Here is a 288,358-nt window from a genome sequence, read left to right as displayed (position 1 = left end):
CCATCAGTGTTGAATTTGTATGAGGTTGGTATTGCAGCTGTCTTGTAACAGGAGAACACAAGGAACCTAGATGTCATCTGGCCCTTGGTTATTCTCCAGAATCCTTTATGCCAGGAGTGGTGGGCTGTGGTGTGACATCCTGAGGCTAGTTCTGGCCCAACTGGTGAGAGAGAATACCATTCATAACCTCTGTCACGAAGCCCTAGAAGCTGAGTATCCTTGGAATAAGCCTGAGCCAAGTTACCACCACGAAGTTTGTACTGACTTGGGGAAGCCATCCTCTTGCCAAATCCTGCTCTCAAGAGATATACCCAAGAGACCAGAGTTCAGGTATGTGTATGCTACAGCCACAGTGATGGAATATCATAACTTGGATGCTTCTTCCTACATCAATGGAAGGGTTTTTTCCTCCATTGATGTAGCTCATCTGCCTCTCAAACGAGGCCAAAGGGGGAATCCTTTGGTCAGTCTAGCTGCACCTATACCAGGGGCGAAGTAGACATGGCTACACTACTCATGGCACAAATTTTGCCCAGCCCAAAGTGGTGCAGCTAGGCCAGCTTAAGCCTAGACCAAGCTTTGGGATCTAAGTCAAGAAGCTGTGAAGATCATTTCTTTCAAATGAGCCCCTGCTTTGATATTAGCCCCTGCATTCTCGTATTAAGTGATGATTGAGTTAAAAATGCAGGGACTATAGATTTCTCTCCAGCCTAACAATCTGTAAACAAGCATGCTAACGAGCAATCCTACACCCAATAAAAATGATTGGTGACAGCACTTCAGCTACCCAACTTTTCTGTTTTTTTTAATCTGCTAACAGCAGCAGAAAACAGCTGATAGTTATAAACCCATCAATCTAGTGCTGGCTCAGGGAGATTTCCAGATTGCCCCTGAGGACAAAGCCAGCAAGTGGGGTGGGGGGCAGACAGGAGTGAGTAAGTCATTTACAGCTCCAGTTATTTTGAGCCTTTTGGAAAACACTACTTTGAAGGAGAAAGTTGAAGGATAGTGGTCACTCAAGTGGCTCAGGCCAGATCTACACTAAAAAGTTAGTTTGACCTGGTTTCATCATTCAGGGGTTTGAAAACTCCAGTTGAGAGACCTAGTGAGACCCACTTAACTCCCCTGTAGGCTGTTTCAGGCTGATAGAAGAGCTGTTTCATGAACCCAGATGACAACCACCATCTCTGAGGTAGGGACAGCAAAACTGACCTCCCAAGGGTTGCAGTCAACCCCTGCATGGCTCGCAACATGAGAGACATAAGGGAGGTCAACTGGAGAAACTCTCCCGTCAACCTTCTTCAATAAGGCTGGCCGAGTAAACTGAGTGCAGATATGCCGATTCTAGCTACACCTTTGCCACAGCTAGAATTTCATCTCTGCAGCCAACTTACTTTGCCTAGTGCAGGCATAGCCTCAGGGAAGTAGATTAATGGCAGCAATGGGAGAAACCCTCCTATTGCTGCAGTGAGGGCCTCCAGTAGACACTATTGCAGGGCAGCCGCAGCATTCTAGTGAAGACACTGCCTATATGCCGTTGTCTAAAATGGTTTAGGCACGATGAGACTCATGAAAAATGGGACTTGGGGTGCATCTTGCACTGAAGACATTCCAGATGCACAGCATCGCTCAGGGAAGACACTATCAGGACAGGAAGCATTCTCCTGGCATTACATAAACCCATATCTTCTAGAGCGAGCAGGTAGGCTGATGAATGAGGAGTTCTGTGGCACCTCAAAGGCTAACAAATGCCTACATAGATTTGTTACTCTTTAAGGTGCTGCAGGACTCCCGATTTTTGCTGAAATTAAACACTGCTGCCCCTCAAGCTAGTTTGACAGAAGTTCTCATCAGCCTAATGCTGGCTACACAGGGATTGTTAAAAGCTGGTTTCTAGTCCTGGCTCAACCACACCTGGGCACCTCTGTAGGCAAGTCTCAGTTTCCCTACCTGCCAAAAAAGGAGGATGATGCAGAAATACTGACTGTGCTTATTTTGAACCTTAACTCACATCATTTAATAACGCAATTTCCCTTGAGACCATCCATAGAAAGTGCAATACTAGAGAACACACCCGAGAGTCAGGGCAGAACGCAAGTCCACAACCCACCAGTTTGTGTTCAAGGTAGCCCAGTATTGTATCCCCTTAACTCGGCCCACTAGGGGTCATGTGATCCCTCCCTTCTTGTGAGGTAATCTGCCGATAAGCCAGGAACAGAGACCATACCAAAGACATCCCTGCCAAGTGCCCTGAACCCTCTTCCACCAATGATCCTGTACCATAAGGCCACACTCAATCTAACTCAGAATCAAGGACACTAGACCACATTCTCAAACTGGGGATGCCAGTAGAACCCCATCTGATTCCACCAGAGAAGGTGCGATTTCCCCATCCTCTGTCTAACTCCACCTTCTTCAGAAAGGTGAGGTGCTGTAGCAACCAGTATCAATAGCACAAGACTTACCACCTTGGGAGAAGCAGAAGGATGGGGAGGAGCAGAGACAGTGAAAGTCCGCCACAACGCTGGGGAAGGAGAAGAGGACGGAGTTCAGTTACTCTGCTCCTGCACTTGACACAGGTACAAGGGCTGGGGTTGGGGGGCAGGGAGCTGTGCTAAGCCATCCTCACTCCCCGTACTCTAAGGCACAGCAGAAATGTAAAGTACAGCAGTCTCATGGCCGCTCTTACACGCTGCCTCTAGGAAGTAGAGTGCACCCATAGTGCAAAGCACTCTGGTTGTGTTGCTGGGAAGCTGGGAGCAGGACTGATGTACAGCCTTAATGCTGGCTCTGAAGTAGGTGGGGGTGCCACCAAATGAGGGGAGAAGAGTTTGAGCTATTTCCACCCACCTTCAGGCTCCTTTACCCTGTCAGCATAACTGAGGGGCCTAAATGTGGCTAGAGATGGGGAGCTGCTGGGGATGAAGGGACAGAGCCTATTACCCTATCATATCACACTGCCTAGAGATACAGCCCAGACAGCCATAGGAGCTGAAAACACATGGACAGGAGATGCTGGCATGCAGATTTCATGCCACCTCCCTAAGTTCACAAGCTGCCGAGGCCACTGCTTTCTCTCATCCTGGAAGACTGTGCATAGCTCATCACAATTTCTCCAACAGAACAACAGGCATAGAACCAAGCAGGCCCGAGGAAGAGCAATAACTGAGCTCACACCCCTCCACACAGTGGGGATCAGACCAGATTCTGCTTCACTTAGGAGACCTGATGAAACCAGAGGTGATGTATCAGGGACTTGGAGGCTATGCACTATAACCAAATAGAGACCGCCTCCCACAGCCTATAACTGACATTACAGTTAGGCTCAGAAAGGTTTAGGAGCGGACATGTTATAAATCTAGACTACACGACATTTTTTCCTAACTCACATCCCATTGTTCCTCATCTTGTAGGCAGCTTGTTTGCTTTATTCTGCTTCCCAAGCATTTGTTGCACACCTAATAAAAATCCAAGGTGCCAAAGATGAAGTTGTTTAACAAGATGTAGGTTTTATGCCTCCCCAAACCTCTTCATCTCTCTCTGGACAGACATGAGGAATAAATTCCAGTGCTGGGCCTAATAGAGTTTGCTGATTCCCATAACACATCATGGACAGTCTCAAAGGCTGCTACTGAGGCAAATGGAAGTGAGCAATTCAAGTGGATTGGCAATGGTGTGTTTAACTTCTACATTGCTGGAGTAAACCCTGTCCTACAGAGGCCTCGTCTCCAGCACGCTGTGGATTGGCGCAGCAGCTATCGATGCACTGGCCATCAAATTTATTGCGTCTATTGTAGACATGATAAAGCCATCTCCGAGCTTGCTCCTGTCAATGCTGATACTCCAAGATTAGAAGAATAGCCCTCCCATCCACCTTACTACATTCAGGACACCCTGGTAGCTATGACAACTTCAGCTGTACTACACTGAAGTAGATCAATAGCGCAGGTAAGCGTAGGCAAGGTCTGTGAGGTCATCCCTTGAGGGCTGTTGGTGAAGTGAGCGTCTCAGTTCAGTTTTCAAAAGGCAAGTATCTGTGTAGCAACACCTGCCCCTCCCCCCAGCTCAGCAAGCACTCATGTGCTGGTAGTATCTAGAAACTGAGCACTACAGATACACTGCATGACCCAATAGGGGTCCTCCCTAGGGATATGGGTGAACACCACGCAGGACAACTTCCCAAGCTGTGGGGTCTAACCCAGCACTCGTTTCACTTGCAAAAGAGAGAGAGAAGGCTTTCCTTCCCCATATTGTACAGCTCTGCCTGCAGGAGCAACCCCCAGGGTGGGAAAGCTGGAACCAGAGAATCTGATAGGAAGCTGAATATGCAGCAGCCAGGCAAGAAGCCACATGTAACTTATCTACTACCACTCCCACCGGGTCTCTACACACTGACTGGTGGATCCCCTGCAGAAACCACACCGACAGCCCTAGCTGTGTGCAGATGTAGGTTTGAGGATGCCAACTTATTAGCCCCAAGACAAGCAGCAGATAGTCACTAGGCTAGCTTGCAGAGTCTTTATAGTTGGACAAGGTCAAGGAGCAAGCATACCCCGACATACTGCCGAACAGAGAAGCTGCTGGCAGGCCAGGTGCCAACACATGCCAAGTCCCCAAGGCCTCATTGAATGACTAACAAATCCATTACTGGAATTGGTCCAGCGTCCCTCACCGCTACAATGGTTTAGTGTTTTGACTTCAGTGGACAGGAGTTACTGCATGTGCTCGCATGCATTTCTCTCTCATCACATGTATCCCCCATTGTAAGGGAATATATTCACAGTGTAAGCCTCCAGGACTAAATCAGACAGGAGACAAGTCCCCATGTGACATGCTGATCCCCAACCAAAAGGAGTTATGCCCTGCCCAAACAGGAGATGTCCGCAGAAGCCGGGCAGATTGCAGCACGATGAGAAAGGAGATGTTTGTTCTTTTTACCCCACCACCCTGAAAGGAATGAAAAGTGCATTATTTCTATCAATCGAATGTGCAGCTCACGCCACAAGGGAGCAAGGTGATTAAAAACTCCTAACAAGAAGCTGGATCTCTACATCACTGACTCCAGGGGACCTGGTTTGCTGAGCATAAGTAAGAGATCTCCAGTTCTGTGCTTGGTTTACTTTTAAGGATGTGTAAAGCTTCCTTGTTATAGAAACAATTATCTTTTGCAGTTTAAAACAAACACACACACACACAGGTCAGTGATAATCTGCAGTAATATTGTACATAACTTGTCTCTTCCGACTTAAAGCTTCTTTATACAGTTTACCAGTTCTTTGGCATTTGGCATAATTTCAATATCGTCATGTTTTTTAGTGCCAGACTACAAAGGGACATCACTTGGGTGGTGAGCCAGATCAGAGTACCCCCAGGGACTGGGACTGTGTCACAGCTTGAGAAGAAGGACCCTATTTACCCTGCTCAACTGGGTCAGATCCTTTTCCAGATACAGAAGGCAAAACTGAATCTGTCTTCTCACTTATGGGCAGGCCACAAAGCTACTGTCTGATCCCTGGAAAAGAACACAGATGACCAGTCTGCTTTCCCAAAGAGAAGGGTGCTGCCTGTAGTGCGGTACAGAGTTGCCTCCTGTTCCTCTTCAGCCCCAGAGAAGAGGAGGTCCAGATGCATGGTCTAATTAGTGAGATCCTTTGGACCTTCTAATAAGGTGAGCAGCTAAACACAGCCTGTGATAGCCAGAAGCGCTCCACAGAGATGGCACAAGCTGTTTTTCCCCAGCCTCTGCTGCCCTGGGGAGCAAGGGAGCTCTCAGATGTCTAGAGCTCAGACTCCCTGGCGTGGGAGCATTTTGCACTGCGAATGGCAGATTAGAGAATAGAGAGCCAAAAGCAGCTCTGTCTACATACCCATCCTTGCTCTCAAAGCTTCAGTTATTCGATTCCCCTGCCTCCTGCCCATCCAATGGGCTAAGAGACAGCCACAATGTGTAAAAGGAAAGCTTCTACCTTTTGCTATTCAACCATTAGCAGAGGAAGGGACCAAGAATGACGACTGAAAGATTATCTGCATTCTGTGGTTCTATTGCAAAGCAAATTGAAGGGCAAGGGCTCATTCCAATCCCTTCTCATCTGCAGCTGGAGCCCTGGTTGGCAAAACCACTGCCATCCTATCCATAGGATGAGGTGGGGCAGCTGCCCCAGGCCCCACACTTTAGGGAGCCCTATAGTAGCCACCCCAGCCATCCTATGGCCTGGAGGGGGAAGAGATACCTGGGGAAGCTGCACCAGCAGGTTACTTGGCCTCCTCTCACCCCAACCCCCACATCACACGGTGTGAGGGGCAGCCTGCTTTGCTCCATCATGACCTTCCAGCCCACTGATCACTTCATGGATGGCTAGAGGCTGACCCAGATGCTCATGGAGAAGCAGGGGCCAGTGGGCAAAGAGGGCATGGTGAAGCAGACTGCCCCTCACGCCCCCAGGCTGCTGCCACCATCATGCCCTACCCCAGATAAGCCCCAGCACCAAAAGGATGAATGGGCATAAATCTGACATCAAGACTGGGAATACACAAACCTGTAGGGGAAACACTTCAACCTCCCTGAACATCCAATAATGGATTTAAAAGTAGCCACTTTACTACAAAAGAATTATACCACAAGATAACAGAGGGAGACATCTGAACTGGAATTCGTTTGCAAATTTGACACCTTTACCCTGGACCTGAATGGAGATTTTAACTCTCTTATGTATTACAAAGGCAATTTCCCCACTTTTGATATTTGCAGGAAAGAGACACATCCTACATAATTTTCTTCATTAACTGGCCCTGTTAGGGACAGCTGACTCCCCCTTCCTCCCCTTCTCCCTGCTCTATGAACCCTGGATTCTGTTTTTCTCTCCATTTTCATCTGAAGAAATGGGTTTTACCCACCAAAGCTCATGATCTAATAAATTTGTTTGACCTTAAGAATGGCCAGACTGGGTCAGGGCAAAGGTCCATCCAGCCATCTGCTGACAGTGGCCAATGCCAGATGCCTCACAGAGTGGCGGAACAGATAACAATCAAGTGATCTCTCTCCTGCCATCCGTCTCCAGCATCTGACCAACAGAGACAAGGGAAAACTTTCCTCACCCATCCTGGCTAATAGCCATTAATAGACCTAATATCTGAATTTATCTAGCTCTTCTTAACACCCTGTTATAGTCCTAGCCTTCACAGGTTGACTGTGTGCTGTGCAAAGTGTTTCCTTTTCTTTGCTTTAAACCTGCAGCCCATTAATTTCATTTGGAGCCCCTCGTTCTTATAATATGGGTAAATAATTTTCCTTGTTATTTGTTCTTGTAATTTGTTCTTTGCACAGTTCTACAGAATCCTTAAGGTTTCATTCCTGTTCCATCTTCAGATGTGGGGGGGGGGACTAAATGAGTATTATGAGTGGGAAGTTTGAGAGCCCATTACCTCTCAAAGTTAGCCTGAAAAAATATTTGGAGTATGTCAATATCAGTGTCTGCACTGAACTGCTGGAGAATGTGCGAAAGGTGCCATTTGAAATAATCCTTCTGACCACTTTCCTCAGCCAGAGAATTTATGGGCACTTCAAAGGGTTTGTTCCTGCCCTGAGCACAGTGCAGTAAGATTCAGATTCAGAGGTTGGGAATCAATTTAGCAGTGTTTATTTGGAGGAAACAGGTGGTAAGCAGCAAAGCCAGCCCTGGCTTTAGATACAGTAGCCTCCACAAAAGTCAATGGGAAACTGTCTACATGATTAGCCTGGACAAAACCGCTCCCTCCAATGGCTAATTCACCTCAGAGGGCAGTCCTCTTTGAATCATTTGTTCGACACAAAAGTCTCCTGGGGCTCCTTGTTTGTTTTCTCCTTGATAATTCCTTATCCAGTTTTCTTCAGAGAAAAAGCCCTCGGCATTTGTAAACTACACACTGCCTCAATGCCATACACTGGCTGGGATCTGAAAGCCCAGTTCTGCTCATGCCGGATACCATTACATAACCAATACCCTGCCATGCCAATTGCACAAATCCTGCCACTTGTACAAATCCATCTCACCCTCACACAGCTGTGTTGGCTCTGCAGGACTAGCTGAGGATATTGATTCTCAATTGCTCAAGTTAGTAGAGCTGCCTGGCCTACGTATGCAAAGGGCAGAAGTGGGGAATCCGGTGGTGGCTCTTTTGACATAGACCCTGTTCTGCGCTGCCTTTTGATGGGTGAGGTTCCATACCAAGCACTCCAAAGAGCTCTACAGTGATTTCTGGCAGAACAGCCTGCAAGGTTACTAGGGATCCCTTCTTACATGTAAATAAGACACAGATAAGTGACTCACGCAAGGTTACTATCAGATGGCAGAGGCTATACAGGTCCTGATGCTTAGTCCAGTGCTTTAAACAAATCATTTGCAGTATTGAACCATCCTGTCATCCCTTTCTATGAAAGGAAAGGGAGGAGCATTCAGGTAGGCACAGGCAGAGCTCACAAAGCAAGTGGAATCACACTTCCATCACCTAAAGATGTTTAAAATTAGACTGGCCAAAAGCTCCCAATAATCTCCCATGGAGGACTAGCTACACTGACTAGGAAAAGGAAAAAAGTCAATCCAAGAGCCCTCTCATGTCTGATTCTCCAATAGCCTCAGGCTGGTACAAATTTGTATATGACTTGGTTACTCCCACACTGCCTTACAGCTGGATAGCAGCCAGACACAATCCAATACTCGCTCCATGGCATAAACGGATTCAAGAGAGGGGGAGAAATGAAACAATGGAAACTGGATAGGAGAGGAAGAAATGAATCCGTGCCCTCAGCAGGGCTCCAATCATAAAGCTTTTTCAACAGACATGAAAAACCCTCCTTTAGGGATGCCTGGAACATTTTCATTGGCTAGAAAACAAGCAAATGGATATTCTTAAAGCAAATGGATATCCTTAAAGCAAAAGTTGCATCCACCGAACCTCACTGGGCAGATGCTGATAAGCCATACAGAGCCCTGGATGGATCCAGCAAACAGAATGACAAGAGCTCACCCATTGTGCCGTAGCTGGGTTCCCTCTGAAATGCCCACCTCTGCAACAAGCATGCAGAAGTTCATAAGAACTTCAAAGTCACTAAAGAATTTAATAGAGAGCTGCGCTGTAGAATTCTATATTGGTTCAATAAAAGGTATTGCCTATCCCCTCCTTGTGTCTCTGTAGAATCCTATAGCATGGATAGGTTTCTGTATTAAATTCTCCAGGGCTTTTCCCGAGGGGGAATTTTTAGCATGCCTGTCTTACTTTAAATAGGCGGTGTTGGGGGCTGTGTTAGCCCCAAAATAGTAGAGCAACAAGGTAAGTGAGGCAGAGTTTAGCATAGTGGTTAGCACGCATTCCAAGCAACCACACTTTCAAATGAAATCAGGGGCACATGGAGAAAAAAAAAAAAAAAAAAAAAAAAAAAAGATACCCCTTCAGAAATTCATACCTCAACATCTGAATTGGCTAAGGAGGGACAAGGGTTACAGAGCAAACCCAGAGGCTGCCCCATCTCACATATGTTGTACAGACATTTCTAAATCCAATTCATATTGCTCCCGTCCCACCTGGCTGGCTGTGGTTAGCTCATTACGGACATTGTGATCTGGCCTGGATTGAGGCACTGCACTGTTCAGGGGTGGCCAACCAGCCCTGAGGGACAGAAGCTGCTTGAACCCGGACAGGGGGTTTGTGGGAGCGAAAGCAAGACAGTCCCATGAAACCCAGAATGCATGGGGAAAAGAAACACTAGCTACGCATTTACATGGTGGTGAATTGGGAATAGGATCGTAGGGTTTCTGGGTCTGAGAATGTGTAACTGTGTACAGCTGCAAACCCATCTCTTGTGCACACAGCCCTTGGACTTCGCTAGGGAGGGCCTGGGTTGAATATTCAAATTCCAAATTTGAGAATTCCAAAGGGTGATGACAAAAGAAAGAGCTGCGTATGTAAGTACCCAGTATCTGCAAATATATTTGTCTAGACCAAGGATCTGCAACATGTGGCTCTGGAGCCACATGTGGCTCGTTAAGGACTGCTTTGTGGCTCTTGGCAGTATAATTGCATTAAAAAAAGCCATCCTGATTATTTTTGATAGAAGGTGAATGCCTAAAATCAACAATGAACAAATCATATTTAAATACTAAACAATAAGTGATCTTGAAATGATGGATAACACCCCATTTAATGTGTGTACAGCACATTGTGGGATATGAGACTATCCTGTGTTTTGATCATGTTGCTAATAAAAATCTTGATTTTGAAAAGGGAAAGGAAGCTTGGGGCATTCCTGCTGTGAAGGGTAACGCACATTTTAAGAAAGAAAATTGAAATTGAAAGTGAAGTAAAATAAAATTGACAAAATGGGGTTGGAATATCTTCAAAAAAGGAAAATCAAAGATGAAAACAGAATTTCAAGTTGAATGGACCCAATTCTTTGCATTTATATTGAATTCGGCTGTGCTCCCTTGATGTCTCATCTGCAAAGAGAAAATTCACCAAACAAAACAAAAAAAAAATGCAATGCCGAGGGGCATTTTCTCAAAAAAAAAAAACCACCATGGTCCTTTTGCTGAACAGGCCAGAAATAAGCCGTGGATGAGCTGCTACACAAAGCAGAGCAAAGTAAGAACCTGTTAGCTAAATGGGTGAAATCACCAGGAAGCATAACTGTGGCTAGTTTTGTGGCAACTAAAGAGATCATGAAACAAGGAAAGCAGTTCATGGCCAGAAAATATATAAAGCCTTTTATCAAAGTATCACAGCAGCTGTACAGTGATTTTGGAAACACAAACAAAATTGTTCAGAATCTAGCTTCCTCCAGAGAGAGAGAGAGAGAGAGAGAGAGAGAGAGCGCGAGCGAGCACAAGAGAAAGTAAAGATAGTGGCACACCACACATACGCAAAGCATGAGGAAATACAATATGTAAAAAGTTTGTGATCATCCTGCAGTAAACCTGTATTGAATTACAAATTGTGTGCGTGCACTGTTTTTAAAATAGGGGTTACAAAAGTATGGTTTGATGTTATTTAATGACCATATTGTATTCACATGCATTGCAGTTCTTAAAATTAGAATTTTTTTTTTAAACCAAATTTGAAAGAGTCTCTTCTTGCTCTTTTGGTTGCTGACCCCTGATGTAGATGTACGATGAGCTCCTGCCTACGAGAACCCGGTTAGCAGCAGGTGGTTACCCTTGCAATCAAGTGCAGGTCCCTTCTTACAGAGGGGAAGCCAGCCTGGGTCGCAGGCCACAAGGAGCTGAAAGCTTCAGAAGGACCAAAGCTGATAATTCATAACTTCTGAGTATTGGTTTTTATGTGGCATGGACTTTCCTGTTCTTCACAGTTTAATATCAAAGAGCAGAAAGGCATTACTTTTGCAAAAGCACATGCTTGAAAGTTATCTGCTTCACAGCTTGTGTATGGCCCAAAAAAGGTCAATAGTAACCAGAGGCTTCGCCACCTTCAAGGTGGATTGGGGAGGGAAGTTTAACTGGGCCATCTTGGAGGTCAGCACTTGTCCTGGGGCCCAGGAGCTCCGTTTCTGAGAAGGGTGACCTGACAGCATGATTTCTGGGCAGGTATGCTCAGATTCACAGGAAGAACCGATAGTGCAGCCAGCTGAGGCTTTTGAAGCGAAGCACATCCCAGGGGACCCAGCGCCAACAGGTCCTACGCAGCAGTCCCAGTCGATGGCCAGGACGCAGTGCTTGCTGGGATTGCTTTCATGCACCTCTCCATGACACAGTCACGAAGCTTGGCCGATGATGCACTCACAAGCCTAGCAGGCAGATGCAGCTCTGTCCCAGCCTGACATTGACCTTTAACTTAGTAGGCACTTGCCACCCTGAGCAGTCGGAGGCAAATCCCCGGATGCCTTCTTCCTGCTTGCATGCCCCAGGGAAAGGCGGCCAGGCAGCCTCCAGAAGGGACAGATGACTGTTTTGCTGCTGCCTTTTGTTACAGGAGTTAACAGGACTCAATACTGGCATTGCAGCATCTCCACCATCGAGTGGGTGCCCATGTCTGTTCTTTGTGGGCAGCACTTCCTGTTACCTGGCACTGCGTGTCATCTTTCACATCAGGGCGGACAGGATTTTTGCATCAGAACAAGTATGTTCCACATCCACTTTGCTCTGGTGAGCATCTGCGGGGTTAGTGAGAGCCAGTGTTCCCTATAAGCCGAGCACTTGGGTGGCCACCTAGCAGATAGAGCGCTCACAGCCACTAGCATGTGGTTACTGATGGCGCACATCCCCTTGTGCATTGGTGTGCATAACAAAATTTACTCTGCCTATGGCTGGAAAATAAATTGAGGGAACCCTCGTGAGAACCAAGCCTCGGTTTTGCCTGTGGGGAGGAGAGGAGAGAGTTCTGCCCCCTCTGGCTGTGTACACGCACATGGAAGATACAGCCCTGAGACTTTTTTGTTAGCCATGCTTGGCTTGAGCATAAATATATGTTTCCACTACAGATCACATGCGCCCATGCAGAACTGACAATGCAAGTGTCCCACAATGCTCGAGGGGCTTGAAAATCTGACCACTGGGACATAGCAGTGCTACACAACTTTCTGCTTCACTCAACATACCTGCACTGCATGAATCTCTATGCACAATAGTAAATAAAACCTCAGAGCAGGAGCTCAGCACTCAAAACAGTCAGGGTGAATTTTGTGGGGGGGAGTGGAAGGGAGGGGGAAGGACCTTCCTTTGGTTGTACCAAAAGCCTGGCCAGAAATCAAGAAAGTCTCCAGGAAAGAGCCTAAGTTAACCTGCAGGTGTACAAGTGTCTATATGATCTACATAGCAACGAAGGGTCCTGTGGCACCTTATAGACTAACAGAAAAGTTTAGAGCATGAGCTTTCGTGAGTTAACTCACTTCTTCAGATGCTGGTCATATATGATCTACATGTGTGTTCTGACACCAGACCATGCAGCCATAACATCATATCCAACACAACTTAGTTGTCAGCAGATGACTTACCAACAGTTAAGCAGCCACTGTAGGAAGTCTAGTAAATTAAAATTCCATAGCAAAGATTTTCTTCTCTAATGAACCTGCAGAATTCTGCAGGAGGGGGGATTTTTTGTGTAGCTCCTCACCCCAGTTGGTGCATAAAAAACACTTCCCAGTCCAGAGAGGTCAGACCAGCAGCATGCAAGTTTACTAGGTCCAAAGAAAGATTTCCCCAACACTAATGATGTACCTCTCCCACTGTCTTCCTCCCACAAGGGTTTTGCTGTATGGAAAGGCCAGCACAAGCAAGGAAGGAATGCAAACAGAAGGATCACTGCAATGTTATGCATTCCGGTACCCCAACAGGGCATCAGTGCAACCATTCAGCTACCCAAGGCTCAGTAGACAGCAGCTCCCCTCTTCTCCTTGCAGGCTCTGACACTCACTAGTCATGTACTGCAGCCAATGGAAACCAATTTGCGATCAATCAGGTGGCTCACTGGCAGTGCAGATTTCCACTTCAAGGGCTGCTTGGAGATTACATAGATACCTCCATGGAAGAGCATACTTCAGAGTCTTCGCAGGCAATTATCAAATCCCTCAGCCTATCCTCATAAGCCACGTGCTACAGCCCTTAGTTTTGTTGCCCTCTGCTGGGCTCTACAATGCACCCACAACCTTTCTGTAATGAGGGCCCCAGATGTGGCCTCACCAATGCTGAATAAAGGGGAATTGTCATGCCCCTAGATCTGCTAGCAATGCTCTTACTCATGCAATCCAATATGCCATTAACTTTCTTTTCTACAAGGGCATACGGACTCATATCCGGCTTCTCATCCACTGCAATCCCCAGGCCCTTTTCTGGGAAACTGCTGCTTAGCCAGTCAGTCCCCAGCCTGTAGCAGTGTTTGGGATTCTTCTGTCCCAAGTGCAGGATTGGACACTTGTCCTTGTTGAGTGTTGCCAGATTTCTTTTGTTGCAATTCTCCAATTAGTCCAGGTTGCTCTGGACCCTATCCCTACCCTTCAGCATATCTACCTCTCCATCTCAGTGTCCTCCACTAACTTATTGAAGATGCCATCCATCCCCTCATCTGGGTCATCAATACGGATTTAGAACAAAACCAGCCCCAGAAGTGACTCTTGGGACACTCAACTTGATGCCAACCACCAGACAGACATTGAGCTGTTAATCACTACCCATTGGGCCCAGTGATCTAGCTGGCTTCCTCTGCATCTTGCAGTTCATTTATCCAATCCAGAAATCTCTGGCTTATGGAAGACTGTATGAAAAGCTTTGCTAGGGTCAGGGTATATTACAATGAGTTACAGTCAATGGCACTCAACCACTGCAGGGTCAGGCCCACCGGCCCTCAACACTGCAAGTACCATGGTACTGCCCTCCCTCGCCCACTTACAGCTGTGCACAACCAGAGCTGCTCTGCTGCACCAGTTCAAAGGGGCCCAGAGCTCCCACTGCTTCTGCTGTCTCCATAGTAGTAGCGGCAGGGGCCAGAGCTCTAGAGCCCTTTGAAATGTCATACCCAGGGGTCAATGCTGACTCCCCCCCACCTCCCCTTGGGCAGTCCCATTCCCAACCACCAGCACACTGATGACTAATCTTCCTTTACTGGATGCTAAGTAAGCCCCATTGCCAACCCTGGAGCCTCTCTCTGCTGTAGTTATGATTTCCACCGTCAGCCACAAGGAAATCAAATGGTGATATCAGAGAGCATTACAATTAACATGGCTTGGCCCACTGCCTGGTTACTGAGCCATGCTCCAACCCAGGTTCAGAGTCCTGAAATATCTTCAGCTCAAAGGCATGGAGCTGCCTGGCTGAATTGAGTCGGACAGTGCTAGGGGTCGGGGGCAGGGGGGAAGGGTTGTTGCAGGGAGAGGGGTTTACAGTTTACAAAGCTGCTTTCGGTTTGACTCTTTAGCTTTGCCTGAGGCTCCAGAATTTGAGGAAAGCCAGCCAGAAGTGGGGGGATGGGAGGGAAGCTGTAATTGCAATTGCTGGAATTCACTTTTAATGTTAGCTTCTGAATACAGTAAACACACTCTGAGTCCAGGGAATAAGCATTGATTTTTTTGCAAGTGTTCCAGTGAAAAGCTTCAATCAATCCTATTCTGTCGGTGACTTGCCTCTTGGCCTCCAATTACTCAGGCTCGCTCACCACCATACACACGCCCAACATAGGGGAAAACAGTATTTTAAAAGCCACTCCTCCGACCTGCAGCTGACAGGCCCTGGAGGGGAAGACAAGGGGGAGAGCTAAAACTGGAGTTAAGTGTGGCATGCCAATAGGTACAAGGGACCAGGCACAGAGAACCCCTGACCCCCCAGAAAAACAGTTGCAATCACATGAGCTTGATTGGATGCTCTGGGTGTTGCCAATTCCACATCCTGACTTTGACCAGCAGAGTAGGGAAAGACTCAGGACGAGGATGTGGGGGAAGAGACTCAGCCTGAGGACAGGGACCTCCCCTAGGTGGGAGATGCTATTGAGGACAGTTTAAGATGATGGCAAATTGGCCTCAGAGGGAGAGTGTTAGAGAGCCTGCTCCAAGCCTGGGAGCCAAGTGTATGGAAACGGCCTCCTCCCAAGTGTAGCAACTCAGACAGGCAGACTCTCTTAGAACAAGATAGTCAGGAAGGTCCTTCAAGGAGAACCACTTGCAGATCACTAAACAATGAAGGAACTCCTAGAGCGACTTAAACATGGGGGAGTTTCCATGGCCCGTTCCAAAATGTATTTTTAACTTCCCAGACTGGGGAAAATGCCCATGGCCTCTCAAATAAGACTCCCACTCAATAGCCCAAGGTGACCAACCAATCCCAGGCTCCCTATACCACCACCGCAGCAAATGTTCAGGTCAGGAGATTGCCAAGTGTGGACAGAGAGAGATGCTCCAACAGATGCAGCTGTGAGATGTGCTACAGAAACTGATGGCATAAGAGGAGTGGGAATGAGTCAGAGGAAGGATGACAGACACAGGGGATGCTTTGAGAGCAAACAATAGGGGGCAGGGGAGAAAGCCATGTGGCCTCACAGCAAGTAGTGGAGCATTATAGAGGGAGCAAACAGCCAGGGTCAGGGCTTCTATTCCCTAGTACACAGTAGCAGAGACTTCACGTCAGAGACTGGAGCCATGTCTGACCTGCCCAAGGAGTTGAAGAGCCAGATAACTCCATTCCTGGTGACGACAAGGGGATTAAGTTCAACAGCAACCCCACCATGCCTCTGTCCTGAGCTTCAAGGACCCTCTCCAAGGACAAGTGGACAGCTTGTTTCTCCATACCCCTGTTTCATCTTCAGAACTGGGCCCTGTGTGAGTGCTTATACCACTGGCCCCTACCCTCCTTCCTGTACGCAGGTGAGGAGGACTGGCTGTGTTTGAGGTGCCACCTAAGAATCAAATGAGTTGACCCTAACTCCTCAGTTCTACACCAGCTCTCTCAGCCCCCTCTGGCCAGCAGCTGAAATTCACTTAGCCAGCAAACAACTCAACCCTCTTCCGAGATCCACTACAGATCCCAGTGCGAAGAGTTTGCCAAGAGCATGGACTTGGATTCCCCCACCAGGTCTCATTTGGAAAGTAAGATGGGATGAAGTGACTGTGCCACTCCTGGAGTTGTTTTGATGCTTCCTAGACTTTGCGTGTTTTGTGAATCCAGCCATAAGAACAGACACAGGGAAAAGGGCTAGGAAAGGAGAGACTATCAAAATAATTGAGGCTCTTCATGCAGCATGAAAGACAAGATTGACCCTTTCCCCTGTGACCAGCTGTGTTTCATTACCAAGTGACCTACCTTTCATCATCAAGGCAGATCTGTGCACAAACATTCCGTTGCATTTCTCTCTCTTGTAAGTGAATTAAATGCAGTCACCAGGTTTCTGGCCAAATTCTCAGAGCAGCCCCTGAACACACAAATCTTGAGTGCCCCAACTCACATCTTGTGAGAAGGATGGAGCGAGAGCCTTTTGTATAGGAGGGAAAACCCATCATGCATATGCAACATGCAAAAAGCCAACAATATGTGGCTACCATGTTTTACAAGAAGCCTAGAAACCTTAGCCAAGATCAAGACCACATTGGAATGGGCAGAAACACACAGATCATTCCCTCTCTGTGCTTTCAGTCTAAGTCATCAAGGCAGACAAGGTAAAAGGAGCTGTGTTCATCTATAGACTATCAAAACAGAAAAGCAGTCAAGTAGCACTTTTAAAAACCTAACAAAATAATTTGTTAGGTGATGAGCTTTTGTGGGACAGACCCACTTCTTCAGACCATAGCCAGATCAGAACAGACTCAATATTTAAGGCATACAGAGAACCAAAAACAGTAATCAAAGTTGACAAAATCAGAAAAAAATTATCAAGGTGAGCAAATCAGAGAGCAGAGGGGTGGGACTGGGGAGTCAAGAATTAGCTAAAGACAAAGATTAAATTAATTAAGATCAAACCTTGGCTTTATCTAATTCTTGACTCCCGTCGCATGGGCACAACCTTCAACTTCTAATGCGCTAGCAATTCATGTCTGACATTTCATACATCCGGCCTATAAATTACATGTATTGTATATCGCTTAAGAATAATTACAGTGTTTGTGGTGGTGTGTTAGGCACCCAATTATGTAGAGGCAGACTGAGGCTACAGAGAGGTATGGAGCAGTTGCTCATGCAGTTAATGGCCCCAGGGCCACAATTTTCTATCAAGACAATTTGCAGCAAATGCCGTGTTCTCTCAGGTAAGAATCCACAAAGTTACTTCATCATCCCTCACAGGTCCCCTGAAAGGCCACCACTGCAGCCAGGCCTGAGAAACACCTGACAGGAGTGCACTCATTGCTACTGTTTATATGAATCCTAATGGCCTTGCTAATTACCTGGGCTCTCCCTGTCAGACCTGTTGTCCAGTTCATGCTTGGGATTTTAGCTGTCTGGCGTAGGGGTTCACTTTTCAGTATGGGTGTTGGACAGCACATAGAGGAACCTGACCCAACTAGGGTCTTGAGACCCTACCTGAATGCAGCCAAAAACAGTTAAGGATAAAACCCATGACAGTACTAAGGTTTGCTGCCCCTTGGAATGAAAAAAAGCTTGTGATCCTCTTAACTCTTCACCGTGGGTTGAGGAAGGAGTGAACCTTTTTTTCTGGGAGATGCTCTCTCTGCATTCAAAGCACTGCTATGGCCCAGTAATCACACACCGGAAGTTCCAGGTACACAAGCACAGTTAGCAAAGCCCAGGAGACCATCTTGGTTACAGCAATCTTGCTGCCCACCAAGATGAGGGAGCAATGTTCATGCGGCCCACTCACTAGCCTAGGCTGCCCATCACTGCTATAAATAGCTTTCTGAAAGAACCAGCTTAGTTGTAGAAATCTGGAGCCCTCCCATGGCATCCAGCACAGTTCCTGAACCTGGGGCTACTGACAATGGTAAAATTCAACACACGCTATGATCCAGCAAACATTTTGCTCTCTTCTCCTTTATCCATGGCTGTCTGAGTATGTTTGGACAATTAAGCATCTCTATTCTACAACCTGTATCAGGCAGGAGGTCAGACTAGATCATAAAATGGACTTTTCTGGTCTTAGCATTATAAGGCTTCTTAGAGCTAATGCTCGTGCAGAGACTGAACCAAGAAAAAGGTGACCAAGGTTTGGCTGTCCTGTTATGAAAAGCACTTCTAAATTTCTAAGCCAGGTAAGCTCCCCACCAGGTCCCATCTGACACACAAGGTGAAGCAGAGAGGAATGTGGAACCAGGACTGCATACCGTGAGGAAGAGATCAGAACAAAGAGGAAAGCAAAAAGCAAGAAAAAAATTCCAAGGTGAAAATCAAGTTGCCAATGCCCTTGATAGACCTCACAGCAAGGTGGATGAAGCTGCCAGGGGATGCAGCAGGTTTCTTTTATTGATCTATTACAGTCCATTTTAAAGGGATTGTTCACGTCTGATAACATATCAAGGTTACCACTGACAAAAGCCAACCAATTCTGGCAGCTTGGACTACATTTATATAGCGCAGCAAATGCTAAAGGACCAAAGGAGACCTTCTCACTGTTGTTTCCAGAGAGATTCCCTTAAATCAGAGGGAAAGGATTACCAGGGTAAATGGATTTAGGAGACGAGACCTTAACCTTCCCTTTGCAGCTATGAAAGGGAAAGGTGCATTTCTGCTTTCTCAACACCACCTCAATCCTCTCCACAACAGCTGGTGACACTAGGGAGGGTCTAGCCATCAGCAGGAGATATACAAGCAAACTATTTAGCAAATCAGCACTTTGCAGAATGATGGGGTGGATTGAGGCCTGGGGAAACTAGCTGAGATGCAGAGGGCTGCTTGTGACCCAGATAAGGAGGGAATGATGCAGAGATTTTCCCCTATAAAAATTCATGGTTTGTCCTAGTGCTGCAATAATAGTAATTTCCGCTTTTACCACCTGTTCTATTCATTCCCTCTGTAGCACCTGCCATTGGCCACTGCCAGAAGATAGAAGACTGGGACAGAAGAACCCTTGATCTGTATGGCTGTTCTTACTCAACAGAAGAAAAAAAAAAATCAATATACGTGAACATAGACCCTGAAGAGCCATACAGCCTCAAAAAGGGTCCAGTAAAAAATTGCTTTGAATCGGTCTTCAAGCTCTCCAAATTCCCATGCTACCATCAGGGCTGGGCAGAGCTGTTCACGTACAACAGGAACCCATCCGCTCTTCACCCAAAACAGCATTCAACTTTCTGGGGACCTCAGGAGGTCAGTTCTACTTTTCCACATGCCCCATCTTCACACTGGCAGACTGGAAACACTGGCACACTAGTGGAGATGGCAGGGGTTTGGGTTGGAGAAAATAACTATTTGTATGTTTGGAGAGCGCTTCCTTTTGCAAAAACCAAGTGCACATCCAAGGGGTCTGCTCCTTTAAAGGACATGGGGGCATCAGCCTGTGTGGCAGACCCATCTGGTAAGTTGGAGGTGATCCCATAGACAGGGCTGAGAGCACTCTGTTTTGAGGAGTTGCAGGAGAGAGAGTTTCTGCCAGCAGGCTCTGAAGCAGGGTGACTGACATTAGTTTGTCCTCCTTTTTGGAGACAAGAGAGCACTGTTAGCTTCACTATACACTAAAAAGATCTGCCCATAGGTCAGATCAGTCCCATTTTCCTGCAGCCCCTCCCCTCTGAGCATGTTATATCCTATAGCACTGGCACAGCTCTGCAGCCTCATGCAGTCAGCCTTTGTCTGCAAAGGCGGCAGGCAAAGGCAGGAGTCCCTGAGCTCAGATCTCTGCCAAGGAGCCTGGCAGGATTTTCAGGGCTGACACAAGCAGCAGGCTTTGATCAGCAGTCTCTCCGATCCAGCTGTCCGTGTGCAAGGAGGGAGATGGGGCATGAAGCGTTCCACAGGAAGTGCACGTGTTCAGGGTTTTGCTCTCAAGACAGAGGTAGCTTTCCAGATGAATGTTTGCAGGCATTTAACATGAATGCCTTGTAGAAAGACCTTGGCTCAGTCAGCCGCACCCATTTCTGCTAACCCCTAGGCAAGGCAAAAAATATCCCTCCTCTGTGATCTCTTATACCTTGTGCTGTGATATGAACAGATGGGACATTCTTTGGAGCTGGGATTAGGCACATTGACTCTACCCTTAATTTTTTTTTGTTGCAGTGATTGAGATCTGTGAAGGAACTGGCTCCAAAGCCCACTGACATCCATAGATTCAATTGTGGGTTATTGATTAGATCTGCCAAAGTGTCATGGAATAAGGGGACTTGGAAGTAGGCGGGGTCCTTTCGAAAAGGAGCCCCGTCGGGACGAGCCGCGCGGCGGTGAGCCGTGTCAATTTCGAAGCGCCGCAGCCGCCCGCATGCTAATGAAGCGCTGAATATGCATTTCAGTGCTTCATTAGTAAACTTCAAAATGGCCATTTGTGTGGCCATTTCGAAGTTTGGGGCTAGTGTAGACAGTCTGTTTCAATTTACCCCTTAGGTTCCACTGAATAGAGTCTCCATAAAATATCGGCTAGTTGGTGTATAGAGCTTTTCATGCATACATTTCAAAGCACTTCACAAAAGAGGTCAATATTGCAGCCTGGGTTTAGCCACAGGGGAACTGAGGCATGGAGCAGGGACCTGACTAACCAAGGTCACACAGTAAGCTAGTGACAGGGCCAGGAATACAGCCAGGTGTCTTGAAGTTCTGTGTTCTCTCCATTAGGCCGGCGGTTCACATGTTCCTGTAGGGGCACACAGAGGTCTTCCAAAGACAACAACAGCAACTCATTTAGATAGCTGGCTAGCTTTACAAAACAGGCTACATGAAAAGCACTAGCTAACCCAGTACCAACTAAAATTCCACGCAGACAACTTTAAACTGCTCTCTATCAGTGGTTTTTAACCTAGGAGTCCGCAGTTTCAGTAATAGCGTTCCAAGACATTTTTATCTGATTTTGTACACAAGCAGTTTTTAAATGAAGCGAAACTTGGAGTGCCCAAGAGAAAACAGCCTGCAGGAAGGAGCCCACTAGTTTGGAAAGGTTAAAAGCTACTGCCCCATGTGACACTATCACCTGCATAGAAGTCTCTTCCTGTATTGACCCCGCTAACTACAATGAGGTTAAAAAATACCCGTGCCTAGTCTCCAGTATGATCTTACATCCTGGTGTAAACACATACCTGTCAGAGGCTGTCTTAGTTTTTCTTACACACATTCTACTACGGTTTCCTTCAGCGAGCTGAGACTTGGGATGAATTACAGCTCAGCTGTTACTCTGCAATGCCAGCTCAGCCCCAAGCTCCCTTGCCAAGCTCGTTTGTTTAAATTTAATTTTACAGGGATGTCGTTCATCCTAAAAAGACACTCAGTGGCATAATGAAGGGAAGAGCTTTAAACTGCATAGCCAGAGGAGAGAGACAGGTCAAGACATCAGATCAAACCCTTCCGCCCTTTTGGTTCAATATATGCTCTCCCACCCCTGCCCCACAGTGCTCTCGGATCAAGTGCTCTGCTATGGTAAATGAGTGCAGCACCACGGATGTCAGCCATTGGTATTACACATGTGAACTCATAGGGAATTTTCTACCCTTTCTAAGTAATGCTGGGAGCCCTAGTGTAGGCAGGGCTCCTGGTGCCACTGGCATCACAAAATCTGTCCCTCCTTGACAATGGAACTGTGCCAGTTGACCCCAGATGAGCATCTGGCCCCATGTGGCGCACAACTGCAGGGAAGAAGAGTAGACTGAACGCTCAGAACGCCGCCAGCAGAGCTAGGTGGGTCTTGTAGATGAATTCAAGAGACCTGGGTTCAATTCCCAGCTTGGCCATCACCTGCGTAACTGGTAGCATGTTATATGCTCTGTGTCACAATCCTCCCACCTCTAAAATAGGGACAATCCTTTCCATGTTGCAAATTCTTTGGGGGCGGGACTGGCTCTTGTTCTGTGTACATACAGTGGGTCACTGATCTGATGGGGGGCTCATGGAGCAGGTGCTGTTGTAGTACAATTGCCAGTACTACATATTGTCTGATCTTGCAATCTCACTTATGGAGCAGCACCAACTCCAATTTATTAACTAGTTTAGCGAGAACCTGCGACAGCTAAGACAGAAGAGGCCCTGCAGCAGCATGCACATGCCGCTGACCTAAGGGCTCTGGTTATTACAGCTCAGTGGCTTTGTACCTCTAAAAGGGGCATTGACGAACAGTTTCATTTGGATTTCTCCAGCCAGGGTTGCTGCCGTTTGGGAAGTTTGTTAAGAGACCAGCCAGACTCAAGCCCCATTTGTTGTGGGTCAGGGCTCCCATTTGTGCAGGTCATTGCACAAGAGCCCAGAGCGGGTCACATGGACTTTTGTTATTGCCTGTACTACAGTTTTGCAGATTGTATTTGTTTTATGGCTGGAATGCAGTGCCCCAAAAAGTGCTGGATTAACAGCTCAGTGGATGGAATGTGTCTCAATATCCAAGGCAGACATGCCTGCTCGCATGTGTAGGTAAATGCACCTACACATGCATGCGCATACACAGGCTGCACTCGATTCCTCACAAGCTTGCACCAGCATTTACTGATACCTGCACATTCTGACCACCACCAAAATTTGTCTGCTTGGATTACATTAGACAGGTTCGGGGGCAGGGCTGCTAATCGCAGGGATGAACAGTGGGGTCCGATGCAAGACATTTGCTCACCCCTGCACTAGATGGTAGCGGGGACTGGCTGTCACCGGATACACCTCTTGAGGGAGAAGGTAGAGGAAAGGTGGGAGTGGGGAATTAATGTGTCTCAAGTGGCCTGGTATAAAACCTGCAGCTCCAAATATCCACGGCCTCCTCTACTGGAAGCGAGTGGACTGCAGAGGCTGCCAAGAAGAGGGCTGTTCACTCACTTACCACCATTTCTTACCAGGAAGCAGAACACCCAACTTCCCAGGGAGTGCACTGGTTCCTGCTACTGCCTGGTTCCACTTCAGAGGGGTGCCTCTGTTCACATTAGCTTGACAGCAGCATAAGCAAGTACAATCTGGATACTAGACCTGCAGGGAGCTGGCAGCAGGAAACAGACTTGCCCAAGGTCACAGATCCAAACAACTGAACCTAACTTTCCCAAGATCTAGTCCAATGTCTTAACCACAAGGGCAGCATACCTATCCTTACTTGAGACTACCAGCCCAAAGTACCATCTCCCCAAGAGCACAGTGCACACATTTCCTTTCTAAGAGCAGGTGGCACTTTGCAAAGCAAAATGGGTGCCATCTCAGCACATTGGAAGAGTTCTTGAATTAAAGGTGTCCTACACAATTTGCCATCAAGGGACACGTCCCCCTAGAATACAAGCACATCAGGGGAGCCACTGAACAGTTCACCGCAACAGCACAGTATTTTAGGACAAGAAACAAAAGCTACTGAGTCCAGTTTATATTACAGGAAGAAAGACTCTGGGGGTCAATACCAAGCACCATCCATCCAGCCATCATTCCCCATCCTACAGATGAGATTCCTTGCTCATTAGACATTCAGCATGCCCACCTTGAAAAGCAACCAGTGCTGCCAGACCTGACCTGCGTTGTGCAGGGGGCTTTGCAACCAGTGGCCAATGCCAGTGGAGCTATTAGCACAAAGACATTAAACCAACCATGCTCACTTACACGGTTTCCGTGGTAACGCCTGGTTCAGTACAGCGTGTGAAACACTCCATTCGTTTATTGATTGAGCCCCAGTCAAATTCAATCACAAGTGAAAATGGATTTTTTAATGCAACTATTAGCTGCTTTTGAAAGGCAAATTGGGTTCAGTTATACAGAGTCAGCCATCAAAAAACAATTTACTATCACCCAGACAGTCCAGATAGGGGCACAGCACTGGAGAGAGTGGGAAAGTGGAAGAGGAACTTGGAAAGGAAAAGTAATGTTCAGAAGATTTTCAAGGGAACCACACTAGTGCTCTCATTTGAGTTTAAAATCTACCCCTTGCTTAAGAGGGTAGGAGTGTGGGCTAGTGGGCAGGGAATGAAATAGGAAACCTCTGTTCTAATCCCAGGCTTTTCTGAGTGACCTTGTGCAAGTGACTGCTCTTCTGTGCCTCAGTTTCCCCATTTAAAATGGGGATAAAACCACAAGGCTGTTTGCAGACTGACAAGTGAGGATTCTACATAGTGTTATTGCAGCCCATGATAATTCTCGGCATTAGTTTCAAATTAATCTGGATCAGCTCCCTGGGTTGAATAGCAGAAGATGTGGAAACTGAAGTCACAACTTATGGTTGGGCTTTGCATCTATTCTGCTGGCTGGGTGCAGCAATACTGCTGGCCAAGTGCCCAGGGCTGCCAAGGCTGAAGAAGCAGTCTAGCCTTAATAGAATTTGCTTGGCAGCCAGATGGGAGAAATAGGCATGGTAGGCAGATGGAACCCCTCATCTCCAGGACTTTTTGCAATATAGAAAGATAATACAAGTCCATGAAAAGTGCTCTCTGTGGGATGGGCAAAGCAGCTGTGAAGCTGGAAGACCAGGTGTCAGCTCATGCTAACTTCTCCATATCTCACCTAGACACCAAAATACATAATTGGAACCAGTCTGGCTCACCCAGGTGCCAGTACGGTTAGAACAGGGTATTTGAATAAGCAAAATGGCATTTAGACTTCAAAAGTTGTAAGCTGCTGCCAACATTTGCTTACAGCATCTAGATCCAGGGCTGTAGCCAGGGTGGGACAAGTAGGATGATCATCCAAGGTGTGAGGACACGGGGCAGAAAAGTAGGCAAGAAAAATGGTCAAACACAGTAGTGGGGGGAGCTGTTCTTGCCTGCCCTAGGTGCTAAAACGTCTAGGTATGACACTGTCTCTATCCCCTCTTTTAAGGTCATATGAGCCTTTGCACCCCTGTAAGTCACCCAACAGGAGTGACACACTGCACTACAGTGAAAAGCCAGTCTACTGTCCTGCCTTACAAGGAAAGGGACATCAACACCAGGAAGTCTGGTTGCTTTTAAAGTCCTGCTCTAAAGACTTCATTTTCTTCCTCCCTGTTACGAAGGCAAGATGTGAAAGTAGATTCCTTCCCATCACCTGCAGTTTGTGCCTCGAAGCAGCAGAAAGGAAGGAAAACCTTTAACAAGGATAAACCTTATGCTGTGTGGGTTCTGGGCACAAGGATTACAAGGCAACGCCAAAAGATCCCCAGTTCTTGGCCTGGATTATCCCCCAGGACGTGTAGAATGGACTTATTGTATAAGAATCTATTGTTTCTTCAGACCTAACATGGGAACTCCTTTGTGATTGAGAGCATCTGTTTATAATTACCTGCTTTACCCTTGCAGATAGCCCTTATTGCCTCTCCTAGTTAACAAATCTTTCTATACTTTTATTATAAGATTGGCTACTGCAGTTGCTGGTGTGAGATCTAAGGTGTCACTGACCTGAGACAAGTGACTGGTCATTTGGAATGGGAAGTAAGCGCAATGTTGTTGCAATTCTTGGTGTAAGGGGCCACCTATCAAAGGCAAGTTCACCTGGCTGGGAAGACAGATCCAGTGTGACTCCATCTTTAGGTTGCCCGAGTTCACATTTGTTAATGGGACAGCTAAACTTCAGTGTGCAGCTCAGTCAGTTTGTGGGTTGTGCCCAGGGCTCCCTTCACAAGTTGGCCATCCCACTCTTCAGACATGGCACCAGTTAGCAAATATTTCTAGCCATTTATGACATACAGAACGAGATCACAAAGCTGATCCTGTCACTTAAACCGGGGGATTCTATTTAAAAACAAAACAAGCATTGATTCCTAAAGACACCCCTGTGCTTTGCACTACACTAGGTTTCTCCATCTAGGAGGCAAATTTGGCACAGGCCATGTCAATACCGATTGTATTTATAGTTTATTGGCACTCTCCTTTTCCTACTATAGCAATCTCGTGAAAGTACAGGTTGAATCTATAATCCAGACCTCTTGTCCAGCAACATCTGTAATCCAAGGCGATTTTAGTTATCCAGATGACCACTTATGGGTGTGGTCAAGATTCCCAGGGTCCCATAAAGTTTGTTTCCGGCCACCAGTCCTGGCTCTGTGTTCCGTGCTGTTATTTGGCTGTAATTTATCCCTAAGTGCCTTCTAAGAGCCCAGCAAGCAGTGGAAGTGTTGGTGATGTGCTAGTCATTGTCCTCCATTTCCAGTCAGCCACTTCTCTCCCCCTCCCCTGGAACATGACTGAAGCTCAGGACTCTTCCCATTAGAGTCAAACCTCATGCTTGACTGAGTTCAAAAGTTAAACCAACAAACTCAACTTCCCCTAACAGATGATTTAGGTTTAACATGCAGATAGTTGGAAGTTCTTCTTAACATGAAAGCTTCTTCAGAGAGCAGAGCTTTTTCCTGAAAATTCAAAAGGGATTTCCAGAGCCCCTACACCCTCAGTAGGATCAGATTTTCATAACAAGCTGAACTCCTACTCAGACCCCTGAGGAGGCAGATTCAGAAGCATGCAGGAGTGCAGAAGTTTAAAAAAAAAATCTCATTTCCCACGTGGTGGTGAATTTAAGAGAACTGGATCTTGATGTCACAGGACTTGATCCTGCAGGGGCCTGTTCCCTTCAGTAAAAGTTAGCCACACACAGATAGGTGCAAGATGCTGCTGCAGAGTTCTTGGCTTCATCAACTTAACAAGCTTCCAAAAAAACATTGGCTTACCAAGGTTTATTCTGCAACTAAAAGCCTGTACTCTGAGCTAATGAGAGAGGAATTTAACCACACGTTTGTAGTGGAAAAAAAAAGTGTCATTTTGCAATTATTGTCATTCAGACGTTATTTATTTAACCTGCAGCCACATTATATCAACAGCAGAATTGCATTCATTTTTACTTTTGATGGCTCACTTATCAAGCAAGGCTTGAATAATTCTGCTTTGCATTCCCAGTCAAATACAGTTTCACACTCATGCAGATATTTTATCAGGAATGGATGTGTTTGGTTCCTCAGTAGCTCTGGTTTGGGGTGCCTTTGTGGTACCTCTTCTAACCCAGTACACATCCTGCTTCCCAGCCACTGCTCCGCCTCATCTCATGTTACTTGAATACCGGGAATAAATCCCTTCTTCCTGATACTTTCAATGCTCTGTACATGTGCTTCTCAGCCTATGGAGCAGGGGCCACAAGGGACATTGCAACATATAGTTTTCTTTACTATCAAATGAAATGTCAGTTGCTGTAGCTCCCCCCTTTCACGACAAGCACACCATTACTTCAGAGGCTACAAAGAGGGGACATAGCCATATGCGATGGTCCTGTACCACTCTAGCACCAGAGCAAGTTTCCTTGGGGCTTCATATAATCCCTGCCTGCTGCAGGATGCACAGAGGGAGAACTTGGCTTCGGTACCTGCCTTGCAATTCTGCTCTGCCTTTCATAAGCTACTCCACTGAAAACCCTGAGAGCTATACAAGCTTATGAGCAAGAATGCATACATCGTGGGTTTTCTGCCTGAAAAACCAACACCAATTAAGTCTCCTTCTCTGGTAGTGAAAGAGCTGTTCAAAGATACCTGCAGTGCAATGCAACATGGCTCGCTCACCACCCCACCTAATTACGCTAAGGAGTAAATCACCAAATAACTTTGATAAAGCATCTGAAATATAATAAAGAGAAGGATCTTTGCCTCTGAAGCAGGCCACAGCTTTCCCAGCAGCCTCATGAGGCAGAAAGAGCTAAGGAAACAGAGCCCATTAGAAAACGGACAGCAGGGAGAGAAAGAAAACACCTCCCCCTGAAAGGCAACATTGCTAGTGGAGCATCTCCAAAGATGGGGGCAATGGTTCCAAGTTTCGTGTAGCCAAATATTTCTCACCCATTTCCGCTCAGGGACAGTTTTAAGTCCCAAATTTTACAGTAAGAGTGTGGGGTGGGGGTTGTCTAAAGAGTCACAACAATCAGTGATCAATTTGTGCATGTGCATTTCAAGAGGCGGGCTGAATACCTCACCTTGATGGGTAAGAGCACGGGAGCAAGATTTTTCTCTTGCATTAGATGTTAATACAATTGTCAAGGCCTCAAACTCCATGGCCCACAACTTGGAAAACAGCGTCTAGGACGGAGATACTAATGGAACCATTGGCGAAGTAGGCCCAAAAGCATCTAGATTTGTTTCTTATCTGGGGATTTTGCTTTCAATGCCCATCTGGGATCATATTTTCTTCTGCTGTCCCCTCCATTTCAACTGCTGACCTGGCCTCAGGGGTGGGCAGCTTTTGTAATCAATCTAATTATGACCATCAGCCTTAAGAGATCGAGTCTCAGTACTTAGCTGAAGTGTGTACCTCATTACCTGACAGCTGTAGTAGACTCTTGTCATCACTCCACCCCTCCAATACACCTCTTGTGTGGACATTCAGTTGGCTGAAGGGTCATATCTATTAAAAGCACTATAAAGGGCTAGATTTAATAGGATGATGCACCTAGGATTCCCTTTAAAAACAGATTTTTCAGAAGCGTAGTTCAGACTCCACCCCCATCAAGGCTGATCCCCACTCTGACACTTGGGGTGCAAAACTGTAATGTACCCTGCCACTAGGGCTTCTGCTTAAACTGCAAGGACATGCATTTCCTGACCTTGGGCAACTTGCTACCACCAGTGAAGTGCAAAAAATTGCTTTGAGAACCCAGAAAGACACTTGAGATGTCTCATGGTTGGGGGGTAACCCCCAACTTTTAACCCTGTCTCAGGAGAGGGCTTGGAAATAAATTTTCTTGATAGCTGACCTTTGTCACATGCACACAGCCTTCCCGCCCCCCGCCGACACCCACCTTCTAGGACACAGGAAGCAGAGTATCATCTTTAAAGGTGATTTGTTAACAAAAAAAGTGAAGTTTAGTTGGCAAGGATGCCTAGTTGGGTAGGTGTTACAGAGCAAGTGGGGAAAAAAGGGTAGATAAAAGCCCAGAGAAGTCCAACAAACCAAACCCAACCTGATCATGTCTGACTAATATCCCCTTTCTACTCACCTGTCTATTGTTCCAAGATTATTCTCACAGTATGGATATTACTGAAAAGTTCCGCTTCTGGCTTAATCTCTCTTCCAACTCATCTCTGCTCACATAAGATGGCAGCACGCAAATCACTGCTTCAGTTCAGAAAGCCCTCTCTTCCCTTTGGCTCACCTGCCAACACTTCCTGGAGACATTCAGGTTTTCTGGGTTTAACCCTGTACAGGTAAATTTAGTCACCTGAGTGGCTGGGATGCCTAGGAAAGGGTTGCAGCCCTCCCATACATCACAACACCCAATTACCGTGTACAGTCAAAAGGCACCTAATAGTGTGTTTTGAAAATTGCCCCACATCCCACTTGCCTGAAAGACCACACCACCTTACTCCACCTCCTGGAAGCTGAGATAAAATAAAACCCGACTCACCAGGAAGCCATTTTTCTTGTCTGCTCTACTAGGATCCAGGGGACCCAGGGTGCCAGAAATGAAACACTTTTTTACCTGGAAGAGCACAGCTACCTAGGCATTCCAATGAAATTAAGCAAGCCATGAAGCATACTAGGTATCTGTACAACTACTCAGGCTACATCTACACTGAACCTAGAAGTCAACCCGTGAGACACAATTTTAGCTTTGCCAACTGCGTGGCTAAAATTGATTTAACCACTGTCAACTTCCATGTCTGTCCAACCAGCAGAAGGTCGACCTCTTATTCCTCACTTCTCATGAGGAGTGCAGGGGGTCAACATTGACTCATGTGTGAAATGAAACCCTGGAAATTCCTCCTTGAGCAGATCAGCTTCCTGCTGTAGAGTGGTTCTTGCCTTAGCAGGAAATATGACCTTGTCTTATTTTTACTGATAACTTAAGTTTTATCATGCAAATCAGGGACAAGTGGTCTTTTTCCTAAATCTCTTCCTTCAGAAGAAAATTTTAATTTCTTTTCAAGTTTCTCACTTTTTGAAAACATTGAGGCTATGGCTACACTATAGTTACTATTTCAGGATACAAAGGTATCCCAAAATAGCAACACATGGCTGAATACTGTGCTCAAAACAGCAGTGCTATTTCGAGTGCAGGATGCTGGTTCTGGTACCCCTCATCTTACAAGGGGTAGCAAAAACTTGGAAATAGCTGCTTATTTCATACTTCAATGTTGTTTGGATGGCAGCAAGTTCCAAATAAGTTAACTCAATAAATTATGCAAGTTGTGTTGAGCAAATTGAGTAAATCATTTTGAGTTATGGCTATGTAGCCCAGAAGTTTGCCATCAGAAATATAGACTAAGCTCTTCAGGCAGAGAACACTTCTGCACCTTGCATAATGGGGCCATGAGCAGGGCTTCTAGGTACCACTAAATATCAAATAAACCTGTGAGATGTCCCACAAAAGCAGGATGAAATCCAGAAGTTCCTCAATTCTTGCAGTTTTTGGCAGAATACGGCCACCATTTTGCAATCAACTATTCAAGTGTTTCGTTTGTATTTGCAGTTTCTCATTCATCCTAGCATGCACGTGCCCATGCAAGAGAGAACACATGTGAATGAGCAGGTGTTTTTAAGGACTGAGCAATGCATGTGTATTTATTCAAAATACACCCACTCGACATACTGTGCGCAGACCAGTGAAGGGACCTGGGAAAAACTGATACATAGGGGAAGACTTGTCAGAGCACAGCTTTTCTTTCATGTGCGTTGCTACGATAAGGTCAGCTCCCTTTGCTTTCTGAGTTTCAGTGAAGATATCCCTTCTGCCACGGGAAAAATTACCACGGACCTCTTAGTGCTCTTGTTGCTATAAATTCCTGCCTATGGCTTTTGTTGCTGTTGCACATTTATTGCTGCAAAAATCCCACACACATTCACTTCATCAGCTGCTAAGTCAAGTCCTGACAAGATTAGACATGAGGCTGGCAGGAGGGAAGAAGCAGGTGCAAGATTAGCTGCAATGAACACATCTGTGGTAAAGGACGGAGAGAGAAATACAGGGAGGAAAAAACAAACATTTAAGTCCTAGAGAGGAGCAGTGCTGTCTAATGGATGGGACCCTGGAATAGGCACTGAGACATAATTTGCATTCCCAGCTCTGCCACAGAGTTGTTGGGTGACTTTGGGCAAGTCACGTCTCCTTTTCTCTGCCTGGACTTCCCTTCCCAGCCTACATGAGCTTTAGCTATTTACACTAGAAGTTCCTTAGGGCAAGGTCGTCTTGTCCCAAGCCTATGTGCAGCACAGAGCCCTGTTTTCAGTTAGGGCTTTTTGGTGCTATCACAAAACACAACAGAGTTGGTTGGAAAGCCACTATCACACAAATATTTTTGAAAGAAACAAACACTTTTAAGTGTTGTGGCAGCTCTGGCTTTTTGAACTCAAAACAATTGTTCAAGTGCCAAAAATGGAGTTTGCTTCTGAAAACCAACTGCTCATTCTCTCCTAATGCCTCCACTGATATAAAAAAAAAAAAATCAGGAAAGTCTGAGAAGACATTTTGGAAGTTAATTTTTATGGCAGGTGACCATTTTTCATCAAGACATTCGCCAAAGACGCTTCAACCAGCTCTACAAGTAACCTGCTAAGGAAGCTACAGCAACCAGTCTCTAGAATAGATTCTCCTATTCTTCTTATCCACCCCTTGAATCCCATTGGTAGAAATTAACCCAAATATCCCTTGAGACTGAAGGGCTGGAGCTTCAGTTAGGACCTCTGATGATGGCCATATAGGCCAAAAAAAAGTTTTCAATTACTTCATTACCACACGTGGCATTCGTGTCGCAATCTGTGGGGACTGCGTATATCTACCGTGAATTCATTATTTGCAGAAGGTCCAGAGATGGCATTGAAGTCCCTCATCTACCTGTAGAGCTCAGCAGAACTTGGCCTCACAATCTCTCTCCAAGAGTTTGCCTTGAACCTTTCTCTGGAGTTTCCACGACTGCCACTCAGTCCACCAAAGAGGTAGAAATCTGTAACCAATAGAGCAGACCCGGAGTCTGGCTCAACCTTCAAATGAAGGATGACTCAGCTGCTGGAAGGCTCTGGTGATGAGAGCCCAGACAAAGGTAAGGGGATAGAGCTGGATGGGACAGTGTTCCCTGCAGGGTGGAATTACTGGACATAAAACAGAGGGGGAACACTCAGCAGTTAGGGCTTTCCCCTGGATACAGGGCCCAGATTCATGTCTTCACTTGGCCTGATTTAATTCTAACTAACAAGCATGTCTCCAAATGTACCCCATTTGGACCTAGGCAGGCTGGGAGAGCCAGATACCCATTAAGTATCCAGCAGCAGGGCACTAGAAACAGAGCCACACTTAACCCTGCCATCCCACAAGGGCTCCAGACAGAGGTCCCTGTAAGCTGAGCACTTGGGCAGCTACCCAGGATAGATTCAGGTGCCGCACAGCTGATTGGCAGAGGGCCCACAGCCGGTAGCATGCATTTCTATTGGTGGTGCACATCTGCTCATGCCTCAGTGCACAAAGTTTATTCTACGCATGGAAATTTGAGGGAACACCAGCTCCGGAGACACCACTGAGGCAATGCTGGCAGCGGCAGCCTCAGTCAAACCAGCTCAGCCACGCTCTTCATGTACAGTCTCCTGGAAGGACAGGCTTTAACCAAACAAATCAGCCTGGGTGTCACAGGCACTAACATTCTTGTACATAGTTGGGGAAGCTCTATGACTAATGGGCGAGTTGCCTACTTAGAAATATGCCAGAGGGGAAAAGCAACATGCCAACAGCCAGGGCAGCAGAGAGGAGAGGTGGGAGCTCAAAAAGCCCCGCCGCCACATTTATCTTCCAGGACTTGTCATCACGTTGCCTCCTTTGGCACTTTTTTGCATATGCAAATGAGTCCATCCTCCAGCAATTACATGGCAATCAGAGGCAAATTACACTCTTGCTGTTTACTTTGTGTCCTTAATTAATCCAGTTATTAGACGATTAATGATGCTTGTTTGGTGAACAACTCTTCACATTTACAGAGCATAAGCTGCACATGCGGCTTTGGCAGGTCTGGGGCTGGTTGCATGTCAGGAACATGCAGAACAATGCAGCAGGTCAGACCCTCGGAGCTGATGCACTAGCCAGCTCAGAACAGTTAAAAAATTTTTTTGGATCCAACTCTGATGATGTGGGTCTTACCCACCAAAGTGCATTACCTTATAAAATGGTTAGTTTTTAAGATGCTACAGGACTGCTTCATACAACGTTATGAACCTGGAACAACTCCACTGAAACTGACCATTGTTTGCATCTGTGCTTAGCTCATAGCCTCAGATCGGGGGGTCAAGATGCACAGACCACCTGTAACTAAAGGGAAGGACGTTGGCTCTGACAATGGTGGAAGACAGATAGCTCCGCTCAGCATGATTCATCTAGGATACTGCGCAAGTGACAAAACTCTCCTCTCCTTTCTACATGGGGCCTACCACTGAAAGAAGCCAGACGTGCCCTTTGGAAGCCCCAGAGATTCTCCCCACTGAGTGCTACCATGGCCGATAAGCATTAGCCACACTGCAGGAGCAAAGGAAGACAACTGAGGGCCACTGAAGCTTTGGTTCCCCAGGTGGGTTTCATCCAAGTACACCAATGTGAAGAAACTAGAGTTCATATGAACACTGGACACAGACTCCAGGGATCAGTGACCACCATGAGCCTCAGCCCCCACCGCACCCTGCTGAGCTAGGTCAGGATTGTTATCCCAATAGTACAAACTCCAGGTGCTTCCATCAACACATGCAACCCTCAGGAAGGGAAACACCAATCCCCTGTCCAGAGGTTACGTGGGGGCTGCACAGGGGGTCACATGCAGCCCCCCTCAATGTTGCTGCCCCCCTCCAAGGCTCACCATCAGTGCTGCTTCTAGTGAATGCGGGGGACAGTCTCACCTGTCCCCTGGGGTGGCATGGCCTGAGAGCAGCCCAAACTTCTGAGTTTGCATGGCTCTAAGGCTGCCCCACCCTGGGGGACGTGGGGGCTGCCTCTAGACTCACCAGAAGGGATGTGTATCTTCTGCAGGAAGAAGTGGGCAAGGATGGAACCTGTATCGCAGATAAGCTCACAGGGAACAAGCCTGCATCCCAGACAGGTCCGAACTAGTGAGAGCACGTGAGCGACCTAGCTTCAGCAGGAGCAACAGACTTAACGCTTGGTAGCTCTGAAGCTAAGTCTCAAGTTCTGAAGCTAGGACTTTTGGCCACTGTCAGCCGACAGGATACTGAGCTAGATGGACCTTTGGTCTGACTCAGCTTGCAAATTTCCCTGTCCTAAGAACATAAGAACCGCCAGAGTTGGGGCACATGGATGGTGACACCTCCCTCCCCAAACTCCTTGTGCCCATCACCTCTGCCCCTGCCCATTGCACAGGAGGGGAACTGAAGCACCAAGGCATGGACCGGAATTAAAAGAGCAGTAAGGACTGACACCAAGGGACTGCTTTCCTGACAAGTTCAGCACAATGTATCTCAATTCCCTTCTTAAAACACACTGCCCCTGCTCACGCTTGCTGAGTGGGTCAATGTGAGCTTCCATTTATCTTCCCCAGGAAATTTCCTGAGTCCCCAGACCAGAACAGCAGCCCCTCACTCCATTACAGCACAGCTGGCACTTCAAACTGCAGTCTTCTGAAGTTTTAACCTACACCAAGATTAGCTCATACCCTCCCTTTCCTGCAAGCTCCCATCACACGCTGCTCCGAGGGGTCACCCTGGCTTGTATTTGGTTAAGCCGTCCATAATTAAACGGCATGTTCATCTAATGATCAAATCACCTCACCAGGCATAAAGGAATGAGGCAAAATAATTAACGAGCTAATTTGCATACTCCACTATTTCCAGCATGTGGGGGGTTCCCATAGCAACTAGGACCCAAAAATGCTCTTGGGTGGTTTTGAGTGCTTTTCCTTTCTTTTGTTCCCATGAAGACAAGGGGGGCTTTGTAATCACGGAAGACTGACACCCAGCAGAAGAGGTAGGAGGGCTGCACACAGGGGATTTGGAGTCCGATAGAAAGCCAGGGTGAGGTTCTCCTAAGCACATAATCCACCACAGCACGAGCCTGCAGTGCGTATCGTCTCCTGTACACAACGCTTCTGTCACCCTGGCCCTCTGGCTTTATTCAGAGACACAGTGGAGGGGACTTTGCCACCTTACTGCAGGGCCTCTAACAAAAGAATTTTAAGAAACCCACATCTGAATACAGGCATAGTCCAAAGGCTCCAAGACCACTGACAAGGCAGAGTGAAGCTGTAGCTGGGTTTTCATTCATGCTGTAGTGCAGAGGTGGGCCATAATTTTTGATGGGGACCATGCCAAGATTTTGCTAAGTGGTCAAGAGCCTCACTTTTCCATGGATGGGGTCTGGAATGGCGGTTAGATGCAGATGGGAGCTCAGAGGGGACTGGGGGGGCAGGAGAGAGTGTGGGGGTCTTAAAGGGAGTTTGGTTGAAGCAGTGGGTTGGGACCAGGGGAGTGATATTAGGGTGCAGGGGAGGATTCTGACCTGAAGGAGGGATGTAGGAGTGGGTAACAGATCTGGGAAGGAGTTGGGATGGGATGCCAGAGGCAGACTGTGACCAATGGGAGTTGAGTTGTGCTACATTGCTCCCTTCCCCCAGCAATATCTTGCTTCTCCCATTAGCTGTGAATTGCTCCAGCCTCCGGAAGGGGCCAAGGGGAGCTGAGAAATTGTTCTGCACTGCCCCTACCCAAGCAAAATTTATCAGCTCCCATTGGCTGCTTTCTTGCTGTGCTCACACCACCAGTAAAGTCTCAGCTCCCATTGGCTGCTTTCTGGTGGGGGGGGGGCAGGGGGAAGCACCCAAAGCTCTCCCTCTCTGCAGCCTTAGGGACAGGCTGTTGGCTGGATCTGGCCCCGGGGCCATATATCTTTCCCACCCTGCTGCACAGGCACATGGTTTTAACCCTTAAGGTCACAAGTTCATTCTCTCCAGCCAATGACTGGGGTCTGCCAGTCTTACACAAGTATTTGCAGGAGCAATGGTTCCATACCTATGCATACCTCAGCAACATTAAGAGGCCCCAGTTGAGATCAGGGCTGATTCTGCTAGGTGCTGTACACACCTGGGGAGCATCCCTCCATTGCAATCCAAAGTGTGACTGCTGCTCTGCTCATTTTAATTTAGCTCCCCTGGCTAAAGGAAGCAGGGCAAGTTCAGCAGCATGGACACAGCATGGATTACCACTGACTGCATGCCCAGGCCAGGGGCAGTCTGGTACAATGAGCCGCTATCAAAATACCCAGCCAAGTGAGTTTGTGCTCACGAAAGCTCATGCTCAAAACTTTTCTGTTAGTCTATAAGGTGCCACAGGACCCTTCGTTACTGTTACAGATCTAGACTAACACGGCTACCCCTCCGATACTTGGCAGCCATGAAGAGTCTCCGAAGGCTTTTCACGCAATACATCAGAGAGTAATGGCACAGTGAGGCCAGCTATTTAGTCTAGGATCACCTAGCAGGGATGGAATTAGAACCCTCCTATCTAAGAGGTCAGCAACCTGCAGCTCTGGATGCTGACACTGCTGACTCTTCTGTGGCTTTCTACAAGCCCTCCTGCCAAGAGCCCCCCCAGCAAGGCCTGGCCACAGAGCTGCCTCAGGCGAGCTCCCTGCTTTGCTGGCACGTTGCTGACTCCAGGATGCAGAGAAGTTCAGGGGTATGCACACCCTAGCTGCATGTGGCTCTGAGCTGCAGGAGCACTGTGCGCCACTCTGCGCACACATCGCATCCCAGCGCTTTGAGGGAGAAGCGCGCGACAGTGGCAATGCCAGTGGCAGCTCTGGTGAATCGCTGGCATTGAATCGCAGCGGTGTGGGACTGGATTAAAGCTGGAGGGGACTGGGGTGCTTTTCTTCTAAGAAGGGGCACTTTATTAAAAAGTTTGATAAACACTGGTGTGGAGGGTTGATGTGAACATTGTTCCTTCCTGCTTAAGAGCCTAGTCCCCATTCCAGCGTTTTCCTTGTCCTCGTTTGCTCTGCAATCCAGGGGTGAAATAACCGGTACAAATCATTGTGTGCATGCTGCTCATAAAATAGAGGCAACGAACAGTGCGGTTTGATATTTATTAAGGACCATCTTGTATTCACGTGCATTGTGGCTCTTGAAGATTGATTTTGAAACCGAATTTGAAAAAAGTGGCTCTTCTTGCTATTTTGGTTGCAGAAGCCAGGCCTAGCTTTTAAGGCAGTGCCCCATCCTTTGGGCCATGCTGTGTTTCCAGTTATGTGGCCTTTCCCTCCCCCTATTCACTGGCTGGCTGGCTGAGCTGCCCCAGCCTGACAAGGTTTGAATTTGGACACAGTTCTGGAGCCTGCAGCTGCATTTCACGAATGAAAACACCTTTCCACTAGCACAAGAAGAATTTGCATCAAGCAGTTCAAACAGGGTTCTGCTGCTTTCTGGCTCTGAATTGCCCATGAGCTGATTACAATTTCCTCTGATGTATTTGTTACTCAACAGCTGATTGCCATTCTGTAAATGGTAGGTACGCAGCTCATTGAAATGGGATTATCTCACCTACAGTTCCCCACAGGGAGTCTGCTTCCCTTGAGCTGTCAGAGCAAGGCAGCAGCTCTCTGTGTAGCACTACAGGGGGTTTTGGGGTGGGGAGGGGTGAACAATTAGTCCAGAGCTCCAGAATTAGAGCTGCTTCCCGAAGACCCTGCATCAGAGGCTGCAGAAGCTATAAGTAGAGGTTTTACAGCTACTCTGGAGCAGCCTTCTCAACTGAGCACTGAGATGCAGGTGCTGCCCAGGTGATTAGCAGAAGGTCCACAGCAGGTGTTTCTGCTGCTGGTGCACATCCACACATTTTAGTGCACATAAAATTTATTCCACATATGGATGGAAAAAGTTAGTGGGCACAGCAGTCACCAGGGAATGTTCCATTCCCCCATTTCCATACCCCTTGCCTACATGGCTTTGCATGGGCGTTCAAGAAACAGTCAAACACAAAGCTCTGCATCTTTGCCCATCTGACTTTCCCTTTGATCCAAGCCACTTCATCAACACACCCTGTATTTCATGTACGAAAGCAAAGGTTGCTCTGCAGGAGTAGAGTGCCCCACCTTTCCAAAGCTGTCTGACATTCAGGGAACAAACCCTGTTGAGGAGAGCGACTTCAGAAGCCTTCAATTCTGTTTCCCCAGCAGCATGCATCAGGACACAAGAAGGAAAATGAGTGTTTGTCAGTTTGGCACATTCATGCCAACACGGCAGGTCATTTGCTGGAGTCTGAAATTAATAAGCTAAGACCAGCCTCACAGCAAGGCAATTATTGGATTTACTGAGCTGGCCCGCTGTGCTAGATAGCTGCAAAGATCTAACTAACCCTTGTGTATTCAGCCCCAGGCAAGCAATAGCCTCATGTAAAACTAAGGGTGGATTTGGAGCTCCCCGGGTCCAGCAGGAGGAGCCACTAGATTGGTCCTATGCAAGTCCCGAGATATTAGCTGTCCATCCCATCAGCCTCCATGCGTTTCCTGTTTACCTGCATTCTTTGCAATTCAGAAATCATTCAGAACCCCTCTTCTCTTAAAGACATTGAAATGGACCTGAAATCAACTTTTACATGCAGCCGAATTCAGACAACTGACAAATGAAACAAGGAAGCCAAGTTGAGTTTTGGAAAAGGCTTCCAACTTTGTAAGAGGTCATACAGCAACCCCCTTTACCCACTGCACCAGGACACAGACATCTTTAACCATCGACTGGGAATTTGACAGGGTTGACGGAACCAGGTTGTCAGCAAGAGGGAATGAACCTGCAACCTTAGGGGCTAAAGCCAAGTTGCCTCTCAGCCCAGGCTGTAGTGCAAACTTCACTCTTGTCAGTGTTCAGTGCCTCTGGGGTTACATAAACAGCAAGTAGTGTTAACATGATTTCACTGCCAGTGTACCTGTGAGCTGAGCACGAGTGGAGAGATTCAGGAGCCGCCCAGCTGATTAGCAGAGTGCCCACAAACACCCAGAGCCAGCAGCATGTGTTTGTTTTGGTGATGCACATCTGCACATGCTCAGGATACAAAATTTATTCTACATGTGCAGAAACAAATTAGAGGTAACACTGACCTTTACCCTCAGACTCTGAATCTACAGGGTGGAGGCCAAGTAAGGACAGCACAGAGGTAAGCGACCTCTACATTACAAGGCTACGGGCAAAAAAACCCCTCTGTGCTCAAGACCCACAGCTGCAGATGCAAGCTCCAAGTTATGGCTGTGCAGCCAGACGGACGGACCCATGGGAGGCTTCTCCCATCACAGATCCTAACCCCATCATCTTCTTGGAAAGACCCCTTGAGTAGCCAAGCCAGGAGCAATCCCCCATTTAGCCACCTTGAATCCTCTCCTCCCCTAACATTGTTTTCCTTCCCCCCCATTTTTTCTCTCAATAAAAACATAATTACAGGCTTTGAAAAAAAAAAAAAAAAGGCAAATTATAGTGACAGACATTAATTATCCCCAAGCAATGGAGGACTAAATTACGCAGTCAGGGAATCGGAGGTTACCTAAAAATAAAAGCAAGAAGCCTCATTACATGCTAATTGCTGCTTTTGCTGCTGAAGTGAGATTTTAACACAATCTGCCATGGACTCGTTCGGCCATACACAAGAACCGGCAGCGATTGGGAAAGCCTTGTCCATATTCCACGTGCACTGTTTCTTTGAGAGGCAGTGGGCTCAGCTGGCAGCTCTTCCTTTAGGAAAGAGAACCTGTGGCCAGCCTATGTCACAAGGCTGGCTGTGGCAGGGTCAGCTTACAGCCCAGGTGAACCACAGTTAACACACATTTCATTAAGTGCTGCAGATGGGGCCAACCTTAATATCTGAAGTGTGGGCATGTTGGGCCAGGACTCCTGCCTCAGACACCACTGGGCCTCACTGTTACCTGGTCTCTCTGGGTCAGGACCATCCTGACTCCACAAACAAAGCCACCTCCAGCTGCAGACACCACGGCTGAAAACTCTGGGAAGACTCTGCTTAAGGGGTTCACTCTTGCACCCAGATGTTCATGGACGATGCATACTGGGTTTGTAACCACCAGTAGGTAGACTAGAACCTGGGACCTCTGGAGCTCAGTGCCGGAGCCACTACGGTCTGAGCTAAAAGGCAGTGGGCCCTCAGCTCAGGCTGTAGAGGAAACTCATTTTCTCTCTCTAAGTGGTCTCGGTGCCACTGCAAGGGATAGTGGAACACAGCATGTGGGTTACAGGTACACAGGGGGGCACATGCACACTGTATCTTTGCCCCCTCACAGTCATGAGCACTGCACTACTTCCAGTGAGTCCCAAAACACACTATGCCTAGGCTTCCACAGGGCGAAGGCAGGGCACAGATGGAGGAGCAAAGAAGGGGTGGGGATGCATGGAGAAGGGGTGCTTGGCCAGTACACCTCCTGCAATGCCTGCACCCCATTACCGCTGCAGATATTCTCCCCTCCCCCCAACTCTGGATACAAACCCAAAGTTTGATCAAGTTTGCCTCCTTCCTCTTTGTGAAGGAAGGTATGCACAGCCTCAGCCCCTGCCCCAGTTAGAACATAAACTGGGGCACATTATAAGCCAGACGTAAGCGGATTAACCAAGAAAAAGATGTCTTTGAAGTTGAAGAGGCAGTCCGCAGAACAAAGCGGGTTACAAAGTAAACAGCACACAGCCTAAGCTACGTTCTCTAACGAACCAGCTACAAAAATTCTCTCCCCGCACCTTGTCAGCAACAATTCTTTCCTTTCCAAGTAGCTCCTCAGGTGGGGAGGCAGAAGACAGACCAACCTGAAGCAATTTTCTTCCCCAGCTTTGCATGCAATTTCCCGAAGACAAGAAACCTTGGTTTGAATTCTGCGCTTCCCACAAGGGGAATCAAGCTGGGTTCCAGTACCAGGGGACACGGTCACATGTTGCAGGATCCATGTAGCCCTGCAGTGTCCAATACTGTCACCACTCAGCACATGCGCCCAACAGGACACCACAATGGGGCAATTCCAGGCTCTAGAGCTGCATGAGATAGAAAACATGGCAAAAGACTGCCTTGGCTTAACCAGGAGATCTTGCATGATCTCAAAATAAAGAAGGAATCCTATAAGAAATGGAAACTAGGACAAGTTACAAAGGACGAATATAGGCAAACACCACGAGCATGCAGGAGCAAGATTAGAAAGGCTAAGGCACAAAATGAGCTCAAACTAGCTACAAGCATAAAGGGAAACAAGATGACTTTACAAATACTTTGGTAACAAGAGGAAGACCAAGGAGAGGGTAGGGCCATTGGTCAGTGAGGAGGGAGAAACCGTAACAGGGAATTTGGAAATGGCAGAGATGTTTAATGATTTCTTTGTTTTGGTCTTCACTGAGAAATCTGAAGGAATGCCTGACAGAATGCTAGTGAAAAAGGGGTAGGTTTAGAAGTTGAAATAAGAAAAGAACAAATCAAAATTTACTTAAAAAAATTAGATGTCTGCAAATCACCAGGGCCTGATGAAATGCATCCTAGAATCCCCAAGGAGCTGATAGAAGAGGTATCTGAGCCTTTAGCGATCATTTTTGGAAAATCGTGGGAGATGGTAGAGATTCCAGAAGACTGGAAAAGGGCAAATATAGTACCCATTTATAAAAAGGGGAACAGGAATAACCCGGGAAACTACAGCCCAGTCAGCTTAACTTCTGTGCCAGGAAAGATAATGGAGCAGGTAATTAAAGAAATCACCTGCAAGCATGTGGAAGGTGGTAAGGTGATAGGGAACAGCCAGCATGGTTTTGTTAAAAACAGATCAAGTCAAACCAATCTAATAGCTTTCTTTGATAGAATAATGAGCCTTGTGGATAAGGGAGAAGCAGTGGATGTGGTATACCTACACTTCAGTAAAGCATTTGACACGGTCTCACATAATATACTTATCAATAAACTACGCAAATACAACTTAGATGGGGCTTCTATAAGGTGGGTGAACAACTGGCTGGATAACCGTACCCAGAGAGCAGTTATTAATGGTTTTCAATCCTGCTGGAGAAGATAACTAGTGGGGTTCTGCAAGGGTCTGTTTTAGGACCAGTTCTGTTCAATATCTTCATTAACGATTTAGATATTGACATAGAAAGTACACTTAATAAGTTTGCAGATGATACCAGGCTGGGAGGGGTTGCAACTTCTTTGGAGGATAGGGTCAATTCAAAAGGACCTGGATAAACTGGAGAAATGGGCTGAGGTAAACAGGATGAAGTTTAATAAGGACAAATGCAAAGTGCTCCCCTTAGGAACAATCAGTGTCACACATACAGAATGGGAAAGGACTGCCTAGGAAGGAGTACAGCAGAAAGGGATCTAGGGGTTATAGTGGACCACAAGCTAAATATGAGTCAACAGTGTGATGCTGTTGCAAAAAAAGCAAACGTGATTCTAGGATGCATTAACAGGTGTGTTGTGAACAAGACATGAGAAGTCATTCTCCCGCTCTACTGCGCGCTGGTTAGGCCTCAGCTGGAGTATTGTGTCCAGTTCTGGGCAGCGCAGTTCAAGAAAGATGTGGAGAAATTGGAGAGGGTCCAGAGGAGAGCAACGAGAATGATCAGAGGTCTAGAGAACATGACCTATGAAGAAAGGCTGAAAGAATTGGGCTTGTTTAGTTTGGAAAAGAGAAGATTGAGGGGGGACATGATAGCGGTTTTCAGGTATCTAAAAGGGTGTCACAAGGCAGAGGGAGGGAACTCGTTCTTCCTTGCCTCCGAGGATAGAACAAGAGGCAATGGACTTAAATTGCAGCAGGGGAGGTTCAGGTTGGACATTAGGAGAAAGTTCCTAACTGTCAGGGTGATCAAACACTGGAATGAATTGCCAAGGGAGGTGGTAGAATCTCCATCACTGGAGATATTTAAGAAGAGGTTAGATACATGGCTTTCAGGGATGGTCTAGAAAGTGATTGGTCCTGCCATGAGGGCAGGGGGCTGGACTGGATGGCCTCTCAAGGTCCCTTCCAATCCTACTCTTCTAAGATCCTATGAAATGCAGCTCCTCAGAGCTGCACATGTGGAGCGCCCCCTGCCTGTTCCATCCATGCAGCCCACCGCCTGGTGGGACAAGCATGTGGTGGCAGCAGTTGCCCCAGCACAGCTCCTGCCCTGGCAGCTCCAGCCCCAGCAGTTCTTGTGAGTCACCAGCATTTGGCTGGGGAGAGAGGACTGGGGGCAGTTGGCTCTGGGGGGTCTGCACCTACACGAGCAGGCTCTGTGGAAAAAATGAGCCCTTTCCAAAAGAACCCACAGACCATGCAAACGCGTCAAAAAAGCAGATTGATCCACTTTTGTTAGTGTGGACACACTTTCAAAAAGCGTTTTTTGGAAGAGATCTGCTGGAAGAACTTCTTTCGAAAGATCACCATAGTACAGATGTAGCCAGGGAGGAGAGGGCATTCAGTTAGAGCAGGAGGGGGCTGAGGGTGCCTGGCTCTTGGGGAGAAGAAGGGCATTTATTCAGAGCAGGGCAGGAGTTGGCTGTGGTGAATATGGAAGGACCACAACCACAAGTGTGGCAACCCTTGATTACTATTGGACACCACTGCCGTAACCATTCGTCACAGGCTGACCCACAAGACACTAAACCCTTTCACAGTCCATTGTTTCTTGCTAATGGGCCATGTTTCATTGTGGTTCCTGAGGAGTCAGCAGTGGGTGTGACCCAAAGCAACAAATATGCAATACAGAGCAAAGGGGTCAATATTCTTACCTTGCTCAACAATGGGACATGCATACAAATAGGGTAGTCATAGTCACTAAGTCATAACCTTCCCAATGATCTCATGAGCCATCTTGCAGAACACATCCTTCAGTTATGACATTTATATCATAAGCACACTTTCATCAAGCATGTGGATAAGCAGCTCACAGCTGGGTTCCTTCAGGGGGATGGGGACTTTCTTTGTTTTCTGTCTTTAGCCCATTTAAGGAATAAGCCTTCAGCGTTTAGGAAATCCCAACTAGTGGAAAAGGCTACAGCCATCTTCTTAGCAACCGAAGGAGCTGCCTACATCAAACCTTTCCCCTGCTCCCTATACTTGCTTTCTACAAGAGTGTCACCAAGATCTCACTCAGCCCTCATCTTCATGAGGCTCACCAGCTTCGTGCCAGGATATCCCAAAAAGCCTAAAAGTGCTGGGATGAAGGTCAGGGCAGGTTGAAAACTCCACCCTTCAGACACAAACAGCCCCTTCCTACACAAGGAGGAAGCACATCTTTGTGGGAGTTCTCTCAGGAGCCAGCTCCAGACTGTGGAACAAACTCCCATAGGAACTAAGGACAATCCCCAACCTCTCCACTTTCTCCACAGAGGACAAGGTGCCCCTCTAACCCGCTTTCCCTCAAATTCAGTCAATAAAATAAAAACCAAGCCCAGCAGAACAAGGTCTTGAACCCAGATTCTTAACATTCCAAGCAACCAGGCTCTTCTGAGGATCTTATTAGGTGGACCATGAACACTTTCCACAGGTTTTGTTTTCCTTGTGCCTCAGAATGAAAAAGCATTTCCAAGCCTCAGCTGTTCATGAAATGGGAAAAAAATTGCTGTTGCCTAGCCAGACCTACTCACAGGGGCCTGTCTAACAGGTTTTGCACCCAGACCTTAGCTGGTGGCACTGAGCACAGAGAACTCAGGACCTACTGTGTGACTGAGGCAGCAGAAAAGGACCATTGCCACTGGAGACAGACTTACAATATTACAGTGACATCCCCAGGACAAATGAGGGTCCCTTCTGGTAGGTGCTGTGCAAAAAACTAGGAAAAGACCATCTCTGCTTGTTAGAGCTTAGAATATGGCTGGAGCGTTCCCAGGAAACTTTGGCACCCAGCTCTCCAAGGGGTTTAGGGGCATCTGAAGCCCAAAGTCTCAGCGTAATTTGTTCCGAGTAAGCTCTGGACTACAGCTACAACCTTGCTAATGTAACTGCCCACAGGTGGACTGGAACCAAGGACCTCTGCAGCTTACTGCCAGAGCCTCCACAGTGTGAGCTAAAAGCCAGTGGCCTCTCAGCTAAGGCTGTAGCAGACTCATTCTTTCTCCATGCAAGTGCTCTAGGTGCCATTTCATAGAATGGTTGATCACACCCTTAGGTGTGTGGGTTACACTAAAAACACCCAGCTTGGTTTTGTCTATACTGCAGGTAACATCACATATTAGCCAGATTTTGGGAGGGGACAGAAAACAGTAAGAGTTCCCACCTTCAGTAACACCCTCCCTAAATGCCTACAGGTGTCTGTGTCCCTATGTGCCTGTCCTTTTCCTCCCATCACCCAGACAGGCACTTCTTCTGGGAGCAAAACAACTCAGCGTGCACAAGAGAAGGATGGAAAGGGACATTGCTTCCAAGCTCCCAGGGATGCTCCCTCCCAGCAGCCCTCCATTCCAGTCACCCGGGTTACACGTTTCTAGCGCCTCTGGTGCCTGGGTCAGGCTGCTGTGCCAGGGCAGGGCAAGAGAGGAGGATGAAGAGCTCCACTTCCCTGTCATGAGGCAGAGGACTAGGTTCCTGCGCTTCCCACCACTTGTGCTTGAAAAGGGGAGAGCACAGGCTCTTCCCCATACAGCGTCCTCCATCCCCTCAGGCAAAGGAAAGAGAACCCCTCTGAGGCTGGGACTATCAGAGGAGACTCCTGTTCAGTCAGTCATGGCAGCATGACTAAGTCCCTTCATCCGCTGCCACTGCCTCACTCCCTACCCCGCTTCTCTCTGGGCCCCCGTGAGAGAAGTCTCACCCTTAGAGCTCACCCAGAGTCACCAGCCATACCCCCCAGCCCACATGGGAGGCAGGCTGGCCCTAGACCAAATGGCAGCCCAGGTAAGGCTCACCTTTGGAGCCCTTTTCCCCCACCCCACTTCCTTAAACATTTGAACACCTCATTTTTGTATTGCATTCATGTCCCATTTCACAGCACTGACGCATGATTTACCTCTACAATTTATCCCTGTTCACAATATCGCAGTCTTCTTACATCTCACTGGCTGGCTGGTCACACCGTCCCCCCTGTCCGGGCCTGGCTGGCAGCTTTCCGGGGGGTTCCAGGAAAAGGTAGTTCTCAAAGCCTGGAAGGTGCCACGGGGTTCTACCAAGGTCCGGAACATTCTAAGCAGCTACTGCACATGAAATACCTCAAACAGGTCACTTATTTTTGCTTCTGCGCTTACAAAACCTCACTCCTCCCAAACTCCCAGGAAGTTGTCTTCCCCTAAACCTGGCCCTGTCTGGAGGAGTCTCAGGGTATGTCTACACAACAGCATTATTCCTATTCCAGAAGAGCTATTTTCCAAGTAACACAGCTGCACCCAAAATGCATTTTGAAACAGCACTTAGCTCTTTTGAAATACAGCATCCATGCAAAACAGAGCGCAATGGCTTATTTTGAAATTGGGTCTATTCCCTGCGTACATGGCCCCGACTTTGAAATAGCTGTTCCACACTAGGTGCTATTCCTGGTGGAATGAGGCTTACCGATTTCAAAATATTGGTATCTGCTCTTTTGAAATTGTGTGTGTTGTGTAGATGCTAGCAAAGATTTTTTTCAAAATAACTTTCCCACGTAGTAACAGAGAGTAAGCTGTGCTCGTCTATACACTATCAAAACAAAAAGCAGTCAAGTAGCACTTTAAAGACTAGCAAAATGGTTTATTAGGTGAGGTTTCGTGGGACAGACCCACTTCTTCAGACCATAGCCAGACCAGAACAGACTCAATATTTAATGCACAGAGAACCAAAAACAGTAAGCAAGGAGGACAAATCAGGAAAAGATAATCAAGGTGAGCAAATCAGAGAGTGGAAGGGTGGGGGGGGAAGGTCAAGAATTAGATCGAGCCAAGTATGCAAACGAGCCCCTATAGTGACTCAAAGTTCCCATCACGATTTAAACCATGTGTTAATGTGCCAAATTTGAATATAAATGTCAGCTCGTCCACTTCTTTCTAAAACGGAGCGATAATTTCTCTTCAGTCACACACATACCTTGAGGTCATTGACAGAATGCCCCGTTCCATTAAAATGTAGATTTACCTTTAGATGGAGAACTAACAGCTGCTCCCTGGAGCAAGGGACAGCCTTGCTGGGGGACAGCCTGCATCTGCCACACCTGCCCAGCCCTGCCCCCTCCTCCTCTCTCTCCAGATTTGTCAGCTAACTGAAGAATGATTTTGCTGTCGCTGTCCCCAACGGTTCCATCACCGCCCCTTGCCTGCGTTTCTATCAGCCCCTGCAAGAGAGGAGCAGGAGCTAATTTTGCACAAGTCTGTAGTATGGGGGAGAGGGAGGTGTTGGTTCGAGAGGAGGGAGGTGAAGAACTCAGAGAAATGATTTTGGTTTTTCCATTCCTTCTAGCGTTGGCCTAATTGTGTCGCTAAGTCTGTAATTTGCCTCTCACGGAGCAGAGTTAATGATAGACCCTGCATTGCTGCCTCTCGCGCAGGGTTTGATGGATGAGTGTGTATGTACACACACAGCGCCAGCGTTCTGGGTCTCTACACTTTGGGGATCCCAAGGCAAGGGGCACCAGTGACAGCATCTCTGCAGAGTTTACGGCCCTCTGCTTTCTCTCCAGGTGGAGCCCTAGAACACGTTGGCCTTACAGCAGAAAAACCTTAAAGCAGGAGGACTGGAGGATGTAGCCTCAGGCAGTGGGAGAGGAAGGGAGAGATAAAAGGGTTCTGTGCATAAGGGGGCTGCATCCCTCAAAGAGCCCCAAGCAGGGCAGTGGAAGTAGGAAAGGTAGAGCAAGATTGAGGGGTAGTGAGGAGAGGGTATGAGAAATGGGGATGGGATGAAGAGACAGTACAGAGATAACAGTCAGAAGGAAAAAATACCCCAGGGTGGAAAAGGTGGGAATAAGAGAATGGAGTGAGAATAGATGAGAGAACAGGGACTTTCCAACTTCGGTTGGGTTTATTTTCCTGTATTTGCCTAGCAGAGGGGGAGCCAAAGGGAGGCAGGCTGGGAGGAGACAGTCCTCCACCGTAAGCCTTTGGACTGAGGAATTTAAAGGCTGAGTGCAACCCCTATCCCAGAGAATAGTCCTGTGCACACAGTAAAGCAAACAGCTACCTCCAGGTGAAACTTGGTGGTACAGGTTTACCGGGTCTTGCAGGGCAGGATAGATGTGTTTGATTCTAGTTCAGCCCCACTTAGGTTTTGCTCACAATTTTGGAAATTGGATAAATGCAAAGTACTCCACACGAAGGGTTAGGTTCTGTCCAAGTTTGTGACCACTCCACTTTTTTTACCCCCATACCAAAAAGTCACACCTCTGCCACTGGGAACTTAACTGCCCTCTGGATTCCCCCACTCCCCTATCCTCTATTTTCTGCTCCTCCCACCACCCATCTGTGTACATTAATGTCCACAAAGCCTTAGGACTCATGCTTTGAAATATCACCTTAAGGCTACTGGAAAGGCACATGCAGCATCTGCATTTGTTACAAAACCTCCAGCTGTCTCCCAATCCGCTGTGAGGCATCCAGAAAAACCTACAGTTTCTGGTGACAAGGATAATAAAACAATCCCCAGCTGTAAGTCTGCCACACACATGCCACCCCCCGCACCTCTCTAACTTAGGGTCACAACAGAACTCTGCAAAGCCAGAAGCATCCCCACCTCTTCTTTCCCCCTCCCCTCCCCAGCTTTCAAAAAACAGCTGTCTTAGCGATGGTGGCATTCATTTTAGTTTTAATTCACTGACCCTTTCAGAAAAAAAAACAAGCAAGTGCCAGGCGGTTGCTTGTCAGAGGGGAAAAAGAAAGATTTCTCCATAGTGGGAAACAGTTTAAAAATATCACTTATTCAAAGCCAGCAATTCCCAGGAGGCATTTTTTCAGTTCAAAGAACTATTGCATTGCATTTTGCTCACCAATTGCCAGCACGACTTCATGCAAAAGTATTTGGCAGAACTGTGTAGACCTACCAAAACAAAAAGCAGTCAAGTAGCACTTTAAAGACTAGCAAAATAATTTACTAGGTGAGCTTTCGTGGGACAGACCCACTTCTTGAGACCATAGCCATACCGGAACAGACTCAATATTTAAGTTACAGAGAGCCAAAAACAGTAATCAAGGAGGACAAATCAGAAAAAAATGATCAAGGTGAGCAAACCAGAGAGTGCAGGGGTGGGCTGGGGGGGGAAGGTCAAGAATTAGGTTAAGACAAGTATGCAGATGAGCCCCTATAGTGACTCAGAAAATTCCCATCCTGGTTCAAACTGCATGTTAATGTGCCAAATTTGAATATAAAAGACAGCTCGGCTTTTTCCCTTTGAATAGCGGTGCAAAAATTTTTCAGTAACACGCATACTCAAGTCATTAACAGAATGGCCCATTCCATTAAAACGTTGACTAACTGGTTTGTGGATCTGGAGTGTTTTGATGTCTGTTTTGTGCCCATTAACCCTTTGTCTAAGGGAGTTAGACGTCTGTCCAATATACAAAGCATCCATGTAGGTCTCTCATGCTCCTCTACTATCAGAGTTCTATAGACAGGAGCTAGAGAGCCTGTTAGATCAGTCACCTTCTGCCTCCACTTGATCCCAGTAGACCACCCTGTCTTTCAAGCACATTTCTAATCCAATAGATGTCTATTTCACTAGTGCATTGCCCTGCAAGACCATATAAATTAACAAGGGCATCATCTTGTGACACCCAGTTTAGGGGTAAAATGCATCTTGAGAGAGTAAATTTTGAAGGGAAGGGTTGGTGGGAGAACAGACATATTTCAAAACTTTTTAAGCTCATTTCAAAGAAAAAACCTACATTTGTCAGCTTCTTCTCAGAATCATAGGCTTGGAAGAGACCTCTGGAGGTCATCCAGTCCAACTCCCTGCTCAAAGCAGGGCCAATCCCAACTAAGTCATCCCAGCCAGGGCCTTGTCAGGATGGGAGTTAAGACCTCTAGGGAAGGAGATTCCACCACCTCCCTAGGTTACCCCTTTCCAGAGCTTCACCACCTTCCTACTAAAATACTTTCTCATATCTAACTTAGATGTCCTCCACTGCAACTTGAGACCATTGCTCCTTGTTCTGTCATCACTGAGAACAGCCTCTCTCCTTCCTCTTCGGAATCCCCATTCAGGTAGGCAAAGGCTGCTATCAAATCCACCCCTCTCTCCCAGTCTCCCCGCCCCCACTCTTCTCTCAAGTAAATATGCCCAAATCCCTCATCCTGTGCTCATAAATCTCATGTTCCAGCAGAATCATTTTTGTTGCCTTCTGCTGGGCTCTCTCCAGTGCATCCACATCCTTCTCATCCCAAGATGACAAAACAAATGCATCTCTGATAGCGCATCACATTACTTAATCTGATGCATTGTTTGTAGGGCGGCCATATCTCCCTGTCCCTAATACAGGATGGAGAGATAAGGGGGAAGGGGTGGCTCCTCCAAGCCTCAGGGAGCCAGGAATGAGGCAGCACCTGCAGGTGCTCCCTGGGAGACTTGAGGAAGTAGCAGCTTCCCACAGACTCAGGGAAGTGACTCCTGCCAGTCACTGCACCTGTGCAGTGGCTGGCAGAAGAGGTAAGGGGTGGTGACAGCCCAAATATGGAACAATGAGTCCCTTTCAAAAAATAAGCCAGGATGCCTTTTTGGCACCCCCAATATGGGATGGATGGTCACCCTAATTATTTGTTTTGTTTCATTTAAGGTTTTAGCCCTTTTCAGTCAAGGAAAAAAACAACCTATCTGTATGTCTGAACAAGTTTGTGAAGAATTTGCCAGTTATTTTGTTTATCAGCATGTTTACTAGGCAACTGACAAATTGTGCTCAGCTGTAAGTGCCACAGCCATGTAACAGCACATAGCAACAAAGCAGAAATTTAAGGCCTTATCTAAACATAATAAAAACAAGACCAATTTAATTAAATCTGTTTAGAAACCAATTTAATGATATCTGTACAAACTCTTGTGGATACACATCTGTTTAGAGTGCCTTTATATCAGTTATAGCTTAAGCTTGCAAAAAAAAAATCAGTCAATAAGGCACTCAAATCAAAATAAGAGTTCACACACAAGAAGCAGCTGGCTTTTAGACAGATTTAGTTAAATTAGAGGAGCTTTTAGGTTGAGTCAAAGCTCAACACATGGAGGGGATTTGAATTCAATACACATTTGAAAGTACTGGCAAGTTAGTCCAGCAACTTCACATTTGAGGAGGGCACTGATTCTAACATGCAGCTAATGAGAGCCATCATGGGATCGTTCCCACATCTAACCAGGATCACTGAATCTCATGGCCTCCAATAAATGGTACCTGCAGCAGTGCTGGATCCACAATTGCTTTGCTGGAGCAGTGACTAGATAGGGACAGGACTTCCCACAGGACAGATTCTTAACTTCCCCTTCCCAATATTCATTTCTCCCAAGTCTTTGCAACCTGGAGGAAGCACCTGCAAGATGTAGTTTACTGAGCCAAACAACTCTTGGTATCTGCAGCTCTCCTTAACCTCTGAAGCTTAGCAGGGCTGCCATCTATCCCTTGGATGGGAGAGCTACTTCTTTGCTAGAAGTTGTGGCTCTGTTAAGTAGGTGGCATGTTTCCTTGTGGGTCAATACTTCCTAGCATGATGCTAGGGACAACAGCCTGTGAAGGGAGTGTCCTATTAGTACTTAGGTTCCCTAAAGATCTCATGATATTTTTTGCAGTATACACAAGGTACTAGTTTTAAATTCCAGTTCGGGTAACTATTGCCTTCCCATTCCCTACAATTCAGCTTGGACTTTGCTGCCCTAGGCTGCAGTAAGATATTGCCATGCACCAGAACAGCTGCTCAGAGCATTCTAGAGGTGGCTGCAAGTATAGCATGGTGCAGAGATGCTTTTGATGCAAACACGTTTCAAAGGTGTAACCATATGAGTCTGGATCCATAAAAACAACAAGGGGGGTGTCCTGTGACTCCCTAAAGCCTAACATTGGGGCATAAGTCTTATCTGACAAAGTGGTTTTTTACCCCTGCAAGCTTATGCCCAAATAAATCTGTTAGTTTTTAGGATATAAAACTGTTAGGAGTGCCATGGGACTCCTAATTGTTTTGGATGGAAAGACACTCCATCAGTGACAGCAGCACGACTAGGGAACATACAGAAAGCAACTAGTCCGCCACCTAGCAGCTACAAACATGGATTCCCTACTCTCAGGCCAAGGCATGGAATGCCATCCCATCAACCAGGCTGGAAAGGGGGGGCTGCTGTCATGCCATGTTGGATGACAGAGGTCCCCTTCAGGCTGTCATCCAATGTTCTGGTCATACCCCTGAGCCCACCTACCTGTCCTCTAGGGCACCTCACCACTCTGTTCTGCTGGGCCATATGCTCCGATTTCCCCCAGAAAAGAGAGTTGGGACAGCAGCCCCATGCACCCAGCAAACTAACACAGATGCTGACAACAGTTCAACTTCCAGAGGGCTCAGCTGCAGGGACTTTATAGCACCCAGGAGTACAGCCCTGCAAAGGGACTGAAGGCCCAAATGAATCCATCTTACTCCATATAAAACTTTTGCACAGAAAAAGCTCATGAAGACTTTTGTCCTCTATATCAATGAAAGAGATGCACAGCTGTAGCTCTGCTCCAGGAATTACACACATCGGGCTTGATAAGTGTTTTTTATCAAGTACAAAAAAAGTAGGATTGAAGTGATTGCAAGTGAAAAAACAGATCACAGTTACCAAGTCACAATAAACACAACATGCCAGTTAAGCCTAATACTCTAACAAGTCGTTACATAACATTCCTCACCCTAGTTCTTATCTCAGATACAGTTTCACAAAGTGGATCTTTCCTTTGGCCTGCGTCTCTCAGCTTCTTCTGTACCCTTTTCAGGTGGGAAGGGTGTTTTAATGGCCAGCCGAAGATGATGTTGATTGCTTCCCATTCTTTAAATAATATTTCCCCAGGGAGAGAACTGTTTTTACACCCCATGGGGGAAAAAAAAAAAAAAAAAAAATCAAGATGGACCCCAACACCAGGTGGCATGACCACATGTCTTTCTAGGAACCACCACAGTTTGGACTTGAGGAAAAACAGCCATTCACAAATCATTTTCTTGAGCAGGGACCATTAAGCCCCTTAAGCATTACTAATGGCTAGCACTAAAAACTGCTAATTAAATAAGCAGGTTTACACTTACAGCATGACCATCAGTTCTGTTTCGGCCAGGACAATCACATATTTCAGACACCAGGAAGGTGTCCCCACTTATTTTAACAAAGGGGCTAATTGTCCCATATTTATGCCCCCTGTTGAGCTGCCCTTCCCCCAGGTCAGCACAGCTGCAGCTTCTAGCCAGAGAGCACGTGGAAAGCACACAGAGCACACACTCAATGGCCATGTGTACAGTCAGCAGCAGGACAGTGAACCAGCTTGGGCTGTGCCATAGGTTAGGAAGTCAGGGTATGTTGGAGTGTGGGGGGGGCGGGTAGTATGTATCCCCCACTCCCTTCTAAGATTTTAATGGGACCTTGTGCCCCAGGCAGCTGCCCCTCCAGCCAGGGAGCATCCCTCCCCCCCCACCAAGGCAGGGCCACAGCCCCCATTCCTGGCTCCCCACAGCTTGGGGAGCTACACCAGCAAGGCCACAGCCCCATTCCCAGTGCCTGGAGGCGTGGGGCAGCCCAGGAGGTCCCCTGCAGGGCTGCAGCCCCATTCCTTGTACCCGTCAGCATGGGTCATCTGACAAAACCTCCACCCTGACCACCTTCCACAGGGCAACCACCCCTGCAACTAGGGAGCTCCATGGTGGAGCAGCAGCCCTGTTCCAGCACCCCATGGCATGTGGCAGCCAGGGAGCTGCGCTTGCTTGGCAGCTGCAGCCAGGAACCTGCCTCCCCAGGGTGTCCCATATTTGGCCTAGGGAAATAAGGTCAGCCTACACTTCACAGAATCCTAGGGCTGGAAGGGACCTCAGGAGGTCGTCGCGTCCAGCCCCCTGCCTAAAGCAGGATCAAGCCCCACTAAGTCATCCCAGCCAGGACCTTGTCAAGCCGGGACTTAAAAACCTTGAGGGATGGAGAATCCACCACCTCTCTAGGCAACGCATTCCAGTGCTTCACCACCCTCCTGGTGAAGGAGTTTTCCCAATATCTAACCTACACCTCTCCCTCTTCAACTTCAGACCATTACTCTTTGTTCTGCCATCTGACACCACTGAGAACAGTTTCTCACCCTCCTCTTTAGAGCTCCCCTTCAGGAAGGTGAAGGTTGCTATTAAATCACCTCTCAGTCTTCTCCTCTGTAAACTAAACAAGCCCAAATCCCTCAGCCTCTTCTCACAGGTCTTGTGTTCCAGCCCCTTAATCATTTTTGTTGCCCTCTGCTGAACCTGCTCCAGCACATCCACATCCTTTTTATACTGGGGGGGGGGGCCCAAAACTGGATGCAATATTCCAGATGTGGCCTCACCAGTGCCAAATAGAGGGGAATACTACTTCTCTAGATCTGCTCGAAATGCTCCTGCTAATGCACCCTAGTATGCCATTAGCCTTCTTGGCTACGAGGGCACACTGTTTACTCATATCCAGCCTTTCATTCACCATACCCCTAGGCCCCTTTCCACTGCACTGCTGCTGAGCCAGTCGGTCCCCAGCCTATAACAATGTCTGGGATTCTTCCACCCCAGGTGCAGGACTCTACACTTCTCCTTGTTGAACTGCATCAGATTCCTTGTGGCCCAGTCCACCAATTTATTCAGGTCCCTCTGGATTCTCTCTCTACCCTCCAACAAATCTACCTCTTCCCCTAGTTTTGTGTCATCCACAAACTTGCTGAGGGTGCAATCTACTCCTTCATCCAGGTCATTAATAAAGATATTGAACAACACCAGCCCCAGAACTGAGCTTTGCAGCACTCTGCTTGAAACTGACCGCTATCCAGCTATTGAGCCATTGACCACTACCCATTTGGCCCAACCATCAAGTCAGCTTTCTATCCATTTTATAGTCCAAGGATCCAATCCATATTTCCTTAACTTATGGACAAGAACGTTGTGGGAGATTGTATCAAAAGCTTTGCTGAAGTCAAGGTATATCACATCCACTGATTTCCCCACATCCACAGAGTGTTACCTCGTCATGGAAGCTAATCAGATTGGTCCGGCAGGACTTGCCTCTGATAAGTCTATGTTGGCTACTTTTGATCACTTTCCCCTCTTCCAAGTGCTCCAAAACAGATTCCTTGAGGATTCCCTCCATTATTTTCCCAGGGATTGAGGTAAGGCTGACGAGTCTATAGTTCCCTGGATTGCCTTGATAGTTCTAACATCACATACAAAAATGATACATGCACACAAATAGAACATACACATCGAGAGGGTCACAGACTCTTCAATGACAAGTTACTCAACCTGTTTTGCATAAAGCATCTTTGAGTAATGTCTATTCATATTGCAAAACATTCCCATAAACATGAGGGCACAGCCTCAATGCTGAAATTCAGATGGGCTCCGTAGTTCCTATCACTATTGTCAATGGAAAACTGTAAAAAAAATTGCACAGAACAGTAGCAGAAGCCGGCTATCATTTATGAGAACCACCTGAGCTAGATAGTGCTTCACATCCTATCAGAAGATGATCAGTGTGGAAAGACTGAGCCATTCTCCCCACACCCACTCCCATCCCAGGAAGCTCTTTTGACAAGCACAAGCTTATCTAGATTTCAGACTTTTTTTTTTTTAAAAAGCTCCTGTCTTGAGTACCGGCTCTGTCCTCTCCTCGCTAGCAAAGAAACATTTGCTTTTTCTGCTATTGACTGATTGCCTTCCCTGTAGCCAGCCTGTCTCTGCATGCAGAGCTAGCAGAGCAGAGCTGGCCTTGACTCTGCTCTCGGAGAACCAAGGAGAGCCGCATGTCAGCTCCCAGCCACCCACTTCCTCACTACAGCCCATGAAGTCTCTGCAATGCCTACACTGGGACAATGAAAGGGAGAAGATCGTTGTTCTTCAATACAGCAGACGACAACAGCTAACACACGTTAGGGTATTAGCTCTCAGCCAGGGATAAACATACCCCTGGGTGCACACAGAGGCCTACTAGGGATGCAGCAACTCCTCTGGGTATTTGCCTAGTTTTACATCAGGCTCCAGAGAAAGCACTAGCGAAGCCAGTGCCAGCTAAGATTCCATACTGTGACTTCTTCATAGTGCCCTAGATACTACACACAAGTGCAAGTCCAATATTTATATTCCAGTTGGTTTATGTTATCATTAGATGGTAAAAAGGAAGAAGTCAGCAACTTCTCAGTGCTGAGTGGCTGGGACACTTGTGCAGTCTTGTGCTGGCATTTGTAAGCAAGTTGTTTTGAAGGGAAGTATAACGTGGGGAACACCAGACAAATTAGACTTGCACAAGGGGTACAGTGGCCTGGGAAGGTTGAGAGCCATGGGGCTGGAGGTTGCCAGCCTGAGTGCACAGCAAAGCAGAAAGCACATGGGTGGCATCTAGCCAGCCAACATCCCATGCTCTCTCTCCTCCCAGAGGCAGCCTGTGGCACTCATGCCCTGCCTCCATGGGCCTGTCAGCAGCTCAGTTCTCACCCATGTCATGGGGGAAGCAGGGCAAAGACTTGGTATTCATCCCAGCCACAGAGCAGCAGGAATGCATGTAACACCAACCTCTTTCCTGAGGCTGCTCAGCTGTGCGCCTTGCAAGGTTTCATCAGGTCACATGCTCGCTGTGCACCTGAAGTCACAGTCAAGACCTGCAGCTCAGACCTCTGGCCTGATCCCCCTCCCAAACACAGAAGTCTGCAATGCGACTCCAGATACCCACATCCAACCCAACTCCTTGGTTCCAGCCAGATCCATGCAAGAGTCTTGCCCAGCTGGTCCTGTGTGACAGGTGCATTTGGGGAGGCTCTACACAAGCCAGAGCAGGCTGCAGAGCACAAAAGCCCTGAGTCAGACTCTCTTGCAAGGACAGGCACCGTTCGAGTGCTCTGCGCAATGCTGCTACATGTGAGTTCATGAGGCGAGAAAAACTTCAACCTCATGAGTCTGGGCACTGCTAGAGGCTGGGTGCAGGGGAGAAGTCAAACACCTGAATTTGAGGCAGACCTACAGCCAGTGTACCCAGTACGTGGAGCTTGTGTGTGGCCGCCCAGGAGAGATTCAGGTGCTGCCCACCTGACTAGCAGAGTGCCCACTGCCAGCAGTGTGCATTTTATTGGTGGTGCCCATGCCCCAGTGCACATAAAATTTATTCTGCCTATGGGTGGAAAAAATTGAGGGAACATTGCCAATCATTCCTTTTCTGGACTCCCCCATGCAGCACTGCATGTAGCCTTCAATCCTACCCTGACCCCCGCCCCCATTGCTATTATTGTGATCAACCCCAAACAGGGCTGACTCCCTTCCTGCCCCAGTATAGCCATTCTGAGCTGCACTCCATGGCTGTGCCAGTGGCAGCAGGGTGCTAACCAGCAGTGTTGGGAGCACGGTCACCGAGGACTGGCATGAGACCAACCGACCTCGCTCACTACACAGCATTTTGGGAAGCACACCCAGCCCCCTACCCAGGCAGTTCAGCCAAGGCAGAGCCAGAAGGAGCCACTGCTGCATTCAAACTCCCTGCTGGGATACAGAGGCAAACTGCCCCTCCCTCCCCCGAACACACCCACCCACCATGTGGTGTGATTGCCATGCAGGAAAGGCAGATTAACTCAGGGAGCCCCATAACTACAACCCCCCCATGCTACCAGCCACCTCCCACTCCTCCACCCCCATTAGGGATATCCTAGTTCCTGCCTAACCTTCATCCCCGCATCCTGCTGCACTGTGCTCACAGCCAGTCGGGACCCCAGGACCTGTTCAGGAGACCAGGACAGAGGCATTCTCACTGCCATCAGGCCAACACAGCCCTGCATCAGCCAGCTGGCCACACAGACCCATAATCGGGGGCAAGTGACAGGGGAAGGAGGGACCCACACAGATGGGGCCAGAGGGGATCAATGGAAAAGGCAGATCTAATATGCAAAGGGTAGCACCAAACCTGACACTGGGCTAGAGTGAACAGCCCCACCATCTGACCACCAGGGCTGCCGGCAACTACAGTGAGACCCAGTCTCTGCAAGACAACTAGCTGCGTGCACTGTGACAAGTCCCCAGGCCCTTCAGCCTTTACCCCCATCTGCAGCTGCCAACATCAGCATTACTAACTCCACCAGGGAGCATTTCAGCCACCCCACCCTAGGAACATGGCAAAGGGCCACCCAACTCTATGGCCACACAAGATGTTTCAGATGGAAGCAGCTTTCAACCTAGATCCCACAGGCTAACAGCATGCTTTAAGTGCAAGGAAAGGATTCCACACTGTCTGCAATGTATAACCACACAGCCTGCAGAACAGCCAGCACTCTTGGTATACAAAGCACAGGTCCACACATCCACTGCCTTTGCTGCCTGCATGTCTGGTTTCACCTTCCTCCTCCCTGCTGCACTGTGCAGGAGGAGCCTGAAGGGCATGCTGGGAGAACCCAAGACACCTTGGAAGCTGTATTCCCTTGGCCAGCTCCCTGCCTAGAGAGTGGGGCCCAGAACAGAGACTACATTTCTCAGCACACCCTTGGGCCCTAGCAACAAAAACGGGAGTGGGACAGGGGAATATTGTTTTTTCACTTATGATATTACAGGATCACAGAGCATTTCCATAAAACCTTCATTATGGTATACATTTTTAGAAGGTTGTAAAAGTCATTTTACAAGTCACCATTTCCACTCAAATGTGTCATGAGCCTCTCTCAGGCACACTCACTGCACCACTATTTCCAAGTTCTTTATGTTTGAAAAAATTGTAGTCCACATTTACAAAAGAAGGACTCCCCCCTCCCCCCCACCACAGAAATTCCTGTGTGTGAGCCTGAGACAGGATATGAACCCAAGCCTAGTATCATTGAGACACACGCACCCTTGAACCAAACATGAGCTGGGACCAGCTCACCCAGAGAGAGCTTATGACATGGAACAGCCGTTGCTATGACACAGCATGCCAAATAACCCCCAGGAGCCCAGAAAACATACAGCAGCCCCTAGTTTCTAGTACAAGGGCAACACAGACCTTGGCCACTTGGGTAGTAAAAATAACCAGCCCTTCACAGCAGCTTGCAACAAACAAACAAACAAAATAACCCTGGGGCAAAGATAACTTAAGTGTCCAACAACCACACTCGCTGTTGCCTACCTCTGCAAGCACACACCAGGCTCAGTCATCACGAGGTGACAGCTAATAGTTTGCTGGTCCCAAGAACAAATCCAGCCTTCGCTCCTGGAAGAAACCAGGAGTGAGCCAAGCTTCCTGCTTTATGGCCTATTGCTAATCAGCCTCACTCCTCCATGATTGGGGTGGCTTTTGCAGCTGTGAGAAGAACGCTCTGTTAACCCTTTCCTGTGCACCATGCCCCAAGACACCAGCATCCCCGGAGTGCTTATATGCATTGCAATTTATCAATATGAGTGTTGCGGGTGGGAGTGTTGTTGCAGCCTCAACAATAAAAAATACATAGAGTTGTCTGTATTCTTTACAGGTCCTAAACAGACTAGAAATACCCATAAGATGCTTTGAATGCTCTTTCTTTGGCTTTTTTGATTACTTATTTTTAAGACTTGCTACCTACTCAGCCTGCTGTGAAAAAATGATGTTAACTAAACATACACATAGCTCTTTTCTCAGCACACTTACTCAGCTCTGCCTAGCCTGGGGACAAATTAACGCAGTGGGGAACGGGGGTGATGGGGCACTGTGGAAGGCAGTGGGACCCCAAGGTGATGGAAGAAGGTATGGTTGGGGTCAGAGCCTGCCACCACACAGCCACAGACAGAGCCCAAAGCCTCATGGCTGGAGCCTGATACCCACCACAAATGTCCCCTCTAATATTTGCCATTCAAGTGCAGAATAAATTTTCTTGTGTGCACCAAGATATGTGTGGAAGTGCACCACCAATAGAAACTCATATATGCATGGCTGTGGGTGCTCTGCCAATCAGCTGGTTGGCACCTGAATCCCTCCTGGGCAGCCACCCAAGTGTTCAGCTTACAGGGAACACTGCCCACCGCCCCAGGGCTGAAGCCAGATCCCACCACCCCGGATAGGTGAGAAGCTCACTGGTTGCCTGCTCCTCCAGCTTGTACCTCAACCACTGCTGGTGGATGCTGAGGCGGGGGCCCTTGTTTTCCCTGCTGCCCCGAAATCACCACCTAGGAGGCTGTGACCATAGCAAAAGCTCTGGTGGCCACATTTAAGATACACTGGTCTAATCGCTCACTCTTGCTTGCTGTGACCTCCATTTCTGCAGCTACCCCCACAGCAGGTGACTTCTGAGAGCATTTCAAGGGTGGGATTTTTTTTTGGTCCTGGGTTTAATAAGCACAGAGGTCAGAAGCGACAAGAGCCAGGGTTGCAGCCTGCTGATAGGACGACAGGGCTGAGTCTTAGCGCCAGGCAGCCAGGAGCTGCGGGTGTCTGTGAAGTCAGACAGGTGGAACCAGGGCAGAATACTGAAGGGCCGGGGGCACACAGAAAGTAGAAGAGCCATTGCAGTGGCACCTGTGCAGCAAATGGTCTATACAACAAAATGTGACCCACTCCCTACCCCTCGGTCCTAACCAAAGGTCCCGCTAATTTTTTTCCCAACCATTTGTGGAATAAATTTTGTTATGTGCACCCAGGCATGTGCCAATCTGCACCATGCATAGGACACACACTGCTGGCTGTGGGCGCCTGTTGGTGCTCTGCCAGTCAGCTAGGCAGCCCCTGAATTTCCCAAGTGCTCGGCTTACAGGGACCACTAAATCAGGTTAATCCCGCTTCATACTACACACACACACACACACACACACACACACACACACACACACAGAGGTTAATCCCTCTTCATACCCCCCCCCCCACACACAGGTTAATCCCTCTTCATACCACACACACACACACACACACACACACACACACACACACACACACACACACACACACACACACACACACACACACACACACACACCCCCCAAGACTGGATCCACCCCTGACCATAATGCAGCCATTCACTGGGGTCCAGATCCGGTTTCATCACTCCACACAATGCAGATGGTTCTGAGCCATCCCGCTCCACAGTGCAGCCACGCACCAGATCCGGCTCACCCGTCCCCAGACTGCAAGCCCATCTGGAACAATCAGGATCCGCTCTACCATATCCTACTGGGCTGCAGTCCCCCCCAGTGCTGCTATTCTCAGACACCAACACATTCCCACCCAGCTTCTTTCTCCAATCTCTCCCTGCCGCCACCTTAATGAGGCATCTTTGTGCCCCAGGGTGGCTAACAATCTGTCCCCATAATTTCACCACCGGTGGGGCTTACCATTGTGAACCGGGCTGTGGGGGGAGTGTTTCAAGCTCCAGAGCTGCTCAATGGGAGCTGGCAAAGCCTGGTGATGGGTAGAATGGCCCTACTTAGTTGGAAGCCACAGATGGTGGCAAGAAGTCTGCAGTGTTTGCTGCAAAAAGGGGGCTGTGGTTACCATGCTCTCAGCTTCTCCCAGCAGGAGGCGCTGTGTGGGAGGCCGAAGCCCTTAGCACGTGATGACAGAACAACATGAGGGCCCAGGCAGGATGAGTTACTCACCCGGCTCCACCCACAGAGTCTTTGCAAATGCAACACTGTTGTCTTGCACCTTTGTGTACAAGCTGCAGGCAGGCAGCCCTCCCAGAGCGAGAACATAATTAAAATGCTAATAAACCTGACGTGCAAAAAAGCTGCTCACACTGCATGTACCTTTTCTGACACGGTAACAAAAGGCGATGGCTGTAAATGGGGTGAAAGGCCCCTTTCGAAAGGCTCGTGTGCCCAGGGACGGAGCCTTTGCGAGTCTGTGCGGTGGTAGAGATGCAACTGTGGATCAAGCATGACATTGTGTTGCTATTTGCCAACCAGAGTTCTACCATGCCACGGATAAAGTGCTGCAAGTGGGCTGAGCGAGCGCATGACAGGGCCTGCTTTACCCTGAGCAGGTTGATCTGCCACGTCATGAAGACATACCCTCAACCCCTATTATCCCATGCATGGCTTACCGCCCTAGCTCTACCCTTTGCGCCATGTTTCCGTTGCAGACAGGTGTGACTAGCAATGAGTGGGGCGGGGGGGCGGGGTGTCCCAGTACAAGGGCTCAACGCCGGACACGTACAAGATGCTTTAGGAGGGGTGCAAAGTCCATCAGCACAGCCAAAGTTGTCCAGGCTGCTTCTCTCCTGGCAGTCTTACCAGCCTCTCAAATTTCATGAGCGCTGTGCCCCTGATAGATCCGCTGCTGGCTTCTACTGCTGGGTTTCAATCCAACACTTGTAAGAACAGAGCTGCAGCTACTCTGGCCCAGCTGTGTGCATTGTTTTAATAGGTGTTTAGCCTTTAGCGAATACCTATGCATGAAATGCATTTACAACAGTTGGCGCTCACATGGTAAGGAAATATTTGCGCTGTTGGCTCGTGAGGCTCTGTGACTGTTTGCATCACCAGCCAGTATGGGGCCCTTAACTAGTGCAACGTGCTGGTTCCCCACACAAGGTGTTTCACCCGGCCCAAAGGGAAAGCTCCACTGAAACCAGCTGGGTTATTGTGGAACATTAAGGAGGACAAAATACGTTTGTGGTTGCCTGCTGTGCTCCAGTGAGGACAGTAATAGTAGTAGAGAGGTTGCTGTGCTAGTCTGTAGGCCAACAAACCAAAGCAGCAGGAATGTAACATTTTTAACAAAATGATTTATTCGGTGATGAGCTTCCATAGGACAGACCCACTTCATCAGAGGAGGAGGAGTCATGCAACTGGATTTCTCCCAATAGCTGAGTTTGCAGTTCTCAATGGAGGAAAGGGATAAAACCTCCCACTAAGGCGGCCCTGGGTAGTGTGGCCAGGAAAGAGGCCCTCAGTTCTCAACCTGTGCTAGCCCTAAAGGCCTCGTCAAAGTTTCTGTAATAAGCAAGTCCTGTTACTTTTGTCAGTTTAAGAGTAAAACGTGTGCAGATAAAGCCTCAGGCCAGGTGTACGTTAGGAAACGAAGTCAGTTTCCGATACCTAATGCTAGCTACCGCAATTGCCTAACTAGAATCGACTTATTGGCAACCAACTTACTCGGCCATCCTCACTGAAGGTCAACTGGAGCGTTACAGCCGTCACTTCCTTGGGACAATGATATCAAGGAGCAGAGGGGTGGAGTGCCAACCCCCGCCAGATCAGTTTTGTGCATCCCCACCAGATGCGCAAAATTGACCACCAGCAGATTGGCCCAGAGTGGGGCGATCTGCCAGGTAATGCAGACGTGGCCTAGCGGGGGATATGTTTACATCCTGTAACCTTCCTACTTTCCCTTTTGTGCTGAACAAAGCTGTAGCTAGTGTACTAAATCGGCTACAGCTATTGTCTTTGGTGTGAGATCTTAGGTGCAACTGACCTGGGATAAGTGCCCTGGCCATTTGGGGCCAGGAGTAACTCTAATATTGCTGCGCTTCTTGGTGTGAGGGACCGTCCCTCACAAAGGCAGGCTCACCTGGGTGGCAGTACCCAAGGGACTGTCTGTGACTCCGTATTACGGTGCCGGAGGTGCTCACACTTGGCAAGAGGCAGCCAATTTGCGGGTTGTACCTGGCTGCCTAACAGTCTGCCCTGAGGTGGATACTCAGGCTCTTGAGTCATTGCAAGCCTCTTCTCAAGCTCACTGAGTGATTTTTTTTTTCCCTAACCCTGGTATTTAGTTGCTCTCTTTTCATTGCTAACCAGCCATCACTGATTAGGTGACTGAGCCTTGTCAAACACATCAAGCTCTTCCTTCATCTCGCCTGGCACCATTTCCCTGTGCCCCTCTTGCCCATGGGGCGCCAGAAACAAGGACCATTAGGAGCAGTTTTAATCCTAGTGCTGGGCTGGCTGACAGCCTGGTGGGCTGGAGGCCTTGTCTGGATACAGAGCTGCTCCAGGTCTGCTCTGCCAGCATTCCTCAGTCTGGATCAGAGGGAATCCCACTGGGCCAGAGAAACCAGGAGGGGCTCTGGCTGTTTTGCTGCAGTGGCTGAGCCAGAAAACCCCACAAATGGCCAGCTGGAGAAGTCCCTGGGGAGGTGTCACTGGCAGCAGGACTAACATCCCCCACAGACTCTAGGAAAAGAGTGGGGGGCTGCCTCTGCAAGGGGGCAGAAAGGGCAGAGCCTGGGGGCCCCCCCACCTCCCCTCTCAGACTGTAGCTCTGCCCCCCACCCCCACAGCCTCTCAGATCCATGCGAATTGATGGCGTTTCAGCCACTTCTGCTGCTGCCAAAATAGCTGCGGAGACAGGCAGACCTCTGGGCCCTTTTGAAATGCTGGTTCTGGGCGCACCTGCCCCTTTGCTCCCCCCACCCTGACATTGGCAGGCATGGCCACTGCAGGAAGTTGCCCCCTGGCACCTATGTTGTGTGCCCACCCCGAGAAAAAGCCCTGTGAGAGAGTGACTCCCTTGCCATGGCCCAACCTCTCCATGGACTTCACTGAGGCAGCCAACCAGGCGGTCTCTCATCCCAATGGATGTCAAATCAGGTCCTTTGGATTTCAAAGGAGCCTCTTCAATTGCACAGCCCCTTGAGTGAAGTCATACCTCTCACCGATTTGTTGGCCAAAAGGGACCATGGCCATCGAGTGACACCCTGCAAAGCTCAGGTCAGATCCCGCCCCCCACAGCCCCCGGGGAGGGGCTCCTGGAGTTTATATAGCTGGTTAAACTACAGCACATGTTTCAGAGAGAGCGAGCACACGCTAGGGTAGGTGTTTCAAACACCTAGCATCTCAGGGGATGTCGGGACATCTGAATTCTGTCCTCTGATCTGTGGGACAACAGGAGCAGCCACTAGAGCAAACACCTAGTATCTCGGACACGAATGTATTTTGGGTACCTAGCTCCTCCCACCTCCACGGCCACGCTGTTTTTTAGCATACTAGCTTTCTCAGCACTACTGTGGGTATGGTTCCGGGAGCTGTGAATCACTGCCCAACTCAAAGCACAGGTTGAACCTCTCTAGTCGGTCACCATCAGGACCTGACCGGTGCCAGACAAGACAACTTCCCAGACCACAGGAGATCTATATTGTCTGGCAACATTAGCAACACTTCCACTGCTTTCTGGACTCTTAGGAGACATTCAGGTGTAAATTAGAGCTAAAGAAAGGCACAGAACACAGAGCCAGGACCAGTGTTCCCTGTCAGCTGAGCATTTGGATGGCCTCTCAGGACAGATTCAGGTGCCACCTAGCTGACTAGCAGGGAGCCCACAACCAGCAGCATGTGTTTCACTTGGTGGTGCAAATCCACACGACTTGGTGCACATAACAAAATTTATTCCACAACCACCCATGGATGGAAAATATTAGCAGGAACATTGGCCAGGATTCATGGTTATTAAACAAACAGCAAACTTTGCCACACCCTTAATAAGTGGTTGTCTGGCTAACTAAAATGATCCCAGACCACAGATGTTGCCAGACCAAAGAGTGCTGAACTAGAGAGGTTCAAGCTGCTTAGCCCTACCCTCAGCGGCATTAGTCTTATTGAAGTTTACCCTTCTAACTCACTTGGATACATTGGAAAAATCCCCCCTATGAGCTTGAATTTCTCACCTTGATGTGCTGGAGAATCCATCCTAACCTAGATATGCAGTTCCATTTCCAACATCAGTGTAAACCTCAGTACTGATGGTCATATCAATTGGCTTGTCTGTACATAGCAGTAAAGCACGTGATTTTTAGAGTTCACAAATATATTGCGCATGAATTGGTTCACTTGTCTCCCTATTGGTGGCAGGCACTAAAAGGTTTTCGAGGGCATTTTTATACATTGTGGGGTGAAATTGTACAAATTTGAAGTACACGAGGGAGCTTGACAAAGAAATAACTCATTACTATATACAATCAGCACTGTATTTAACAGGGGTGGCCAGCCCACAGCTCAGGAGCCCCATGTAGCTCTTTGAGCCATTAAACGAGGCTGTTGCTCAGAGCTGCATGCCAGAAGTGGGAGAAGCATGCGGTGGCAGTGGTGGTGGTGGTTCTGGTGAGTCACCAGCATCAAGTTTGCGTGAGAAACTGGAGATGCCTCACGCTGGGATAGATTGATGGATGTCGATAGATAGAAAAAATAAATATGTAATATGTGGCTCTTTGCCCTCTATCTGTGGCTCTTGGTCCCTAACTGGTGGGACACCCCGGTATATAATATACAAGGAGAAAGTCCTGAATGCCCCTCCACCCCCCATTTTTGGCCAGCTATATAAACCTCCAAATTACCCCCAAAATGAAATTAAAGCTTGACAAACAGACAAAGCCCGACTAATGATGCTTCCTTAAAAACATGCCCCTTATTTCTCGCCTGAATTTATCTCATTTCAGCTTCCAGCTTCGGGATCTTGTTCCACTTTTGTCTGGCAGATTAAAGAGCCCTTTGATGTCAGAAACCTCCTCCCGGCACAGGTGGATATCGACTGCGATCACATCACCTCTTCGCCTTCTTTTTGATAAGCCCAAGAGCCTGCCTTGAGTCAGCCACTGACTTTCACCAATAAAAGACAAGTGCAGAGTGCAAAACCATGGTCTTTTATTAGAAAGATCCTCGTATAAAAATGATCATGCGCTACACTTTTCATCGAATAATTCATAAACATCCAGGCACTGAACTTTGATTTTTTTTTGTTTGTTTTTGATTGGTCAGTACATAAAGCAGACATAATTCAATCCATATGGTCATCACATACATTAATTGTACCACCTATAGAAATCAGCACTTTGAACACAGTTTAGGTTTTATTTCATTTTTTGTTGTGTTTCTTTTTCAAAAAAAAAAATACTTCTTTAAATTTTTTTGCAACACATAAAAGTTTGTAGGAGAGAGAGAAAGTGGAAGAGAGGCAGAGGAAGACAAGAGCAAAAGAAAAATGGAAAATGAACAAAATAAGGAGAAAAAGTGAAAGATTCGTCACAACCACAAACGATCTCACAAATTGTGGGAAAGGGATCTGCATTTTTTTTTAAATTTGTCCAAGATACAGGAAAAAAGCCCCCCAAAGATTTATTAACGTCTGTCACCTCTGCCTCACTGGATGTACAGCCTGCTCAGTTATTCCTCTTCCACATGTGTCCGCGTTTTGATATTGGTTGGTTGGTTGTTTTGCCGATGTTAATGGCCATCTTCCCATGCAGCATCCTCCACCAGCCCAGCCTTGAATTCGGCACCTGGGATGCCCTCTTCCATTCAGCTCCGACTTCCCCACCCCACCCCGAGTTCCTGCCACAAGCATTTCTACTCAACTCTTCAGCTTCTCCTCCTCCTTCCCAGCAGCCCTGACCAGGGTGGGTTTGGTCAGCTGGAGTTAAATTGCATGGTTGCTGTAGCTGACGTAAGTCTGTTTGGTAGCTAGAGCTGGAAGGAGAGAGAAACCACATATGTATCATTAATGAAGGCTTCCCGTACCATTACCTTGATACATGATAAGGCTCCATCTCTGTAGTGGTGTTAGAACAATTTTATGATAAAATACTGAAGGCAGACACTATGTAGTTAGGTTGTACTGGCTAACTAAAACTTGCACTCCTACCTCCAGCACTTACGAATCTCTGAAGCAGCAGTGGGCAACCCACAGCCCGTGGGCTGCATGCAGCCAATTAAGTTTCTATGTGTGGTTCATGAGACATTTTGTTTACCGTTGCCCATGTGCAGGCCTGCCAGAGATTGCTGGTTTCCATCTGTGTCAGTTTTTTTTCCTACTGGTATTAGTAAAGTGATTCATCTGTAAAGCCAGGGCAGCGAAGTGAGGCGTGTGTTGATTGCACACAACACTGACTGTGAGAGCCGTGTGCTCCCACTGCATCCAATCAACACATAGCCACAGTTCAATTGGCACACCCTGCCAATTCTAGGTACTCAAGTGCCGTCAGCAGCACTATCCCAGGAGACCATCTCGGTTATGACAATGTTGCAGCCCCCTGACATGAAGGAGGTCCAGGCATGTGGCCCACTTGCTAGCCTAGGTTGCCCATCACTGCCCTGAAGACAGGCAGGCAGAGATACAACCTGCAGCACCCAGCATCAATTCTGTAGCTCCATGCAAAGGCAGTGAGTGACAGCCCAGGTCCAGGATTGTTCAGCTCCTGGACCTAAGGAGTCTCAGAGGTTCAGCACCTCTGCAAAGCAGGCTGCTGGGCCCCAGTTCGGCAAGACCCAAGATGCAGGGGGAGATCTTCTCCCTCCATCTGCCCCACACAGGATGCAGAGAGTAGAGTCACAGTGGTGCCAAAGATGGAGAAAGAAGGGAGCCCCCAGAATAGGTTGTCTGTGTTTGTGGAAGGAGTTAAGGGATGAGCAGAAGGGTAAAAAGGATAATGGGGGGATCCCACAATATGCTTTAGCCAGTGATAAAGAGGAAGATGTCCTGACTCCCCAGCAATCTCAAGCCACAGAGCTCCCAACCAGCAGGAGGCAACTGGTATTTAACCTTCACGGCACTGTATTGCGAGCAGCAAATATCAAGCTAGCCATGGTGGAGCCCACAGAACCGCAGACAGAGTCCCTGCAGCTGGTGGCTGGGAAGCCTCGCCCGAACTAACCCTGACTACAGATAATCAGGTCATCTCTGGGCATGTGGGTCTGGCTAGATGAGAGCACCTGCAATTGTGGCAGTGAGGTTACACCTGCGCAAATCCCTATTGCAGACGCATCACATCCATGCAACACAGGCCCGGCACTACAAATGACTACCTTATAATAGACAGGCTAACAAGCTAAGGTGAGTCTAAGGCTTTGAAAAATGAGTATTATTCATCTATATAATCGTAATGTCTAGAATCCCAGTCATTGACCGGGGCTCCCAGTGCTAGGGGCTGGACAAACAGAACAAAAAAATACCACCTCCAATGTAGCCCGAATTCTTCTGCTATCCCCTAGGCATTGGAGATGGTTCTGAACCTTGGCAAAAGCTGTTGTGTCAGTTCTGCTGTCTTCTGGTGGCAGATGCAGCTTGTAACTCCATCTGCACAGGATGAGCAGCTCCCAGATCAGAAGGTGTCAGAGACAGAGATAGAACCTGCAAGGAGCCCTAGGAAAAGCCAGGATGGGGGAGAGGTTCTGCTATTGCGAGCTGACTTCCTAATAAAATCAGACTGGGCAAGTCTGGTCTCAGACAGCAGCTAGAAGACCTATTCTGGAACATGGTGGGAATGGTGTCTCCTCGCAGGGTCAAAACTAAACACCCACCACAAAAACTGCTGGTAAGTGCATGATGGCAGAATTTTGAAGCCAAGTTCCCTTTGTGTCAGGTGTAAATCAGGAACTACACCTCAGTCATTGAGGTTGCCTCACTGTTAAACTGGTGGGAACGAAAGCAGTACCAGTTAAGTGCTGTAATTCAGACCTGGGGACTGGTTCAGAATCATCTCCAATGCCCAGGGGATGGGACCAAAAACTGGACTTCCAAAGTTGAAAATAATTCAGCTCTAACTAGTGCATCTCTGGACCACATTCTCAGGGGGTGTCAATCAACTGTTTTATGGACTCGGACAAAGTCAGATCAATTTACACTGCCCAGGGACTTCAAACCTCTTCTCTTTATGGACAAACTGGAGCCTATTTACTCATCCTGTAAAGAGGGGTGGGCAGGAGAGAGAATGAAGTGTGTGACCTGCTCTGTTTCAAGCGGGATTTTAATTAGAGGGTCTGTGGAAAAGATCTTCTCTCCAGTGAGCTTATTTTCACATGCCTATGCCCTGGTGCCAGCCCTCAATTACAGGGAAATATCTCCAGCTGGAGGAAGATGGAGCTGACCTTTCCTTTGAAGAAGATCAGAGTTAGCAAACCAGCCTCCCCCTGCCCTTGTCAGTTTCAAAAGCATGGTGCTGTCCCCGCCTCTACCCACCCCACCATCACTCTGATCAGTTTCTAAGCTCAGGGAGAGGTGGAGTTTGTGCAGTAATTCCCAGAGCCAAGATTGGGAGCTGGAAGCCAGAGCCTTAATGCTGAGGAAGGAAGAGGACTGGTGGGGAACCCGCCAGTGCTGGAATTATATAGGAGGAGGGGAGAGGCACAGAGGGAGAGCTGGGGGCTTGTATCGCCCCACAGAGTCAAAGCTCTGCTCCCCTGTCCCACATCTAGTCACCTAATGTAGGGTAAAGTCAGCCAGCACATCTTCACTCGTCCAGTATCCAGGACCATGGCAACGTCACCCTTCAGCAGGCAGGTGAGCGGGTGCCACCACCTGGCCTCATCTCCAGGGACTCAACCCAGGACCTCTGGATTAACAAACCCCCAACTCATTCGCTGCTACCTCAGCTAAAGGGCCAGGCCAGTTAGCATGAAGGTCTCAGCACAACAATAAACCTCTTACATATCAGACCACTAGTGGGGAATGAACACTTACTTGGCCAGCATGTTAATCTCCAAACGGAGACAGGCCCAGTGCTATGCAGCAACCCAACCCCCAAGTGGCCAGCATGTGGCCCACTGAATGTATGCAGCCCTCAGTTACAGTGTGACCCACAGCTGCCCTCTCCTGCTAGCTCAGGGGGCAGTTCAAAGAGCGAGTTGCTGCTGTCAGTTCCCACCTGCCTGCCACAGACCCAAGAATAGGGCCTGCACACTGACAGCTGATTAAAAATGCATATATGTAAATACCTATGTAAATGTGGTGCAGCCCTCCAGCTCCTTGGATGTTGCCGGTCCTCCATGAATCCGTGGAAATGTTCAAAAACAAAAGAGGGGAGAAGACGGACACAGCCTGGGAAAATTCACGAGTGCTCCAGCACGTAGAACCCTGAGCAGAAGCAAACCCTCCTGATCCCCATCCCCAGATCCAGCGGGCTGAAGTAGAGGCTCATGGAGGCAGCGCTTGTCACAGAAGGCATGAGGGCAGGAGATGGGGGTCACAGAATACAGGGCTTCATTTTCCCCCTCATTTGAAAAAGGCCTTTGTGCTCTGCTACTTTTCAGGTGCAGTTGAGGTCACTGAGATGCAAAGATTAGACAAGATCAAAGAGCGAGCAAGAGAGTTTCCTAGAATGCTAGAGAGAGACAAGCAGATGCCTCCATAACAGAGACAGACAGGTAGATGCTTAGATACCAGAGAGGCACCTAGGTATTAGAAGACAAACACAAGTACCTCCTCTGCAAGCATGGATGGGACCTTAGTCATCCCAACTGCACAAACAAAGCAGAGTCTCCTTAACCTTAACAAGAAGCAATGGGCTTAAATTGCCATATGAGCGGTATAGGTTGGGCATTAGGACAAACTTCCTACCTGTCAGGGTGGTTAGATACTCGAATAAATTCCTAGGGAGGTGGTGGGATCTCCATCCCTGGAGATATTTAAGAGCAGGTTAGACAAACATCTATCAGGGATGGTCTAGATGGTGCTTGGTCCAGTTCTAGTGTTCTAGGATTACGCTTCATGTCCACATATTGTAAATGCTAAGGAGTGTGTTTTAAAAACCCACCAGGAACCTTCCTTGTTTCTCCCCAGTGATTTCCCACTGCCTCCCGCAAAGCCAGACCCGGTTCTGTCTCCAAGACTGCACTCATATCATTGCCACCAGATGGCAGCTTTGCAATGTCCATGACCACCATCTATCCCCTCAGGATGACCAGGGTTCCCTCGAATGTTTTCCATCCCTGGGCAGAATAAATTTCGTCATGTGCACACCACGAGAATCACATCTGGTCCGAATGGGCGCTCTGCCAATCAGCTGGGCGGCACCTGAATCTCCCGAGTGGCCGTCTGAGCACTCAGCTTACAAGGAACATCTTCCTGAGATGTCCCTTACTCTCTCCCTCCAGCGGCTCAAGCAGGGCCATGGCCGTCAGACTTATTTATTTATTTCTCTCCTCCACTCCTCCCGGTGCATCCCTGACAGATGAACCCTATTGAAGTCTTCAGATGCTGTTCTCCTCAGATAACAATTAGATGGGCTGTAAGAAATTAGAGCTGACAGCGCTATTTGTTAGCTGCAATGTTTTCATAGCCAATCTGCTCGCAATCAAGCCCTGTACATTATTTATTCTGTTGTTTATTTAAAGATACGTGACCTGCCAGCGCCAGGATGAAAAACAGCCCTCCCTTCCAGTGGGTGACAACTCCACAGCCGCTCCTGTTCCTCAAATTAATAATGCAACCGACTTCCTGAGACCACCTCAATGTGCTGCTCAGTGCCAGCTTTCTAGTCAGGCTCATTGCACCATGCTCCCAATGCAAGACATATTGGAGCCAGAGATGCTGCAGACTGGAACCTTGCCTTGCTCTGCGGTGCGCTTCTGCTGGCCAGCTAATAGATACAACTGGTAGGGGCTCCCACCGCCCACTGCCTTGAAGCACTGGGAGGAAACACAGTCTGTTACCTCCCGCAATGGACTGGGACTCAGTAGAAATGGGATCTGTTCCTGGCTCCTACATAAGCCTCTCTCTTCATGGGTCTGTGCCTCAGTTTTCCACATGTAGAATGGGGGTAATAATTCTGTCTAGTCTATTTAGACAATCAGCTCCTTGGGGTAGGGATAGTCTCTTACTATGGGTCTACAGGGGGTACAAGGGCCCCCAATTTTAGTTGGTTTCCATAATGCAAAATCCCAGTAGAACAGATGATCCTGTTTTGAGGGTGAAATAGCTGAGAGGGAGCAGATGTGGGAGCTGGCACTGGGTGGCCAGACTGCCCAGTGTGACTCCTACACAAGTTACAGCCTGGGGGGAGTCACAACCTCATGGTGTCTCCGCTAAACAGGCACCTAACCATCTGGGACTGGACTAGATGATCTCCAGAGGTCCCTTCCAGACCTAGAATTCGATGAGTAACACTGAGGGCAATGGGGAGGGCTAACAAAGAAAGGAGCATATATGGTCTTGACATCCTGGAGTTCAAGGTGCTGCAGAAGGGCTAAGTACTGGTAGCATTCTGGCAATATCATCTCTGAAGAGTAAGACAGGGCAACCCAATGGGAAAAGCAACATCTTAGGAGCTAATGATGTGCAGAGACACATAAGCGTATGGGGTTTGGGCCCCAAATTGGTACAGCTCAGATCAGTGTTTCTCAGCCAGAGGTAGGTGTACCCACGGGGGTACACCGAGGTCTTCCAGGGTGTGCAGCAACTCATCTACATATTTGCCCAGTTTACAACAGGCTACATAAGAAACACTAGTCAAGCCAGCACCATCTAAAAGTTCATTCAGGCAATGACTTGTTTCTACTGCTTTATATGCCTTAAGCTGAAACATAAGTACAATATTGCTATTCCAATTCATCAATTTGCTAATAAGATGGTCGGAAGTCAGCAAGTTTTCAGTAGTCGTCTGCTGGGGTATTTTTGTGTGCTTATGTAACGATGTTGTTTTTAAAGTGAGGTGTAACTTGGTGGTGTGCAAAACAAATCTGACTCCTGCAAAGGGTACAGTCATATGGACAGACTGAATGGCACTTGTCTGAGGACCTCAGGTTACCTTAGGACCATGTTTCTCAACCAGCTGTATGTACTTATGGTTACGTGAGACAATTCTGGGGGTACTTACATTTTGTTTGTAAAAAGGGGTACTTTATTAAAAGAAGGTTGAAAAACACTGGCTCAGAGAACTGGGGTAATCTGAGATATTGGTGTAATATACTGAGGAACTGCTAGAGAGAGACATGATCACACACACTTGGCACATCCCACTTTTGCTGATTTGTGTTGAGAACTAAAGGACGTGTCCCTTCCGGCGTCAGGGTCATGATGATACCCAGCTCCTGCTACCCTGGATTGCCAAGTGCTTCACAGAGGACACGTGCAGAGAGAGGCACAAAAGCCAAAGGAACCCTGTAGTGGGTGGTGAGTTACAATCCAGTTACATTGGCTGGGCAGGGACTCAAAGGAAGGCAGGAAGCAAAACCAATAGGAAGTCCATTGAAAGGAGCTTTGATGCTACAGTGATGAGCGTGTTACAGAACCATGCCCAGAACTGACCGGCACTTCCTGCAACAAAATACATCTAGTTTGTTGGACTTTGGTGGCTGCAAGGGAGGCAGCACAAAATGAAGATTCAAAGGGTTTGGGTGCAAGAGGAACTTGGGACCAGCCCAAAATCACTCATGGGGAGAAATCACACGCACAACTTGGCCATCAAGTTAGCAATAATTAAGGCATCCTGGCCAAGTCTCCTCTCAGACTCTAACCTAGATGGGCATGGGCAAAAGCCACAGGGAGAGAAAAGTACAGATAACAAAACCCAAAGCGGGAGCAAGATTGTAGATTTAGCTGCTTAAAGTAGATAGGAGTGTGTGGGGGGGAAGTAGGTAGATACTGTAGGTATGGGATAGACACCTTACATTAGCAATAGAGAAGAGATGAATGAGAGAGAAAGAAAGCAAACAAGCCATGAAATTGCATAGAAATATATTTACTGTTTTGATGCTGTTTGGGTTGCAACCCACAAATTCCTGCTTTCATGAAACATTAGCGGAATGGAATCGTCCCAGGTTCAGATAAGAAACCTGCCATTTCCTGGCTCTTTTGCTGTGCAAACTGATCTGTGCCCCAGGGGAATTTCACACTTAGAAATTCTGCAGATTTCACTGTTTTCAACTATTTCTCACTCCCCGAAGCATCTGGTTTTGCAAATTTAAACCAAAAAGGCACAGAACTGCAGTCCTCAGCCCTCTTGAGTGTGGCTGTGTACCTTGTCCTCTCACTGGAGAGCAGTTCCTCAAGCAATCCCACTGAGGTCAATGCAAAAGCTTTCGTCCCAGTCCAGCCCTCGGTGAACAGGCTGCACAGCAGACAGCCAGCTCCATGTTATCCACCAGCCATGCCATCGTTCAGTAAAATCACAGCCCTCTTGGAGCTCTTCCGAGCTAAGTGCCCTATATTGTAATGTTTATAATGGTTGTAACTGCCTCTGTGGTGGGCTGTCATTTGCCCCATGTACCAGAACCGAGTTATAGCACCTCTTACAAAGCAAGAAGGTTAGTTGCTTTCTAGCTTCTTTCAGATGTTGTCTGCCACCCGACAACCTCATTGTGGGATAAAGACACAAGAGGGGCCTGCTGGAGGGCTGGAAAGTGCCAGCAGCAGAGTGGATCAGAGGGGATCAGATGAGGGGGAAGTCTTTTGGAGCATGATTGTAATGGTGCGAGTACAGAGTCTTGAGGGAGCATAACTGAGTGCATGCCGTATGCTGCTTGATGGCTTTGCCTGCAAGTCTGCGGTCAAGGGCCAGGCTCCAGCAGCCAGCTGCTCTATCTCCTGCTAGGAACAAGAGGAAAGCCCCAGGAATGCTCCAGGTTCATTCCCGCCACCATGACACAGCAAGAGAATGCCTGTTATTTACAATGAGGGTGACAGGAGCAATTCTGAGGTCTAACAAGACACAACTGAGGCGGCCGGAGGGTTAGCATTTGCTGCTCATGGCTGGATGGATTTTGGCAGTCTTTGAATTGCCTGTGAGCGCCTGTTGGCTGGGGTGTAGTGAAGCTACACAGGTTACTGTGTGTTTGTCGCCTTATAAGAGAGCTAATTATGAAAGCAAAGCTGGTACACTGCATGCCACAGCATGCAACAGCAGGATGTGAGTATCTGAGGCCACAGATCACTCCACAGAAGTGACATTGTCGAGGAACACATGCTGTTCTCCTCTCTACCGATGTTCCCTCTAACTTTTTCCACCTGTGTGCAGAATAAATTTTGTTATGCATATGGAGGCCTGTGTGGATGTGCACCACCAGTAGAAACACATGCTGCTGGCTACAGGCACTCTGCTTATCAGCTGGGCAGCAGCTCAATCTCTCCTGGGTGGCCACCCAAGTGTTCAGCTTACAGTGAACGCTGCTCTCCACTGAGCTGTCTGACATTAACCAACCCCCCGAATGTTTTGGCAGCTCGGCAAACAGAAGCAAAGAGAGGCTACCTGGTTTGTGCAGGGTCACCGACAGAACTGGTGTCAAAACTGGCATCACAAAGCTGGCCTTCCTAGCACCCAGGCCTGTGCTTAAACTTCACCTCTCCCTTATGAGCATGGGCTTTAGCGCGCATAACCTAACTGCAAGAGGGAACACCTGATCCTGCCCTCCTGTGCACCATTCACGCTGTGCAGAGCATAGCATCTCTATGGAATGAGAAACAAACCTCCTCAGCCTGCAGCAGGTGCAGCATTTTACATCAGTTGCACTCATGTAAATGGCGGCCTGAGGTGCAGCACAAGGACGAGGCAGCTCTGGGAGTCTTCCCTGTGGGGAGCCCTGGCGTTCGGTAGCATCAAGCACAGTCAGAACCCATCGCCATTGCCCATGAGAGCTGCCACTCCAGAGCATGGCCACCTATCTGCCCCAGCCCGGGGAGTAGCCTCTGGTATTCTTCAGAGCAGTCTTGGGATCCCATCTCAGGGGAGAACGGACGGAGGGTTGCTATGGAAACACTCATATCCAATCTTTGTTGCATGCACGCCCACTTCCCAGGTGCGTGCTGGGGCTGATAATGCAGGCTACATGCCCATCGCACCTGCACCGATGGGAGGGGGGAAGTGGGGAGGGCAAGGGGAACAACTGTCTAGGGGTCCAGTGTTTCACAGTGGTGGTGGCTGGGAGCTCTGGACTCCTTTGACATACCCTGGGAGCACCAGTCCACCACCCTGTGCAGCTTCTGAGGGCTGGCAGGGGGGGCAGCACCATGCTCTGGGTGGTGCTAAGGGCTGAGTGCCCTTGGCCTCACCCCTTTCTACCTAAGGCTCCACCCCTTCTAGGGTGTGGAGCTGGGCCACCCCAATACCTTGTCCCCAGGTCCACAATGGCTGTCGGCCCCTCTGCCTGCACAGCACCTATGTAGAAACTTGCTTATTTTGAGGTCCTCTGAAGCGCCCCAGCCGAGACTGGGACCCCATTGTGCTCAGCGCTGTACAAACACAGAGCAAAAAGACAGTCCAAGCCCCAAAGACTGATAATCCGTGATAGAAGACAATAGGGCCATATATGGAAACAATGAAACAGACCAATCAGTATGATGGGCAGTGGTCCCACAGTAGCACAATCATACCAAATATCAGACAGCAACCGGCCAATCATTTAAACTACTCTTTATCGCAGTTGGGTCACAACTAAACTCCTGGATCCAAACTCCTCTCAATGGTGTGGTGTGTAAAACCCAGAGCATCATTGCACCCTGGACCCATTCACCAGTTTTAATCAAAATAGCAAAAAATTGCCAGAGTATGAATGTATTTTTCTACAGCAGCAGCCAGAGGCCCTGATTAAAAGAGCAGCTTCATGTACTGTCAATCTTATATGGACCCCATCTTGTAACACATTCCCCTCACAACACCCCTGAGAAGTAAAGAGGTGCTATTTTATATACAGGGAAATGAGATATAGAAATACTAATTGACTAACCCAAAGTCACAAAAGGAACCTGTGGCAGAGAATGGAATTGAGCCCAGTTGTCCTATACTAGACCCCAGACCTCCCCCCCACCTGTAATTTAGGGAAAGAGTAGAGCGATAACACGGAAATAGAAAGCGGGGGCTATTCATTGTGTGTTTGTACAGCACCTTCCACAATGGGACTCTGCTTGGTTGTGGTTTTTGGGTGATATCCCAATAGAGACTTTAAAAAACATCAATATGATTAATATTGCGAGATACACAATCAATGAAATGCCTGAGTGGTTACACATGGAACACCAACAGTACCCAAACCATAGCTCAGGTGAGCTGTCAATTTCCCACAGGGGCAGTGACAAGTCCCAAGTGTGAGACCTAAGAGAGTTTAGAGAAATTGACCCATTCCCAATGTGATACCTTCAATTTTGAACCTGCACAGACATAGGCATGTGCTTAACTTTAAGACACTGACTTAAGTGGAGCTACATACAAGCTTAAAGTTAAGCACGTGCCTTTGCAGCACTAAGGCCTTAAAAATCTCTTTTTCACTCAAGTGCATGGAAACCAAAATTAACCAGGAAGTGCACGAACAAGGAACCACTAGAACAGCCCTGGTGTTTCATCCTCCTCTCTCTGCCTTTCCAAGTCCATTTATGTCAGTGGGACACAACCTTCCCTGTCTGCTGTCCCCTTTTCCAGAGTCAGATTTGTTTTGCATGCCCCCAGGTTTCACCTCACTGAAAAGCAGCTTGTTTAGAAAATCAGTCGGAATACAAAAGTGGCTGCTTTCCTCACTTTCACCACAGAATTGGAATGGGAATATTGTACTTACCTGACAGTATAAGCAAGTCACTGTTCGTGTGAAATTTTAGTTTCTACTGACTCCATTAGAGCTTTTTATGCAGCCTGTTGTGAAACTAGGCAAATCTCTTGCTGTGTTGCTGTGCCCCCTAGAAGACCTCTGAGTACCTCCTGAGCAACACATGCACCTGGTTGAGAGTCACTGATTTGTACAACCTGCCCTGCAGGGATCTGGCATAAAGCCCACTGGAAGATATTTAAAATGGTAAATGTAGTGAATTTAAAGTACTAGATTCACGGCTCTGGAGACTGGAGTCCTTTATCCACAGGATACCTGCAGCACAGCTGGCGGCTGTGCTAGCTTCTCCTCCACTGTACCGCCAAAGGGCCTCGCTCCTGATCAGAACATAAGAACGGCCACACTGGATCAGACAAAGATCCATCTAGCCCAGTCTCCTGTCTTCAGACAGTGGCCAATGCCCCAGAGGGAATGAACAGAACAGTAATCATCAAGTGATCCATCCCGTCACCAATGTCTAGCCCCTGACAAACAGAGGCTAAGAACACAAATGAAATCTCTCTGCTCATCCAAGCCCCAATCAATACCTGATCTGAGCACTGGGGAACATTAACACGCACCCCTTCATGAAGTCTCATTTACAGGCCTGGAACAGAGGAGCCGAGAGGTGAAATAGCTGCCCCAAGGTCAGACAGGGAGTTTGTGAGGTGCCAGGAAAGGATCCCTTATTGTCTATGCCCCATACTGGTGTGGCCACCCTGTGACCACCCATGCCCCCTAATTGCGGTAGCTCACCACACATTACTAGTCTCCCTATGGGGACATCAGGTGACAGCGGGCTCCGAATGAGCTTCCCGAGGTGTACAGAAAAGTCAGTGAAATATGTAATAACCCAGTACACAAACATGGGTGACACAAACACAGCTTCTAAAACCCATGCAGAGCCCTTCAGGACCGGTCAGCTAGATGGCTCTTCTACTGGCAGAGGTACTGCTTGACAAGCAGCTGCTCCAAGGGCAGGAGGTTGAAAGAGGGGAGAAGACGTTTGAAAATTAAAACACGTCCATATGCCCTCACGAATAAAACCAGCCAAGGCAATTTTCAGTCAAGGGGCTAGAATTAGAGAGCAGCCAAACCACCTGGACCCTGGGGAGGTGTAGACACAAATCTGAAACTTGCTTTAGCTCCTGAGGTTGCTGTCTTGGAAGTCTGGGCATGGTGGAATTCACTCAAGCATGGCTCTTCTATCTCCAGCTCCTGGTCCCCCACATCCACCCACCCATGAAACCAGTGGGAATCTTTCCGTGGTTTTCAGTGGGAGTTGCACTGGGCCCACAGTTCCAGACAATATCAGAACCCCTGAACATCCTTACACCTGGATTTCACAGCTGGCTGGTACAGAGCACCCCTTCTAAGGAGCTCCTCTCATTAAAGCCAATAGCACAATGTCCCTTGACCTCCACGGGAGCTGGACTGGGGTAATATGCAGTATTGGGCAGGATGAAGTTCACCCCTTTCACAGAAAACCCACCCCACCCCATACAGCATGATATCTCAGTCTCAAGGCTGGAGTGATGCCTATGTGTTGTTCTGGGCCTTTTGCCCAGGGCTGAATGTCACCCGTCACAAAGCAATGAGCTCATCCTTTGAATGGGGTCAAAGAGATCAGCCATAGTCACCCAACGGCGGCCCATGCACCACTGAGGAGCCTTGGGCCGGTTTCCTGGACAGTGGACAAGCTGGGCCATGCAGGTTGAAGGACGTTACCTTGCGTTTCAAGATTTTCACACAGTTCTGATTTGGCTTCTCCGTTGGGCCGGAAACCTCCCTTCTGAGTGAATTTGTTGGACATGGTGGCAGCCGTCACCACTGCCTTGAGGCTGCGTTTGCGCTTGGGGACGTTCTGCTCCGGGTGGAAGAGGATGATATACACCTTGGGCATGTAGAGCATGCCCAGTGAGACTGAGGCGCTTAGGCTCACCGAGATGGTCAGCGTCGTGGTCTGGATGTACATCTGGAAGACATAAGGGAACCAACTCAAAGCTGTGAACCTCTTCCCCAATGTGGGCATGCCCCTTCCTCTCCACAACTGCCTCTATGGAGAAAAACACCCAACTAGGGAGAGGGGGAAACGTGGAGAAAAAGATGACAGAGGATCATTTGGGGTTGGAAATGGGGATGGATGAGCAGATGGAGACCTGCAATAAGGCTAAATAGAGGGTATGTCTGCATAGCAAAGTTATTCAAAATAGCGGCTGCTATTTCAAAATAGCTTTGTGAACATCTACACAAAGCAACCATGGATGGTTTATTTGAAATTGGTAGACCTCACTGCATGAGGAATAGCATCTATTTCAAAAGAGCTATTTCAAAGTAAGGGCTATGTTGACAGGGAATAGGGACTATTTTGAAATAAGCCATTCCGGACCAGTTTATTTCAAAATAAAGCTGCAGTGTAGACATAATATTTCAGATTACAGCTGTGGTTCCTGGAGCTGTAATCTGAAATAAACTCTCTCGTGTGTGAACACACCATTTCAGAATGTGTTTTGCTTGTTTTGGGGCTTCCCTGTCGTGTGGATATGTTATTTTGGAATAACAACTCTAGAATGATTCTGTAGTGTAGATATACCCAGAGGGAACAAGCGGGAGGCAGGAGTGGAAGACTAATGAGCAAATGAACAATGAGATGGATACAAACAAAAAAGTGGCTGTTTTGATGGAACACGTGGCTACACAGGAAGTGGGGTTTGCAGACAGACAGGCTTCCAGGAAAGGGCAAGACAAAGAAGGGTGCTGTCCAAACTAAGGATCTGGCATCTTGGTGGAAGGGTTTTCAGTGCATTTCCATCACCACCTCTCAGACAGCAGAGATTAGTTTTCAGGCTAGCGCCAGGCTCAGGTCTCAAGAGCCACAATGTAAACCTGGAGTAACTGACGTGACCTCAACACATACTTGGCAAATACAAGAAGCAGCTACTCAGCCTTCCACCCACCCACCCATATGCTCACCCCATGGCAGGGCTGAGAAAGGGCAACTGACCAGTGAATGGCTCTGTTGCCAAACGGAGCCCTCCGGCTCTTCTGCCAGGGCAAGGCATGGGGCTTTCCTTGTGCATGCCTGTGCTTTACTCTTCACGGGAGCTGCAGGAAGGAGGTGCACTGGGGGAAGAACTGTTGGGTTTAGCCTAGAGAGGGGATCAAGCCAGCCAAATGAAATGGGCATCGCCAGCGCTTTGCTGGAATGAGGACATTATGGTGCCCCTGCTTTATCAGCGGATTGGCGGCACTGGGGTGGGACCAGTACCTCTGTCACTTCACCATGGGAGTCAGCAATGTGAACTCTAGGCATGTGGATGGAGCCACTGGTTTGATTGCAGTGGGGATGTGGTTGCACCAATAGGTTAGTGCCCACCTCCAGGGCTTGTTTCCGAGTGTGGCTCTGGGAGGGGAAGTCAGACCAAAATAGCTTAGCTATGAAAAGGAAACCAGGCTGGGGGGGAGAGTTGAGCACCAAATGGGAGTCAGGACTGAAATCCCGGTGGGATAGTTTGGCTGGGAGAAGACAGATAGCTACCAATATTTAACACAGAAGATGCACAGGAGCACTGGTACACCTGCATCCCTCCTCCTCTGCCAGTGGCACAGAACAACCTTGTCCACTGAGGTTGTAATCTATGTTCCCTGTAAGATGAGCGCTTGGGTGGTCGCTCAGGAGAGAGTGAGATACAGCCCAGCTGGTTATCAGGTCACCCACAGCCACCCAAGGTGGACAGAGTGTGTTTCTGCCAGTGGTGCACATATGCACATGACTTAGGGTACGTAACAAAATTTATTCTACCCATGGTTGGAAAAAGTTTGAGGTTAATACTAGTTGTAATCATCATTTGATTTAGTGTCTGTTACTGGGTTGAGCCTGCTGGTGCTGTTGCATCTTGCTGGCCTCGGACATAGCCAAGGTCAGACGATCTGCTAACCTCTTCTGCCCTTAAACACCAGGACTCTACCTGGCGACATCTCAGGGGCATGTGGGAAAACACCATGTTGCTTTGTGCACTGCTAATGAGGCCATGGCTGAGTAGCTCCTGCAGGCATCTGCAAGGTTCTCATCCCATCTCTTCCATTGACAGGCTGTACGATTACACACAAGCCACTTGCACTCACCGTACCTTCCTTCCTGCCCCGCCCCATCTGAAAAGCAAAGCTTAGGATCTTGGAACTCCTTTCCATCCTTTTGTGATTGTCAGTGGCATTCGAGCAGTGTGATGCATCGCTAGGCAGAAAACATCGGCAGCCGTCCTGGGACAGCGGCAGTACGGTCGTTGCAAGCCTACGTGTCAAGTCTGTGGCAGCAAACACAAAGTTTGGAAATGCTCAAGGGAAGCACAGAGCCCTTCTGCTCACATGCCTCTAACACACATCCTCTCCTGGGACAAGCCTCTCCAATCCATCTCTGCCCAGAACATTGCTCCCTTTAATTTCTTCCATCCATGGGTGGAATAAATTTTGTTAGGTGTACCAAGGCAGGACAGCACCTGAATCCCTCTGGGGCAGCTGCCAAAGCGCTCATCTTACAGGGAAGACTGGATCAAGCCACTGGCAACAGACCAGGGACTCAGACACCACTGTGATGGGTGCTATGGAAACCTGACTATAGAACCACGTGTGTGTCCCTCCAGCACCCACACGCTCCCTGCTGCTCATGCATACAAATGTAGCCCTGCGCTCCTTCAACAGGTAATTCTCATGCACAGCTCGCTCCTGGAGCTGTTGGAATGTGAGTCACATATTCCACGCCGACGTAGCCTTTCTGCAGTCAAAACTAATTTCACGCTCACTGTCCAGGACTAACGGTGACAGATGTTTTGCAAAACGAAAGCCCATTAATCTGACTGTAGAATAATCCATTTTTCTATGGGAAGGTCTTGGCGGGCACCTCACGAGCAGGGGACGTGTCAATCTGATGCCATCTAGAGGGGGGAGCAGGCGCATCTTGCCCTATCGCAGCAAGGGGGCAGGGCCAGGCACCCCCCGGCATCCCCATTACACTTCTCTCCTCCCAGCTCGGAGCTCTGTCGGCCTTCCCTAGCCCCCTCTTCACCAAAGTCTTCCACAAGGTCTGGATTTCGGGCCATCTGTGGCTTTGTTCCGAGCTGTGGATTCAAGTTACTAACAAAGGCTCCAACAAGGCTCAAGGTGGCTTCTGAACTTCACCCCTCCGGCTCAGCTGCAGCACAGTGTCTGCTTTATAATTGCTTCTTGTGTGGATGTTAGCCCTGGCACTGGGTGCAGGTTGACAGCACTTGCAGAGTGCAGTCCTGGCTGCCAGCCCACTAATTAGGGCACTAACTTGGCCCTGGAGCAGTGTTTCCTGTAAGCTGAATGCTTGGGCAGGCACCCAGGAGAGAGTCAGGTGTCGCCCAGCTGATTGGCACAGCGCCCATAGTCACCCACCACCAGCAGCATGAGTTCTGTTGCTGGTGCACATGAAATATTTATTCCGCACAGCGCTTAGAGGGAGCATGGGTCATGAGACCCAGCTTCAGTTCTCTGCCTTGCCACAGATTTCCTGTGAGACCTGTGGCAATTCAGAGTGAAACCCACAAAGGTATTCAGGCACCCGACTGAGTCCATGGGAGTTAGGTGCCAAACTACCTTTGTGAATCCCACCCTTTGCCCATCTGGGACTGTGGTAGGGCTGTAGGAGTCAGGACTCCTGGGTTCTATTCCCATGTCTGCCACTAGCAGGCTATGCAACTGCAGGCAAGTCATTTCCTCAGCTGCTGTGTGCCTCAGTTTCTCCATCTGTAAAACAGGGATAATAAGACTTCTCTATCTCACAGGGGTATGGAGAGGAGGGAGCCCTATACGTGAGACAGGAGGAATTTGCTGTTCATGACTCATTGACTCTTCAGCTTCTCTTCCCAGACAGCCAGTGCTGATGGGATTTGCCCATCACTCAGGTGGGCATGCAATTTCCATATGAGAGGGCAAAGAAACCTACAGTTCCCTAGGTGGTTTAGAGCACTCCCAGCCAGGCTGCTTTGGAAAAGCAGGATTTTCCCTGCCACTCTCCTTCCCCACTTCTTGCTATGAGGGACAATTTTGGACGAAAAAAGCACCTTCTGTTCATCTGGTCCAAGGCAGGTGAGCAGACTGCCAAGACCAGGACTAACTCTCGCCCCGGTATGAAGAAAACCAACACGCCAGCATGCCGGGGGACTATCATACATGCTGGGGGCTGCCATTTTCTAGTTTAAAACCTAGGTCTTGACCACTCATGGTCATTACAGATCGAATGGGGCTTTTCATAGCAGCACAGGGTCTAAACTCTGTGGTTTGCCTGAATACCAGTTCACAGTGGCGCTTATGTTCTGCCTCTTACAGTTTTTGGACACCACAATAATAAAAAAAAAAATCACACCTTTAGGAATAGTGTGGAGATGAGTCGATTCATCTCATACGGGGTCACCAAGCAGCCACCCGCTCACTCCATTTCTGATCACTCCTATCCTAGGCTAACGTTGAACTGGTGACCAGATCCAGAGTGGCCTGGTGACTGGGGTGGAATAATGCAGAACTTGGGAGGCACAGGCAGGAGTGAAAGCATCATCATCAGGAGTGAAAGGAGCGATAGTCATTTGGGTCAACATTTTCAAAAGTGGACTGGAACTGTGGCTGTCTCAAGACCCCAAACTGATACGTTTTCGGTGTGATTTTTTTTAGAGGTTGCTGGGACTCCCAGTGCAGCTGGATCCAAAAAGTCTCCCCTAGCAGTACACGTCCTAAGATCCCTTCTTTAGTCCCACTCAGCCCACATCCTAGATCTTCCTGGCTGGATGATCATTGATGTTCCTTGTAGATTCTCCTCTAGAGTGTGGTAACCCGGCTGCTGGATGCCTGCTCTCACTATCAGACCCTGCTCCCTGTGGCCAAGCGCAGTTCGACTGACAACAAACGAAAGCCCTACCTTTCTAGCAAAGTAGCCTGAATGAATCTCACGCTCTGCTAAGCAACGTTACACATCCACTGCAGACTCCATGTACCTGACACAATTTGCTGAGGTCTGGACAGACATGGAGATCAGCGGCTTTCATTTAGCATCAATGCTCGTGTCAGCTCCCTCATCCGTAATTCAACCTTTGCGCTGGACGGATGCCTTTCAAAGGGAATTAATGATCAGCAAAGATTCGTTTTTTGCTTCCAAGTCTTAAGACCCGCCCCCACCCTCAGGCCTCCTGGAGCCAGAGCGCTGCGCACCTGCCACTCCACATTCACAGCAACAGCGTTGCTGCGAATGGACAGCTGCTGCCGTCACTGGCTTTTGCTTCCCCTCATTTTCTCCTCGAACTCAGATCCAGCACGAACATCACAGTGGATGCAGAAATGCAGCGATTACCATGGTTCCTGCCCAGGCCTATCCATCCACTCTCACCTGAATTTCAAACTCCTGGGCAGTAAGTGCACATGGATGGCACCAAAGGTTAGAGTCACTCAGGAGCACACATCTCATGACCCGTCATTTTGGTGTACCCCAGTTTTGGTCTGCCCTGCAGCACCCGGTTACCATATTCCTGGGCTCCCACCCAGATCTGACATTGCATCTCAGTCCTGTCAGTGTTCCTGTAAGCTGATCGCGTGGGCCACTGCCCAGGAGAGAGTCAGGTGCTGTCCAGCTGATTAGCAGAGCACCCACAGCCACCAGCATGTGTTTCTATTGGTGATGCACATGCCTCGGTGCACATAAAATTTATTCCACCCAGGATAGAAAAAAGTAGAGGCAAAACTGGTCCTGACCTGCACTGTCTCTTGCAATCCTGGCCTTCACCACACAGAGTTGTGCCACTACACCTCATCTTTGATAAACAGAGCCCCCTCCCACCTGACTCCTGAGCAGACCCTGCTATATCTTTGGACAGTAGGCTGGGTTTTGCAAACTACTGTCCATTGGGTATTAGACGGATACGCAGCAGCCCCATTCTGCTTGTGACTCACAACACACCTCATGGACCCAACTTTCGGCTTTGAGTTACACAGGTGTTCATCCAGAGGTTATGGTCATGGTCATGATAAGAACCTGCCTTCAAATCATCAAGCAGCCCAGAAAGCAGGCAGGTTGGAAACCAGCATCATCCTGAAAGACGTTCCACATTTCTAAGGCCAGTCTACACTGGGGAGGGAATTCAGCCTAAGATACGCAACTCCAGCAATGAGGAATTAGGTCAAATTTCTCCACCACCCCAAGAGCGAGAGGCCAACACAACTGGGATGAGTTGTGGGGTTGATATGGCACCCTCACCATTTGATTTAGTGGGTCTATACTAGAGCCCCTAAATCAAACCCCAGAAGTTTGACCTCTGGCGCGTTGACCTGGCGGTAAGCATCGAGAAGCCCTAACTTGGCAATACACACTAGACATAAACTCCAGTGAGCATAGGCACTGACCTCACTTCTTGCCAGAGGATGCTCAACCTCTCCCTTCCATTCCAGGCCCCTTCCCCCCATTACTTCCCCCAGTTCCCTACCCTGCCTCTTTTTGCCCCTGCTCTACCCCGTCCCACCACTCCCCCTAAGCATACCCCATCCCCACTCCTCCCCTTCCCTTCTGGAGCTTGAACGCCATGAATCAGCTGTTCACAGCATTCCGAAAGCACAGGAAGGAAAGGGATGGAGTTGGTCAGGGTGCTGGCTCATGGGAGGAGGGTCCACTGGGGAACTCGTAGCTGGTGCCTGCCCTAATTTTTCCCCAGGGGTTCTCCAGCCCCAGAGCACCCACAGAGTTGGCCCTTAGGCCAGTGAGGCAAGTGGGTCAGGTCCTAGGACAATGCAATAAAGGAGAGGCCTGCTAAGGCAGCAGTGTATGTTGGCTAGTAGGAAACGAACGGAGCAGTTGAGCACCTAAGCAAGACCATGTACTGCACATTCATGGACACAAGACCTATGTCCCGCACACTAAGTAGTGTGACTGATTTCCAGCTGCTCGGAAAGATTTTCCCAGAGGCTGATGAAACCCTGTGAGCGCTGGTGATGCATATCACCCAATGCCCTCTGAAGTCCCTTCCCCTACATACACACAACAGACATCACAATGAAAGGAGGGCGGGGGGGTTCAAAACAAATTGCCAAGCGTGTCGTGTACAAAAGGCAACCCATGTTGAGATGAATGGAGATTTATCTCCGTGCGCCAGGCTCATGTTGAGCTGGGAGCAACAATTAATACAACAGGCAGGGGAAGAGGAAAACAAAACGTTATCTGGATCCGTTAATCACAGGGAGCTCCGGGGAATACAGTGGCTTCACAGTTTCACTGCCAGCCAGGAGCTGGGCAGCTAGACCAGACAGGTGTCTTTAAGGGATGCTGTGAGGTCAGATTGATCCCTAGTTGCTCTCAATTGATCTACTTCCTTGACAGCCCAGGGCACTGATCCCCAGGTGGTATACACCTATGTACATTAGTGCTGCTCTGACACTGTAGGCTGCATTCTGCTCACACTTACCCCGCTGCAGTTCAATTCATTCCCTTAAAGTCAAGGGGCCTGATTTGCCTCTGACCCCTGTGTAACTCCACCCACTCCAGTTTTGCTTCCTCCACCGAAAGCACGAGACTTGATGGTTTTAGAACCAGGCAACAGAGCGCTGTTTGCCCAGCAGGGACCAAATCCGTGCTGGCTAACACTGCGCATTGAGCTCAGGGACTAATTTGGCCCTGGATTGCTAATAACTCCTCAGCCTACCCAAATGAAAGGATTTCAGAGCTCTAACTAAAGAATCCCTTATGTTCTTGGAACACTATTTGCATCCCACTCCTTTTGGGCAGCTAGGTGGGGTCAACGATAGTTGCTTTCAAAAGCCTTAAATTGAATCCTCAACTCATATAAACCTTCTCCTCCGTTGACTTTGGATGTTCAAGGAGAGTGCATTGCAATTATGGGATTGTCAGTATTGTTTTGTCTCCCCCTCCATTCATCTCCTGACAGGTTGGCCTTGTGCAGCCCACAATGCTGCCCTGGTCTTTTTCCTGAGCGGTTGCCATGAATTTAAGACTCTCAGCAGAGTGCAGGGATAGTTCAAATGATTCCCTCTAGCGCAAGTTGCCTTGTCACTTGTCTCCTTTGAATTTCATCAGCCGACCCGCTGCCCATTCACCTTGCTTTATAAGGTCCCTCTAAAGTGCCTTGCAGTCTTCTCCAGCCTTGATCCACATCAGTAACTTCACCTCATCTTCCTGTTCAACTCCTTTTCCAAATCAATGATAAATATATTAAACATTGGACCTAGCACGCAACCTTGAGACACCTTGCTGGTCACCTTCTGCCCTCCTGGAAATTGACCGCTGATTGCTATCCTTTGTTCCCTGTCTCTGATCCCCGACAGTACTTCACTTCCTACACCGTGACAACTTAAGCTTCTTTAATAGCCTTTTTGGAGGAACTTTGTCTGGGACATTTTCAAAGTTTTCTCTCCTGGATCTTCCTTATCTGCTGCTTTGCTGGCACCCTCAGAGAACTCAGATCCATCTCTGGCACCTCTTTTTCACACAGCACACAGTCAACCTGTGGAACTTCTTGCCAGAGGAGGCTGTGAAGGCTAGGACTATAAGGGAATTCAAAGAAGTGCTAGATAAATTCATGGAGGTGAGGTCCATAAAAGGCTATTAGCCAGGGGGTAGGAGTGGTGTCCCTGGCCTCTGTTTGTCAGAGGTTGGAGATGGATGGCAGGAGACAAGTCGCTTGATCATTATCTTCGGTCCACCCTCTCTGGGGCAGCTGGCACTGGCCACTGTCGGCAGACAGGATGCTGGGCTGGATGGACCTTTGGTCTGACCCAGTAACGGTCATCCTTGTGTTCTTCTTCTAGGCCTTCTAGATCATGACCAACCCTTGAGTCACACTTTGAAACAAACAGATCCGGCACCAGCGTCTTGTGCTTAGAGTGACTCAGCTCACATAGATGAGCTGCTGCTGCTGTTTGACTGAGCCAGCCAAAGCCAGTCCAGGCTCTTTTCAAGGTCAACCTGGAAGACTGAGCACTTTTGATGATCCAGCTTGGAGGTTTCAAAGGACTGGAACACAGCAGTGGGGTCAGCCAAGTTGCAGGCTGTGGATGAGCGGCAGATGAAACATTCACATTAGCAAGCGAGTGCTGTCACATGGGCTGTCACAATCCTACAGGCTGCAAAGCCTCTAAGTGACTCACCAAAAGCAGGTGCAGTCCACTCCTCCAGAGCAGAGATTCTCAGCCTAACACCCTGACCTGGGGGCATAGGTTCATGACTGCCATTTCCCTTCCACATTGTTAAATGGGAGCACCATCCTGACTACATCAGGAACGGGGTCTCTGAGTGGAAAAAGAGGAGAGCCACTGCTGTAGAAAAGCCACATCTCACGATCAGAGTCCAGGTTCTGGTCCCAACTCAGCCACTGATGCTGCACCCCAGCTCTGCACCTCAGTTTTTCCACCTGTGAAATGGGGACAAGATCCTCACCTGCCTCCCTAGGTGAGCATGACACTGAATTAATTAAAGGTGGCAAAGTGCTGGGAAAATGTCTTCAAAAACAAAGAGGAGTCCTGCAGCAACCTAAAGACTAACAGGTTTATTTGGGCATAAGCTTTCATGGGCAATGACCCACTTTGTCAGATGCCCATAGAAGTTTATGCCCAAATAAATCTCTTAGTCTTTAAGGTGCCACAGGACCAGAGGTGAAAAAAGTATCCCCAAAAGTTACTTGAGTAAAAGTACAGCTGCTTTTGGAGAAAATGTAATTAAGTAAAAGTCGAGGTGGACTTCTAGGGAAACTATTTGAGTAAAAGTGCAGAATTGTCATATCTTGACGGCCACATTTCACATCTGGATACTTGAGTGAAATCAAGGTGTAACACCTCTGAACTCTTAACTCAGGTTGTTTTCCAGATGGATACTTTTACTTAATTAAATTTTCCACCAAAGTAGCTGCACATTTACACAAGTAACTTTTTGGAGCATTTTTTCCATGTTTGCATAGCACTCCTCCTTATTTTTGCTGACACTGATGAACGTGGCTACCCCTCTGCTACTTGAAAATGTCTTATTACTCCTTTCTCCCATGCCCCAGCGTGCACGAGCCACATTCTAACAGCAGGAAGGGCCCAGAGCCAACTACAGGAAACTCCATGAACATGTAAATGATGCCACCAAGCAGAGGAGAAGCCTCCAATAGCGCTGCTTTGCACTTACACACCCGTCACACTTCTCATCCAAGAATCTTGCACCATTCTGCGCAGTTAGAGAAGATGGAGAAACAAGCAGCCTTTCTGCAAATGGGCTCCACAGAGAGAGTCCATGTGAGAGTTGGGAATAGCATCCCAGCTTGCGCTTACCCCCATATATTTGTGTGGTGACACCATGGTTCAGAGCTGTCTTACCTAGCTCAGGAGAGATTCCAGCGCCGCCCAGCTGATTAGCAAACCACTCAAAAGAGAGGTTGTTTAGTTTCTGCTGGCGGTGCACCTTTGCACATGTCTCAGTCGACATAAAATTTATTCTGTACATGAATGGGGAAAAATCCACACATTTATTTCATGTTTTAAAATCCATTTCAGACCTGACTTCTCTGCCCCAAGACCATGTAATGCCAAGAGCGGGAAGGGAAACTGGTATTGCAAGGACAGTAAAACACAGCAGCCCCTCTTCTGTGCAGGGCATCTTACAGTGTCCCTTGCTGAAGTACAGGGCACCTACATATAACATCATAGTTTTGTCTGGTGTGAGCCAAGGAGACTTTTGTTTTTCCCAAGTGATGTTTGAGGTTCTACTTGTGTGGTTTTTTAGCTCCATATTCATCTCTCTCTCTCTCTCTCTCTCTTTCTGTCCTGTTGCAGCAGAAACAACAACTAGATCTGCACAGCACTTTGACTCCTGAGATCTCATGGCCTTTTGCAAAACGGTTGGGCATCAAGCACAGGCAGGTGGATGGTTTGTTGAGTGAAAGCTTTAGAGAGCAAGTGGGTCTTGCAGCAGTCCCAAAGGCACAGTCAACTTTAGATTTTCTCTTCCACAACTGAGCAACAGCAAAACACACTCTGTGTAGATATGGCTAGTTTCTTCCAAGTGCCATGAGGCCCTGTTTGAGAACTGGCCCAGGCCTGCCCACTGCTAAGGCCCCGCCCCCAGCCTAGGAGGAGGAACTACTGAAACAGAAGCTCAGGCATGGTGTATGGAACGCAAAAAAGAAAGTCAGGCATGCTAGTCTTTAAAGTGCTACATTTCTGCTTTTTTGTTTTGTTAAGCTGCAGAGGGAGCTTCAGTCCCCACAGACGTGGTTAAATTTGAAAAAATGGTCTTTGAGGAGAAACAGCCACACTGGAATTTAAAACTAACACTTGCAGTGATGGAGAATTCCCCACACACCTCATTCCAATGGTTAATCACCCTCCCAGCTAAAAAATTCCACCTTATCTCTAGTTTAGATCAGCCTGGCTTCAGCTCAGCTTCCAGAGCGCCTATCGCCTGGCAAACAGCATGAGGCTGATCTGTGCTAATCTGTCACCTTTCACCAGATCTCAGCTCACTTTAAAAACAGCAGAGCAGTTGGACAGCTTCTGATGTAGTGTGTATGGGTGCAAACAGTGGGAAATCATCAGGAAGGCTGGCATGGTGGGAGATTCAGCAAGGAAGGCTAATAACTGGAACATCAATAGTTATTCCTCCACTGGCTGCTTTTACACTGATACCCACCCATCACATTCTTTGCCTCATTCCCCTCTATCCCCTTCCCCCAGACATTCTATCTTGTGGTTCTGGAGATACGTTCAAGCCACTTGAGAGTCTCTTTCATGATTCACTGTCACCAAGAGCTCTTGCTAAACAAACAAGTGGCCACATTTTATCCTCCTCTCTCAGCCCGTGAAAGCCAATGTGATAAACAGAGAAATTCACAATGATTCCGCTCTTCAGCTTCTGCCTTATCGGAACAGGAAATTGTCTAGTTCTTTAGCTCCTCTGTTCTTGCTATTTCTGTAATCCATGGGGATCTGCGGGGATAAAAGGCTCCTTTGAGAAAGGTCTTGGGGGGATTGTTATAACAATATGCCGCCTCCATGCAAAGTTGTAGACACAGGGTAAGGAAGGGGGGGAAATAGTTAAAACCGAGATCTCATCTGACTCCTTCAGAAGGGAACAATGAGGCAGCCTGGCTCACGTAAATCCATTGGGACTTGGGACTGGCGCTTTAAGGAAACATCTAGAGTTTAATCTTCGTCACTGGTAGGAAAACATACACATTAAGCCATTTTCAAGGGGCATCCTTAGGTCAAGCAAGGCTATATTATTCAAGTTGTGGTAGCATCTGGAGGCCACACCTAAGAGCAGAGCTCCACTGTGCAAGGTGCCATACATACATACAGTATAAGAGACAGTCCTTATCCCAGTGACTTATAGCTAGAATAGATGAAGGATTATCATCCCTGGTGGTATACGAATATTAAGTGATGTCACCCAAGTGCCAAAGGGAATCTGTGATAGAGCTAAGGACTGAACCACCATCTTCCAGGCCAGAGATTTAATTCCAAAGCCATCCCCTCTCTCAGCTTCCTCCTCTGATATCAGGAGATTCCAGTTCCACCATCTGTACCTGCAATAGAGGCCGAGGGTTGAAATAGCATTCTCAATAAACATTGGTTTAGCATGCAAAGCAGCAGAGGCCTGGATCCACAGACAGATGGACAGAGGACTCAGGTGACATACCGCAGCTGCTGCTATTACGAACAAGCACCAGCTGCAGTGGGTGAACCCAAGGGTTCAGGCAGTCATGGGGGACAGAGCTAAGAGCTGTGGGGCGGAGGCTTGAGGATCAGGTGCTATTAGACAGATGCAAAGTTAAAAAAGAAAGAAATTCTTTAAAAGCACGCTCCCAGGGAGAAGAATTTGCTGGCTGTCACTCAACACCTGACCAGAACTCCAAGGGGATAAGGGTGGAAGCTTCATTAACATTTCTTGCCCTAGCTTTGCTGGATCCAGTCACTGGCTGTCACGTCCAGGAGCTTGTATAAGACTGGTCCAGGTGAGTTCTCCACCTCAGCTGCAAAGCAAAGATGCAGACTTATACCTGGCCTCCTACCTTGGGGTAAATCTGACAATACAGGGGGTGCAGGGGAGAGAGGCAACCCAAACCTCTCAGATGTTTGAAAATACTCATGGAAGCATCCAAAATTCAAAGCACTTCCTCTAGGAAGCAAAGCAAAGGTTGGCCCCTACTTTGATTCAGATGTGAAATTAAAGCTGCAGGAGAGGGAGAGGGACTGTCAAAGAGACGCCAATTTTGACTACCTTCCAGCTGGGATTTTGAAATGGAAACTAAGGGAATTAGGAACTCTGTCATCTCTAATTCCTGTGGAAATACCAATTTAGCCCCCCTGAGCCTGCTCCTTATGGAAGCCTGGCATACAGCCATTGTAGAATATCCATACCTACCATACCAGTGCGTCCCAGAGCCAGCCGTCCCCAGCACAAAGAAAACTCACCCCTTGCAGGTCAGTGGGTGCAGAGAAAGCAGGCACAGTTGGATGAGAAGGGTGACTGTGTTGCCTCCAAAGGGAGTTGGGAACAGCTCCATGCAAGGCTCTAATCAGCTTATTAGCAGCCAGAGAGCTGAGGCACCCTGCCCGCTCCCAGCCCCTAAAGGGAGTCAAGCCTTATTGTCGAATTGCTACTTGACAGCCAGCTTTTGGCAGCCCTAAATTATCCCATGACAAGCTGCACCGAGGAGGTGAGCAACCTTGCGCATAATCTACAATCATTATCATTTCCATCTTTATTACCCACAGTGTGCCGAGCACATTAAGGCAGCTTTAAGGGAGCTTTTGTTTTGCAATAATTTCTTAAGAAACCTGCTTTCTTGTTAGTCTCTCCCCTGCCAGCTCATCAAAATGGAAATGCTGCTAAAGGCTCCATTTATTTCCTTTTATTCTCCTTCCCACTTTTAACCAGCGCAGCCCGGCTTGGGAGCAAATCTCATCTCTGGCTACCTGACGATGGAATGTTGTCACGTAGGGTCTGAGTTCATCTGCAAGCTCTAGTGCCTGGGCAGGGGCTGTCTCTCCAGGTGGCAGGTTTAATTGCACTCACCAGAGAAAAAGGATCGCTGTTTAAGCGCTCATGACAGGGTTCAAAAGGGCTGCAAGGAAAAGCCCAATGTCCAGAGCTAGCACGCTTCTTACTTGATGTAACAGGTTCTAATGTCCAGGCCTTCCAGGACCTGCCACGGAATATGAAATCTTAGAATACTAGACCTAGATGGGACTTCGAAAGGCCACCAAGTCCAGCCCGCTGCACTCATGGCAGCACTAAGCACTATCTAGACCATGCCTGATAAATGTCTATCTAACTTGCTCTTCCATCTCTCCAGTGATGGAGATTCCACAACCTCCCCAGGCAATTTATTCCAGTGTTTAACCCCTCTGACAGTTAGAACATTGTTCCTAATGTCCGACCTACACCTCCCTTGCTGCCATGTAAGCCCATTGTTTCTTATCCTAGCCTCAGAGGCTAAGGAGAATAATTTTCTTCATCCTCCTTGTAACACCCTTTTAGGTACATGAAAGCTGCTCTCATGCCCCCTCTCAGCCTTCTCTTTTCCAAACTAAACAAACCCAGTTCTTTCAATCGTCCCCCGCAGGTCACATTTGCGCGACCTTTAATCAGTTTTGTTTCTCTTCTCTGGACCGTCTATAATGTCTCCACATTTTTCCTTAAATGTGGTGTCCAGAACTGGGGACACTACTCCCGTTGATGTCTAATCGCCACAGAGCAGAGCAGAAGAATCACTTCTTGTATCTCGCTTACAATACTTCTGTTAATGAATCCCAGGACGTGAGATGCTGCTATACCTCCCTGCACAGGTGCTCCTCGACCAAGACAGCTGGGGCAGAAGCAGACTGCAGAGCATGTGCCAACACTGTCCAGAGGACAGCCAGTGGACCAAGTGAGGAACCCCCAGAAAGCAGCAGAGGGGGTGGACCCTGCACGTCATGGCATGTGCAATATCTTCAGAAGGGCACATGGAGCTAGAAAAGCAGAGGCCAAAGAGGAGGGGGACCAAGAGGTCCCTGAGTAAGAACCAGGAAGCATGACAGCTATGTAATGAGAGGAACAGGGCTGCATCTATTACCAACCACACCCTGCCTGCCACCGCCAGCTCCTCGCCCTCTGAAGGGCCTTGAGATCCTGTCAGGTACAGGCGGCAGCAAGAAGAGACCAAGCCTGACTGAACTTTTCACCACTGCAAGTGGGAATCCAAGAATGCAGCCAACAGGGAAAGAGGTGAGATGGGAAAGGGCCCATCGGCCACAGATTTTAGAGGGACAACAGTGTAAAGAAAGTCCATTGTCCCAGACAGCAAGGGGTGGGGGCAGGGTGCATTAGTGGTGCTAACTTCAAAATGGAACATCTCTTCTGGCTGAGTGAGGGAATTTGGGTCGTCTCCATTGACAGAGTTTTTTTTTTTGTTTTTTTCAAATTCAGGCCTCTGATCCCAATTCATCTGCCAAGGAAGTTTCTTTGCAACTGACAACTAGAAGAAATAATCACCTGAAGAAGTATGTCTTACCCACAAAAACTCATGCCCTAAAAAATGCATTAGTCTTTAAGATGCTACAGGACTGCTTGTCATTTATGAAGCTACAGACTAATGTGGCTACCCTCTGAGACCATTTACTGTCAGAAAGTTGATACTATCAATAGAGAAACACAGAGATGCCATAGAGAGATGGATACTGTACAAAAGTCATCCACAGAAGCAGTAGACAGACATCCAGGCAGATGCCACCATAGACAGAAACCTTACGTGTACAGCTACTATAATACTAGCCACCCACCATAAGGCCGCCTCTGTAAGGACACCCACCAAAGATGGAAACCTAAGACATACAGCTACTATATTATCCATACACACACACACACACACACACACACCTCAGATATTTAGTCAGCTGGCTGACTTTACTTATAGATTTTTTCAATAGATACTGTAAATACAGAGAGACTCCTCGAACAGCCAACCAGACCCCATACAGATGTCAACAACAGATGCCACAGGGAGACAGACAAGTGCCTAGATAGACAGACAGATAATTACAATCTGAATCTCATTTTTTGAATGCTGATAGCATCTTGCACCCACACCGCTCGCACCGTGACATTTCTCAAGGATAATAGACACCCAGCCCTAGACACTGCTATTGAAACGGTGACATGCCAGTGAAGAGTTCTAGGTTTCCAGTATTTTGAAGGGTAACATGGAAACAGATCCATGCCTCCTTTATATGCCTCCCTCTGTATGACAAACTCCAGTACTGCTCAGCAGGGTTCGTGCTAATTTTTTCCAGCCATGGGCAGAATAAATTTTGTTATGTGCACGAGTGGATGTGCACCACCAATAGAAAACACACGCTACCCACTGTGAGTGGCTGAGGGAACTCTGCTAATCAGCTAGGTGGTACCTGAATCTCTCCTGGACAGCCGCCCAAGCACTCAGCTGCAGGGAACCCTGCTGCCCAGTGATGTAAATAACCGCTGGTTATTGCAGGACCTCATAGGACTGAAGTTAAAGATGAACAACCAGGCTTAGATCATCTCCCCCAGGATGGACGGAGCAGAATATTTGAAGCAAGCCACATTTTTGTGATGAATGAGACTCTGCAGTAGCCACACTCCTTCCCAAGCCTGGTCTGGCTTCATCAGTGGTTCCCAACCTGTTCAGCACACTTCAACGAAACAAATGGTTCCACAGCACACCCCCTTTTTTCAGCTGAATCGATTGCTCATAAACATCACATTTACCTACATTCACTATAGTTGCAGTCTTAGTGGATAGGTTTGCAGTACAGCAGTGCATCCAACAAGCTAAACAAGGATCAAAAGGCATTTTCCTGCTCTGCCCACCATCACGCTAGGGATGTCGAGTAAACAAGCAACCACTGACAATTTAAGCAGTTACTTGATTCTTCGTGGGTGGGGTGGTAGCTCCGGAAAGTAGGCTCCCCTCCCTGCTAGCCCATTGGAGCTGGGATGGGACATTTAAACTGCCTCCCAGTTTAACAGGCTCCTGCCCTCTCTGCCTCCCCCAGCAGGGCATGGGGGCAGGCTCCCCACCGGCTCATTCAGGCCGGCAAACCACATTTCCGATGCCTCCCAGTGCAAATGGGGTCCAGCGGGGTTGGTATTTCCCCTCCTGGGGGCTCTGCAAAAAACCACTGCGGCGGGGGAGGGAGGAACTCTTGGTGTTTGAGCCCCAGCTGGCATGGGGTTGCTAATTCTCCTCCTCCTCCCATGCCAGGGAAACTGATGAAATTTCATGGCCCCTGGCATACTTGGCTAGTTCTCACAGCACACGAGTGTGCCGGAGCACACTGGTTGAAAACCACTGTTCTATATTACAGCTGAGGATCTAAACCTGCTTGTGCCTGCCTACACCAGATCTAAAAAGAGACTTTGTTGGGCCCTTGCGGGGAGGTGGCCCCAGACCCTCTTGGAGGGGGTTGGGCATCGGTGGAAGGGTGGAGCCCCAGGCAGAAGCGGGGCAAGGCCTCCGTGAGAAAGGTGGGGGGCTGAAGGCTAGCTTTCTCCAGCCAACCCTTCAGGGCTACAGGGTGCATGCAGGGAGTTAAAGGGCCTGGAGCTTTGGTCGCTGCAGCTGCAGAGGTAGCAGTGGCCAAGAGCACCAGGGCCCTATTAATTCACCAGACTCCAGGGCAGCTGCCTCCTTTGGCCCCAACTCACTGGCAAGCCTGGTCTACACTGTTGCCTTTAACATCATGTTATTCAGCCGGACTCCTTGGGGTCATGGCTTGACACCACCTAATTTGCTGCTGAAGACAAGGCCTGGGAGGGAGCGTGCTTGGAGCAGGAGGCCTATGCTTTCCACTCACTCTGTTCCCTGCTACAAGACGCGCTCTCTCCCCTCCCACAGCCAAGCAGAGGAATCTGTCACTGGCACCTGCGTTGCCACAACACGCCGATGTTAATTAAAATCACAGCAACCCAGTAATCGAGAGAGAAGCGGCAAAGTTCAAGGAGCCGGGGGAAGCTTCAAGGGGCTCCTTTTCCCCTTCTTTTTGTCTCCCTCCCCAGATCTCATGGGCTGGTAACATTGAGAACATCACTGCCACACAGCGTCTCTGATTTTGAGTGAGTGACTTTACTGCTCGGCACAGGCACTCGACTGGCAACGCTGCAGACACAGAGCATTGTTAGTGGCCTGGCACACATCCCAGGTGCACACTGTGCCTTGAAACTCTCCAGTGAGCTGATGGTGGTGCTGATGGCATGGAAGTCGGAGCAGGAGCAAAGAGAAGAGAAGGTGAATGGCAGCAGAGGGCAGAGAGCAAAAGCGGGAGTGGGGTGGGGGGTTATTATGGTTAAGGCAGAGGAGTGAGGAGGGATTAGATCCAGGTTCTGCTCCCAGCCTTGCCACTGACTCCTGGTGTGACCTCAGGAAAGCCACTCAGGGTACGGCTCCGTTCTCAGCTGGAGACGTTAAACCCAGCTTGGGGATACAGTCACCGTGGACAGACACCCGGCATCCCCAGAAGTTTCCATAAATGACGTTACTCCAGGGCTGAGGCAGCACTGGGCTGCCAGAACACATGGTCCCCAGCAGCTTTTGGTTGGAGCTTTGGAAGCAGCCCCTGGTGTGGGATATCCCATTTCTCAGCACTGGGGACATTAACAACCCTCAGGGAGATGCTGAGTCACTCCCGAGAGGCATACTCAGGAGCTGGGTGCTCAGTGCCATGCAGGATGTGGCCTCTAATTGACAGCCTATGCAGGAGTGCAGGGAGGACAAGTGAAGTCACAGTCTAAGTTAATGGCAAGTGTCCCCCGTGGTGCCTGACCCTCAGAGGATAAAAGTCTGCTACAGCCCCAGGGAGAGTGCTTTCACTCAGGCTGTAGCAACTCATTCTTCTAGCCTCAGAGGTTCCCAGTGCATAAGCCAAGATGGTGGCCATCAAATCTGAGGCAAGGGGGCTCTTTAACACACATTCACCAGTGGCCTATGGAAGCAGACAAGCTCCAAGCCATCAGAGGGCCTGTATTGTTGGGTGCGGGGCGCATGTGCAGTGGGTTCTGGTCAGTGCTAGGACAGCTAGGTTTGCTATGGGCACCGCCAATGTGGCACAGCCCTCACCCATCCCAGAGATCTCCCACCTGTGCCCACCTTGTCTGCACATTCGGGAATGGTGCCAACAGCAGCCAGACTCCAGTTTTGTGGAGATGCTCAGGTGGGAGAGAGGGTTCGGATATCTTCAATCACAGGGGGCATGTGGAAGTAGGAATCTTCAGGTACCAGAGGGAACTATGCCTGGCTCTCTCCCTCAGCCTCTGTCAGACTCTCTGCATCCTGGGCCAGGACAACTTCAGCAAGCACAGCCCAGTCGGAGCCACCCTGCCTGCCTGTCACCGTGGCCTGGTCTGGAGGGGAGGAGACTGCAGGGGGAGAGAGACAGCTGGGGAGGAGAGGTAATGAGACACCCAGGGAGAAAGAAAAATGGGGGGCAGTGAAAGAAGAGCACAAGAAAGACGGAGTGAAAGGCAGCAAGGGGCAGAGGCAGCAAAGGTGAGGAGGGAACTCCATTGGCCACAGGGATCTGAATCCAAAGGATTCACAGGGAACCATCACACCTTGCTCTTGACTTGCTGCTCCCCCATGGCAGGGTTCCCTGTAAGCTGAGCACTTGGGCGGCTGCCCAGGAGAGATTCAGTGACACCCAGCTGATTATCAGAGCGCCCACAGCTGCTCACAGCCGGCACCAGTGTTTCTACTGGTGGTTCACGTCTGCACATGCCTTAGTGCACATAACAACATTTATTCCACCCACAGATGGAAAAATATTAGGGGGACACACACTGCCCACTGCCTGTTCTTATGCAGCAAAGCGGAGGAGATGGTGCATGAACCAAACCCCCAGGCTTCCCCCGCTGCTTCCCGCTTACCTTTTCCGCCGACTGCGATGTCCCAAAAAATATGGGGATGAAAGCTAACCAGACGATGCAGGTGGTGTACATGGTGAAGCCGATGGGTTTGGCTTCGTTAAAGGTCTCCGGAACCCCACGGGTCTTAATGGCGTACACCGTGCACGTCACCATGAGGAGCATGCTGTACCCGAGCAAACAGATGAGGGACAGGTCAGAAATGTCACACTTGAGGATCCCCCGGGCAAAGAGGGGGTCCGTAGTCCGCTGGTCCTCATAGTCAATGATGGAGTGGGAAGGGTCCACGATGAACCAGATGCAGACGCCCATCAGCTGCAGGGAGATGAGGCTGAAGGTGATGACCAGCTGGGAGGCAGGGCTGATGAAGCGTGGGGCGCTGACCGACTTTTTGCCCTGCTCGAAGATGCGGTAGATGCGGTTGGTCTTGGTGAGCAGGGCGGCATAGCTGATGCTCATGCCCAGCCCCAGGAAGATGCGCCGCAGCGAGCAGGTGCCCATGTCAGGCTCGGCAATCATCAGGAAGGTGGTGGCGTAGCAGAGGAAAATGCCAGTCAGCAGCACGTAGCTGAGCTCCCGCCCCGAGGCCTTGACGATGGGCGTGTCGTTGTAGCGCACAAAGGTCACCACCACGAAGAGGGTGGCCAGGATGCCTGCAATGGCAATGAAGACAGGCACCACGGCCCAGGGCGAGCTCCACTCCAGCTTGACGATGGGGATGGGCATGCAGCCCGTGTGGTTCTCATTGGGGCGCTCGTTGAAGCGGCACATCTTGCAGTGGAACTCGTCCAGCTGGTACTGGTACCCGTCGCAGCGCTCACAGTGCCAGCAGCATGGGATGCCCTTCACCAGCTTCTTCCTCTCGCCTGGTTGGCAGGGCAGGCTGCAGATCGAGCTGGGGAGCTGATGGTCCGCCCCGGGCCAGTGCATGCGCTCGATCTGTGGGAAGAGAGAGGAGAGGCCTGAGCAACAGAGAACTCAGGCTGGGCATTGCATTGGTGCACGAGGGGCTGGTTGCACGGGCTCCCTCCCGACTGCGGGAGCTTGCTTCCTGTGGCTCAATGATGCACCTCATTCCTGACCTGCCACCCACTGCTGGTCTCTCCCATTGCGCTGCAGTACCCCCCCGCTAGTCAGGTCCTACACGCCTTCCTCCCAGCTCTACCAGTCCCCCCACTTCCAGTGCCCCATTACTCCATTCTAGCCCCCCCACCTCACAGACCCCCACATGCCGCAGTTCTGCCAACACACCTGTTTCCTGACCTGCATTCCTGCCTATGCTTGCTCCTGTTCTGTCTTCATCTCTTACGCACACACTTGCTTCATGAGGACAAGCATGTGTTGCGGCTTCATGCTGAGCTTCCCCAACCTCAGTGGTAGCCTAAGGGCTTGTCAACTTGGGGAGTTTAACCCGGCTGAAGCCCCGTTATTGCGATTTGGCATTTGCATACAATCAACACTGCACTGCAGTGCACCAACTCCTTATTCATCAAGAATTCCGGAGACGTGTGCAAAGTGAACGAATTCTGTGGCACGCGGCATTAGGCTGCTCTATCACTTGCATGCCCTCTTTGCCTCTGCAAACTACTTCAGCAGTCTCTCACCAGCGACCTGGCAGTGCTTCGTAGGTCACCTACTCCAGGGTCAAGTTGACCAGATGTTCCCTTCCTGATGTGTATGATGGGGCGAGGCCACACTTTGTCCATTGGTTCTTGGATTCAAAAAAATTATGACAACCATGATATCACCCCCGAAGCCCTAGAACACGTCTTGAGTGGTGGCATGGAACCATACCAAGACCCTGGATCTTATTGCCAGCTAAGGAGAAGCATTACTGCCGGAAGCTCTCGTGTCAGGTGCTGGAATAAAGACCATTTTGGTGGATGGACGCTGTTGGCCAGAGAACAATGAAGGGCTAAGACCAGGATGCTGAACAGATGCAGAGCAAGCAGCTCAGAACAACGTACATTAAAACAAGAGATGGCATGAAAAAGTCCAGCAGAGGACATCTAACAGGTCCTTTTTTTTTTTTTTTTTTTTTTTTGAAGATCTGGACAACTCTACATGATTATGTGACCACCCAAGCCAGGTAGATAGTGAAGGCTCTGCCCAAGAATGCCTGCAGTCGACTACTAGGATGACTAGCAAGACTCATTGGCGGATGAGTCAAAGGAGGCTGTAGTAAGGTGGATTGGCCCCTCACTGATGCAGAGGGGGAAGAACCAGTCCATGAGCACTAGTGGGCAGAGCCCTGCACCTGGCAGTCACCTGGTGGAGGAGCCAGATGCTGACCCTGAGCTCCCAGGCTGGGAGGCTGACCTAGCCCTGCAAGAAGCTGAAGACTGGCCCGGACCGTGAGGCCCACAGCTCGACCACATCGAGGAGGAGCTACCAGCCAGAACAGAGACCCCACTCTACCCAAACCCAGTGGAACTTCATCTGCTACCCAGTGAAGTATGAGCTGAGGGGGAGTTTAGAAGTGGCCCAGGGATGGCTGAGTCACTGTGATGAGGTCTGGAGCCCAGCTGGCCACAGCAGTGGACTCCTCTGCCATTGGTAGGGCTCTAGGCCGGGACGCGGTGAAGTGGACGGGTCTCCGTCCCTCCCCTCTGCCACCACCACTCCTAATCTGTGGGTGGCAGCTTCCCCCTCTCACTATTGTTGTCCCTCTGCCCTGCTAGGAGATCCAGCCATTTGCGGCCCCACCCTGTACTACAGTCTGAGCTTATATTGTGAACTACTGGCTGCCCCACCTAGAGAGGGACTGGGCCCATCTGACTGGTTACCTGGCCTGATCACAGGCCTGAGCCTGGGTTAACTCTGATCCCCCAGATGCAACTGTAGTGAGGTGGATTGGCCCCTCACTGATCCAGACAAGGAAGAAGCCCCCCTCCTTGACTGTGAGCAGGCTACAGAGGCCATTGCAGAGACCTCCCCAGACCAAGCACTGTGACACCAGCCATGTGGAATCATAGGACACTGGTACTGGAAGGGACCTCAAGAGGTCATCAGGTCTAGTCCCCTGCCCCATTTCTACCCTGCAGCAGTCAACCCCGACACCCCAGCAGCACAGCTCAGAGTGGGACTGAGGAGCCTGATCCTAGGGAGGGTACCTCGGCGTGCACATTTTTATTTCATTTTATTTTTCTTTTTACATAGTGCACTGTTTTTAAAAAGGTAATTGGTGATGATGATGGCGGCGTCATCCCATGGTGCTCGCCTCCGTTCCAGGGGCCCCACGGCCGCCACTATCGTAAGCAGGTGTGAACTAGAAGCCTTTGACGTATGGCCCTCCCTTAGGCCATGCTTTCTGTTCAGGTACCGCTTTCCAAAAAGGCAACTGCACCAGCCAGAACCTCTGCCTCCATCTGATGCTAAAGTCCCAACTATTGACGGTTTTGAGAGAGCACGGGCCCAGACCTTATCTTCTATCCTTTTCCCTCAGTTGTCCTGCCCAGAAAATGCCTGTCCCCTGGCAAACCCTGGTTGTCAGGTTGAAATGGTGGCCAGCAGCATGGCACTGCTGCAGTATCTACCTCATTGCCACCTGCACCAGATTCACACAGTGGAAGCACCCCATTGGTGTGAAAAACCCCAGTGGTTATGGCCAAAGAAGCTTGGCTAGTGCCAGACACAGGCACTGCAAGCCTGAAAAGCTCTGGAGAGTACCGCTTGCCACGGAGGTAGAAATACCTTGCAACAGTGCATTCTTACAGTGAAGCTGCTTTGCTCTGGGGATAGAAAAAGCTCTTAATGGCTTTTCACAGGCTTACATACAGAAAGACTGGGAACAGTGAATGCTGCAGGCAATGACTGCAAAAGACTATCTGTTTTTCCTCTGCATTTTCCTCCTGTCTGCAGGCAATCAAGCAAAATCTGAGGCTGAAAAAATTCTCCATTTTTGTCTAGACATAGAGGGCCAAAGGCACAGCCATTCCTCCAGAAAACTCCAGACTCCTGACCACTCCTGCAGTACTTCTCGGAGGACCATCTTGGGGAATAAAATCCAGCATATCTTGTTGGTTAGTGTACAAGAACTAGACGGGACCTTGAGAGATCATCAAGCCCAGTCCCCTGCACTCACAGCAGGACCAAAACACCACCTAGACAAGGGTTTCCCAAACTTAAAACATTTGCATACCCCTTTTGGGACTTCAGCCTTATCAGCATATGTCTCTCCCAGTGCTGTCCCAGTCCTCAGCGCCTGATTTTCCATCATTTATTTTCTGCCACATACCGCTTGAAATTCTTTTGTGTACCACCCATGTTACATGTACCACACTTTGGGAAACACTGATCTAGATAATCCCTGACAGAGTTTCTGTCAAATACTGCCAACGATGGAGATTTCGCAACCTCCCTAGGTAATTTATTCCAATGCTTAACCACCTGACGGTTAGGAGGTTCTTCCTAATGTCCAGTCTAAATCTTCCTTGATGTAATTTAAGCCCATTACTTTATGTCCTTGCCTCAGAAGTTAGGGATAATAATTCTTCTCCCTCCTCCTTGTAACACCCTTTAAGGTAGGCTTACTGCATACTAGAACTGGAAGGGACCTCAAGAGGTCAACAAGCCCAGTTCCCTGCCCTCACAGCAGGACCAGGCACCACCTAGATCATCCTTGATAGATGTTTATTGTACTTGCTCTTAAATATTGCCACTGATGGAGATTTCACAACCTGCCTAGGCCATTTAATCAATTTTAACCACCATGACAGTTAGGTACTTGAAAACTGCTATCATGTCTCCCCTCAGTCTTCTCTTTTCCAAACTAAACAAACCCAATTCTTCTAGTCTTCCCTCATAAGTCATGTTTTCTAGATCTTTAATAATTTTTCTTGCTCTTCTCCAGACCTTCTTCAACGTCTCAACCTCTTTTCTGAAATGTGGTGCCCAGAACTGGACAGGTTGGTCCTTCATCTTCTTAAATAAGGCCATTCTTTGACTCTTAGGCCTGATCTGCATTGCAGACTGAGTTGGTGAAAGCTCTCTTAAGTTGCCCTGCTAATGTATGTGTCTACACTACCAGCTTCCTTCTGCTGACTGAAGTAGCCTGTAAACCAACTTCTGTGCTTCATCTCCATGAGAGGTGAAGCACTTAATTCAATGTTGGTGGGTCAACAGAGGGCTAGTGTAAGCCCAGTGCTAGTCACCTGCCTCAGTGTGTCATTCAGAGTCAGCACAGCAATATAAGCACCTCCAAGGAAAAACCGACCTAGGAATACAATTCCCAACCCTAATCCCAGTACATCCCCCTCCCTCAGCCTCCAAGAAGCAATGGCAAAGCCAAACGGACAAAAATCCCAAAGCATGCACCATTTAACATCTCTGAGGCTCCCCTAGGCCTAGGAAGAATCTGAGGGAAATAAAGAGAAAACTAGAAACAAAAATAATTCTCCACACACAACTGCAACCGCAGAATAGCAACTTGTGATTTATTTACTGCTCCCACAGCCCCAACACCTCTCCTGGCTAAATCACCAAGGACTGGGGCCATTCATGGCTAGTGTCTGGGCAGCAGCCAGGAAGGGGACTCTCCTGATGAAATGTTCACAGACATCACGGCACAGCTGAGGCCCGCTGATGGAGGGAGCAAAGGGGGAAGTTGCTCCAGGGCCTGGTGTTTCAAAGGGGCTCAGAGCTCCGGCAGCCGCTGCTGCTATTTCATCCACAGAGATGACCAGAGCTCCGGGCCCCCTTCAAGTACCATGGCAGTGCCGCTCCACTCGGCCGGGAGTGTGGGGGCAGCACCATAATCAAGCCTGATTGCCCTAGGTCCTGCCCCTTTCTGGTCTTGACCCTGCCTCTTCCATGGGCATGGCACCTCCCACCTTGCCTCCGGGCCCAGAGTGGCTGTCAGCCCAGGGCAGTTGACAGGGAAAGCACCATTATGGCCAATGACAGCACGGGAAGAGAATGGGAGATGGAGAAGTAACTTCTGGAAGTGAAACACACCTAAAATGCTCAGCTGCCACATGTGTTGCTATCACTATTCAGGCAGCAAGCACTGGAGTGCTGCAAAGCAGCACCTGGCCACGGTACACAGCCCCTCAGCAATACTGGCCACTGGCAGCAGCAGCAACAGCAACAGCAACATATCTTACCGTGCCACCAAACTGTGCTCCTAGAGGCCAGTCCCTTCACGGTCTTTAACCCAGCGTGCTCAGACCTATGTCAGCTTGGACCTCACCTCTCCTGAGCCCTCTCCTGCCCCAATAAACTAATACCAGGACTCAGCACTCAGCACACTGCTCCAGAAGGCCCACAAGCCAGGAGAGGCAGAGCCCAAGTAAGCACACTCACCTTTGACTTTAGCTCCCCACTCCTTCCCCTGCATTATGCCCTGTTCCGTGCTGCTCTGTTTTGCGGCTGGTTTAATGAAATGGTCCCTTGTCACTAGAGAGTAGAATGCTTTTTAACGTGGCATTTAATAATTAAAAGCCGTTGTTTTATTATCACTGCAGTTCAAGGTTCATTTCTCTTTCTGACATAATAGATTGTTTAATAATGAAAAGCTTGAAAACATTTTTCATAGGCCACTGACTGTTCCTTTTCCACCGAAAGGCCTGAAGTTTGCACTGATTCATAAGGTTTGCAACACCTCATGGGCAGACACAGGATGCCATAGGGAGTGTCACGAGGTTGCATTCCCACCACTCAAACAACTAACTGCTCAAACTTCCAGTTCTTCCCCCACCCTTCACTCCCCTTCTGTTAACAGCAGAATGTACCACTGCACAGTCTCAGGCCTGAGACACAGAATAAGAGCAACAGGAACCCAAAAGTATTGCCCCAACTGCTTGTATTTTGTATTGGATGCTTACTACCTGCATCCGAGCCTCCCACCCATCACTAAGGCTCTCCACCTTATCCTCACCAATATTGTGCAGAACACGCTGTGTTGCTGTGAAAAGTCTGTTTGTTCTGCCGCTTCCAAACTATTCCCCTGACAACTCTGTCTCCTTGTCCAGCTATCAGATGCACACTCGTCCTTCCATTCTGCACTTACTGAGGCAGTAGTTACACGGTTCATTCCTTCTGTCCAAGCAACCACCAAATGGCTTGATTAGCCAGGGAAGCAGAGGGTAAACCAGAGGAAACAACCATGCCATTTATGTCTGTAGTGGTCCTGAGGTCAACAACCCTTTCTCCATAAAGGCAAATTAAACTGAGCTCCAAAAAGCCCTAGGATTGTGGTCCCTTGTAGACCATCCTACCTGACCTCCAGTTTGCTATGCTGGGCAACCAGCCTCTGAAGCACCATGAAGAAACACCCTTTTGTGTTTATGATTCTGAATCCTAAGTGGAGGAGAGCAAACAATAGGCATTTAGGTCTCATCGGGTGCACCAGTACAGTTTGGGAAGTGTACACAAAGCCATCAACAAACTACTGTGCTTACCAAGCCTCAAACAGTGCCTTTTCCCGGCATCACATGCCTGTGTGACAATATCACCAACGATCAATCTCCCCACACCATGCTGGTTCACTATAAGCCAGCTGCTCTGGGGGTGGCCAGCTTCCAGATGCCAAAGATGACCCACTTTTCCACAGGTACCAGCACTGCATGTCGGGCCACCGCTGCAGTTAGTTTAGCGCATATCTCCCACAGAGTTGCCTTCTCCATTCTGAAATTCTCTCAACTTCTTGTTAGCTCAGAACAAACTTTTCCCAACAATCTTCACTGGCTCGCCAAGTGCCGAAGTCCCACCTCATGCTATCAAGCTGCTCCAGGAATCAGTCCTGTACTATCACTTGCTTGATGTCATCGCTTCTTCCTCATCCTTGTCCTGGGTCCACCATCATTGGAAAACCACCTGCTGGTGGAGGTGCTGCTCCTGGGATACCAACAGGTCACAGGTTCAGTGGGCAAAGTCCAAAGCTCAATGCATCCAGTTTCAGTAGTCAAAGTGACCACAGCATATTCCAGGTTGCCAGCACAGAGAACATTCTTGGGTCCACGTGGGCCAGCAGAACTTCAAAAATGGTGCTAGTCCCTTCCCTCATGCCAAGAAAGGAAATACCAAGTGGACACGGATGAATCATGGGATTTTTTTTATAAACCTGAAATCACCCTATGCATCCCACCGTGCGAGAAAAATCCCAGCGTGCACACTGCTCAGCAGGGAGGCAAAGCACCCGGGGGTACCCTCCAAGAAAGCCATGCCCTGAATCTGCAGCAAACTGCTGCTGTGGGCACAGAATGACATGCCTTGATAGGAGGGCACACCAGCCTTTGCGTACACAGCTAGTGCAGCATGCGCATGTGCTGATTCTCATCAAACCTGCTGTGGACTAAATCCCCAAAGTAAATGAGCCCTAAGATCGGTAAGACTTCAGGGCCCCAGAATGGCAATGGTAGTTCACTCCTCTCCCAGAATGCAGCTGTCTGCTCACCATCACAGAAATCTGTGAAGCTCTCAGGCCCAAATTCTCTCTGCAGTAATGGAGGGCTAATAGGCTCCCATGGGCATAGCCTCAAGACATCTCAGACGCTAGGCAGGCCATTAGTCCCACAAGATGGGTTGAGCATCTTCTCTTTTGAGCCTTCAGTGTTGGAGGGTCAGAAGCCATACTTGTGACTCTTCTCTTATGATCAGTAGAAGGACTGACTACCCCACGGGTGTAATTACCTTGTGTAGTTGGAGGGGCAGGTCCAGACAGAGCCACGTGTTGGTGTGGGAGAGTATATTCCACACCCGCATGACACTTGCAGTTTAGGCACAATATCCACCTTTGCCCCCACTGTAATTACACTGCTGGACTACCCATGCTACTCAGGGAACTTGTCAGGGTTGATCTTCTGAGGTTCAATTTTGTGCACCTAATGGAAGTGAATTATCAGGAGTTGACCCCTGCACTCCTCAATCTCATGAGGAGTAAAAGATGTCGATGGGAGAGTTTCTCACGTTGACCTCCCTCAGTGAGGACAGACAGGTGGTTTGATCGTAGGTAAGTTAATTCCAGCTATGCAGTTGCCATAGTTCTAGTGCACACCTGGCCTCACTTGGGTTATGCGTACTTTCTAAGCTGGGTGTGTGATCTCCTGCTCAAGGAGACATACCCGTGCTAGCTCTGATTGAATCAACATGCTAAAAATAGATTGCAAGATGCAGCCACACAAGCAGCAGAGGGTTCTAACCTCCCCAAGGACATGCCCATCTGAAACTGTAGGGAGAGATTTTGCAACCCTCCTGATGAATACTGATTCATCAAAGCTGAAACTGGTTGTGGGGAAAGCATCAGTTTCCACTAATTACCTGTTTTGAAAAGGGGAAAAAAGCAGATTTAAAATAGTTGAAATGCTTGTTCAGGCATTCTTCAAAATAAAATAAGTTCCATTTTTCCTTCGGAAATGACTTGTCCTTGGAAATTTTATGTTAAAAGAAAAGAATAAAAAGCAAAATGCAATCAAATGTTTCCTACCAACTCCACCCAATTTTGTTTTGCATTATCAGTTGATGAAAATTGTCAAGATTTTGACTTTTTGTGCAAATGAGAAATAATTTAAAACTTTTTGCTGCTCAGCTCTCCTTGTAGCGTTGCTGGATATACTCGCGTGTGAAAAACAGGAGAAAAAAAGATTAAAATTGTTTCCTGAAACCCTATTTCTGGCTGCAATGATTGGCTAGTGGATTGTATGAATATATCACCAAGCAACCCACAATACCAAAGCACACAAATAACTTTACAGACCGTAAAGGGACAATTTCACCTCACACTGAACTGCGGCCACCTCTGGGGTGAAAGATGGCAAAGGCTACAGGAAGAAATCATTGGCTCCATTAGTCTCCATTCAAAGACCCAATACAGACCAAGCTGTGAGCCACAGTGAATGAAATATGAGCCCCAAAGCCCAGGACAAGACTAAAACTAACTCGATTGCCCCACACTGGAAAACTGTGGCAACCTTTTCTCTGACAATTTCTAGCAACCCCTGCTTGAGAGGAAGGATTTGCAATGAGACAGAGGGATGGTCTATGTATCGAAGATGGCCTTTCACAATCCATGGGATATAATCAGCCTGTTTTTTGCCAAGTTATAAACCTTTGTAATGAAAATAGGAGTGGAAAAAGTAGCATGGCACCATGTAATTAAACACAGTATCATGATGCAAACACACAAGAGGGTTGAATTAAGGTAGCATCAGCAACTTCCACTCTGGCATTTCCTGTTTCGAGTGCTTATTTGGAAAGTTAATAATGCTCCATTTATGTAGGGTTTGCTTGTTTGTTGGGGAGTGCAATGTACCTTAACGGTGTTTCAAGCACAGGCTGGGAATGGTTAACATGGACTAGTGTAATTTGTTGTAGTTAGTTTTGGAATTCCCCGTTCCTTTAAAGCAGCACCGCTCTTCGACGAGTGCAAAACAGTGCTCCCTAATGAAGGCTTTCCGGAGGCAGGGATAAAGCTGTCTCTATACTGGGATCGTCTCCACAGACAAATGCAAAAATCAGTTCAGGCTCTTACATTCAAGTGCAGGTGGTCGGTCCACTGCCCAATGACTTTGTACTCAGCGGTGGAGTTTTTGATCTGGTATTGGTAGATGTCATAACGGCCAGGTGCATCTCCATTCTCATTAAATGTCACCGGTGTCCCAGCAATGCCTGCAAGACAGAAAGGTTGCAATGTCAGAGTGTAAAGCAATCTCCCCTCCAATGATGAGTCGTGTCTGATCTGTCCAGGGCAGTATCCAATTCAGCTCCTACTAAGGTCAATGAGATCTTTGCCATTAACTTCCATTGGGTCCTTAGGCTATTTTCTTCTACCTTGGTCTCTTCCCAGTGTCATGGGTTCTGGCGACTTTTGATAAATACAATTAAAAAAAATAAGTCAAGTTTGCAAATCTGCCCGGACAATTCACCAGCCTTTAGAGACAGAAGATAAACAAGTACTTAGCTATTCATTTGCCTTTTATCCAATACTCGGATAAAAATACATTTGCCTGCTAAACAAAGAGCACACCTGTCCCAATTTTTGTTCATATTAACATTTGGCTAGAAACGCCGGGTTTGATAATTATGTGTAAACCGATGTTTCACTCCATTTAATAAAACCACAGAAACAACACATCCTGGAGAGTACAAAGTGGCTCCCTCTGCAATATGCTAACATCCTCTTAAGCAGAGATCAGATGATTAGAGAAACATTCCTGCGGTAACATAAACAAAAGCTCACTGTTGTGCGGATGCTCATTGCATCATAGAAACGTAAGGCTGGAAGGGACTTTGAGGAGTCGCCGCAGCCAGCACTCTGCATTGTGCCAGGACCAGCTCAGTGGTTCCAAACCTGGGGTCTGTGGGGGCATTGCAGGGGGTCCGTGGAAAACAAACAAACAGTAAATTAAAACGATCATAGAAAACAAGTTTTATATAAATTGTAAAGTTACGATCTATTATTTTTAAATTAAATATCTTCCAATAATGTTATCAATTGCTGACTGAAAATCTACATCGTGGTTTCCTTTCCTATTCAATGATGTGTACATAGTAGCTAGAATTGGCTTTCACGGGGGGGTCTACAAATGGTCTGGAGGGTGATTGGGGGTCTGTACTAGTGACAAGGTTGGGAACCACTGACCTAGAGCATCCTTGACATGGGTTTATTCAACCTGTTTTTAAAACCCTCCAGAGACAGGGATATCATAACCTCTCTTTGGAGCCAATGCTAGAGCTTAACTACCCTGATAGTTTTTCCTAATGCAGTTGGAACTCCCTGGTCCAGCATCCTCAGGACTGGTCATAAGGGATCTTGGCCACCCCCTGGGAGAGCCATGATCCAGCAGTCTCCCACCTGGGCTCCTAAGTTCCCCTCCTAGCTGCCAACCCCACTGCCAGCCCCAGCTACCTGGCTCCCTTTCCAGCCACCAGCCCTCCAGGCCCCCAGTCAGCTCCCACACCCCGCTGCTGGAGTTCTCTGGTCCAGTAACATCTGTGGTCCAGCAGGACCAAGGATGTTGCCAGACCAGAGAGATTCAACTGTGTCAAATCTTAGTTTCTCTCACTGCTGATGAAGTACATTACTTGTTGTCCTACCTTCAGTGGATATATTAAAAATTGATCACCACCTGCTTTATAAACAGCCATTAAAATATTTGGTGACTATTTCAGATCCCCTCCATCAGTCTTTTAGTCTCAAGACTAATCACACCCAGGCTCTGTTTAACCTTCCCACTAGGTCAGGTTTTCAAAGACTTTTAGCTTTTTTGTCATCCCCTTCCGGGCTCTCTCACATTTCCCCACGTCTGTCCCAGCACCTGGCACACAGACCTGGACATGGCTGTCCAGTGGAGGCCTCCTCAGGGCCACACAGAGTGGGACAATGACTTCCACATCTCACTTCTGACACGGCTCATTCTGTCTCTGATGTCGACCCTCAATGATTTGCCAACTTATTAAAAGTTTCAAAACAAACAGATCAAACAAGGCCATTTGCCCAGGGAGACGAAAATAATGAAAAAAATGAAATAAAAAAGCCAGGAATCAGAGTCTCAGCTGTTGTAGATCAGCGTCCTTCAGGTACAGGTCTCCTCTCCCACCAATGACTACTTAATTGCCCTTGGCAAGTGGGTGATTAGAATTTGGCAAGGCTGACATTAATTCATAAATATCTGTACCTAAATACCGCAGTGGGGTAGAAATTCCTTGGTCCTTGGCCTGGTGATGGCAAAGACTGGTATCGCCCAGCCTCACACCTTGTCCAAATCGCTCTTTGGCCGGAAATCAGCAAAGCATTTGTACACACATGCAAGTCCATCCCTCATCAGCAAAGCATGACACTTCACAATGAACAAGTGCTCAAGTCACACTGCAGGTGGGACGACATGAGCGTACAGGCTTTGCCCTTTCGAGATGGCCTGTTGAATTGCAGCCTTAAGCTAGCGTCGAACACTTGCAGATCTGAATTCTCCACTGGTAGCATTTCATGCCACCTTTGCACAAGTGCAAACAGTTCTGAAAGGTGTCAGGCAAGGAGTTGAGCCAGGACATTATTAGAGAGCATGAAGGGGTGTATTGAGTGAGACAAACGACAAATGACACTACAAAGTTGGCTTAACTACATCACTCAGGGCAATGAAAAACATTATGCCTTGTGCAATCTAATTCAACCAACCTCAGGTCTAATGTGAAGAATTCTTCCCTCCCCTTATCCGCCGCCTCTCAGAAAAGTAGATTTACTACAGCGATGGAAAAGCCCCTTCTGTTGCTGCAGAAAGTGTCTTTAATGCAGTGCTGCAGCTGTCCCGCTGTACCATCTCAGGTATGGACATGGCCAGAGAGGCAGACTAGAGTAGATACCAGAACTAATTCACTTCCATATAGAGATCAGCCTTCCTTTCCTTACCCATATAAAGCAGATTGCAGGTCTCCCTTGCCACCCACAAGCAGCCTGTGTGGTCTCACACCATCTCTGGATGTCTGGGAGTCTTTCCCAAAGCACTGAATAATAAATCCATATACCTATATGGTTTACTCAGCAGGAGTGGTGATCCCCTCAGCATTCAGCTATGGAGCTCACAGAGGAAAACGCAATGCAGCATCTTGCATTTATCTACAGGCTGGGCAAATGTGGACTTTGCGAAACGAAGGGGCTGGAAGCAGCAGCTACAAGCAGACAGACGCTGTGCATAATTTCTCAGCACAGTTCTGCTGGTATGATACACCTCAGTTGGGAAACGCAGCCTCCCTTGCTGCTCCTGCCATAGGCTTCCCTCTCGCGGGCACTTAGTCCTGACCTGCTGTCCTGCCTCGGACTCCAGTCCAGGACCTCACACAGGTCTGCCAGCTATTTTTGGAAGACACACATATGGTGCAGACTAGTGATCAACACATCCCTGCCAGCGTGCCCTATCAGCTGAGCGCTTGAGTGGCCACCCAGGAGAGATTCAGGTGCCACCCAGCTGAGGAGCAGAGCGCTCACAACCGGCATTGTGTGTTACCTTGGCTGGTGCACATCTGCACGTGCCTCAGTGCACTTGACAAAATTTATTCCACCCACTGATGGAAAAATTTAAAGGGAACACTGATCCCTACCCTTCCCCCCAAACTCCACATGTCCTGTTTCTGGGGCTCAGCTCAATGCAGGCTGCCAAGCCAGCAGGGAGCTTGTGATGTCCGCTGACAAGGAGCAGATATTGGTCATTCGGCTTGTGTAACTTGAGGCAGCCTTCGAATCTGGGCCTGAATTAACCCATTGCACCACAGAAGCAGTGTCTGATTCGGACTGAGCAAGGGCATGTCTGCTGGTGTCAGTGGCCCATGGAGTGAGACAGAGGAGCAGGGGAGGAATATGACGGCTTGTCCTTGTGGCTGTCATGTTACCAGCCCACTCCCGACCGGGCAAGTAAGTAAGGAGACACTCTCCATTTGCAAAAGGCAGCTCAGATGCTGTTCCCCTCCCCCACCTCCTTACACTTGAAGGACAGACTGAGTGATTGCCTTTGACATCTGCTGCCAGTCATGGGCAGCGGGGAATGCCCTAGCTTGGCACTCGGGGATGCATCCCGGGAGATGGAGTGGGCGGGAGCCAGGCCAGAGTATGAACACTGACAAATGAACAACTTCGGATCCCCACCAGCTGCTCACTGCACAGAAACATTCCCTACAGCACCCGGCAGCTGGAAGGGGGTGTTTCACCTCCCGCGGTTTTGCCGCATTTAAAACCAAATTTACTTTCAAGTAAAATCAACTGAACAAATAAATACGAACTCAAGAAGAGCCCAGAAACATCAGCAAGGGTGGGGGGAGAAGGAAAAATAAATAAGGAAGACAGATTACAGAGGAGATTGCAGAGAGAGATAAATAGAAGTAATAAGAAGGAAGGGACAGAAAATGTTTATTAAAGAGATATAGTACAGAGAAGAGATGAGTTTCCAGAAAAGATCTGAAGGAAGACAAAGCAGCAGCAGAATAAATCAGACAAGGAGCTTATTTCAGCCAACAAATCATAATGTAAACTGGTAAAGGAAGGGCCACACTGTGGGTAAGGCCCAGAGCTAAAGGCTGTATGTTCTACTTCAGTCACTGACGCTCTCGGGAGCACACATTTCATTTGTTTTCTGCATGCTCCTAGGTCACCTGGGCTTGTGAGTGTGTTTGCTTTAACTTCTTGCCTTAATTTTCAGAAGCACTCAGAAGTTTGGGTGCTCAGCTCTTTTCAAAATCTGCCACAGTCACTCTGTGCCACAGTTTCCCCTCTATAATATGGGGATAAGGATAAACCCACGGGTCTACTTAGATTAAAGTCTCTCTAAGGCAAGGGCTGTCTCACACTGGGTATTTGTACAGCACTTAGCACAATGGGGTCCCATTCTTAGCTGGGGTTTCTAGTTGCTGTCATAACACACGGGCTAGGCTGATTGCAGAAGAGGTTTTGCTCTCATTCCCAGACCTGTAGATCTGAAGTAACTCCAGTGACTTCAGCAGAGCCATTCTGCAATCACTAGGAGCATAACCAGTCTCATTCCTCTTTTACCTCCCCACTCCCAGCTCTTTCATTTCCAGGGCCAGATGAGGTGACCCCCCCACGCAGACAGACACACCTGAGAAGTTGACGTTGCGGATGTACTTGAGCAGCTCCACACCATCCACTGGGTCCATCTTGGGGCAAAGACCAACCTTGCCGGGACACAGGCTCTTGTGCATGTTGTGTAGGGCATGGCCCATAGCATACACGGCATCAATGACAAACTGCACCTTCCCCTCCTGCTCGTACGAGGAGTCTTGGCCAATCCGCTCACGGTCTGCAAAACACACAACACGGGCATGTGGCAGCACCAGCTTGTGCCCCTCAGCCAACCCCATTGCAACCAGATCTCCTCCCACTGGGAGTAGCAGAGCTGTGAGCTGCCTATGGTCTCTCCATTCTCCTAGAGCGATTACTGCAAGGAAAGAGTGAATTCAAAAATAAGGGTGTTTTCCAGAGCTGGCACCAAGTAGGTGATGGCACTATTGTATCTGGGAGCTCACCACAGACATTTAGTGCTGCTAGAAGCTGCATCAGAAGAACTTGTAGCATCCCCATAGTCTTCTGCCTTACACCATTCCCGATACAGCCACACTGGTGGAACCTAGTAATGTTGATTTTAAGAGTGGCTCCCATTAGGTTCAGTCAGACGTGCAGGTACTTAGCTGTTCTGAAAACCAGGCCCAATAATAAATGGGCAGGAAGGACAGCTTTGTGGTTTAAAACAGTAGGCTGGGGAGTCACGTGGCCCACTCCAGCCCTGCCTATGGCTTGCTGTGTGACCGCAAACCAATCACTAGGGACCTACTTTTTTCAAAACAAGTGATTGCTTGTGACTCCTGTGATGGCAACTGCAAATGGAGCTGTGGGTTCCACACATCTATGAGACTCCACCTCATGAATCTGTCGCTGCACCCCAATTCCACAACTGCAAAACAGCAATTCCTTTGCCTGCCTTTTTCATTTCAACTGTCAGCTCAGCGTAGTAGGGACTGCTTCCTCATACTAGGCATATGTACAGCACCTAGCACAACCGCTACAGATAAGGGTGAATAAGCCCTATCTTGAGTGCTAATTCAAATCATTACTCTGATTCAAACACTTCCAACAACTGAGGTATATGTGATCCAGATCTGAACTTTATATTCTGAGCACATCTCTAACACTCATGTATATTTCTCTGGGACTAGCTGTGGGCTGTTAGATATGTATTGTGCAGAAATTCCCCTGAGATGCATAGCAGCATCATTTAATCACTTATAGCTGTTTAGCACTTCCATTTTAACACTAATCTCTACTTTAAACACCATAAAACTCTTCAGCTAGTTAGAACTCATCTTTCCCAGCCTGGGAGTTTATGGTACATAAAATTTACAGAGTGAACAGCATCAGAGTGAAAATACATTCCCAGCAAGCACCAAACTCTTCATGCAACTTGAATGAGATGACAGTGGACAGCTATGAAGCTGCAGAAACATATAGCCATTGCAAGCACTTCCTCAGGAAGATTCACCAGCTCTGCCAAACTTCCAAGCACTGTGATCAAGATTTCCAGGAAGTCCCACCTTCTGGAGGTGGGACATCCAGGAGCAGAAGAATAACCTGGCAGGAGCCCTACAAGTCATTAAAAGGGCAGAGCTCATCAAAGTTCCTTCCCAATCAGGGTCTGATAACCATTATACTGGACTCCTTAAAAACCTCACTGGGAGGCAGGTAACATATTACCCAGAGCTGATTTGGTATAATTAGATATGGCTGGAAAATTTCAAGTTTTCAATGAGAAATTAGAAGCCAAAAAGACTTCAGTTGAAAACCAAATTATTTCAATTCTGAAATGCCACCATAGTGCCTAATGGGAGTTGTCTTTCAGGTGCCTCTTTGTGCTGGGCTTCCTGATTGGACCATGCCTCCCACGATGCACCACAGACCTCTTTTCCCCCTGGATGAAGGGAAAGGCTACACCATGGCAGTTTCATGCCCCACTGCATCCTGAGAGATGAAGTCCAGTTGGAGAATCTGGCTCTTACAGGAGAAGGGAATTGTAAGGCAAACGAACCACAACTTCCAGAAGACACCATGGTGGCATTTCAGAATTGAATCATTTTCATTTTCAGCAAAAAAAAATTGAAGTTTTCCGTAGAGAACAGATGCTTTTCATGTAAAAATTCCATTTAATCAAAACACTAATTTTGTGGTCTAAAGACAATTTTGGGAGAAAATTTTTGACTGGCCATGAGCAGAAGACTTGAGTCTGGATTACCCACGGGGAGCTGCAGCATTTTCACTTCACAAGGGGAAGACACGACCCCCAGGCTTCTCCCTGAGGACCTCAGGCTAGTGCCTCGCCCCTACATTTAGACCCTTTCCCAAGCTTCACCTCCACCACACCCTGAGGCCTGGCCAGCAGAGTGTTTTATTTCCACCACAGGGGAGCTGTCTGCAGTTGGCACTGGGCCATGCGGCACATATTCTCTGAGTTCACATCCCTCAGTTGTAGCCTGAGCTACATCTTATGCAAATATTATTCATCCTCTGGCATGCTGGGTTCATCAATCTCACCATCAGCTGCAACAGCATCAGCCTCGTGGGAGCTTTCTGCAGTGTCAGGAGATTGTCTGTACAACATCCATCACAAGCCATGTATCCCATGCTCTCGCCGCCCCTCTCCCCACCCCCTTTAACCCTCCTCCCATCTCCCTTCCCTACCCACCCTCGCTGCTCCCCCCAGGTGCTGACCCACAGACGGATTCCCCACTTCTCCAGGCAGCCCTAGACTGTGGAATCATTCAAGTGTGCCGTAATTACCCGCGACAGCTGCCTGCCTCTCCCTGTCATAACCGCTCTTAATGGGACTTGAAACATGTTAATCATTTTGCAAAAGACACCGATTAATGTAACATGCTGTTAATTAGAGCTAAGGAAGAGTCCCCCGTGGTGTGGTGCTGCGTCAGAGAGGCGGCCAACAGGAGCCGTCCTGCTACTCCTGCGTTGCCATCAGCTACAGACCCCTCCAGATGTGTAGCAGAGTCACCTCAGTGACTGGGGGCTCAGGTCATGGACAAGGAGTGGGTGCTGTAAAAGGAGGACCTGTAGGGAACCATCCAAGGAGGCACTTGGTGACCAGGAGTGGTAGGATTGGAACTAGGCAGCCTGGTGGAGACATCATGGGTGTGAATTTTAGCGTGTTGTGCATTGGACTGTACATATTAGCAGTTCCTTCCAGGATGGCTGATTCCACATCAAGACTTCAGGAGACCCAGGGTAATAATTCCCGTCAGCATAGGTGGGGAAGCTAGGGAGCCCCAGAGAATCTAGAACAAAACTAAGGGGAGAGGTAGATATGTTAGAGGGTAGAGAGAGAATCCAGAATGACCTGGATAAATTGGAGGATTGGGCCAAAAGAGATCTGATGCGGTTCAACAAGGAGAAGTGTAGAGTCCTGCACCTGGGGCGGAAAAATTCCAAGCATTGTTATAGGCTGGGGACCGATTGGCTCAGCAGCAGTACGATGAAAAGGGACCTAGGGGTTGTGGTAGAGGAAAGGCTGGATATGAGTAAACAGTGTGCCCTTGTAGCCAAGAAGGCCAAAGGCATACTAGGGTGCACTAGAGGAGCATTTCGAGCGGATCTAGAGAAGTGTTTTTTCCCCTCTATTCGGCACTGGTGAGGCCACACCTGGAATATTGCGCCCAGTTGTGCGCCCCCCAGTATAAAAAGGATGTGGATTTGCTGGAGCAGGTTCAGCGGAGGGCAACAAAAATGACTGAGGGGCTGGAACACAAGACCTGTGAGAAGAGGCTGAGGGATGTGGGCTTGTTTAGTTTACAGACGAGAAGACTTAGGGGTGATTTAATAGCAGCCTTCAACTTCCTGACGGGGAGCTCTAAAGAGGAGGGTGAGAAACTGTTCCCAGTGGTGTCAGATGGTAGAACAAGGAGTAATAGTCTGAACTTGAAGAGGGAGAGGTGTAGGTTAGATTTTAGGAAAAAATACTTCACCGGGAGGGTGGTGAAGCACTGGAATGTGTTGCCTAGAGAGGTGGTGGATTCTCCATCCCTTGAGGTTTTTAAGTCCCGGCTTGACAAGGTCCTGGCTGGGATAACTTAGTGAGGGTTGATCCTGCTTGAAGCAGGGCTGGACTTGATGACCTCCTGAGGTCCCTTCCAGCCCTATGATTCTGTGAACCTCAGGATCTGGCTGAGTCCAGACGTCTCCTTTACATTCACTGCGTCTCTTTGCTAGAACCAGAAGGGTCCCAGGAATCAGGCTACTTGTGACAGTCCCTCAAGAAAGGTGAAATATCCCCAGGCCAGACAGTCCCCAACGCAAAGAGGCGCGGGCCTCAGCAGTTTGCAGCAGTAGATTAGGACTTGCAGCCAAACTTTTGAGAAGCATCCGGTGCCTTCAGAGCTGCCCCCAGGAAGAAGGGCTTCCATGACACCCGTACCGGGGCAGGGGTTGAAATCTGCAGTGTAGTCATGGCTGATGGAGGGTCACCAGCACCCCACAAAAGGGGCAGTAAGCTGTGCAGAGGGAGAAGCTGCAAAACACTATAGGAATCCCTCCTGCCGATTTGACAGGATTTCCCACTTCACTGCTAAGAATGAGGCGAAAAGGCCGCAAGACGTGGCATGGAGGAGCAACTCCAACCACAGCTGAGCCATGGGGCAGTGCTGGATTCCCTCTCCCCACAAGCCTGGAAGGGAACCCCCTAGAGGGACAGTGGCTAAAACCTCCACATTTGGGTGCACAACCCCAAGCCACGAGACGGCATCACGAACAGTCGTGACCCTTCCGGGGAGGAGTGGGCCAGAGCAGCTCAGCTCCTGATCTGATTGCCTCTCGATGCTGGAGATGGGAGGGAACTGCGGCTGCAGCTCAGGCCTGTATCTCTTTTCAAGCAGAAGGTTTGGAATCAATTTGCCGCCACATTCACACGGCTTGTGCGGAGTCTCGAGGGAAAGGCACATGTAGAATTGGAACTTATCTGCTCTTCTGAGCCTGGAACGAAAAGGTCATTCAGGGCAGTCCCCACGGGGATGGGGACTGAAGAGAAACATCTCTGCTGTCACAATGTGAAACCAACAGGGCCCTGGGTTCATAGCCAGCCTATCTTCTAGCTGGTTGTGTGAGCCACCCCCTCTCCCCTAGGCTTGGCACACATGGAAGAAGGGCACATGAAGCACAGAAGCTGCACAAAAGCCCTCGTGGGTGGGTCTGGAGCAGTCGCCCCAAGGCGGCGAGCTCTGGAGTGGCTGTAGAGGAAAGGAACACAGAAACGTCAGCCTATGAATGCAATATGCCCCTTTGCAGAGTTGGGGCGCAGGGTTGGGGCACGGGCTTATTTCTGGTGGTTCCTAGTCAGCAGCACAGCACAGACTCCTTGTTTGTCCTGGCACTGTGGACTGCACTGCTGCACCCCAGAAGTGGAGAGCAGCAGATTCAGCTCCGTCTCTCTTGATAGCTAGACCTTGGACACACAGCATCACTCCTGGTTCCCATGGGAGCTCTGGTCGAAGACTAAGGCCTCAGTGCATCCTGCCACTGGGTGGTCTCAGGGATTATTGTCTTTGATTGCACCCTTCCTCCATCATATCTCCCACCTCTCCTTCGTTGCTCCTGAACCACCCATGCTCTCTAATTTCCCTACTCCCTTGGAGACAGGGTGGAGGTTTCTGTTCTGCTTTTCTGGACACAAACACCCACCATAATGCATCCAGTGTCTGCAATTCTCCAGGAAAAAAGCCAGGAAAAGCAGAAGGGAGAGAGAGTATGGGGTGTGCATTCGGGAGGGTAACATGCTGCATCAATTCCACCACCCAAAATGGCAGCTTCCTGCCCAGACAAGCAAAAGTGAAGAGATAGTCATAAGAGTGACAGAAGATAGAGTCCCTGTTTCCCCACCCGTCTCCACCTTCAGCCCAGCATGAGCACACAGGCTGGATGGATGAGGTACTAAAGGAAATGGACAGCGCACTGACCAAGACAACAAGATTACATAAAGGAGGGAAAGTTATAGCTCATCCTTCAAAGTTACCAAAATGCCCATGAAGTCTACAGAGATTACTCATGTGAAACCCATCACCTTATCCTTTCTTCCATGTTATTGACAGGGGCTATTAATCTTCTCCCTCAGTGTAGGGCCTTCCATCCATTCATCTCTCAGCAAGCAGACAAGCCACTCTATCTTGTCAAAATAATTATCCATGAAAAAGGGGTGTTATAGACTTTACTCCCAAGCTAAGCCCCAGGGGTTGCTCCCTCTCCCTCACCCCCCCATCTTGCTGTGTGTGGTGCTGCAATTTCCCAGCCAACATATGTTATGCCATCACATAACGCTACATGTATTATGTCATATGCACTTTGTCTCATCACCAAGGGAGGCTGAAGATGTGACATGTATGCTGCCCACTCCACCATCACATAACACCAAGCATGTCCTACGTACCCTGTCCCATATGCGATTATATGACAATGAGCACATGCTGTGTGCATTGTCCTTTGACATTATCAGCGTGAGGCAGTTGCTGCAATACTCTGTCAACATTAAAGGGCTGGAAGGCAGGAAGAGCAGAAGGGAGAGAGAGCATGGTGTGTGCATCCCTGGGACGTGGTGAATGAGCTAAGTGCTTTGTCAGTACGTTCTCAAGAAAGACTGAGCGTACATATGATACCATGAGAGTCCAAGCCTGTGCTCTGAGCACAGCCCATCTGGTTCCCACTTTTCAGCCTCCTATATAATCTTGCAGTTCGCACTCAGGACATGGGGTTCAAGACTCCATCTTGCACACTTCCCGTATGACCCTGGGCAAGTGACTTTGGAGATCTGTATAATGGGAATAAAAACTCAGTCTCAGCTTTTTCGATAAGCTCTCATGCACAAGGACTGTGTGAGCACTCTGCCTAGGGCAATGAGGTCCTGATCCAAACAGGGGCCTTAGACATGAGAGAAAGGCTCTGTATCCCTTTACGAGTCACTCATGCAATTCACTGCCCTGACACTAACTGGCTCGCTCCTGGCAGCCTGGGCGGAGAGTGTAAGGATGGATTTCCCTTCTCATGACTCGCAAGGCTCCCTCCAGTCAAGCTTGAACTACATTAGCTCTCCAGCTTCTTCCACTGCACCTTGTGCCGTAGATAAGCTGGGACTGTCCGCCTTGCACCCTTCACCAGGACTGAAATGTTTTCAGAGAGGCAATGAGGTTGTGTGGGGACAGGAAAATGCAGATCAGCAGGAGAGTCTTGCAATGGCATGTTCCAGACGAGAGGTACAATAAATCACTCCAAAGCTCTCAGTAGATTAGGATGGCGCAGCCAATGTGACCCCGCTGATTATAATAGCAGGGTCGTGCATCGTTCCACCAGGCTGATAATTAATTTTCAAGTATGCAGAGAGTCTAGCCAGGCACCCCTCTGAGAGTGGCTGCCACTATCTTCTCAAGCAATGCATGAGAAAGGATGAGCAACCATTCCGATCACATCCCCAGCACCAACTTTCAGCTGGAGCGAGTCAAAATCACTCCCCACACATCTCTGGAGCACTCCACATCCTCAGCGGCTTCTGTACCACACCTCTCCTGGCTTGAGTCACCACGGAGAATAATGAATGGTCACAGGCAAGGGGGAGGCATCCACACTCTCTGGTCTCTGCTTCCCCTTCACGTGATACTGTAATGAACTGGGCAGGAGTGCTGGTTGTGGAGACCTGACCTCTGCTTTCTCTCAGCTGGAGGCATCTTTCCTCAGTGGAGAGGTTCCCTGTGTCGGGGGATCTCATCACCAACCAAGCCACCCAGCATAAAGTAGCCGTAGTGGAGCAGAGACTCCTGCCATCGCTTTCAGCACGGGTACAGGAAGCAGCATTGAGATTCATTTCCCTCTCCCTTTCATGACATCCTCTCTGCACTAGTAATTCCGCAGGGTCTCGGGAACCACAAGCGCTAGCAGAAGTGATACTGTTTCCTAGGGGTAGCCCAGCTTGAGCCTGAATTTCCAGAGTTGCCCAGCAGCTATGACTTCAGGCAGAGTGGTGGGCACTCAGCCCCTCTGCAACCCAGACTCTAGGTACATCAAGTCCCACATCTAAACCAATACAGGCAGGAGCAGCCACCAGCGAAAGCAGCATGAGCATAGGGAGAGCTAGGGCTGGGGCTCAACTCCCCCAGCCAGAGAGACCTCTCCACTCCCTCCAAGCCAGCCTCATCAGACAGACGCTTTACCCATTTGAGCAGCAGGCACACAGGACAAATCCTCACATAGGTTTGCTTGACAGAGACATGCCATGGGGGGGAGGGGCAGAAAACACCCCATTACAGCAGGACACTAGGGAGGAAGGAAAACAAAGACATGACAACACCAGCAAGCTCAGCCAAAAAAATCCCCTCTCCATCCACATTAATATTCAACATCCGTCAGGAACCTGGTCCGAGCTGCTGCAGAGCTGCGTGGGGGACCCCCAGCCCAATTTCAAGGCAGCATTAACATTCAGCCTTGCAAAAGTAAGGTCATTAATTAGTGCTCTCATAAGAAATAACCAGTGGCCTCTGAGAAAACCCTTCTAGTCAGGAGCTGTCTGCCTGGATTGGGTTGCCAAAAACACGGCCTGCCGCATGCTCCCTTTCCCCACCATGAGCTCCATTACTGCCCTCCTTCTGGTCACCAGCAAGTCCTGCTCTGACTCCGTTGCCAATTCCAACAAAGCTCTCATTTCGACACCTCCACCAATGTTCCCACTAATCTTTTCTATTCCCTGGGTGGAATAAATTTTGCTATGTGCACTGAAGCATGTGCACCACTCAGACACACAGGCTGCCAGCTGTGGGTGCTCTGCCAATCGGCTGGGCAGCACCTGAATCTCTCCTGGGCAGCCACCCAAGCACTTAGTTTATAGGGAAGGCTGGTCCCCACCCCTACTGCTTTTTGTATGGATGAATTAGTCAAGAGGCCACAACGGGCAGGGAGCCTCTTTGGGCTGCACACAGAGCAGCCACCGGAAGCCACAGCCCAGTCAAAGACAGAGCTTCTGTAGAGCCTGCTTCCATAGCTTCAGGAGGCCACAGGGGAATGTGTGGCTGTGGGAGATAGGTCCCAGCTAAGGCCTGGCAAGAGGGGAGAGGAGTCTTGGGTACCACCAGCTAGGGAAGAGAAAGGTCCCAGCTAGGTAGGGGAAGCGCACTGCTGGGAAGGTCCCAGATAGATCCTAGACAGACTGGAGAGGAGTCCCAGCCTGCGAACAGCTATCTCAGGCATTGCAAGTGCACACAGGTCGCAGAGGGACAGGAAGAGGCCCAGAGGCAGGATGCAGAATTTCTCTTGCCCTTTAGGGGGGTAATGGTGGTGCTGCTGGAATGAGAGTGGTGAGAAAGGGGAGCATGATGCAGGAATTAGTGGTTAAGCAAAGCAGTAAGGGCACTCATCTCCTGTAGCTATTAGAGGAGGAAAATTCACCAACACATCCCAGAGATAACCACACACACACACACACAGTTTGAAGACATCCTAATTGTGTCCCCCGGCACAATGAGCCAGACAAGAAGAGGCTGGAGCCACAATTGGGGCAACCAATTCGCAGGAGATTTGCACTGGTCAAAGCACAGCAGCTACCGTTACTACGGCGACAGCAGCCTTTGTTTGTGGGTTGTAAACTGTAATTGAAACAAATTTTCAAGGCTGAGATCATCACAGGCCCTTAAAGAGAGAGAAAAAGTACTGTAGTGGAAAGGAAAAGGGGGCAAAGAAAGGAGAAAGAAAGGGCAAGAGCAGATCTGTGCCAATGGGCAAAACAAAGCAGCAGTCCCGCAGCGCTTTGAAAACTAACAAAATAATTTATTACGTGATGAGCTTTTGTGGGGCAGACCCACCTCTTCAGATCTGCAGATAGTGCTGTACTGGAATGCTACAGGACCCTGTTTTGCTTCGTTGAGCTGGCTACCTCTCTCACCCAATGGACACAGAAAACTACAAACAGCAGGGGAATGCGGGACCTGGGGGGCGATCAGTGTGTTTTAACACAGTGACATTTTCTCTTCATGTATTAAATTAGGAGACCTCCCCACAGCCCTCTCTCTGTCTGCCACAGCTGAACGCCCTCTGCCAGGCCACACAATGTGATGATAATGACAGGCCTGCTTCCCATGGCACATAACCCATTTAACACATCCAAAACATGCAAGCCAACACAGGAGGGGCCAAATTCTCTATGGTCAGGTTACCAGATTTGACCTTTCAAAAAAGATGACACTCCTGAGAGGCCATGTATCTGTATCAGTATCTACCAACTCACACTGTATTAATGTACTGTATATACTACAGTAAACTCTTTCATATCTGGCAGCCCCAGGACCGGGAGGAGGCCAAATATTCAAATATTCTGGATAATACAGAGGTATGCCTGACAGTGCATAACACTAGAGAAAAACAAGATTAGATACTAAGAAAAACAAAAATGGAAGCAGATACTTTATTTACCAACACAGTAGTATTGCACACTGTAAACTTATAGCGTATTTATCTGGATTTACTCTCACTATACTGTACTTACGGAAAACAAAACTAAAATTTACGTATGGTTAAAATGCCGATTATTGGAGAGTTCTGGATGATGGAATGCTGGATGTGAAAGAGTTTACTGTATAACACATTTATAGAGTAACAGCAACAAAGGGTCCTGTGGCACCTTATAGACTAACAGAAAAGTTTTGAGCATGAGCTTTCGTGAGCACAGACTCACTTCATCAGATGCATCTGTGAGTCTGTGCTCACGAAAGCTCATGCTCAAAACTTTTCTGTTAGTCTATAAGGTGCCACAGGACCCTTCGTTGCTGTTACAGATCCAGACTAACACGGCTACCCCTCCGATACTTGACATTTAGAGAGAGTGTGAGTTGGTGAATACTGATACAGATACACTCCCTCTCAGGGGTGTCCTCTTTTTTATATGGTAATCCTACTCTATGGGGCAGGTTTTTCCAAGGATTTGGCCCTCACAACCCAAAATAACAACTCCATCCAAATATCCTTAAAGCCCCAGCTAAGAAGTCTCCCTGTGAAATCTGTACCACATAGGGTAAAAACCTAGAAAAGTTCAGATTTCATAGGAGGACACCAGCTTTCACAGTCCATCATGAATTTTGTCTTGCTGTGAATTTTGTAGTAGCCTAGTAGTGAAGGTTGGAAGACTTGGGTTCCTTGGAGCCAAAAGAGTCTCCCTCTATTGGTTCAGATCAGTGGAGAATTCTTTTTGCAAGGGAAGGCATATAGCTGTGGGTGAAATCTTTTCTAGCTATGGTGACTATTTTCTGATGGGTTGAAGCAACTTGCCAGAGTTCTGAATGCCATGGCTTGTCATTATGTTTAGTTCGTTATCCTGCTACCCAGGCTAACCCCTGTCCCAGGACAAATGCCATTTTCAGAGGCTTGTCTGATGAGATGAGCTGGGAAATCCTGCTCAGATGAACCAGTGGAGCCAAAACTTCATCATTTTAATCCCAAGCAGAAGTTCAGTCTCACCATTTGACTGCAAGGCTGAGAGTGAAGATTCACTAGTCTGTTCCTGGCTCTGTCACTCACTGGGCAGCTTCGGCCAAGTCACTTTTACTACTGTAAAATAGTTCTATGACCATAGCACCTGGAAACCCCAGTCATGGCCTGAGACCCAGTTTTGCTAGGTGCTGCATAAGCACAGAACAAAAGACAGTCCCTGCCCCAAAGAGCTTACGATCTTTCTGTTCCCCAGTTTCCCTAGCCATAATACGGCTAGAATACCTGCTTCACAGGGATGTTGCGATGTTGAATTAATTAATGTCAGTACGTTGCTTCCACTTCCTCAGAAAGAAGGGGCTAGAGAAGAAGCAAAATGTTGTTTAGGACAGACAAGGATCTGCCATGATCTAGACCCCAATTCAGAAAAGCATCTCTGTTTGGGAACATCCTTATACCCCAAGTACCTGCTTCCCTGCATTTGGGACTTATTACTCAAGCAAGAGCAATTAAGTCAATGCATTTGCCTGAAGTGTTCCCCAGGGTAGATTTGGGCTCTGTGGGTCAGAGCCCCAGCTGATGTAAACCAGTATTGCTCCACTCCAGGCAGTGGGGCTACCTGATTTCTACCAGTTGAGAAGCAGGCTCCAGGGCTGTAGGATTTTGATGCAAGAGCCATCGAAACACAGAAGTTTGGTGCACTTTTCAATGGGGAAATTCAATGGGCACGAACCCCTCATAGCACAGCTCCAAAGGACACATTTCCACAGCCCTGGGAAGGGAGACCAGCCAGCTCCAGACACCCAGATTATGTATCGCCAGCCATAAGAGAGAGGAGAAACTGCGCTTATCTGGCAAACAATCATTCTGGAGACAATTTATTTGCAGAGAGATCTGAATAATTTAAAGATGATCCCTAGGATACATGCCACGGCAGAGGATTTCAGCTGCCTCCGCTGATACCGTGCCCTTAAAATATCTCCCGTAATGCTATATTATTATTAAGATGAAGAGATCAGCCTCTTGTTGCAATTGACAAGTGCAGCCCATGGCTCACTTCCCACAGCTGGGAGCTCCTGGAGCCAGTAGCGCTGATATGTTCTTTAAGGTCATGCCCAGGTTTGGTATTTCATGAAGGCACAGATGCTCTGCAAATCTTAGTGTGTGCATACAACACAAGCCCAGCTAAGGGGCAGAAACAATAGGGAGGAGGTGCGTGAGACTGAAGGATTGAAAGGTGAGACAGCCCTCAACCACCATTTGTTTACTTTGCCCAATCTGTTTTGCCATCAACACAGCCTATAAGCTCTTCAGAACAAGGGTTGTCTTTTCAGCTGCTCCACCTGCAGCGTTCCAGCTATGAAGAGGTCTACTGCTTGGTCAGTGGCACTCAGCTCCCCCACCATAAAGTTTGTTCCACCATTCCTACAGCCATGTGTGCACAGACTGACTTCCTGCGGCCCTCCATCAAACCCTTCCCTCTTGCAATACATGTTCCTGGGCTTCCAGGTCCCCTGCAGGCTATACCACACACCTAACACCAAAGGACCTGGATCCCTGCATGGACTTTTAGCAGTGTTCCCTGTAAGCTGAGTGCTTGGGCAGTTACCCAAGAGAAAGTCAAGCACCATCCAGCTGATTAGCTGAGTGCCCCCAGCCACAGCATGTTTGTTTTGGTGATGGACATCCACACCTGCTAGATAGAGGTGAGATAACATGAGGGCAAGTCCTGTGATCTACACTGCTTGCCACCCTGAAGGATGTGTGGAAACCAGGTGTTAACCTTCTGCTCTGTGACCATCAGGCCGGGTCTTCAGAAGAGCTCAGAACCAGCACCCACCATGCCAAGAGCTCTGCTCCCTTGCGAGAGGAACTAATAGCAAGATCTGGAGCTGTGTCAGCCAACAGGGACCCTGAGCCTGCAACTTTTCTCTGAAAGCTCTTCCCCCTTCTGCAATACAGGGACCGCGAGGGGCCCAGGGCTTTGACAGCTCTGCAAAGGCAGCCAGGGGTACATAACTATGAAACGAGAGGTGATGGACCGGAGTGAGCCCCACCTGGCATGCAAGGTCTGCTCCCTGGAGCAGCTACGGAGCTCTTTTTCATCCCATTGTTTTTTACCTGTGCCACTGAATCTGCCTCTCTGGGTCAGTCCAGGCTGAATGCACTGCTAGCGTCTGCACATGATGAGGGCATCAAGGCAGCTTGCCAGGATCATCTCAAACTGCACACACGCTCTCCTCCGGGCACTGTGTTGGGGCTTGTTCTAACGACAGCAGAAGCAATGCACAGCACTGGAATCTGGTGAGAGTTACAAGGTAACAGGCAGAGATTGGGGTGCTGCATTTGGCCTCAGGACACCCGGGGTCTATTCCTGCCTCAGGGAGGAAACACTGGGTGCAGGAACCCAGGTGTCTTAGGGTCTATTCCAGGCTGTGGGAGGGAGTGTTGTCTAGTAGTGGAGCAGGGGGCTGACACTCAGGATTCCTGGGTTTTATCCCAGGTTCTGCATGTCCCGTTGATAGCCAGGGGAGTAACAGGGGAGCTGTTGCTTTGCATCCATGACGCTCTGTGTTTGTGCGTGGGCACAGCTAAGTAAAGCCATGGAAAGACAAATGTCTTCCCTGCCTGGGCTTTGCCACCCTCTTTCCTTGCTGGCTAGAGGGAATGCACGCTCCTGAGGGTCAGGCACTGGCATAGACCCCATGGAGGGCTCAAGTGCTCCCTGCCCTCTTGATCTTGTTTGGCTGCTGGGCTTAAAAGAAGGGCCGATCTCGAAGAAACTTATCTGATGCTTTCATGTGTTTGTCCTCTTGATGCCCTTTTGAGGCGAGGCAGGGCAGGGCTATTCTCCCCAGGGCATAGATGGGAAACTGAGGCACAGGGAGGCTAAATGATGGGCCCAAGCTCACTATTAGAGGGAATATGTAGCAAAGAAGGGAGCTGAGCTTGGGACTGTTCAGTGCCAGGCTGGTGCCTTGCAGCTTGGAGCCCAGCATGCAAAGAGATCAAGAATCCGAAGTCACTTAGACACTTACGAAAATGTTACCTTCCGTGCTTCAGTTTCCTCTGCTGGAGAGCCAGGGTAACGTGTTGGTCTTGGCTGGCCAGAGGGATGTGACAGCACAGGAGAGAATAAAGGCAGACTGGCACCTAGTCTAGATATTAGTATCTGATTGTGTACTGCCCAGGTGCCCATGGGCCTTACAGGAGAGTCCATTTGGTACGAGCTTGCTCTCCTGTCTCAGAAAGGAAGCCAAGACAGTTCCTTGCAACTCTAGGAAGCATGGTGAGCATTTGCACAGATTCTCTTCTCCCTCGTGCTGGCGTAAAGCAAGAGTGACTCCAGCGTGAAAGTGACACAGGCATGCTGTGAGTGATGTGATTCTCCCAGGCATGACGGGAGAATTGGTTCCTGTTGTCTTCTGCAGCAGGGTTCTTCCAGAGAAGTGCATCCCAGCCTGGACCCCTGCCTGTCCCTGATCCAAAGGACCTTGGCACCCAGCCATCACTTCAGTTTCCCTTCATACCTGACCATCAGCATCTTCAGCCTGGACAGCTAGGCATGAAAGCAGTAAACAAGGCAAAGAGGGAATCTGTCTTGTTGACAGCCCTGCCATTGAGGTGACGGTTGGAGGCTCAAGTAGGTGACATGTTTACAGAAGGACTGGAGAGATTTACTGCTTGCCCGGTGCTGGGGAACGACAGATAAGGCTGGGCTCTCAGACTGAGACAGAGAGAGATTTCAGGACATCTACTAACTCCCCTCTGAGCCTCATCTAAACCCTTAAAGCACCATGCCTCCTGGGAGCCCAGCAGGGCCAGGATGGGGATCCGTCTCTACCAGCCCACCTTGCACGGGGCCAGTCTTGGCTGACATGTTGTTGAAAATGTTGATTTTTTGGTATACGTGTGAAATTTTGTGGTTTGTCCACGGCCATTTTCGGATCAGGGATGTTGGGGATTTTTTGGGGGGAGGGGGAGAGAGAAGAGTTGGCAAAGCACCTGGCATTGCACCAAAGCATGCCAAGGTTAGAATTTCTGCCCATTTCAAGGTGCAGATGGCATTTCAACCCTATGAAATCCTGACCATTTCTTTCTATTTAAGCCCATGAACTTTTTAACTGGGCCCGTTGCCCTGGAAGAGGATCGTGGTTTGGAGTAGAAGCCCAGGCAGCAAAGACTTTCCTCTCTCTGTGGCTTTACTGAGCTGTGCCCACGCAGAAACAGACAGAGCATTGTGGATGCAAAGTGACAGGTCCCTGGTACATGCCGCCTTTTGCCTCCAGCAATTAAAATATTTCACTCCATAAAAATATTCAGCCTCCGTGAAAAGTTGTTAGAGGGGGAGAAAAGAAACCCCAGAGATGCTAGCTGCCAGGCAGAGGAGCCTGAGTCGGGGAGCCAGGGGCACACAAAGTGACTGGAACAACTCCTGTATCTTCTATCTGTCACACCGGCTCACGTTTCTTTCCAGGTGCCCCTTGCTGTAGCATTCACAGCTTCCAAAGAGATTCAGAGTGCCGGCTAGAGGGCAGGGGGCTGGACTGGGGGCTTTCCCCAAAGGCCAGAACCCACAGCAAACAAAGCACCCCCTGCCCCAACACCCCAGGGGGACAGACCCTCAAGTAGGTGTAAATCAGTGTGATTTACACTAGCTGTGGATCTGGCCCTAGAGAAAGCATCAGTGCAGCCAACTCAGCGCAGGGCAATCTTAGGATCACGAGAGCAAGGGTGGGCATGCTGGGGGTGCAGTCTGGGGATACATTGGAGAGGGGACATGGACAACATGGATGTGATTCTCTGTGGCACCAAGACACTGTTGCAGCCCCCGGAAAGCGTGAAGCACACATAGAATTTGTTCCAGATTTCAGGCCCCTTTGTGCTGCCAGAGCAGAGTAAAGGGCCTTGGTGTAAATGGGAATCGGATCCAAGTGGTGCTGTGAATGTGTAAGAGAGGGAGAAAGGGATGTAGTCAGGGACAGGGAAAGGCAGAGCCAACAGGTGCAGCGACTGGGCTAATTCTCTGTTGTTTTAAAGGGATGAACTCTGCTTTTGCACTGGTTGGCACTACCAGAGAAAGCAGCCAGCCAGCCCTCAGGAGAGTTAGAGCTGGTGGATGCACCCTGCAGAGCATGCTAGTCTACCTGCTGCATTCACGTGCCTCTGCCCAGACCTACCTCCAGGTAGGGGCACAGTCTCTGTGCCCAATTCAGAGCTAGAAAATCAGTGCCAGTTGCAAGCGTGGCTTTTTGCTCTGGCCCTGCAGCGATGGTCACATTACAAATGCATGCACTCCAATAAATCACAGTACAGCCCTTTGTCCACCAGCGTCTGTGCTGAGAGCTCCCAGCTCATGCCAGTAAACAGCTTGGACAAGCCTCACAAGACCCAATTCCAGCCAGAGAGATGTTCCCTACCCCGTCTCCAGTCCATTCTGCAACGTGCCTAGAGATTAATGCGCTGCCAGAATGTGAATTGTCGATACAGCGCTATTGATTTCATTGGGTGAGCTGAGGTTTTTGACCATTTCATGCAGGCATTCAGTGGCTTACACCAAGGGACCTGCAGGCAGGTAGAATTACAGCCTATCACAGGCGGAAGGAGGGATCACCTGGTCTCCGGCATGCAGTGGGTTAGAAACGTGCAAGGCTCTTATATAATTGGGAATAAAACAGCTGGAGCTCTGGGCCCCTTTGAAACATCACGGAGTGCTGTGTTGCTGCTCTGAGTGTGGTGGGAGGGGGCCAGAGCTGACTGCTCTAGGCCGCAACCCTTCTGGGGGCCAGAAGGTGGGCTCCCCTCCCATCTTGCCCCGGGCCTGTGGTGGCCGTCAGCACTGCTGTCTACACTGCGTCTGGGAATGAGCAGTGAACCTCCCAGCCCAGGCAGACAGCAGGGCTTGTGCTAACAGGCTAGAAACAGCAGTGTGGTTGCCGAAGCAGAGGCAGACCCTGGGGCTCTTCAGCCCAGGGCCTTGGATGGGTTTTAGAGCCTGAGCCACAACCTCCATCCTGCTAATGTTAGTGCACTTGTGCGAGCCTCACTAACATGAGCCTGTCTACCTAGGCTGGGGGGCTCACGGCCAGATGCAGGGGTGACACACCTTAGCTGAGTCTGGGGGTGAACTGGAGCTGATCACCCCAGTCAAACTGCGGCATAGTCGCTGTTATTTAAACCGCACTGTTGGCTAAAATTGTGCATGCTGCACTGAACGAATCATGTCCCTAGAGTTCCTTCCCCAGAGCCCACTGCTCTTGTGAGGGCCTTTCTTCTCCCTCCCCAGGGCCTCCTTCCCACCTAACAGCCCTTCTCCTAGGCATTAATTTCCCTAGGTACTAATGCTTCCTCTTATTTGCTCATAAGTTTCTGTTATGCCACCGCAGCATCAGACAGATTCAGCTGAACGGCTCCTTGCCGAGTCGGTGGCATCAAGGTTTTTTTATTCCTTTGAAAAGCCTATTTAAAATGGTTTGTTAAAAAATGCATCCCGACAGGTTAGCAAGTTGCCCTGGGTAGGGAGGCAGAGCCACGGGAATGTACTGCCAGCCTGCGAGATCATTACAGAAAGTATTCAAGACATTCAGATTACTTGGAGTGGCTTTATTAACATGTTTCCTTTGGTTTCCTCTTTCTGTCTTTTAGATCTGGTTCTGCTCCTTATTGGTTTGGAGATGCCTTTGATTCTCTTCTGAAACAGGAGCTCACAGGCAGGAATCTCTCTAGCCCCCCTTGTCCTGACTCCGTGTTTTATGCTGGGAATGCTGCAGCACAAGTTGCACGGTGTCTTTCAAGTAGACTGTGCATCAACAACCGCACAGGAAAGCGATTCAGATAAGATGAATGCAGGTCTTGTCCCCTTGGCCATGGACTGGGCGTGATTGTGAGCACAGCCTCACCTTTGCGCACCCCTGTGCATGGCACTCGTGGTCTCCTCCCCACACACAGATCTGCTGTAGCCAATGTACTTCATCCACACCACTCACAGATCTGCAGTAACCAAGGTACAACGTGACACTCGCCCACATGCCCTAACCCAGACATGCGTGAACAGGCACTCACGCAGATGTGGGCATCTGAGCTCATCTGTAAGGCACCCCCCACCCCCTGAAATACACAAGCCTTCCTTCTCCCTCCATTTCTCTCTGCTGTGTCTCCCCCCATATCTCCTCTGCCTCCTCCACAAAGGCAGGTTCCTGGGAGTACAGGCCCACCATGGTTCTGTGTATGTCCACCCTGAAAATAACTAACTTGTTTGCTCATAAGAAGATGAATTAGTGCCTAGGGAAATTAGCGCCAAAGGGCTGTTAGGTGGGAAGGAGACCCTGCGGAGAGAGCAGAAAGGCCCCCAAGACAGCAGAGGGGCTCTGGGAAAGGAACTCTGGGGGGGTGATTAAGTGACGTGTGCTATTTTAATGCTCAAAGGAGATGAGGAATCCATGGCTTCCCCATACAGCAGAGAACACATCCCCATTCTGCCCAGCCATGACCCCTGCTGTGCCTGTCCTGGTCCCCCACGGCTCTGCCAAGGTGCCTCAGTCCCCCCATCACTGCTCTCCCGGCCTCACACCTTCTAGATATATTGGCCAAGATTACAACCCATGTAATACACACCCGCTTCTCCAGCTCCTGGCTCCTGGGCAGTCCTGCCCATGCACCATAACCCTGACCACAGTGCACCTCGCAAGTCACGTCCTTGGTTCCTGTCCACTCTGCTCCTGCACCCTACTCCTGAGCTACGACACCCTTGGGCTCCCCACACACCTCTGTCAAGGCACCTCAATCTGCGCCGTTAGCACCCCGCTGATTGCAACGTTAGACCCACCCATGCATGAAATCAGCTTTCCAGCCCCAAGCATCTGATTCTCTGTAAGGCAGAGATTGCCACTGGGGAGAGGCTGAACCCAACAGTCCAGGTAAGGGTGTGGTTCATGATATGCACCAACACCTACAGACAGCATTCCCCCTAAGCAGAGCTCTGGGGTGGCCACCCAGGAGAGATACAGGTGCCACACAGCTGATTAGCAGAGCACCCACCCCCACCCACAGCCAGCAGCCTTTGTTTCCACTGGTGGTGCACATCTGCACATACCTCAGTGCACATAACAAAATTCATTCCACCCATGGATGGAAAAAGTCAGCAGGAACATGGCCCACAGAGCTCTATGGGCCATATGACGGCAAACTACACCCTGTTGCAGGAGCCCCCATTGGGCCCCGGATGTCTAACACTAAGAGATCTGCCCAAGAGCCATCTCCCCATCCTCAGCTGAGTGAACCATGAACACCACTGACAAACCCCATCAGGCCTCTGCCTGCTGCTCCCATTATCCCAGCAGGCTGTTCCCATCTGCTCTCACAGTGAACCTCTTCCCCTCCCTTCCAGGATGCCAGTGCCACCAAATGTTATGCAGACATCTCCCCTCATTACAGTCACAAAACAGCCCTTCCCCCATTCCTTCCAGCGCCTACCCCATGTTGACCCCAAATCCCCTCTGCCTGCCTCTCGCCTCTTACTTGTGCACTTCTTGATGTTGCTGCCCTTTTTCAGTGCGTGCCGACTCAGCTTGCAGTGGAAGTTGTCCTCCCAGAACTCAGCAAACCAGATGTTCCGCCGGTTATTGTCCAGCGTCCGGCTGGAGAAGTATCGGTCGAAACCTGCAAAGGAAACCAGAGGTGGAAGTGTGAACTCCCAGAGCCAGCCGGAACAGGTGCAGCTGAGATGAAACAGGCTGGAGAGGGAAAAGGCAAGAGGGGGAAAATTATTCCAGGGAACTGCAAAGCTCTGTGGGAGACGATCCTGAGGAGAAGGTAACAGAGCAGCTAGGAAGAGGAGCCGACGCTGGTGACAGTGGAGCCAGAAGCCAACTTCAGCGCCTCCTGACCCAACGTTCTGCCAGCCTGGACCCACAAGTTGCATGCAAAGGGGGAATATTTTGGCCATCTAGATTTCAGTGGCATTACTATGTTTTACATCAGCCAAGGCTCTGTTCCTTCTGGCTGTTACCCCAGGGAAGAGGAGCTCTGAATCTGGATATTTCATAGAACCCTAGACATCTAGGTCTGGACGGGATGTCAGGAGGCCATGCAGCTCGTCCTCCTGAGCTGTGCTGGCTGGAGGTGCAGTAGTGATGGAGAGGCGCTTCTCACCTTGCCCCAAGCTGCTGCAGTGAGATAGGGCTGAGGTATCCTCTCTCCCAGGGCAGCCTGAGTACTGCACCCCTCCTCCCCAGAACAATGATATTAAATGAAAAAAAACAAAAATTAATTGAGTTAAGGACCCAGGTCAATCTTTTAGTTCACTTATAAACGCAACTGCATGAACGACCTCCAATACTTCATACATCCCCCCCGGGCAAGATTCAGTTACTGTGAGCATCTTAACTTGACCCTAAGCAATCCAACCACCTGCCCCAACAGAGTGCTTACAACTGTGTCTCCCTCAGCACTTGGTCCTAGACTTTGCAGATTATCCCCCCGACACCCTCCACTCCAAACCTGGCCTTGTTATGCAATAGCAGCTGTCAGAATGGATCCCAGGTTCAACCACCTGGGAGAAAAACTTGGCCTAGACCCTCTCACCAAGCCTGGAATAGGTTTTGAGAAGAGCATCGGCCAAGACCCATCTGCCTGCAGATGTTACTGGTCATTACACACAGGGTCTGTGCCCAGTGTCCCCTTGTTCCTGGAGAGAACTGCTGAGGTCCCACTGCCGCTGGGGCTGGATTCCAGGAGCCTGCAAAGGGAATGCAGCCCCTCCACCAGCCTCACAGAAAATACAGCAAGAGGGCTGCTTCTACTGCTGAGCCTGAGGGGGAATGGGAGGCAGGAGAGAGATAAGGGAGGACCTGGGGCAGGATTCAGTCTCTCTAGGGAACAGTTCAAGTGTGGCTGTACTGTGTAGGAGAGAGGGCTCCTTCTCCCCTCACAGGTCCACAGCCTGGGGCTTAGGGTGGCCACTGAGGAGACTGTTCCCCCCAACCAATGGAGGAGACAGAGCGCAGGCAGATTCTCAGTCGGCTTTTGTTGCCATCCTTCAACAGGCTTTAAAGGAACTCAAGACTTTTCCTTAGGCAAAGCCCTGATGAACACTGAACAGCTGCCCAAGAGAAAGAATCTCAACATCAAACAAGCCAGACCTGCGGGTCAGCATCTGCTCCAGTCCACCAGGGACCTAGAGGATGGGCTGAATAGCAAGATGGCAGTTGTCTAGGTTAGCCACTAAGAAGGAAGGCTGGGAGGGAGCCCAGAAGAGGCTGGGAACAGCAAATAATTAGATAAGGCAATGGCAGAACAGAGCACAGCGCATCAAGGTCGAGCGGGCTGCTAGGAACAATGTGAATTGCTACTACATTGTGATGGAGGCTGAACTACCCATAGCCTCTCGGGGAAAATAAAAATCCAGGTACCCTTGTAGACACCAAGCAATAGAGGGGTCGGCTTTTGGCTTTGAGAAGCGTTCAGGGCTCCGAGCACAACCCAGGAAAGATGAGGGCATTACAGGAACAGATAGGACTGTTCTCACAATAAACACCAGGGGGCAACTCGCCAGCGGGTGCAAGGCAGCACCGCAAGTGGAGCCATGTTGATTTACACCAGCTCCACTGGTCCTGCCTTTCGTTGTGCTGACTTTCTCTCTCAAAAGAGAGGGCGATGATTAAAGGCATCTGAGGGGGAGAGTGAAAAGAGCCTCTGAAGCAGGAAAAAGGAAAGACGTGACAAACGACAAGAGCATGGAGAGGTCAAAACCAATCAGAAGCAGAGAAAGCTAATCAGGCTCTTGGGTCCTTGATTTTCCCAAGAGCCCTCAGCTGGGGCAGACGTACAGCCTAGCATTGACTCTGCTCTTTGGAAAGCGTGGCCCGGATGGTCAGTTTAGCCTGTGCTGAAATTTTCTGGCCCTGCTGTGCAGCCTGGTGCGTAACCTAGAACTCATGAGGAAAAAGCTGCATCCACACCACCCTTTTACAGCAGGGGGCAATCAGGCACTTCAAGAAGTAACTCGCCCTGCATTGTAGAACCCTAGGGCTGGGAGGGACCTCAGGAGGTCATCGAGTCCAGCCACCTCCCCAAAGCAGGAAGGTCATGCTGGGAGTCAGAAGCAGCAACAGATCCTGGGTCTTCAAACTCCCAGCTCTGCCCCTGAGCCACCACCCCGGCGGCCTCCTATTGGCCGTGACAGACGAGGGCCACGCTGCTGCTCGGAGGATGCTTCCCAGCATGGGCAGGCAGACAAGCCCTAGCTCGGCCCAGGCTAGCGAGCTGGAAATAGTGGCCAGGCCACAGCAGCACAGGTGCTGGGTCCAGCTCGTCACCTGAGCACCAGCCCAGTGATGCAAGTCAGGTCCTGGCTCCTCGCCTCCCTTGTGTGTTTCGCCTGTGGGGGTGAAAGTCACCAGGGGCACCCTGGTGTGCAGCTCTGGCAAGAGCTGGCTGAGCTGTGGCAAAATCCAGCAGGGAGCTATTGAAAGAGCTGGCAGGGACCTGGGCTGCGATAGGACAGTACCTGTAAGAAAAGTTACCTACTGCCACCCTGTTCACCGCCCTTTGAATCACAGCACACTGGAGCTGGAAGGGACCAACAGTCCATCGAATCCAGTCCCCTGTGCTCACAGCAGGACTAGGCACTGTCTACATCAACCCTGATAAGCATCTGTCTAACCTGTTCTTAAATATCTCCAGTGGTGGAGCTTCCACAACCTCTCTAGGCAATTTATTCCACTGCTTAACCACCCTGAGAGCAAGGAAGTTTTTCCTAATGTCCAACTTAAACCCCGTTGCTGCAATTTAAGCCCATTGCTTCTTGTCCTATCCTCAGAGGCCAAGGAGAACAATTTTTCTCCCTTGTCCTTGCAACATCCTTTTAGATACTTGAAAACCACGATCATGTCCCCTCTCAGTCTTCTCTTTTCTAAATTAACCAAGCTCAGTTCCTTCAGTCTTCCCTTACAGCTCACGTTCTCTAGATCTTTCATCATTCTTGTTGCTCTTCTCTGGACCATCCCCAATTTCTCCACATCTTTCTTGAAATGCGGTGCCCACAACTGAACACAATACGCCTCCGGAGGCCTAATCGGTACACAGTAGAGTGGAAGTCTTGCTCACAAGACTACTGTTGATGCATCCCAGGATCATGTTTGGTTTTTTTTGCAACATCATATTGTTGACTCATATTTAGCTTGTGGTCCGCTGCACCAGGTCAGAGGAGAAGACAGGGAGGAAGGCTCTGTCTGGTCACCACAATGCATGACTCCCTCTGTGAGACAGGAAGGGCTCCTCAGACCCCAGGCTGCAGAGCCAATGTCTGTAGCAGGATCTGTCCCCATGTTCGGATTCAGAGGTACAACACAGCACACACTGGTATGGATGTTGCAGGGACACTGAGGCCACTCCCACCTCCATGCACCTGGCCCTTCTCCCCCTTGCTCTGCAGCCTCTGTTGCCAAGGGCAAAGGGAATCAGCATCCTAGCCCCGAGCCTCAGGGAGCAGCCATCAGAACCCTTCATCAGATCCATGCACTTGGCAGGTTGGTCTTTTGATGGACTAGTGACAGACAGCTGGAGCATAATGTGCCCTGACAAGCTCTGTGTCTTGGAGTCAGGGAACAAATATGGGAAAGGAAATAGGGGTCTTAAATGTAACAGGCAGCCACTGCCCAGGGGAGAGGCAAAATGGACCCAAAGCAAGACCTAGTGACCACAAAGTTTTCTATCCTATCGATCCCCTAGGATGGGTTACTTAACCAATCCCAAGACACCATGCTCAGATCCAGACTCAGGGTTTCCCACAGTTCAGGAAAGCAATAGGAACCAGGGCTTGTTTTAGCTCACGCTAAAGGCAGAGCCAGCCAAAAGGCACACAACCAGATCCAGGTCGAGACTGGGAACACTGGGCTCTTTAGAGCTTCCCCCTTGGCTTCATGCTCCAAGCAAGTCATTAATGTTGCAATGTGCTATTACACTGCCATCTCCCTCCACCCTAGAAGTGGCTGCATTTAAGTGCTGGGCAGCACTTCAGAATAATGACTGGAAAGCTGCAGAACCACAGAATCATCATGCTTTAAAAGGCTCTCTTTGATGGCAGGATAGGAGGTGGCCAAGCCAGGGATTCTTCACACCCACTCCCGCCTGGCTGCTGTGTTTTCCACCACACCCCACTCTGCCCCTCTCCAGTGTTTGTTCCTGGAAGGGGAGATCCCAGCCACGCCTTTCGAAGAGCACCACGCTCTGCCTTAGCTCACGTAGCTGGAGCAGGAGGTGCAGCTGACAAGTTTGAGCAGCACTCTGTGTACTCTTCAACAGCCTCTGCTCTGCTGTTGTCTTGAGGATAATGAGTGGAGTGTGTCTCAAGCCCAGGAGGCCTGAGCATGGCATGGCAAGCTCCAAACAGCTGGGCGTGACTGACAGCGAATACCACTGATGGATCAGCTGGCTAGGAAATCCCCCTTCACTTCATGGTCTAAGCAAGTCAGTAACAGTGCACTGTGCTGTTTCACAGCCATCCCCTTCCACCCCAGAACTGGCTGCATTTCCATGGTGGGCAGTCACTCTGTGAGATTATCCATCCACATCCACAGCACCATCTATCCATGTATCTCACAACACCTTCCAAACACTCCTTAAGTCCTTCCCAGGAGCCCTGCTTGTGCTCTAACCACTAGAGCCACCAGCCCTTCAAAAGGCCAGCTTCACAGCACTGCTGGTGACAGGGTCATGGTGATCCACCCCAGCTCAGGACCTGGCCACAAATCGGCAAAGCCCATAGCAGCCTTTACAACACTGAGGTTCTTGCAATGGTGCCCAGGCTAACGTAGGAGCTTCTCGTCATTCTCCGCACGTGGCTCTACCTATCCCTATGAATGCAATGGATGCACGCAGCCTGGGAAAGCTGCTGACTTTCCAATCAGTGTCCTGGCAGGGTCCTTGGCTCTGACAGCAGCTGAGCAAACACCTCGACAAAGGATCTGGGACTGACCCCTGGAAGTGTGGAAGGCCACAGCCTGAGCCCTGAGCAGAGCAGAGCCTGAGCGGGAGCTGGATTATACCCTGTCTCCAGGGAGCTAAGGAGAGGGGCTGACCCCTGTAAGGCAGAGCTGGCTGGGTGGAGGAGAGAGGCTGCTTTAGGCTTCCCCAGCGCTAATGCTTTCCTGCAAGGGGAGCCTGGCGCGAGGGTGATGGACCTGCCAATTGTGCAGCTCTCGCCCTGGCTGGGGATGCCCTCAGCAGGCACCCAGAGGCAAAGAGATGATGATAAGTAACTCACTGCCCACGCCCTGACAGTTCACCAGCCTTTCGGCACTTCACTTGGGATTAGTCACTCACCAGAGTGCTTCAGAATAATGACTGGGCTCTTGGGGAGGCTGTGTCTGAGCTGCGTGCCTGTGCGGGGGGGAGACTCTGCACTCTGGAGAGGCACAGAAATCAGTCCCCAAGGGACTATGCCCAGCTCCACTCCCTGGGTCCTACTGCAGTTAGAATGCTTGCCAGGGGGCAGCCAGGCCGACAACCATCACAGTCCTGTGGCCAGATGTGGTGGAGGTCTGGCTCCGCCCCCAAAGGGGAAGGGCTTTGGGCAGCAGGGTGGGACTTCAGGCCAAAGGGGCGGGGACAGAGCCGGTCAGCCCTTAGCGCCAACCAGATGGCAGCACTCTGCTGGCAATCCAAAGGGGCTCAGGGGACCCCAATGCAACTGCTCCCTTCACCCCGGCTTCCCATCAGCAAGCCTGCCAGGTGGAAACTTGCTTTGTTCCCCTCTCCATTCAAAAGTTACTGTGAGATCAAGGGAGCCTTCCATCTTTGGACACTCCTGCACATGCAGCAAGGTGGGTGTGTCTATGTGCAATGGGTTCTGGCCTTGTCCCTGCTTGGGGCATTTGCAAAGTGGGAAGAGGAGAGAGGAAGGGCATAATCAGGCGAGTGGCACACCCAAGAGGCAGAAGGAAGGGGTGGCAGGGCTGGAGGAAGCGGGAGGGACAGAGCAGAGGACAGGGAAGGTACCAAATAAGCCCTGTGCAAAGGAAGCAGTAAGGTTCAAAGTGGGGGGGAGGGGAGTGCCCATACTCACCCAAGCTCCACCCACTCTCTTAGCTCCACCCCAATTCCAGCCCCCCGATGCAGCTAGGGGAGCTGCAGACTCAGGCCCCGAGCACCTACCTTTGACGGACACACGCTTGGGCAGGATGGTGACAGATCCCTCAGCCACCTCCTCTAGGTGGAGAACGGGGGAGATTTTGGAGCCCCAGCTGTCGGAGCCCATCCAGATGAAGTGCCCAGTTTGATTGGCCCTCTTCGCTGCCTCCAGAACCCTCCTGTGCAGAGAAAAGCCAAACAGCAGGTTCTGAGCCTTTGCACCCAGGTCAGCGGGGAAGAGAGAAAGCACAAATCACAACAATTGTTTTCTAATTCTACCGTCATTCCCCTCTGAGCTCTCCCCAATTTATCCACAGCCTTGTGCAGGCATGGCCAGCAGGACTGGTCACAGCATTCCTGCAGGGGTTGCACCTTTGCCTGCTGGGGCTGACCGCTCGTTATCTTTGGCCTGTCCGGCCGGAGCGGTAACCAGCCATTTCTAACCTGTCGTGGGCTGGCATGCAGCCATGCTACCTGTATAAACCAGTTCTGTGAAGTAGGGAACAACAGCGTTTCTGCCAGAGCCTGCTTGTGGATGTATACTACCCTGGGGAAAAGGGGTGAGGGAGATGATTTTAAACAGCTGGAAAGCGTTGCCTAAGTGAGCCGTCTCACCGTTTGGGTGCCCAGGGACTCCCCAAGCGGGGCAACACCTGCAACGGGCCCCGAGGACAAGGATGGAGGGTCCGAGACTGTCCATAGTAAAAGGGGCGTAAATATTGATTCTTGCTTGCCTGATTGCTAGCTCGCTGGCCAGCTTCCCCGCTTGTGGGAAGCACAAATCTAGTAACTCTTAAAGAATATCCTCTGGTAATAAAATCTATTACGGTTATACAGTGGACATGGTCTCATTGAGTGCATCCAACCCCCAACTAGCCAGACAGTGCCAAACACAGCAGTAAAACAACTTCGGTGCTCCTATTTGAGATGCACAAATGTTTCCGAGTTACTGCTTCCCAGGCTAGTCTCGCGCCCTGCACATCCAGCCTCCATTCTTTGTTCATACTGCTGTACATTTATAGTTGGCTGTATTAACACACATATTGGTTGCTTACTCCAGATCAGTCTGAATCATTGACCTGTCCTCTTTATGGAGAAGCAAGGAAGCCCCTGTCAATACCGCTGTTGATTAAGGGAACACAGGTCCTTGGCGAAATAAACATCCGATTATTTATCAGCAGGTTGAGATGATGTGCATGGCAGGCCCCAAGACGGTTACTGCTGGGAAGTCCCAAGAAGCTGAGGCAGCAACAAAAGATGGGGGATTGTGTGTCAGGCATCAGGGCCCACAGCGGAGCCAGCCTCCAGCAGCATTCCCTGTAAGCTGAACTCTTAGGCAGCTGCTCAGGAGAGAGTCAGGTGCCGCCCAGCTGATTAGCAGAGTGCCCACAGCCAGCCGCATGTGTTTCTTGTGGAGGTGCACATCCGCACATGCCTTGGTGAACACAACAAAATTTATTCCACCCATGAGCAGGAAAAATTAGAGGGAACCCTGGTCTCCAGGCAGCCTCATCAGTACAGCTGGCCTGATGAGCCCTGTAACCCTGAGTGGCTGCAGAGGCCAGCGTAAGCCATGGTGGCATCTCACTGGCTTCTCAGCACTCAGGTCACCTACAGCTGCACCTGCATTACCTGGTTCCTGGTGCTCCTGCCCCTGAATCCCTCAGTGCCTGGTGCTACCTTGCTTGCTGCTGTTCCTGCCCTTCAGTATGACACGTGGCTTTGGCTGAGTGACAAGGACCTTGGGCCTGTACCCCTGGCTCTGGTACCTAGTGTCCACCTCCAGGTTTTCCCAGTGGCTTTGGACTGACTGCACCTCAAAGCTGGTCTTGGAGTGGAAAACCAGAAACCCTGGCAATTCCCATGGCACGCGTCTAACTTAAGCCCCTAGTGAAACTATGGCATTTAGACATTTTAAAAGATTTAAGATGGGAGCCATGATCAATGTCCTTAGGCAACTTCTGCTCTCACTCAGCACCATCCACTGAGAACAGAATTTGGTTCTGCGGGCCCATACCTGAGCGTCTGCAATCAGACTAACACCGCTGACTTCGCCAGAGCTTGTACCTGGACACAAGCGAGCGCTGGGTTGTTTCAGCTGCTGCTGCTATGCCAGTGCAGACCTATGGATGGACTGTCCCACTTGGGGTTAGGAAGAGCCGCTTTTAGTTCAGCTGAAACCTGTTCCTAACCAGTTCAGTATCCCACTTTCAGTGACACGCAGGGGCAGTAGACTGAGCTTTAAGCAAAATCATAACAAACCCCTTTAAACCAAAATTAGAGCCTCCTGTGGCCTTTGATCTCTTATAACTGGACCCGTTCAAGGTCCAGGAATCAGCAGCCTTTCCGAGGCAGCATGCCGAAACGTGACCTTTTGATCTCTATGAACAGTCCAAGTGCTGATGATTTTTAAGTCACTAATAGTCCTACTGACAATAGCTTGATTAATAAATAAATGCAGGTGCAGAGCTTTCCTGTTCAGGGGGTGGTTGGTAGCACTAGCGGGTCTCTTATGAATCCACAGATGGCCTGGCTTTGAGTAAGCTCCCAGCTGCATGAGGGAGGAGGGCCAGAGCTGAGTTTTCATGGTGATGAAAATCGGCTCTGTGCCACTCTGGGCACCTGTGCCAGGGCTTGCTGACCCCTGAAGTAGTCAAAGCAGTGCCACGCGGCATGAAGGCTGCCCTGATTTATACCAGCAGGGGGTCTGATTTTCTGCATATCATACCAAACCAACTGGATCCACTTGTGTCACTGGGACAAGGAAAGTGAAGAGAGGGCACACAGCAGATGCCACACAGCTGGGTTGTGGGACAGTGCTGCATACAGGTGTGTGTCATAGAATCAGAGGCCTTGGGCTGGAAGGGACCTCAAGAGGTCGTTGAGTCCAGACCCCTGTCCAAAGCAGGATCAACCCCAACTAAGTCATCCCAGTCAGGACTTTGTCAAGCCGGGACTTCAAACCTCTAGGGATGGAGATTCCACCGCCTCTCTAGGTAACACATTCCAGTGCTTCACCAGACTCTTACTGAAATCATTTTTCCTAATATCCAACTGACTTCTCCCCCTTGTAACTTGAGACCATTGGTCCTTTTTCGGCCATCCCTCACTTCTGAGAACAGCCTCTCTCCATCCTCTTTAGAGCCCCCCCCTTCAGGAAGTTGAAGGCTGCTATCAAACAGCCCCTCACTCTTCTCTTCTGCAAGCTAAATAAGACCAAATCCCTCAGCCTCTCCTCATAGGTTGTGTGCTCCAGCCCCTTCATCACTTTGGTTGCCCTCCGCTGTACCCTCTCCAATGCATCTATATTATACTGGGGGGCCCAGAACTGGACACAATACTCCAGATGTGACCCCACCAGTGCAGAGGAGAGGGGAATAACAACTTCTCTAGATCTGCTGGAAATACTCCTCCTAATGCAGCCCAACTTGCCATTTGCCTTCTTGTCATCTCGATCCTTTCAAATGGGCTCTATTCTTCCACCCTCTTAGCTGTCTCCATCCCCCTTCCGGCTGTGCTACTTGTCATTCATTCCCACCTGTCTCCAGCCCCTTCCTCTCTTCCATTGGCAGCTGGGCTCAAGTGCCACAAAGGGAAAGAGGTGTAAGAACTCCACTCCCTCTTGTAACTAGACCCAGTCCTGCCCTGCCTCGTGTTCTCCCACTGCACATGCACAGAGGGTGCAGGAGATGGGGAGGCAAAGACGAGCAGGCTGGCCAGTGAGAACGGGCCCCACCCTGCCCCTGCCAGAAAGGACTGGGCCAGGCACAGGGCTGGAGAGACCACCACCCATGGTATTTAAGCAGGGAAGTGCTGCAGGCAAAAGCGCTATTAAATATTGCAGAGCGCTAGGCAATCAGTGGAAAAGTCACTGAATAATTTACCCTGCCTTGTCCCTCCATTGGCGTCTGCCCTGAGATTCTAACCCAGCCTGCAACACAGGCACGTGTATGGCCCAGTGGCACAGGAGAGCCAGGAGGAGGAGGAGATGCTAAGTAAGAAAGTGGAGGCATGCCAGAGGGAGACAGCCCTGATCCACTGCGCATGGGACTGGGGTCATTCCTAGGGGTCCCACTAATTTTTTCCATCCATGGGTGGAACTAATTTTGTTATGTGCACCAAGTCATGTGTGGCTGTACACCACCAGCAGAAACACAGGCTGCTGGCTGTGGGGGGTTGTGAGCATCTGCTAATCAGCTGGGCAGCACCTGAATCTCTCCTGGGCGGCCACTGAAACGCTCAGCTTATGGGGTACACTGGCTGGGGATCATGCCTGACTCCAGTGAAGAGAGAGGGCAGGAGCCCATAGCAATAAGTAGAAGCTAGCAAATAAGCTCGGGGGTCAGGTGCATGATGCAACCAGCGACTATGAACTGCACGGTCCTGTGCCTCTCCCCCAGGTTTGTGCAGCAGAGTGAAACATGCAACAGCCACAGAGCACGCAGCCAGCCTGATCCCTGATTCCAGCACGTGGCTGCAGCTTCACCCCTCCCTCCAGCCAGGGCTGCACAGAGACGGGCTCTCCAGCCCCATTCGCATGCTGGCTGACAGGTGATTCAATTCCCCCTTTAATTACCAAACATTAGGAAAAATCAAATTACACAGCAGCAGGCTGGAAAGTCTCCAGCGGGGAGGAGGCGTGTTCCAGGCATGCAGGGAGGCAGGTCGGCTCAACCTCCCGAGCTGCTGGAGTAAGACATCTGTTCCTGCCAGTGCAACCTCTGAACTTGGCACTGCCAGGTGACTGAGTGCCCCCTGGGCAGGCAACCAGACACTGCCACACAGCTGACGATGATGCTCTGTCCTTGATGCCCAGCACTACCCCTTTCTCCCCAGCCTCGATCCCTGCATACTAGCATCCTTCCACTGAAACACGCCACCTAAGGACCTTCCCTCTAAATTTTTTCATCCATGCACGGAATAAATTTTGTTATGTGCACCCAGGCATGAGCAGATGTCCACTAGCAGTAGAAACACACGCTGCCGGCTGTGGGCACTCTGGTAACCCCCTGGGTGGCCACCCAACTGCTCAGCTGACAGGGAACACTGCTCCCAAATCCTTCCCAAACCTTTTTGCTCTGAGTTGTGTGGTTGGGCTGGGATTGCACCACTTTCTGAACCTCCTATGCTTTTCACTGAGACAGGGAGCCGGCTCTAGGAGCTAGGGAAGGGGTCACACAGCTGACAGAGCTGATTGGCCAGGGTCGTGTCACAGATGCTCAGTGTCCCTGTGGCTCTGTGGAGCGTGGCTTTTAACAAAAATATAATACTGCCATCCAGACGCGGGTTGCAAGTAATGAAATCCCTGCCATAGGAAGGGTGAGTTATAAATGTGCCTTTATGTTTAATGAGAAACAACTGGGTGGGAGTGCGGAAATTCTCTTCCCAACAGTACATCCAAGGCTCCATTAAGTCGGACCCAGTAACTTCACTGAGCTCTGGGGCAGGTCCCCCAAGTTACCTGTGCAGCGCTGGAAGCCTTGGAGATGGGTACAGATGATGTGACAAGCCAGGGGAAGAGGAGAGGGCAGAGGCGTAGACGCTGGAGGGCCTGGCTGTAAGAGCTTAGATAGGCAGCGAGGGCAGAGGCTGAGTGGTGCAGAGTGCTCCCAACATTGCTGGAAGATACAAGCCTTCAGCACCTCTCTGGACCAAGCCCCCCACATGCCTTGGTGCTCATAACAAAATTTATTCCATCCACGTATAGGGAGAATTAGAGGGAACCCTGGTTGGGGCAGCTAACATCTACCTTTTCGCTTGGGGGTTTGCATCTGTTGTTCTTCCCAGCCAGAGTACAGGATCCATTCCTCAGTGTGTGTGAACTGATGTCATTCTACTGAGGCCAATGAATGGAGCTTGGCCAAATGACACCTGGACATCTGGCTGTAAAATGGCTTTCCCCGAGGCTTTTTTATCCCACGTCACACTCTTTGGCATCTGTCCCTTGACTAGCCCCTCTCACAATGAAGCGCCAAGCTCAAACAGGGCCTTGCTGTGCTCCCACAATCCTCATACAAATAACTAATTTAGCCTTTCCTTGAATTACACCACTTTGTAGATTAAACACCGGGGCATAGGCCAATTTTTCAGTGGGGGTACATGGTGCCGCTGCCTTAACGTCAATGGAGCTATGCTGATTTACATCAGCAGGGCAGCTGGCCCATAAAGAAAAAGCAAACTGCTGAAGTATGAATCATTACTGAACAGTAGCAAGGGGACATCCCCTACCTCATTTATGCTTCTGTACATCTGGAGCAATCCCAATGGATGGCAAGGTAATTCCTCCAGTGTAACAGAACTCAGTCTGACCAGCAGTGAGTATCAAGCTGCTGTTGCACAAAGAAATACATTTTCCAGTGTGTGTGTGTGTGTGTGTGTACACCCTTGAGTGTTAATAGGATGTAATTACCCACTTTGCACACACCCTTTGCATGGTTAAATGTTTACAAACCCCTGTTTAATGGTGCTTGCCATTTACACAGCAAGGTAAACCCCGGAGTCCTCAGCGCAGAAGCGAGCAAGCATGAATGTCATGTTTTCAGACATTTCTATTAAGGAGCAAAAAAGAAACTTTGGTCGTTTGCATCTTTGATGTAAACGGCTTTAAAACCATGGATTGCCCACATTTACATAATGTTTGCTGATTAATAAATGAGACACTTGTACAAATCAGGGGTAAATCGCTGTGAATCATTAGGCTCTGTAAACAATGTAAACCGCTGTATGTCATCTTGATTTGCCTGCTGCAGCTCACTATTGCAATATGTTCTTAAGGGACTCAAGCTGGGCTGCCAAAAAGTGAGCCCCCTCCCCAAACCAGCAGCCTCTTGGGGAAATGTGGATCAAAATGACTAGCCCAAGCTCACACAGAGTCAATGGCAAAGTCAGGTACAGACCCCTGATTCCCAGATTGGAGCATTCTCCATTAGTCTCCACTGCCCTCATTACAAGTATGTACCACATACACCAATCAACAATGCAGGAGAGATGGCATGATTAGGATGAGATTAATTCCTGTGCTGGGGGCCTTGAAGCATCTGCAGCTCCCCCTGTTGTCCCAGAGCCAACACTGTGATGCAGCCTGTAAAACACAGGCTGCCGGGGCCAATCAACAACAATGATCCTCCAGTTTGCCCCTCCCCCTAACCCGTTCTCCTCTCACCTGATGTCGTCCTCGTTGGCAAAGATGATGACGGCCCGGGCGTGGGAGGTCTCCAGGAGCCGGCGAATGATCTTATCGAACTCTCCTGCCTTGGGCTCCCGAGGAATCTTGACCGACTGAGCCACGCACACTCCCCCTGCAAAGATATAGCGTGTTTAGAGAGACCGTCGAACCACAGGCCCTACTCAATTGCCCAACACCTGATCCGTACGATGGGGGAAACACAACTGCTGGGGAGAAAGGAGGATTTGATGTTGGGTCCCACCTGCTTGACACGTCTCTGAACACTGATAAGCCCCAGAAGGGGGCAAACTGCAGCTGCTTCTGCTGGCAACAGCAGCATGCACGAATGGCACACAGTGCAGCACTGCAGCATATGGAATTTGCCCATCATATTGTGCCTACGTGCACGCCAATTATTTATAACCCCAGGAAAACAGCACAAGACCGGTGTGAGGCCCTCATATATGGCTAGGGGCAGCAAATGTCCACCTGCTCCATACTGCAGCCACACCTCGAGGCTCTGGTCAGAACCAGCCTGCTATTTTACTGGGAGGTCCACAAACACATAGCAAGAGACTGGCCAGGCCTGTAGGAACAAAGGCCTGCATGGGACCTAGGTAAATAATAGTGTTAAGTTAAGTTGGGATGTTAGCGTGAGGCCAAAAAGAGACTAAAATCCTGAGAAAGAAGAATTCATAGACTCAGAGAACACTGGAACTGGTCACGAGGTCATCAAGGCCAGTCCCCTGCCCTCTTGGCAGGACCAAGCACCATCTAGACCATCCCTGGTAGATATCTATCTAACCTGTTCTTAAAATATCTCCAGTGATGGAAATTCTACAATCACCCTAGGCAATTTATTCCACTACTTAACCATACTGAGAGTTATGAATTTTTCCTAACATCCAATCTGAAAAACCAACCTGGGATACAGAGATGGGAATGTGACTTGAGTGCTCGTAAAATCTGAGCGTATGTAGCTCATCTACAGAGATGAGAAGGGTGGAGAACCTGAATGGGAAATTACCTATTGTAATGTGAATACCACTCCAGGTGTGCGTTTAGTCCTTAGTTCACAGTGTCAAATTTGCATATGAATTCCAGCTCAGCTGTCTCTTCTCTCATTGCAATCTGGTTTTGAAGTTTCTTTGCCTGAGAACAGCTTGTCTTGATGTTTTGGTGGTAGCCAGTAACAAGTGGCCTCTGAGCCTAATCAAGGAACGTGCATGTAGACATCAAAGTGCAGTAAAGCTTCACAAACTCCTTAGGATAATTATTTCCAACACTGTTCCCCAAAGCTCACCACCTTAGCAAACCAGGCAGATGACAATGAGGGGAGGGCGGTACAGCCACCTCCGTGTTATGGACATAGAACTGAAGATGTGGAGAAATTAAGTGATTTGCCCCAGGTCCCCCAGCGAGCCAAAGACTGAGCTCAGACCTCTTCTCCTACCCTGTGTCTGGGCTGTACACTCTAAGCTCACTGGGGCCAGGGGACGTTCTGTGGGGGAGGGGTCACATGACACCTGGCTCCACAGGGCCAGGATCTCACATGAACCTCTATGTGTCACTGGAATAAACAACACTCATAGTGCCATCGTCACCATTTGAGCTCTGTCTCAGCCAGAAGGGCCCATGGAGGACACTGCTCCTTCTGCATCATGGGCTGACTTCTGTTGGCTCCAATGGACCCCTACTGCACCAAATATATTTGCTCAGTGCATTCTTCCCTCCTATGGGCCAGGCCCTGGAAGAGACAGAATTTCCCCTTATTTCCACACCTCACTTTGATTTGTATCACCACCTCCATGTCAAGGTGTTCCCTCTGATCAGCCATCTGGAGAGCTAATCTATCCCATCCACTTATTCCTTTTAACATCTGTCATATCCAGCCAGAACCACTCTGCTACCCTCTTGGTCTTAATTCTTCAGCAGTTCCCACCTCTGGCATCTCCCCCAGCCCTTCCTCTACACTCCCCCTTTCCATACTCTCAGATCTCAGAGCAGCACTCCTCACCCCGCCCTTGCTTTGCCACTCATTTTTGTGTCCCACACAGCTTTCAGATAAGCCCATCAGTTTTGAATCTCTCATGTTGTGCCCTGGCCTGCTTCTTGCACCTGTGCATGTAAACTCGGGTTTATCACCCTCGGGCTTTCTGACCTTTCGCCTAGAGCTTGGCCCCTTAAGTTCCAAGCTCCCCATCCTTCCAGAAATAAGCATCGCCAGTTTAGCTCCTCTGTTCACTCATGAGCCAAACAGGTACCATTCTGTTACATAATGCCTCTGGAGTATGATGGCAATGGGGTCAGTAGAAATACAGGTTGAACCTCTTTAACCCAGCACCCTCAGGACCTGACAGGTCCCACACAAGGGAGTTTGCCAGACCACAGGAGGTCAATATTGTCTAGCTCAGCATTACCAACATGTCCACTGCTTACTGGGCTCTTAGAAGACATTCAGGGATAAATTAGAGCTAAATAACAACACAGAACACTGAGATCCAGGACTGGTGGCTGGAAACAAACTGTATGGGACCACAGAAAACTTGGCAACACTCACGGTAAGTGGTCGTCCAGACAACTAAAATCATGACAGATTGCAGATGTTGCCAAACGAGAGAGTTTCAGATTAGAGGGGGGTTCAACCTGTATATCATAATTTTTCCATTATACGTATGTGTTGTGATAGCATGTCAGCATCCCAGTCATGAATCAGGACCCTGTTGCACACAGTGCTGTACAAACAGAACCAAAACCTTGCCATCTAAGTAATGGGCAAATTCATCTTTGGTGCCACCCATGGACTTCCATAACAGACGGGGGCTGGTTTATAATCTGCAGTTATGCCAGATAGACTATAGAGGGCTTTCCACCCTCACACTCCAGGCTCCTGTTTGGGCCAGGAGGAAATTCAACAAGAGTCAATGCCCATTCAAGGCACTGAAATAAATGGTGGCAAGTTTGGAAAAGCTGGCCCTCATCGTGGGTGCAGAATATCCAGCCCTTAGGAACACTGGGTGAAATCCAGTCCAGCACAAGACCCAAGTCCTTGGAGTTTATGGAGTGCAAGGCCCCAGAGTGGAGCCTCCATGCAAGGGTGCAATTCTCACCTTGCAAGAATTTCATCATCTTCTCCTATGGCATCTGGCGGCATTTGTGGTAATAGACAGGTGAGAGGCAGTGTTCCCTGTAAGCCGAGTGCTTGGGCAGCCACCCAGGAGATATTCAGGTGCTGCCCAGCTGGTCAGCAGAGCACCCGCAGCCGCTCACAGGCAGCAGTGCATATTTCTATGGTGGTGCACATGTGCACATAAAATTTATTCTGCCCATGCATGGATAAAACCTCAGAGGGAACAATGGCAGCAGTGCCAGCTGGTACACTGGTCTATTTTGTAAAAGCAGCTCCTCCACTCTTGATGGCCAAGATGGGAGCTCTCTGCAACCTCCTCACTGAGACAATCTGGGGGCATTTGAAAAAACAGCTAATTAAAAGTTTAAAAAGAGGGAAAGCTGGCTGACTAACCAACCTCACTCCTGTCTGATGGGCTTTAACCCTGCAGGCCGGCCAGCCGTGGCCCTGCCAAAAGCCAGCAGCTCCTCGCTGCAACTTTTTGGCAGGCAGCAGAGGAAAAAAAAACTGAAAAAAAGAGCTAGGAGAGAAAATTAAACAAGCCAGGACCTTCCGGACATAATTGATGGTCTCAATTTGCATAGTAAATGACATTGCCGTCTGCTAAAGGATCCTCCGCTTAAGCAAAGGTCAGAGTAATTAGCACACAACTGCCATTGCAGAGAGATTTCCCAGAACTCCTGCCACGCAGAGAGGACAACCTCCTCCTGCAGAGGAGACTCTGGCAGCTGTGCTGTGGGCCATTGGCAGCAGAGGGACAGCAGCAGGCTGTGGGTGGCAAAGGAATTCTTGAACCGGAGCATTCCTCTATCTGGCAGTGGGAGCTCCCCGAGCCAGATCCTCAGGTGGTAGAAATCAGCACATCTTCACTCATGAGCCCCAGCTGACCAGCTTGTGCCTTGGCTCAAGCCTGCAGCATGAGATTGGACCAGCAATATTAGTATTTGAATTGAAGAAGCCTGGGCACACCAAGGAGAGACTAGAGTAGATAAAGTCTTGATGGCACTGTTCCCTCTAAGGTGAGCACTTGGGCAGCCAGCCAGGAGAGATTCGAATGCTGCCCAGCTGATTGGCAGAGTGTCCACAGCCGGCAGCCTGTGCTTCTGCTGGTGGTGCACATCCACATACCTTAGTGCACACAATAAAATTTATTCTGCACATGGATGGAAAAAGAGGAACACTGCTTGGGGACTGTGGGTATTACCTGAGTATCAGAGGGAACAACAGAGCCCAGTCCTTATCCAGCACTTGTAGCAGTAGCTTTCATAGGTCTTCACAAAGGAGACTGCTATCTTTATCCCTCTTTTGCAGATGGGGAAACTGAGGCACCAAGCAGGGAAATAACTTGCCCAAGGTTATCTAGTGTGCCAGTAGCAGAGCCCAGAATATAACTCGGGTCCCTTGAGCCCCAGGCCAGTGCACTATCCACTAGGCACACTGCCTCCGAGAATACCCTGTCCTCCTCCGGCAGCTTTCATCTGGAGGCCCCAGAGTGCTTTGCAACTGGGTGAATTCATTCCGGTGCCATAGGCCTGTGCATCACTTTGGGCCCACAAGAGGGATTAAGTGGCCTTTTAGCAGTTCTGACACTTCTTGTTAGTCCTGTGCAGAGAGGACTAAGTCCACATGAACCTTCACAACCCACTTTTCACACACACACGTGCACACACACACACGCACACCCTGCTCCCACAAGGTAGAAAAGGCTCATGCTCTCCATTTTACTGATCGGGAAACTGAGTCACAGGGACAGCATGCGAACAGCCCAGTCTCCCACACTGAATCAGGGCCACTGGACTACACCTCCAGCCACAGACAGTACAAGAGAAGGCTGGGACCCGGGGAAGAAGAGCAGGTGATGCCTTATAAAACCTTATCCCATTGTGTTCCCTTTCTCCCCCTGGGGACAGGAGGGGCTCTGATCTCACGGGCAGCCCAGGGGGGCCCCATCTATATTGTCCCATGATTCCCATTGGATCCAAACATGCCAATAGCCCTAATGAGCCCTCTTGAGCTGGGCACATGCACAGGGCTAAGAATCTCCTCTACTCCCCTTCACCAGCTCTTCCCTCTTTCTCTACCTGTTGCTACCTTGGGCTGACCCAGATCCTGCCACCACCCAGGGACCTCTCCCCTTGCTTCCTATGGGTGCTGGATCAGACCTTTTGGTTAGTGAATGGAGATGGGGTCACCTCACCTCTCCTTAATTCTGTCCATTCTCTCTTCGTCTTCTGTTGCATCTCTGTCCCTAGCCCCCTTCTTGCCCCACCCCTGGCTCAGCATCCCCCTCTCCAGCAATAAAGCCCTTTGCAAAGTGCTCATGCGCTTGCTGGCTGTAATTGCAAGAGAAATGGCATCTCCATGACAAGAGGCGCCCATGAAGGGGAAAGGTTAATGGGGAGCAGCTCATGAATAACCATGAGCAGGAAGCCAGGCACAGGCCATTCACAAGGCACAACAGGCAATGCCCCATAGGCACCGAGCGCAGCTCTTTTTCCGAAGGTGGATTCACAGCTGCCCCGCCTTTTGCCATTCAGCTAGCTTGGATGCTTCTAAGGTGCCTCCCCCTTTGGGTGCTAAGCACTGTCTTGCTCCTGAAGTTATATTGTGGCTCCTCCTAGACCAGGCACCACCTTGAGTCTTCATGCCATGTACACTGCCGCAAACACCCCACAGAGGTGCAGCCAGTGCTTAGTAACTCAAAGACCAAGCATGCCGGAGAGGGGAGGGTGACTAGTTTCAGGTTGGAAGCATCTGTGGAGCTTTTCCTTAAAGATCATGTAGCCTACCCTCCAGCAGCCTGTGCCCCGAGCAGAGCATGATGGCCAGCATTCCCTGTAAGCTGAGTGCTTGGGCAGCAGCCCAGGAGTGATTCAGGTGCCTTCCAGCTGATGAGCAGAGTACCCACAGCTGGCCGCATGTGTTATTATTGGTGGTGCACATCTATACATGCCTTGGTGCACATAAAATTTATTCCACCTCTGGATGGAAAAATTAGAGGGAACCCTGTACTGTACATGTACATCCATGCAAGTGAGTGAGAGCCACCTCTTCACACTTGGGAGAAAACGACTAGTTGTACATATGCGAGACTGACAACAGGCCCCTGGGCACATCTGAGCACATGACCCTGCTGTACACAGGTTGGCCTTCGTGCATGTGTGTCAGTGCACAGCTGGGTTTCTGTATTTGTCTCATCCTGTCTTCTAGGGCACAGGTTGATCTCTGCATGTGTGCGCACTGATGGGAGAGGAACACGCCCCATTAGCGCATGTAGCACAGACCCAGGTAGTGGGATGAGATCTGGCTCTATCAGTAAGTCCCTGGGGTAGGTAGGAATGGAGAATCTAGCTCAGACAGGAATCCCTCAGAAGCCCCTAAGTAACTCTGTATCCCGTCCCCCGGATGCATTGTTGGCCAGAAGGCTCTGCAGCAAGAGGCCATGGTGAACAAGCGAGCGCTGTGCTTTTCCACAGCTTCCTACTCCATTACTGGGGCAAAATGAGCCTCAGAGAGGTTTCTCCCTCCCATTCATGGCAGGCTGCTAGCAGGGACCAGAACAGATCAGGCATCTTTCCACAGCATGTGGTGAAAATTGCCAATTCAAACAACCCAGAACTCTATGGAAAGGATCAGTCCCAATGGATGTCCTATGACAAAAGCAACATTTTGTGGGGGGTGAAATGTTTTGAAATTGTCAAGAGGGATTCAAATGTCAATGTTTGGGCTTCCAGCTCAAACCCAAAGTTAATTTATAATTCAGAGTTTACAACAGTTTGACAGTGATACAAAATGTTCCACCGTTATCTAAATGAAACATTTCTATTGACTCAAAGCCAAGACTTGTGTTTGGGAAATTTTTCAAGACTTTGATTATTCCTCCCGAATCTGTTTTTTTTTTTTTTAAATTCAAAAATATTTTGTGGGCTGTGAACACAGTTCTCCACCCAGCTCTGCCAGGGACCATGCTAACTGAGCTGGGCAGCGTCAGAGACAGGAACCCACCAGCTGCTTCTGTCATTCCCACCTCCCTCAGCCTTAGTCCCTGCTGAAAAAGAGGCACAGCTCCAAGGCCCAGGAGAGGACTTGAGCTGCTAGCATCAGCCTCATGGGTGCAGCAGAGAAGGACAAATTCCACCCTCATTCTAGCTTTCCTGGGACAGGTTACACTCACTGGGGTGGAGCCTCCTGCTGGTCTGTGTGGGAATCAACTCGCTTCAGCACCAGAAAGCCCTCTTCTGGCTGTCTCTCACCCACCATTACCTGCCCTTTCCATCACCATTTGCAGGGTACACCCTTTCTTTAGCCTTTCCACAGCCATGCCCCCGTCCAGGAGTTCTTCCCTCCCAGGGAAACCAGTTGCCCATAAGCCCACCACTTGTCTCACTGATCCACTGCCATTCTTCATAGAGTGACAAGCTGCAGCCTGAAGTAGACACTCATCATCAGAGGGGGGGGGGGCTACTGCCTAGTCCTATTCCTAGATGTCCCTATGAAGCCCTAGGACCTCCTCAGGCCCCTCTATCAGGCCTTCAGCCTGGGAGTGAGTCAGGCCAGAGTTACCCTGATTTTCTGCAACGCTGCTCTGTCCAAGGCTGCATCCCCTCTATAGACAACCCCTTCTCTCCCCATAGCTGAAGAGACTGAGCTCCCTCTGCTTGGAGGAGCCCTTTCTATACCACCCCAACTGCCCCATCATCCTTTCCATCACTCGCCTCAAATGCGCCGTGCTTCCAATATAAAGTATCTCCCACACTGCTGGCAACCCACTACAAACTGGATTATCTCCATGTCTTGCAGGAAGAGCTTCCCAAACTATCAGGCCCAGCAAGGTCTGAGCTGCTGCCCTAGCAACAAAGCAAGTGACTGCTAGTCTGGGGTGACCTTCCAAAGGTTTGTAAGCCCCCCACACTCCGTGACATCTGGGAGATAAGGCCCAGAGGGGGTCCCCAAACTGGGACCCTGGACATCCTTTGTCCCTCTCCAGCCAGACAATACTGACTGCCCCCAACAGCCCAGTTCTGATTCAAACCAGCCAGGCCTCTCCTCCCTCCTTTGCCCTGTTTCCCCAGGGAAGAAAGGTGTCACCTGCTTGCCTCGGTTACAAAGGGCAGGAACTTCCATTGTCTATGTCTGAGAAGACACCACACTGAAACTCCCTTTACTGCTATGCACTGATGCTGTACTTAAGGAAACCGAGGCGCTCGCCTGGTGTTACTCGAGGGCATCAGGAACCACATTAAGCCTAACCAGGGGAATAAAAGCCTCGCACACTCCTCTTCAGTCACACCCTATCCAACACAACCACACATACACATCTGCACAGACCCATGCGCTGTAGCCCACAAAAACGGCAATTGCACTGCCTGTGCTGTCCTCCCAAATAGCTTTGGAAAGCGAGTTGGTCAAATATTTTTCCACGTACACACACAGCTCCAAGACATGGAGGGAACCTCCAGCATGGAACTCAAACCCAACACCCCATGCTGGAGTCTCCAATCCAAGTCAATCCAATCAAATTCTTTGCAACAAGGGTGGTCTATGTTTGTACAGCCCCTAGCGCAATGGGCACTGACTACAGGACTGGGGCCAGCAGACTGTTGCAGTACTCCCAGTATACTATCACCGTCTATACGGTTTTGCGCTGCTGTCATTCCTTGGATTCCAAGGGATTATTCTGGATTTCCACTGATCAGACCAAAGAAAAAGAAAAACCCACGCATGGATTGTCACATAATGCTGCCTCTGCCCCACGGTCAAACCAGAGCCCCTCCCTGAACCCACATTCCAACCGTAAGTGCATCCCACAGCCAGCGGCAAGGGCCCAAACAGGAAGATTCCACCTGCAGCTGGGTGAGGAAAGAGGAGGGGTCTTTTATCTCCGTCACAGATTACAGGATTTACATGCTTAACTCCCCTGGGTGGCTTCGGAGTTTTCCACCTCTGAATATAAAACAGCTGGGCTGGAGAAGGGCGGGGGTCATGGGGAGGGAACATGTTTGCAGGGACAAATCTACACAGGTATTACCAGCAGACACACAGCTCCCTAGATGTTGGCAGCTTTCTCTTCATTCTCTCCCTGCCCTCCCCCACCCCCACACACACACATGCCATAGCTCATCATGCATGTTAAACACCTGTGGAATGCAGGGGAGATGCACTCAACTGGACCAGAATCATAGCACAAAAGACCTGTCTATCAATCAGTTGGTCTTCGTGGGACCTAGAAGCACAGGTAGAGCTCAGGACGGCACTGTGTGAAGTGATCCGAGATAGGAACCACCCTTCGCTGTAGTTCCGTGGATTTCAAAGCGAAAGGCAGTTCCTGGTCCAAAGTGCTCCCATCTAGCTGCACAAGACAAAGTGCATTCTTCAGTCAAGGAAACAAGCCACTTCCTTCCCTGATGGCCTTTGTATCTTTTCTCAGAAGACACCGACACACCAAGGGGGACACACCCGCTAGCGACATGCTTCACCCATCCACCTACTTGCTTTGCAACCTTATACCTTATATGCATGGCATCCCAGAGACACTTATCCACTGACTTGAAAAATCCACCCCACCTCCATCAGGGACGAGGTGGCTTGTGTTTGTTATGTATCTCCTTCACTGTGTTAACCAACCCTGTATTCCCCCACAACCCAACCCTGATCCCCCAATTCATGCCTTAGTTTTTAATTTGTACCTTGTCTCTCTATCTCTGAAACATTCACTTTAATAAAATCTTTTTAACTTCATTTTACAAAATGAGAAAACTGAGGCCCAGAGATATGGAGTGTCACAGCCATGGTCCCATGGGGCATTTGTGGCGGAGCCAAGAGCTGAGGCCAGCTGTCTTGATCCTAAGGGTCCATCTACATTGGAGACGGGTGTCTGTTCCAACTCTGATAGCTGCACCAACACTCACTTTAATTGAGTGAATGTGATACATGACCGCCACAGCCCCACCACTATTTTCACTATCAAGGATCTCAGACAGAATTGTATTTGGGCAGCTAGCCCAAGCTGCCACCTTACGCCACTGCAGGGACGCTCCTACTTCCATCAAAGCTAGCAGAGTTATAGCTGCCTGAGCCAGAAATCACACCTCCTCTTGCAGTAACTCCTACGTCCAGCGTCTAAACCACAAGCCTCTTCCTCCTGTCTCTGCAGCAGAGTTTATATGCTTCTAATGCTGCCAGGTACAGGCTATTTTTATGGGAGGATACTGTGCCAAATTCATGCTTTCTTCCCATATGAGGAGGCAGACGGATGAAGGGAAGGAAGTTGGATAAACAGATTCCAGCAAAGGCAGGCGGACCAGCAAAACCAGACAGACAGCACATGGCAGTGTCAACAGAGCCAGGCTGATCCACAAAACAATGACTAGCCACCGGGCGTGGGTGCTGAGCTCCCTGCCCAGTCTGGGGCTACCACCTGCTTTGCCAGCAGAGACACTGGCTCTTTAAAGTGCCGCTGCAGCTTAATTACTGTTTCCATGGCAATCAAGGGAGAGAATCCGACATCAGGAGCAGTTTGCAAACATCAGAACCTTTCATAAAGTCCCAGCGCCCACGTGCAATTGCACTTGGAGGTACACACTCGTGTTTACACACCGCTATTAGCATACATTCGTAAGTACGCATGCCCAAAGCCAGGTGTTTGCCTGCACAAAGGCAAACACCAGCACACCCAATGCTACCTGAACACAAAAGACTGTGCACTCGGGGCACAGAGCCATGCCCTTCTCTGAAAGGTAGGTCACCACAGGATGTCCCTGGAGACCCAGACATTTCCCCTCTGCATAGGGCCTGTGTGTTTTAGGTATCCCACCCTGACTGGTCTGGGCAGGGCTAGGGATGTTATAGGTTAATCAGTAGGGGCTGGAGCAGCCTCCCACCCAGCACAGGCAGGACATTGCTCCAGTCCCACACAGCTGCCAGAGGGGGGTGCTCCCATGTGGCCTGAGCAGCCCTCATGGGCAGTGGCCTGGGAGGTGCTCCAACCCAGCCAGGCCCCATTTAATTGGTTAATGGGTTAAATCATTTAACCCATTAACCGGGATTTTACATCCCTAGGGCAAGGCTGTTTTGGGCTCTATCACCCTGGCCACTTGTGATAGGGAGCAAGGATAGTGGGGCAGGGTTCCCTGTAAGCTGAGTGCTTGGGCAGCTGTCCAGGAGAGATTCAGGTGACACCCAGCTGATTGGTGGGGCGCCCGCAGCCGGCAGTGTATGTTTCTGTTGGTGGTGCACATCCACACATGCATCAGTGCATGCAAAATTTATTCTACACATGGACATTAAGCATTAGAGGGAACAGTGGTGAGGAAAATCTGTGCAGCGGCCCTGGGGGCGCTGATGTGACATCCAAATGGCAACATCTGAGGGATACAGTTTACAACACGGCCTTGTCAGTGTTTGGAAGAAGAGCTAGAAACACGAACGGCTGGTTGGAAGCTAACTCCGATGAGATGATTCCAGTCATTGAAAAGAAGCGTGCTGCACTCCTGGAGTACAAACGCTCACCGAGCCAGAGTACCCAGCAAGCACTTAGAGCGGCCAGAAGAACAGTACAGCAGACAGCCAGGCGCTGTGCCAACAACCACTGGCTCCAGCTATGCAGCAGCATCCAGACCTGTGCTGACTTTGGTAATCTCAGAGGAATGTACGAGGGTATGAAGAAGGCATTAGGACCCACCCAGAACAAGATGGCACCTCTGAAATCCAAATCTGGTGAAGTCATCGCTGACAAAGCCAAACAGATGGAGTGCCGGGTTGAGCACTACTCCGAGCTGTACTCACGCGAGAACGTTGTGGTTGACGCAGCCCTCGATGCCGTCGAGCTCCTACCAGTAATGGACGAACTGGATCAGGAACCGACTGCGGATGAATTGAAGAGAGCCATCGACAGCATTGCAGCAGGAAAGGCCCCTGGCCGGGGTGGTATACCACCAGAGGTAATCAAGTGTGCCGCAGACACACTCGTGGAACCCCTACATGAGCTACTGTGCCTGTGCTGGAAAGAGGGTGAGGTTCTACACGATATGCGTGACACTAACATTGTAACCTTGTATAAGAACAAAGGAGACAGAAGCGACTGCAACAACTACCGTGGAATCTCCCTCCTAAGCGTCACTGGTAAACCGTTCGCTCGCGTCATCCTTGGCAGACTCCAGAAGATTCCTGAGAGGGTGTACCCCGAATGACAGTGCGGATTCCGTGCAGAGAGGTCTACCGTTGATATGGTCTTCTCTCTAAGGCAGCTGCAGGAGAAGTGCAGGGAGCAGAGAAAGCCACTCTACATAGCCTTCATCGACCTGACCAAGGCCTTTGACTTTGTCAGCAGGGATGGTCTGTTCAAACTGCTCCACAAGATAGGCTGTCCTCCACGGTTACTCAAGATGATCCAGTCATTCCACGAAGACATGAGAGGAACCATCCAATATGATGGCGCATTATCGGATGCTTTCAGAATCAGGAGCGGCGTCAAACAAGGATGCGTGCTTGCTCCGACATTGTTCGGGATCTTCTTCGCACTCCTCCTGAAGCATGCCTTTGGATCTTCAACAGAGGGCATCTTGCTGCACACAAGATCTGATGGGAAACTGTTTAACCTTGCAAGGCTGAAAGCTAAGTTTAAGGTGCGGGAAGTCCTCATCAGAGACATGCTGTTCGCAGACGATGCTGCTGTAGTGTCTCACACAGAAGACCAGCTTCAAAAACTGCTGGATCGGTTCTCCAAAGCGTGCAAGGACTTTGGGCTTACCATCAGCCTAAAGAAGACAAACGTACTCGGTCAGGATGTTGCTGAATCCCCATCAATCAGCACTGACAACTATACGTTAGAGGTCGTCCATGAGTTTGTTTACCTTGGGTTCACCATCACTGACACCCTGTCGTTGGACACTGAGCTAAATAGGAGGATCGGAAAAGCGGCCACAACTCTGTCCAGACTCAGCAAGAGAGTGTGGAATAACAACAAGCTGTACACTCACACCAAAATGGAAGTCTACAGAGCCTGCATCCTCAGCACCCTCCTTTATGGCAGAGAGACTTGGACCCTGTATGCCCGCCAGGAAAAGAGGCTGAACGTCTTCCACTTGCGCTGCTTCAGGCGCATCCTTGGAATATCATGGAAGGACAGAGTGACCAACACCGCCGTCCTCGAGCAAGCTGGAATCCCAGCCACGCACACCCTCCTCAGGCAGCGTCGGCTCCGCTGGCTTGGCCACGTCCACAGGATGAGTGATGGAAGGATTCCAGAAGACATCCTGTATGGTGAGCTAGCCTCTGGCAAAAGACCTCCCGGATGCCCCCAGTTGCACTACAAAGATGTCTGCAAGAGAGACCTCAGAAAGGTAGACATCGAGCTGGACAACTGGGAAGAACTAGCAGACGACCGCAGCAGATGGAGGCAGGGGTTACACAAGGGCCTTCAGAAGGGCGAGATGAAGATCAGACAGCTAGCAGAGGAGAAGCGAGCGCACAGAAAGCACACTAAGGACTTGCCAGATACCCACCACATCTGCAAGAGATGCAGCAAGGACTGTCACTCTTGTGTGGGCCTTCATAGTCACAGTAGACGCTGTAAATGAAGTCCTCAATTGAAACTATAAAGGGCGCGATCCGTAGTCTATGCAGACTGAAGGATGCCTGCTACTACTGGTGAGGAGCTGCATGGTTGAGTGACCAAAACCTATCCTGGCTCAATAACTATCACCCCACCCCATCACCATGACAGACTGAGTTTCTCCCAGAGCCAGTTGCTCCAGACGAGGAGATGGAGCATTGCCGCATCCCCATCTCCCCAAGGGATTAAGAGGCAGAGCCCACAAATCAGGGCCTATTGCTAGGGAAAAGTTGGTGCCTTACAGCTGATCACTGGATGCAAAAAGACTGAGCACTTGCAGGATGAGGCTATAGGACAAACAAGCATCATCGGCTGCATCCCATAAGCCCTGTGAGCTGGAACCTCGCCAGAAGCCAACCCCTCCCTCCTTCGGCAGAACACTGGAGACCTAAGGGACTTCTAATCTTCATCAGCATGTTACTCCGTTCACTTCTAACGCCCCAGCTGTCACACGCACTACCGGGCACACACTCGCATTCCACCCCAGCTAGTGCTGCCCTGACCATGCTGTTTACAGCAGTGCTTGACAGAGATCCAAGGAAGAGCGTGAGATTTTTCCACCCCATCACACTCTTCCCTCTGTGGAGCCCAGCTAGGCTCAGCCTCAGAGTGGCTCAGACCACCGCATGCAAGTCTCATTAATAGGGAATGGGGGGGCGGGTTTCCAATCCTGCTGCTGCCAAATTAGGAAAGGCTAATAAGTAACCAAACCAGAGGGGTTTTTAAACAAAACCCCACCGGGTGACTAGAGAACGCAGCATGTGCTTTACTCTGGATGCTGCAGCTCAGGCTCCCAAGGGCAGGCAAGGTAAGTGTCCAAAATAACAACCCTTGTGTCAGATCGCTACCTGCTCCAAAACACTCCATGTGTCAGTTTCACCCACCCACCATCAGCTGCCACCCGAGCTAGGTCAGCTGGAGTGAGCATCCGTGGAAGGAGCCCTGACGAGGAGATGTTTAGCTGGAGAGGGGCCACGTTCCCTCAGAGAAGGATGACACGGGGGAATGAAAGCACAAACAGGTAGGAGGCAGCGGAGCCTGCTGAAGGTGTGGAGTGAGACTGCCGCGACTGGCACAGGAGGGCTCATAGGAGTTGGGGAATGAAGGGTTTACTGAGTCCCTGAGAGCAGAAGGAGAAAAGCCACCTGAGAGCTGCAGAGCAGGAGGTGGGTGCGGCCGAGTGGGCGAGAGGAACAGAGTGACTCACAGGGCTGAGTGCTGCAAACAATGCAGCAGAGCAGTTGGGGAAGCAGCGGTGACCGCAGGGAAGCAGGCCAGCGGTGCCAGAGGGTGCACAGGAAGGACAAAGCCATGCAGAAGCAATCAGAGCCAGGGAAGGGGACAGATTTTGGAGTTGGCTGCTGATCAGTTGAAGGGCCAAGGTGTAATTGGAAGCCCTGTGCAGGGGTTAGGAGCTGGGATAGTAGCAAATGGTCTAACAGAATCCACAATCCATCCCGGGGCTTCCTTACGCCACAGCAGGGCCTGTCCTTCTGGGTCTGTCTTAGCTGCAGTTAACAAGGGACATCAGCACCAGGCTCTGAAAAGCCCGGTGAGTCTAGCCCAGATACAAGCATCCACACTGCAAAGCCCCACCTGCGTTACTCTGTGCCCACTGGTACGGTGCCCCTCTATGTACCTGGGGGGAGGCCCCATTGTTCTCACGCTGACTTACTTTCTCTCACCGGAGAACTTGTCTGACCTGCAGGGGAATGGTGGCACTATCAGCTCTCAAGAGGTTTCCTGCATCGTCTCTGCAAAGTGGGCAGATGTCAGCATCATTTAAACTCCAATCCAGGTTTGAAACTGCATCCTCACTGGATCAGACAGCCCAGGCTTAAGCACCTCCACCCTCCCAGCCCACTGTGTTTCTGGGTGAAGAGTAGTGGGATTAAGGTAAAAGATGGATAAAAGAGCCTGGGTTAACTCTAAGTGAATCATAGACCCAGAAGGGACCTCGAGAAGTCATTGATTCCAGTTCCCTGCCCTCACAGCAGGACCAAGCACCATCTAGAATCTCTAGATCCCTAACAGGTGTCTAACTTGCCCTTAACTATCTCCAGTGATGGAGATTCCATCACCTCCCTAGGCAATTTATTCCAGCGTTTAACCACCCGACAGGTAGGAAGTTTTTCCTAATGTCCAACCCAAACCTCCCTTTGCTTCTTGTCCTATCCTCAGAGATTAAGGAGAGTATTTTCTCTCTCTCCTACTTGTAATACCCTTTTGGGCATTTGAAAGCTGTTATGTCCCCTCAGTCATCACTTTTCCAACCTACGCAAACCCCATTCTTTCAGTCTCCCCTCATAGGTCATGCTTTTTGCACCTTCCATCCTTTTCATTGCTCTTTTCTGAGCTTTTCTGGGACAGGGTGAGGCAAGGCCACGTCTCCAGCAAGGGGCTGTACAGCACGGCCTGCCCCATCACACAAAGCTTGCGATACAATCACAAAAGCTGCCAGTGGTCTCACCATTGCCCTCATGTTCTGTCATGGAAAGGATGAATCTAAGTTCCTGATTTAACACCTCTAACACTTGTTACTTACTGTGCCTTTATCATGTCTCCTAGAAGCTCACCTGTCCCCATCTGATCAGCCTGCCTCCACATGGCACCATGCTTAGAAACTTGCTTAAGTGGCTGCAACATCTACCCCTGAATGGGTAGAAGACATAATGTTTCCAGATTTTTTAATAAAGTTTAATTAGAGATCTTCACATAATATTACTTGGAAAATTAATTTAAAATTGACTGGGGCACATGAGTATCATCCCAAAGGCTGGAAATCAGCAGAAGGAATGTAAACATTTTAATGCTGCACAGCATTGTAGCGAGCTGAGAGAGATATCCCGTGGGGCAAATGCAAGAGGCAGGTGCTAGGCCTGCTTTTATTTAACTTCTTTATTAATGACCTGGAAAAAGCGGCAAACAGCGGGCTAATGAAGTTTGCAGCTGAGATTAAATAGAGAGGGACTGTGAAACCCGGTGAGGACAGAGGAACAAAAGGAAGCGAGGGAGTTTGCTGAATTGGCAGGACACAACCTGAAATAAAATGCAAGCTCTTCCGCCTCGGAGAAATGCGAACAAATAGAAAAATGATCCATGGATACATAGATTTTTATGGCCAGCGGGGACCATTACATCATTTTACCTGCCCGTCTGTGTAATATAGCCAGAGAATTTCATCCAGCTATTCATGGAGCAATTTCAAATTGGAAGGAGATGCTTGGACAGCTGTAGTGCCCCCCACAGCCTAGGGGTGAGAGTGGCCAGCACGTTAGATGGGAATTCGGAATTCTGTACAGCTGGGAAACACCAAAGGGGCAAAAGATCACATCCTGGGATGCCTGGGCAAGCCTTGATCCTGGCAACATGCCCTGAGAGCCGCTCAGCAAACGAAGGAACAAACTAGAAATTAGTAAGTAAATGGTGCAGGGCAGGACGTCCCACTTGGAAGAGACTTGATCCTCTGACCTCAGCAGTGCAATTCGTGATGGCCACCGAGCATGGGTTGGAATATTAAAGGTCACTGTTCCAACCCATCCCTTCCACCAGTACACCCCATAGAGGGATGCGTTCCTGCCCCTTATTATCCCAGGCTCCCTTTTCCACGGGACCAATGAAAAGAGGCTACAGCCAGGGCTGGAACCTGCCCCCATGCACACCTGGGATTACATGGGGATAGAGTCTGGTCCCTGCAGTAGCTTTTACACAGTGCAAATGGGCCAGAAAGAACACTCAGGGAATTCCTCCACGATAGGAAATGAGGGAGGGGGGTGACATCTGGCCCTACCCTACCCCTCCTCAGAGCCCCTGAGGTAGGAATATACCAGGACTATACCAAGGGGGGCAGAATAGGGACAGGAGGAGCACCAATCCATGCTCCGGTCTAGCCCGGAGCAGTTAAAGCAGCCCAAGGGATCTCTGGCTGGGACAAGGGCTGCAGGTGGGGCTCTGCTCCCAGCCCCACCAGCAAAGAGGCATAGCCAAAGTGCAGCCCATGATGGTTGTTCACTGCTGCCCAAATGGGATCAAAGGGCAGAAAAGGTCGAGCAGCCCTGGGGCTGCTCTAACTTACCCCAGGAGATGGGCAGCCTAGAATATGAGCAGGACAAAAGTGACTTCAGGGTGTTACCCTCAGCCCTTTCCCCAAGCACAGCAATGGAGAAAGAGGCCCTGCATTTTTAAGACAAACAGCACACTCCCTCTAGCAGGGCAGGTGAAGACAAGGGCTCCATTCAGGCCCACATCTTAGCACGATATCGTCAAATAAACCACCATACAGGTTCACACTCAGCTGATCCAACCTCCCTGCCTGCCCCGCATGGAGGCCCAGAAAAGCAGCAAGTGCCCTCCAGCTGAACTGCTGCAAAGCATGGGGAAGAGGAGGTTGCAGCACGTTGCAGGGCTCTCTAAATATAGCTGCTGCTGCTGCTCAAGCAAAATTAACACAGAGGCTGCGGCGGGGTCAGGAGTGGAAATCTGACTCCTGCTGTCAGGCACCTGTTGGCTGCTGTGATCCCTCCCAGACAGGAGACTCCTAAAAGAGATGCTGCTCTTCTGGAAAGGACTGAAATTCCTTTCCTCTCCTGAGGCCAGGTGGGCCGGGAACCAGCTGCTCGCTCTGCCTGGCTTCATTACCATGCCATTAGCCAGCCAGAATGTGTGCGCCACTGCCCCCTGCTGGAAGGAACCTGAGCCGCTCCACTGCATCCCCTAGGCCCGGCAGTGCTTCCCCCCCACCCCGCCAAAGAGATTCTCTTTGGGCATACACAGAAAGTGGGTGTGAGCTCACAGAGTCACAGATTAAGGCCAAAAGGGGCCACTCAATCACGCAGTCTCACCTTCTGCATTCTGCAGCCACTAACGGCACCCACAAAACACAACAGCCAAGATTAGAGCCAAGCCTAGCAGCCCTAAGGAGTTAAACTGTTGCATGCTGCAGGCAGAGCTCGGGGGAGTGAGGTGCACAGAACTGACTAAATGGGAGCAGCCCAGACAGTTCTAGCACTTGACCCATGCCCCAGACTGCAGAGCAGCCTGCCTGTAAGCTGTGCACTGTGCAGCCACTTAGGAGAGATTCCAATGCCTCCCAGCCGATTGTCAGAGTGCTCTCAGCTAGGCTGTGTGTTTCCATTGGTGGTGCACAGTCACACATACCTCAGTGTGCATAAAATTTATTCCACAGATGGATGGAAAAAAATCCGCCCCAGATAGAAGAGATTAGAGAGAACGGCAAACCCCCAGCCCCACCCTAGTCATATCTAATCAGTTCCAGCCACTGATGTCACCAATTTTATAGGGACAGTTGCAATATTTGGAGCTTTTTCTTATATAGTCACCTATGACCGATCCCACCCCCAGCCCAGTTTTTCACCCTTGCTGTCTGGTCACCCTAGCGAGCAGCCTGGTACCTGCCCTGTTCCTGGGAGGAGGAGAAGTTCATATTAAAAGATCCAGGAGTCAAGCCCACAATTGACACCTGCCCCAGAGCAGGGAGCAAAGGAATCCAGCCATGTGCGAACGGTGCTGGGCCCAGAGGCCTATGCAAAAGAAAGAGATTACATAAGAACAGCCACACTGGGTCAGACCAAAGGTCCATCTAGCCCAGTATCCTGTCTGCCGACAGTGGCCAGAGGGAGTGAACAGAGCAGTTAACCCTCCCCATCACTCACTCTTGTGTTACGGGAACAAGTAAATAACTTTTCCTTATTCACTTTCTCAACACCAACTGTGATTCTATAGACCTCTCTCCTAGTCCCCCTTAGTAGCCTCTTGCCCAGGCACGTTGTGGGTGCACTCAGAGCCCAGTGACCTCTTTGGAGGAGCAGAACAGCTAATTCCATGGACAGACTGGCAACCCGTCATGACACGGGGCAGGATGGAGGAGTAGGACATCCTTGCTTATGTCAGCTGGTCTCTGGCTGCAAGTGATCGGACTGAACGTTGCCATCTGGAGGCCTCTCCCTTTAGCCATGCTCTGCAGGGCACCAGGCCTTGGGGCTCATGCACTCCCAAGTGGCAGCCAGAGTCCTTTAAAGCAGGGAAGCTGGGATGCAGCCTGCCTTGTAAGCTGGAGGTCTGATAGCAGAGAGCTGGGGGCACAGGGATGGAAGCAGGAGGGGCTGGCCCAAGGAGCCAGGAAGAGCAGGCTTCCTGCTTCCCAGCTGCAGAAACAGGAGAGCTCCATGCCTAGAGGCCAGAGCCACCCCATCCATAGGCCAAGGTGGGGGGTTGCCCTGGGCTCCGTGCTTTCGAGGGCCCCATGGTGGCTTCCCCAACCATCCTATGGATGGGAGGGAGGAGGATGACCTGGGGTAGGGTGCAGCGGAGGTGGCAGCCAGCAGCAGGGGATTGCCTCTCCTCGCACTCACTGTGCACGCAGGGCCAGCAGCAGCCTGCTCCGCTGTGCAGTGCCCTGCTTCTCCAGGAGAGTAGGAAGCCTCTGCCGGCTCAGCAGGCCAGGAAGCCAGCTGTTGCTCATGCCGTGTGGCGAGTGCAGGGAGATGGGGGTCAGGGAATGAGGGGATATGACCCCGTTACTGCCGTCCACCACTGCCATGCCCCGCCCCAGGTAGTCCCGAGCCTGGCTGGTCAGGGAGGAGGTAAGGGGACAGGGTGGCAGTGTTGAGGGGGAGGTTTCTGGGGCGCTGCACTCTGAGGCACTGGGAGGTTTTCTCTAGGCCCTGTCCCTGCTCAGGACTTGTCAAGCCTTTGTTAATGCTTCATAAACCTGCTCCGAGGCAAGCACCATGGCCCGATACCTGAGTGTGTGGGATTGATTCCCTGCTGGCACATCACTCAGCCAAGGCTCCTCAAAGGCCCCTTCAGCCTCCCGGCCGCAGCGAAACACACGTCACACGTCCTGTCCAACCAACCATTGGCGAGAACTGTGTGGGGAGAGCTTTGCCTACTACCATACCCTGCAATTGCCTGGCCCGTGCCACACCCACAGTGCCCGACGTCCAAGCACCCTGTAACACCCAGGCAGCGCAGGGCTGTCTGTGCAAACACGAGTGACTAGCTGCTCGGTCTGGGACTCGGAACAGAAAGGGTTAATTTCTGCTAGCTTCCCAGACTTGGGAAATGACCCAGAACAGCCAGAAGCTATTGACTGGCTGGCTGGCGGAACAGAGAATTAGTATTAAAGAAATCTCTGAGTTTCCGCCTTGGTGGCGGAGGAGGGACTTTCATGAAGTGGTGCTGAACCCATGCGATATGCTGAAAAACTCAAGGCCGTGCAGCCGTGCAATGCCTGCTCAAGGGGAAGCAGGGGGCTTGGTGATTCTGCTGAGATGGGAAGGGCTCAGAAAGGCCAACTCCAAATACCCTGCAGTGGAAATGCTCCTCCGCAGGGGGAAGAAACCCGCGACATGGAACTCGTGCAGAACGGGGGACGGATGTAGCTGAAGCTCAGGCTCAGTTTGCCAGAAGGTCAAGGGCCATTTGCAGAATGGGTTGCTGGCTCTTGCAGGTGGTCTTGAATCTGGGCTTTATCTAAATCTGAGTCTGCAGCCGTGGGCCATGGAAGTCACACGGGAGCAGGCAGACTCAACAAGTCCTTCCTGCTGGATCTATCCCAGGAACTGCCCGTCTGGGGGGCATTTCTAGGTTTCTGCTTCAGTCTCAATCCAGGAAGCACCGCGGCATGGGGGAAAGGTGGGAGACTACGGCTGAGTGATACAGCCGGGCAAAGGGAGTTGCTGTGGGTTGCTGGGCTTCTTCATTTAGGCTAAGATTTTGAGTCTCTTCTCGTTGTGTTTACAAGTGAGTCCACACCACGCTCCCAGGTGTAAGTTGTCCCCCCTTCTCTGCATGTTGGGGTGTGGTGGAAATCTCACCTGCCTGCAGCAGGGCTGACAGCCACTGGGGGCCCTGGCGCAAAGTGTGTGCGGGGGGGGGCAAGATCCAGCTCCACGCCCCCAGAAGGGGAGGAGCCTCAGGTGGAAGGGGGCCAAGGGCAGCCACCCCAGCACTGCCCAGAGTATGATGCCAGCCCCTTCCCCCCAGCCGCCCTCGGCAGCCAGGTGGAGCGGCGCCGTGATGCTCCCAGGGTGTTTCGAAGTGGCTTGGAGCTCCAGACCCCTATGCAGTTGCCCCCCCCGCCTCCCCAGCAGCAGGCCTGCCTGACCCAAGTTGGGCAAAGGGAGCCTCTTTATCTTTGTCCACCCCCGCCCCACCCCAATCCCTCCAGCATCTGATTTTGACACCTGCAGAAGCAGGTCCCAGATTTTGCACACATACATCTATTTCCCATGGTACTGCACCCTCTCGCCCCCCTCCCCAGGTTCTGCACACCAGCACCCCCTCCCCCCACCCTTCTCCCCCAAAACTGGGGCATTCCAACACCAGCTCCAAACCTCGGAGCGTGTACATCAGACACCAGGCTCTGCAAATAGCACCTCCCATTATTCATCCTGAGCTCCGAACAGCTTCCCCACTTCAGACCAGTCCAGCCCCACACCCCAGGTTCACAGCGCTGACTCAGCTCTCATTTTATCCAAGCTCGTCTGTGCCCATCTCTTAAGCCATCCGGACACTCATAAAAGCTCACAATGCAGGAGCACTCAGGCTTCCGGCAGCTATTGTTCCGGAGTGAGTCACCCCTCTCCAGAATAGAAGCAGTTGATCTTCTGAAGATACCAGGAAAGTTTCACAGAATCAAAAGGATTCTGAAAGGAAAGGAGTCTTTGGGGGTGAATAAGTGGTAGAAGCAGCACAGAATTTTTTTCCCCATCCCTCTCCCACAGACTATTCAGCCAGCAGCTGAGGGAACAGTCTCTTGACTGCAGAAGCTTTTCTCTCTCTCACTGACATCAATTTACAGCAGGACTCAGGCCCCAGTTTCAGAATAACTCACTTTCCACTCCTGTTCTTGGCTACCCTGGATAGACTGTGGACCTAGACAAGGTGGGCAACTTGAGCGCCGAGGCAGGTCCTCAGCTGATCCCAGCTTCAGCATATCTGAGCACTTCAGTCATCACATAGCCTGTGAGCAGGCCAGAGCTATCACCTCATTGCACAAACGGGGAATTAAGACTGGAAAAATGTTTCCTTCTGGTCTGAGCCGGGTGGAGTCTCTCTCTCCCCCCCTTCACTTCCCCTCCCGCTCTCTCACACACAGGCTGCACCTGCAGCTCTGAGCTCCAGCATACAGGAGTTGATTCAGGGAAGTCCTGTGGTAGGCCAGAGGTCAGCACAGATGATCACAATGGTCCCTTCAGACCACGGATGCTATACGACAGAGACGCACCACAAGCTCCAAATTTGGCCCAGGTTGGTCAAAAAAACCCTAACCCCCCTACCCCCTTAGAGAAAGCTCTTCCAACCTGATCAGCAGTGGTGGCATGAGGGCCCCGGAGTATTGGATTCTGCTGATTTAGTGAGTGCAATTGCATGCAGCTTACAGCCTGGGGGAAGCCTGTTGAAAAGGCAAAGCCTGCAGCCAGGGAGAAAAATAGACACTTTGGATCCCTGGGCTGCATACTCTGGATTTCCATCTGCCAGCAAGCACTGGGGTGCCCAGCAGAGGGGGAAAAATACCCCCAAAAGTTACTCGAGTAACAGTGCAGCTGCTGGAGGGAGGGGTGTACTTACATGTAAGCTACCGGTGTCACTCTGGAAAACTACTGAGTAAAAGTAGACACATCACAAGTGTATTGCGCTCAAATACCCAGAAGTGAAAGCAGCTGCACTTTGACTCCAGGAATTTTCTGAGTACTTTTTCCACCTCTGGTGCCCAGAGAGGGGAGCTGCCCCTGCCAAGATCAAGGCGGCAGCCCCAGGATGGGAAGTCACAGGCCATGGTGGGAAAAGTGAGTGCGACTGCCGTACATGACCACCCCATCAGATTTCACTGGGTGAAGTACGGTCACATTTTCTCAATGGAAATGGCACGCTCCTCCGCTGTCCGTGGTAATCAGTGTGCCAAGCCACCACACTTGCAAGGAAGAGGAACCAAAAGAAATGAATAACTCATGCAGCCTCCCTGTGTGGGAGTGAGCGATGGGGCACAAAAATCCTACTTTGGGGGAGGGGCAGGTGTCCAGCAAGAGAAGCTGGTCCAGGGAGCAGGCATCCAGCAGCGTCCAGCTCCACCTGTGTCCCAGAATGCAAGGGGTGTCTTAACCTGGGCCTCCCTCCCCTCCACTGCTGATACAGGCTCTATATACCTGAGGTTAAAGGATCCCAGTTTCCGTGCCCAGGTGGGATGGGGAGTGCCGGAAGGATGTATGGCCCAGACAGAACCACGGAGACAGAGGGCAAGTGGGGGATGCCGTGCAGACAGAACCAGAGGTGTGGGGGGTGGGTTGCAGGTTGTCTAGGTAACCAGATGAGGCAGTGGGGGTTATGCCAATGTGGTCAGAGACTACGGAGGGTAGCCAGGTCCCACAGCCTGGTGGGAGAGAATAGCTCAGTGGCTAGAGCATTGGCCAGGGTTGTGAGCTCAATCCTTGACAGGCCCTTCAAGGGTCTGGGGCAGGGATGGTGATAGGCCCTCCTGTGAGGGCAGGGGACTGGACTTTGAGGACTCTCAAGAGCCCTTCCAGCACCATAGAGGAGCAGAGCAGAGCAGGTCAGTCGTGCTGAGCTGAGGAAGGCGATACTAAGGGATGACTGGGGTCAGTGCCAAGGATGGGTGGGGAGCTAGGCAGGTGAGGCAGCCCTCAAAAGCCAAACAGAAGTGCTAAATATTTCATCTTTGCAACCCCGTTTTCTGAGCGCCACGGAGGTTTTTTAATGCCTGCATTATTCATGGCCTCTCGGCACCGCACCAGGAAGGGGAATTTGCCGAGTGATGTTCCTAATAACTCAGCACAAAATCCACTTAGTCAAAACACTTCTTGAAGGAGAGGGAAATAAAGGAGGAGGAGGGGACTCACTTCACACCCTCCGCCTTTGCTTTCTCTTTGCCTCCTTGAAACACCAAAGGGGCGAGTGGGATAAAACTCACCTCTCTTCCCAAAGCAAAACCATCATCACCACCCCTCCACACCAGCCCTTCCTTTCACTTCACTGCTCCCGGGATTTGCTGTGAGCTGGTGTCAATGCGTGGCTCGGGAAGGAAGAGGTGCCAGTGTGCCTGCCATGATGGTCAGTAGGGCAGACAGCCACGGCAGACCCTGGGGCAAGGCGGGATGGGGTCTGGCGCTGCACACCAGAAGGGGCGGGGCCTGGAGCGGGCAGCCCATGGCACTGCCCCTCCCTACTCAAAGGGCACCAGAGTTTGAAATGCTGGGCCCTGAGGCAACTGTCCCCTTTGCCAACCCTGCCCCTTCCCATCAGCAGGCCTGCTGCTGGTCCTTTGTTTGCTATGGGACGTGCCCCCTGCAGAGCACTCTGCCCCAGAGGGATGCCCAGCAAGGGCTGAGAGCAGAACTCAGGCCCCTTGGCGAACACCAGGGCTAACTGAAGTGGTGGCAAATTCCTGTTCACACCCAGCAAATACAATTCACACAGGGCCGTACATTCCACAGGGATCTAGGCCAAGACTTTCCAGGTACAATTATGGATTTGGGGGGCTGCGCTGGGCCAATCTCTAGGGCATTTGATATTCACCAACCCCTCTGAAAGTCAGGGACCTTGAAGACATCTCCAGGTCACGATCAAATATCACTGGTCACCTCTGACAATCTTAGCCCTGAGCTGGATTTGAAGTGGCCACCCTCCTTGGTGAGTTCAAAGTTACTTCCCTACATGGCAGTGCACATAGCCAGGCTGAAACTGACCCCTTACAAGGCTGATCTCAAGAGATACAGAACACCACAAGCAGTAGCAAATGGGCTCATTGTCATTTCCTCCTGGTTCACATACACATGAGCTAAACTGCTCTCCCGACAGGGAGCATCCTCTGGCTGTTCCTGCCATAGAGGTGGAATAAACGAAGTTGGGTGAAACACCAGCAGGAGTGCTTGTAATTGAGGCTTCAGCACTCCCATGGTCAGGGTCCTGTTTTTCAGCCTGGCCTTTAAACTGACCCTGCTGGTATCACTAAGCCCACATCTCCCTCCCTCCCTCCCCAAGAGGTCGTGAATCCCAGAAAGCTTTGGTCTGCCATGGGCTGTGTCCTCTTTCCGCAACTCCAAGGAGAGGGGTGAGAAGTTGTGTTCCCTGTAAGCTGGGCGCTTGTGCAGCTGCCCAGCAGATTGGCACAAGGCCCCCAGCTGTTTTATTTCTTTTGATGCTGCATGTTCACTCGTGCCTCTGAGCACCTACAAACATTTATTCCCCAAGTGCATGGGGAAAAGACCCAGGAAAAACTGGCAAGGAGCACAGGCGGGGACAACCATTACAGGAGAACGCCAAAGGATCAGCGAGTTTGTTCTGTGAAGCACCCAGAGCTAGTTACACTGGAGACAAGAATGAGACCAAGTTCTGATCTAGGCTTTCTGAGGAGGAGGGGTTGGCTCATACCTGAGGCTGAAACCCACAAAGTGATCTGAACGCAGGACATCCAGCTCCCAGACCAGTTATGTTATCGCCCCACCCTTCAGCAGTGGTGTCCTGCTTTGTAAGGATGGTTGGGAGCAGGAGGACTCCACTGCTGAGCTCAGGGACTGGCGTCAAGGTGGACCAGCCTTGACGTTCAGCTCCAGAATTGCGGTTTCCCCCGAGTCTGGATGAGTTTAAATGCGGGATTCAGGTTCTGACCTCTCTCTGGTCAACATGCCTCTGGGAGGTGAGTGGAGGGCTGGCTAGGGAACACAAGGAGCACTGGAGTGCGAGGTGCAAATGGTGTAGACAGAGAAGACGCAGATGCTAGCAGAGGATGCAATACAGTATTCAGGGGTCCACATTCCAAGAAGTGGAAACTGACAGACAAGCAAAATGAAACACTGGAAACGTAATTACGAGAGGAGGCCAAGCATGTCTCCCAGCCAGCCAGCCGCAGGTAAGCCCTTGATCTAGCTCATCAAATGACTTGCTTAACAATTGGGCATCAGCTTTAGGTTATTTCCCTCTCTCCCATCAGGTGAAAAGCTGCTGGGTCCCGCACACAGACCCAAGTGGGCATCTGGCCCTCTGAGAACTCACCTGCACCAAAAGCCAGAGGGAAAAGACCTCCAGTCTAGGCAGCTGCAATGCAAGTATCACATCACAGCACCACCTCCTGCAGCTGTTGCATGCAAGTGGCTCTAGGCGACCGGAATCATCTGTATGCTGCATCTAATGCAAAAATTGAGCTCCAAGAGGAATCAGTAGGGCAGCAAGTAGGTACCAGGGGCAAAGGCAGTGCAGCTGGCACCAGCTGGGCGAGCGTGCAAAAGACTGTGCAGCTGGCATCAGTGGTGCAGGCAGTCGTGCAAAATGGGCACAGATGGTGCTGAGCCAGACATCCCATTCAGCCTCAGCCACTCCAGTTGAAGTCCAAGGCAGTTGTGCCTATTAACATCAGGGAGGCGCTGCTTGAGTTGGCACTTGCTTATGAATCATTACTCCAGTCACACTCCACCTCTTGACCTGGAAGCCACAACCACTTGGGATGGGAACAGAGATGCTCATTAACCACTTATACCCACTACCTCCCACTTTCTGCCCAGTGAACACCATCATTTCTGGAATATCTCTACTGAACTGGAGCAGGGGGAGAAGGTGCCAACTGTGTAGACAGAGAAGCTGCTGGAGCTTCCATGGGAGCAGCACCTGCTCGCTCCAAACGGCTTTTGAACAAAATCGCCATTCAATCAAAGCACATTAACTTAGACGGTCAGCTCTTTGGGGCAGCGCCCATGTTTGTGTTCTGCATTTGCAAAGCACCTAGGACAATGGAGCCCCAGTCAGTCGCTGCCTGCATGGAAGCTGGAGGGACTAATACAGGTTGCGGGAGGGAAGAATCTGACAGGAGTACAAAGCTGTCAGTCTGCGTGCACATGGCTAGAACCCATGCTGTAAATAGCACTCCATAAAAAGGGAGAATTTAGATTTACAAGCATGGAGTCCTCTCATGGGACTACCCAGCTCATGGTACAGGAAATGTGGTTCATGACTGGGACTCCCAATGGTTAGTCTTATCTATATGTGTTATTTTCGCTGTGTCCGTCCATCTGTCTGGACCCTGAATTTCTAACGTTCTGCAAAGTTCCACAGCATTCTACCATGTTCTAGGATTTCCTACTTTCTTCCAAAAGGTTCAGCTCCTCCCTCCACCCTAACTCCTGACAGGCACCACTCTGACTTGCAATCACCCATCAGCATCCCCTCCCCATTGAAGCCCTCCCCTCTCTGCTCTGCATCCTCCTCCCCCTCACCAGGACACCGGCCAGAGTGCACGGGGATCCCTCTCCTGTTGGGGGAGGGGAACTGGGATTCTTGCCCCCCGACCCCTGTACCAGGGGGAAGAAGAGGCATCCACTGCCCAGCCCCAGGAAGTCACGCTGGCAGGGCCACAGGGAGGTGGAGGAGCAGGGCTGTGCCCGCATCCCAGCAGGAACCCACAGACTTCCAGCCTAACTTCCACTTGCAAGCAGAGCTTCAATGGGTCCTCTTGTAAAAACAACGCTGCCGTTATTCCCAGCCTGTCCTGGGACTCAAGCCTGGAGAAAGTGACTCGCGTAGGGGGGCAGGGCAGAACCACACACTTTATAAAAACCGCTAATAAAAGTGATGAGCTCAGACAATCCAACTCAAATACGTCGATCCTAAATTTCACAGCTATTATACTCTGTGCAAATCCAGGCACGGGTGCACTGGGATTTGGATAATTCCTGCGACAATCTGCAGCAATGCAATGGATCTGGGCATGGCGCCCACAGGCCTTAGGAAACTCCAGCCAGTACAGAATGCTGCTGCGGGGTCTCCTCCCCAACAGCGAGGCATCCTCTGCTCCCAGGGCTTTACAGTCACCTGGCTTAAGGCCCAGCTGGATGAAACTCAGAGACTATGGTAACAAGCGCAGCAAAAGGATTGAGAGGGCATAGAATTTCCAACGGAAGGGATGCAAGTGCAGACCTCCAGGGGAGAATCACACTCAGAAAGGCTTAAAAGAAATCACCTGAGTGCTGCAACAGCAACACGAGCACTCCAAGAATCCCTCATTGCTTAGGAGCTGCAGATGAGCTCTGAAAGTCTGGCACTAATGCCTGAGCATGAGTCGAGCAGAGGCTGGGGATGTTGATCCTGACAGGCAGCATTCCTGCTAATCTTTGCCATTCTTGTGTGGAATAAATATTTTGCACATCAAGGCATGTGTGCTTGTGCACCACCAGGAAAAACACAAAACCTAGCCTCATACATGCCATAATGTGCCAACAATGCCCAGGTGCTTTGTACATTGGACACACTTCAAACTCTCTCGGACAAAGAGTTAATAGGCACAAAACAGACATCAAAAACACTCCTGATCCACAAACCAGTTCGTCTACATTTTAATGGAGTGGGCCATTCTGTTAATGACTTAAGAGTTTGCATCTTATTGAAGAAGAATTTTCACACTGATTTGGAAAGCGAGACCGCTGAACTCTCTTTCATATTCAAATTCGACACAGTAACACGTGGTTTGAACCCGATGCAAATTTTCTGGGACACTATAGGGGCTCTTTTGCACACTTGGCTTCATCTAATTCTTGACTCCCCCCGCCCCGCACCACCCCTCTGCTCTCTGATTTGCTCACCTTGATCATTTTTTCTCTGATTTGTCAACCTTGATTACTATTTTTGGTTCTCTGTGCCTTAAATATTGAGTCTGTTCTGGTCTGGCTATGGGCTGAAGAAGTGGGTCTGTCCCACAAGAGCTCACCTAATAAATTATTTTGTTAGTGTTTAAAGTGCTACTTGACTGCTTTTTTGTTTTGGTAGTCCATAGACTAGCATGGCTTTCTTCCCTTTACAAAACCTAGCTGCAGACAGTCATGCAGTGGTGTGTGGTTTCTAGGTGCCGGGGGATGAGTTCAGGTACAAATGTGCTGGCAAGTGAATGCTACCAAGTTTAGCAGCTGGAGCTGTTGTCAACCCTTGCACGAGCACACCAAAACGTGACGCTTCGCTGTCCTCGAGAGCTGTCAATCTCGCACAAGAGACACACCTCCCTGTGCTTGGGGGCTGGCCCTGTGAGTCTCACAGCTCTGCACGCAGAGGGGTAGAAATCTCCAAGGCTTGTCTGTGCTCCTGGAATCTTCTCCCCCAGCCAGCTGGAAGGGGCTGGCTCTCTGCTGTGCCACTACAGACTTTGCCAGCCAGGACTCCAGGGATTCGCCTCGTTAAAGTGGGGCTAACGTGTGTTGTCAAACACAGGTCAGGATTTAATCTCCAGCATTATGGGCTCAGCAGGAGCAGGGGTTGCTTAGAGAAGTTCACCCCTGAAGTGCCCTCTTGATTGCAGGTAGCTAATAAGCTTTTGCTGTCTAACAGACAGCATCAATCAGGGGCTGATTGGCCCAGGCTCCCTGCTGGGAGGAGCACTGCACAAGGCTGTGCAATCAAACAGCTTGGAGAGGCTACCCCACCGTGGGCCTGAGAGGGAGGGGACAGTTCAGTCTGATTGGCACTGGGGGCTGGCAGGGAGCATGCACTACAGCCAGCACTAAGCTCTCGCTGCAGGAGCAGATGCGAAGGGTCAGCCATTTATTTCTGTCCCCAGAGCTGGTCCCAGCAGGGGGAAATTTAACTTTTGCGACTGGCGAGGCACAGCCAAGCTGCAGTAGCGCTTTGCAAAAGGCTTCCTGGTGCTCAGCGCTGCTACCGCTAAGCAAGTTTGTGACAATGTGAGTGTGCACGCACAGGCCTGTGTACGCACTAGGATTTTTGGGAGGGAGGGGGCGTGGTTGCTGGCACATCTGAGTGACAGCATATAACCCTGCTGCACAGCTTACGGCAGGCAGCCAGGCACCAGGCTGGGTTTTAGCCCAGGTCATCAGTGTGCAAGGGTTATGCTCTTGTTTTCCTGTGTGCTGCACCTCTGAAGACACTAAGGCCACTGCAGAGGCAGGAGGGCATTGTACACACAGTCTCAGAACAACATGAGCGCCTTTGTGAAGGCTTTGCTTTTTTTCTTTCTTGACTGGCTGCTTCCCAGGCTAGAAGGAACGTCAGGCAGGAGGAAGGTTTCATTTGCTTTGAGTGCGGAGCGTGGCACAGAGCACCTGTGGCAGAATCCTAGGCTTGACAAGCCCGTACCAGAGTCTTCTCCCAACTAAGCTTGCCCAGGTGGGATCTACTCCCACCACAGCCCTGGAAAACTGAAGCAGGAGGACAGAAAAGCCAGGGGCAGTCTGGGATATTCAGACGCCCACCAGAAGCCCTGGCATCCTTGCTGAATAAGCCACTATTCTGGGGACCTGCGCTGCTCAAGTAGAGATGCAGTCTACTGGGAGCCATGCTCCTTCCCTCCCCCCATTGCTCCAGCAATGTCCTTTGCAAGCCATTCATGTTATCCCACATTATTCCTACAGGGTTAACAGCAGGAGGGGGAGCAGCTCATGGCTTGTACTCACTGCCACTGAATTCAGTGGGGTTACTCGCCCCGATGAGTCAGACCTGAATGGGGCTCGGAGAATCCAGCCCTCTGTTTTCACTCTATACTTGGGGCTGAAAACGAGAGCCAGATCGCGAACGGCCCCTGTGCCCACACTGCCTCCCACTCCTTACACGGCTCTTGCAGGAGCTGATCATAAACATACCCCGAGTGACCCTCCATCAGTGCCTTTCTGCATGGGGAAGCTCAGCAACGCCAGCAGAGCAAAAGAGTGACAGAGTCGAGGAAATAACACTCAATAGTAGGTGCACTACAACCCCGCTGAGCATCTTGGGCCACTCTCTCCAGCCCTCCCTTCCATCAGCAGTTGCAAACAAACAGATTGCTGGCATCTTGTGCCTCCCTCTCTCTGGAGCCCATTCAATTGCTGCTCTTCTAGCCTTTGGAAAGCTCAGACGATATGAATCTGGGCAATTTCGCCTGCTTTTCAAATGCCCGCGTTGCTCGGCTAAGCCGGGAATTAACAGATTTGCAAAAATTAAAAAAGGAGGCGGAAGAAATGTAAAACCCCTCCTGGGAATGCCTGGGGACGGAGAGTGGCAACCGGCTCACAGGCTGAGCTGAGTTTCGTGTGCCAGCCTGGGGAGATGGGAGTCAGATTTTGCGCACAGACAATACCGCAGATGGTGATTTGAGAGGCAGGATGGCTGCCTGGCTAAGCGCTACCCGGAGGCTGGGGTTCAATCCCTGGTTCTGTCACTGCCCCCCAAAGCATCTTCACCCCATCCACAGACCCCACCTCAGCTATGTCCCACTCCCCCTGCTCCTGCCCAGTGTTTTCAACCCTCAGTGGGATCAACAGCCACTGGGGCTCCATGGCAAGGTGTGAGGGGCCCGGCTCCATGCTCCTGGAAGTGGGGGAGCCTCAAATGGAAGGGGTGTGGCCAAGGGCAGTCAACCCTTAGTACCGCTCAGACCACAGCACATTCCCACCTCCAGCCCTCAGAACAGTGCTCCAGCAGCAAGTCAGAGGAACTTGGAGCTCCAGTAGCAGCAGCTGAGAGCTTTGGGCCCCTATGAATCACTGGGCCCTGGAGCAACTGCCCCCTCGCTCCCCTGTCCACGGGCCTGCCTACCCCACAAAGTCAAAAGCCACAAATCAGGCCTCAAACAATGACAAGTCAATAAAATCTGGGGGTCTCTGTCTTTGCCACATGGCGTCTCAGTCTGTTCTCTTGTGAGCTCCGTACCTTCTGCAATCTAAGGCTACTTCACACTTCCAGGAAGGTGGACCCAGGTAGGGTCACTCTTCCAGAGTTTGATTGCATGTGTCTGGTAGAGACGTGCAAAAATCAAACTGCCAGGAATCGACCCCTGTAATCCTCAATACCACAAGGAGTAAGGGAGCGTGGATGCCCAGGTAAGTTAACTGCAGATAAGTCAATTCTAGCTACGCAGTTGCTGTAGTTAAAATTGCACATCTGCAATCAACTTCCCTGCCTGGTGTAGACCAAGCCTGAGTGTCAGAGTGGGGAACAGCCTTGACAGCCTCTTTTCTTGCCTTTCCATTTGCCTGATCCCCTCCTCATAGCAGAGGTGTCTACGCTCACAGCGGTAGCATGTAGAGTAGAGGTTCTCCATGCCCTGCTAGCACAGCTATAAACAAGGGTGCCATTTGAAAAGGGCAGTGGAGGAGCAGCCATGCCTACCAGGACGCTGCTCACTCTTCTTCACATTCCTTTGTCAGGGAGTGAGGGGAAAGTACACAGCCTGTAGGTATGCTTCCTGCTCCTGGCTGGCGGCACGGGGAGCAGAGGAGTAATTTACAGTCTATATACTTCCCCCTTGCTCCCTGATAATCAGGAGAATGGGCAGAGCAGGAAGCATCCTGGTACACATGGCTGCTCCCTCCCTCCCCGCAGGTGGCACCTGGGGCTATCAATACCAGCTGAGATGGTGAGGCATTGGTTCGGTGAGGGGAACCACAGAAATGGCAGATTTCCGAGAGAGCCTCAGCAGCTCTCCACATGCCCGGGCAGCGCCTCCCCAGTCTACAATGCTATTTTTACCAGTGTCACGTCCTGCTGCCTCTCACTGCCAGAGCCTTCTGCTGCAGATAGCAACAATCCGGGGTGGGCAGAATCTGCTCTCTGTAATGGCATGTAGCAACTCCTACCCTGTGCACCACAGCCAGTGCAGACAAGGCCTAAGGTTTCCCCAAGCATGTCATTTGCTGCCTCCATATCCTTCACTCAACATCTGCATTCAATGCCTCAGGTCTGGTCTATTCAGACTGTCAGCTCCTCGGGAGCTGTGTGCTAGTCTGCGCTTGAGCAGCCCCCAGCACTGTGGGGTCATTCACAGCCATTCCTTAGGTAGCACCACAACTTAAACCTGCCTGTGGCTCTGTTCCCTGCCTGTTACACTGAGATAACGCTGCTTCTTTCCACCCTGCCTTTCTCTGCCTTGTGTTTTCCAATAAGCCCTCTGAGGCAGGTATTTGTCTCTCGGGGGATGTTTTGTGTGAGACCTGGTCCTGACCTCAATTGGCGCCTCTGTGCACTACCCTAGTGCAGCTATGTATGAGAGACATACCACCAGGGACCGACGAGACGGTCACTGATAGGTGACTTCCCATGTGCTGCTCCTCCACTGCACCTCGAGTTTATTCTTGAGTGACTGACTGCATGGGACAAGGGAGTTCATCTTCCATGCTCTATGAGCCACAAAAAAAAAAAAGCCACAAGTTGCAAGTGGGGTGGGGGTTTCCGTAATGGGGGCACCAATCTATTCCCACCCTGGCTGACACTACCGCCAAACACTCAAAAGCCGTCTTTTGCTCGGATTCTGTTTCTTTCTTGCTGTATCTGTTCATGGACCCAGGAGCTGTTGTGGCTACTCATGATGCATCTATTCGTGCATGTTGTAAATTTTACATCTAATGATGGATTGAAAATTTCAACTTAATCGCTCACGGAAACTGTAAGATGATCAGATTCAAAGCCCCAGAATCATTCTTCCCTCCTCTTTTGGATCTGGGTCGGAATCAAAACCAGGAGGAGACCTGTTTCTGTTGTAATGTGTCTGAAAACTCTAGAACAGCTTAGACCTAGGCTGCCAGTTCTTCAGGTCCCAGACGATTACCCCAAACAAAAGGGAGCTGCTGCAGAAAAGAACAGTCATCTTCAGGTCAGCCCCACCTTGTGCTGCAGATAGGGAAACTGAGGCCAAAAGGGATAAGTGAGTTGCCCAACAACCCACAGAGACTACAATTCTGACCAAGCCCTTCTCTGATTGGACTACAACTATCCAACTTCTGTACTGCTCCTGGGTTGCTGTGACAGGCAGCAAAGTCAGCATTTGACTAACACTGGCCTGGTTTTATAACTGTTCTGCATGCTTAATTTTCCTGAACAGGCTGCCCTACATCTTAGGGCTTATTTCTGTCTGAATGGCGTTTTAAACAGTATTTAAAAGCTGATTACATGCTGGTTCAAAGCAAGTGTCCTGCAGGAGAAAGAGAGGCATTAGAGAGAACTTAGCAAGACAAGGCACATTCATAAACTAGCCTAGGACACCTTTGATCAAGTTTGGCTTAAGATGGGAGCTTGGCAATGGCTTTAGTTGGTGACAAGTGTCCACCTACTCCATCCAGTGGAGATCCCCCTCCATTGACAGACCCCAGGACAAGTGGCATTGTCTCAAGCGAAGCTGGAGGACATGAAGAAGGAAGTTCAGTCTGGGACAGAAGTGCATTGGCATGACCATGTGGCCTGGAATTACATTAATAGGTAGTTGCAGATTTAGATTCAGGTGCACTGGCTGAGCAACACAGAGGAAACTGGCACAGCAACAGTCTCCCTGGCCTGGCAGAGCTATCTTCACAAGCAGCCAAGTCAGAAAAAAATTAAGTAGAAAGAAAAGAATACCTCTCTAACCCTACTGCTGGCTTTCAGATATCACCCCAGAAGGTAGGAGGACCCGATAGTTATGACACCAGGGCAGGGCTCAGAGATGGGGTTTAATTCTTCTCACTCAGGCTGTGTGGCCTTGACATTGCTCTGTGCCTCAGTTTATTCCCTGTAAAATGGGTGTGATGGAGTGTACTAGGCCCCAAGGCCTCCTGCAGGAAGCCTGGGGCCTTGTTGCACCCTGCCCTAGAAAAGGGACATAAAGGCAGACCTCCAAGAAGGCTAGAGTGGCTTCAGGAAGAACAAGCCAATCAGAGACCAGGAAGCACTATAAAAGAAGCTGCAAGAGTAGGCATCAGTCAGTGCGGCAGGAGATCACAGGGAGTAAAGATCGGGGTGACTGGTAGTGAGTGGCAGCACCATGGAGAGCTCCAAGTGGAGCGCTAGAGAGAGACTATGAATAGTCACTGATGGACTGTGATAGGGCCCTGAGGTCGGGGCAAGGACACTGTCTCCAGGAGAGCAAGCCCTGGGGGAACCACTCTCTATCAAAGTGGGGAACAGATTTGATAGGCACTACAACAGGCACTAGGATGTGCCCTTTAAGCGTCTCATAGAAGGGTGTTTGATTCACAGAGTAGTAGGACTCAGCCAGAGATCTCAGTAGCTGGTAAACTGAGGCAGTGCAGGTACATGCACTTAATCAAACTGGGGTGCTCCTGGGCCACCCCATTACATGGACATACAACCTTCTTTCCCCCTTTTTTTCCCACCTTAACTTTGATTTTAAACTCTTTGGGGCAGTCTCACCTCTTATGCTACATCCATACAACACCAAGCACCATGGGGCCCATTTGTGTTACGGTAATCAAAATATTTTGTGTTACCCACCAGTTTGGATTCAACTGGCCATTGTCTGTTCCTCCCCAGTTGCCATAACCAGGTGACCCAATAAAACCTCTACTGGGCTAGCAGGAGTAATACACACCAATCCTCATCTCCGTGTACTGCCTTCCACCTCTCCCCTACCTCTGCATCTCAGCAGGAGACCCAAAAGCTCCTGAGAATAGAGCAAGGTCATTTATAATAGAAGTGAATGAATTAATAAGGCACAGACAAGTGCTGGAGAGAGGTAGGAGCTGATGCAATAGCCATTAATGAGGAATATGCAGCTCTCAAAGCCATACACTGTGGGTCCACCGCAATCTAAACGTAGTAACCCCAATGATCTGTTTTCCTACTATACATATATAGTTTGCAAGGATAAGGGCTGGATACCACTATGACATGTCTACACACATGGCCAAGACTGACTAGAGATGTGGAGAGCCAGTGTGACACCACCGAGCTGTCCTGGCTTCTGGCGAGGTGGTACCTCTGTTTCCCCTCACTCAGGTTGGTGCTCCCAACCTTGCAGCCTGGGCTGGTTGCTGCTGAGACTCAGCCCTCTATGTCATTCACATCCGCCAAGAGCAAAACAAACACAAAAGCAATCTTCCACCCTAGCCTCAAGCTGTGCACAGCCCCTCCTGTCTGAGGGTGTCTCCCTCCCTCCTCAAGCTGCAGACACACACCAGCCCATCCTCTGGGCTTTGGTCTCACCCTTTCTGAGCTTCTCTGAATCTCTCCCTGGTCTTGCACCTTTCTGGCTCCACAGTGTCTGTTGCATCTTAGTTTCTATCCCTTCCCTCCACTCGCCAGCCTGGTTTAGCAACTCTACCCACCTGTTTTGATGCCTTTGTTCATTTTCTCCGGTTGGAAAGAGGAGCTCTGCCAGTCATAGCAGCGGCTGGCTCAATAAAAGGGCCAGTCACCAGTGTGCCCAGTAAGCTGAGCATTGGGTGGCTGCCCAGGAGAGAGTCCAATCCCACCCAGCCGATTAGCAGATGCCCGCATGTTTCTACTGGTGGTGCCCATCTGCACATGCCTCCATGCACATAAAAACGTATTCCACACCTAGCTGAAAACAATTAGAGCGGATGTTGGTCAGTAGACACCTTGCCAGGCAGGACCTCCCTGGCTGCCTAGCTGGCATGGTGAGGAGATGAGTGGAGATGGAAAGCAAAACTAGGGTGCAGCAGAGTCTGGCGATTTCGCACAGGGCATGTATGACTCCATGCTTGTTCTCCCTCCCTCCCTCCCCTTTATTGGCTCTCTCACTCATTCCCAAACACTTGCCAGCTTAATGGTGCTTTGCACTTGCACAGCACTGCATGCTTGCAGGTCGCAGATTGCACATGGTTGTGGAAATCAGCATGCCAACAGGGCCGCCCCACACATGCAGGCATCTCTTCCTTTTCTTTCCAGCAGCTGCACTCATTGCAATGAGGTGGAGCATCCCGAGCATGCAGCAGAGCCAAGGACGCCTGCGATCTAATCCCCGGCTCCACCCTGGGCTCTCTGGGTGAGGCTGAGTAAAGTCAGTCTCTGCTCGACTCTGGTAAGTGACTTCTCTGGCTTGCTCAGCCATTCATTTCTGTTATAAACAGCCTGGCTCTGTGCTCAGACATCTCTTGGCAGCTGTTCTCTTGTGTGGAGATTCAGAGGCAGAGCAGGAGTGTGCTGCGAGCTGGGGATCTACGTGGAGGACACTGCTTGACTCAGAGGGTGCCATGGCTGGCTGCACCCACCTCTCATGGGATGATACTGGTGGGGGAGATGGTCCTTTTGGTCTAGGTTTGCACAGCCTCTAGCATAATGGGGGTCCTGCCCTGTATGGGGCCACCGATGCAAGAGGGACAGAGTGACTGCAGCTTCCACCAAAATTCAGGGAACCTCTCAGGAACGGGCTAAGGTTAACCCCACTTGCTAGCTAGTCAGAGCCAGCTTAGGCCAGTGTAAGAGCTGCAGCCATCGCTGGGATACAAGCAGCCGGACCAAGGAAAGGAAAGCAAATTGGGCTCTGCCTATTGGACCTACTGCTGGAGAGCAAGATGGGGTGCCAGGCTGACTCCCTGTTAGTCCCACTGACTGAGACAGAAAGGGTGAGCTCGCAAGCCAGACATGTCCTGGCCCTCCTTGGTTCATGCGGAGAGGCAGCCCCGCACCTGGTGTCCTTGAATGTGCGACTTTCTGAAGCGCCACTGCAGACCAGGACCAAATGAACTGCAGGTGAAGAGGTCCATCACAGCTCCTCCACCCGCTGGGCTATCAGTCATGCAGCTGGCACCTGTACGAGAAAGCAGCTTGTGCAAAGGATGCACAGGGCAGGCTCCACTCCGCCAGCTCTGGTTGGCAAACAAAAGCTTCCTCACTCAGCTCCGCATCTTTTTCAGGTGGAGCACATGAACCATGCTGAGGTGCAGGAGAGCCGTTCTGCTGGCCCATGCTGGCCTGGCTTTTAAGGGACAACAAAGAAGTGGCATTCCCTACCCCTTAGCAGCCACCATGGGTGGATGGCTTGGCATATCCTGCCATCCTCTCTGCAGGACAGTCCCTTGGCTGTCACAGAGCCTGAGCGAGAGACACGCCCGCTTGCTGGCTCCAGGAATGGTGGGTACACGTGCTGCCAAAGGAAGTTCTACCCTGCCTAAAGTTTATTTTGCAAAGGGAGATTCTGAGCCCCAGTGCAGAGAGTGAGGAAATCCTAGATGGGGTATACCCACATGTGGTGAAGCCACAAGGATCGCAGGAAAGGGACAGATGATGGAAGGGAAGAGGGGACCAAGAGAAGTTTCTCCCCATGATGGCTAGTTGAACTGTTACAGCCCCTACACAACAGAAGCCAGAGAACAGCTGTCTCCAAATGCAACAGATTTCTCTGCTGGGAAAGATCAAGGGACTTCAGGCCTTTGCCAGCCCTTCCTCCCACAGATCTCCCTGTAGTAAATACTCACTGTCATTCATTGAGCTTCATCTACCCCATTGCCCTGAGAATTAGGCAAGTTTTCCCATTTTACAGGTGGGGACAACGAGCCCTGGAAACTCAAGGGGACAGCTTTTTAAGTGCTCAGCACTCACACTGGGGCCTAGACTGTCAAAAGAGCTCAGCTCCCATATAGGCATTTGCATAAGAGCCCCAGTTCCAGGAGTCCTCTGCCTTAGCAGTACTCAACACAGCAAGGAAATGGTTAATGGAAACCAGGAGTCTGGACAGGGTCACATTTCCTGCCATCAGGCTTCTGGGAGCATGTTGAGTCTGCAAGGGCACCATTTGAATGTACTGCCAACCCTCAGGCTGCTCTGACAACACAGCCCAAGCAGCACAGATAATACTGCCCCTGAATGAATGTGATTTCTGGAAAGTCACATACCCTGCAAAGACCCCACTTTGGCGTTCTCACTGGGACTTTGGAGCAGCACCCATGCCCAAGAAGGATCGAGCCAAGGCCCTGGCCAGGCTGAACTAGGCCCCGGGACCATGTAGGTAATACTGGGTCAGAAGTCACCCCCAGCCAGCACAGATCCACTGGACAAAGCAGTAAGTCTTGTGTTAGTACTAGAGCCAGATCCTGAGGCTTGTAACTCAGAGCAAGGGCTTATTGAAGTCAAGGAGAGGAGAGGCAGCAATGAGAGGTGCCACTGCTCAGCACTCCATGGTTGTAAAGGAACTGACTCCAAGTCCATGGGGGTCTTTCCCTGGACATCATTGGGTGTGGATCAGGACCAGAATAAATAAGGATCAGAGGGGTAGCCGTGTTAGTCTTTATCTGCAAAATCAATGAGATGTCCTGTGGCACCTTACAGGCTAACAGAGAAGGACTCCCCCCTGCCCACCATTGAATCTACCAAATAAATAGGCTGAGGGTGATGAATATGCAGCACCCTTCCTCTCTCAGAAGCTCCCAGGTGGGCGTATTAAGGGAATTTCCCCGTGGCCTGTTATATACCAGCCCACATCAGACACAAGCCCAGGTGAAATTGCCTTGTAGCACCAAGCCATTAAACAAGAACAAGCAGATGCCACATTTCAGTGATAGCTGTGCTGACATAGGAGCAGGGCAGGAGCACAACAGAGGCCAAGGGACCAAACAGCTGAGAGGTTAAGACACTTATGTATTTCATGAAGGACTTCTCCCACCAGGGCACTCAGCCATGGGAGCGTTGGCAGAGCAAGAGATGAAGGGAGCAGCAAACTCCAGACTAAGCTGGCAACAAGTGAGGGGGCACAGTGCAACCCTCCCCCAGTGTTCTTCCAGGGCCTAGAAATGGGACATCCCTAACGAGGGATAATCAAAGTCCTCAGTAGATCCAGACAGCTCTCAACCTAGTTCAAGTCCCACAAGTGACAGTGATGTATCCCACTGGACAGGCTTTCTAGTCTCTAAGGGACAGATGTATAGGACCATTCCTGGAGCCCTCTAAGCTCACACAACTCATGAAGGGTCAAGCCAAAGCCCTGGCCAGCCTGAGCTGGGCCACTGGGATCACCGAGGTAGGATTCCTGATCCAAAGCCCAATGAAGTCATCAGCAGCTCTTCCATCAACATAAGGGTCAAGCCCAGCAACTGAGCCTGCTCAGTCACAGCTGTATTATGTCCTTCTTTGCAGCACTGTCCATGGTGCTGAATTCAGCTGGAGAGCAGCAACACCTGCAGCCAGTAAGTGTCTCCCAGCAAGACTCAGTAATTGAGCACTGGCTGCACAAGAACAGCAATCCTTGGAGAGAAAAGGGAGCCAGCTGCTCCCCCCTCACCAAGCAATGCTGCTAACAATACCCCACTTTCACCACAGGGCTGTTAAGTCATGCACTCCAATTCCTGCCTTCAGTGCTGGCGGGCCTGAAAATATCGTGCTGACAAAGGAAAGCATCACCTGTGTGTCTTTAGAAAGCTACCAGGGCAAGGTGACCACTCCTCTTCTCCATTCATCCCAGCTGTCATATCTCCCGATCTATAATTGCAGTTATTTTTATTAGCATTGTGCCAGGGTGGCAGTTTGCAAGGTCAAGTGGGTGGGATTTTATTTTTTAAGTCTCAGCCAGACTTCTCCGCTGAAGCAAACCTCTGTGATTAAATAGACGGAGATTTCACAGCTGTGCTCAGCAAAACAAAGAATACCTTCCCAAAGTCAATTTGGTGATGAAGTCCTGAATTACCATCAATGCAACAAACTTATCCAAACCCTTCGCAATCCAATGGTGTGCAATTAAAACAAAAAGGGAAAATTGTTTGGGGCTCTTTTTTTTTTTTCCTTCTGTTGCTGCCAGGCTTATGGTTTTGTTTGGCCACTCAAGCTACCTGAGCAGCCCCTCCTTAAGTGTATTCCCTGAACAATGTTGCAACAAATTGCTTTATGTAAGGAAATAGATTGGTTTTAATAAAAGTAAAGTCAGCCATGTGACCTAATAGATAAGACACTAGTCTGGGAGCCAGGAGAACTGGGTTCTTGACTTTGAGCAAAAAATCACTCCCTGCTGTGTGCCTCAGTTTCCCCTCCCCCCCCCGCCCCCATCAGTGAAATGATCATTCCCAAACATTCATTTTCCATCACACATTCACACTGTTAAGGGTCAGCTGGCACAAGCATTGTTTTAGGGAACAAACACACCAGAGGGCTGTGAATGTGAGGAAAATGGGTTCATTTCAATATCCAGATGATAATGCATAGGAAACAAGTTTCCAGTATAGGCTGTTTTGTACTTCTACTCTGACAATAGGCACTGAAAAAAAAGAATGATGTCAGATGGTTCTAAATCCATTCTTTTTTGATGCCCATCTCTGACTTGCTTAAAAATATCATCTTGGGCTCTAATGGCCAGTGCCACAAATTCAGCCGGCGATTTGAAAATCACTGTGTTCTTTTTGTCTTAGATGCCACTGTTGATTACCTACAGATGTGTTTCCAATTATTGTAATATCTAGGGGCAAGTTACAGAACTTTGAGTGGCGGACTGAAGAGGAGTCTTCATGTGGAAGAAACAGAAGCTGCCAGTTTAGATTGGACTATGGTGACTATATTTCTCAAGCCCAAATATGGGACACCCTGGCAGGGTGAGACCTCCCCGGCTGCCTAGGGGCACTGGAAATGGAGCTGCCACCTTGCAGGGGACCTCCCTGGTTTCCCCATGCCTTGGGGGCACTAGGAACAGGGCTGCCACCCCATGGGAAACCTCCCCGGCTGCCATCATGCCTTAGAGGCACTGGGAAGAGGGCTGCTGCCCTGCAGGAGACCTCCCCAGCTGCTCCACCCCTCAGAGACACCAGAACTAGGTGGCAGCCATACTGGTGCTCCTCCTGGCTGCCGCGAGCTGCAGGGAGCTGGGAATTGTGGGGCAGCCCCCTGCCACCTCCCTTCCCAAGTGGCTGGACAGCATGTGAGTGAATGCTCTCCAGCCAGCAGCTGTGCCTGTGCAAGGGGGCCTGAATATGGGGCAATTAGCCCCTTTGTTAAAATATTTCCTCCCCAGTGCCTGAAATACAGGGCTGTCCCAGCCAAGACAGGATGGACTGTCATCCCAGATCAGACTGATTGTTGCTGTGATAGCAAGACAAGGCAGCATGGTCTAGTGGGAAGGGCACTCACTGATCATTCCTGTGTGTCCTTGCACAAGTCACTTCCCTTCTACATGTCTTTGTTTCACCTTCCACCCTTTGTCTGTTTAGGCTGAAAGCTCTGCTGTCAGACTAGTTGTACATACAGCACCCAGCACGATGACTTGATCTTGTACAGACTACCACAGTACCAACAGTAAGGAGGACTATAGTCACCTTTTTCTGATCACCTCAACTTCAGTGCTTGATCTTTACATCACGTGGTCAATCTCATGTTGAAAAGGGAACAGATGATCCTGCAACATTTGCATGCATTGTCACCATGGTAGTTTATGGAAGTAGCTCATTAGCAATCTTCCAGTTTGCATGCACAATCACGGGAACTGCATGCACGAGTGGGACATGCTGCCGGTCTCCTAATTTGTTTATGCCATAAGACATTAGACCATTTAAAGCCTCCATTTAATATTACCCAGGACCTTCTTTAGGTTCTTGCTAGCTGCCCGCACACCAAGCACAAGTAATGAACCCAGCTAAACTGGAAATACAGACATGAATATCACACAGTAATAAACAAATGCATCATAAATATATATTGGCCTTGAGGAAAAATATAGAAAACCCAGTGAAGGATAAAACAGGATGGAGGGAGAAAAATGACAATGTGGAATTGATGCAGACAGATGACTAAGGAATTTTGAATTTGGCTGGAAATATTACCCTCTGCACAAAATAGAGAGCTGCACATGATGACGCCTTGCGTGACATGTGTTGCACACTGGTTAAATTACACAAGTATAAACCTAATATTTCATCTCCGTGTGTTTGGCGACAGAATGAGACGATGCCAGAGAGGCTGTAGGCCAGCACATCCTTGGGTCATGCAAGGCCTCATCCATTCCCAGCCCACAGCACTTGAAGTGGGGTCAATTATTCTGGGATCAGAGACGGACTCTGACATAGCTGGAACATGGTGAGTGGCGGGGAGGGGGAGGGCATCCCAGCTTCTCTCTCTGCCCACAAGTGGAAGGGGTAATAGGCACAGCCACCACCGGCCCACCACCAAACCCCAGGGCCATGGTGTCCTCACCTGCACTTTACCTCCTCCTGTCCCTGCTCTCTTCCTTCCTGCTGGCTGGTGAGACCCTCCCCTTCTCTCCTGCCACCCTCCTCCCTGCAATATGCTGCCAGTTTGCAGCACCCCTGTGGGGACTGTAAAGGGGCTGGGCAGAAGGTGGAACAGAAACAGAGTATTGGCAGGGCCATGGGCAGAAGGTGCAGCACAGGGAATTAGCCTTCCCCAGGGGAAGCTTCACCCACTGCCCATAGTTCTGCTGCTGGCTCTGCCACTAAATTTCCTATGCAGCCTTGGATGGATACCTTTACATACCTCAGTTCACCAGCCTGGAAGACAGCAAAAGCAGCTGCCTTTGTAAAGCACTGGGGCTGTACTGGGATCAAGCAGCAGCTGTTAAACGCTGCACGTCAGGCAGTCTGAAACATACGATTTTATTGAACCTACAGAGGTAGGAAACACAAATTACCCTATCCGGACACAGCAATAGATGTTGCTCTTTAAAGGCTCATCTATGTACACACATATACCATTGCTGCTTCCTCCATATAGGAAATGGTTACGGTGAACAAACTGTACATACAACCATCTGGCAGCTATTGGGAACTATTGACTATTTAAAGGGCCAGTTCTGGATCAAACTTCATTCCCTTGTGTTGCAGCTGTGCTCTATCAGGTCCCATGCTTAGTCTCTGACAGGGGCTGGTACTATCTGCATTAGAGGCGGGTGCAAGACACACACACACAGCTCTTCGAGGATGGCGCAGTCTGCCCCCAGAGGGAAGTGTATTCCCAGCTACTTAGTAGATAAAGGTTGGTCTACACCCTGAGACAGAAATGTACATGCAACAGCAGTAATACGAGACTCTGGTAAATACTGTAACGGAAGGTCAAGTTGATAATGCACCAGAAGAAAAAACAGCTTGAATGCTTATAGATAACTACAGTAATGAACATGATCCCATTATGAAAATACAAATGTACTCCAAAGACTCAGGGCAGGAACAAAGCGTAGCAGCACAACTGTGTTAAGGAGAGGAAAGCAGGAATGTTCTCATGCAGGGAAGAATGAAGGCACACCAAGAAATCTGGGATCTTTGTTTTAAATATATGACAGAGATGCCAGGAAAAGGCAGCACTGCCTGGGCAGCATATAGCTTGGATTGCTCTGAGGAAAGCAGGCGAGCTCTCACTGAAGCACAATGGGCTTATGCAAGCAGATTTCATGTTACCTTTGTCTCTTGACAAACTGTTAATATATATGGCTCAGTCTCACTCACACCATACTGCAAGCATAAAGGGGCCTTGAAATAAATTACAGCCCCCTTTATATTACCAGAGCAGGGTGATGGGACCTTAGAGTAAAGAAAAACCTGGCCCATGTATATCTTTGTATAGATTCTTCATTCACTTAATCTGGTTTGACACCACTGACTTTAATGGGGCCCTCCATGTTTACACAGATGTAAGAGAAATGAATCAGGCCCAATATGTTTTCCTTTCTAGAAGCTCAGCATGTGGGGTGCATGTTAGGCTAGGACAGAGGTGGGGAACCTCCAGCCTGCAGGAAGGATCCGGCTCCTTGTTTAAGTTGACCTGGTCTCCATAGGGCAGGCTGGAAGCCCAAGCCTCAATGCACCCGTGTGGGGCTGCAACATGAATGTCGGCACCCTGAGCCCATTCCTCCTACAGGCAGGGCTGGATTAAGAAAGGGGCATTAGGGGCTGCTGGGCCAGGGTGACCACACAGCAAAGGTGAAAAAGAAAAAATAGGTACCTTTGTCAGACAAACCCCTGTATCTTCAGAACTGTTCACTCTACATTGAGCTCTTGAAAACCGGACTGCCACTGCCCCCATTGAAATCAACAGGAGTTTCTCAGTAATTGGCTTCCAGAACTGGACCAACATGGAATCCTCCTGAAAATCCCAGGTCTATTAGAGGCAGCCCGAGGTCAGGGAGAGGTTTTTCAGAAGAGCTCAGCTCCCATTTATGCCTGGATGTTCAAGGGTGCTCAGTAACTCCCCTCAGAACAGACTTTCAAGAGATCCACATGCCCCTGCCACACAGAGCTCTTCCGCAGATCAACCCAGCAGCAGGTGCTAGGCCCTTCTGCAAATGTACACTCAACTATGACGAAACACTTGCATCTCGGGGCTGATCAGACATTCCTCGATGACCCAAACAACGATGCTCTTTGAAGTGGTCTAATCTCATGTCTGACCGTATGGCTCCACCAATAGCTGTAGGCCAAATTTTGAACCCTTCAGCAGCATTGCTGAGTAACTGCTCATCCATGGTGAGTAGCACACAACCAGGCCCATGATATAGGATAGCTCTGTAAGTAAATGTGTGCCTATAGTTACAGCAGGGGATCAGGGTTACTTCTGATAATACAGTGACTAATTACATTGCAGTTATGGTGTAATTACAGTGTAATTAGGCTCCAGTGACCAAATTAACTCTAATTCACATAACACTAAGGTTAACTATATAAACGAGTTATAGAACTCAGTCTTCGGTTAATACATGTGTCTAGACTGCAAGCGCATTAATTTACAATGCAATTGCTAAGTCATAGTGTTAAGTGTTCAGTTACCTGGAATTAGCACAAATCATTCATATTAACCTACAGCCATGCTGGATTTGGAGAATGACTAAGTCACCCTAATCATTGTACTGAGACACCAAAAGGGGAGCCTGGATTCTTGGGCTCTAATCTAGATTTTGTCAATGGGAGCCCATCACTTACCTGCCCTGCAGTGGGGAAGTCAGACTAATAGAAACAGCATTGCAGTCCCCTCCAAAGAGGCTTTCGTATCTGTGGCTCCCATCACCTTCCTTCTCAACACAGCCCTTGTCGAGCCTCCCCCACTCTGACCCTCAGTACCTGGCTGGACTTCCTTTTGGAGCACGCTGGGTGGAACATGGCTGATCTTAGTGGAGCGGCGTCCACTTGTGCGTTCAAGGCAAAACTCTGCAGGGTCCTGGCAGCCAGGGAGGTGGCCTGGGCACTCCTTATATCCCAAGGCTTTGTGAGAAGGTCCCTCAGCACAGGCGTGAGCTTCCCTCCTCGTGCATGTGGCTCACCATGGTTAATCACTATGCTATTGCAGATTGTCATGGAGTCACACAACTCTTCCCCCTCCTTGATTGATGCTTATTAGTGGGGTCATGTGACCTTCCTGATCTATGGAACAAAGCAGAGAACCAAGGAGAAGCAAGAAGTTGGTCCCTTTAAAATATACGTCCCTCATTGCAAACCTTCCAAGGGAACAGCAATGGAAACAGACAACCTGCCATAGTGGATATGATCCACAGTCCTTCTAGCCCTAGGCGAGTCCTGTATCCTGCCTCCCACAATGGCCAGTGATAACAGCTTCAGAAGAAGGTCAGATAAACCTGTCAGTAGCAGTTATAGCCTGGCAACTGTCCTGGGTTCCCTCAGATCCTCTCTCATCCACAGAAGCACCTTGGAATCTGGTCCACCTTTCCTCAGAGATGTCTTTGCTGTGCTGAATTTGCCTGAGAGCCGACAGCACTTCTGGCCATGCCAACAGCACATAGCAGGGACAGGTGGTGCTAAAAGGATTGATAGACTGCTCCATAGCAGAGGAGGAAGCTGATGGAGAAGGAGGCAGGTGAGGGGCTGAACACCAACCTCCAGAGCGGAGCAGAACTGCAAATTAGGTTCCTCCTTTGTGGGGTGGGCTATAGATTAACTCAGAGTCTGTCTGTTATTTAGCGCCTCCACTAAAAAAAAAAAAAAAAAAAAAAAAAAAGGACAGATTAAGGGGCCTGATCAAAAGCCTGTTGAAATCTATGGGAGGCCTGACTTCACATCAAGTCTTTTGTGAGAAGCAAACCTAGCCCTCAGAGTCTGATGCCACAGCTCTCAACGAAGACCTTCCAACCAAGTTCTTATCCAACAGCATTTCCTCCTCTCCACCCCTCCCCCATGTTCCTGCGGCACCAGCTCCCAATGAGAGCAATGCAGGGTCCTTGCATGTGAGAGCCACCCTGAGCCTCAGTAGGACTGCGGCTTGGCCCACTAAGACCCCAATCTGTGCTCAACCTTAATAGGCAAAGCCAGGCTCAACTTCTGGAACTCTGAAGACTCTTGCGTTAGATTAGTAGCATCCTTTAGATTACCCAGCCCCACCTTGAGAAGTCTCTCCAAATTAAGGCCCTCAGGTATTACAACAGACCCCACCAGGGGCCACACTGGATCCACGCTGGATCCAGAAACTCATCTGGTCTGTCTTGCCAAGCTGCTGAGTACCTGCCACTCAAATTCACTGCCAAAGGCCATTACAATATCTGCGCCCCCCACCCCCCGCTCCCCAACGCGCCAAAAAGCCAGCCTCAGAAGGGAGAGCACCACCCCAAGGTATCCTTCTAAACTGCCAACCTGAGTTGTCAGCGCAGCAACAAACTAAACGTTAGCACAGTCAGACACAAGGCCAGACAGGTAGGAACAAGGAATGCAGGCCGTGCTTCCAGGGGTGGAGACAGGGAAGCCAACCCCCTCCGGGCAAAGTGGGGAGGACTGGTCCTGTGTTCCCAAAGGGGGTGGGGCCTCAGGCAGAAGGGGCGGGGCCTGAGTTGCCAGACCTCTATACCCACCAGAAGGCAGCATGCCTCCCACCCCAGCCTTCAGAGCCACATGCAGCACATAGGGCTCCAGAAGCCATTTAAAAGGACTTGGTGCCACAGTAGTAGCAATGGTGACCAGCAGCCCCCTGCCCCTTTGAATTGCCAGGGCCTGGAGCAACTGCCCTGATTGTGCAGCCTGGGCAGAGGTGCACACCAGGAAGTAGAGATTCCGAGAAGGATTCTGTAGTCAACAACTCAATATGAGCTCCCAGGAAATGCTGCAGCCAAAAGGGCTAACATGATCCTTGGAGGAATACACAGGGCAATGTCAAGCAAGAGCTCAGAGGTCATTTTAGCTCTGGGTACGGCGCTAGGGAGGCCCATACTGGAATACTGCAGACAGTTCTGGTGTGCACCTTTGTAACAGATTACTGAAAAACTGGAGAGAGTGTGCACCAAAAACTGGAGGGCTCGAAGCAGAGACGTGCTTTGCAGCGAGACATGAAAGAGCTCAATCCGTCCAGTTTGTCAAAACAAAGACAAGGCTGGGTCTACATTTGGAAAGTCAGTCAATTTCAGAAAAGTCCATTCTAGCTACTGCAATTGCACAGCTAAAATCAACTTACTTGGCTGTCCTCACAGAGGAAGGTTAACAGCAGAGCTTCTCCCGTCGACCTCCCTGTTTCCACATGATAGGGAGTACAGGGTTTGATTGCCGACCCCAATAGATCAATTTTGAGCTTCCTTCCCAGACACGTGAAATCAAATGCCAGAAGATCGATCTGGACCTAGTTGATCTTCTGGGTAATGTAGAGGTGGTCTGAACAATGGCTTACTTACCACATAGAAGCATGTTCCTGGAGGAAAAAAATACCAGGTACTAGAGGGCTCTTCAATCTGCCAGGGAGCACAAACAATGGCTGGAAGTGAATGCCAGACAAATTCACCGGAGGTAATCAAGACTGGCTGCCTCGACCTGGGAGATATGCATCAGTCCAACATCTCATCCAGGCTCAGCCCAGGAGCACCCAGATGGAGTTCTCTGCCCTGCATGATGCTGGAGACCAGATTAGATGATCTTATGGTTCCTCCTTTCTGGTCATAAAAGTCTATCAATGGCAAATGCTACTCACTCAGAGTAAGTCTATGGTGCAATGAAACATGGTCAGCTGGTGCAGGACCAGCTGACTCTGGCTAGCACGGCTAAGGCAAAGCAGCAGGTTAATTCAGGTCTATATTGAACCCCGGGTTCCAGGACCCAGTGAGGGGCAGAGGGAAAGGTCCTGGAGCTCAGGCTGCAGTGCTTAAACGGCAATTGAACAGTAGCTCTGGGCTGAGCTCCTGAAACACGGTCAGCTGGCCCGAGCCAGCCAAGCAGGTCTGATTGCAGTGTAGACATAACCAAGACTCTGTGTAGGAGGCAGAGCTCTAAGAAAGGGCTACTGAACTGGGAGAATACGTCTGAGCCTGAGTATAGTAAAGCCCCTGAGATGGGGGAGAATCCTGGTACCATTTGCCTGTAAACTAAGAAGCCTTTGTGCTGGTACAATCAGGAGTGGAAGCAGAGGCTGGATGCTGGACTTGATGGATCAGTGCTCTGACGCAGTACTGCACATCGAATATTCTTACCACCTCGTCTGTCGCTGCCCCTACCACCATCCTGGCACTCTGTCCAGCTGAAGGGCTCCAGGCCTGGCTCTCACACAGCACCACAGGAGCAGGAGTTCTCCCCCACCACCGCCGCCACCCATACAAGCCAGGCAGAAAGAGCTCTGCTCTTGGATGCAAGAGCACAGGCCAAGCGACACCAAGGAACAGTTGTTTTTCCCTGGATTCCTTTCCTAGTCAGGGGGACACGTTATCATCAGGGTCAGATGGGGCTGCAGCCTGGCACAGACAAGCCCCAGCTGAGTTAGCAGCTAAGCTGTCAATGGAGCGCAATACTGAAACATTTCTGCCTAACCACCACGCTGCCTACCTCCCTCCGCCATGCTCATGCACGCACAGCCTTCCTCCCGGCCAGAGACGCACCACAAGCACATTCATGCGAAGATCTATGGAGTCACAGGTTCAGCTAGTCCCATATTCCAAGCAGTATGTGTCACATTCGTGATCACACATTCACACTGTCTACACAGATGCACCAATGCGTGTTGTGCACCCACACACACATATATGCAAATATGTGAACAACCAACACATACACACAGTGCTAGGTGTGAACACCTTTGCACTGAGTAACAGCTATCGATCTGTCTATGCATGCAGAAATGCCATTGTATACACACAAAGTGCACCTCGTTCATCCACACAGTCACAAGTACAGATGCATCCAGCCACAGACACCTGCCGGCTCTCAGGAACATACACACAAATTCTGCTTTTCAAGTTGAAATCCTGAGGAGCAGAGTCCAGGCTGAATCCTTAAGCAGAGACTCTTCTGCAAACTAAAAGCCCAGCTGGCTCCCAGAGCCCCAGCTTCAAACACACGTTGGATTAACGCAGTTCCTATTTATAGGACTTTGATTAGAAGCTCGTCACCTAGAAGTTTTTATTCTCTTGATCCATTTATAAGGCCGTAACACAGTTGGACTCACGCTTGATGGACTGGTGTCCCACAGATCTTGCCAAAACTTAATGTGCCATTCAGATCTGGTTAAATTAGTGACAAGCAGCAGTCTGTGCGCTGCAGGACTAACTGCCTCCCAAAACACGCTTTTGTTCTCATCTCCATATGGGTTATTATGCAGCAGATAGTCACAGAAAGGCAGAACAGGGACGAGGCAAACTGATCTCTTCCCCACTGCCAGTCCTACACCATTGTCTATAGTATACTTCTGCTTAGAGAAGTTAGCTCCTAGCTTGGAGCAGGCAGCATTTCAGCACCACTGACACCAGTGCCTCATGCTGGGAGATGCTAGAACTCCCCAGGCCTTGGTAGTTCCTTACGCCGTTTCCTGTGCCACATCCTGGTGGGAGAGCTTGGGTACGGAGTAGCAATGAGACTGCACCAACCTGTGCTCTGGCAGGACTTAGAGGAGTGCTCTGCATTTGGATGTGTGTCAATACAAGATAAACCTCTTTAGCCCAACACCCTCAGGACCTGACCGGTGATGACCCAGAAAGTTTGCTGGGCCATGGGAGCTCATTACTGTCTAGCGCTTTAACCAGCAGTTTCACTGCTTCCTGGGCTCTTAGACATTTAGGGGTAAATTACAGCTAAAGAACAGCACAGAACACTGCAAGCCAGGACCGGTGACTGGTAACAAACTTCCCACAGTCCCATACAACTTGGCCACACACGATACATTCACATCCAGCTAACCTAAAATCATGCCAGACTACAGATGCTGCCCAACAGTTGAATTTGAACCTGTAGCTAGCTAACGGATAAGGTGCCAAATTAGCTCTTAACAGCAACTCCGACTGACACAGACTGGGACTGACGTACCTGTCTGTCCCCTTCCCACCCACTCTCCCACAGATTAGTGCTGCCTTCCAGTGAGAGACTAGGATCTAATTTCCACTCTCCGGTCCCCACAGCTAGGGCTGTTGTCAGTTTCCCCAAAAGCTGGGTACTTGTGCAGCTGTTCAGGAGAGACTCCAATGCTGCCCAGCAAATTAGCAGAGCACCCACAGTGAGGTCTGTGTTTCCCCTGGTGGTGCACATGTGTGCATTCCTAGGTGCAAGTAACAAAATTTATTCAGCACATGGATAGAAAAAATCCACACCCGTATGGAAAAGACTAGAGGGAACATTGCTCCCGTCCCGTCCCATTCCTTTCACAGAATCCTGGTGTGGGAGGCTAGTACTGGAGTAACTCAAAGCTTCCCCTGCAGAACCAGGATTCCCACACTATTGTCAACAGCAGCACCTCCTGGGGCAGCCTGGAACCGTAGCAGTTGCAAGCTCTGGAATGTAGCTGGCTGTCTCCCTCCTACTCCCACAGGCAATAATCCTTTCTAAGCATCCTGCGGCACGTGTCAGCCAAATGCTTTCCGATTCCCGACAAATTCTTGCCAAGAGTTCTGCTGAGCACAGAATTTCAAGCTGTCCAAAGTCTACAGACAAGTTAAAGCTCCTGCCTGCAGGGAGAATGCCACTGAACCAGGTGCACCAAGCAACAGTGCCAACTTTATTTTCTGTTAACAGCTGGTAGCATTTATTTTAAAAAGTCTTCACCCACATGGTGACTGGTCTGGGAAGGCAGAGGGCATTTAAATGGACTCACTGGCTGGGGCACAGAAAAGCCCCACCTTATAGCAAATCTCAGTACACACAGCAACTTTCTTTCTTAGCTCATGTATTCAGAACTGCAGCTGGATGACACTAGAGTCCAGAAACCACTGTGGGTTGACTCAGAAGCCAAGAACAGGAGGGGCCCTGGTGGTTTTCCAGTCTGATCTTGTGCATAGAGCTGCCTCAAAAGAGTTCCAACAGCAGCTCTTACCAAGCGATTCTAAAGTCACTAGGGATGTAGCATGCACCAGGAACCTGAGTGAATTTTTCTGGTAGCTAATTGCTCTCGTGGTTAAAAACATACACCTTGTTTCTGGTCAGAATGCTGGTGCTTAGTCACCAACAAAGATGCCCCAGCTGTTTTCAGGCTGTCAATCACATGCAAACAATATTTTACCTCAAGATAAAGTATTTGCTGACTTTTCCCAGGTCAGCTAGGCTGTACAGGAGCGTAAATCAGAGCAGAAGATGCATTGGACAGTGAAAAAAAAAAAAAAAAAAAGGGACTCCCGAAGGAGCAACTAGGAGCTGACCACATGAGCTAAGGCCCTAGTGCACTACATGTGGTATGAGCACAGAACGCAAAGATGGTCCCTGACTCAAAGCTTTTGCCATCTTGGGAGGGAGGAGGAAGCATGGTTTGTCCTAGGCGTCAGTAACCTTTCCAAGCAGAGGGCCAAAATTTGACCTCTTGATCTCCATACACAGTCAGAGTGCCGGTGACGCTTTTTAAAGTCACTCATAGTCCTACCGACAATGAATTCATTAATAAAGCGGCAGAACTTTACCATTTAGGTGGTCATTGGCTGCACTAGCTGGTCTTTTGCTAATCCACAGGCAGCCTGGCTTTGAGCAAGCTCCCACCTGCATGGGGAAGGAGAGGAGGGGCTGAGCCCCCGCCTCACATGCCAATAAAATCAGCTCACGTGCCACTCTTGGCACCTGTGCTGGGGGTTGCTGACCCCTGGTCTATCCTTTGGGCCCAGCAAGACAGCTACATTCTGTTCCTTACTCGGCCATGGACACACATTGTCATTGATCCATGCCTCAGTTTTCCCATGTGTGAAATGGAGATAAAGGCATTCACGAGACACAATTACTGATTATTAAACCCCATTTTTAAAAGCAGTTATTTGTTAGGAAGAGGTTCAAAGGAACTTCCTCTGGGTATTTAAGCCGGGTATAATGGGATGCTTCAGAGTGAAATTTGTCACATGAAATCTCTGGCTCAACCACAAGCCGTTAGGCTGGGAGGAGGAATCGGCAGATGGAATTCTGACCCATGCTGCGCAGGAAGTCAGATGAGAAAGCCTTTGCTATTTCAGGCTCCAGCACCAGCTCCCCTCCGAGTCCTGGCCTGGATCACACACTACCCGCGGATAAAACTACCAAAGGCTGCCTTGCTTTTGTAGACAGTTTCAACCCAGTCCCCTAGCATTCCCTCTCAGCATCTTATCCCCCTTCTCACTGGCCTTTCAGAGCAACAGGCAGCGCAGCTCACACAGAGCGACTCTTAATCAAGGCTTTGAAATTTACGTCGGGCATGGTTCATTGCTGGTCCAGAAGCATTTTTTTCCACTCCCACCCCCGGCAGCTGCAGCCACTCATTGCCAGCCTGCAAAAAGGAGGATTTATATTTCAGGGAATGAATCGATATCATGTGGGGCCAAAGACGTCTTCAATCTCACTGAAGGATTAGGCTGCAGAGGGGGAAAGTCAGCAGCAGCCCGCAGCCATTCCATTCAGATTTCAATTTGGAGAGGGGCGCCTCTTGCTTCTCCCTCTATCCCGCCCCCTCTCTCCCCGCCGCGTGTCTTTTCTTTCGCCGTGGCTACAGATGGTGGAAACATGGCATTCCATTGAGCAGACGGGCACCGCCGCAACTAGTGAACAATGGGTTCCGGGAGGACTTTGCCCAAGGGCACTGAGGTGGCGGGGAGGAGGGTGCTGCTACAGGGAAATACTTAGCTGGAAGGAGAGTTCAGCGTGAACGTGGGGGGATGCAATGCTCCACGCGAGGGCGATTCTGCCCCATGCTGTGGATCCCATGGCATCAGCCGCGCAGGTGCCTGGCTGCCTTACGACATACTTGCAACTCTCCCCCCACAGGGACTATCCCCAGTGACACAAACAGCACTTACACCCCCCTGGAGCCAAAGGGCATCAGAGCAGGAGAAGGAGCAAGGTATTCCTCGCCACTCGCAGCAGCTAAACAGCTGCAGATGGGTTGTGTGCCCCCGACACTACCCTCGCTTTGTGCCAGGGAGGGACATGGCCACTACTGGTCGCTGCAGTGCCCAGCAGGGCTCCCTCTAATATTTTCCCATCCATGGGAAGAATAAGTTTTGTTGTTATATGTGTGGATGTGCACCACCGCTAGCCGCACATGCTGCCAGCTGTAACGCTCTGCTAATGAGCTGGGCAGCACCTGAATCTCTCCTGGGGGAGCTGCCCAAGCACTCAGCGTACAGAGAACCCTGGTGCCCAGGAACAAGCTGGGGCCTATAGACCTGCCTGGAGAAGAGACGCTCACAACAAAAGCAAGTGAACCAGGACAAAATAGCCCCATCCCCCTGCCAGACAGCGGGGCCTCCAAGCCAGGATCGGGGCCTCTCTGTAGTGGGGTGTGGGGGAAGGACCATGAAGGACTCAGTAGGAGACTTGCAATCCCTATTCCCAGGAGCATGGATGGTTCCTCTCCCCCAGCCAGGGCAGGGGACATTTTGGTGCTGGCCCTACAGCCTGCATAAGTTGACCTACCTCCACTCTAGGGCGAGAGCTGTCCTTTCATCCTCAGCTTGCACTGTTTCTATCCCCCTGGACTGCTAGAGTTCCCCTTCTCTCACAGGGACTGCGCGGGCAGAACCCAACTGTCGGGTCCCAGCCATCAGGGACACTCAGAGGTGCTGCAGGATGGGGAATGTGGTGGGAGGGGAGCCCAGCTCTTTGCCCTGAAAGGGATGGGGCCAAGAGCAGAAGGGGCTGGTTTTGGGGCCGTCAGCCCTGGCCTTCCCCATGCTCACTCTAAGCCCCCACATACAGCAGTGCACTGCGCTCCATGGAGTTTCAAAAGGAGCACAGAGTTTCAGCCACAAACTGCCACATGTCCACCTACTGTAGCTGTGACTGCAAACTGTGACAGGCGAGATTCACCGTGGGATGCCAGCTGCAGGGCGTCACTGACACAGAGCACTTGGCCACTACGTGGGCCTCAGGAATAAGCAATTACAATACGGTTGATGGGTCAAAAGAACGTATACAGAGACATTAGCAGGACATGGGGAAGTCACTGGTTAGGCTACGTGGAGCGTCAGTGCAGGGAAGGAAGAAACAGCAGAACCAAAAGGGACAACCCCCCTGCCCCACCCGTTCAAGCAAAACTCCAAGTGGGCCCAATCCTGAGCAAGCAAAGACACCAGGATCGGTCTCATTCCACAAACCGTTTCCTCCCTCCACCAGATGTTCTTAGCCCATTCCAGGCTGGTTGGTCCCTATGGCCCACCTCTTCACCGGCCCTGTGCCACACACCAGCATCTCTTGATAATGCTTCGGTCACACGCCACCCCCTTGTCCCCCCAGAGTGCATCACGACTGAGGCTGAACTCTTCCAGTTAAACTGTGTGACTGCCCATGTAGTCAGAGCTGTGTGTCACATTTCCACATGTGCTCCCCACAGGAGCAGCCAAACCTCCGCTGCCACGGATGGGCTGTGGAAAACTGCAACACAATCGTCAGACATCAACAGGTCCTTGCCAGTTCGGCCCTGCCAACAACACAGCAGGAGCACTGACTAATGCAGCGCATGCCAATGGGCGGCTGTTACCACAACAGAACAAGCCTCACTTGCATTGGACAACAAGCGTCTCTGTGATGATCCTTAATACCCAAGATGAGTCATAAAGTCCAGACCTTTCCCTTCCAGACTTTGCCATTTTCTATGCCAGCCAGCCAAAGAGGGCCATCCTTCATCTGCTTGATATATCAAACAGCATGGACAGATCAACAGGGGTGAGATACTAGAGGGGAGCCTAGAACCCATGTCCTACAGCTTCCAAGTTGAAGATGCTGCCATTCAAGCTGAAGACCACACAAACTCAGCTATAATCACTTCCTGGAATGGCAGCAGACACTGTGACCCAAAATGCAGCTTGCCCCACAATCCAGCTGTATTCCACTCCCAGACACCCTTTTAACCGCCACAACCTGTATCTCAGCAAGAAGTTCACTCACCATCCTCCCTGGACTTCTGGATGAAAGCCTCCACCCCGCTCTCGCCGTAGCTTCCCTCGGAGGCTAAGGTGGAGACGTAATTCCACTTGAGCTCCTTGACAATGTCCACCATGGCCTGGGCCTGGTAGGTGTCAGAGGGCACAACGCGGGAGAAGAAATCGTACCGGCTGTTGTCGCTCAAGTCAGGGGCAGTGGAAGCGTAGCTTATCTGGGGTATCTGCAGGAGCAAGGGGAGAGAGGTCACCAATAAAGAGAAATGGAAGAGCACATCACAACTGCCTCACTCAGATTGTACAGATAAAGCCTTTTTCTGTAGTTGTATTGGAAGGCCAAAAGCTTACGGCCTTCATCTGCAGGCAGGCTGAAAACACAGCAGCCATTACCTGAAAAGCAGAAAGTCACATACTGACGTTCTATCTACATTAAGCCGCTCACCATCCTCTTTAGAGCCCCTGTCAAATCACCCCCAACACACACACACACACACACACACACACACACACACTCTTCTCTTCTGCAAACTAAATAACCCAAATCTCTCAACCACCTCCTAGGTCATGTGTTCCAGCCTCCTAATCATCCTGGTTGCCCTCCATTGGGCCCTCTCCAATGCATCCACAACCCTTCTATGCTGGGGGGCCCAAAACTGGACACTGTACTCCTCATCAGTGCCAAATAATATCCCCTGATAAAGAGACAAAATCTTAAGATTAAAAAAAACCCAAAACCTGAGTTTGACAGTATTTCATCTAGCAAGAAACTACTTAAGTTGGGGTTCAGAAATCCTCATTCCTCCTTTGTTCTATCATTATGGTTCCCACGTCTGTGATTTTTTTTAATTGTTTCTGTCTGCTGTATAATTAATTTTGCTAGGTGTCAATCAATTAAGGTGGTGGGGGTCTGATTGGTTAGATAGTTTAGTTACAGTACATTAGGACTGGTTAGTAAACTTTTAGTGAAATAATTGGATAAGGTAGAACTAAGCCAGACTCAAGCTTCACTATATGAACCAGGATCCAAAAGGAGGCTCTTGGGAACCATTAGACGGGTGTTGGACTGAGCCAAAGGCCAGAGCTCTCTGCCACCCTGGATCCATGTTTGGGCAAGCAGGATGGATGCCTTGAGTCCCAACTTCAACAGGGTGTTGGGGTGCTGAGCATTCCCCTTGACCGGGGGCAAGTTGCTCAGGGCGAGAGGGTTTTGCCTGGGCCTAGACATGGGTAAGGGTAAGTGCCACTAAAGCAGAGGGGCAAGATATGGCCCACAGGGAAGATCCAGCCCTCCAAATCTTTGAATCCAGCAGGGAGCAGCCCCATACCACTCAAAGTGTCTGGTTGCTCCAGGTGCCTCTCTGCACCATGCACAGGGAAGGCAGCTACATGCGCTGCCCCCGCCCCCAGCTCCATTTCTCAGCTCCCATTGGCGTGAAGTTTCTCCACCCCACTCCTGGCACATGGAGTAGCCAGCTGCTTTGAGCAGCCTGGGGCTGCTGGCCAAGAGCCACGTAAGTGAGCACCTCCCAGCCAGACCCTGCCTCTGACACCCTGTCCCTTTCCACACCCTGATGCCTTACCCAAGTCACCACTCAAATCCTCTGTACCTCCACCCCTGCTGCCTTGGGTCACAACTCTCTCCCAGACCCTACACCCTGTCCTGCAAACCTCCCCAGGCCAGAATCCTCTCCTGCACCCACGCCCACACCCCAATACCCTGCCCCAGGTCACAACCCCTTCTTCACACAAACCCTCTCAGAGCCCACACCCTCTCCTGCACCCCAGTCCCCTACTCTGAGCTCCCTTCTGCATCTAATCTCCATCCCATGTCCCCTTCCTAGGAGAAGTTGTGGACCACCACCACTGGAGATTTCTAAGAACACATTGGATAAGCACTTGTCAGGGATGGTCTAGATTTGACTTGGTCCTCTGGCAGAGGAGGTTGGACCTGACAACTTCTGTAGTTCCCTTCCCACCTGTCACATCTATGATTCTTTGTTTTGCAAACAATCAGCTGGAGACCAACAACAGGAGTAGAAAACAGAGCTCCGGAAGATGAAAAAAGATATGGGTTCCCAGGGCCAGGGCTTTTTGCCAACCAGGGGCTTTGATTCTTGCCCACGATCTCAGATCAAGTCAGCTTCCCTCACTGGGGAGCCTAAGAGAGGAAACAAAGGGATAGGGGACATTTTCATCCTGCTCAGTCCCTGAGTAATAGAATTGGTTTGATCACACAGAGCTGGGCTGGGGAGGGAACACTGCTGAGCTGCTTTGCATTTTATCCCAGAAGAGTTTGTCTTTGCGACAGAGCTGAGCAGACAAGTGATACTCTTGAACCTCTCCAAGAAATAAAATAAACCAACCTTCTCCCTAAAAAAATACAAGCAGAAAAAGCTGAGAGCACAACCAATTTAGATCAATTCTAAGCCTCTCTCCCAGGCACAACACTAAACAGGGAAACTCAAGGGCTTGTGTCAGCTGGCTTCGATGCTGCCTAAATGGACAGCAAAATGCTTCTGTGATGCTTTAATTTCTCCCTCTTTTTATCTCCCAGCGTTTGTTCCCTTGGCTGCAGTTCCCCACCACCACCACCACCAGCCAGCCTCTCCTCCTCAAGCCTAATTATGTTGATCTTCAAAGGGGGCAGCCCTGAACTCCCAGAAGAGGGGCAGGAAACCACAGAGCAACTGAGCTATCAAGAAGTCTCTTTGATTGCGTGTGGAGTAGTACAGGAGCTCTGCATCTGGCTGGCAGAGGGAGGCTAACCTCTCCTCCAATTCCTTCCCCGCCTTTTCCAGTTTTCCACGTATAGTATGTTCTGAGATTGGGCTGCCAGGCCAATGTGCTCATCTGCCCACTCTCTGCACACAAGTATTATTTGTCAGTCAAGCTTAGGACTGTTTGTCCTCCAACAAGATTTGGAAGCAAGAGCTCAAACTCAGACAGCAGAGGCCCACCCTTCATAGTCTATCCCCAGCACCAGCTCATGACCAGAAAAGCCCCCAAAAAGGCTCCTCCCAATGAGATGATATTGGCCCGTGCTCAGAGAAAGAGAGGTGCCAAAAAGGAACTGGGGTGGGCTGATAACTTGGGACAACCCAAGAGAGACAAGGACAGGAGGAGATCCATCCATTTGGCTTCTGAACAATGACTCCACGAGAACAGCAGCTCCCTCTCAGGGGAAGGGAGAAATCACAAAGATTAATGTCCAGTGTAGACCTGGCTTGAATTAAAGTCGATTGTAGATATGCAGTTCCAGCTATGGGAGAAACTCCCATCACCTTCCCTTACTCCTTTTGATACTGAGGAGTACAGGGGTCAACTGCTGACCCCAGATTGTGGGGATGTGTGAAATTGAACTAAATACACAAAATTGAACCCCAGAAGATTTACCCTGACTGGGCTGATCTTCCCCATAGTGAAGACATGCTCTAAATATGGGAGAGACAACCAAGTAAAGAGCCAGGGGACCAGGGTGGCGGCAGACTATTTGAATTCTGGGGAAGTTGAGCAAAGTCAGCCATAATAGTCCCACCCCATCTGTAGAAGAAATGGCACAGAGCCCAGAAATCAACTGATTGCTTGGGACAACCAACAGAAAAAGCCAGGAATAGGATTAAGACCAGAGGTAGCTAATGAGACAACCAGGATAATCATAGAACACTAGGACTGGAAGGGACCTCAAGAGGCCATCGTGTCCAGCCCCCTGCCCCAATGGCAGGACCAAGTACTATCTAACCTGTCCTTAAATATCTCTAGCGATGGAGATTCCACAACCTCCCTTGGTAATTTATTCCACTGTTTGACCACCCTGACAGTTCGGAACTTTTTCCTAATGCCCAACCTAAACCTCCCTTGCTGCAGTTTAAGCCCATTGCCTCTTGTTCTATCCTCAGAGGCCAAGAAGAACGAGTTTTCTCCTTCCTCCTTATGACTCCCTTTTAGATACCTGAAAACCGCTGTCATGTCTCCCCTCAATCTTCTCTTTTCCAAACTAAACGAGCCCAATTCTTGCAACCTTTTTTCATAGATCACATTCTCTAGACCTTTAATCATTCCTGTCTCTCTTTTCTGGACCCTCTCTAGTTTCTCCATATCTTTTTTGAAGTGCGGTGCCCAGAACTGGACACAATACTCCAGCTGAGGCCTAACCAGCGCAGAGCAGAGTGGAAGAATGACTTCTCGTGTCTTATTCACAACACACCTGTTAATGCATCCCAGAATCACGTTTGCTTTTTTTTGCAACAGCATCACTCTTTTGACCATATTTAGCTTGTGGTCCACTATAATCCCTAGATCCCTTTCTGTAGTAGTCATTTCTAAACAGTCTCTCCCCATTCTGTATGTGTGAAACAGATTGTTCCTTCCTAAGTGGAGCACTTTGCAATGTCCTTATTAAACTTCACCCTGTTTACCTCAGACCATTTCTCCAATTTATCCAGATCATTTTGAATTATGACCCTATCCTCCAAAGTAGTCGCAACCCCTCCCAACTTGGTATCATCTGCAAACTGAATAAGTGTGCTTTCTATGCCCATATCTAAATCATTGATGAAGACATTGAACAGAACCGGTCTTAACACAGACCCCTGAGGAACCCCACTTTTTACACTTTTCCAGCAGGATTGAGAACCATTAAGAACTACTCTCTGGGTACGGTTATCCAGCCAGTTATGCACCCACCTTATAGGAGCCTCATCTAAATTATATTTGCCTAGTTTTTTTGATAAGAATATCATGAGAAGCCACGACACAGCGAATCCCAGACACTACCAGAGGAACTCCACCTGCCAAACAGGATATCAAGGCTCTGCCACCTTAGAGAGCCTCTCCACCATCCACGCGAGCCCAGGCAGGGGACAAGGCCCTGACTTCACCCTCCGATAGGTGCAAGTTCTGAAATTCTCCCCAAACAAAGCAATAAATATGCCGTTTAAATTAATCAGAGCTGTCGTGCAATGAATGGTGCCAGAATGATTTATGACTTTGAGCTGCTTAGCACTTATATAGCACTTTACATCATGAAAAATGCTCTGCAGACATTAATTAATCTTAGAGATGGAAAAGGCCTATTAAACGATGAAGTCTGCTCACCCCTCTCCAACTCGCTGTTCCCTTATAGAGGCTATATCCAATATTGACCTGGCAATGCATTTTCCCCATCAACAGTTTTGCTGGCTTCAGGCTTATGTTGCTAACCCACCTTGTTTCCTAAAACACTTTGCAGACAATGCAATCAGGAATCACTCCCTCCATCATTTAAATGCAGCCATCTCTGGGGTGGAACACGACTACTGTTTAACTGCAGACAAAACTACAGCACAGCACTTGAGGGAAGGAAATGAAGAACAACAGTGGAGCCCAAATAAAACTTCCAGGGATTTTAAGACCAGGGGAAATGTTGTGACCCAAGCTGGAGGGCTGCCAGGATACCACAGAATCAGAATACTAGAACTGAAAGGGACTTCGAGAGGCCCACAAGTTCAGTCCCCTGCCCTCATGGCAGGTCCAGGCAATACCAGGGATATGATGGCATCACTCCTAGTGTAGCAAAAGAAAAAGTTAATTGCTAGGGAGTCTTCAGTGGCTACACAGGATCAGGCGCTATGTTTTGTGCCTTTTAAGAAAGGTGGTCTGGCAGTACAGCACCCCTAAGCCAACACTAGAGCATGGATTGAGAACCGCTACCCCAGCTCTCAAAGGAGAGCTACCAAAACCCATCTTTGCCTTTTAGAAGCCATCCATGGGTGGAATACATTTGGTTATGTGCACCAAGGCATGTGTGGATGTGCACCACCAATAACAATCATGCTACTAACTGCGGGTGCTGTGTGCATTGTGCTGATCAGCTGGGGGGCACCTGAATCTCTCCTCAGTGGCCACCCAAGTGCTCAGCTTACAGGGAACACTGGTTACCAATGCCATCACTTTCAGTGCTACAACCCCATCTTTTGCCCTGTTTGGGTCCCCAGCCCATATAGTTCAAAAGAGGGAGACTCAACTCGTGCTCCCTGTAACCTGAGCACTAGGGCAGCCACTCAAAAGAGTCAGATGCCTCCCAGTTGATTAGCAGAGGGCCCACAGACCACAACACATACTTCTCTTGGTGGTGCACATACCTCAGAGCACATCAACTTTATTCTGTACAAGGACGGGGGGGCGGAAATGGAGGGAACATTGGCCCTAACCCGGGAAAAGCCCCAGAACACTGCTGGAGGTTATAGCAATGCTGCAATCAGCACGGGCTACTTGGACATATGCTGCATGCAGGCAGATTGGCACAGGCTGAGGGACCCAGAATACCTGTGTCAAGCAATCAGGGACCCCCCCACCCCAGCCTAAAAGTAGAGGCAGAAAGGATAGGCCAGTCTGACCTAAGCCCAGAGAGCAGGTTAGAGTCCCAGAAGCCCTGTCCTAGGCTCGTCATAAGGAAAGTTACAAGACCAAGCAACCTTAGTGTCAGCCCTAAGCTTGACTAGACTTCCCCTCCGATTATTGGTACAAACAAAGCTGTTTGCTCCTGCTTAACGTGTGACATAAGCCCATGCCTGAGGGTGCCCACCCACCAGCCAACCTTGCCCATGTGTTTTAATATCAGGAATCTCTAAGCCACCTTCCGGACAAGGCTACTACCAGGAGGTAGCCTGTCTGAGCTCTAGGGAAGCCTTGTGATCAGTGGGGGCACCAAACGCCCTGGCTCCAAGAAGCCTATTGCTACACTGGCTGGAGCTCAAGGGCAGCAGAAACCTGCACTCAAGTGGGCACCCTGCCCTCCCAGCAACAAGCATGCACAAGCCTACTATTTTCTTGTATTTATGTTGTCCTTGAGAGAGGAATAGAAATTACTTGTTGGCTGAGTCACCAGTAAATGAAAACCGAGACCCAAGGCATTCACTGAGCCATTAGAGGGAAACAGCCGAGACAGGCTGGGGGTGGCCCATTGGAACAGCAGGGCTAGGACTGCAGGCGCTGGCTGAGGCAAAAGCTTCCCCCAAAATCTGCCTAGAGTGCACACCCAGGGCTTACACTGGGGGGGCAGGGCAGGGTCTGTATCCCCGGGCTTCAGCCTAGCAGAGGGCCTCCATCCAGCCACTACCAGCAGAGGAATACCCTAGCATCCTGCATTCTTGTCGTGACCTGTACGGGGCAGTACACAAAAGCTCCCACAATCCTCATTTCTTTCAAATCCCATAGCTAGTGCACCCCCACCCCCACTGCATTTCCTGCAGACATCCTCCCCCTGCACCCCAGTTTGTTCCCACACCCACCCTCTGTTCCTTTCACACTGCATCTCAGTTTCTCTTGTTTGGTTTTTTTTCCCCCCACCCCCATCTCTCTACGAAAGGTAATGCCAGAGTTACAAACCCACGACTCCCCCAGAATATTAACAGGCCCTTGTAAAGTGATGGCTTCTCTTTTAACTACCTGCAAAATAAAGCAAGCAGCAAGGAGATGGGCTGAACCTTTATCAGAGCACAAATAGGATTATTGTGTGTGTGTGACAATCTGCTTTGTGCTCCCTTCCAAGAGGCTGTGATCTGCTTATTGGCTATTGGTGACCAGGAGAGCGTGCATCTGTGTAAGAGGAGTCATTAAAATTCTGTTCAGGGAACGAAGCGCTTGTCTTGTAACTGGATTTAGGGTGGGAGGGCTTTATTCTCCGTCTCCATTTCTTCTGCTTTCTTTTCTCATGGAAGATGGTGGAATCGGGCAGTCAAAAGCAACACCCACAAAAGAGGCATTGCACGCTTTGCAAGGAGGCGGCTGGAGGGGAGTAACAGAGAAAATGAGTGCTGGACCAGGCCTGTGTGTTTGTGTCTGGGCATGCACACCAAGTGCATCCACATGCCTATAACTGTGCAGGAATGAATGAGGAACAGGCAGCTGTGAAGGTGACTTGGAGCAAATGGCTACAGGGTGCATGCGCGTGTGAGTTTACATGTGGGTTAGTGTGAAGCTTGTGTTCTCACAATGACTGCATGCAGGGTGTCAGAGTGCACAAGCAGTAGGGCTGCTCAGATGCAGATAGGGAGCTGGTAACTTTGAAGTCCCTGCTCTCAGATCACCCCCTAGCAGGGGAATCCTGGAATGACACTGCAAAGCCAACCCTCTGCCCATCTTTCTGCTCAACACCAGTTCACCAGGCCCACAGCTGCTTGATGGAATGCAGCTCCCACCTTCTGGAGCTCATCATAAGCTTCCAAGCTCCACTGAGATCCCTGCTGAACTCTGCCTTTGAGGTCCTCGTTTTAACATCTCCCAAAACTGAAGAGAAATATGCAGTTAGGGAGCCAGGCGGGAAACGAAGAAGTTTCAACGTGCAAGTACCCAGGACTACAGCTACCCAAACAGCCAAGTAGGTGGCAGGCCATTCCAAATAATTGGGTGGTGTTGGAGGTCATTTAAGGTCAAAAAGCCAATTTTAACAAAAAAAAACCAAAAAAAAAAAAACCACCACATTGTGAAGTTGGAAAAAAAAAAAATCACTTGGGGCCAAAGCAAGTTTTCCTGGTGTTTAATAAAAAGGAAGGGAAAAGTCAAGACCAAAAATCATTCTGAAGCTGAAAAATCCAGATGTTTCTATTGCTCCATTTTTGACGCTCTCACACTTCAGCTCCTCCAAATAGTTGCTGGTCTCTCCCAAAAGGAGCAATTCCGCAAAGCCAACGCCAGTCGGCCAAACACTTCAGTAGCACCAAATCAAATTTTTTTGGCCAAAACCAAAAACACACACACAAAACCCCCACCACATGTTTTGGGGGAAGAATTTCATCCAGCTCCACCAAGATGCAACTTCATGGCTGTCAGCATCCCCAGCCTCTAGGAGATCTACTTGGTGCCCATAATGCTCAGATCAGAGTATCTCACATAGCCTCTGAGATCGCACTGCTCTGTTACCCCTGGAGAGAGCAGCTAGGGGACTTGTGCTCCAGGTCACACAGGGAGTCTGTGGAAGGAAGGCACTGAAGCCAGCTCTTTCCATCTTAGGTTAACCTCCCATTCATCTTTCCTTTGAAAGTGTCATCGATACTTGACACCATGCAAGGCACTGCCTTTCACCGTATGGAGTGGAAATCTATCAACCCTCACAAGGAAGCTTGAGCCTTGTTATCCTCACCCTTGCTCTGGCTTATTTATACCTGGCCCTGCAGATTTCCAAGACCAGCATCTGGTGAAGTGAGTCTGTGCTCACGAAAGCTCATGCTCAAAACTTTTCTGTTAGTCTGTAAGGTGCCACAGGACCCTTCGTTGCTATCTCATCCATTGACTCTCACCCATTCCTAGGCCTTTGGCGGCCATGGGCTGCTCAGCCTCACAGCTCACATATCCGCAGAGTCAAAGGATGCAGATAAGTTTGACCAGCGGAGTCTGGGGTCCCAGCCTCCCACTTCCCACACCCCCACTGCAATCTTCCAGCATCTGCTCCCTGTAGCATCAGTCTCCTCTTCCATTCATCAACTTGGCATTCATTGTGCCTTGCTCATGCACAGAACCTGGCCCCCAGAGAGATGCACTTCTCAGCTTTGGTCTCTTCAGATCAAAGCCCAGTCAGATGGAAACCAGAGCAGCCCCTTCCCAAGAGGGAGGCTTCAGGAGCATGGGTGAGGAAAGAAAAAGGTGGCCCTGGATGAACTGGTACTGCTTCCAGTTTACACCCTCAGGCTTTGAAAGTCACCCACCTGGAGGCTAGACCAGCCCTGTTTCACAATGGGTTTGCAAAACACATCAGTCCAGGACTGGCTTTCCCAGGCCAGGAGCTCCTGGGAAAAGCCATGGCTGCCAAAGCTGGGAACCACAGAGAGCCTGAGTCGCTCTGCGTCCAGCCGCTTAACTGAATAATCTCCTTTATGTTCATTAGCGCCAAGACCTGCCTTGTCTCAGCTTCAAGCAGTGTCAGTTGCATGTGCCAACGTGCCATATACACACCAGTGCACACCAATGCAGTTCCCATGTGAGATACGACTGCCTGAATCCAGAGGTGAGCATCTGTGGGCGTGCCCTGGCGCGCAGCTCCTGCAAGAACTGAATGAGCTGCGGCAAAAGCCAGCAGGGACTTACTCAAAGAGCTGGCAGGGACAGCACCTGTAAGAAACTGCCTGCAGCCCAGGTGAATCATGGCTAATTACAAGGGCCGCCACGGCACTATGGGAGATTAAAACCCTGGTTCTTCACATGCAAGTCCCTACCAGAGTGTCAAAGGCGCACTCTCCCCGAGCTGTGAGTATACAGCAAGTTCATATCAGAGGGGCCGGGTGAGAGGACACAAACTGAGCAAGTGTGACACCCACAGACATCTGTAGGCATGCCCAATGCACGCATGCACGCACCCAGAAACCCTGATCCATAGACAGGTTCTACATGAGTATGGATGGGCAAAGAAAAGTGCAGGGTTCCCTGAAAGCAGGCCACTGGGTAAGCCCCCCCAGGAGAGATTCAGGTGCTGCCCACCTGAGCAGCAGAGCGCCCACAGCAGGCAGTATGTTTCTATTGGTGGCACACATCTGCATGTGCCTCAATGCTCATAAATTTATTCTGCCCCTGGATGGCCAAAAATTAGAGGCAGCCCTGCCCAAGATAACCCCTGAGTTCAGCACAGCTGGATTTAAACTGGACTCCCGTCACCAACTGCAGCAGCCTTCACCTAGCTCCTGGGCGTCCCTGGCTCCCTCCTCAGACAGAGCAGGATTTGCTGCACGTACTTGCTGCTCGGTGTGAGTGGCCCACAACTGCAAGAGCAAAGGGTGCAGTGGCTCAAAATTAAGGTGCATTGGCAGTCGGGAGGAGCTCACGACTGGAAGGGCAGAGGCTCCTCACGGCTAGAGCTGAAATGGGGGCAGGACTGCACCTGAGTTTAGAGCTATGCCGAGCTCCAGGCCCACTGAGGGGGTAGGAGGCCCTGAGGGTCTCAATGTGGCCCTGAAGGAAGAAAAGGGGGCCCCAGCTCTGCTTGAATTGTGGTGCTAAGGACTGATGGCCCTAGGCCCCGCCCCTTCCATCCTTGGGCCTTCCCCTTCTGGCGCACAGAGCCAGACCCCCCTTCCCACCTTGCCCTGGGGTGGCTGTCTGCCCTGCTGCCTACCTTTAGGCAATGCTGTGAGTCAAGCCCCCCCTTTTGCAGGATTTGGTCTGTGGATTTTGTTGTAGCCAGTTACCAAACCAAGCCTAGGAAATACCTGTTGATCTGCAAGCAACAAACTCTCAGCTTTGTTTAAAAAAAAAAAAAAAAAAAACAAACACTGAGTGAACAAACTGAGGGAGTTTTCCTCTGTAGCCTGCTTTAGAGTGGTGAGAGGGAGGAGAACAAAACGCAGTTCCCGAAGGACTGTTTTATAACAATCCTCCTGCCTGGGCTTTTTTTTTGCCTCCTCCTTTTTGATCTCTTGCTCTACAATAGCCTAACTCCCGACATCAGCTATTTTTGCAGATGAAAGACAAAGTGCTTTTAGACACATGAAAGCAACCGTAGACAGGGAATTTAAGGTTTTTAAAAGAGAAAGAATGAAAGTGGGTGCGAGCGGGGGGAGAGAATTCTACTTCAAATACAGGCAGCACCTCCTGAGACCCTAAAAACACCAGTCTCTCTTACAGTGCAATGGAATGCCGACGCCTCTCAACTGCTGTCCCAGCATCACCGTAGCAGGGCCACTCCTGGAATGGCAGGGCTGATTCCCTTCCTCTGCCAGTTTCTCAGCAGAGATGGAATTCCCTATTCCCAGGTAGCCAGAGGAAAGGTGGGGGGGACCCGTGCACTTCCCCTTAAGAGCAGAGGCTGCAATACAAGGAGAATTTACAGCTTTCAGTTACCATATCATTTTTAGATCGGGATCTTGATGGAGGAGCTTTTCCACAAAGAAAACCCCCAACCACCTCCTCACCCCGTTGCCCACCCCTAGCTGTCCAGGACAAAGATGTTGGGCAACTGGCTACCACTACCACTACCAGATACCCACTACCAGATACCCAGCTGGGCTTCAAGCAATTCTACTGAAGACAACAGAGCCAATGTTCCATTATTCCAAAGCCCTCTAATGCTGGTAGCAGGGAGCCTTCCTGGCATAACAGATGCAGTCTCCCAATTCCCATTCCTAGCATAGACAGCATGTCAGGATAGGAAGAGGAAGAGTTGGGGTCACAGCATGGAGGAGTGCATCATTCTTCACTGCCCAAGCCATGCAAAGCAGAGCACCTCCGACGCTATGCTCTCTCTTTGGGGGGATGGCTAGTGAGCACAAAGACCCATTTTGCCCTTCTCTTTGCTCCTGTCTCAAGCACATGGAGTAGCTGAGAATCAGGCCTGAGCGTCAGAGGAGTCAGCCCCATGGTGTGGCCAGTATGCACTGAAGTCAATTGGTTTACTCTGGGGACAAATGAATGGAGAATCAGATCCTCCTTCTCTTAATCAAAAAAAAGACTGAAGATCATTGCAGAACACCCTTGGCCTTGGGAATGCCATCAAGAGTCACATTCAGGGTTAGACAGCATGTGGGACACCCCAGAGCCTGCAAATCATCTTCAGCATGAAGAGGTGGGTGAAATATCCCATCAATGGATCTACCTTAAAAGCTGTTTCTCCTGCCTGACACGCAAACTGCAAAGGTGCCTTGATTTCTAGTGTATTTCATTACTGCCACTTTATGAGCTAATAGAAGGTTTTTATTTAATAACAGTGGAAGGCACCAATTTAACTGAAACAATTTCAGACTGAAGAAAATTAGACAAAGACAGCAATTTTGTGTTATTCCCACCAGCTGAGGTTTGCAGGGACGAAATCCTTGAACTTAAACCATCAATTGGAGCCTGGTACAATTAGCCAGAGCTTTGATAGCTGCAAAAAAGGAGTTCTAAAGGGAAATTTCAGGACCAACTGCCACAGCAGCCAGAGAAGAGTCCCCCTGGAATCACAGAGACTGATGGCTGCCAGCCTGACTATGAGTCGTCAAATAACTGGTCTTATTTCCAGGACTCATTTGGAGGACTCTTTTTTTCCTTTTTTTGATGGGGGAGGGAGGGGTGGAGTCCGTGATGTCAACTCCATTTTAAAAAAAAAAACCACCAACACACCACCAGGGTATCCCAAAGGATGTTGTTTCTTTAAAAGGAGCTCCCTAAATAATATAAATATTCATGTAGACAGCACCTCCACCAGTAGATGGTGCTCTCTCTTTATCTTAATGCTAAAGAGTGTATGAAAATGACAAAATTCCCAGCAAGTTCTTGGAACATATTGGGAGCAATTTATTTTTTCCCCCCAGAAAGTAGAATACAAAAAAAAAAAAAAAAAATCAAGGCTTTCGATGTGATTCTGACCAACAGGGATCAACTGGGAGTGTATCTACAGGTGGCCAGGAACTTGAACGAAAGGGGCTATCAAATGATAAGATTACTTTCCTTAGACTTGTGCAATCTGTGACAGAACCAGGACCATGGACTTTTTAAAAAAAGGCACATAACTGGTAGGGTTATAATCTATGGCAAGAAAATATAAGAGAAAAAGGTAATCAGGAATGTAGGCATTTTTTCCCCCAACGAAACATTAAATGCACAACTGCAAGCTATCCCAAACCAATGGCACAACAGGAACTAAAATAAGAGGCCAATATGGATCCACCAGGAGGTTTCTTTTTTAAATGACCTGAAACTCAAAACAGGAATCCTAAAACAAATCAGAACAGTGGACAAATTGCTAAGGAGGGTTACAAACAAGTGTCATAAATACGTAGGAATAAAGTCAGAAAGACTAAGGTACAAAATGAGTTACACTTAGCAAGGGACATAAGAGACTGAAAGATGATGTTCAACTATATTAGGAGCAAAAGACAAAGGAAAGAGAAGGGGATAATAACTGACATGAAGAAAGGTGAGTTGCTTAATGCCTATTTTGCTTCAGCTGTCTCTAAAAATATAAAAAGAGTTAATAGTGGTCAGATACTCAACCCAATTAATGGGGAAGAAATACAAGCCAAAATAGGGAAGAATGGGTTAAAGAATATTTAACTGAGTTGGCTGTATTCAAGTGCACAGGAGTGAATTAAATTCTTCCTAGCATATTCAAAGAAATAGTTCAACCAATCTCAGAAATGATCTTTCAGAGCACCTGGAAGATGGGTGAGATTCCAAAAGAGAGGAGAAAGGCAAACAGACAGACATCTGTAAGACAGAGGGAAACAAAGTGGACCAAGGGCATTATGGACCAATCATTCTAATTTCTATCCTGGATAGATACCAGAACAAGTTATATAAAATACCAGTTTGTAAGCATCCAGGTGATAATAGGGCTAAAAAGAATAGCTAGCATGATGTGTCAAGAACAAGTCATACCAAACCAACCTATTTCCTTCTTTGACAGAGCTGCTGGCCTAATGGGGGAGAGGGGAGGCAGTAGATGCAATATCTTTATTTTAAGGAGGCTTTGGACATAGCCTTAAATGATATTTTCATAAATAAACTGGGGAAATGTGGCCTAGACTGCACAACTGGTGGAAACTCCAAAAAAGCAATGGTTTATTGTCCACCTGGCAGAGCATACTAGTGGTGTTCCATAGGGGCGAGTCCTGGGTCCAGTACTACACAATATTTTCAGTATTGGATAATGCAGTGGAAATCACATGTATATAATCTGCAGATGACACCAAGATGGCAGGGTTGCTAGCAATGAGGACAAGAGTAGAATGCAGAAACAACCTTGACAAGTTGACTTCAGACCAATGCTCCAACAAGGTGAAATTCAACAGAACATATATACGAACACTTCACTTAAGAAGAAAAAAAAAAGTTAAATGGACAATTGAACAATGGAGAATAACTGGCTACATGGCAGTCCTGCTGAAAAGGATCGGATGATTGCGGATCGCAAATCAACGATGGGATGGGGCTGTGGAAAAAAAAGCTAAAAATTCTGGGGTGTTGTGGTGGACCACAGGCAGAAGTGTTAAGGCAGCCTTGGAAAGACAGTGCAGAACCCAACCAATCAGGAAAGGACTTACTGAGAGAGCCAATCAAGGTAAGGTGTGCTGAAGCAGCCTAAACAGGTCCAGTGAGGTCCCCATATAAAGGGCTGCTCAGTAGAGCAGTGCGTGGTCTTTCTCTGGAGGACGAGGGAGCAGGGCTGGCTGCCCTAGAGACAGCGCCATGGAGGGAGAGCAATGCTAGGCAGAGTCAGGGAGTAAAAGGAAGCTCAAGCCTGACTGACTGTGGCCCCTGATACAAAGGTTCAGGAAGGCACTGGTACTATGGAGCAGTGGCCCAGAGAAAAATTGACAAAGGGGATTGAAGGAGACATAGCACATTGCTACCACCTAGTGGGAACCTGGGGAGTCAGAATAGTGGGTGGAGTTGGGTCTCTTCCCTGACTTGCATCAATTTGCCAACGAGGACAACGGCCAATACCCACCATGGTGAGTCTGAGGGTCAGACTGGGACAATTAGCTTCTGTGCATTACATATAGGAGGTAATTGTCCAAGTCTGCTAGGCACTTGAGGCCTTGGGTGGAGTACACTGTCCAAGTCTGCATGCTAGGCTTTAGGAAAGTGGTGGACAAATGGGAGGAGATCATTAAAAATGATAAAACGTTTAGAAAACCTGAGCTATGGGAGAAGGTGGGAAAAAATGGGCACATTAAGAAAAGAAGGTTTGGTAGGGCTCTGATAGCCTGAAAAATATATTAGCAGCCATTGTAAAGAGGGTGGTGATCAATCTACACCTATGAAAAGTAGGGCAAGTAGTAACTGGCTCAGTCTGCAGCAAGGATGACTTAAGTTAAATATTAGGAAAATCTTTCTAATGGTAGGGGCAGCTCAGGCCTGGAATAGGCTTCTAAGGGAGTTTGGGTGGAATCCCCCCATCACTGAGGGTTTCAAGGCCAGACAAATACTGCACAGGATGGTCAAGGTTTACCTGGTCCAGCCACAGTACAGAGAATTGAACTTCTCATGGTCCTGTCCAGCCCCACATTTCTAAGATTTTATGATGTTGTGGATTTTGCCTGGAGTGTTAGTGGGAAGTGGAGTCCTGCCCGATGTGCTGGAGTGGCTACTTACAACGGTCTGATAAATCCACATGATTCTACAAGCATTACCATATCTGTGCCATTTAGCTGCAGTTTTCCAATAGCTTCTGTAGGATCAAGAGGCTGCCAATAGCCCCAAAAGGCCAATAGCATCTTCGAAACACTGCTTGTTCCAATCGCCCATTCCAGAAAGCGTTTTCCAGCTTCAACATGACAAATGCGTCGATGTTAATCTAGAGTCCTAGATCTTACGGGGCCGTTGCAAGAACCGTAGGGGGCATCTCCTATGGCCTGCCTTATACAAGAGATCAGACATGGCCATAGAGGTCCCTTCTCATTTTTTTAAACATATGAGTTGAGCCGGGGAGACTTCCATGGCACATGCAATTATGTGATTTGTGGGGTTTCTTGCCCTGGATATTCCCTGGATCAGTGGTGGGCAACATGCAGCCCAGAAGGGTTCTATGCACGCCAGCCAAACATTTTGTTTACCGTTACCCACACACAGGTTACGAGAAAGTGAGGTGCATGTTGATTCTACACAACATTGACTGTGAGACACATGTGCTCCCTCTGCAGCCAATCAAAGCATTGCTATGGTTCAGTGAGCACACCCTGCAAATTCTAGGTACACAGGCACAGTTAGCAACACGACCTTATCTGGGAGACCATCTTGGTTACAACTAGCTTGCAGCTACTGAGATGAAGGAGGGCCACTCATGCAGCCCACTCACAAGGCTAGGTTGTCCATCGCTGTTCTGTATGCCACAAGGTCTGTAGATCTCTCAGGCAGCTGAATCCAAGTGAGGACAGCTCTTAGGGCTGGGGTGTCAAATGGCCCAGGAAGGCACTCATTCCCCGGGGCCTCAGCACCAGTGCAGGGAATAATTAACTCCCTTCTCTATCTTCCTCTGCCTTCCTATGAGCTGAATCTTCCCCTCTGTTCAGCTCTCTCTTCCCCTCCCTTGTTACATGTCAGACTACAATTGTCTTCATCCCTCAGAAGTGAAGGGGGAAGCAGGAGGAGGATGTACCAGATATGGTTTTAGGAGCAGCTAATTCCTAAACATAATTATTAATTTCATGCTTATCTTATACTAACCCCTGGTTCCGAGAAGATGGAATTGATTTAATTAGCATTTCCAACATCAAGCCATTTGGATGGGAGCTTTTAATTAGGGTAGCCTAATAAACCACAGGGACTGTTGGAACAAGGGTTTCTAATTGATGCCTGTTGGCCTTTTTAATCAGGGATGGGAAGCCAGACATCCTCCTAAGACAGGCCACTACCTCTAACAACTCCCTGTAGGATATGTAGGAGACGGGGAGGTTAAGTCTGGCCTTGTGAAATGCTACAGGCCAAATTGCACACCCTACTTTTCTGGGGCCAGCTTCAGGGAATCCCCATCCCACTGTAGACACTTTGCCATGGCTGTTCTGGTGGCCAGCAGAACCCTCCAAATAAAGGTATCTACCTCCCAGGCAGAATGGTTCTGGCTGCAGGCTGTCTAAGGATATCACCAGCCAAGTAGCTGAGCGCCTTCAGATGGGGCCACCTCTGGGTCCAGGGACCTGGGCAGTGCTGTTGAAGAGCAAAAAAAAAAAAAAAAATCAGTCTAACCCAGTCAACATTTTCCAGTGTGGCCACTGATCTTCAAGGGCACAGATGGGGGGCATTTCTCATAGGTGCTGAATTTAGTTTGCAGAGAAGAGTCAGGGTGATCTGAGAGAAGCCTTCAACTTCCTGAAAGGGGAGCTCTAAAGAGAATGGAGAGAGGCTGTTCTCAGTAGCCACAGATAGCAGAACAAGGAGCAATGGTCTCAAGTCACAAAGGGAGGGGAGAGGCGTAGGTTGGATATTAGGACAAACTATTTCCCCAGGAGGCTGGTGAACACTGGAATATGTTACCTAGAGAGGTGGTGAAATCTCCATCCCTAGCAGTTTTGAAGTCCCAGTTTGACAAAGTCCTGGCTGGGATGATTTAGTTGGGGTTGATCCTGCTCTGGGTAGGGGGCTGGACTAGATGACCTCCTGAGGTCTCTTCTAGCCCTAGGATTCCATGATTCCTGAAACACACCCATCTCCTTCCAACACATTGGAGCGGGATACCCCTGCCAGAGAACAGGCCACACACATATTACAATCTTCCTGCAAACCCCCCACACTATGCCTGACTGTTCAGCTGGTGGCCACCTTTCACATATTCTCATGGATTTCTCATCATTCTTCATGGATTGCCACCAGCCTCCCGTTTACTTTTGCCACGTCACCTGCCAGATCATGAGCGCCCCCCCAAAGCAGGGAGTGGTGCTTTCCATCTGCTTTCAGAAAGGGGCCCTGGTCCAGCGTTCCCTGTAAGCCATGCGCTTGTGTGGCCACTCAGGAGAGATGCCAAAGCTGCCCAGCTGATTAGCAGAGCGCCCACAGCTAGGTTTTGAGTTCTCCTGATGGTGCATGTTCACACACATGCCTCGATGCACTTAACATTTATTCTGCACACACATGGAAAAGATTAGCAGGAACATAGACGGGTGCCTGTGTCTAGCCTGAGAAGGTGAGGAACAGCAATATTCCCTGGCCCTCTTGGGGCTGGCAGGACTTCTCATGACTGAGAACAGAACAGGATTTCTGCAGCATTGTAAGAGCCCAGCAGCACTGGCGGCAATCCCAAGTGACTTCAGCAGAGTCATTCCAGCTCTGGATGTGGGGAAAGAGGTCAGAAGCTGCTTCCTAAATTTTGACAGGCTCTCAAGCCACACCCCCTGCATGAGAGAAGCCTGACATGTACATTAATAACCACAGAGCAACTGCTGTTGATGGCTGCCTACTACACTGGTGTCAGAGCTTGGCCCTCAAAGGGAGCCCAGATGTTTCCAAAGGATGGACTTTGGGACAACTGTGGGCCTGATCCTGCCATCTCTTACTCAGCTAAGTAGCCTTTACTCACCCGAGTTAGCCCTGTTGACCTCAATAAGGCCGCTCTTGTGAGCGACAGCTGCGCACAAGAGTCGGCATTTGCAGGATTGGGCCTTAATTCCACACAAAGCCCCTGGAGTCAATCCCTTCGCTCAGATATTACAGACCAGAGATTTATTCCTGGTGCAACCTCCACCAGAAAAATCAATGAAGTTACAGCAGGGAGGGCTCTGGCCCCAGACTTTTTCTTAGGTGCAAGAGAAAAGGGGAGGGGCAGGGGAAGGGAGGTAAGGTGAGGCAGCAGAGGAAGAATAGATGGCTCAGACTCTATGGAAAGGGCTCACAAAAGGATCAGGGAGTTTTGAGGCAAGCTCAGAGGAATTACTGGAGATAAGAAAAGCGGGGAGAGAACATGCAAGGCGGAGAGGGAGACAGAGGGAGAGAGAGAGGAACAAGATTCTCAAATCAGCACTTGTCCTATTTCATAAGCGAGTTGTAGATCAATAAATTACACTCACTTTTCAAGGTTTAACATGCTGACTCCGTAACCTTGTCAAGTGTGATACATCCACCAAGAAAGGGGGCTGCCAACTTCCAAGCCAGGAAAGGGAGCGGAGCCAGACAAGAAACACGTGGGCCGGACATAAGGCAAGGTAGCAACGCAGCGGTCTCCACCCGTTCCCTCTCATTTTTAACATCCACGTTTGGAATAAATTTCGTTAGGTGCACCAAGGCATGTGGATGTGCACCACCAGTAGACACAGGCTGGCGGCTGTGAGCACCCTGCTTATCTTCTGGGTGGCACCTGACTCCCTCCAGGGCAGCCATCAAAGCACTTGGCTTACAGCAAACACTGGTCCCCACCCTCTCCATTCCCCAGTGGAGCATCAGGTAGCTTAATACCCTTCTTATCCTGCAGCTCTCTCCAGACCCTGCTTCCTTTTTATCTCCCACTCTGGCTCTTCTAAGAAGTCTGTTCTTCCCCATTACCAGGCTCCTTGCAGGTGAGCAAAGAGAAGTTGCTAACCACTAGGCATGGCTCTCATGTGCCTCACATCAGACACATTGCACAAAGGGGTCTTATCTGCAATGGGGCTGAGCTCACTGCAGTGCCACAGGACTTCAGTACTCAGCGCCTCTGAGGATTGATTGTATCAGAAGTTGTGGGGATACTTTTGAGAGGAATCAGGCATTATGGAGAGCAGTTAGGACAGCAGGAGACAGGAGTTCAAGCCCCAGCTCTGCTGCACACTGCCTGAGTGACCTTGGGCAAATCACTTGGCCTTTGTGCTCATCTGCATAAGGGGGACAAGAGCTCTACCCTGCCTCACAGAGGGGCTTGTGAGTCTAACTAAAGTTTAAGAGAGTGAGATGCACAGATACTGTAGTAATGGAGGAGTCATAAATATCACTGAACAACAATTCACCCAGCTCTACTCTGCATTGAAAAGAAGCCACACTGGAATGGACGTGTTTCACACATACAGAGTCTGGGGGGGCGGGGGGGAAACAAACACTGAAAAGTCCTTTATCTCATCACTTCACCTTACTGTAATCAGTTGTGCCTTTGGGGACATTGCTCAGGAAATGCAGTGGGTTTTGAACAGTTGTGGGTAAATCCAACCCCTGAGCTCCTTGCTGAGAAGGCGAGCAAGTAGATGTGCAAGCAAAAACCTCCTCTGTGGAGTTGACTGGGGCATATTCCTTCCTCCCACCTGGTGAAGATTTGAGGGCTAGCTCCTCAGCCCATGGAAAGCAGCCTATTTCCAGTGCCAGTTTGCACCAGCTGGGGTTCTGGCCCTGAGAGTCTGCACTGCATCATTGAATTATATGGGATCTATTAAAAAGACACAAAAAAAAACAAAAAACCTGAAGCAATTGCAAAAGGACCTCTCAAGCCACCAGCACACCTGCCACAGGGCATGGGGCCATCTGCTAGCCCTGGCTTCTGCTTATGGTGTCTGTGAAACTGCCCATTGGTGGGTATCTGATGCAGACGTAAAATCTGTGCCAATAAAGCCAACTTTCCTTTACAGCCAGCTGTGGCCATCAGCCTCAGGCTGCTAGGAATGTGCCCCTTTCCCCAAGCAGGAGCACCTGTAAACTGTAAACTGAGGGAACACTTGAAGGTTCCCTCCATTGTCTGTGGAGTGTTTACATCTTCCTCCAAAGCATCAGCTACTAGCCCCTATTAAGGGCAGGCTTCATTCAGCAAGAGGCTGACCTGACTCTGTAGCTCATCTCAGCTCTGTTCAGCCCTCCAGGAGGGAAGGGGAAATAAAAGCCAGGGGGAGGAGATTAATGGGAAGCCAGGAGGATTTCACTCCCGCCCCTGTGCATTTGTTGACACGGCTCAGCTGGGCCAGAGAGCAGGAGAGGATGGATGATGATCCAGGCCAGGACTACAACTCATCCCTCAGTGCAAAAAGGCAAATGAAGTGAGGTCATCAACTGGCAGGAACGTGGTGGATCCCCTGAGCTCGAGTAATATGCAGGGAAAACAGAACCAGAGCATCTCTCTCATACATGCACACACTCCTTCAGTACACGTGCTGATTGCTTTGCCTTCCAATGACACCTGTCAGTTTCATCATCAGTCACCATGCACAGCCTGTGCTTCAGTGTATGGAGACTCGCTTTAACTGCAGCACAATTGATAATTAAGAGCTAAGGTAATTGGGTACTACAGCTGACCTCTTATTTTGTCAATACTGTTGGACATGCTCTGGTATCTCCTCTGCTTTGTGTTTGCCTTCACACCCCTTCCCATTTCCAAAAGGCCTCCATTTCAATCCCAGCTCCACGGTCCTGTGGCTATTGATCTACACCAATATGGGAGGTGGAGATTAGAGATCTGCTCAGTCCACTCCCATCCCACTCTTGGAAGAACAGCCAGGCAAAGGAGCTCAGGGGGACAGCTGCTGTCCATTGTAGCAGTTGCAAAAGGACCCATTGCAAGTGCTGTCCAATCCAGGCAGCCACAGGAATCCAGTTCCCTTCCTTCCTCCTTTCCATAGGGCTGTAGGGAGGAAACCAGAGCCAGAACTGTAGGTGAAGAATTCCTTAGTTTTCCATGTAGAAGACAGACAGGGACTGGATTTGCCTCATCTGGAATGGGCATGGTTAAGCTATACAGGAGCCCAAGACCAGGAACTGGATTATATTTCTGAGCACACAGCAGGAGAGGAAGGGCATGAAAGCAAATCTGAAACCAGGCTGGGAGCCCAATCAGAGAAGAAGCAGAGCGTGATGAAGTGAAAGAGCAGAGGGACTTGTTGTACCTTTAGCTCAGCAATTCTTCAATGCAAAGACAAGTATTTGACCCAGGACAATGCCAGGGAGGGACAGCTAAGAGATGCAAGCCTGGCCGAGCTGTGAGGAGCACAAGAATCACCCGAGTATCAGAGCACACATTTTCCAATCAAGAACAGAGGGAGGGGACATAGTCTGACACCCTGAGCCTGGAACCGGCAGCCAGGAACTCCCAAGGTCCCATCCCAGCTCCAAACGGACCCTGCTGCTTTGAGAGGGTCGCTCCACGTCATTTAGTGTCTCAGCTCTTTGGAGGGGAAGAGGCCTGTCTTTGTGTTCCTAGAATCACAGAACTGGAATAGACCTCGAGAGGATGTCAAGCCGAGTCCCCTCTACTCCCAACAGGGCCAAGCACCATCTAGCCCACCCCTGACAGGTGTTGTCTAACTTGCTCTTAGAAAACTCTCCAATGCTGAAGCTTGCACAACCTCCCTAGGCTGTGCATTCCAGTGCTCAGCCACCCTGGACATGAAGAAAAACTTCCTGTCAATCTACACCTTCCTTGCTGCAGTTTAAGCCCATTACCTCTTGCCCTGTGAGAGGTGAAGAACAATTTTCCCCTGCTCTTCCTTGTAGCAACCTTTTATGTTCTTTTAAAAAACAAAAACACAAACTTGTGCCCCCCCGTCAGGCTTCTTTTCCAGACTAAACCCCAGTTCAACCGTCCCTCCTAGCTCACGTTCTCTGGATCTTTCATCATTCTTGTTGCTCTTCTCTGGACCTTCTCCAATTTTTCCACATCCTTCCTGAAATGTGGCGCCCAGAACTAGACACTTCTCTAACGGAGGCCTAGTAGAGTAGAGCAGAAGAATGACGTCTCGTGTCTTCCGCACAACACTCCTGCTAACACATCCCAGCTTGATATTTGGGTTCCCCCCACTCCCCCAACAGCATCACACTGTTCACTCAATGGATCACAAGCTAAACACGTCTTGTTCTGTGTCCATGATACAAAAAGCAAATGCGGCCTGTCTCAGAAACCGGTAATCTCCATTCAGGAGGAGTTGTGAGGAAGCTGAAGCACATGGCCTCCTTCAATCCATCTTCCACAGCAGAGAACAAACCCAGAAATAATGTCTAAAACCCAATGCACCCCTCCCCGGATTCTCCCAATGAGGAGCAGAGGGAGGGAGAGAGATACGACAGTTAGTCACGGCACTGAATGCACGACTGGAGAGGGCTCAGACACAGGGAGGGGATGAAGGTGGGGTAAGAACGTGAACAGAACACAATGGAAAGCATGATTCACAGAACCCAGCGCAGGGAGGTGTGCCGGAGGGAGGGGTTTTCCCAGGTGGGTGGTGGAGGGGGTTGAGGAGAGAAAGGCAGACTCCCTTCCCTGCTGACAAGACAAAGCAGCAGTTGGACCATATTTGAGTGGTGCTGTGACCCTGCGCACCTGCTTGGCCCCCTGCAAGCTTTGCAATGTTCCAGTCCCCGAGGAGCAGCCAACCTGGAACCTTGGGGAGAACGGGAGGATTGGATATGGGCTTTGGATGCTCCCTGGCAACTATGTCTCTGCTTTGCCTGAGCTGCTTGTCATGGCCTGGGGGTTTGCTCTTCAGCCTGACAGCTTCTCAGCTTAAGAGGGTCAGGTGAGGTGGGGGGGGCATGGGGGCCTAGAGGTGTTGTGGGGGGCAACAAGAGAGGGAGAGCAAAGGGATGGGGCAGCAGGAGGGGATCAGGCACAAGGATAGGTGCAGGGGGAAGAATATGGGTCGGGGGACAGACAGCAGGAGAGCTTTGCTGGGTATGGAGGAGTGTCAGGAGAAGAGACCCGTGCTGGACCCCCCACCTTAGCAACCATCAGGTGATGCCCCAAAAGGAACCCCACTTCTGCTCCAGGCCCCCTTTGTGTCAGGCATTGTACAAGTGCTGCAGAAAGACAGTCCTTGCCCCAGAGCTGACCATCAGACAAGAGGGGACAGACCGATCAGGGAAGGAAACAAGACACTGACCAGTGCGTGATGCATAGTCTCAGCACCCCAGCCAATGCCAAGGCTTTTGTAGACGGAAGCAAAGGAGATGTACCAGAAGGGAATTGAAGGAGGAGCTCTGTACTACGGAAGGGAGCTTGAATTCCCACCCTAGAACCCAGTGCAATCACCGGACTCTCCCCGCCCACTCCTCCACAGCTTTCACACTGCTTTGGAACCCTTTCTGCTGGCAGAGCCTTGTGCCCCTGCAGCCTGGGCCTGTCTGCTGCAGAGACCTTGTAGCCTGTGCAGGCGCTAGCCTTGTGCCTGCAAGGGGCTCTGAAGAGAAAATGTGCCACGTAAGCACTAAGTCCAGCTCCCCCAGTGAGGGCTTATTTTAAAAGGCTGACAAATATAGGGACAAGACAGTCGTAAAGATCCTCCTCCTGGTGCAGCGGGGTGGGGGGGGGGGGGCAGGTTCAAAAGCCAGCCAGGTTAAAGGAACAGCTCTGAACAGAGGGATGAATTTCCTGTACCTCAGATTAATCAATATTTCATGAATGCACTGAAAGGAATCCCCATTAGAAGGGACATCAGACCTATTAGCTTCTCAGCAAGCATTGTTCTGTGGCCAGTTCTAAGAAGTGCAGCAACTCCAGCTAAGCTAAGGGCTATCACATCCCATGATTCAGAGGTACCTGCCTGGGGAGGCACCCCCATATGAATCAGCAAAGCACATTCTGGAGCATAGAGAGGTCTTCTACAGACACACCAGCAATCAGGTAATGCATCAGAATAGAAAGATTGGTGCCCAGGCACATCCTACAGACCAGATTCTCGATGCTGCCTGGTACTGACTGAAAGGTGTCACCGCAAAGGAAAAGGCTGTGGCTTCTTGCCATTGCTATGCTGGCCCCAGTGTAGATTAGAGCAGTCTCAGGGCTGTTTTAAACTAAACCGGCTGGGTTACAGCCTCTGGCCAATACACCAGCCAGCGCTCCTCCAAAGCCCTCCTCCAGACCTCTTAGAAAAAGAAGCTGTTTTCTTTATCACCCACCCAGCTGGAGAGATCTGGCTACTTTCTGGATTCATTGCATTGGCCGAGCGGCACAAAGGGACAGGTTCAGGGACAGCCCCACACAGGAAGTGGAGCCTGCCATTCCAGTGTACACTGGGGGCCTCCATTCTACAGAAGCAGGACATCTGGTCATCCAGCAGCAGTGGAGGCAGACACATGACCCGTGCTCTGGAATGGTGCATGGAGCAGGCTGCCATCTGCTTTATTTCCCTGCTAATCTGGCCCTCATTCTTTGTCCGATTGTGCGCACCAGGATCTCAAGTTGGGGGTGGGAAGAGTGGAAGGCTTCCCTCCCGGGGCAGAGGGGCTTTTTGGAGCCTTGAAAGCAGATTGCTTGGCTCCCAGATTGGGAGAAAGACAGGAAAACAAGAGCAAGAGAAAAGTTGCAAGGAGCCAGGTTTGGGGAGGCTGCATGCAGAGGCCGGGTGGCTGGTGCAGTGTGGGGTGGAGACATGCAGCTGCAATTTGTTTTAATAACCCCAGTGATGAGCAAAGAAATTAATAAGCACAGAAAGTGGTGAATTAATCAAAATTTTCCCATTCCGACGGCAACCTTCAATAAGATGGGAAATGATTTATCTACGATACTAAGTGAGAACACATGGAATTGAATTAAGTTATTTCTCCTCCCTCCCTTATTCTCAGTGAGGTTAAACATCTGCCTGGACTCACTCTCCAGACAGTGAGGGGAGCAGGATGGGGTTGAGTTGCCGCCTCTAAGCATGTTCAGTGGAGGAACGAGCAGGCAGTTTGCCCCCTGGGGCTTGCACTCGGTGCATGCGACCTGCTGGAAACAGCACAGACGGCTGCTAATTGAAGCGGAAGCCTGATGGCTCCTTTGCTTGCTTCTCCAGGCCCCTGCTGCAGAGCAAGATTACCAGCTTGAGGAGAGGCCAGGGGCTGCATGGAAATCTCCACATCAAGAAGCAAAGCAAGCAATCTGTGTCAGGGAAGCCCATGTACAGGACTCCCTGTTACACCCTTTTATTAGCTCTGCTGGGAGGATTATTGTGGGGTGGCTCTCTGGCTAGTGTTGCAGAGAAAGTCGGAATAGATACAGGATCTCAAACAAACTCCTGCTGCACCAACAGCTACCAGCTGATCCCAGGAGGGGGACCGAAGCCTGAGCCCCCTCAAGTCCCACTGCCCCAGGCAGGGGAGCCACAGTCAAAAGGCTTCAGCCTTGGGGGGGACTGTAATGTGAGCCCCATCGCTGAAGGTTGAAACTCAGCCCCAGATGATGGAGTTCAGACTTCAGCACTGGAGGTGGGACTCCAGCTCCCGGCAAGTCTAACATCAGCCCTGGAGACCCCACTGAAATGGAGTTGTGCCCCTCTTTGGAGTCCTGACTCGCCCTTTGAGAGCTGCTCAACTAGACGATCACAATGGCTCCTTGCGATCTGTGCCTCCCCAGTTCCCCACTGTCCCCTCTATGGGAATCCTAGCACCACTGCCATCACCCTCTGTCCTCCTTGCAAGCTGGTCGCACACAAAACAGGGAGTGTGCCTGACCCTGCACCTTGGCACACATGGAAGCACCACCCTTGTGCATGCACACGGGGCAAGAGACCATCTAGCCTGCAAGTTGTGCCAGCCAGAGCCCCTCCCTGCAGGAGTGTCCCCAGGAACTGGGCTAGGAATGCTGGCTCAGAGCATTTCCAGTTCCTCCCTCCCCACTGGGAGCAGTGGGGGCCCAGGTGTTGGTGAGCTCCCAGACATGCTAACCCCAGCCTTGGCCAGCAGGGTTCACTCTCAAGGCAGAGAAGGGTGTTCACACCTCCTGCCTGGACAGGATGCTCCATGAGAAGCCCACAAAGGGGACCACACAGGCCACGATAGAGAACAAAGCTGATTCCCTCATGCTGTTTTCCTCAGTAATGAAGTCGAACAGCAGCAGCTTCCCTGTAACCAGAACCCTGCACATATGACAAACCAGAGTGGGTCTACATCCAGCCCAATGCCTGGCCTCAGCACCTTACAATTATTACTGGTTTGTGGTGCAGCAGCCCCAGAGGAGATCACGGCCCCATCGCACTCAGCATTACACCAGCACATACTGAGACACAACCCTTTGAGAGTTTGCATGCCAAGCAGACACGGCAGGCAAAGGTTAAGAGGGGAACCCATGGCACAGAGAGGGGTGGGGTTGAACAAGCCACATCCCATCAGGCAAGTGCCAAGCCAGAGCTAGAAGACATGGCTACTGGGTCTGCGGCCTGTGTCCTGGCCATCGGCCATTCTGCATCTCAGGCTAGCCTTCTACCCCGGAATGAAACCTTCCAGCAAAAATGCCTGTGTAGACACCGCCCGCCCCCCCACCCCATGAGAGCAGACAAGAGCAAACCCTCCATTAGCTGAATTATTTATTCCATACATTGTTAGCCTGCTAAAGATAGCAACTCCCTCTAGGCCTCAATTAAAACATCAAGAGCATCTATTTGCCTAACATGTTTGCCTAAGACACGTGTCCCACCCCCTCAAGAGCATTCTGGACATCCAGAGATCTGTGCGCATACCCAGTCCAGCTCCCAGCCTGCCTGCTGGTCTCAGTGTCCGGACAATGGCAACACTGACAAGTGCCCAGCTTTTCAGGACAGTGGACAGCACCTCTTAGAAAGGGTGCGGGAGGAAGTGGAAACTACCCACTGTTCTAATTCAGGGCTGGTCAACATACACATTCCCATAGTGGGAATGACTCCTGCCTTCCTACCTCTAGCAGTCAGCAGCAAATCACAGCAGGGATGAGGGGCATTATAGAGGGAAAGCTAAGAACCTACACTAGAGACTGAAAACATTGCTCAGCCTCGAGACGTAGCATGCAGCGAAGGATAAACGCACTCCCATGTCAGTATCCATGAAGGCCACACACATCGGGACTCGTGACAGTCCCGAACGCCTTGCACGCCTGCTCCAGCACACTGCAAAGCGCCAGGGGTAGAGGACAGTGTTATGTACATTACAGTAGCACCAACAGGCCTCAGTAGGGTTTAAGATCCCATTGTGCAAGGCACTGTCCCTTTTCCAGACAGCTTACCATCGCACTACACAAGAGGGAATCTTTATCCCCTGTTTGTGATCTGCCACACAGGCACTAAACCTGAGAGACAAAAGATGTTTAGGTGCCTAAAGACACAAGTTGGTAGAATCCCATGAGGTGCCTAACTCCCAGTGATACTAATCGGAGCTAGGTGCCCCACCTGAAAATCCACTCAATCTGTGGTGGCCATACCTCAGGTCTATCATAGCACTGATGTACCCTTAGTGACTTCAGCAGGGTCACACATCATAATCAGTAGCACAGCTAGGAGCAGAAACTGGTACAAATCTAATGACTTACCCTCAAGACCAGTGTTTCTCAACCAGGGGTATGGGTACCCATGCGGGCACACCAAGGTCTTTCGGGGGTACATCAACTCATCTAGATATTTGCATAGTTTTACAACAGGCCACATAAACACAAGTCAAGCCAGTACAATCTAAAAGTTCATTCAGGCAATGACTTGTTTCTACTGCTTCATATGCCTTACACTGAAATGCAGTGACAATATTGCTATTCCAATTCATTTACTGGAAAATACGATGATGGAAAGTCAGCACGTTTTCAGCAGTCATCTGCTTGGACTTTTGCAAGTAAGTCATTTCAGTGAGGTGTAACTGGGCAGGATGCAAAACAAATCCTACTCCTGAAAAGGGTACAGTCACCTGGACAGGTCTTGAAACAGTGTCTTTCAACCTCAGATTACCTTAGGACCACGTTTCTCAACCAGCGGGACACATACCCCACCTCTCCCCACATACGCTGCCCCATTTGAATGTACCCAAGGCAGCAGCCAGTGACCACCGCACTGCCCTAACACAAGCGCTGAAGCCTCACTGAAGCTGTTTCCCATGATGTTATTCTCTGCACCCATCAGCTGCTATCAACTAGCGCGAAGCAGGAATACAGGGGTGATAGAGCAAGGCGGGTTGTCTCCCTGGCTAAAAATTGCCTTAACCTGCAGCTTCCCAGATTTTCTCCATTTTGGGGGGAAGGGCCCTTGTGCAATGTGAGCCCTCCTCTCAGGATGTGTTTGACACGAGAATTTCCTTGTTTGTCAGCATCACTGTTGCAACTGGAATAGAGCCTTGAGGTGGGGACATTTGAGGGTGTCAATCCAGAGGAGGTGTTGCAAGAAGGGAGAGGCGCCTGCAAGACTGCATGAGTTGCCTGCAGGAGGCTGGTGCATTGGGGAAGCAGCAGAGGAGATGGCACACGTCCCAAGCCACTACCAGGGGTGATCAAACCAGCACACAAAAGAGGCTCCACGTCTGTAAGTTGTTCTGCTGATATACAGCTTTAATTAGTCCATGGCATGCAATAAAGGACCCTTTATTTATTCATAGAGAATCCAAATGACACCACACTCCCAACAGCAGCTATAAACCACCTATCAAATATTTAAAAAGCCAGCGGGAGGCACAGAAGTGGCCTTCCCTCCAGCTTGTGGGAGCTAGCAACAAGGCAGAGGATGGGTGGATTTCAGTACAAGGCATGACCGGCTCACCAGTTCAGCAGCTCTAAATTAACAGGGTGCCAGAGGAGCATGGTTTATGATGACAACCAATTGCCTGGAAAGTCTCTCCCCTCTGGGTTGGAGGAGTGCCTACCATAGCAGGATCCATGTCCACAATTGGGGCCCCTGCTGGTGTTCCCTCCAATTCAATGCTGCTCAAACTTTTTGACTCATGGCCGGCTCACTGCAAACATTGCTACAGCCCACCAGCCAAGCACCCAGGATGACAAAATGCATTTGCTTAGCTGTAAATATCTTAAAACGGATTATTCTTATAGCTGCCTTTGTTTTCATGCTCCATTAGCTGAACAACATAAAGGGGTGCATGGTTAGAGCCTATGTGCGTATCACATGAGTTTACCAAACTTCATTTTAAACAGCAAAATATTATGTCCAAAACAAAAGGTTTCCACTTGGTTTCCTGGGCTCCTGGTCCCTCAGTCAGGGAAGAGGGTGAGCAGCAGCATGGGAAGTTGCTGCTTTCCCTCCACAAGCCACACCTGGCGCATGAGGCACAGGGCTCCCCAGGGCAGGAAGCCAGCACTGGCACTCCAGCCTTGGAGGGGTGGGAGGTGCAGCATGGAGTGGCAGCACAGGATCCCTGCTGTGGGGAAGGCAAACAAGGGTGAATCCCAAGCCCACGGACCACCTGCAAGGTGGTCTCAGGCCACTAGTGGTCCCCAGCAGCATTCCCGCTAAGATTTTTCCATCCCTGGGTGGAATATATTTTGTTATGTGCAGATGTGAACCAACAGTAGAAACACATGCTGCCAAACGTGGGCACTCTGCTAATCAACTGGGTGGCCCCAGAATTTCTCCTGGACAGCCACCCAAGCTCTCAGCTTACAGGAAACACTGATCCCCAGACAGCACTTGGAGAGCCGTTGCTCTAATGTTTTCCATCCATGAACAGAATAAATTTTGTTGTATACACCAAAGCCTGCGCAGATGTGAACCATCAATAGTAACACAGACTGCCGACTGTGGGTGCTCTGCTAATCAGCTGGGCACCAGCTGAATCTCTCCTGGGTGGCTGCCCAAGCACTCAGCTTACAGGGAATTCTAGCCCCCCATCCACTATGGTAAGACAAAAACCCATGGCAGAATTATGGGCCACCTGGAGAAGCAGAAACAGGAGGGCTTCAGACCAGGAACAAAAGCATCTGAAGAGTTTATGGGCCTCCCTGAATGGGGGGCACCAGAGAGGTTTGTATTTCAGGTACCAGGTGCATTAGCCATGTGTGAGTAGACCTGGACTGAAATAGTAAGGTAACAAGTAGGAGAGAGAGTATAGAACTGAGACAGCAGTGGAACTGGAGTTCATGAAGGAGGTGCACTCGGACAACCACAAAAGACAAGTCTGTATTGAGCTCCCAGTGAGAGACCCCTCACCCGGACTAGAGCTGGTATAGCAGCACCTACATCCCTCCCCTTTCCTGCTGGTCTCTTAAAGCAGCCTGGCCATGGGAAATGGGTGTGCTTCAAGTTTTCTTACACCTCAGCAATCCCCAATTGTCCTAATCACCACTCAGGGAAGTTCTATCTGGAAAGGACTTCAGGGGTGGAGAGGTGCAAAGATGGCTCAGAGGAGGGTCTGGAGGCAACAGCTGCAGGAGAATTCCTTGATGCTGTTACTAAATTAGCTTGCTTGGGCATCTCTCTTCTTGCTGGGTTTTACAGCTGCACCCATGCAAACCCTACATACAGGCAGACAAAGCTAGAATTTGCACCTGCAATTTCCTGGCATTGATTGGCCGGGGAGCAAATGTCCCATGAGCCACAAAAATTCTGGATTCAGGAACCTAGGAGATGCCCTCTCTGCTGGCAAAGAGTTCCCAACGAATGAAAAGATAATCCATGGGTGGGAAGAAGGGAAAGCAATGCTGTTTTAAATTACTTAGTTGTACTTTTGTGACTGACTTTGTGTCAGCGTCACTTCCCCGGCTGCCTGATGAGCATCTTTATCAGTCACTTCAGCCATTTAAAATAACCCAAGTACTAATGAGCCACTTAACATCATCTAACACCTTCCTCCCCCAACACACCCGCTAAACCTCAAAAGGTGGCACTCACCAGCAAACAGGCTGAAAAGGGAGGGTTGAATTGACTCACAAGCCTCATCCTTTCATGGGTCAGTAACAGAGAGATAGCTGTGCTCATCTATATTCTATGAAAACAAAAAAGCACTCCAGTAGCCCTTTAAAGACTAACAAAATAATGTGTTAGATGATGAGCTTTCGTGGGACAGACCCACTTCTTCAGATCTGTTCTGGTCTGGCTATGATCTGAAGAAGTGGGTCTGTCCCCAAAGCTCATCACCTAATAAACTATTCCATTAGTCTTTAAAGGGCTACTGGACTGCTTTTTTTGTTTTCATGGGTCATATTTGTTACTGGAGAGGATGATTTGTGTTTCATGTCCTTGTTTCTACTTGGCTTCCTTGGTTCTTCAGGCTTTGGCTTTAGTATTCTTATTTATTATTTGTCTTGTGGAAGAGTCTAGATGCTCCAGTCATGCACTGGGCCCCGTGACACTAGGCGCGATACAAACAGAACCAATCGGAGACAAGACACTACAGCAAGGCAAGAGAGTATGAGGAAATAATGAGACAATAGTGGGCAGCAGGCAAGGCAGTGGTCTCTACAGGCTAGCAGCCTAACCAAAGTCAAGATTGCTGGAGGTGTCATGACCAAAGAGAATTTTAATGTTTTCAGTGCCCACAGAGCATCCCATCCAAGCCTCTGTTCCCCACTTCTTCACAAACCCTACCCATCTCTGTAACTTCTTCACTATGGGCTGGTCACTCTGTCCCAACAGAGCTCCTTTAAATGGCCACAGTGCCACAACATAGGCCAGAATTTGTCCACCTCTCCACTGCAAGGATTTTTTTCCTATGAAGGAGTAGGAGGCACCATCCTCTACCCATATGGTGCATAGCAAGCACAGAGAAGAGCGCAAAGAAGTGTGGCCAGAGGCAATCATACTCCAGCATTCCCCAACCTGCACACAGACCCTTAAAAGCCATTACCAGAAAGGGTACATTAGTGCAGCCTCAAGGCTGCTCTAATCGACATTGGTCCAGTACAGAACCAGACCAAACTGGTCATTACTTATTGTAAAGAGAGCCACTGAGCTCAGGGCAAGTAAGCTCTGTTCAACATGAGTGATATTTGCTGAATTGGCCCCAGGCATGAACTGTGAAAGACAGCCATCCCTTTGTGAGTGCAGGATCATTCCCTGCAGTCTGTCTTCAAGGCCAGCTACAAAAGGGCCACTCCTAGAGACCATTCTTCTGCCTAATAGATCAGGCTGTTGCTCAGCATCATTAGCAGCCCAAGCATTTCCTAAAAGATTTCAGGGTCTCCTGCATTTCCTGCCACTTGTGTCAGAGGATCCGTGACTCTCGGGGAAGCCGAGTTGGTAGATGCATGTGGGGAGGGAGGGCTGTTTCCCTTTTTAATTGCTTTGGTGAAGGCTGGCTAGGCAGTGCATGGATCTGATGAAGGAAACAGCCTGAATGTCTTCCTTTGGCAGAAGAAGCAGGAGGGGAGAAGACAAAATGTACCCAGAACAATGGAGGTTTAATCCTGAAGGCTTTTTTCCTATAAAAATACAGAATCACATCCAGTGTTCCCTGTAAGCAAAGCACAAGATTCAGGTGCTGCCCAGCTGATTAGCAGAGCACCCACAGTGGGCATCAAGTGTTTCTATTGGTGGCACACATCCATGCTTGCCTTGGTGCACATAAAATTTGTTCTGTTCATGAATGGACAACAGAATAGAGGGAACCCTGGTCATATCTGCAGCAGTATAAGCCAGCATTAGGCACCATTCAGTTCAATGCAGCAAGACCAATTAGCACCAAAGGAGCTAGCCCCATTTCAGCTTCCCAGTCTCATTAACCTTCCTTACGGAGTCAAGCAAAGTCCCTATCATGCAACATGCAGAGCTGTCATCCACAGAGGCATTGGGGGACAAAGCACATTGTAGGATTAGGACTTTGTGATGCATGTATGTGGTGGGGTGGTGGGTCTGTAACAGGGGGCTCTCACCTCTCATGAGCGGCCCTGCCTGGTCAAATGTGCCTGTCTGCAATGCCTCAATTCAGAGTCTCTCACAACTCAGCCTTCGGGCTAAATCATACCCTGTATGCAACAACCAAACCCCTTCCAGGACATTTGTTTAACAGGACACCATCACCTGAGTCATATCCCACCACCAGGGCAAGGGGAGGGGCCTCCAGGGCTTCCCCTCCTGGAGGCAGAGTCCTCCCCCTCAGATAGGGCTCCTGTGCCAGCCCAGCAACACTCACCTATAGTCTCTCACCAGCATTAGACTTGGAGCTGTCCATGGTGCTAGCACTCACTCGAGCAGCCAGTTCCCATAGGTCTCCTCTGACATCTCCCTTTGCACTGAGCAGCCTCTGCTCCTGCAGTTCTTCTTATAGGAACTTCCTAGCCCCTGATTGGCTGCTTCCTCTGGCTGACATTCTAGCCTCCTTTGGAGGACTTCTTTATGGTTTACTGGGAAAGAGTATACCAAGGCAGCAGGCCTCCAGCAGGGAGCTTCAGGGTCCCTCTGCCTCTGTACTGTGTGACACCAAATTCTCCAGTTAGAGACAATTCTGCTTCTAGGCAAGCACCTAGTGCACTTCTATGTCCTCTCTCAGCTCTGGACTTCACACATGGTGTGGTTTAGATACAGGCAGTTGTCTAAGATCTCTTCTCCAATATACACAGATGTGGATGTCATTTGGAATTTTGCCCTTTGAGGACTGCAGGATTCCACCCATATAGTTCAGACAGTACATCCTTCAGTGGTGTATTTTAATGAAGGTGCATAGGTGGTTTGGGAATGTGATACACTGGAGATAGTTAACTGCTGTCAATTTTATCAAGCACTTTTGCACTGGTGATTATCCATGGCACCAGACGCAATCCCTCCATGCCATGTGCAGTCACAGTAAGCTGGGAGATGTTCCCTCCAACAGCAAGAATGAAATGCATGACTGGCATGCCAGGCTCTGGCAGAGAGAGGCAGCACCATGCCTAGTGCTAGCCAGGTTCACACAGGGGACCCAAAAGGCAATGGGTTTTCAGCCACAGATTTTCCACTGCTGGAAGCCTCACATGTTTCTGGGTTTCTTTTCCCAACAAAAACCATCCAACCATATTAGCAGAAATTGGCCATTTCCAGGGGGAGTTTCCACCCTGACGAACAAGCTACTCTTTAAAAAAAATCCAGTGAAATGTGAACAGTGTTTGTGCAAATCCAGGGTAGGTGAAGTCACTGAAGTGAAATTGGAATCAAGCTCTGAAAGGGCTCTTTTCTGTTCGACATGGGTTGGGAACAGATTTAGAACCCAAGTTACATACCATGTCCCACTGAGCAGGGTAGAGCCTGGGGCACCCACCTGTACCACGGGCCCTACCCATCTCTTCCCTGTTCCACCTCTGCCCTGCCCCCTTACCTCCTCCCCCACAGATTACTTGAGGCCAAGGGCTGGGCAGCAGAGACAGCAGAGGGGTCACCTTCCCTCCCCACAACACTCAACCCCCAGGGCAACAGGAGCAGTTGCCTCCTCTCCCCTGCTGCACATTGCTTCTTTGCAAGCAGCAGGAACCAGATGGGCACTCTGTCTGACACGGTGGAGAAACAAGACAGAGCAGACCAGGAGGACAGCACTGCACAGCAAGGAAGAACAGGCTGCTGCCACCACCTGCATGATGAGTGGGGGACCCCTCAGCCCCAGGTAACTCCCCCATCCCTCCAATCCATAGGACAGTTGGGGCCCCCAAAAACACAGGGACTGGAGTGGCCATCTCAGGCACAACTCTGCTACTGGAAAAAAAACAGGGAAACCCTTCTAAAGTAGGGAATTATACAGAGGGCCAAAACCCTAACATTCCTCAAGCAATTCCACATCTTCCTGATTCATTCACGTGCCAAGCAGCTTCAGCAGGGATTCTGCCTGAGTCGGAATGAGCCACTCCTCTCCAGTACCAGCTGAGCTGGGATCAGACCCAAGGAAAAAAGAATGGCGCAGTGATTGATTTTGGAAGAGGATTCATCCCCACCTGGGGCAGCAAAGCATCTTCAGAAACACACTGTTCTTTAGTCCTCGTTGCCGGGAAGGAGCAAGCGCTCTGTTCGGATCCGAGAGCAGGGCTGTGCTGGGAGAGTTATTGTCATGCAGGGGAACATACAGCAGGACAGATGGGCCTGAAGGAAAGATGTGACTGGAGTAACCTCTGGAGAGTGTTAGCTCTGCCATCAAAGGAGCTTGCAACCATGCCTCTCAATGAAATAAGGAAGGAGGAGATGAAAGACAAGGCCACGCATTAAAATGCCAGTGTCGTCCAGCTCCTTAGAAGTGAAATGCAGCTGCGTCTGATGCAAAGGAAAGCAAGCTTCGCTGGCTGCAGGGGACACGTGCTTTCCTTCAAAGCGAAGAGCCTGTTGTGAGCATATGTGCACTCATCCAGCCCTGAATCTGGGGGTGATTCTGCCTGAAGTCTGTAGACTCTTCTGTTTGGTTTCCAGGGCAGCACACTTAGAAGGCAACATCTGGCCACACAAGCGAGCCTCAAACATCCACAACAGGTCAAGAAGCTCATTTGTGTGAATTGTTCACTTCTCCTGAGTCCCAGTCCCCATCAAGTGCCACCCAACTGGGCCGAGCACTAGCTAAAGGTGGCTTTCAAAGACTGGCACCCTCCTGGTGACTTAAGCAGAAACCAGTGTTCCCTGTAAGCTGAGTGCAAGGGGGGCCACCCAGGAGAGATTCAAATGCTTCCTAGCTGATTAGCAGAGCACCCACCGCCAGCAGCCTGTGTTTCTACTGGAGATGCACATTCCCACATGCCTCAGTGCACACAACAAAATTAATTCTGCACGGGGATGGAAAAGGGTTAGTGTGAACCCTGGCAGGCACGTCTACGATGACTAAATTGTACACCAACAGGCTGAACCAGGATCCAAGGTACAACAGTGGCCTTTTGACACCAAACAATACCACAGTGAAAGATTGGAGCCAAGTGCAATGAACACAGGACCAGGTGGCACTCAGTGTATGTCTCCCTACAGCTTTGTCTAGATCCCCAATAGGGTTGCTAGCAGTGATGCCACGGCAGGCATTCATGCGAGCTCTCCAAGCCTGCCTGGGCCCCTGGCTAGTAGCTTGGGCGACTCGTCTGTGCTGAAGCAACGCTGTGCTGCGACCTGCGGGAGGCAGATTAAAGCTGGCTGGGTTACATGTCTCCATGCTGCAATCACACCTCTGATTGCCATGTGAACATACCCACAGTTTCAGTGAGGCGGATGAGGTAGAACAAGCAGAAGATTCCCCCCCCTGCACCCCCCCATCCCCGAAATGGGATCCAAACTGTCCAGACTGCTCAGGCTCAAGGAACTGGGACAGATCGCCCAGGCAGAGGCTCTCACAGGCGCTTTTTGCTACTGGTTTGGCAAGTCCAGGCAGCGCAGAGCTGGTGGAAATGATGGGTAAGGGAATTAAACTCTTGTGACTAGGCCTGTTATTTTACCCGCTGCTCCAGTTCACCCCAGCTATAACAGAGGCAACATTAGAACAACTGCTCCATCAAACCTGGGATTCTGCTTCTGGTGGTGGCCTGCTCCTGGCCAAGTTGATGAACTGCTGTCACAATGCACCTGATGTATACAGGAGAAGGAGGCCTTGCCTGACCGCTCCTTGTCGGAGACCCTCAGGGCCACAGGCAAAGACATTAGGACCTTGCAAGCCTAAGAAGTAGGACTCTGGGGCTCTGTTCCTCTACTGCACAGATCCTCTGCAGGATTTGGTGCTAGTTGCCAACAGTTCCCTGTCCCCATGAAGTCAGCCATTAAGGGCTGCAGCACCCTTGAGGGAGGTGGTATTGGGAAGTTCCTATCTGCACAATGGGGTATTGACCCTCACCTGCCCCATGCAGAAGGGGGCCAGGAGGGTTGGCTCATTTGTGCTTGCATTAGATGGGCAGATTCCCCACCTTTGATAGCGGCAGGAATGAGAAACACTCAGCTTAATTAGCTTCATTAACTGGTCATACCAGTGACAGATAACTTCCCTCCTATCACCCCTGCTCCCAGCTACGTAAATCCTGGATTCCTTATTTCCGACGAAGTGGGTTTTGTTAGTCTCTAAAGTGCCACAGGACAGCTCGTTACTTGTGTTCACAATGGCTTGGATAGAAAGTGAGCACACTGGGCGGGAGGAGGGAAGCAGCTGAGGTCAGATCCCATCTACACCCCAATAACGCCCCCCAAAACGAAATCTGAGAGTGTGGGGTCAGCTGACTTGGACCCCTGAGCTCAGGCTGCAGGGCTAAAAAGTGCAGCATAGACATTTGGGCTCTACTGCATCCGCTCCCTCTCATAGGGTCCAGAGTCCAGCCCAACCCTGAATACTCACACTACTAATTCTATTGCTCCACAGCCCAAGTCAGGAGGAACTGACCTGGAGCCAGCCATAACCATGCCCTTGGTCTTTGAATGCCCTGTAAATCCACCCTGAGGGCACAGAACCTGCTCCTGTTACAGCCCCTGTGTGTAGGCATTTACCTTTCCAGCCTGCCCCAGAAGGCCCCTGATGGCAAATGCCCATCGTGGGCCTTGCTGTAATTATCGCCAACTGCTTTGGCTCATCCCCGAAAGCAGCAGCACGTGTGACTCATGGACACTTTCATTTGGATGAAATACAGCTGCAGCAGCAACGATATTTGCTTTGACATATGCCCTGAAGCCAAACAAACAATGCTTAGAATCCACACTAAGCCCCACCTGTCACTCATGCACCCTCCTCCTTTCCCGGAAAGCAAACCTCACTTAATGGGTCATCCAGGGATTGCCTGCCAGGCCTCGAGGAAACCTGATGCTGCAGCCAAATTTTCGAGATCAATAAAGAGTCTTTAGGTACCATGCATACAAACAAGAGGCTGGATTGCTTAGTGAGCTTGTATCCCAGCTGAGCTACAGCCAGGGGACACAAGCTGTTGGACAAGGGGAGAATTCAGCAAAAGGTTTGGGATTAGTTCAGGGAAGGGCTCTGTTCCTTGTTTCATCCCTTGCTGGATACCTGGAGGAAGAGGAGCCTCCAGGAGATGGCAAAGCATAAGAGGAAGAGCTAACATCCTGCTCTTGTCCTCTGGGGACACCTGATCCTGCAAAGTGCATGCTTAAAGATAAGCAAATCTTCTTGGTGGTCACTCAGTAATGAATAGGACTCTATGTGTCACCCTCCTGTTTGTGAGCCCGTAGATGGCAGACCAGCCCATTTCTGGAGCTGCAGATCTGATCACATAAGGGGAGGTGTTGATAGGAGTTGGAGGGATGGAGGGCAGTTTTTGCTGCTCTTTTCTTTTTCTCTGCCTCTCCTCACATGCCCTGTGGCAGGACCTCTCAGACTGTGCCACCCCTCTCAACTGGGGCCACTTCTGGGCAAAGTTTTCCTAAGATTCGACACCAATGCTGCACTTTTCCCTGTGTGCCTTCAGCGCATAGTTATATCGCCTCCGCTGGCCTCCAACGCTCCTCCGTCCTTCCTCCAACTTGGAAAATGGAATCTGTTCTGGGAGGCGCTGATCAGACATCCAAACCACATGACCAGTCCGACGAAGTTGTTGGTGAATGATAAGGGCTTCAGTGCTGGTCATGCTCGACTTTGCCAGAACGCTCGTGTTCATGCGCCTATCCTCCCAAAAGATCGTTAGGATTCTTCTGAGGAGCTGTGGATGATATTGTTCAAGTGCCTTCCAATGACGCTTGTATGTTGTCCAGATTTCACATGCATACAGTAATGTTCAAATAACCACTGCACCGTATACAAGGAGCTTTGTCTTGAGTGCACATTTGCACATGCCATGGTGCACATAAAATTTGTTTCACCCATGGATGAAAAAACCTAGAGGGAACAGTGCTAGAAAAGCTTTTCTTTTCTATACAACAGGGCCTAAAACCACCCCTTAACCTCCTCACCAAAGCATTCTCTGCTTCTTTCACCCCTTCCTTGTATCCCACCTCTACTCTCTCTCTCTGCTCACATCATTCATTGTCTCCAGAGCTAGCTTCCATCCCTGTCCCCTCCTTTTCCCACACCCCCTTTTCACCAAGCGTAACTCACTCAGCTCCTCCAGAGCCAGCTTTCCCCAGGATCACTCAGAGGAACCAGCGCTCCTGCACAAATCTGTGCCTTCAGATTCCACTGCACACAAAACGAAGCACTCATGTTTAATTAAACCACCACAAAAGACTCTCCCTGGAACAAAAAGAGGAAGTTGCCTCCTTAAGATCTCGCTTTAAGCTGTGCAGTAATTAGGCTTTGTTTATTGGTTTCACGGCTCTATTGCAAAGCTTTTCTTTTCTTGCTCATGTTTCCTTTTCCCTTTTATTTTCATTTCGTTTCTTCTTGCACAAAACTCTTGCAGCTGGAGAAACTAGTCCTTTATTGACCCCAGCCACGTGCACATCCCAACGGATCATGTAGGTTTTAGCGCCAACCCACAGGCTTCCTTTACTGGCAATTCTCAACTTCACATGTTCTCACCCTTCCAAATCCCCCAGGTTGCATGATCATGGGGGAGGAGAGGCTGATTAGACTTGCATACAAATTCTAACATGAGACCACCTGCAAGAATCGTCATTTCATCACCCACAAGTGTTTGTTTTCTGCTCGGATCTTGGTCATACAATCTGACCCTTGTGGAAGGACTAAGGCTCTGTCCTGTTGGCTTCAGATATGGGGGATTGCCTGCTCCCCAGTCTCCCTCCACCATTAACCTGTACACATGGGTGGTGGGTATTTAAATTGATGTAGTTATGCCAATATAAATCACCACTGCTCAGCTAGGCTCTCTTATTCTAGTATGAGCATTTGCCTGTGGTGTAGCAGATGTGCCTGAGAAAGGATGTTATGCTAAATGGAAAAAAACAGGGAGACCAGGCTAAGAGGCCACACTGGTATAAAGACATCAGTAGAACTGCTAAAATGTTCCTGTATAGCATACAAAGACCAAGAATCAGTTTCCTGTTCTGCCAGACTCACCTGGATGAGTCACTTAGTGCCTCTGTGCCTCAGTTTCCCATTTGGATAATGGGTAACAGCCTGGCCCTGTCTCACAGAGCAGTTGTGAGGATAAATATGTAAAAGGACTGTAGTATCTGAGCACCTCGCAGTGACAGGCTGGATAAGCACTGATGATAAACTGAACTCCAGATAAGGCTATGCAGCATCTGTCCTGCCACTTGCACAGGGCAATTTTTTTTATGCAAAGCGACTAAAGTCAAAATAATAAAAATTAAAGCAAAATTTCTCCTCTCTCCTCTGCGGTCTCATTTTTGCCTCTTCTCCGCCATCCCTCTTTGAAGCGAATGCATTCAATCTCTTTTGTCTCAGCAAATGGCTTTTAAGTTTTCTCTTGTTTCCCTCTAATTTATAATATTTTAATTATTGAATAGTCCTCTCAGTCATGGCCTGGAACATTAAACGCAGGTTTAAAAAGGGACCAGGGGGGAGGGGAATCAAACTCCATCAGTGATCCATTTTTCTGTCTCAGCTAACAGCCTCTGGCTTTCTCCAGAGAGCACAGATTTCATTGCAACGGGTGGAGTAAAGGGGAGAAGTGCTGGGGAGGGAATCTTAGAAGACATTAAATTCCACAGTGGTTCCAAACCAGAGCCGGGAATCTGTACCCCGGCTGAAGAATTTGCTGTTGATCCATGTTTGTGGCTTCTAGCTATTCCACTGCAGTTACTTCTGCCTTTGCATAATATTTACATTCATCTGCGCACTTCCCTGTATCTCTGCCAGTTGCGGCTAAGGGGGCTCTTGTTCAAACATACTTTCTAGCCCAGGGACATTGCCATGTATAAATAAGTACTCAGCAAGAAAGCAAGTTATTAAAGAAGAGTCCTTGGGATTCCACTGGGATTACACAGAGAGAAGGAAGGAGCATTAGAACAAAACTCTCTCCACTAGAGACAGCCCCACTCGCGCAGAATGATCCGAGTTTTGATTCACTTCATTATTTGTCTTTCAGTGGCACCTAAGGAGTCCTGAGCCCCATAACTACTCATCCCACCTTTGTAAGAGACAGGCCATTCCCTGACATGCTTTACAATCTAAATGGGACAAGACAAAACACAAAACAAGGCTTAGTTCTTATTTTGCATTTTACATCCATAGAGCACAAGGTGCTTTTCTGAAGAGGCCAGTATTTTATCCCATTTTACGGATAGGAAAAGTGAGGCATGGGGGAATAAAGTGATTTGTCCAAAGTCACCCAGAAGGTTTGGGCAGAACTAACACTAGACCTCAGGTCTCCTGGGGCAGTTCTCTGTCTGCTAAGTCCGATCATGATCCTGATGTTACGTACAGGGAAATTGAGGCACAGAAAATCCACATGGCTACTCAGTGGTTCAGAAAGGCTTCCCAGAACAACCAGGCATGTAACTCAGAGGTTCCTATAGCATTGCCATATCCTATACATCAACCACCAGGCCAGCAACACCAATGGATGGACCAAACGGCTAATAAGTATTATTATACCTGGGAGAGATCTCTCACACTGCACGCATGCAGAATTCACATCAGGCACACAGATTACTTTTCCCCCTTAATCAGAAGATACCTTGAGCAACAAAATGCTGCAGTTCCATTTTCCACCCACCAAAGGCTGCTGTGGTGCTAGAACAACCCAGAGCTGCATTCACCCCAGCACATGGAGCCAGGTTATCACAGGGTGAGATGGAGCCAGGAGCTGGAGGGGGTGGGGGCTGCAGGGACTCACAGAGATTGAGCCTGACTGAATGGGAGAGGCTAAGGGAAGCCAATGTCTGCATGGGGGAGGCTCCTCAACTCCCTAGCAATCCACCCCCCAAAATAAATCCTGCTCCATATTTCTCCCAGCCACACCCAGTCACCTCTCAGGTTGCACACCGCACCCACAGCTCCTGTGTTAGCGCAACTCCTCCAAGGCTCTGTGCTGCTTTTGCAGGGGGCAGGAAGCACATTTCTGGCTTGTGGTTTAAAGGAGCTACTGAAAGTTCTGTATGAATATGCCTGGTTTAAAAAAAAAAACAAAAACTGATCTGTCCAAAAAACATATCCTGGATTTTTGTTTGGTTTTGTTCTGTATTGTTACAGATACACTTGCTGACAGGTATGTTGAAATAAATGGCCAAAATAATTGAAAGTGGTGCAATTATAGTGTGTTGCTCTGTCCAACAAAAGGCAGAGAATTTTTTTAAATATTATGCTCAAAACTAGGGGCAGAGAGCTAGTGTAGAATTCCCCCAGGAATGAAATACAAATTGAGCCTCTCTAGGCCAGTACTCTCAGGACCTGACGGATGCTGAACCAGAGAATTTGCTGACCCATGGGCGGTCAGTATTGTCTAGCACAGGGTGACCCCAAATAAGAAGAATCTTTTTTTTTTTAAATTCAGTAAAAAACTCTAATTCAAGAGCTGCAGTTCATGTGAACACAAGATGGACCTCAATAAATAACGTCAAGCCGTAATTTTTAACCCCTACATTTAGAACAGTGCACACACAATGATTTGTAATACGATACACGTTTACTGCGGGACAGTCACAAATTTTTCCATATTCTATTTCCTCACACTTGATGTGTGTATTTGTACCACTGGCTTCCTGACTTTCACTCCTGAACCTACTTGAATTCTGCTAATTTTACTTCATGTTTAATTTCAGTTTTCTTTCTTAAAATGCATGTTGCCCTTCACAGCAGCAATGCCGCAAGCTTCCTTTTCCTTTTCCAAATCAAGACTTTATTAGCAACACGATCAGAACACAGATATGGTCTCATATCCCACAATGCACTGCACACACGTTAAGGGAGAGTCATCCATGATTTCGAGATCGCATATCGTTGGCTAATTCGATCTGATTTGTTCATTGTTGGGCTTTTAGACATTCTCCATTTATCGAAAGTGATCAGGAGGCTTTTTTTTTTTTTTAAATTTTGCAATTATAGGGTTGGGAGCCACAAAGAAGTCCTTAAAGAGCAGCATGCAGCTCTGAAGCTGCAGGTTGCAGACCCCTGGCATTACCAACACTTCCACAGCTTACTAGACTCTGAGATACATTTGGGGGTAAATTACAGCTAAACAACAGCACAGAACACTGACAGCCAGGACTGGTGGCTGCAAACAAACTATATGGGACCACAGGAAACTTGTCCACACCTATGATAGTGGACATCCAGCTAACTAAACTCATGCCAGACCATGGATGTTACCAGACCAGAGAGTGCTTGACTAGAGAGGTTCAACCTATACTAAGCTGGGTAGAAACACACATCAATCAATCATGACAGCAGGAAGTCAAATCAGCTGCTAATAATCCTTGAAGAGATTGAACTTGGAGGGGTAAGATACTTAGAGACCCAACGTGAATAATTTTCAACATGGAGTATCAGTCCATAGGAACTGATAAGCTGCTCCGCACCTGGTACTTCCAAGGAACAAAGCTAGAAGTAGAAGTGGAAGTAGAACCAAAATGCCATTTTCGATCTTACTCAGACTTTTCAGAGGCACAATATGCCATGGGGGTGGGATATACCAGAGCTGCAAGATTTAACCCAAAACAGAAACACAGAGGTGCCAAGAAGCATCAGTCCCTCACGAGACTATTCAAGCACATTTTTCACGACACCTTCACACGTGACAAATCCCAGGAGCTGCAGGCTACAGTGAATTCCCTAGAGCACGGAAACCGATTTCACAATGGTGTCCTCACCATGACTCTGTAACAGATAGCAGCCTTCGTCTCCCAACGATAAACACATCAAGATACAGCAATCTTTCTGCTGCCAAGGAATTAAGGGAAGATACAGTCTCATACTTTGGGTATATAATCCATAGCCCATTATCCAATCATCTGTAATAACTGGTGTCATGATGATATACATTAAAATGCTGCAGTGAGCTCTGTTCGCTGTCTGAAGGCAGAAGAGCTGAGAGCATCACTCTGTAAATGACATCTGCATGGAAAGAGCCTCCCAAACTTGTGATGCTATTGCAACCATGAAAGATGGGAAAGGTGTATCAGCCCACAGAATGGAGCTCACAGAGCCCAGGCAGGATTTGTTGCTTGTGAACCAGAGAGAAAGGGTTGCCTTGACTTCAAAGTTCTTCAGTCTATTTGGGAGAGCTGAGTTCAAATCCTACCTCTGCCACAGACTTTGTGTGACTTTGGTTCAGTCACTTCACCTCTGAGTCTCAGTTCCCTATTGGTGAAATGGGAATGATAACCCTTCCTTTCTCTCTCACCCATGGCTCATCTGTCTATTCAGAGGGTGAGTTCTTTGGAGACAGGACAATGTCTACACTCAGGGCCTCCACAGGAACATCTAAACGGCAATCTGAGGCTCTAATGCAGCTCAGACACACATACTCCAACTAGCATGGCTGAACACAGCCGTGTAGACAAAGCAGCAAGGTCTATATCATGAGCTTGTGATCAGAGCACATACGCAGAGGCCCTGTAAGGTCTATACAGTCCATGCTGCTGTGTCCACGCTAACATTTTTAGCTGGAGTATCATGGACAGCGCTAACCTAGGTATAGCTGCCCACGTTGCACTTATACCCCCAGGGCAGCACAGACATGCAAAAAATTATCTAGGTTGCCACGTTAGAAAATGCCAGCATTTAGGCTGCCTTGGCAACCTTTCTTTGGGGCTTTTTTTGTTGGTTGGTTTGTTTTGGGTTTTTTGTTCTTGGCAAAAAAAAAAAAAAACCCCAAAAACAGAACCTTTTTTTCTGAGAAAAACACCCTTACATCCACACTGCAAAGCTTGTTATTCTGGACAATAGTAACTCCATCAAAACGAACAACTTTCGACAATCCCTCCCCCATTTCACTTGGCTCTGTGTCTTAAAGTGAGGGCATTATGACTTAATTGGCCTCCCATCATTGCGCTCTTTTTGAAAATGGGCTCTCTAGCCTGAACTCTCAAGTTCAACATACTGTTGCGATGTGATTGTGCTTTTCAGAAATAATTTTTCCATGTTAGAATGTTGAAAAAAGCCCTTTCTGAAAAACCCTGCAGCAGGACACAGCCGTAAGGAACAATGCGCCAAGAAGGGACTCCTGGGTTGATTTTTGTGAGGCAGTTAGCTCATATGCGTAGCCGTTCTCCACGGATGAGCTACTTGAGCAGGAAGTTAGCCACCAGAACTAACAGACCTGCTTTTATGAAAAGCACTCCAGGGTTTTTTGGCTTTTGTTGTTTATGTGATCAGGACCTCAATTTTATGTCTCCTGCTTAAGAAGGCACCTCTGGCCACATGGGGCTACCCAGCACTGCCCCGGGGCATTAGCTTATTACCAACCCTGGGAGGAAAAGCATTGCCTGCTAAATCAAGCCCCCTTCTTGGGTCACCTTAAGTTTCCCCGGAGGTCTCCCATCTCCAGCCTGCTCATTTGAGACAGCTGCTAAGTCCATCGCCCCAGGCAACAGGGATGCCACCAAGCAGGAGCCTGGCAAGGAGAGCCGAGAATACAAGTCAAAGGAGGAGTTTACACGTCGTCCTCTGGAAGCGACGTGGCCATAGCAGTACTGCCAGATTTCCAGGCCAGGCTCCAACTTGTCTCACTTTGCTCACCACCGCACAGTGCAACAAAGCTCCCCACCCCACACCTAGAGTTCCCTGTGAGCCGAGCGCTGGGGCGGCCATCCAGGACAGATTCAAATGCCGCCTGGGCGATTAACGCAGCACTCCCAGCATGCGTTTCTCTTGGTGGTGCACATCTGGTGCATACCACAAGAAGTATCCCATGCAGGCATGGAAAAAATCAGAGGAAACACTGAGCCCAAACCCAGGAAATTTACAGCTGTTATTCAGCTGCACCTATGGCCACATAGCAGTAGGTCTCAGGTCCTAACCCCGACTCTTCAAAGCACAGGCCCCCACGAGATGAGCAAAAGGAGAATCTCCATGAGCAGTGCTGAGCTTTGCCCTCCTCCCAGCACCCCCAGGAAGCAGGGAAGCACTCTCAGCCCGTCTGTAATGCAGGAACCAAGGCACAGCAAGGCTGACTGGTCACTGAGGCGGCCTGTAAAGAGCAGGAGTCCAACTCCAGCTTCCCAGCTTAGCACTCTCAGCACTGGCCTACACACCAGCCTCCCTCTTTGGAAAACGAAACCCCAGCTGCAGGGGGTCGCAGAGCAGAGCAGAGGCACCCATGCAGTTTATTCGCCACAGGGATGGGGAAAAAATGACCCCAGGAGCCCACAGGTCTCCATCACAAGGCCATCCCTGCCGCCCCTAGAACTCCTGAGCTAACAAACCAGGTACGCAGCCTCCCCAAGGCAAAGGAAGTGATGCTGTGCACGGAGCAGGGATCCACCTCTTCCTGCTGGTGAGGAACACCTTGCACATGGCAAATCCCACCCACAGCAATAATCCCTCCCCAGGCTCTCTGCAGAGCACCCACTGGCACTGAAATCAAAGGCACGTGCAGGGGAGACCTAAGGGGCAGCAGGAATCCCTTTAACTAACAGCATCACTGCAGGGTGTGGAGTGGGGTGGGGAAGGGCAGAACCAAAATCCCCTGGAATGATGGGTGTGGGGGAGTTCTTTGCACTCCAGCAGCAGTCACACTCCCTTCCCCCACCCGCCCTCCCTCTTTGCTTCCCCTGCCTGGGAGGGAGCCGTTAGTGCATTTCATTATTGTTAAATCGCCCGCACTGCTTTGCTCTAATGGGTTATTTTAGCCACCGCAGCAAGGAGGCAGGGTTGATGCACCCATCTCCCAGCCTCGGCCTTCCTCTTGCTGCAGAGCAGGGAGGGGAAGGAAGGAGCCCCACCAAAGGCAGGGTGGGGTAGCAAACCGGGGGCATTACCTTGAAGAGGCGCAGGATGTTGGCCACCATGATGGAGACAGAGCTGCCCGAGGCCCCGATCACTCCCACCACGCGCTCCGGCTTGGTGATGATGGGAGGCCCACCGTTGACGCACCGCACCTCGGTGCTGTCCTTCTCGATCAAGGCCTGGACAAAGGTCAGAGACTGCTCCAAGGCGTGGGTGTCCCGGGAGCAGGTGTCCAGGATGCGAGCACCCAGGGTGATGTTGGGCAGCAGGTCTGGGTCGTTGTTGATGCGATCCAGGGCGAAGAGCATGGCCTCCAGCCGGTGAATGCCCTTCTCTTTCTTCAGCTCTCCGCAGGCCTTGCCCTCGGCCCCCCGGCCATGCACGGGGAAGAGACCTCCCAGGGTGATGTCCCCGTCAATGCGGATGGAGTTCATGTGTGGATGACCCTGGCCCTTGGGTTTAGCTGAGCCGGCTGGGTGCCACCAACAGCTGCACACACTCAGGAGTAGGCAGAAGGAGAGCTGCTCCATGCAAAAACACCCCCGGCTCTTCCCAGGCATCGCCGACAACACTCCAAAACCCTGCCGCGACACAGCCTAGAGAGCCATGCGGCACGTCGCCCCCTCCGCCTTGTAGACTCACCACAGGGGTGCAGGGGATAGTGTCTTAGACAGCCAAAGAAGAGGCAACAGCGTGTCCAGCTGCAACTTTTCCAAGGGGGCACCGCATGGTTTCCTTCTACCCTCTAAGTCACCTTCCCATCAGCAGCTCTGTTTGGCTCCAGCATCCATCTTGCAGCAGGTGCTCAAGCGCAGGAGCTTCCCAGGATGGGCTGGGGTTTGAGTTTTTTCACAGGGTCCCTTGCCCAGCCCTTTGGAGGATCCTATCTGAGCAGCCAGAGGATGGCTCTGAGCTTTGCATCACGTTATATTAAAGAGAAGGGCGGGAGAAAAACAAACGCACCGAAACCCGCTGTTCCTGTCTCCACAATCCTTGGGGGGAAAAAAAAAAAAAAAAAAAAAGAGAGAGAGAAAGAAAATTAAACAGGGCCATAAAGAAGGCATCAGCTGTTCAGATCTTCCATCAGGGAACTCAGACATGAACACTAACAAGTTATCTCCCTGCTGGTGCTGCCCACAGTGTCCTCACGCTCCCAGGCCCAGCCACAGAAGAGATGCTGACTGCTCTGAGAGGAGCTTTCCCCTGGCCCATGATCTCAGAGCACGAATTAAGCCTCAGACCCAGCTGTTAAAAGAACATTGTTCTCTTTTTACATAGGGGAAACTGAGGCACAGAGCTGGGCAGCAGCTGGATTACAGCTACACAGAGCTCACCGCAGACAGGCACAAGCCTCCTTCCAGCCCATCCTTGTGCTTTAACCACTAGGAAACATGTCCTCACCTCTGTCAGGGCTGATGTTGCCTGCATAATACCCATGCTACATGGAGTTCTCCTTGCTGGGGAATTGCAGATTCAGGCCCAGTTTGCTAAGAGGCACCAGGCCAGTTACAGTAGCTCATAACTAGCCTGTGAGGCAGAACAAGGCACCCCTCCCTCCACCCATCAGGATGGCATTCGTCCTCTGTCCTTCAGGGTACCACCACCTCTTCTCCTCATCAGTTTTCTCCCTTGCTCCAGGGAAAGCATTGCATGCCCCTAAATCTCTCCTGGGTGGCCGCCCAAATGCTCAGCTTTAGTCCATGCAGTCTGGGCTTCTGTCTTCAACTTGCTCACAGATGCATCATAGAACACCTGATCCGTGGGCCCCACTTCTAATTGATTTATGGGGCTCTATGCAGCACTTTTAAACTGGAGCCCCTAAGCCCTATGGCAGCTGGGGGTAGATTTTTTTTTTTAAAATATGATTTTATAATCTTCAGCAACACACTAAAGAAATATTTTAAAGCCAATTTTAAATTAAGGTCCTGTCAACTAACACATTATATTAAGAAGCTGACAGTATATACCTGGGGTTGGCAAATGCCAGTTAAATGGCTGCATTACCCCTTAAATGGTTCTTTCACAGGTTCAGCATCTGCTAGTAGCTCTGGCCAGGGTTCCCTGTAAGCTGAGCCTTTGGGCAGCCACGTAGGAGAGATTCATGTGTCACCCAGCAGATTAGCAGAGCACCTACAACCAGCAACATGCGTTTCTAGTGGTGGCGTACATTCATGCATGCCTGGGTGCACATAACATTTATTCTGCCCATGCATGGAAAAATTTGAGGGACACTGGGTCTGTCAGGTTGTTTCACTTTTAAGTGAACTAGATCTTCTTTGGAGGAAGCTGAGCCACAGAACTGGGATAGGCAGAGGCAGGTGGGGAGGGGGGGATTTTGAGGTGCCCTACACAGCTGCATTCGGATAAGGATGGCCCTGGGTGAAAAGCAGGGAAGCAGAAGGAAAGGGACAGGATTGGTGTATGGAACAAGCCTGAGCTCAGAGAGAGACGTATCTGCCTGAACAGAAAGCCCATCCAAGAGAAGTTATGAGTCACAGCTGAACACAAGTCCTAGGGCGCAACCTTCTGTTCCCTCCTTCCTGGAGCAGCTCTACTTAAACATGCAAACAGCTCCCTGCAACCTGTCACCCAACTGCCCTAGCCTCAGGAGAGATCAAGAGACTGACCAGAGCCACGTATGGGAGAGCATATGGACACTTTCCTCAATGGTGATGCTGATAGATGGGTAAAAGCCAAGCAAGCTGCAGTCAGGTTCCAATCTTGTAACACTGATGCCTTCCACAGCAGATCTCTCCAAGCTGCTCCCTTCTTAAATCAGAACTGGGTCAACAACAAGGGAGAGAAACTCTGCAAGTATGAGGCCTGAATTATTGCTTCCTATTTGGCCTGCTTTGCTGTCTCCCTAGTTTTAAGACCAGGAGCTCCCCCACACATGCTGCCCGAGCACCTCACATTCTAGCCTGGCTCCCCTTCTGCCCGAGCCACACATGCACAGCTCTTCTGACACACCTCCATGCTGCCCGACCTCGATCAGAGCTGGGTAAGTGGCATGAAAGAACACCATCGCCCCCACCCATAGGTATTCATGGCCTCCCTTTTGTTTGCCAGTGCCTCAGTGCTGGGACAAGCATCTAGTCTTAGAAACTTCCACAGAAAACATTTGCTGAACCCTGGCAGCAGTTCTTCCGCAGAGAGGTGAATCCCACCCAGGGGGCAAATCCCATCTGCTGTATTTTATTTCAATTTCTATTGCTACTGATCCCAGAAGATGCAACCAGTAACGCTCCGCATAAGGCAGTCTCCTGGGAATGGATGCGCCAGGCATAGGGCTGCTTTATCAGTCTGAAGGTTTGATCCTGCTGCTTAGCACCATATCGGAGCAACTTCCCCAACGAAATCAATCACAGCAGCAAAGTCCCTAGCAGACTCCATGGAGGTTCTGGGTCTTCTCCATTCTCAGCGTAAAAGCTTGGCATGGGGGCAAGGTTTGAGGTTCAGAATTTTTTTTTAACCTAACGATTTTATTCATTTTGGCTGGTGCCGTTTGAGGTGTCCCTGCTGCGAGCGTCAGTCTTATGTTTACAGCAGTTGGAAGAGCGCAAGCAGCTCCTGTATGGCTGTGGAGATCCTGCCTACTAACCAGATCCATTCAAGGGGGTAAATGTTCCTAAAGCAGTGACCACACGTCCACAGATCTGGACGTGCCTTGCAAGGGGAAGCAGCCGCTGAAATTTCTTCTAGCCTTAAGTGCCAAAAGCACCCTTCCTTGGTCCCGGGAGAATCCATCCCTTTCTGTTGTAGAAACATTCCAACACATCTGGCATAAATGCCAAGGGAGGGACAGGGGGCACTCAGTATACCAGTGATTCACACACACACACCCTCCCTCAGCTAGTATGAATCCACACAGCTCTACTCACTTCAGTGGGTGTAATAACGCTCATCAACACCAGCTCAAGATCCCCTGGTTTCCACCTCCACGTGATCTGCCTAGTCTAGTTCTTACATTGCATCAAGCAATCTGGTCCCTGATGCGGACCTGAGTATTTCAGAAAATCTGGCTGTATGTAGCTCATTGTCCCCTCCCTTCCACATTGCAAGAACAAGGCAGCAGAGTGACACTGACAGTAAGTAACTGGTATAAAACAACAACTAACTACACCATCCATTGCCATGACTCCATCACATGCAAGATCCACAAAAAGTTATTATTACGAAGCAACACTGCTTTTAGCAACAGCTGTAACTACTCAAGGATGGAGGTTAGGACAATGCGGTCACAGATTTGAGGAAATCAGCTGGAGCTGTAGGGACGTCTGACTGCATTGCCTTTTCCCAGCACTCAGAAATCATTCACAGGGCTTAAAAACCCCACGAGATGTTAAAATATAATGTAGCTGAGCTTTGTTTTGGCCTTCTGGATTTTGAGTTATTAGACTTCATGTTTTTGAGCTTTCCTCCATAATCCCCCGGGCTAGAAACTTTTTTCTTATTAATGTAAACTAAGATTGTTGGGTAATAACATTATTCCAGGAGGTAACATAGCAAGGGGGAAAAAAAAAAAAACTCCAGAAAAAACTCCAGAAAATTGCCAATGTGCAACATGTCCCGAAACATTGCCTTGTATCTCATGGTACAGTGGGCCAGGTGCGTTCTGAACACCTTCCTTGAAAGCATGAGGTACTGGCAGTCAAGTATTGACAGGACAAAAAGGACTGGCCTCCGCGACAGAGATGATTTTACTTGCTCTTTTCACTCCTTTGTGAGGCTTTGGAGGGCTGCTTGAAATCAAAAAGCCACCAGGACAAAATCTGCCTACAGCTGTGCAGGGCCTCTGGATTGCAAGAAATTTCTAGACTGGCTGGTCCAAAAAGGGTGGGAGCATTTGGGAGAGTTCTCTAGGGCTGGAATTCAGAGATAGAATTGCTGCCACCTTTGTTCCAGGGCGAGCGTCAGAATTGGACCCGCTATTAGAAATGCTCACAGAGGTATGGGGCTGACTCTGGGCCTAAGAGAAGGAAGAGTAAGGAGACCATGAAAGATTACCATTGCAGGACCCAAAAAAGTCAGCAAAAGGAACAAACAGGACCCATTTTAGCATTAACCATTGGTTAATGCTCACGGACCCCCACCCCGAAGAGACATAATGAAAGGGCAGCTCAGCTCTGGACAGAGGCACTTGGCAAAGAGCCCTGTGGGGTTCCAGGTTTGTCGTCTCTCCAGATCCTGCAGGGAGGAGGACGCTTTTGCTAAGGGCCAGGCCTACAAACCTTAGCTGCACTCCAAGAGCCAAACAACGCGTTAGGATGCCCGTTGCCAAGGATGCAGAGTCCCTCGCCTGGATTGTTCCCCTCAGAACAGTGGACAGAGGGACCCTCTGGGTGTAGACATGGGCCCTCCGTATGCTCTGCAGACCCCTGAGGCCCTGCATGGCTTGGAGGTCTGCTCAGAGAGAGGACAGAGGGTGAATCAGGGAGAAGGGTTGGTGGGGTACGAACTGTTTAACAGAGCCCACTCCAATGCCACAAGATCCATGTGGCTAGGGAGCTGGGATGGGGATGCTTGTGGATCAAAGCCCAGGGTGAAGGAACAAGGCCCCAGAGAGAGGGCAACAGCCTTTCACAGCTTTTCCCACTATGGATTGGGGGGGCAAGTATTAAAACGAGGCCCCCTTCCCTCTCTGTGTCCACATGAGAGAGCCGCAGAGTCCACTTCTCTGACAGGCCCTTGCCCCCAGAGGCTGTACCTCATGAGGGGACACAAGGGCCAGCGGTTTTAAAGTAGAGGGGGTGGGGAAGGGAAGCCCACCCCGCTCCAGCCTGGGTAAGGCAGGGCTGCCACACAACTCCCCTACCCTTCCACTTTTCCAGGGTAGCTTGAGAGTCCACCCCCATCCCCTCTCCATCTGTCATGTAGGGCACTGCTCGCCCGGCACTAAAACCCGACTCCCTCTTCCCACAGCCACGGTGGCTCAGCCAGGCAAGCAGGGTGGGACAAGGAAGCCTTGTGTCTTCTTCTCATGACACAAAGGCACCTGGGAGGAGCCACACGGGCACAGCAGCATTTGAATCCCCACATGCACCAGCTGTGCACAACATTGCAGGCCTCCCTCACATATGCCTGGGCAGCCCCCCAGGGCAGCAAAATATCGGAGGGCACGAGCCCCACTAGCAAGTCCACAAGTTATTTAAAGGGACATTCCTCAGAGCCTGTATGCTGCAGTCACTCGGAGTTTACAGGGAGGAGCCTGAGAACAAGGCAGAATCTGTTAGTACAGACCTGGAGGGTTCACATCTCACCACAACCCTTGCTTCTGTTGGCCCTCGCCAGGCCCCTGCTCAGGGTGTCAGGGGGACTCTGCCCTGGGCCGCGTTTAGCTGCCATGACGTGCTGTAGAATATGGCACTTCCACCCTGCCATGGGAGCACGCCAGGCATGGCTGGGGAGGATTCCCATGGCCCCTTTGGCAGCACGATGGGCTCCCTTGTGCACGTGCGCGCGCGCACACACACACACACACACACACACACACACACACACACACACACAATATTGTACCGGCATCTGATCAGCTGCTCCTTTCCCAGATCCCTGGCTTGCAGGGCTTTCTGCTCCACCGCAGAGTCCTGGGATAAGACATAGCAGCTGCTTTGCATGTATGTACCAAGCTGACCCAGAAGATTCCAGCAGCAATCACTAGCAGTTACGTTTTCGGGACACGATATTTGCAGTGGCCCAAGTGTGATCGTCCAGGCAGAGCCCGCAAGTTGCCCCATGGTGCTGCAGGTCTCCAAGCTCCCCAGGGGGAGAGCAAGAAATAAGAGGACGCTACCCAGGCTTGCTTTATTTTTGAACTGCCATTCCACAGGGACGTGGGGAAACAAGAGCTGCCCTGCAGGGCCTGAGTGAAGCAAGTGGTCTTTCTGGGTAGGACTGTGGCTGCAGAAACCAAAGGTGGTCACTTTTGTAGGCAGTGCTCCAGCCTGGCGGCACCATCAGAACAGCAGGTGGCAGCCACAGGGCTATACAACCTTTGAATAGGAGAATCCTTTAATGGTTAAGTATTTGTTGCTCAGAATACAAAAAACAGCCACAAAGCCACCAGTGGGGCTGAAGATGCTAGAGGGAAAGGAGGGCCGAGCGGAGTAACAGGAGCTGGTAGGGCATCCAGGTAGCAAATGCAATGGGAAGGAGGAGGAAGGAAAGAGGCAGCAGAGAAGCCGGGGAGCAAGGGGAAGGTATCCAAAGACTGACTTTCTACAAAGAATCAGCCAGGCTTTGGGAAACAAGCCCTCCCATGGACCTGCCAAGCTGAAGCAATTGAAAAGCCTATTATCTGTCTGCACACCCTGCCTTAGCTAGGCAGCCACCTCTTGGGCACAGGGAGCAACTCAAGACAGGGAGTGATGAGCAAGGTTCTATACCACTGAAACAAGGAAGAATTGTAGGGTAGCCGAAGAGGAGGTTACCGGCGCTGGAATCAGATGAAAGCACTAGCCCTGAATGCTGAAATACCCTAAAGGGCCATGGGCTTTTTCTTGACCACAAGTGATCAGCAGATCCATTGTAGGTTTCCTACAGGTGCAGGAGAGCACCCTTCACCACCGGGCTAGGACAGGGACTCAGAGAGAAGGGCACTCACACAGAGAGATACCTGGCATCCCACCAAGGCACCCTGCAGTCAGCGTGTAAATCTATTACCTTGCTAGACCCTTCTTCCAAAGCCATCCATGGCATCCACATTCCCCTGCTGCTTGCCCAGCCATCTGGGTTGCAATGCCTTGCAAGAGAGCTCCAGCCGTCAGCACATGCAAATGGCAGCCCCTTGAGAAGCTCCCCCAGCCACTTCCTCTTTCCCCACTGCCTGCATTTGACAGCTGTTGTGCAGCTACAGAAGCCACCTGCCCTGCCCCAGCTGGTACTGGTATGCGGGGGGAGGGGAAGGCTGAAGCATAATTACATGTTCTGTCTCTCCCCCTGGTTCACAAAAACAGACAAATGGACCACTCTACGGGCTGACAGCTGAGCCAGCCTCAGTGGTAGCACTTGGGTTTCACCTGGGATGATCTAGAGACACTCAAAGGATTCCTGGCAGCTAGTAACGCCTCCCATTATAAAATCATTTCCCATTTTTTCAAAGAGCTCCTCCACCCTCTGAGAGAAGCTGCCCCTGTACCCTTTTCAGTTCATTTTGTCCTTATTCAGCCCCAGCCCAGCTCACTGCATGTGAGCTTCATCTAGAGACAGCAAGCAGGCCTAGAACTCAAATCAGGTGGACCAAGAGCCAGAACCCTCGCCCAGTTCTGACACTGATTCTACCCGTGACCTTGGTCAAGTTGCTTCACTTCCATGCCTCAGTTTCCCCCACTTGTGTGGCAGACATAGTACTTGTCTACCTGAGGTTTGTCCTTGGTAGTCACAGCAAGGGACCCAAAGCTGTGGGCCACAGTAAAGAGCACATAATGTGCCAGGTATATTATCACCTGCCAGTCTTATGGCTACTGTAGAGATCTGGGAGTCAGGAGAACTAAGCCCTCTGTTCCCAGTCTCCCCACTGACTTACTGTGTAACCATGTGACTTGCCCTACCTCTGTTTGTATTCTCAGAGCCCACTAGGGGGGTTATTGCCCTCCTGGTCTCATGGATATTCATGTACCCATGGACCTCAAATATCAGTTGACTTGTCTCCATAGCCCCTCCAGTGGCTGGAGCACTAGGCTGGGATTCTGACGACTTGAGTCAGAGTCCTCACTCAGCTGCTAGGTGACCTCAAGCTAGTTATGTTGCCCATGCCTCAGTTTCCCCATCTATCACATGGGGATAATAACATGGACGTCTTTGGCAAAAGCATACTGAGATGAATAGTCGGGGGGGGAAGTTAAATCAGCAAAAGAGTTGAGCAAGAGCATCAGCTTCCTTGGAGAAAGGGGTTAAACTGAAATAGAGAGACAGATTTGCCAATCCTCTAGCTGTCTGAGGAATTTAGCCATCCCAGCTCCTATATATTTCATTGGGAGCAGCATAGCCCAATGCCCTAACTGGCTCTGAGCATCTCCACCCCGGTGACTCAGTTTCCTCATCTGGAAAATGGGGCCCCATGACTCTCTCAACTCTCTGAAACCTTTGCAGTAAAGGGTTGAAAGGTACCAGCAATTCTTAGGACAGTGTATTATTAATGCAAACCGCAGAAAAACAGAGAAGGCGGAACAGGCAAATGCATTCTCTGAGTGGGAAACTCTTGACTATTTAAATTAAACAGTTTCCTGGAGCTCATCTTGTTTTAAACACAAACTGGTATCTCAGCTAGCTATCTCAGGCCAGATCCCCAGCTAGTGTAAATGGGCCCTGCTCTGCTGAAGTCACCAGAGCACCTCCATTTACACCGCCTGAGGATCCAGCTGGTTTGTGGCTTTACTGGATGGGAGGAGCCCTGCCTGAACTCACCCCAATAAATTATGTACATCTCTGTCATGTCAAATCTGCTCTGAAGGCCAATTTCCAAAGTGGTTCTGACAGCTGGGGCTTTTAGGCAATCAGAATTACCCAGAAGCAAGCTGTTTGCTTCAAAAGTGAAGGAGCATCTAATCTCTGCAGCATGAAAGCCTCCGATTCCCAGGCTGCCCACACTGCATTTTCAAAGTAAATTCCCAGCTAGAACAGCCCAGATATCATGTGCAGGAAAGTCGTTCTTAATGCCTCATGGTTCTAGCCGATGGAGATTTGGCTCAAAGGGCGGCTGACACTGTATGGAGAACCCAGGAATCCGGAGCCAGGGGCATGCAGATATTCCTGGATGCCCCAGACGAGGGAGATGTGATTTCGAGTTTCGACCCTCAACAAAGTTCTGCGACACTGGTACCAGGCAGGCCAGATCAGTAGAGACGTGGGAGTCTGAACTCCTGGGTTATTAGTGTTCCACTGACTCGTTACTGAAAAAAAAACCCACCCACCTGGTAAAGTCATGCACATTCAAACTAGCAATAAGGCACATAAGTGAACAGTGACTGTGCCCGGGACAAACCAACACAGGAGGCGGTGGATTCTCTCCAGACGGCTTCCTATCCAGACTGGAGCAGTACTGGAAGGTATGCTCACGCACAAGCTACTGGGCTCCTGACAAGGGGGGGAAAGTCTATGGCTTATGTCCAGTGTCTCCCACAAGCCATGTACTTGGATAGCCACCCAGGGGAGATTTAGGTGCCACCCCACTGATTAGCAGAGTGTCCACAGCTGTCCACAGCCAGCAGCCTGTATTTCTATTGGTGGTGCACATCTGCACAGACCTTGGTGCATGTAACAAAATTTATTCTACCCATGGCAGGATCATTACTGGGAGGTCAGACAAGACAACACAGGGGTCCTTTTTGGCTGTAATCTATGAATCCCATGGACACCAGGGGACTCTATATGTGCTCACTACACTTAAAAAAAATCAGGTCATTAGGCTCTCTGTTTAGTCTCCCCACCTTTACGCATACAGTTTGACCTATGACTGTAACGTGCCATAAACAACCACAGCCATCTCACACACACACACACACACACACACACACACTGACCGGCCAAAGAGGAATGCTGTCTTTGTCTAATGAGGGTTAATGCCTAAATGTTACTCACAAAAGAAACCCCAGCCACAGAATAATTTACAACAAAGAAATGAGTTATGTTGACAGCTGCATCTGAATATCTGAGCTGCGTTGGCAATAGGACAGGAGTGAACTGAGCAGCCACACCAGCAATACTCACGAGGATGAAATCTGAAACAATGTTTGTCCGACTGAAGGATCTGCCCTATTGCAGGATTAGACAGAGTTCTCTGCCAGACCTTGCAGGCCATCCAGGATGTTACAAGAGTGCTCTGGCTGCGTACTGCTGTAGCGAGGAAGCTGCCAGCAGATAGTTACTGGGTTCTACAGGACCAAGATGACTTCTCACTGCTCACTTCTGGTGGATTCCTTGGTACAGCTCTCTACAGGCACTCAGTGTGCAGCAGCACACCGGGGTATAAATACTACCCTTACTTTCTGGCAGCAGTTTACACTCCCTCTGATGATGCCAGTGACTAGGCAGGGTCCAGGAAAATGGAGAATTGGAGCCCCAAACTATCACCAACAGAAATGTCTCTTGGCCCAAGCTCAGCTCTAGATGCTCCCCGCTGCTAGGGATGTACCATCTGCTGGCAATGTTAACATTCAGAGCCAACGACTGAGGAGCTCTGGGTGGTCACTTGATTATGAGTAGGACACCTTCAGTTCAAGGAGAGTCGTATGCAGAGGGAGAAGCCAGTGCATGACTTCTCTGAATGGTGGGGAGACTGTTGCACTGGATCCATCGCATGATCCTTGATGGACAGGAGGCCCAGCTCCAATGGCATGGAGTCCACAATGACTCCTGTCAGCTGCAGCCTTCATAGCCATTGCCACATCACCCTTACTATCCTCCACCTGACCTGCTGTTGGGGACTTTTAGGATCGCTCTTCATCTGGACCCTCCCCCATGACCTTGCTGCCACGGGTGACCCTGCTGGGATTCAGAGACTCTACGGCATTGCACTCAGATTGATTGGAACACACAAGCCCACTTGCCCTGACAAAATAGGAGCAGACCCCTTTCTTCTCACTCCAAGGAGCACCGCAGGGCCTGTTTGAGTCCAGCAACCTCAAAGATTTGCTTTTACAGCCACTGGGGCACGTCCTAACTTCCTGCCACAAATGACCACACAGTCAATGGCTCCTTGGCCACAGTCTTGGGATCCATGTCTAGGTAACACAGCCTGGCAGAACTCTAATCACCTCGATTGATCTTATTTTTCAGATAAATATTTGTCTTCCCACCCACCCTCTGCCCACCCCGATGACAATTCACCATTGTCAGAGGGCGCTTAAGACTCTACACCCGGACTGGTAGGTTGTCCTTGCCCTCTCGCAGTCCCGAGCTAGATAAATGTTCATGGCTTGCTCTGAATAATAAATATTGCACGGGTAGCTGACTCCTGGAACACTGCAGAACAAAGCATTTATATGCACACACCTAAGCTAAGCATGCAACACTTATCGATCGTTTGTATTCTGGCAATGCCTAGCAAACTCCACCCAGAGCCGGACCTAAACATATTGAATTATCAGAACTCAGATATCCGAGAAATGTAAGCTGGGGATCTAGGGGTCCTGGAATGGGGCCGCAGAAGGGGTTTGCCACATCCCACATTCACTAGAGTGGCGGGAGCTGGAGCGGCCTTTCAGCCTACTCCACTCTGCCTCCCTCTCCCAGTCTGCTGCTCCCCCTTTCTCCCTAGAAAAGGGGCGCTCTGCTTCCTGCTGCTGCTGTGAGCTGAGTGCAGTGATCTGGGGGAGGGCCACCCAGACAGATTTAGATGCTGCCTTGCTGATTTGCACAGCGCCCACAGCCGGCATCATGTGTTTCTATTGGTGGTGCATATGCCTCGGTGCACGTAATAAAATTTATTCTGTTCATGGATGGAATAAAAATTAGGGAGAGAACACTGGTGGAGGGGACCCATGCTGCCACCCCATGCCAGGCTACTGTCCGCAGGTAATCCTCCAGGCTGCTCTGGGACCCATGCAGAGGACAGTTGAGGCAGCTGCCATGTGATGCCGCGAAGTGCAGGGTCTGGGGCAGCCACCATGAACTGTCCGATGGACAGGATGGCTCTGCATATACAAAATAGGAAATGACTGTCTAGGAAGGAGCACTGCAGAAAGGGCTCTAGGGGCCATAGTGGACCACAGCTAAATATGAGTCAGTGTGACACCGTTGCAAACAAAAAAAAAAAATGCAACTATGGTTGTGGGATGAATTAACAGGAGTGTGGTGAGCAAGATGAGAGACGTAATTTTTCCACTCTACTCTGCACTGATTAGGCCTTAGCTGGCGTATAGTGTCCAGTTTTGGGGACCACTTTTCGAGAAAGATGTGGAGAAATTGGAGAGGGTCCAGACAAAAGCAAGACAAATGACTGAGGGTCTAGAAAACATGACCTAGGAGGCAAGGTTGGAAGAACTGGGTTCATTTTGTCCTGAAAAGAAAAGACAAATGGTAACTGTGTTCAAGTTCGTGAGAGGCTCATACAAGGAGGTGGGAAAAAATTGTGCCCTTTAACATTTGACAATAGGACAAGAAACAACTGGTTTAAATTGCAGCATGGGTGGATTTCCAGACATCCAACCTAACTGTCAGGGTGGTTAAGCATTGGAATAAATTGCCTAGGGAGGTTGTGGAATCTCCATCACTGGAGATATTTTAGAACAGGTTACACAAAACACCCGTCAGGGATGGTCTTGATAACCTTACACCCTGCCATGAGTACAAGGGGTTGGATTCGATGACTTTGTCCCTTGCAGTCCTACAATTCTATGACCTTATCAGCCAACATCAAGTTGCATGATGGCAGGGGGACTCCAGCAACCAGGGCTGCACCACAGGAAGTTAGGGCAGTCAATGAAGCACTGCCCTCATGCAGGTGGGAATCCTCTAGAAGAGATGCTGAATCTCTCCCGCTCCCATGGCCATCCGGATGCTCAGTTCTTCTCAATACTCAGCTTGTTCCCATCCCCTCCCAGCCAACTTGCAAAGAGCTGAGAATTAGACCTGGCAGCACCATCGCTGACAACCAAGCCAATCAATCCAGAATAACATCCCTCCAACACTGCAATAGAAAGAATGGACCTTCACTGCCATCTCCACCAGGAGGCCATGGCCTGGTTTAAGCACAGAAGCTGGATTAAGGTTTTGCACACACTGAAGGCCTGGACATCAGGTGGCAAGGGACTCACATGTTCTGCATGCTCTGTTCCCTGCTTAGGGATGCAGGTGCAGAGTCCTCCTCCTTCTCAGAAGAAACCCAGACCCTCAGAAGAGATGGGTGACAGTCTAGAAGGCAGAGAGCCCCTAGACCAATGCTCCTTCTAATTTCTTCCCTTTATGGGTGGAATAAATTTTATATGCACCAAGGCATGTGTGGATGTACACCACCAATAGAAATGTACGCTGCCACCTGTGGGTGCTCTGTTAATCAGCTGGGTGGCACCTGAATCTCTCCTGGGTAGCTGCCCAAGTGCCCAGCTTACAGGGAACACTGCCCTAGACCCCAAACAGCCCTCCCACCAAATATATTGTGTGCCAATCCCCCTTGCCAAACATGGACAGGGCCACAACGCAGGGAGCAGGGGTGGTAAGGGATTTGTTAGGACCCTGAAATCTCTTATCAAGGGGTTCTCTAAGACATCCCCATGTGGCTCGACCACGGATTAAAGGACCACTCAGCAGCCAGCCTTTTTGCAGGTTTCCTTTGGAGGCTCAAGTGACTGAAAGCCCTGGGTCAGACCACAAATGCAAGGAGCCAGAGCATTTCTGTTCATCGCAAGAAGAGCTGGGCAGGGCTGGGGAAAGAGACACTCTGTTCCTCTGGCCCCAGCTTCTCCAATAACATTAGTCATGGCTCCACCAGGGAAATATCACAACTCTGGAAAGAGAGATCAGAGTGGCTTCCCTTTTAAAGGAGATTATTTCCCTCCAGTTCTCTCTTCCACTCATCTTTTGATTACACAGTCTCAAGGTAGAAATACCACAGCAGGCAACAAGGAAGGCACATATGCAATTGGGAGGGGGGAATTATCTCTCAAGTGAGATGCCATGAAGAGCCAGGAAAGGCCCATGTTGGAAAGGGGGCAGGAGACGGGGGATTCCCCCTCACCCCACTCTCTCTGCTCGTGCTCCAAAAACCCCATATAAAATTGCAAAGTAGCCATTCTGCCCTCCTGTCCCAAGCTCTGCAACCAGAGAGTAACAGAGCCCTAGCTGATTTGCTCTGGTCAGGCTCTGTGAAGCCTCATTACATGGTTGTCACCAGCTGCTTCCCCCATCTAGTCCAATGGATTCCTGCAGTCCCAAGAGCTGAAGTTAAAAGAAAGCAGCCCTGGAGGGGAGGGATAAGGACTTGGAAAGCTGAACTACATAGTGGATGAATAATTCAGCTGCTAACAGCTTTATTGCCGCATCCTCCAGGCCTGGGGACTCTTCCCCTGGAGCTAGGTTACCTTTTTACATAACTGCAGCTTACATCCAGCTAGCAACTTGCATCCCAAAGCACTTGGACAATAATCAAACCCTCCACCAAAATGCACCCACCTCTGAGGGAGAGGCAATTGCACAGCATGGACATGCCAGGAGCGTGCTGGGAGAGCTGATACTCCAGGTATGGATGCAGAAGCAAAACTCCTGCTCTTCAGAAAAGTTCCACTGGCAGCAGAGCAGAGCTGCCAATGGTCCAATCCCCCTGCACATAGCCACTCGCTTCCCAAAGCCTTGGCAGTCACCTCAACACCCGAACGGGCAATTCCATCGAGCCAGGAGCCCGATCCTCAGACAGTGCAAGTCAGGGTCACTCCCCAGAAAAAGCACTGTGCTATCCCTGCGTACAATAAGGCCTAAATAGCTGGGACTCCAACGGGAGGGGGAGCTGCAGAATTAAGAGGGGGAGGTGCTGGTTCAAAGCCACTGGGATGCTGCAGCAAAGGCTCTACTCCAGTCAGAAGAAGGAGAAAGGCACATCCAAGTGGAACAAATGGATCCCCTGGCAGAGATCTGCACCTTCCCCAGCGCTCACCAAAACACCCAAACAGCTGCTTGCCGGGAACTCCACTCATTCCACCCAAGTAACCACAGGCAGCTGCATGGGACAGTCCTTGAGCCACTCACAGCACGAAGTGGCTCTAGCAAAGCCAGCCTCACTCCTGGGCCCCAGCCCCTTGTTCTGCTCACAGTCCCGCAGGTAGTCTGGGTACTGCAGTCTGAGCCCCAAGCTGTGGTTTGGGCTCAGGTCCCTTGGCTGAGGGTGGTACAGTAGGTGCCCCAGTCTGCCTGGGTTAGATAAAATGCCCTCCGCAAACTCCGATGGTCACCTAGGAGGAGAGAAGCCCAAACACTCCCTGTGGGAGCTCTTTGCCGCCCCTGCAGTCTCTGTCAACACTGGTGTTCTTCTCTGCTCTCTAACTTACTCTCACCTTCTGTTGCCACCTCTCTCCAGATTCCTCACCTGCTCTGCTCTCCTCCCCTCCTTTCAGCAGGGGAGGCTTTTTAATCAGACTCTTGGCAGCCACAGGTGAGCCCAGCTGGCCCTAACTGATGTATAGCAGCCCCTGTTTCCCCAGGCCAGCTGCCCCTCACTGCCCGGAAGTAACACACTGCTAATCAGCCAGGCCACCTCTGCTTGTTCAGTGCTCCCCCTCCCAGCTTCCAAGCTGGCCTGATCCTGTCACAGCAGCCAAAGCAAAATACAGGCTCCCCTTCCCGTTTATCCTTTCCAAATCCACCATATCCATCTCTGTACGGTGCTGAGCACAACCGAGCCACAAACAGGACAGGAAACAATGGCCCTGGAAGTGTTATACCCACCGATCTACACTATAGCCCTGTCTCAGGTTTTCACTGACACAGGACCTTTCCCTTTCTCCATTTCCAAGGAGCTGCAGCTGAGCTATTTGGAGAAGTGAGAGCTCCTGGGATACATTTATGGAAGCAAGAGGCAAGCAAAGCCCAACCTCCAGCCTCGCTGCACCAACTGAGCATTCATCAGCCCATAATGAGCCTTTCTCAATGGCTCATTCTATTTCAAACCAGAGATTTCCCCTGCACGCAGGCTCCGAAGGCTGGATCAAAAATGTGGCAAAAGACACAATAACAAATCAGATCGTGTGTGCATTTCTGGGTTCCCTAGCAGGCGATCCCCAGCTCTGGCCTTCTCTGGGCCCCAGTCAAGCCCACCTAATGAGCATCAGGAATTTCACAAGTGGATATTAATGCTGCAGCCAGCTCTGGTTCGCTTGCTCATCTATCTTGTTTGCACACAACTGACAAGCCCACTTACCCAGTTCAGAGCGCCCCGCTCCTGGGCCGGCTCTCTGTAATTCGATTGTCAATGGAAACATTCGGAAAGTGGATCAGCTTAATGGTATTGAGCTGTTAAGTAGCATTTGTAACGGTCCCCTGCTTGCCTGGGAAGCAGAGGCAAGGGGCTGGGTGGGAATGGTACCTTCGGCTGGGTCAAACTCTTAATTCACAATGGATGGGAGGAGGACTGGGGAGGGATCTCAGTGGGGTAGTGGTGGTATTGGGTGGGGTGGTCATTAAGCTGCAAGAGCCAGGGGGCCCGTTCAGTGTTCCCTGTAAGCTGAGCACTTGGGCAGCTGCCCAGGAGAGATTCACGTGCCGCCCAGCTGATTAGCAGGTCACCCACAGCCGGCAGCCTGTGTTTCTGTTGGTGGTGCACATCCACACATGCCCTGGAGCACAGAATATTTATTCTGCGAACGGATGGAAAAAATGAGAGGAACATTGGTCCTGCTTGGAGGAAGAATGCTGGGCAAGTTCCTCCCGCCCCATCCAGCACTCTTCCGGCTCTCCAGGGGCCACACACCCATGGCTGGACCTGTCCTGTATCTCTCAGCTGTGGGGCTGATGGCCCTGGCACACTTTGCCCTCAGCCTGACACCCCAGGGCTTTGACTGAATACCCAGCCAGCGATTGCATTATTGATACCGGCATCGAATGGCTTCATAAGGCAACGCCAGCACCATTGTGACCCAGCTGCCTTCTGCCAAGATCTTCATCAATTCTTTGTATCACCCTCGCACCTCGTCAGGATCACATGGGCAGCAGGGTCTGTGGAGCCAGAAGCTGAGGTCATTAGCTGCCAAATAAGGCTCAGCTGGGGCTATATAAAGAGGGGTTCTGGGAGATGAGGAGAGAAGACTTCTCCTCCAGCTGTGGAGCTGGGGGACTGCCGACAAGGGAACATCTGGGCACTTCCTTAGCCAGAGCAGTGCTGGGGGAAGGAGGCAGAGCTGAGGAGCCCTCTGCCCTGGCCCCACTCTCAGGCTGCACGGCCTGACCCAAGGTCTGAGGGTAGTACGGCGAGAGGGAGGCAGCCCACATAGGAGAAGGCAACAGGTCCACACACCCTTGCCAATGAGTGGCCTTTTCAGCCCGCAGTTTGCCCCGAGGTAAGGGGCTAGGTGACCACTGGCAGTGGGGCACTGAGGCAAGGTGGGTAGTGGGGGTTGGGGTTCCCAAGTGGGGAGGACGCCAGAGTGTGGGACACTGCCCTGAGGCAGTACCCTTAGGGAAGGACACTGTGGCCTGGGAGGGAAGTTGATGGAGAACTGAGGACAGGTAATAGCAGGTGAGACCCCAGCCAGGAGAAGGCATTCCAAAGGCTGGATGGAACAGGGAAGAGCGGGAGTGAGTCACACACATGACTGGTCACCATGACAGACTGGGACCTAACTTTTTATAGGCCTGGTGGCAAAGCAGAGCATTTACGGTGGGATCTGAGGAAGGATAACACATTGGCTTTGCAGGTGCGTATGGGGAGCTCTTTCCACGGGCTGTTTAAATGTTCAGCAAAACACACACACTGTTTTGGTGCTTCTGGCACAAAGTTTGGTTGCGTTTGCTCCAGACGGTGCCACAGATAAGCTGGAAAAGTGCCTGGGAAGTGTTAAATGCAGAGCCAAGGGCTGTGAATCTCTGTCTTTGGATGGAGAGAGCTGCACATCCATCTTCCCATCACCTCAGTCATCTTGTTACACTGGAAAGCTGCTGAGGGGGATAATATGCTTGCAAGCAGCCTTGTGCTTTAGCCAGAGCTGTACTTGCATCTTCGTCCCAGCACAGCAAGAGGCAGGGGATCAGGGCAGGAGCAGTAGCACCTACCGAGCAGAGTGCACCGCTAACACACCCTAGCCCAGAGCTCCGCTTTGTCACTGACTCACTGTCTGAATTTAGACAGCTCTTGGCCCTTCTGTGCCTCAGTTTCCCCTCACATAAAATGAAGAGAAACCTACTGACCCACCTCAGAACAATGGCCTGATCCATCCTGGTTCTGATCACCCTCAAGCTCAGGGACTGGGTCCACATCTGCAGAGTGTTTTAGCACTTACAGGGTGCTTTGTTGCAAGAGTCATCTCCATGTCTGGCATGAATCGATGCAGCTGCCTTGATCCAATCCATCCACTTCCATCAGCAGCCCACCCAGCCCTCACTGGACGTTAGTCCATGTAATGCTGGCATTCTGCCTGCACCTTGTCCCCTCTGCCTGCACCTTGACTTTCAGTGGCATTATCCTAGGTATTCAGGCCAATGTTTTTATGGCATCATTTCTCCTTCCACTTGATTACAATGGCCTTGAATGCAGGAGGCTTTAAATAAACCACTGTGCTGAATTAAGTGCTGGCAGTTTACAGCTGTCACTCGAAGGTTTGTCCTTCCTGGCCTGATTTGTAGGCCCCTTGCATGACTGACCTGCCTGTGTGTGTCTCACCGCCCTGCTCCTCTACAGCTGCCGGCTACCTACACTCAATGGTTTCCATAGCAGGAGTGTTGTCTGACAGCTGGAGGACTAGGCGCTGGGAGGCCTGAGTGTATGCCTATACTGGAAGCAGAGATGTGGTGCAGACCATAGACAGAGCAGCATGTGCTCGACCACCCTCCCAGGGCTCTGGGGAATGCACTCTGGGCTACCATGCGACCTCGACTGTTCTTGAGGGAGCTGCCTAGGGCAAAGCTAGCTCATGCATGTCTCCTCTTGCTGTAATCACAGACCTGAATGCAGTATATTTTCTGTCCATTCCCCACCACAGACATACATCTGTTACGTAGGACTAGCATACTAAATCCGTGGCCACCAAGTAGGTGACAGATGTCCCTTTGTCCCATGGTGAGGCAACTAGGTACTTCATGGTAGCAAGGATAGAACTCAGACAGTCTGCTCCAAAAGAACAGGCCATTACCAGCATGATGGAGAACCTTCACTGGCTGTTCACCATACAAGGCCTATATCACACAGTTCCATCCGGTACAGGACAATGGCACATACGTACATTAACCAGCACTCGCCTGCCTCCTGGGAGCACAAGAGGATCTCTGTTTATCATGGGATATCCATCCCTCCTAACACAACAGCATTCCTGAGGCTGCTGTAGCTCTTGAAGTGCTTAGACATCCCCAGCTGAAAGCTACCATCTCAGTACAGGGGATTACTACATTGTCCCTGTTGGATTCTAGGCTGTTCCCACGTTACTCCTATATCACTGACAAATGGTGCAATTATAGCCCACATAGAGTTACACAACCAAGTGAATCCGGTTCTATGATGCTCAACGCCCACTGAAGTCAGTTGATGGAATGGCCCATGGGGTTTGATTGCCAGAGGTTTCAGGGCCATGTTTTTAGGGGCCAGCAGCCATAAGTAGGACTGGGTAAGCCCAAGACCTCTCCTCCCATTTAGGCACCTAAAGCAAGACCAGATTTCTAAGACAGCTAGTGTTGTGAGGCTGACAGCTGGATTTTCACAAGAGCACAGCATCCACCAAGCTCTTGTGAAGAGAATGGAGTTACTGAGTTCTTGTGAAAAATCTGATGGCATACTTTGGTTCTGGGATCTTTTAAAAACCAACTCCACCTGGCTTCCCTAACGGGCAGCAAGACATAGTCTGGGTGATCAGCTCTGTCCTCCTGGCTGTGGCATGTTTGCTTCCCTCTTGGATAGGTGGGTGGAACAAAGAGGAGAATTGTAAAAAGATCTGCACATTCCATTCGCTCAGCTTTCTGAAGTCACTATGTGCTATGGGAACCCACCCGGGTGTCAGTCAGTTAGAAGCTGGAGGTGGAAATTACAGCAGCTCTTGGCCCCTGAGGCTTCCAATGCAAGGCAGCACTGATGCTTTGCACTCAGATAGTAGCTGTGGCTTGTCCCAGCTACATCAGTTTCAGAGGTGAATGGACAGGATGAAGCACAAGCAGGTCAGAGCCAGGGGAAATAGTCAGACCACAGAATCCAAGCTTGTAAGGGGCAGAGTTAGACCTCAGCTTGCCAGGCCAAGTTCTGCCTTCATTTGAAAGCAAGTTTGCGCTTCCAGGGCCACTTCAAGGGCACTTTCATGCAAGCCCTCAAAGCCCAAAGACACTTTGATGACAACAAGGTTGTAGAAGTGCAATTTGCGTAGAATTTGGCTTGCTGTACCCAACAGAGAGGCTTGAGGCACATTGCTGCTCCCAAAGCCAGCACTCAGCCAGTTCCCTGCCCCCCTACTCCCAACCAATCCCACAGCTGGGGGCTGCTGAAGTGCTGGTACTCAGTACCGGCAAGTACCAGCACAAAAAAAAGCACTGGCTGCTCCCATGATGCTGCAGAAAATTATTCCACTTTCGCCACAAGACTGAATTGATGTCTCACCCCACCCTCCCCACACACAACCAACCTGGCTACAAGGGGTCTCTCGTAAAAAAAAAATCCTTCTCTCTCTGCAGGACTTAAAGACAAACATCAGCGGTTACTCTCTTTTTCCTCCCATTCGCCTGCTGAGCCAACACGGCCCCAGGACAGGGAAACAGGTTCCACTCCTGTGTAGGCATCAGCACCAAAGCGGTTGGCAGTTTCCATAACCAAGCCAAGTTCTGCCCATGGTTGGAGCTGTCTAGACTGGCTCATGGAATGGTTGTAAAGGCACCAAGCTCAGGGTAACAAAATTAAGTCTACTCAAGACTGCAGGCTGAGAAGCTTGCTGCTTTATTTAATTGTATCACAGCAAGGGGGCACTAATTCAGGAAGTAAGGGAGTTCTACCCTAAAAGGTTCTGGGGAGCCTAGTTAATCTTATTATGACCCCTGGACTACAGAATCTATTACCAATGCTAATTCTGCATGAGTAATGGAGATACCACCTCTACACCTATTCAGGGTGAGATTTCATCTAGAGTGACATTTTCAGAGCTGGAGGATGGGGGCTAAAATAATGGTTTTTCCCCTAACTCAGCAAAAGTGGCGTGTAGGTCAAATACTGAAGTCTGATGCACCATACTGCAGGGGTTTCACTCAAACTATATTTGATGGGACCAATCATGCTCCCAGCAAACGTTTTTCCATGCATTTTGCAAGCAAGCTGTCTAACTAGCAATGTTGTTGGTTGCATGCAAAGAAGGGTAGAACACCAATTCCAGAGTCTATATTGCCATCCATGATGCACCAAGGAGAAGACATCTGGCAGGGGTCATGTAGCTCTCTGCTGGACTTGGCAGTTCCAGCAACAAGAGGCCATCCATGTTGGTCTTAGAGAGAGCTTGGTCTGGCAATCACTGAGGTTATGGCTATGCTAAGGAGACCATACTGGCCCAGGTGTGTTGGCATGTATAGCAAGTTCTGCACCCCCCCGCCACAACATCCAACTTCATGGAGCAGACACCTCCTTGCAACCATGGAGCTTCCGACCACCGAATTCCCAGTGGAGGCCATGAGAATTATGGGGTCAGATCCTGGCCCAATTTAAGTCAGTGGAAGTTTGGCAGTGGATGGGAGCAGAATTCAATCCCTTTGGAAAATCTTAGGCCAGTTCCCCAGCTGATGGCCATTGAGGAGGCTCTGTTGACTGCATGCCAATTTACATCATGAGGTTCTGGCTCTTAATGTATAAAGAGTGATACCTGCAGAAGAGCCACATGGATTGTCTTACAAGTGAAATGAGCAGAAGTAGAGCCTTCAATTTAGGAACAGAAATTCGGCAAGGAGCCAGGAGTTGTCAGAGGCCACCAGTATGGAACGGTTATGCAAAATTCTTCCAAAAATGCCATCAACCAAATGATCCACCTACTTCTTTCAAATATTATGTCTCCCCCAAAGGGAAAGCCAGTGGGACAGTAACATCCAGCCCTCATAGGATTCACAGCACCCTAGCAGTATTTTGCATGCTACATCTAGGAGGGATCAAACTCCCAATCTAAGTGTTGATTTCTATGAAGTTATAGCCACATAATTGGGATTAGAATTTGGCCTGAGCTTCCTATATTGTTATGATTTACCATAACATACCTGCAATACAAGTTGAGTTTATTGGAGTTGTATCATATCATCATCACATGGGCATACACACACACACACACACTTTAATGGAGAGTCATTAATTCAGCTTTGCCAGCCAATACAAGGTAGGAAGGAAAGTATTGTCATACCCAAATTACAGATGGGAAAATTGAGGCACAGAGAGGTTGAAATGATTTGCTGAATTTCACCCACTGACGTCACGCACTGAGCTGGAAATAGAACCCAGGAATCCTGTCTCCTCATCCCCTGCTCCTACCATGGATCCCACTCCATTCCAGAGCTGGGGAGCAGAACCCTGAAGTCCTGCTTCCCAGGAAAGCCTTCATTTTGGAAAAACATTTGGGGGGAAGGGAGGAGCGAATCAGTACCAGCACTGAGCAAATTGCACGCCCATACTTTCTCTCCAGCAATAGTGGGACAGAGGCAAAAAGCAAAGCATATGGATCTGTCAGAACTGTGGGGAAATGCCAAATAGAAGATCTGGGGCAGCAATTGTCCCTTTTGACTCCTAGCAAAAAAAACCCATCTGCTCCCAGTCCCTCGTCCTAAACACAGTCCCTCCTTCCTACTGCAAAGAGGCACTGCCAATGAAGTGATTAAAATCCAATACTCCTAAATAGCATGAACTTCCCAGTGGGAACACTTGGCTCGAAGAGCTCCGCCCTTGGTTCAGCTGCAGCGGCTGTTGAGAGTTTAAACCCATGCCTTTTTTAAAGAAATCAAGACCCTCCTAATCCTTTGGAGAGTGAAGATAGTGTTATCACAGCATAATATTCCAATTAGCTTACAGTAGGGTTCCCCCACATGCACTTGAGAGGTTATTATGGGGGACTTTGGCTGTAGATTTTGCTGCCAAGCCTGTGTTAACACAGCAGAGGAGGGGGAAGGGGAGAAGAGGCAATTTTAAGCCATTTCTCAACAAATGGAAATCTAAAGGTTTCAAGTTCAGTAGCTCGGTATTTGTTTGCTTAAGCAAGAAAAGTACCCCCAGGGCTCTGAGCGAGTTCTCAGTGGAAAGACACAGACCCTGTATTTGAATCCTCCCAAATTTAATTAAAATACAGCCCCAATTCGGTCTTGCCAGGATTAACTAGCATGACCAATGCCATCAGCTTGTGCATAATCATGACCCAATTAAGAGAGCCAATATTTCTACCTCCTCTGGATATGGTCCAGCTAATGGCAACATCTTCTGCATGCTTTTTTCTTTAAAAAAAAAAAAGAATTTCTGATAGCTACTAAATAGATCTCTGACACATATCACTCATAATAGATGGTAACACCACGTTCCAAAGGGAAATAGCAACCTTCCTTTAGGTTACTACAAAATTATTGTCCCCCCTTACACAGGACCTTATCCAAAGCCCACTGATGCCCACAGAAAGATTTACAATGGGCGTTGGGCCAGGCCATCTGAATATAGATCTTTAACTGCAGGCTAGTTCTCCCTCTCCTTTCCTTTGCAGAACAGAGCCAGTTTTAATACCTCATTTTCAAGGATTGTATTGCACCAAAAAGGAAAAGCAAGGGGGACCAGGAGAGCGTATCAGCCAGAGATCAGGGGATTTCACCATCAGAGTGACAGGCAGGAAAGCATAGCAGAGTTTCCAATCTGAGCCAGCGTTCATTGTGCTAACAATCCCAACCAGAGCAACAGAGCTGGAAAAAGTCAGTCTTCATGTCTGTTTATACAAATGCAATGGAACCTTTACATTAATTTTTGATAACCTCTTGCTAACTGGGGCAACTCAGGCATGCAATGACAAAAGCGTCCAACCTTCAGCTCATAAGAAACCATCAGCTGCAAACAGAGGATCAGCCTCACCTCCTCCCTGCATCTAATCCCAGGATATTACTCTACTGAATCACACACAAACACCCTTCATCAACCAGCCACCACTGGGAGTCTTCAGTGCTGTCAGATAGACAAGGCAGTTTGATGTGCCCAGATGTATAATGCACACACCTATAAAGTCATTATATTTCAGAGAGGTGCACCTTATTGCTGCAAGAGGACTAGAAGGGAAAGAAACAATGAGACAAGTGGCAACAGCAAGCTTAAGGAGCCAGTACAAAATTAGCAGAAGAATTCTCAAGGTGGGGAAGAGGAGAGGGATATTACATGGTGGTCAAGGATTAGATGAAGTGCTTTCCACCATGCTGCAGGATGAGGGGGAGAAAAAGGGGCGCGGGGGGGGGAAATCAAATACTCAGGAGAGAGAAGACAATCAGGTAAACTATGCAGAGTGGAAAACACACATTGTCCCAGGTATTTTGCAGCCATATTTCTGGGCCTCAGCTGACAGAGGAACTGTCAGACAATAGTGCTGCACACTTGTCAGTTTGATATTGACAAGAGGCCAGGCTGGGCTTCACTTATGCCAGCACTGAGCCTTGGCACTTAGGGGCTTGGCAGTTCATAGCCCCCATATCTCGGGGCTTGCTGCTTGAGTTATCAAATTTTTAAAATTGCTTGTGCCCCAGCACAACTTTCATTACAAATTCAGTCCTAAGGGCATGGACAGCTGTCAGGGAAGTGAAGGAATTGGGGGCACAAGGATCATTGGCATGGTGGGATTCTGTTTTGACTTCTGTTTAATGTCTCTCCCAGTTTTTTTCATTTCTACATCCAGCAGAGTTTGAGCTCTCTGCTATCTTTAATACTTGATTCTGACAGCAGCCTGTGAGATAGGGAAGGCTATTACCCCTATTATACACGTGGGAAATGGAGGCACAGAGAAACTAGCCCAAGGGTACATGGAGCGGGAAATTGCAGTTGAGTATATAAAGTTCAGGACGGCACACTAACCATTGCTTAACATTTCCTCCCTTAGAGCATGCTCTGAAACAGAAAGGTTCTCCAAACTGATGGGAAATAATCAGCCCCTAGTGGAGGTTTGTTATAGCTGAAGGGGGATGGGACCTTAGACTGGATGGACTTGTGGTCTGACAACTGCTGTGTTCCTGTGATTTACCTATCACTCCCTTCACTACCTTAAAAGAGCTCCCACCACCAGACCCTGCTTCCTGGCAAAATGGCTCGGGTAGCTGAAGGAAGGAGCAGTGTGATGTATTGCTGGGAGAAGAGGAGTCATGGCAAAAAACTTGCCAACAGATAGCTCTGCATGTGGGAGCAGATTATTTCGAAATTACTGCTCACAAAGAAAGGGGAATTTCTCCTTTCCCTGTCTCCTCCAGCCCTCAGTTGCACTGCAAAGCAGGTGTGAGCCTTCCCCCAGTCCAACACCTTCTCTTCTCCAGAGCAGAAGGAAGGAGACCAGAGCTAAGGCCCTCCCTGATAAGTGAAGGAAACAAGAAGCAAAATGAGGAAAGAGGAAGTAACATGAGCTCTTGATTTAACTGCTAATGTTTCCCTGAGCTCAGCATTCAGCAAAGCTGATAGCCTCTCTTCACCCACAGGCTGTGCCTAGAGGCAACCAGTGGGCACATGGGACCTTCTCCACCACTCTACTCCTTTCCTTCTACCCAGCCTCTATTGTTCCTTCTTCAAATCCAGAGCCAAAGGTCAGCCAAGAACAACCATGACTCATCCCTGAGCCTCTTAAATGCACACACAAGCAAGATCTCGGCAGTGGGTTTCGGAGACACTCCAGTAGGGAGAAGCTGAGCACAACTAACTTCAGACATGTAAAATACCATAGAAGAGAAAGGCAGAGAGAGGAAGGCCCTCCACCAGGTTAGGCTTGTACTGTGGGATCCCATCATCAGCTCTTCTTTTCAACAGAAACCCCAGCTCTGCTTTTACAAGAAGTCTGACTAGGGCCAGAGAGGCCCTACAAGAAACACACATGGAGGTTTTGTGCCCAGGATCTAGACCAGGCTTTCGTCCAACCTTCCAAAGGGTTCCTCTGCAAACCATCAGCACCTCCAACTTCTTGAAAATTAAAGGTTACTGGGAAACTGGCCTCAGGCCCTGATCTTCACACAGCCCAGACAACCCATGGCCTTCTCACTTGCTCACACCCCTGTTACAACACAGATTTCCCACCGGCCTAGCCAGGGTAGCCGCTGTTTACTCTGCAATGGCAACATGTGCCTTTGCCTTCTGTGGTGGGTGGCCTGTTCTTTCTTTCACTTACAACTCCACCTCTTTCCTTGTTCTCCTGGGGAGCCAGGCAGGCAAGAGACCATGGCAGTACCACAAAGCAGATGGCAGGGAAGATACAGCCCGGCCAGTAGCTGCGAGTGTCTGTATCTCTTTGATCGCCTGGTCCACCCTGTGAGCCAAGCCTGCTGCTCTGGCACGCACAGTCCCATCTCAATGTGCATTCACTCCTGTGGAGCCGATGGGAACCAGCTCCCCTCCCAGCAGCTGCAACGGGATCCCCGCCTCCGCTAGAGGGCCCTGAGCTGGGGGAGAACTGGACTGCGAACACAAGGAGTGAAAAAGCCATAGGCGCCCGACCGAGGGTTGCAGCACCCCAGGGCTTGAAGCGGTTTCCATTATACACAGGGGCCAATGGCTGTCAGCACCCCCGCTCCGGGAAGGGCGGTTGGCTCCTAGCCTGAGCCAGACACGGATTCCCAGCTCCAGCCCGGCTGGGGAAGGCGGTGGGGCTGGCTGATAGGCGGGGTTCCTAAGGCCACAATACCGCAGGTCGGGGGAAGACAGACCCTCCCCAGCACTCTGGGGCTTGCGGCTGCAAACCACTAACGAGGCCAGTTAGTGGAGGGAGAAGAGTGATCCTGGCACAGCCCCGAAGCCAGCTCGCTCGGCGCGCGGTCAGCCCGCCCGGCTCCGGCTCCCTTTCACTCGCCCCCTCCCGAGAGCATCGGCGGCCCGAGCAGGCATCGCCCCCGACGGGGGCACAGCGCCTTCTTGCTCCTTAAAGTCGCTCCGCTGCAGCTGTGACTGGCGCAGTCCACCCCCTCCCCGCGCCGGGTTCCGACCGTTCCCGCGGCAGCTGCCCAGAGGTAAGGCGAACTGAGCCCAGCCAGCGGCGGAGGGAGCACGCTGACCTGAGGTCTCCCGCGGCTCTTCCTTCGCTGCATCTCTCTGCCCCATGGCACTTGGGGCTGGCGTATTGAGGACAGCAGAGGGAAGTATCCCACCCCCGGCCCCATTCAAACCTGCAGTCCCAGGGACGCCTCCATGGGCAGCACCCGTGTCTTCATCGCCTCCCCAAAGCCTCTGGCGGTGCTGGCCTCAAACAAGGCAAGGCCCCGATCCAGGCGGACAGTGTTCTGCTGCTGCTCCCCCTTGTAAGGAGGGGAGGGAAGCCGAATGAGACCTGGGCTTGCCCCCCCCCCCCATACGCCCGCCCCCCTGGTCAATTACAGCCCCGCAGGTCGGGATCTGTCCTCAGCTAAATGAATCCCACGTTTGGCTCCGGCTCCCTGCCCGGCTGTGGCTGACACCCCCCACACCCCAGCAACGCTCCGACGGGAGAAGAGAGAAACTGAGGCACTTACCCCTCGGCCGGGCCCCCAGCAAAGTTGGGCGAGATCCGCGCCTTCCGAGCCGCACGCGTCCCCGCCCGGCTAGGAGCTGTCCTCGACTCCCGTGGTGCTGAACCCGCTGGCCGCCGTGCCACCCTCCTCTTGCTCAATCGATGGCAGGCCGCCCCGTCTCCTTCCCCCAGCCTACTGCAGGGCGCGCGTCTGGCCAGCACCCAGGACAGCTCCGAGAGCAGAGGACTCGATTCCTTCACCTTCTGTCACCCAGGCACGGCCGAAGAGCTGACACTTCCCCTCCCTCCAGCCAGCTTAATCCCCTAGCCCTCCGGGGGGTGCACCGAGATCCGGCTCCCTCCACGCCACGGCTGGAGAGCGAGGAGCAACTCAGGCTCCCACCTGTCTTTGGGGGGTGCCAGTCCCCCTCCCCCGCCACAGCCCCTGCTTGAGCAAGCTTCCGTAGGGACACGCCGGGCTCAGCCGGAGGAGCTGTCCACGCTCATGGTGCTGAAGGAGACTCGCGGGGAGACCTCGGTTATCCGCCCCAGATCTGGCTGAAGGAGAGCTGTAGTCCAGGGGCCGTGAAGCTGAGCGCGCTGCCGCCAGAGCGCATCGTCCAAATGCTTTATTAATTTAAAAGAAATCCTTGAATTTGACGCATGAGGCGGCGGAGCTGCCGCCGGGGCGGGGAGAGAGGATGGGAGCTACTGTCTGGAGTCGGGGGAAGAGAGACTCCTGGCTGTCAGTCAGCGGTTGATTTAAACCCCCAGAGGTCCTCCAGAAAGGAGAGATCAGCGGCGAGGGGACGGTCTATTTCTTGCCCCCCGCCAGCACTGCAAAAGAAGCCAGAGACAGAGAGCTGCAGCCACACAGCCCAATTCAGCCGGCTAGCAGCTGCTGAGCAGCGCGCACAGCAGCCAGAGCGAACGAGCGAGAGCGCCTTGGAAGTTTTGCATGGGGAGCTGCGGGCTTTGGACCAGCCTTTTAAAGCACTAGTGCACCTTGGCGGCGTTAGGCGGGGTGCAAAGAGAGGTTCGTGTGTGCAAATGCGCTTCACATCTTTGCTCCACACGCACCCCTGCACCCCCAGGCAGTGGCACTTCTGCAAACCCACACGCTCCACCGTGAAGACAAGAAAACCTCCTTCCCCTCCCGCGCCCCGCGTACGGCCCCCGCTCCAGCCCCCTTTTCAACGGGGTTGTAAACAATTCACCCCCGCAGCCGGATCTAAAACTTGCTCAGCTGGCATCCTAGGGCGAGCTGGTAAGTTCCAATCACGCCCTTCGTTAAGTTCCAAAAGGAGTGTGATTGATAGGCAACCGCGCTGCTCATCATGGCGAGTGCATCCTTCCACTGCTTTAATGCGAGAAATGTCTAGTTAAAAATCGAAACGCGTTGCCGTCCCTCAGGAGGTTTCCTCTCCAGAAGTATTCCTTTGATAGACAGCTCTAGACAGAGAACTTAAGCAGCAGCCACTGCCTTTCTGCAACAATTAATTTGCCATTAGTATTTTTACAGTGAGTCTGACAAAGATTACAATTCTCAGCCTTCTGCGGGGGCAGGGGTTGTCTAGTGCTGGCTCTGCCAGTGTTCAAAATGAATAGGGTTAGAAAAGTCCATGCCCCTGCTTCGTGCCTCAATATGCCCATCTGTAAAATAGGAATAATGGTATTTACCATGCAGGACAATTGCTAAGCTTAAGCAGCCCTTTACAGAGAGCACTGGGGAATCCTCAGATTAAAGACATGATTAGAGTACAACAGATTTGGACGGACACCCTTTAAGGTAAGGGCTGCCTCTTAGTATGTGTATGTACAGTGAGGCTTTGATCTCAGCTGGGTCCTTCAGTGGGATAAATTAAGAACCCTAAGTGAATACAAAATGAGTATCCACATCTGTATCCACAAAAATGAGCCGCAGATTTCCTCGCTGACATCTGTGGATGTGGATACCTGCAGATATAAAGATGATAAACACTAGATACCTTTGTGTCGGTATCCACAAAAACCAGCCACATTATCTACATCCACGTCCACAGATGAGGATACCTGTGGCCATAAAGCAGATCTCTGCAAATAAATATTTTGCTTCCGGCACATGGGCAGCCTCGCACGTGCATTGTGTAATGTCTTGTTTTGCTAATAAACCAACTCATGGGCAGACTCTAGTGGCTCTGAAGAAGTCATTGCGGTCTATCAATTCATTAATCCAGATCAAAAACAGCCCCCGAGTAATAACCATTGACACAGCAACTGCTTTAATCCATCACGGTAATGATGGATAGCTAATTGGGCACTAGAGCTCTTCTGTTGTGTGCTTTTTACTCCATACTATGGTGCTCAGGAAGCACTGAAAGCCACAATTGGCATGTGTACCAAAGATATTCAAACCCTGCCTCTTTAAGCCACCTAAAAACACAAGAGTCACACGTTGGCTAGGCTTCCCTCACTTGCCCTTTAAAATGGACAATTAATACAAACCAACACTTAAACGTAAAGGGTTTTACCTATAAAGGAGCAAAAACTGTGAAATGTGCTTTTCAGGCCTGCCTAAGACAAAGGAGGTGTAGTTAGATGTACAAAAGGAATCTTGAGCACATACCAAGATATCTTAGGCCCAATGCAGGGTCAAGTTAGAACCCTAATCACCACCACGGCCAAGTTCTTATATAACCACTGTTTTTTTTAATTTAAAAAAAAAAGGAGGTCTGTATCATTCTCCCTATTCCATAGGTGGGGAAATAGAGGAACAGAGTGGCAACCCAAGGTCAACCAGCAGCAGATCCCAGGTCTCCAGTATCCCAGTCTAGCACATCATCTGCTAGATCTTGTTACAACCTAGGTTTTCAAGAGTTCAAGACCTAATTGTTGAATGCTCAGAAGCTTGACTTCCCAAAGAGCCTAGAGCCTTCTGAGGAACCTGCAGAAGCACTCAGCACCCAACAGCTCCCAGCGATACGCTGATGGCTGAGTTGCAAAAGAGCCCAGAGCCCAAGGCAAGGTGTTCTGAAAAATCTGGTCCATAACCCCTATTCCCAGTGAAGCCAATAGTAGCATCCTCATTGACTAAGAGGACAGCGGAATCATGTTCCCAGCTTCAGCCCTGCAGCTTATGTTGTTACAAGGATCTAATTTGCAGAAAACTACAGCCATTGGAAATTTTCTTGCTGTGCTGTTCTGGAAAAGGGAGGAGCAGTCCTGAAATTAAATCAACCCCCACAGCCTCCCTAAACATTCAACCTGTCACCATCTGCTGGGCCCTATTTTTCCCCTCACATACACTGGTAACTCCACTGAAGTCAACCCAGTTATAAAGCTATAAAATGGTGTGCAAATTAGAGGAGATTCAAACCACTTGGGACAACTCCCACTCATTTGCACCAGGGTAAATCCAGAGTAACTCTACTGAAGGCAGTGAAGTTAATCCAAATCAACACAGGCATACCTGGATCAGAATCCAATCCTTTGAAGGAACAGACTTCAACATCTCACAGCGAAAAGGACAGTCAGCCATCTCACCATTCAGAGATAGGAGAGGAAAAAGAGCCTCAGGAATAAAATACCACCCAGCATGTAACCCACTATATAGTTGAGAGAGTTTGTCTGTGCATGTCTGTCTGTTCAAGAACTCCTAAATGGTAAGAGTGAGAGCCACCAAGTTCAGCATACAACCTCCTATGATCATGACTGAAATCGAGGTCAGGGTTTGGTTGTGCCAGGAAAATGGGATGTGCCTAGAATGGACCGGTTACTCATAAAACCAGAGAAGTGACAATCACCAGGCAAGTGAAAGGGGCTGGCTGGGGATGCCCCCCATGCCCAGCCTGGGACTCTCCCCCACAATTTGTATGGGGAAATTCCTGGCTGTTCCCCTTCAGCAATGAATGAGGAGAAAGTGCAGTTTGCTGCACAACGCTCCGGCTGTGGAGCTCAGGGGGCAGATGAACCTGGACCTGCCCCAGGTGGGTGACATGCACCCCTCCTCCCACTGTGCCAGTGAAGCTGCAACAGCCTTGGAGAGGCACTTCTCACCTGGTCCCAAGCTGCTGCCATGAGAGAGAGCTGGGGTATCCTCTCTCCCCAGGGCAGTCTGCATACCAAACCCCTCATCCCCAGCCCCACCCCAGAGCAATTATTTAAATGGAGAAAAACAATAATTAATTGAGTTAATGACCAGAACAATGATGGGTAAATCTTCTAATATAGCACATTAATTACTGCTCCTAGCAATTCTCCCACAGTTACCATGCCTGGTCTCAGAGAACACGAGGGAAGAGGAGATTACACGGAGCCACCCTTTGTACCTCTGAACAATGGCCAGGCTTTGTCTATGGATCCCACTGATTTCTTATCAAACCTCTCAGCCTGAGGGCTAACCTCGCCAAAGGCAGGGAGAATGCAGGGGATCACAGTCCCCCTTCAAGGCCTGCACAGTACAGCCTGCACCCTGCCCCTTCTACTGGTGGTACACATGCCTCATACACATAACAAAATTTATCTCACTCATCGGAGGGTAAAAATAGAGGGAACAGTGGTCAGGAGGGACTACTTAAAACAACTTTGAGACAAGTGCAAGGGGAGGGGATGATCCTAGAGACAAAGGAAGCCATTCTGCGTGCTGCATCAAAGTCTTTGTTGCTGGGAAAGCAATGTCAGTGGAGAATCCCTAGACAAAGAGATCTTGGGACACCGGACAACCAGACAGTGGGAATTGCCTCACTCATCTTAGAGCAATACCGAACACACACCCCCAACAGTGTCTATTGAGAAGGGACTGTCACCACATGTGCAGCTTAGTCATGACTGCAAGATACACAGGGAACCAGCCCTCTCCTCTCCTGACTCCTACAAATCCAGAATACCGGGGTGGGGTACTCTGAGCCAAGCCCCAGCCAGAGTAGGGCAGGTTGGCAGCTTTATGGCTGGATTGGGGCATCTGGGAGCCCTGGACAAGGGGGTGGCTACTAACAAATCATTAGGAGGCTAAGGAAATTACAGTATATTTGTACAACAAGCTGTACTACCCACTCCATAGGAAGTGCAGTGACTGACCCAATCCCACCCATTTTTGTCTTTTTCCTGGGGGACTGAGCTCAAGATATTCCCACCAAGAGTCCACCCACTCCCCATCCCTTTCTCATGAGTGCAGGCATCCAGAATAAAGCCCCATCGAGCCCCACATGCCTAGTACCCAGGTTGTGGCAGTCTAAAGTAGTTCTTCCTCCTGCCAGTGATCACAGCCCAACTCCCACAGCAAAAGTCACCAGCACAACTCATTCATTAACAGGCTTTTAGAGCCCCACCTGCCCCAGTCGAGGTTCTGGGACTCCCACTGCAGGAGGTAACAACAGTTCTCACATCAATGGTTTTAAATGGCATAAAATCTTAGAGAATGAGGGTTGGAAGACACCTCAAGGAGGTCATCTAGTCTAACCCCCTGCTCAAAGCAGGACCAACCCCCAACTAAATCATCCCAGCCAGGCCTTAAAAAAATTCTAAGGAAGGAGATTCCACCCCCTCTAGGTAATACATTTAAGTACTTCACCACACACCAACTGAAAATTTTTTCTCCTAATGGTCAGCCTAGACCTCCCACTCTGCAACTTGAGACCATTGCTCCATGTCCCATCATCTGCCACCACAGAGAACAGCTTATCTCCATTATCCGACTATCCCTTCCCATCTATTTCGATAAAGTGGCTCCTAGACAGCACCACAGATTTTAAAATAGCTTGACAGGTCTGGAGGGCCACAACTCTGGGCCAAATGGGTCTGGCCCAGTCACCCCTACTTTCCTGCATGCCAGTGATCAGAAACCCTCTCCTGGTGGGGCCCGATCTTTGTATATTTCTTAACATGAGCCTTTCTATAATGCTCATCATCAGCTCACAAGCAACCGTAACTTTAACCTCATGTCACCACTATAAAGCAGGGAAGGAGCAACTATTCTAAAGGTCAGCAAGTTATTCACTGTCTGTTCCCATTCAATCACTAGCATCTTGC

The 288,358-nt window shown here is 49.8% G+C and overlaps 1 protein-coding gene across 1 annotated transcript; it reads right to left on the bottom strand.

The window, feature by feature from the left end:
* Window positions 1-79,267: 79,267 nt before the first annotated feature.
* Window positions 79,268-254,647, bottom strand: GRM4 (glutamate metabotropic receptor 4). Its single transcript, XM_074977251.1, has 10 exons — window positions 254,120-254,647; window positions 206,461-206,677; window positions 149,826-149,961; window positions 142,688-142,842; window positions 136,052-136,192; window positions 116,133-116,333; window positions 111,062-111,198; window positions 100,597-101,532; window positions 80,397-80,643; window positions 79,268-79,275 (listed from the first exon to the last, which is right to left on the bottom strand). Exons 1-10 carry the CDS (start codon window positions 254,645-254,647, stop codon window positions 79,268-79,270), a joined length of 2,706 nt encoding a protein of 901 aa, XP_074833352.1.
* Between the last annotated feature and the right edge of the window lie 33,711 nt (window positions 254,648-288,358).

This window comes from Carettochelys insculpta, chromosome 26 (assembly GCF_033958435.1).
Source record: "Carettochelys insculpta isolate YL-2023 chromosome 26, ASM3395843v1, whole genome shotgun sequence".
In the NCBI taxonomy this organism is placed as follows: domain Eukaryota; kingdom Metazoa; phylum Chordata; order Testudines; family Carettochelyidae; genus Carettochelys; species Carettochelys insculpta.
The sequence above is the reverse complement of the archived record's forward strand: the minus strand, read 5'-3'. Positions and strand labels throughout refer to the sequence as shown.

Excerpts from the sequence above, each read along its gene's own strand:
- GRM4 (XM_074977251.1), bottom strand. The coding sequence starts at position 254,647 with ATGCCTGGGAAGAGCCGGGGGTGTTTTTGCATGGAGCAGCTCTCCTTC. Across the intron at positions 149,962-206,460 it reads CCAGAAGTCCAGGGAGGATG|GGGGAGTGTGCGTGGCTCAG; the intron begins GTGAGTGAACTT and ends ATATCTTTGCAG. Across the intron at positions 80,644-100,596 it reads CATCGCAGTCGGCGGAAAAG|ATGTACATCCAGACCACGAC; the intron begins GTAAGCGGGAAG and ends TATGTCTTCCAG.